The sequence below is a fragment of the Peromyscus leucopus genome, chromosome 6, assembly GCF_004664715.2.
Source record: "Peromyscus leucopus breed LL Stock chromosome 6, UCI_PerLeu_2.1, whole genome shotgun sequence".
Classification (NCBI taxonomy): Eukaryota; Metazoa; Chordata; class Mammalia; order Rodentia; family Cricetidae; genus Peromyscus; species Peromyscus leucopus.
Window position 1 is genome coordinate 84,752,956 of NC_051068.1, and position 288,358 is coordinate 85,041,313.

Here is a 288,358-nt window from a genome sequence, read left to right on the forward strand (position 1 = left end):
CTTACGATGTCTCCATGTTTAGGCTACTCTGCTCATCAAGTAGTTGCTATTTGAATCACCTGCTCCTTTTTTTTGTCATCACATACATAATGTAAAAGGATATTAATATTGTTAGATTCTCCTGTTGTGATTAGTAAATATTGACTGTCTACTTGACAAGATGTAGAATTACATAAGACACGAGGTTCTGGTCATGCCTGTGAGGAGTCTTTTAGTTGAGATGGAAAGACCCACCCTTAACTTCTGGGTGACAGATGTTGTAGGCTAGAGTCCTGGATGGACGATAAGAGAGGAAATATGCTGAGCACTAGCATTCTCTTTTCTCTGCTTCTTGATCATTGATTCTATGTTACCAGATGACCAGAAGAGTCATATTTTACTGCCATGACTCCCCAGCCAGGATGGACTATACCCTGAAACTATGAGACAAAATTAATCCTCTGTCCCTTGATTTGTTTGCGCATTTTGCCACAACAATAACATAACCAGTACATTTGCCTTTAGGTTTCACCTAAAACACTGAGGCAAAAAAAAAAAAAAATTATAGTGGAAAGCTTTATGTTTCCTACTATCCTGAATCTGTAGTAGCTAGAAGGGTTTTAATTAGAATAAATCAATACCTACCAACGTCATGCTTTGGAGTAGTTACCATGATATGCAATACTATAATCTCCCAGCAGGCTTCATACAGAGATTCAAAGGTACTTTTGTTCATTTCAGCTACAGGAATGATTGGTTCCACCATTCTCTTCATGACTAACTGTGGTTTACATATAGATACCAGGCAACCTGGCTTCATTGTCTGTTAAATTCTCACAATATGAAGAGATGGAGACTCAGACAAATGAATGCCACTGTGTGGTGTGAACCAGCAATTTGAACTAGTGACCTTCAGCATGGTCTTATTGGATTGCTGTACCTTTCCTGTCTTGCAGGCATTAGGGATGTGCTAGATGACTCTAGGTGTTAGAGGAGAGCCCAACAATTCTCTTCTTCATTTGCCCACGTAGGCTACTCATTTTTCTCAGAAGACAGATATGTGCAATGCCCCCTTACACAGACCAACTCCCTCTCAGCACCTGAGACTGACTTAGGGGTAAGTCTTACTGCTTTTCTTTTCTTTCTTTCTTTCTTTTTGCACTCATTCAAAAGACAATAGACAACCTCCAGATATGAGCACAACCAGCAAAATGTTCTGTGATTGACATTTGCTCTCCATGTGTGGTTCATATGACTCAAAATAACCAGTATTCAGAAGAAACATATTGAGATGAAAAGGAGTTCATAATAATTGCATGCCCTGTAGCATAAATTACATCTGAGTACTCTGGCCTTTGAAAGTCCATCTTTGTCTCTACAGGGTCACTCAGATGGTATCCATTTCTCTTAATTGTCCTCAGCTCTAGGTTTCTGTTTTTGTTAAATTTATCCAGGTGTGAATTCTCTTACCACCATAACTGTGTTTTCCAGTGACTTCCCACAACCAGGCAACAGTCTGAGTCCCTTGTGTTCCATGGTCTGAGATTCACACGTTGTGATCATCATTTACATTGGCTTCCAGTGTAACCCAGAGGCAAACATATTAAGGTTGAGATTTTACTCCATTCTTAGTTTCTAGGTTGTTCTCAGAGGCTGGCCCTGGAGAATAGCTGTCTTCATGCTTTGCTGAGCATGTCTCTCTTTCTCTGGAAACCCACCGACTTTGTCAATTGTCTCAAAACACACAATTCTGGACTTAACTATGAAGAGAATTTTATGTATGCTATTTATCTTGGAAGGTGTGTGTGTGTGTGTGTGTGTGTGTGTGTGTGTGTGTGTGTGCTCTTTCCCCCTTATGACTAAACGACTTATCAACACATTTGGAAAATTGTAGAGAGAATTTAAGCTGGTCTTTCCAGAGACAGAAGATACTGGAGTAAATTTTAGTCTCACATTTATTTATATATTTCACATCCATTGAAATGGTCAGCAAATGAAGATCCCAATTGTGGACAAAAGTTGTTGGAATATTTCTGTTCCTGAATTGCTTGGATCACACTACTCCCGAATATTAACAACTGTTGTGAAGTTGGGAGATAGCTGTAGAATGAAAACCCAGATAACATTTTTGTTTCTGTACAAGAAGACAGTTTCTAAGTCACTGACTTCACCATTCGAGAGCCAAGTGCTGCATTAGCTTTACTACTTTGGAGAACCAGGGAGGGATGCTTCAGTAGATGATAGGACACAGTTTAAGAAGAGATAGGTCCTGAGGGCTCAAGATAACCCGATAAAGAGGCCAGTAGCATAGCTCAGGGATGGAGTATTCGTCCTTCATGCCAAAGAACCTGGATTCAGTGCCTGCCAACTCAAAGTAAGAATTAGATTCTGGATCAAGGCTCCTATTCTTGGTTTTCCTCTTGGATTCCCAAGTCCATTTATGTTGCAATGCCTGTCTCACTCTTTATTCCCCTATAATATTTATGTAGAAGACGTGAAGAAAAAAAATCTCACAGGTGACTACTCATGACAGGAGTTTGGAAAAAAAAAAAAAAGCTGATGACTATACAAGTTTGATCTTCAAGTGGGAGTGAAACCTTGGTGCCTTTCCCATGCAGCACCCCAGGAGATTAAGTTGACAAGGTTTTCAGTAACCCAAATGACTTGTTCTTATATGGTTTACATAGAATTTCAAAAATCCTGTGTTTTAGTGGCTTCAGTGATTGAAATGAGCTATATCAAGGCATCAAAATGGACTGTTAAAATTAAACTGGATCCTCATCTGTGATGTTGCAAAAGCATGGTTAATTTAGAAAGCTGACATATGTCCCAGGTGCCTACCTAAAATGATCTGTAAAATAATGCACAGTTTTCAGAACATGGCTTAATTGAACTAAAAATGTTTCTTTTTCTTTCTAATAATTCCAGCTAAAAAGTCACGTAGTTTTAGATAGAAATCAATTTTTATTCCCAGACCCTGTGGACCAGAGTATTTTATCATCTGTAGGAAAGCTGAGAAAGAATAATTATATTATAAAAAATCATTTTTGGTAGCTTTAAGATTTCTAATTACTATTTTTGCCCCTTGAAATGCCTGCTACTTAATAAACACAAAAACCCAGAGCCAGAGACTATATTAAATAAATAAACAATAGATACCAAAGAGTATTACAGATTTCAGTTCAACACAAACAGGTTAATATAAAAAAGAAGCCTAGATTTCATAAACTGGTTAAACAGAAAACATAGTGTTAAGGTTCTCCCTAGGACTGTGAAATACTGTCCCCTCAGGAAAGATGAGTGGCCACAGAGATTGTAGTCAATGGTGACATTTCTGTGCTCTGTATTCATTCCACTACTCCTTGATCAGGGCCTGGACACAGAGTAGAACCAGCTTAAACGGACAAGGGCATGGAGACATGCTTTCACAGCAACCTGCTTACCTTTTCATAATTTTAGTACTAAGCAGGGCTTTGCCTTGCTTTCAAAACAGGCCTGTTTTTCATCCTAAAGAAAGCTATGATTGTGTCTTGTTTTTTTATGCCACAGGAGGAGTGGAAGCTTTGCTTCTGATTAAAGTCAGTGACATGAGTGACATGAGTAAGAAATGCATCAGTTGTCTCCCAGGGAACAGACTTGTCACCAAGGGAACAGTTTTGGAGGAGCAATGGCCTGCAGGTGTATTTATAAGACATAGAGGTTGGCTGTTGCAGGATTCTTAATAGGTGAGGTTTCACATTGAGCCAATTCTATGGTTGGAGAGTTGGTTGCCCTTTAAAAATGTAATTAAACATCATTCACTATTTGAATTCAAGCCAATGCAGAGTGTATTTAATTTCCCTAGGAAACTTCACTGTTTCCTATTCTCTGGTGTGAATCCTGTCACACACACACACACACACACACACACACACACACACACACACACACACACACAGCTGTTTCTGTCATCCAAAACTGCTAGCATGCAAGGCTGCCAAGAAAAGAATGCAGTCTTAAAGACAGAGAAGGAGGAATCTTCTGTGTTCCCATTAAAAACAAACTAGTAAACAGACTCAAACACCAGCAGACTGAAATTCATCCTTGCCTGTGGCTCATCCTATGCAAACTGGCACAGTGCCCCCTTTCTACATGGTGGAGAGAGACAAAAAGTCATTGGGAAGGACAAATCAGAGAGGACCTGCTTCACTGAGCTAAAGCAGAAATCATGGGCAGCTTATGTGATGGAGTTAACAGAATGGGTTTGCCTCTCTCCTGCCCAACCCCATACAGTTTCATCCACATCCTATGGGGGCAGTATAGGGACCTTTTCAAGACTTGAAAGAATTATCTCAGATTTCAATTTTACTAAATGTCATCATTAGGAGCAGAGTTTCCTTTATCTGTCTGTCTGTCTATCTGTTTAGAGACAGTGTCTCATGTATCCCATCAACCACATAGTTGATGACTTTGAGCCTCTGATTTCTTCTGCTTTTCCTTCCTCAGTGCTGGGATGACAGGTCCTATCCACCACGTCATGTTTCTGTGGTACTGGGAATTGAATCCAGGACTTTATGCATGCTTAACAAGTACTCTTCCAACTGAGCTGTGTCAATAGATGCTTAGTGTCCTTATTTGTAAAATGGAGTGGTGATTATGGCTCTATTGCATTGTAACATTGCCATAAAGAGCAGGTATGTGGAATGTTTGTCACAAAGCCTGGAATATAATAAATGATTTAAATAGCCATTGATTAACAAAGAGGTACAGCTATGTGGAAATGTACCTGCCTGGATAAGGAGGAGTAATAGGACTTGCTGATGAATTATTTCCACAATATTTATATTTGTGTTGAATATATCTTGTGGATATAGTGGCAATGAAACAGAGCATTCACTGCCTTCATGTTGCTTAGTGTTGGGTGGTGAATAGAACACAGGTTAATAATCACAAAAAGCTATAGGATAGACGTTTACAAGTATCCTAGAGTCAATATAATGATGTCATGAAAGAATATAACTGGGACCTGAAACCAGATGCGGGCCTTTTCCCTGAGAAGGACACACAAAAACCAGACCTAGAAGGATCAGAAGCAGTCAGTGAGACACATGGGTTGGGACCGGAGGGGCAGAGAGTAAAGACACCAGAGCTGAGGAGAAGTGGGTTGCAGAGTTCCAGGCAGACTGAATGGATTCCAGCTCCGTTTAGAGAAGCTGTTGATGAACCACGGTGACTGAGACCAAGCAGGGGCAGGACGGCACTCAAACTGACTCACCCATCGCTTGGATTGACACAGGTGCAATTTTTGATGATTCGGTCCAGTTAATAGCACTGTGCTAGATGGAGTTGTAGAATTCCATTAGGGATTGCTGTTTGATTATATAAATAGGATACTGCAATGTAGTGCCAGCGTTGTAAGTTTAAATTTAAGAATGCACAGTCAAAAATTCCATAATGACATTTTGCCATAACTTGCCAAAGAACTAGATCTGCAGTGCAAGAGCTCTTTACTGTTATGCATTCCTGCTGCAATGTCTGTGTTTTTGATGATTTTATGCATACAAATATTTTTTATTACTTAAGGATTTTTCTGTCTTCCTCTTTCCTGTCTTTGTCTTCTCTCCCCCAATCTCTTACAGCATATTGGTACTATTTTTTCATAACAGCCATTAGCAAGGCCAGTCAGTGAGTGGGGGATACTGAAAACATTAGACTGTCACCAGCGCCAGATCCTGACACATAAAGCTTAGCAGGAGAAGAGGTGCCCGCAGATTGGTTTTGTCAGGCTAGCGCAGTTGGAGAATGAATATTTCTGCAGAAGGTGGGAAATGCTGGTACTTTGCACTCAGCTCTAATTCCCATACTTAGAGGCAAATGTACAGATAAATGATGCCTTGCTCTCTTGCTTCAGTTCAGTGTACTTGGTGGTGATCACTCTGAGGTATTTTAAACTTTAAACTGGGGAATCATGGAACTGTATACTCTTGCAGTTTATTTTAGTGTCTCCTCTTCTCCATGATGTCACTGTTACAGTTTTTGAAACAAGATTTATTTTAAAACAGTGAAAATAGCCTCGTAATTTGACTCCACAAAGAAAACTTTGACTTTTTGAGTTTTAATATAAATTAAGGTTTATAGACATGTCTTTTGATATAAAATGCTAACAAAATACAACTCATATTATTAATAAATAAGTCTGAACACTTTACTATTTAAAATAAACTTACAATGTTTTCAGATCTGTGGACCTAATGAGTGAGATATGTAGTTAGGAATAATAACAGAGAATGGCTTCAACACTTTCCTACTTGCATGTTTCCTAGATCAAAGCAATTCTGATCATGTTAAAGCAAGACCTTTCCTTAGGTCAGACATAGGCTTCTTATATTGTTTGATGGATTCAGTACTTTAATTCAGTTTTATCTTTCAATTTCTGGACATTTTACCCATGTGTGTATGCATATGAGAATCAAGTAACAGAAAACCAAAGGCAGAGACAGCTACAGAAAGAGAAACAAGGGAGGATATGGGGAAAATATTCTGTGATTTCTTGTTTTTTGCTGATCCATTCAAAAAGGAAATAAAGATATTTATTTATTGAATCCTTACTACATGCCAGGTAACACATAGAACCCTTTCTTTACATGCTATCTTCTTGCTCTTTATAAGAATTTAATTTTATATAAGAAGAACCTGAGTCCCAATAAGGTTAAATACTTTGCTTTAATCACACAGCAGGTGGAAGGCTGAATTATAACCCTAGGCTTGGATCTGAGTTTTAGATTCTAAGTTCCTTTCTGAATTTGCTGTCACCTCTTTGAGGATTTCTCATATTTTCACTGTTGTCAAGTGTGAATGTTGCAACAGAGATGACAACATATATCCTGCCTGACTTGGTTAGGGAGACAGGAACTAGAAGCAACCAGAAGGCAAGCTGTATGCATCACAGGTTGTATATAATGTAGACTCAAGGCACATCAGAGAGAAGAGTAGGATAATATGACTAGGATTCGCTAGGACTACCCTATGAAGAGATGCACAGACACACACAGATACACAACCATGCATTATGCAGACATCCATGCTTACCCCTTATCACTTTAAGGTTCCAGAGTCTAGGGCATTTAGGGTGCCAAGGAACATGACTAATTACAAAGTGGTAGAACTTGTTGAGAAGTCGATACGACAGAGACATGGTGTGGAGGACCTCAAGGCCAGACTGAAGGACTGAAAATATATCCTATTACAGTTCACTTTTCTGCATTTCTTAGTTCATCTTAAAATTTGAGTGTAGTCTGGGAGATGGTTACTCAAGTTCTCAATACTATATTATAGGGATGTGAAAAACAGAAGCTATTCACCCAGCTCTACAAAGATCATGTTTGACTCACTGCACAAATAGATCATATTTAAAGTTATTATTCTATTTTCTGGCTTGATTTGTCGAAACAAGAGCTCTGATTTATGCAAAGCTTATGATAAATTAAGCATGTTTTCTGTCACAAAATTTGACAAGATTAAATGCCCCATGATCATCACATTTGTGATTCTGGAAGGACTGTTAACAAGCAAACATCTGGCCATTACTCCTGATGAATCTGTTCCTTGATATTTCTTGACAAGGAGAGTGGGCAGGGTCAGTGCATTCAAGCTCAGATGAGCTGCATTGTGATGACCCTGGCCACTGACTCCAGTAGTTATTGTTAATGAAGGACTCTACATAATTGATTATCTGATACCTAAAGATGTAGTTATCATATTGTTCCATGCTGCATTGCATTGGCTCAGAAACAAAACAAAGAAACAAAAAATTACTTAGGAGATTTTATGTTTGGAACTCTGGCTGGTTACTCAGCCCACGGAGGAAAGTGGTACATGAGGGCTGTTGTACAGCCTTGATTACCCATAGATTTTTGCCATAAAGTTTTGATGATGGGGTAAAAAGGACAAGGCCTTCTCAGAGAGCATCAAGTCAATGAGGTGCTTATGAACTGGAGACAATCCCCTGATTCACTTGCTTCCATGCAGCCTACAGCAACTGACTCCTCAGTGACTTGCTGAGCACACTGTCAAGAAGGACATGCATCGTGGCAGCCTCCTGCCTCTGGTATGCTGTTTTTTTGGACCTTTCTGCATGGAAGCATATTGCTAAATCACATCTTGTGGAGTCTCTTTTAGTACTTTCAAGGCCATGTGTCTATCTTCAGAGTTCAGGGAAGAACAGCCAAGCAGGTTTCTCTTTGAACTTAGGTGGGAGAACATCTTCTCTAAAACCATGCGTCTTCAACTCTGAAGCTATGAACATGAAACCTGTACCAGATCTAGGCTTCATTTTACATGTCAGTCTTTGGCCTCTGTTCTCCCTCTTATGCCATTGTCAAAAGAGCTAGAGAGGACCTTAGACATTATCCAGGCAATGCTTCCCAGTTATATTATAGAACAAAGAGAAATTGGAGATTTCCAATAGATGCTATGAAGCAGTCAGATGCAGATCTGGACCAAGCAGTGTTCTTTCTCTTATATTCTGTTTTTTTTTTCCCCTGCATGGAAAATGGTGATGTCATCAGTATGATGGAGTGTAATAATTAATACTATCTCTCTTCAGTATTTTGCTCAGAAGAGGCTCTCAATAGGTATTTACAGAACCCTCTTGGGTCCTGTTTTCACATTTTATCTCTCAAATGTCATCTCCAGTCCTTATTTTGGTGATCTTTCTTTCTGTCCTATCCTGGCATCAAGCCCTACCCTGCTTCCAGGCAGGGTTGTCACAGCTCCATTTGTCCTACATGAACCCCTTCCTTGCTCAGCTCCGTTCTACAGCACTTTTAAATCAGATGTCTGTACCCCTCACCATCATTTTCTGCTTTTCAAAGCTTTCAATGTCAAATCACTTCTTATAGAGCAAAAGCAAGAATCTTAGTGCAGTATTCAATTACATCCACTATCTATCCCCAAATCTTAGGTAATGTAAAGTGATTCACCCTGGCAAGTTGGGGAGCTCAGGGCATCTCAGCTCGTACATTAGCTGTGTGAAATGGGATGGGTGCTTAATCTGCGTGGTTCAGTTTCCTTGTGCATGATGCGGGAGGTGGATATGGATGAACACTAATAGATTTTCAGGTCATTCTAATTCTAGCTTCAGCTCCCATGACTCTTAGTCACAATCCCTGTACTTTGGTCAACTATACCTCTTGCTATTTCCTAACAAGCCATTCTACTTATTATTTAATTTCATCATGGAGTGGACATTTCATCCCGTTGAAATCCTATCCATCCTTAAATAAGCAGCCAAAAAGCTACTTGGAGCCATTTATGATCATATTTCTGAAGCAATAGCAGTTTCTGATTGTGTTTTCTCATATCAGTTCTTAATGCGAAATGTTCTCATGATTTTATCTTGTCTATAACACTTTTTATAATGTCTGTTTGTACACCTGCCTTTCTTTTCCTCCCACATGAGAAATGAATCTGTATCCTTCTCACTATTATTTGCTTCATAAGAACTGGATCCATTTTCACAAATACAATTCTAATAAATATTTAGCAGATTAAAATTTTCCAGATGTGGCAAGAAAAGAAATGCATTATCTATCATTAACAGGAAATTAGTGATGAGATTTAGATATGTGGCATGTAAATATTTATTTATTTATTTATTATTATTTATTTATTTTTGGTTTTTCGAGACAGGGTTTCTCTGTGTAGCTTTGTGCCTCTCCTGGAACTCACTTGGTAGCCCAGGCTGGCCTTGAACTCACAGAGATCTGCCTGGCTCTGCCTCCCAAGTGCTGGGATTAAAGGCGTGCGCTACCACCGCCCGGCATGAATATTTATATTGGCTCCTTTAGGTGATGTTGAACTATTTGGAAGTGAATGAATCTGTTCATTATTGGACATGTACTAATTGGTGATATCAATCTGATCTCTTAATGTATGTTCTCATTTCATGGGAGGCAATCTTAGCCTATGCCTATGCTCCTTCTATAATGAAACTGAGAACATCTGGGAATATCTGGCATAGAAATGGGAAGAAATGCATATTCCATTTGCATAAGGACATGAAGAGTGAGAGTAGGATAGAGAGAATAGGACAAAATGGTTAGTAATAAGCACTACACATTGGTCATTGACAACATGTCCTGAGAAACCCCAATTGGTAACATCTATTTGAATTTATCAGCACCTGTTCCATCTGAATGAAGACTGTAAAATCATCATTTGGATTTGTCTTCACTCTATGTTGTTAAGATAGGACCTATTGTCCAGTTTTGAGAATGGAGGCAATTTAGACAATACTTATCTGCTAAAGAGTGAGTAGCCTAGGGAAAATTGCTAATTTTCTGTAATTAATTAAGCCACCGCAAATATGTCTATTTGAATGAAAATGATCAAATGTTTCTTTTACTGAAAAGTGTTCTTTTAATGGACTGTTGTTGGAAAAATTAAACATATCAACAAAAGCAAATATTTGCTAAACTCTCAGCATGTGACAAGTTCTGAGTCAATTGGAACCAGAGCCTACAATTCCTTCACTGCCTCTTTACTGTCTACTCTTCATAGTGAGTTATCAAGATGCTTTTGTAATGAGTAGCTCACTGGAAAATTGTTTTAGAATGGGGCATTTATCATGCATATCATACTGGACTAATGTTAGAGCGGGAGATCACCATGCATAGCACACTGACTCCAAAGGGCCTCTTTTGTTCCTCATCCCTTACTGGCAAGACTTTCCACTAGCTTAAAGGAAGTGCAACTTGATAGAAACATGTTTCCTATTCACTCTGTGTGCCAGATCTTCTGTGGGCCATGGCAGATGGGTGCACTGGGTTATTCTTTATCCTTGTTTCTAGCCAAAGGAGAAGAAATGGTCTCTTATCAGTCACAGGACTATCTCATTCTACAGACTTGAAGGGGAGAGGGCTTATTTTGCCTGTACTTCCAGGTAACAGTTCATCACTAAGAGAAGTCAGAGAAGGAACTCAAATAGGGAAGGAACCTGGAAACAGGAGCTGATGCAGAAGCCACGGAGGAGTGCTACTTACTGGCATGCTCCTCATGGCTTGTTCAGCCTGCTTTCTTATAGAACCAAGGCTACTAGCCTAAGGATGGCTCTACCACACTAAATGGGGTGGGACCTCCCACATCAATCATTAATTAGAAAAATGTGATGCCTTAACAGGTGGATCTTATGGAGGCATTTTCTCAATAGAGGTTCCCTCCTTTCAGATGACTCTAGCTTGTGTCAAGTTGACATAAAATTAGCCAGCAAAAGATTCTGCCCTTGGTCATAATGCTGTAATGGCTTTTGATGTTTTTAATATTTTTATAAATCACTTTTCTTATCTATAGAATGGGAAGCAGGGGGGCAACTGTTCTCTTACTATGCAGGTTAAGTATATAAGAATTAGATTGGCAAATCCCTAAAGCAAGCACCAGCCACAGAAGTACCAATGACTAATAATCCCCAACCACTCTGGATGATGAGTCTTATCAGCCTTGGTCTGCAGAAGATAAAAATAAAGGATGAAGAAGCAAAATGTCACACCTCTATTTTACAGGGCATAGACATCCATCCAGGCAGAGAGATAAGTAATAACTTCAAATTTTTTCTAGTTACTCTTGGGGTATTTATGATACTTATGATGAAATAATCCCTAGATACCTTATATGTGATGATTCATACCTCAAATTCTAGCTGGAAGAAGAACATACTGGAATGACATAATGGAGGAGAAAGTGTCAGAGTGTTATGTTAGACACAGTGATGTGTAGGGATAGAAAGATGAGAAAATAAGCATGCCAGCATGGTATGTTATTGTATGCCACCCATCTGATCTAGACTCAAGCCAAAACTGAAGTTGTGTTCCTTTTTCAAATGTTAGGTTTAGAGTAAATGTTTAAATCTTTGCATTTTGTGAACATAAGGTTATGGTGTTTATGTCATAAAATCCATCTATATTCTTTTTGATACTGAAAATCTCTCTGAAATAGATAAAGCAATATTTTCAGCAGCAAGATCACCCACGTCTTCCTTTAGCCACCTGGGCCCAAAGACCAAGGAGTCTAAATGAAATAATAAGAAAAAAATAGGACCAACTTTTGCAAAATAATATTCATGTAGGCAGAGAAAATGACTTAGGGCATAACTTTTAAAAGAGAAACAGTTGGGAAAAGAAAAAAAAGAGTGGCAAGTTAAAAAACAAAAGTGAGGTTTTTGTCAATCATTTTGACCCTATTTTCCTGTATCTAGAAATTTTCTGCATTTGTCTACATCAGCTATTGTGTCTGCCTCATCTCAGGGATGTCACTCATTCAAATGGAGTTCACACATTTCATGCTAAAGGATTAGGGAACACATTGCTTAGTTTAAAGAAGTGGTTTATAAAGAAAGTCCTAAATGTGCTTGTCTGTCTTTCTGAATTTGAAGGCTCACTATCTTTTCCCTTTTTTCCTTCTAGTTAGTCTTGTCACATGACTGACGTCTTCCTCTAGGAACAAGGATAAAGGCAATATCAACTACTTGAGTCTTGGCTTATGGAGGGAGTCCCTGGTGTGATTCTTTACCATTTCTTCCTCTTTCTGTGCATTAATGAAAAGAATGCTAAAGCCTCCTAGATAAAAGGAAGATAAAGGAAATATAGAGAAAGATAAAAGAAAGATAACGGAAGCCACAGCTAGAAGGACATTTTTTTTTTTTCCTGAAGGGATCAGAAGGTAAAGCAACCCTGGATGGCCAGCACTAATTTATATGTGGGGTAAATGAATTTAGATTAAGTATGAAGACTTAGGCTTAGTGCATTATTCATGCAGAAAGTGGGATAAACCTTATCTATAAAGGTCATTTATTAAAGTGAAGAACTCCTTTTTAGGAGAGCAGTCAGGAGAGAACCCATTGGTTTTCAACCACGCTTGAGAATGACTAGACTGAATGATCTACATTTGTCTAAGGTCATCATCTTCCAGACATGTCTTTCTTCTAGTAATTTATGAGCATGCTGTTGCCATTTTAAAGGCTAGAACCCTCCACTTTGAGGGGGAGATCTCTAAGGAACGATAACAGTGGCAGAGCTCTCAATGCGGTAGGCTGAGGACTTTGCCGATACTTTAGCATAGGACAATTTTTATGCCCAATCTTTCTTAACCTCATCTCTTTCTATGAGCATTGATACAAACAAGCAACCTTATGTGGATATCATATATAAAAATCCTCTCAGTGTTCAATGAGTTAAAGCAATTAAACAACAACCCTAACACAGTTTTTGCATGGGTCAGGGCCTTCTTCAGACAGCATCTTTCTGTGCAACATGAATTTTAACATTCATTTATTTAAGACTCAAATATTTGCTTATGCTTCAGTTTTAAAAGAAAAAATGAAAATTAAATATTTTAAATTTTCACAGTTCTAAGTTAATTTCAACTAGAATCAGTATAGGTTTCAACTGAAATTTTAGACTCTCAGCAAGTGGAAAGAGAACGTAGAGATCATTCCTAACTTCTTTGATCTTCAGTATGTTCATCTGTAAAATGGGATGATATCAATATCTGCCTAGAGTTATTGTGAGGAATAATACAGTATTATTTTAACACAAATCAGTATGGTACTTAAAACATGACACACGATCAGTTATGATTGGCTGGTATCCTCTGACCTTAGTTTCTCTAAAGTCAAACCTGACTAACTTCCTTTCCATCTTCATAATTCTGTTTCCCTCATGTGGAGCAATCTTTTTCTGCATGTTTCCCTTCTCTGTCATGGTCCACCACAGTAGTAACTTCCTCACTAATTATTGGCACCACCCACGCCGGTTTACTTTCTCTTCTCTTCATTTGTATAGAACCTCATTACTATTCAGCTGTAAGCAGCTCAACATCGTCTCATGTCTGGTTTATTTTTAAATTCCCCAGAAGCTCTATATGTTTCTTCACCTAGTGTAGAAGATCAATAAATATTTATGGCGGAATGAAGTCAGTCAGAGCAATAGGCTCACTTGAAATCTGCATATATGCAGTGGTGGGGTGAATGGAAATGGCTTCAGTGGGCTTATGTGTTTAGAAGTTTGTTCCCCAGTTGGTGGAACTATATGGGTAACTTGGGGGTGGGCTTTGAGGTGTCAGAGGTGTGGTCCATTCCAGTTGTCTTTTCATTCTACTTCATGGTTGTTGTCTCAGCATGTAACCTCTCAGCTTTCACCCTAATGCCGTGGTTGTTGGACTCCTGCCATACTCCCTGCCATGTACTCTGTTATACTCTGGAATTCTGAGTCTCAAATGAAATGATTTCTTTTAAAAGTTTCCTTTGTCATGGTATCTCATCACAGCAGCAAAAAAGTAACTAAGACATAGGCAGAATGAAATTACAGACCATAATTTGTAAGAGGTCTCCTATAATAATTATCATATTTCAGAGTTTCCAACAGAATATGTTCTCACAAAACAAATGTCAACAGATTATTATCATTTTCATAATAAATTAAAATGACACTAGAGTTAGAAGTAAGTAAATATGGCATAAAATATTAGCAAAATCACTTCTTTATCAAATTCTTCTATTTGCTTCAATTATGTGACAGATATTTTCTAATAACTTTATAAATATAAAATCATTTCATCTTCATAGCAGCCCTGAGAAGTAGGTGGACTTGTTAGTTTCATTAAATAGATGAACAAGCAGGCTCAGCAATCTTAACTAATTTGCTTTGAGTTAAAGAACCAAAGCCAGTGTTATTCATTGGTAATTTGCTATCCCCTCCCCTTTGCAGATATTGCCATTCTACTTGACTGCAATTCCCCCACTGCTCTCTCTATTTGTGTCTTACACTAAAGTCATATTCTGTTGAGGTATTATATGTTAACCAATGTCATTGGGTTCTGGATAAGCAGAGTTCATTCCCTCTGTGATTGGTTATTAAAAGATCTTGAAAATGATTAAAGCAGATATCTCATATTTAAATCATTGTACACATAGTAAGCAGATTAACATAATGCTTATTGAAGAAGCAACCTAGCCAAGAAGAGACTAGGAGACTATAAGTGAGCCATAGAGTAATCAAATACATAGAGTAATGTATTTGAGTAGTTAGCTGAAGACTCACATGCATGAAATTTTATGCCTTATTAAAAATAAATCAATGGGCAATGTGCTTAGAGTTTAGCTGTATCCATTTAAAATGTTTTGATCTAAAAATATACTAATTTTTTCATTGTATGAGTGTTCAGAAAGCTGAAAAGACCTAGACTACTCAGAGAGGAGGCGACTGTCTCCTGAAATGATGATATCATCACAGCCCAATAGATCTTAACCATTCTTGAAGAACATTATAGTTTCTGGGAAAAAAGCAAAACCAAAAACCAAAACCAAAATTAAAAAACTAAAACCAAAACAGACATTGTCTGATTCTTCTTTATATAATGTCAGGGACAAGGTGTTCTCAGCAGAATAATGCACAATGTATCATATGTGTTCTACAGTTCAAAAGCATTTCTATATTGACATATTATGAAAAGAAACTAACAAAAGCATGCTAAATAAATTTAGTGTAACAGTCACTTTAGAAAGAAAGGTATAGAATAAGAAATACATATGTCATTGTTAAATTTTTATTCATAGGTGGGTTGATGAGTTAACAGAAATCAATTTAGTAAATTAGTGGAGAGGTAAAGACACAAGAAAAATAGAAAGGGCATTAATGACTAACAAATCCAATGTTTATAAACTAACTGTTGCAATTAATTATTTTCCTCTGTGCTCAATTTTAAAAAGGTATCAATGACTACCAATGATATTCCACTATATTCATAGACCAGTGCCTTATTCAGCCACCACCAGAAAAGCTTCCTTCTGCAGTAGATGGGAACAAATACAGAGACCCACAGTCAGACATTACAAACAGAGAAAGACCTTGGAACATAGAGCTCTAAATGAGATGTCTTCATCAAATCCCTCCCTCTCTGTGCTCAGGGAACCATAAAGAAGAAAGAGCCAGAGGGGAAGGAGGACACAGGGAACAGACTGTCTAAATCTACTGAGCAAAGCCCATATGAACTCATAAAGACTGGAACAGCAAGGAGAGGGCCTACATGCTTCTGCACCAGGTCCTCTGTGACTATGTTATAGCTCTCAGCTTAGTATTTTTATGGGACTCTTTAATGTGGGAATGGAATGAGTGGGTGTCTGATTCTTGTGCCTTCTTTTGAAGCTCTTTTCCTGTTGGTTTGCCTTGTCCAACTTCAGTGTGATGGGTTTTTTTTTGTGATGTTTTTTTTTTTTTATCATATTGTATTTTAATTTGTTATGGTTTGTTGTTACCTCTTAGAACCCTGTTTTTCCTAATGAGAGACAGAAAGGGAGTGGATCCAGATGCGAAGGGAGGAACTGGGAGGAGAAGAAGGAGGAGAAATTGTAATTAGGATGTATTATATGAGAAAAGACTCTATTTTCAATAAAAGGGAAAATACAAAAAAAAAAAAAAAAAACAAGATTAAGAAAGCAAAACAAAACAAAAAATCTACTGGTACTTGGGAGGCTGAGACCAAGAGATCAGAGTTTGAAGTTTGCCTGGCTTTCATAATAATATCTAAATAAAGTGAATTTTTTAAAAATAAAAATCGATCACAGAACATATTTGTAAATACATTTAAACAGTGCTTGACAAATATTTGAATATAAAAGAGGTCCATAAAATTAAGAGACATCTAGTCAATTCGTTATTGACTATAATTGCTAGTAACAATTGAAATTGACAGGGAGTATATTTTATAAAACTTAGAGTATGAAATGTAGAAGATTTTACTGACTATTTATATATCAAGAGCAGTTTATTGAGTATTACATGTTGCTGTGTGATAATTGTGGGTGCTGGATGAAGTGGAAGGCACTGAAAGTTGAATACAACTAATTCATTCAAATATTTTACTGTTTATTCCATACATCTTTTAGACACTCTGTTTCAATACATGGCCAAGAATTTACTTAGGCAGAAAAAAATTGCCATATAATGATATAAAGTGACAGTATAGCATAATAGTTAATGATCAATGCTGTAAAGGCAGATTGCCTGTTTAAATTCAGCTTCTACTGTGTAACAGCAAGGGAGGTGATGGAAGGCACTCATCAATTTTGCCAGATTGAGAGTTGTCTGGAGCTAGTGGACAGCAACTCTGAGTGTGTCTATGGTAGGAATTCCAGCAAGGACTGGTGTGTGGAAGAGCAGCAGAGAGTAGGACATGCTCGGAATGTGGGTAGTGCCCTTCACTGACTGAAAGCAGAGACAGAAGTTGGAAGAGGAAGCTAGCTAGTGTACATGGACAAGCTTCATTCATCTGAGTGAGCACATCTATTGCTTCCCTCATTATCCTCAGACTTTAGCTTGTTCTGTCTTTTATCAGGAAATGAACAACAGCAACACTTCCAGTTCTTCAGTGCTCAACAGGAAATTTCAATTTTCAGCTTCTTGGAGTGAACAGCTGTGTGTTTCCCTGCCTTTTCAGTATACAGGCAGCTGTTGTTGGATGATCCAACCCCTATCTTGTAAACCAATCAATGCATCTCTTTTTACATATGAAAAAGTTGTTTTTATCACAAGCAGTGGCTTGGATGATGCTGAATAAGATAATTGTCTCTATCTGTATTGTAGAAGAAAAAAACCACAATATTCCTTAGGTTCTGATTGTAAGGTATGATGGATGCTATATAACAGAAATACAGAATGCTAATGGCAGGTCACGAAAACATAAAAGAAAATGACTTTTTGTATTAATGCCTGTGTGGAAGATCATACCTGACCAGGAGCTTCAAACTGAGCAACAATTTATTGATAGAGATGATAATGGGAATTACAAGTAGTGAATGATGTAGACAACAAGAAGTCAGGGAGTTACTCTTAGGAAGTGAAAACAGTTTTATATATGGTAAGGACACATAAAACACATGTGATATTGTTTGAATCTGAAATGACCCAATAGACTCATGTGTTTGAAAACTTTGGTCTCCAGCTGGTGTTAGTGTTGTGGGATGTTTTGGGACTTTTGAGATGCAAGATATGACTGATGGGCAAGTGCCATTGGGTGTGGCTGTTGAAGGTCTGCTTCCTGTCTGCTGAAGCTATGGGACTAGCAGTAAACTCTTATCACATGGCTTGAGTTAGCTTGGCTGCCACACCTTTCTGTGCTATGATGGACTGATACCTCTTGATACTGTGAGCTAAGATAGATTCACCTCTGAAGTGCATCTGTTAGGTATTTGGTCATAACAGCATAAAGCTAAGGAACACAAGTTAGGAAAGCAGGGTTCTAACAGGAGATAAAACTGAAAGAAGAGTTAGGGGGCATATTTCTGAGACAGATTTATATGCTGTGCTAACGCTCTATGTTCCATGCTGAAGAGAGACACTTTATATTCTAGGCAGTAGATAAATGAACTTCTCTTGTTTCTGAAGAATTAAAGGTTGATATGAAAAGAAGTGGACATTTGAAAATCTTCTAGGAAGCTGTGGAAATTACCTGAGCAAATTTTATAAATAATTATATTTCTGAGCCTTTGCCTTTGGGAAGGTTATTGCCAAAGTGAACAAAATTATTTCTAACATTGTGAGAAAGAAATTTCCTTCTGTCTGAAAAGTCAATTATATGTATTCATATGTGTGAGAGAGTGGTGTTGTAATAGGTAAGGTTAAGAGATTAACTAAAGCAACAAAAATTAAGTTCAAGTGCAAGGTGCTCTGGACCTATGTACATCATTTAAGGCAGGGTATCCTAAAAGGCCTGGGAGAGGAAGTTGTGTGATGGATGATGTCAGTGTAAAAGTTGTTTTCATCATGGGAGAAGATATGCATATACCTGAAGTAAGAGAAATCATTCAACAAGGAGACAGCAATGAAATAAATGTAGGAGCAACATTTCTCAGAAATTAAAAGCAATTAGAATATATATGTATGTATATGCATAAGAAGGTTGCATGAATGTTTCTTGTGTCATAATATATTATCAGTTCTAGTTCGTTAAGACTGCTGTTTTATTTCAGCTACTTAGTAGTCCATTTTATTTTCATGTTCAATTCTAAACCCTCTGCTTTCATATCTCGTGCATGTTTTCTAACACAGAAAACATCGTCATTTGTGTTTTTACTTTTATAAAATGTATATTATTATATATGTGTGTAATTTTAATAAACATGAATAGCATTAAATAATGTATTTTATGACACCTTTATTTTTCACTTTGAGCCAGGCATGTTCACCTCTGGCCTGAAGGCTCCAAGTGGTGGCAGATAGTTATGGATGTGGCCAACATAAAATCATAAAAATACCTAAAACATTGTAGTATTATGAGTTTTTGTTTTCTTTTGTAATTGCTTAGAACTGGGTTGTGTGGTTCTCAAGTCTGAACTTTGTAGATGACACTGCCTTGTCTTAATATCAAAAGGTTAGTGTCTCTTCTATGCCTTTGTTATCCAGAGTACTGTGAGAATATCTAATTTGTTGCTTGCAAAGTACATTCTGTTGTGGGTTATGCATTCAATACTGTTCATTTTTTTTCTCTACCAATGAGGGACACATGGGCTTTCTTCCATAGTAACGCTGAAGGTAATATACTTGTTTCAGTCCCTTGGTGCTTTTGTTTGACATCTTTGGGATGTGCATGTAACATAGGATGTTACATTATACACATGTTATATTAACTGAGTATAGTCAGATTATTTCCCAGAAAACCTTACCTCATTCTTCCTTCCAACTACAGTGGGGATGGTTTCTGTAGCTCATGTCACTGCTAACACTTAGCATTCCCCACCTTTCTAGTGTGGGTTGGACTAACAAGATTTAAAAGAACTTCTTACTGTGACTTTATTCATGTCGTTTGTTTATTCATATTTATTTCACTTTAGATGATGACACCATATTCAAACACATCACTGGTTTACATCTCTGGATGCACAAAAGAGGTCAACAGTAACTTTAGAGATTCTGAATTCTCAGATGGAGTGCCCTGAAATCAATTATGTTTCTATATGTTTGGGTTTGAAACCTACCCTGGCCTTCAATCCCCTACATAACCAAGGATGTCATTGTTCTTCTGACCCTGCTGACTCTAATCCCGAGTGATAGGATTGTAGGCTTTTGCCACCCCATCCATTTGTGAAGTGCAGGGGATCAAACTCAGCTCATGAATTGGTTGTCCAGTGGCAAACAGTCAGTCCTGAAGACACATGTACAAGAAACTGAACAGGTTATATTTTATATATATATATATACATGGGTACATGTGCATAAATAACATTTAGTGAAAAATGAGGCCATACACTTGCAGGAGAGTGGGGAGGGCCATGAAGGAGGGAAGGAAAGAGAAATATTATGATTATAGTCTCAAGAAAACTACCTTTAAATTAAAAACAAAACAAAGTAAAACAAAAGCCTCAGTTCTTTGTGCATGCTTGAGAAGTATATTACCAAAGGAGTTACACCAGCAGTCCTGTTTGTGGACTTTTTTGAGACAGGTCTTACTAGCGTGTTCAGGATGTCCTCAAACTCTCATTCCTTCTGACTTGGCTTCCCAAGTGCTGGGATGATAGGGATGTGCTATCACCCTAGGCTTGGGCTTTAAATAAAAATATACCTCAACGTAGGTAGGGTGGTAACTGACAAGTAGGCAGGGCAGAACCACTGCTGAAATGCTGGATAATTAAGGATGGGTTTATGGAGGCAGACTATTGGGACTCTGGTGTTCTTATTTAGTGTGTGGCTCTCCAAGTGTTGCTAAAGCAATGAGTAATGGTTGTCACCGAGGCATGGAAAGCCATGCATAGGTGGTTCTTTTGTCCAGGTGCTTTTGAATTTTGCCTGGCACTGGTGCTAGCTCCTCATTCTCTGGCTAACATCTGTTTTTAGTTTAGTTTTGTTTGTTTCCTTGTTTCCACATACCGCCAATTCTCTTAGAACATCGTCCTCAGGACACCTCCCCATCTTGGGCTGTGGAAGTTAGCTTTGAAGTATGGTACTCTGCTTGCTTCTTGTGTGTGAGGCTCTTTGAACTGCGGGGCCCCTTCTGTCTCACCGTCCCACTTCTAGCACCAACAGAGGCAACCAGCAGGATCTGATCTCTACCCTCTTCCCTGATCTCCAAAACACTCAGCGAAGGGGACTGACCCTGCAGTCCAGGGCAGTGTTTTCTGAATAAAGTCCCTGTCCCCAATAAGAAGTCCATCAGAATCAGACTCCACTGCTCATTCCTCCTGACCACTTCTAGCCACTAAAGAAGAGCTGGTCTCTGCATCCTGGAGATGTTCATTCAATAATATCAGGATTAACACGGATAGGAATGACTCTAACCTGCTAAGCCCACCCAATCCATCCTAAGGCCCAAGAGTCAATCTGTTCCAGAACTGGCAAAAACGGAAACTGATCCCAATCATGTACTTTGGGACACAGCGAACTGACTCTTCAGCTGTGAATGTTACTGTGACGGAACTTTCACAGAAGTATGGGTCAGCAGGAACAAGTCTACAAAAAAAAAAAAAAAAAAAAAAAAAAAAAAAAAAAAAAAGGAATGAAAGCCCCCATGTGGCTTCTAGGCCCAGCTCTGCCCTGAACCAAGGGGCCTCGAACAAGTGAAGTTACCGCTGTTTCCAGCCTGAAACAAGCACTGTAGACAGACTTATTCGCACCAAGGTTCTGGGGGCTTCTCCCAGCAAGGCAACTTTGTAATTAGGCAGAGATGCAAGGTTCTTTGTGTCCACGCTGCCACTTACTCCCCTCCCAGTTACCATTTCAGATTCCCAAGCAGCCCTCAGGATCTGTGACTCTGGAAGGTGACCTCTGAAGTCTGGCTAAGTTCTGGGTCTGTGTCTCATTCCCCTTTCGTTGAGTCTTTCAGCCTTTCATGAACCACATCCTCACACGTGGTTGGTGGCAGTTCTTTCCAGGTTAGCCCTTGTGCCTAGTTTACTTTTCTTTGATCACTAGAAGACCAAAGCTTTACTTCTGAAGCTTACCACTGCGGGGTTTTTCTCTTTGGAATTATTTGTTGATTACTTACATTTTTTTTTCTATTGGGATTTCTGTTTTTCTAGTTAATTTTTTAAAATTCCCATCAGATGCTAGCTATAAATACCATGCTGGTTTTTTATATTGCGAATATCTTACTTTTATCTCTGTTAATTTTAGATGCAATGTTTCAGTGAAACAGAAATCTTCATTTTTAATGCCAACATGCTGGAAGAGGTCAATACACACTAAAATTTTAGGTTTTAAATGTGGGAACACAAAGCGAGTTGTCGGTTTACAGTGTGTGGTGGTATTGTCGTAACCTGCGACTGATGTTGCATAGCTTATTTTTACCTTTTACCTGTTACAGGATCAACATTTTTACTGAACTCTTCTTGAAACCGTGAGTTATCTTAATATCATTTCAATTCATCATCTTTTTGTTGCAGTAAATGGAGTCCATTTCTATTGTTTGTAATTAAGAGAATATTGACCCATACAAACAATGAATCTGGAGCATCCACAGTTACTCAAAAAATGTGATACATGTCCTGTCCCTTGTTTTATTTAGACAGGGTTTCATGCAGTTCAGACTGATCTCAAATGCACTATATAGTTAGAGCAAGGTGACCTTGAACTCCTTATTCACCCTTCAACTTGTGAGTAGTGAATTCTAGGCATGTTATCATCGTACCTAACTTGATACAAAGCTTTGCAATCAATTCATTCCTAAGCATCAAGGTGGTTTTCCGCACAATATCTTCAAGTAACAAAAAAAAAGAATAAAAATGTATATGATAGAGTAAAACTTGTCTTATGGATGTATAAATGAATCTCACACACAGCTCTTAAATTAGATTTTATTATAAATTTATGCAGTAATAAAAACAGGGCAATTTGAGCAGTAAGTAGAATGAACGTTATTGTAAATAGTGTATCTTAAAAGAAAATTCCAAAGGTCATTTTAAAGGAAATTATGAATAAGCTAGGTTTTCTTATGTATTTATTTATTTGGTGACCCATTAATCTGCATTTCCTTGCCCATTGGCTGCATTCTTTCTATATATAGACAAACTTCAACAGTAAATACATCCTATTCCCAGCACAAGCTTGTGTCCTATCAAGGACCAATTATACTCTTGCAAAGGGGCAGAGCATTACTAAATAATGTCAAAAATGTGTTAGATTTAGAGGACAAAGAGGGACCTTCATGTTGGGAGTTCTTAAGGATTGTAGCTCTTATTTATTTTCATAAAGGTTTCTGTTCTCTATCTGGTAATTGAAATGTGTCCAGATCCTAAAATAAACATCCCTGAAAACAGATATGACTGTGATGCTGCTTGAGGGTGACTGTTTAGATCTTTGTTGCATTACAGGAAGTGGGGCTTTGGGGTCATTGTAAGAAGTCTTTCACTCTTTTTTCTGGTGCTTTGTGACTCACACACTTGGAGTCATGAGTTCTATGTAAGAATGGACTCTGTCTGCTTCACTGGCACCAGAGTACATAATAGGAAGGTAGCCGTGACTATCCCAAAGGGAACAATGTTTCACCCTAAAGAATAAACTGGAAAGCTAATCAAGATCCAGTATAAAGACTGAATATTAGAAATAGTTAAAACTGCAGATAAGAGTCTTATTAGTCTGAACTGATTAGAGTGGAGATATTATAGGGATCCATAACATGGAACCTTCAGAATTTATTATGTCTGTGTATGTTTTATATATTAGTGTTCACTTATGATTTACAAAAGAATCATTTATAAACATGGCATAGAGTTGCTGGGGATGTCATAGTGTCTGTAACCAGTGACTTTTAGTTAATTATTCACTTAGCAGAAATGTGCTTAATTTCAGCCACACTCTAACCAGCTTGAAAGTCATAGGCATATGGGGACTATAAAATAGATTCCTTAACCTCAAGGGTTTTATAGTAAATTGGGGAGACAAATATAAAACACACAATTTTAATTACATTGAGATGAGGATTAGATCATATACAGTAGAAAAACAGGGTCCAACTATGTTATAATGGAAGTCTTAATATTTTTTTCAAAAACTTTTTCCAGGCTATGGATATAACATGATGATCAAGTGATTACCTATCATATTTGAGGCTTTGAGTTCAACACATGCATGTGCACATGCGTGCGCACACGCGCGCGGGCACACACACACACACACACACACACACACACACACACACACTCACACACACACCCCTAGTGCTTTCTTAAGTACTTGCTTCAGTACTTGCTATGTCTACGGTAGTGTGCAGCATTGACTCACAACTGTACAGCTCATAAGGAGAACTCTAGCCCCTATGACAGTGACAATCTTGAGGCTGACAGGAGCTTGAGGTGACAAGCATTGGCAGTAGTGCAGTAAGTATAATGATTGGAGACATATAGTATATTGCTAAATCAATTTAAAGGAACATCAAATTTGACTATAACAAGAGATGACTAAATTGACAATTGAATGCTGAAAAGTATTCAGGAAAGTGAGGTGGGAAATAGAATAACCCACATGGAGGTAAGGGGCTCTTAGAACCACTATGTTTGATGAAAACGATGTCGTATTTGAGTGGTACAAGTATGTGTCTGAAGTCTTGCATGGCCACGGATGCTGTAGAGATATACAGAGACTAAGAGTCATGGGACAGAGTGAATTATTTGGACTTGATTATTCAGACTGTAGAAAACCATGGAAAGATATTCTGTAAGAAAAGGACAAATCATACAGGCACTAGAGCAAATTATAGACTTAGAGACAGTCAAAACTCAAGGAAGAGATGAAGGTGTGGATAGAGGGAGGACTTTTCACAGTGCTTGAGCCCTGAATTTGAGGAGAAGGAACAGGTGGGCTAGGAGGTGGAGGAACAGGAGGACTAGGAGGAGGAGGAACAGGAGGAAGAGCAGGTGGTACAGGCAGCAGGGGCAGCAAGGGAGGGAAGGTAGTGGAGGGGAGAGGGAGAAATGGAAGGAAGAAAGAACATCTTTTTAGGCTGATGGTCCAATCAAGTTCAAAGGAAAGTGAGGCGCTATTATGGTAGTTAGCTGTAACAATGGAACAGATCAGAGAAATATGAATCATGAGTATTTATGTCCCAGGCTCTTGCACTATACTTGGCCCTTAGACAGCACTCAAAAAGTTTCTGGAATAAGAGAGGAAAATACTTCAGAGAGGAGTTGATGGAGTTGCCCTGTGACAGTTCTTACCTGTTCCACCAGGTTTTCAAACTTTCTATGTCCCAAAATGCACCTGCCATTGTCTGTGAAGCCAATCCCCTTTACTGACTTTTATTTAGTTCTGAAATTAACTCTTTTCCATTCACATGATGCTTTGTATCTTTTACCATTCATCTTCATTATTTGAAATAGTCCTGTGATGATTCACATTATGGTTGATGGTTAGCATTGTGTTTAAAATTTGAAAACTACTGTGTTTAAAGAACCCACGAGAAAGTTGTTCTTGCTTATAAGCCCTAACAGTCTACTTTCTCCCAGATGTTGAAGACTGTTCTTGTAATGGACTGATATTGTAAAATTTAACTGCTGTTCTTGCAAGATAATGGGTCACAAGAGCAACCACTGGTGCTTTTGTATGAAAATGCTTGCTTACTCAAGATAACTGAGGCATCTACAGATATGATTACCATTATCATTGGTGCTGCTGTCCTCGGTATTGTTTGTAGATGTTTCCTAGAGTAAGACTATATTGAATTAACAGTTAATTAAAAGCCTTACGACTTTCCCCATGAAGGGCTAAATCAGTTATTTTATCATCTTATACCCATTATCAAAATAAGCACAGCTTTCACTGTGTTTTTCTTCGTTTGAGGGTGATATGAAATTCTAACATGAACCAGACTTAATGCCTATGGACTTTATCACAACACTGAGCAGAAAATCAAGGTGAATAGAGAGAGACACACAGAGAGAGAGGGAGGAGTAAGCAATCTGATTCTGGGGCTTGCATTGAATTAGATCAGGCTCCGTGCAGTTCTTTAGTTGGAGTTCGAGCTTCGTTTTCTCTTAATCTGGTTTTCTGGAGAAAGCATTGTACAAGTTCAATAACTGGCTCAGAGTAGCCATTTTCATTTTTGGTTCTTCTTGTTTTATTTTTATTAATTCTGTTGAACATTCTAGTGGGACAGTAGGAGACATTCATCTTTGGATTTAGAATTAGCATTCCATGGATGTCTATGGTATTTGTTTCCTCAACATGCTCACCTGTGTTACCTAAATTGACTTTTACCCCAGCTCCATGGGGCAGGCATTGTCATTTTTTTTTAAACTTAGTGATGAGGAAATGGAGCACATTTCAATCTCATGCAGATAGTAGATTACATCTCAAAGCTATGGGTTTCTAACTCTAAAGTTTAAAAGTGGCAGGTGGATTATGTAATATAATGACAACCCAAGCAGGCAGTACTTATGAGAACCTTAGAATCCAGATGGAGGGAAAAATGATGGAAGAGGGACAGAGAAAGCAAACTGCCCCGAGCATTTTCTGTGTCAATGGTGCCAGGTCTCACGAGTTGGTCCCTTCCTTTAGTCTCTAAAGCTGAGAAAACAAGAAAAAGAAAACATAAGTAACTCAACAGGCCTCAAACTATGCTCTAGTACTTAGTAAGTTTTCTCAGTTTGTTTAAATTGTGGTGTGATCCCAGCATTAAAACTGGTCATCAGCCTCAGACATTTCACAAAGCCTGCCCTCTCAAAAGCCACTTTTAGCACCATATTTGATGGACGAGAGGTAGTTATGCTTCTAAGCATGAGTGCGTGGTGCAGGAATTTTCTGTAGAAATCTTTTTTTGTTAGGACTCAGAAACACCAAAATAGAAGGTGTCTTAGAAATTGCCTTTTCCCCTTTCCAATTAACTTAAGTAATGTTGGTCTTCCATAAATTCACATATATCACAGGCCAAATACATTGTCTGTTTTCAGTAACTCAAGATAAAAATTTAGATAAAAATGTTATAATTGTTTTGGTTCAAACATTAAGAAAGGAAAAAGTTTAAGTGAGTTAGTTTTGCCCAAGTTCTTAAAAATGTGGGATGGTCTGTCTTCAAGCTTTTTATGGAGATTGGATATATTCATGTGTCCCAGAGAGACAACGTTTCAAATTTTGAGTATGTGTATGTTCCTCACTTCATTTTTCATGTATATCAATAATTTGTATTTGTGGATTAAAGTTATGTAGTTTTAACTGTTATTATATCATTTCTATGTGTGTTGATTTTTAAATTCCTCTTTAAATATTTAAAGGAAAGAAAGAAGGGGTATCTGTTATTTGTGGTTGGATGGCAGTGGATGAATATTTTACCAGCAAGTTATAGGACCTTTTAGAAACTTATGCAACAGGTATGTGTTTATTATTCAGTGCCTTCATGAAAAAAATAGATTTTTCAACTCCCGAGGTTATACTGGTGAACATAATTTAAAATAAAACCTGAGAAAAGTAAAAGAGATTAAATAAATATTCATGAAAATGCCCTCTTCAGGAAATAGGGTCATTTGAACAGTCTATTCCATTAAAAATCGCTTTATTTCACTTAAATTGGTTACCTCGCAGGGAAATCGAGACCAAAGACATGAATTTGAAATCTCTCCACTGCATTAAACAGATGGAATGTATCATTAAAAAAATCTATAACTGATCAGTTATTTTAACCAGTAAAGTCAGGGAGATATCAAATACACATTTAAATGCTATCTTAAAGTTATATAAAAATTAGTCTTTATAATTACATACAAATACTGATAAACTGAAAATTATACTTCTATAGCATTATTGATGATCTAAAAAAGTTGCCTAAAGGTAATATACTAACAGTTGCTTATAATAGTCAATTGAATGTAAATGCCAATCAGGACACAAAAGGTGCAATTGCTAGCACCTTTTGATTTTTATTTATGAAAATCGTTACAAATTAAAACAAATGATCTCATCAAATGTTAATACATTTGAAACTTTACCATTCTAAATTGACTATTGATACCCAAGAGTGCTAATCTAAAAACCATTCTGGAATTATCACTCTAAATCATTTATTGCTAGTACATAGGTAGCTTCTCAGACTTCTGCTTATCATAACTTTACACTGTCCTCCTGTACCTCCATTTTACTCTCCCTTTGTCTTTAACTGATGCTTTTAAATTCTGTTCATTGTCTCAAATAATTTCAGAATCATTACAAGAATTCTGGAAAAGATGGGAGCGCATCTAGCTTACTAGTTTCAGCACCTACTGAGAACTGCAAATCCCAGAGCCTTCCTGTATCAATCACATCACAATTCCTGGTCAAGTGATGTGCATGACAGAACCTGAGAAAGCAATTCGAGTGCCATGATTATATCATAAAGTCTATTGGTAACAGATACCTTTGCCTTCCTCACCAGGCCCAGGTTCTTGGTCTCCCTGAGCAGAAGTGTATTGGAGTGGCTCTGGGATGTCGTGTTCATTTTGTATAAGAGAATGTCCTCTTTACAGACCCGGAGCAGCTTTTAGAGTAAAGAACGTGGGGTGTCACGGCTTTCCCTACAGTCAGGAGTGCAGGTAGGATTGAATTAATCAATATCTTGGTGTCTCAGCTGGGAGTCCTGCTCCACTTCCAGCATCTCCCTGAAGCAGTCCAGTGAAGATAAGGGTAGAGTGTGGTGAGTGACAGAATAGTGGAAGCCCTGGTTGGAATGTAGGTTACAAGTTCTATTAAGAAAGAAGCCAGGCGACTTCACTTCTTCACACCGTGGTTACTGGGTGTAATCACTTGGAGTTTTTTTATTCATGTTAAGAATTTAAGACAGTTTAACAAGCAGATTGAGGTGTAATATTTTTGTTTGGAAGAGTATAAATTTTAGTGTCTATAAGAAATATGTGAGAGGGGCTAGACAGATATCTCAGTGGATAAAGTACTTGGTGCATAAGCATTAGGACCTGAGCTCAAGTTCCCATACTCACACAAGTTCTGGTTGGGAATGAGATCTCACCTATAATCTTAGCACTCCAGAGCTGGAACCATGGTTTCTCTGAGGCAAGCTCACTAGCTAGCTATATTAGCTGAGCTAGACTATTTGGGATTCGGTGGAGATACCATTATTCAATACAGATGGTGGAAAGAAATCAATAAAGTCACCCAATGTTAACCCTTGGGCTCCACATGCACATGTATACACATACACGCATAGCTACAGACATGTGTGCCTACACACTTTACAAACCCATGTACGCACATGCATGCACACCATTTGCACAGACAAAAAGGGAGAAAGAAGAAATGTGTTCAAAATGTAACAATTTATTTCAAATTGAAGTTTATTTCACAAAACAAAAACACTTGTTTCAAAACTAAAAATAAATAAAGAAAAAGTGAACTCTTGTTGTAAGCCTGTTGCAAAGTTGGAGCTGGAAGCTGGATCTAGTAGGAGGAGGAAGAAGCAAAGGAGTAGACCAGCTGCAGCATGCACACTCCCTGCCCACACTCCTCCCTGGCTGGTGCATCCCAGCTCCTTCCTACAGTGTCCTCTGTTTGTGTCTAGGGCTCAAAAATCTCCCATCTTTAAGTCTTCCTTCTCTTTAGGTTACTGGATCCAGTTTTACAGGGATTCAGATGTCTTTTAGGTATGAAAGGGATTAGACCTTTGTTTAATGCTGTCTTACTTCAGTTAAAAGCTGGCTCTGGAGTTGAGATATGGCTCCCCCTCCTCTAGACCCAAGCATGCTTGTTTAAAAGGTTTCCTCCAAAATTTCTGTCCATATCAGGGAATTCCCCTGCTGCTGTGTGACAGAGAAAGGAGAGCAAAACAAGATAAAGGGACAGACTGTTCCCAATGGGGACTATTGCTGCTCATCTCATATGCTTTTGGTTTTGTTCTAACTCTCTAAAACTCTTTTGCTAATGTATAAATCTTACCTCAAGATCTGTAAGCACATAGGGTAAAGTTACAAATCTGAAAAATCTGGATCCCTTTCCACCCAAGCTGCAATGCTTATACTTACATCAATGGTAAATAGTGAACAGATATTTTGATTTTGTTAAATTTATTTCATAGACCTTGTAGTTGTTATTACTTATTACTGCTATAGACTAACAATCATTTTAAAATTATGAAATTAAAAAAATAGGAAATTCAGAAGATAGTTACATGAAAACCTACTATTTGTCAGTCAGTTAAAAATATAATTTAGGAATAGATGGCCACCCCAGCAGCGTCCAGTCTGTCCAAACAGGTGTGGAGCTTCAGTACATCTGTGGTCAGGCCCTTTGCCAAGCTAGCGAGGCCCCCTGATCAGATATATGACATCAAAGGTCGCCCTTTATTCTCCTGCATCTGAACAGAATAAGCTACCTCAAGTAGAAAAGGAGTCGCTGCTGCTGGGACAACTCCTGAAGGATCCCAAGATATTTCCTGCTGTTCTGAATCCCCACATTAAGTGCTCCATCAAAATGAAAGGCCCAAAGGGCATCATAACAAAGGAAAGGTTTTCTCCCCTGACAGCCAACCTAACAAATTTACTTGCTGAAAACGGTTACCTAAGCAACACCCAGGGAGTCATCTCTGCCTTTCTTGCCATCGTGAGTGTCTACCATGGAAAGTGCCTTGTATGGTGACCACAACATCTCCTGTAGATGAAGCCATTCTCTCTAGGTTAAAGACAGCACTGAAGAGCTTCATGAGTCCAAGCCAACTATTGAAATTGGAGGTTCAGATTGACCTGTCAATTGTGGATAGGATGGTTTTTCGAATTGGGGAGACATACATTAGTATACCTGTAAAGACTAAGATTCAGAAGCTCAGCCAGTCCGTTTGGGAGATGATCTGAAAGGCTCCATCACCTGTGAAAGTTCTCATACTTGAAGCAACAATAAAATGCTTCCTGAATAGACATAAATAAATAAATACATAAAATTTAATTTAAAAGTAAGTTATGAGGGAGATATGAATGGGTTGTGGAAGGACAGTAATTGTCTTCTGTGTTTTTACCCACTGGTAAAAGCTCATGAGGATCTAAAAGATTTGTCTAAACCCATGGTTACACAGGCATCTCTGGTTAAACACAGTGAATCACAAAACAAACAAATAAAGAATGTGGGAAAAGTCTTGAGTGTAAGAGGGGTATTGTCAGGAGTGGGAAGGAGAAAAGATAGAGTGGAGATTGAGAGTAATTAGGATGTGTTACATATGTGTATGAAATTTTGAAAGAAAATTTTAGTCAGTTAAAGAGAACAGGGTGCCTGAGGGAGCAACTGGGATTGTGGCTTGGACTTTATAAGCATGTGCACACAGGCATGAACACCCGCACACACAGTGTATCTGCACACATTAAAATACATACACATGCACAAAAAATTATCAAACAAAGAAATTATGTAAACATCTGATATCGTATATATAGACACCACTGTGATAATAACATGCAACCCCTTTTGAGAAGCTTATATATGCAGCACCTCTCTTTTTCTTAACTCTTATGCTTAAAATCTGTATTGAAATACCTTTTAATAAACCATAGCACAACTCTGTTCAAAAACTATAAAATTAAAAATGACTTCATGTAATAAGAAAAGTAATGTGAACTGACTGGAAGTCAAGAAGGGGACCAGCTATAAAGGGAAGAGGTATAAGAAGGCAGTGGGAGAAAGGAACCAGTGAGGAAAAGCATAACGAAACACACATATGAAGATACTGAGATCAAGTCCCTTATTTTGTTGCAGTGATGGCTAGTTAATTGTCAATTTGACACAACATAGATCATAGAGGAAGAAAGTCTCAATAACCATTGGCTAGATCAAATTGGCTTCTGTGTATAACCAAGGTGATTTTCTTGATAATGTTAATTAATTTGGGAAGGCCCAGGCCACTGTAGGTAGCTCCCTTCCCTGGGGTTTGGGTCCCAGATTATGTAAATGTTGAGCAGTAAGTGTGCATACATTCCCTCACTCTCTGCTCTTGATTGTGGATGTGACTAAGTTCTTCAAGTTCACACATAAATTTCCCACAATAGACTGTAACCTGGAATGTAAGCTGATCAATGCCTTTCTTATGTAAGTTGCTTTTACCAGGGCATTCTATAACAGCCACAGGAAATGAAACTAAGACAACTGCCAACCTAAAAACATTACTAAAAATATTAGCTTGTGACTTTTTTCTTTTAAACTGAAATTATTTATTTGATTATAAATTTAAAATTAATTTTGCCAGCATGATTTCTTCTATAAAGCTCAGAGAAAGAAAGTTTCCCTCATCTGAAGTTCTGTTAGCAGCAATGAGTATTCCTTTCTTGACTTGGTGTCTTAGAGGATGGAGTGCTAACAGTGTACCTATAGTAGGTGTAGAAAGTGTAGATACACTACTTCTCTCCCACACCTTTACACAGTGGCTTTGGTACAGTGTTAAGAACACAGTTTCCCTGGATTTCTGTAACTCAAATATGATAGTGATTTGTTTTTTCCTAGCATGGGACTCTTATTGTTCCTGGAAACAATTATTAATTGAAAGTATTTTTTTTCTTTAGAGAAAATTATCTAATTGTATCTAGACAGTACTGTAAAGCTTAAAGAAATTCGACCTTGAGGAATTCCTCGATTTTGCTATATATTAATTTGCATGCAGCTCTTCTCATGAGGGCAAGAATGGCTAAAATATTTTCTAAACCATGTGCTGTTCTCAGAACACACTGAGTGTTCTTAAGATGAATATTTCAAAGCTGTGTGTTTCCCGAGACTTTAGCCTGCATGGAGCTGTTGGCTTCAAGCTGCCTATTTTCTTCTTCGATGACTGTTTTGAGATAGAAAACTTTTGCATGCATTACTACTTTGTTTTCTGCATTTTAGTCAGGACTGACAACAGGGAATTCATAAAGTTTTGAAACTTCAGAAGTAAAAATGGATTATATCATGAATACTCGAGAGAAATAACTTAAACAGTCATTGGAAATACAGTTAACTCTGAGGTCAGGCAGGAGACTGACAGGGAATCATGCAATGGTAAGGAGAGGTAAACAATGTGGACTGGGGAGAGCATGTCCAGTTTACAGGAGAGAGATACTGTGCAGATCCAGTGGGACAGAGTTGCCAGACTGTGTGATAGATGCATAGGATCTGAATTTTAGCATGCCAGTTGTCAACACAACATAATACTTTGGAAGCTGGGGAGATGGGTCTGAGGACCAGTCAGTCTGCAGGTCAGGAGTTTACTCCCTCTATAGACAAAAACTTTAAACAATATGTTTCAATGATTATCAATTGCTTCTCTAAAGAATTGTTCCATTTAGACAGTATTAAACAGTATGTGTCAATTCTTGCCCTATTTTTGCCTGCTTTTCCTTAAGGAGGAAAACAATGACTATGATCCATTTTCTGTATAAAAATGCAATACATTTGAAGACTCGAGCACCCACAGAGAACCTATTAATCTCCTAGTGAAATGGTAGCAAAATGTTCTTATTATATTGCTCACACAGTTTTCTCAGGACTTTAGCTAAGAGGATTTAATAAGACCCTGTTTAAGACAGGAGGAAAGAGCTGTATCTTCTCACAGCGGGGTTTCTTTAAATCACTAAAATAACTCCTGTTCGAACTGAAAGCTCTTGATAAGCTTAAATATGCTTAATTAGCCCTAATACTGAACACTTAGTCAAAACATATTGTCATTGAGTGAAACAACCGCAAAGACAGTTTCTAATAATGACAGTTGTTTTGGACTGAGAATGGACTAAAACCATCCTGCCTTGTGTTCCTGTGCATAAGCATACTCTCCCAAACATACGTATTCAGAAAGTAAATTCTGATGTTTGTAAGTTAATGGAATTCAACTTGATGTCCTTTTGCATGCAACATTTTATCTGTAAACAAAGCTTAATATTGCATTGTTACATTATTTATCAGTATCTTTGATGTCATTCAACCATTTCCATCAATGTAACAATTTGAAGGCTTATATAGGCAACCAAATGAATGATCTTGACTTCAAGGAAATGAAAGGAGTTTTACTAGGCACTCTCATAAACAGGGGTGCCTTGAGCTTACATTTTGATCTTGGATTCAAAGTTGTATAATTAGTTATATGTTTTAATTTTATGTTTATATATTTCTATGTCTTTGTGTATGGTGTGTGTGTGCGTGTGTGTGTGTTGTGCATGCATATTTGCATATGTGTCCATACAAATGTGTACAGTGGTAAGTGTGCATTTGTGGTCTCACTCATGTGAAGGCCTCAGTCTGATTTTGGGACTCTTCCTTCATTGCTGTTCCATCTTATTCTTTGAGGTAAGACCTTTCAATCAAGCCTAGAGCTTGTCAGTATAAGCCATCCAACTAGCCATTTGGACCTAGGGATCTCCTGTCTTAGACTTCAGAGGATGGGATTCCATGCAGGCTACTTTGCTCACCTAACACTAATATGGGTTCTAGAGATCCCAACTCTGGGCCTCTTGCTTGCATGGTAAACATTTTAACTGCTGAACCACTCATTCGTACTTAGTTTTTTGTTTGTTTGTTTGGTTGATTGGTCTTTGATTCTTCATCTACCTCACTGATCTTAGTAGCCATCTTCTTGGTCCCACTCATCACTGAACACTTTCACACCTAGTATTCACCCTTCCTTCTTATTTTTTTGTAATGATTTTTTTTAGTATATATTATTTTAGTATTTTTATCTGTGTTCAAGAAAATAATGGTTCCCTTTTTTTTCTCATTTTCTTTCTGTTGTGATAGAAATATCCTCACAAAAAGAAAAATAAGGGATTAGAGGGCTTATGTTTGCTTATAATTCCAGGTTACATTCCATCAGTGAGGGAAAGCTATAGCAAGAACTCAAATTAGCTACTCGAATAACATTCTAAGCCAGTGGTTCTCAACTTCCCTAATGCTGTGATCCTTTAATTCAGTTGGACTCGCAACCATAAAATTATTATTGTTACTTCATAACTGTAATTTTGCTACAGTTATGAATCATTTTGTTAATATCTGATATGCAGGATATCTGATATGTGACCCTCCCCCCCAAAGGGGTCTTGCCCTACACATTGAGAATCAGTGTTCTAATTCAAGAACAGAGGAAATGACTATTCCTAAGTTGTCTCCTTGCTTCTGCTATACTTACCTTGTTTTCTTCACTCTCACATAGTTCAGGACCAGAACATGAAATGGTACAATGCACTATCAGGGTGAATCCTCTCATCTCAGTCAAGATAATTTTCTACGTACATAACCAAAGGCTAACCTAATCAAGATTAGTACACACTGAATCTCTCTTTCCAGGTAATTCGAGGTAGTGGCAAGTTAACAATTAAAAATCAACCAGTATCACAGTTTTGGAGAGAAGTGATTCCTAACTCCTTAGGTTGTTATGAACATGTTTCTTATTCATATCTGATTTGTAAGAAGCCAGGATAGTCTCTATCATGTTATAGAAACCCAATGAAGGCTTAATGAATGGTGGTAATTCATCTACCCTCTAACCAGGTTCCTGTCAAAGCTTAGTTAAACCCAATTTGGATTCATAAAGCCCTTGCAGTAGAAGTCGACCAAACAATGAGCATGCTTTATCTCCATTACCATTTCAATTCTAGTCAAAGTTAAAAACCAGTAAACTTCAATGAGATTCCATGTAGAGACATTATATTCAAGGAGTCTGTATTTTATAGTCTTTTTAAAAATAGAACTTACTTTTTCTTTTAAAACATATTCAAAACTACTCACACATTAAAATTAAAAGCTATGTTAATTGTCAAGATAATAATATATCAAATTTAGAAATCATAATGTCTCCCAATTATGGTTGTCAGAATGTCAGGACTTTGTGAATTAGTAAGCAAACATGGAATCGTTTTCTTAGTAGACCATTAAGTGGCACATTCTTAGAAATATGTGATTAATTACTACCATAAGGAAACACATAGTGCACAGATTAAACTATGTTTACATATAATTGCACAGGATCTTCTTCTCAATTGAAAGCTAATTGTTCTTTCAAAATACCTAGGGATCCAGTCACTTAATTGTGTAAATGGTGAGTCAAACTCACTTGTGTAGTACTTCCTTCTCATGGATATACTGCAAATGTGGCTATGAAAATAAGTGGAAATTTACAGGCTTCTCTATTATACCTCAGAGGCATCTATTATGTAGGCAACCACACTAGAGTAACAATTTTGTTTATTTATTTAATATCACAGCTGCTGTTTCCTTTCCTTCCTCTCTCCACCTCTGCTTCCCACCCTCATCCACTCCTCCTGTTTTTATTTGGAAAAGGACAGGTCTCCCATGGATATTGACAAAACATGGCATGTCAAACTGTAGAAAGACTAAGCACCGAGCCTTGTATTAAAGTTCAGCAAAGCAACCCAGTATGAGGAATAGGGTTCTAAAAGCCAGTAAAGGAGTCAAAGACAGCCTCTTATCCCACTGTTAGGAGTCCCACAAGAAGACTAAGCTATACAATTGTCACCTATAATTAAAGGGCCTAGCTCAGTTCCATACAGGCTCCCTAGTTGTTGGTTTAGTCTCTATGAGCTCCTGTAATCCCAGGTTAGTTGATGCTGTTGGTTTTCTTGATGTCCTTGAACCTTCTGGCTCCTACAATCCTTCCTCCCTTTCTTCAGTAGGATTCCCAAGCTCAGCCTAATATTTGGCTGTGGGTCTCTGCATCTATTTCCATCAGTTCCTGGATGAAGCCTCTCTGATGACTATTGGACTAGGCACCAATCTATGAGTATAGGATAATATTGCTAGGCATCATTCAGTTACACTGACATTTTTTAAAACTCCAGTCATGTTTGATTCTATCCTAGGTCTCTGCACTGTCCAGCCTCTGGGTCCAGTGCTCTGGGCAGTGTCAGGGGTGGGGTGACCTTCATGGCATGGGTCTGAGGCTGGACAAGTCATTGGTTGGTCACTCTTATGATCTGTGTATCACCTTTACCCCAGCACATTCCACAGACGGGACAGACAGCAGGTCGAAGGTTATGTGGCTGGATTGCTGTCCCAATCCTTCCATTGGAAGTCTTCCCTGGTGACAAAATATGACCAGATCTGGCTATGTGTATGCAATTGCTAGAAGTCTTAGTTGAGGTCATTCTTGTAGATTCCTGGGAGTTTCCCTTGCACCAGGTTTCTACCTGACCCCCCAATGTTCTCCTTTTCCAGTTGGATCTTTCAGTACTCTTCACCTCACTCCACCAATACATGATCTCTTATGTTCCCATCTTCACCTGCTCTCCCCACCCCCACTCCACCCACAAAATCTCTTCTATTTCCACTTTTCAGGGAGATCCAAATGTCTCTGCCCCTCTTAATACCTAGGGAGATCCAAGACCTGCCCCTCTTATTACCTAGCCTCTCTGGGCTTGTGGATTATAGCATGGTTATCCTAAATTTTACAGCTAATATCCACTTATGAGTTAGTACATACCAAATTTGTCTTTTTGAATCTGGGTTACCTCACTCAGGATGATTTGTTTCTAGTTCCTTCCCTTTGCCTTTGAATTTCATGATGTTATTGTTTTTAATAGCTGTATAATGCTCCAATGTATAAATGCATCACATTTTCTTTATTCATTTTTCAGTTGAGGGACATCTAAGTTCTTTCCAGTTACTGGCTACTATTACTAAAGATTCTATGAACATAGTTGAGCAGGTATCCTTGTGGTAGGAATGAATGTCCTTTGGCTATATACCCAAGAATGGTTTAGCTGGGTGTTAAGGTAAATCAATTTTCAATTTTCTGAGAAACTACCACACTGACTTCCAAAGTGGCTGTATAAGTTTGCACTTCCATCAGCAGTGGAGGAGTGTTCCCTTCACTCCACATCCTCTCCAGCATGAGCTGAATGTACATTGAGGTCTTTGAACCACTTGGACTTGAGTTTTGTACGGGGTGATAGATATGGATCTATTTGCATTCTTCTACATGCTGACATCCAGTTATGACAGCACCATTTGTTGAAGATGCATTCTATTTTCCATTGTGTAATTGTGGCTTCTTTGTTGAAAATTGGGTGTACATAGGTGTGTGAATTTACATCTGAGACTTCTATTCGATTCCATTGATCCACCTGTCTACCTTTTATGCCAATACCATTGGTTTTTATTACTATATCTCTGTAGTAGAGCTTGAAATCTGGGATGCTGATTCCTCTGGAAGTTCTTTTATTGTACAGGGTTGTTTTAGAAAGCCTAGATTTTTTGTTTTTCCACATGAAGTTGAGTATTGTTCTTTCAAGGTCTGTACTACTGAATCCAGATACACTGAACCTGATAGAAGAGAAAGTGAGAAATAGCCTTGAACATATTGGAACAGGAGACAACACCTGAATAGAACACCAATACACTAATTATGCAAATGCTAAGATCAACAGTTAATAAATGGAGCCTCATGAAACGGAAAAGTTCTGTAAGGCAAAGGACACCTTCAATAGGACAAAATGGCAGCCTACAGAATGGAAAGAGAATTTCACCAACCCCCACATATGACAGAGGGCTAATTTCTAAAATATATAAAGAACTAAAAAAACCCTAGATATCAACAAAGCAAATAGTCCAATTTTAAAAAGAGGTACAGATCTAAACAGAATTATATTGGAATTTTGATGGGAATTGCATTGAATCTGTAGATTGCTTTTAGTAAGATGGCCATTTTTACTATGTTAATCCTGCTGATCCATGAGCATGGGAGACTTTCCTTCTTCTAATAACTTCTCCATTTTATTTCTTGAAGGTTTGAATTTCTTGTTGTAAAGGTCTTTCACTTGCTTAGTTAGAGTTACCTCAAGAAATTTTATATTATTTGTGGCTATTGTAAAGGGTTTTGTTTCTCTGATTTCTTTTTCAGCCCGTTTATATAGGAGGGCTACTGATTTTTTTTTTTTTTTAGTTAATCTTGTATCCAGTTACTTTACTATGGGTGTTTGTCAGCTGTAGCAGTTTCCTGGTAGAATTTTTGGTCACTTATTATACTATCATATCATCTTCAAATAATGATATTTTGATTTTTTCCTTTCCAATTTGTATTCCCTTGATCTCCATTAGTTGTCTTATCTATAACTTCAAATACTATATTGAATAGATATGGAAAGAGTGGACAGCCTTGTCTTGTTCCCAATTTTAGTGGAATTGCTTTGATTTTGTCTCCATTTAATATATTGCTTTTATTATGTTTAGGAATGCTCCCCTTATCCCTAATCTCTCCAAGACTTTTATCTTGGAAGGGTGTTGGATTTTGTCAAAGTATTTTCCAGCTTCTAATGAGATGATCATGTTTTTTTTTTCTTTCAGTTTGTTTATATGGTGGATTACATTGGCAGATTTTCATATGTTGAACCACTCTTGTGTCTCTGGGATGAAACACACTTGATCGTGATGGATGATCCTTTTGATGTGTTTATTTTGACAGAGATTTTCCCCCAAATAATCTATTTAGTATATATTGATAACTCAATAATAATTGCTAATGCTTTTTAGTAACATGTATAGAACTATGACATTGATTTACAGAAAATTATTAAATCACTGTGATGTGACATAATTGAAATATACTTTTCAAATAAAAAAAACATGGACATTGACATTAATAGCATTGTGGGTTATATGACAGGATATGCAAAAATAGTTTTTAATTTAAATTATGTTCCTACCATCTATTGACTGTATTTATTTCCTTTATAAACATATCATGGCTACCATATACTCAGAATCTTCATGTAATGGTACTACATATACTTGTAGAATATTTCTGATGGTAAGATCATATGATGGATGTGCAAAATATTAAGCATAAAACATGCAATCCGTGTTGCATATTACTGTTTCAAAATCAAAGTGGAAACTAAGATTCTTTTTTACATCTTCAAAAATATTTGTGCTGGCTGTTTTTTTTTTTTTTTTTTTTTTTGTCTACCAACACAAACTAGAGTCATCTGGGACAAAGAAACCTCAATTTAGACAATGCCTCCATCAGATTAGCCTGTAAGCAAGTTGGTGGAGGCATTTTCATGATTAGAGATTGATGTGGGAGGCCCCAGAACACTGTGGTGGTGCCATCCCTGGCCAGGGGTGAGAAAGCAAACAGAGAAAGTCCTGGGGAGCTAGACGGCAGTGTTCTTCCTGTCTCTGCTCCAGTTCCTGCCTCAAGTTACTGCTTTGGCTTTCTCTGGTGACAGACTGTTGACTTTTGCTGACCTATGCATATCTGTGTCTGTGAGACCTGGAGTCTGAGGACCTGAAAGAAAGGGGAAGACTATATTCTAATGCTGTAGACAGCTGTACTTCAGTTTCAGTGTACTTTTTACACAAAAGTAACAAGAAAGCAATGATCCATGGAAGGTTGTTTGAATTCAGAAAATAGAAACAGAAATATATAATCAGAAAAACATAAATAAGTGCTAGTAAGCACATATTAAATATTGACAGAGTAGCTCTTTCCAAGAACTTTCTCAGGACAGACCAATTTAAACACAATTGCCTGGAATGTACTACAGATTATTGTAAACAGAGGCTTTATTCTGTCCCATCCCATCCTGCAGCCACTTCCAAATAATCACTCAGAGGCTTATATTAATTATCAATGCTTGGTCAATGGCTCAGGCTTATACTAGCTATCTCTTACATTTAAATTAACCCATATTTCTTACCTATGCTTTGCCACATGGTTCGTGGTTTGTTACCTCATTTTCTACATGTCTTGCTTCCTAAGCAGCTGGCTGGCATCTGCCCCAAATTCATTCTTTTTTTTTTTTTTTTTTTCAAGACAGGGTTTCTCTGTGTAGCTTTTTGCCTTTCCTGGATCTCGCTGTGTATCCCAAACTGGCCTTGAACTTACAAAGATCCACCTGGCTCTGCATCTAGAGAGCTGAAAGGTCACCACCGCCCGGCTAAATTCACACTTCTTTTTCTCCAGTTTGATCATACTGGCTAACCTTATTCAGTTTGATTATTAGCCAAAACAGCTTTATTTATCAACCAATGAGAGCAACATATTCACAGCATACAGAAAGACCATCCCACAGCATTTCCCCCTTTCTGTCTGATCAAAAAGGAAGGTTTTAACTTCAACATAGTAAAATTACATAAAACAAGACAGTTATTAAGCAAGAAATGCATTTATAATATTCTATCTATCATATCTTTGTGAGTCTAAAGTTTCATATCTAATTTACCTTTTATCATAACTAAGGAGAACTATAACTATCTAGTCATCAATTCCATCCAAGTCCCTAGTAGGATAAAATATTACCTGAGTAAACAGAAAGTGCATTGCAGGAAACTTCCAAAACTCTAGAATGACAGAGACATCTGGCTGCCTGGATAGTCACCCAAAGATCTTCTGTAACATTGAGGTATCCACCTTCAGCCTATAGGCCTAGAGTATCCCGCAGACTTTTTATTGAAGCAGGAAATTTGCTTGTCTTGCCTATATTGGCAAAGTTCATCAGACACTTTCCTCTGTGTCATGCAGAATGTCTGGCAGTCTCTTGTGTGAAGTACCATCTTAACCTTGTTTTGGCAGAGTTTAATGGTCACGTTCCTGTGGGTCCTACATGTCCAATTTATATAGTATGTGGTCAGGAAGTCCAGGCAAGAGCAGTTTCTTGCCCAAATGGCCACATTGAAAGCAAACTCCATAAGGAGTTTCTTTGATGCCCATAATGTTCTTTGAAGTAATTGATGCTGCTAGGAGCAGATGAGTGTTGAGAAAAGTCTAAATTCTTAAAACATTTTATTTCATTTTTCTTAATTAAGAAATTTTCTACTTAGTCCATATACCACCCACAGATACCCCCTCCTCTCTCACCCCAACTCCAGCCCTCTCTCCCAAGCCACACCACATCCCCACATCCCCCAAATCAAGGTCTCCCATGAGGAGTCAGTAGAGTCCAGCACACTGAGCCTAGACATGTCTAAGCCCCTTCCCACTGCACCAAGGCTGTGCAAAGCATCACTCCACAGGCACCAGATTCCCAGAAACCTGCTCATGCACCAGGGACAGATCCTGATCCCCCTGCCTGTGTGCAGAACAACCATCTTCCATATCCAGAGGGCAACTACATCATGAAACTTGCAGGCAAATGAATGGAACTTGAAAACATCATCTTGAATGACGTAACCCAGACTCAGAAGGATAAACATAGTATGTACTTCCTCATAAGTGGATACTAGATGTGAGGGAAGGGATGGCCAGACTGCAACCCACAGCTCCAGAGAGGCTAGCTAACAAGGAAAGACCGTAGGAGGGACACATGGATGACCCTGCAAAGGAGAAGTGGATGAGACCTACACGAGCAGACTGGGTGTGTGTGGGGTGGCAGAGGGCGAGGAGTGGGGGATGAGAACATAGGGAAATGGGAGGGTTAAGCTGAAACAGGGACAGAGTGGGAGGGCAGCGAGGAAGATACCATGATAGATGAGGACATCATGGGAATAGGAAGAGGCAGGGTACTGGGGAGGCTCTCAGGAATCCACAAGGATGACTCCACCTTGGTCTGCTGGCAGTGGTCCAGAGGGTGCCTGGACTGGTCTACTCTGGTGACCAGTCTAGCAAATAACCTAGCTGTCATCATAGAGCCTTTGTCCAGTCACTGATGGAGGCAGATGCAGAGATCCATGGCCAGGCACCAGGCTGAGCTCTGGGAATCCAATTGATGAGAGAGAGGAGGGATTCTGCAGGTAGAGGACGTCAAGATCATGATGGGAGGATGTTCAGAGATGACCGGCCACACTAGCAGAAGCTAATGAACTGCTGACTGGTGGCTGTAGAGCCCCCATGGGACTGGACTAGGCCTTAAAACATTTTAAATGCCATAGTTGTAAGTCTTTGAAGTATATGACGATTACTTATCTAATTTAAAGGAATCTTTGTATACATAGAAAATCTAACCAATATGGCTATAAGTTTGATTATTATAGATGACTAACTACTAATCTGTATTTTTAATTATACATTACATTTTTAAATGAGCTGCTTAAACATAGTACCATAAACAAGAGTAGAAATATGCATATAATATAATAAAATTGATTTTAAATTTGTATCAATAAACTAAAATTCATACCAATGTAAAATATTTTGAGATTAAGAGTTGTTTTTTGGATTAAAGTATATTCAATATTCTACCCTTTTTTCACAGTAATCTGCCCTTTTATCCATCATTTCTATATCATGAATCCCTTTCTTCTTTAGAAAGAGATTGACTATGACCACTAGCAATTTACAACCAAACCCCTTAAATGAAAACAAACATTCATAAACAATATTTTGAAAATTTGGGTATAGTTCTCTAGACTACTTCCTTCTGATTGGGAGTGCTAGTAGTTTTATGGGGACCTTGTGAAAATTTAGAATTATAGTCAAGTCCTAACTGGAATATTTTGTATGACTGGTCCATCTCAGCCAGCAGCCTTGAAGCTGTTTTGGATGTAGAACTCAGAGGAAGTTGTAACAAGGTTTATTGAAACATTGGATCATTCATTTTTATTGGTGTCTGGTCCATTTGTTCTGAAAATATATAAAATTTTAAAGGTAACATATATATCTGTATTAATATAATTATAAACTATTTATTGTACACAAGCCAGTCAAAGATAATTCTTTATTTTATATTTTAAGCAAATAAAATGTACATCACATGTCTTGTCATTACTTTAGGTTTATTTTTTCATGTCTGTAGTCAGCAACTTCAAAGGGTATTCCTTGATCAAATCTGATCTTTACTAATCCAGAATGAATCCATAGCTTCTCATTTTCTGTAGAAATAAGAGCAGAAACTCCTTCTTAAAGCAACATATCCATTGACTTAAATTTTGAAGTCAAGACATTTTAAAAATACATAGGTTGGTTTAATCTAGAAGATTTCATATCAAATGTCTCTCAGCAGTTATCATTTGTTCATTAACTGTCAAAAAATTTAGACAACACAATAATATACAGTATCCAGACTCTGTATATTTTTCATCTTTATGTGGCTCATTTTCTTTATATCACTTTATCCCCCTTTTAAGGATGTTATTTTATTGTTTTAAATCTACATTTTAAATTTAAGGCTATATATATTCTTTTCTTTTCTTTTTCCCCCCTCAAGCCTATGCACAATTTTTGAACACATTGTGACCTATTTAGGGGTCTCTCTCTGTCTGAATTTGTTTTTACTGTATATCTTTAACTCTTTTTGTCTGTATGAGCAAAATTTAAATCTGCCACACAGTATGCTGCATGGCTTGGAGACATCTCTGTGTACTGCATGTACTGCAATGGGAATCTGCCATGCTGTAGCTCAAGCATGCATGCTGTGTCTAGGGGAAGAGACAAAAACTATGAAGCTGGACTTGGCTCCATATTTGTGTGTCTAGAACCCTTTCTTTTAAGCCTTTTCAGGTTTTATATGGATGTATGTGCATCACCTTGGGGTGCCATGTGTCAGCTGAGGCTCCCTGTCCCACAGCCACTTTGAAATAATCACTCTGAGGCTTATATTAATTATAAATGCTTGGCCAATGGCTCAGGCCTATTACTAGCTAACTCTTACATTTAAATTAACCCATACTTCTTATCTACACTTTGCCACTTGGTTCATGGCTTGATATCTTTTTTTCCACACAATTTGCTTCTGGTGGCTGGCTGGCATCTGCCCCGACTCCACATTTCTTCATTTCTAGTTTGATTATAGATGCCTAACCTCATTCTGCCTGGCTATAGGGCAAAACAGCTATATTTATTAACCAATGAAAGCAACACATATTCACAACATACAGAAAGATCATCCCACAATAGATTATATCTAGGAAAGCATGAAAACAAGGTATTCAGATTCAGGATATACTGACCAAATTGGGTTCTATAGCTGTATTCTGACATCTAACAAGAATAAACATGTCTTATAAATTGAATGTAAATGTTTAACACAGGAGGCACAAAACCACACCCAAGAACAATCCAGGGAACAAAATACACTTGAGGTAAAAGTTTTTTGTTTTTTTTTTCCTGGAGCCTCTCTCACAGTTCCCCAAGGCACTGTTCACCACATGTCCTTCCTTTGACCATGTTCTGACAATAGACAATAAAGTGCAAAATGAAATAAATCTGTTCCTTGCTGTGGGATGTTCTGTATGTCCTGTGGGAGCCCGTTCTCGGGTTCCTTGTGGCTTTACCCAGCAGGTCCCCATAGAGGATGATTAGGACCATGGCCCTGTGTGCAGGTGTCTGAGATGGTCTGCACTTGGCTGTGCTGTGGGATGGTCTATATGTCAAGTTGCTCTGATTGGTCAATAAATAAAACCTGATTGGCCTTGGCTAGGCAGGAAGTATAGGCGGGACTAACAGAGAGGAGAAAAGAAAGAATAGGAAGGCAGAAGGAGTCACTGCCAGCCACCGCCAGGACAAGCAGCATGTAAAGATGCTGGTAAGCCACGAGCCACCTGGCAAGGTATAGATTTGTAGAAATGGATTAATTTAAACTATAAGAACAGTTAGCAAGAAGCCTGCCATGGTCATCCAGACTGTAAGCAATATAAGTCTCTGTGTTTACTTGGTTAGGTCTGAGCGGCTGTGAGACTGGCCGGTAAGAGTGATTTGTCCTGACTGTGGGCCAGGCAGGAAAATTCTAGCTACAGTTCCTCCTCAAAGTTACTGTTTTTTTTTTTTTTTTTTTGGTCCTTATCACAATAGAAAGCATACTTAGACAGTATTTAAGCATCATTTGAACACCAATGGTTGTAACAGCATTGGTTATAAATATTCATAATAAATACCAGGAAACACAGCTCTGTTATATAGAGAATGACAAACACAAGTGGGAATGTATTTTTTTTTCTTGGAAGAAATTACATTATAATAACATCTCTTCCACCTGCCTTTCTTTTCCAAGGTCTTTGTCTTTGGAGAAACCCCTTACTGAAAAAGACTGTATTTTAGCTGTCTAAAATTTTAGCTCTCTTGGTAACTCTCTTCTTTAGTATGTGATCTAATCATAGAAAATAAATAGGTAGAAAAACATGTCATAAAATGCATGTCTTCACATTTCCTACTCTGCTCATAGGGCTGTCATTCCACTCTCCACTAATTTATTCATTTATATGTTATCTATAGTTGCTTAAGAAAAGGACAATATTTAAATTTCCACAAAGGATACTAGAAAGCAACAAATTAGAAGAGAAGAGAAAGTTGACCATATCTGTAATGTGGAGTTCACAGCACTATGTTGATGACAATAAATGAGATTAAAAAAATAGAAAAGCATAAATAATACAAAATATCATATCTACATTCCCAGAGATAGCTTTGTGTTGAGAGAGACCTTTTGTACCTCATATATTTCAATAGCAAATTCTTAGCAACAAGTTACAGATACATCAGTATTCTGAGTTATCAAGAAGCAAGTAAACTTTTAAATATTTCTCTTTTTAAGAAGTTAAGAAAAGTATATAACATATCAGAACTGTCACATTGTTTGCCTAGGAAAATCTGGGAATCAAATGCATTGTGTTATGTAGTGCTATTTATTTGAAACAGTTGAAATTATCTGCTAATATTTAAAATCTTCAATTGTCACTTGAAAATTATAATCTGTGTATTTCTTGAAAAATTAGAAGACATACTAAATTTATAGTTTCATTTTTTCAGCTTTAAAAAATTTCTCTTAAGATTAACTGGAATAAAAATGTTACTTACTATTGTTTTGAAAAACTCTTTGACAGTGTTTTATAAAATTATGTGTAAAGTGTTGCATAGATAGTGGATTCCTAATTTAATCAAGAAAAACAACTGTGTATGACCACAAGAAGACTTATATTGGTTATTTTAACTTTAATCACAACAGCCTCACACAGGAAATGACATTAATGTCCATCAATAGAATGATACAGCAAACTGGTATAACTGTTAGCATTTAGGCACCTGTTCAGGCCTGACAGGGTATATCCTCAGCTGCAGTCACTAAGAGCACCCCCTGTGTGCATTAGCTATGTTTCCTTATACAAGGCAAGCCTTGCCCACCTCCCACCTCTTTCTCGTTCTCTTCATCTTCCTTCACTCTCATCCCCAGGGACCAGTCTCTGCCCCTTCTCTCTCCTCCCCTCAATAAGCTTCCCACATGGGCCCTGTTGTTCGGCTTGACTCCTTTGTGCCACTTTTTAAAATACAACATTTGGTGCCAAGACTCAGATAGGCTCTCCCAAAAGTCTGAGACATGCTGGGACCCTGGAACCTTGTCCTCCAGTGACAGCCCCACTTCCCCACCTAATAGATCACTGGAACTCTCCTTTCAACAGTGACACTTGGTAAGTCGCCCCCCTTCTTCACTTCTGGCCATTTCCCACATGGGAGGCTTTATTTCTTGAGCACAGCCCTTGCCTTCTGGCTTTTCTTGAAGTCCTGGTATGAGATGACGGTGTCTCACTCAGGCTCTTAGCCCATTGGCCCCTGCTTTTTTGGATGATGATCCACTGGGCAGACTGTGCCTCCTCATAGATCCTCCCTGAATTTCTGGGATGCTAGAGATGCCGGCCCTTGGATATTCTCTACCTTACTCATGGAAAATGCACCTGCAACCAAACCTACCACCCAACTTAAGGGCTAAACGTATCCACTTTTGCCCCAATACCCCTTAGATATCAATCAAAATGGCTGCTTATCTACACCCCATATCCCAGTATTTCATGGGACCTTTGCAACTTCCAATAGATGGAAGGGGATACCCGATTATCAAGCTTCCAAGCCCTTCTCTCTGTTTTTTCTTCCTGCTCCCCTCGGCTCCTTCGAGCTTCATGAAGCCTGCTGCTGTGCCTCCCAGTTAAACTGCATTTCCCCTGCTCAGCCTCTGCTGAAGAAGTTACATCATCACCTGGTTTCAGGTCTTTTCCAAGGCATGTGCACCCTTTAAAAGTGCCCACCAGGCAGAGCTCCTTCTCTGCCCCATTTCTTGCCTCTAATTCCCTCTTTGGCCTCTTCTTTTTTCTCTTGCTTCTCTTCCTTGTCTGCCTGCCTCTCTCAAGTCTCCACTAAAATGCAGCTTTCCCCTCTTTCACTCTTGGCTCTCCCCCTCTCAATAAACCTCTTGCACTAACGCTGTTGTGTGTGGCATGTTTGTTTTGTGGTATACTTTGGCAGGGCCTGCCAAAGGTACCTACTTCATACTAGTACCTTATATACCTGCTCCACCCCCAATGGATCTGCTCTTTTCCACCTGCAACAAATCTGCTTTCTCATCCACCAAGAGTTCTCATTCAATAACAACAATTGGATCTCTGGTGGGGCTACCTGCCTCTGACCATTCCCCTGGATGTGAGACTGCTCTCAGTATTCCTTGGACCAAGCAGTTGGGGAACCAAGGAAGAATTCTCCCCTTTCTTTCATTTTCTTTGCTCCAAGATCTGCTCCTATCTGTCTGTGCCCTCTCTCTCTCTAAATGTCCTGTCTAGGTCTGCTGCAATGTGTGAGTCAGAGATGGAGAAACTAGCTTTATCTTGCTTAACACACACCAGTTTTCCCTTTCTTTCAACTTATTCAACTCCTGTTTATTATATGTGTGTGTGTGTGTGTGTGTGTGTGAGAGAGAGAGAGAGAGAGAGAGAGAGAGAGAGAGAGAGAGAGAGAGAGAGAGAGAGAGAGAGAGAGGGTGAGAGAGAGGGGGAGAGAGAGAGAGAGAGAGAGAGAGAGAGAGAGAGAGAGAGAGAGAGAGAGAGAGAGAGAGAGAGACTTGGATTTAACCTTATGTGTGTAAATGTAAGCTGGGTTTAATCTGCGTGTATGTGTTTGAAACTTGGATTCAAGTCTGTGTATATGTGCATGTAACTATTGTTTAGAAAAACATGTTTTAAACAGCAACCGTCTTGGCTGGTGACCTCGTAATGATGTGGCAGCTTCATGGATGGCAGCCATCTTTCACTAAGGTTAGAGTACACATCTTAGTCCTAATGAGCTCTCTGTTCATTGTATCTCCTTTTAGACTAAGAAAGCAACAAGCTTCAAATAGTTTGGATTGGTTTAGACTTTTGTATGATGATAGAAATGTAAAGTTATATGTGATCCAACTCCATGGTGATGAAAATTTAAGGTTATAAAGGTCTATTCAGATGAACAAAAACTGACTTAGAGATTTACACCTATGTTTTTACCAAGTGTTAAACACTAAGCTTCTAGAGAATTAAAATAGGTGGTGACATATCTTCGATAAATAAGGTATTTGATAAACGCACAGAACAGATTTCAATGTAGCATTTTACTATTGACAGCCCTCAGTAATCAACCACCTGTGTCTCCTGATAAATGGGATAGAAAGAGGGTGTCAAGGTGATGTTGTGGTGATGGGAAAGGAACAGGTAGGTGCTTTAAGGTTTATTTATGTGAAGATAGGAAAGCTTAAGTGCTGATAAGGAGAAAGTGATTTGATATGTATACAAGAATGAAAAATGTTCCGGATTTCTCTCTCTCTCTCTTGATATGCTACTGTGCACAACCTTGACATTAATTGATGGAGTTCTGATAAGCTACTAATCTAGCTCTGGCAGAGTACTAAACACTATACTCTGCCACTGTAGTATCATAGCCATAAGCTCAGGATTGTAAATTCCCTTTGGTTGCTTTCTAATGTTTCTAAAACTTATCTCTTTTTGAAGTTTTTGTGAGCTCCAGGGAGTCAACTTGGCACCCTAGCTTTCTCAGCTCCCCCAAAGATGACTCATGCCCCCTAAGTCAGCAGGAAGCAGTCTTGAGAACATGGCTCCCTCATCCCGGCCTCACCTACTACCCCTTTCTAACTCCTCACCTTTTTATAATAAACAAAAGGGAGGAATGTTAGCATTTAGGCATCTGTATTGGTCTGCTTTTAGGGTCCTGATAGGATATATCCTCAGCTGCAGCCACTAAGAGCAACCCCTGTGCCCATTCACTGTGTTTCCTTATAAAGGTGGAGCTTACCCACCTCCCATCTCATTCTCTTTCTCTTCCTTCACTCTCCTCCCCAGGGACCAGTCTCTGCTCCCTTCCCTGCCCCATTTTCTCCTCCCCTCAATAAACCTCCCATGTGGGCCCTGTTGTATGGTTTGACTCCTTCGAGCACTTTTTAAAATACAACAATGACCACACAGAGGGATGCTGTTAGACAAGTAAGATGAAACCAAACCCCAAATACTACTGTTACATAGGTAAATAGTGAATACAGAAAATGGAGCAGAAGTAGCCATGTCCATGGCTATATTCTGTATGATTCCAGTACTGGACTTTTATGCAATATAGGATTGCATAAAATCTGGCTGTCAAGGAACATTTGTGGATAGGTGAAAATATTATGTATTTTTTTACAGGCAAAAGTTCTATATATTAATCAATTTGTATAGTTACAATTTCTAAATTTTACTAATGCATATTATACTTCGAAAAATTCTATTGTTATAAAAAGTTCCTGGGTCTCCATTGCTTCTGTCTCCTTTAGCCTATGAGACTATGTCAGGTACTGGGTTTGAGACAATTACAATTTTTTTTTGTATTACTGACAGGACTACATCTTAATTATATGGAAAAACTCAGCTATTCCTACCAATTCCTCACAGGTTCTAAAGAGTTGCAGTTTCTAACTCTGTGTTCTCACGATTGCTTCGTGTTGCTTTCTGAACTTGCTTTACTTTAGGCATTTCAGTTGGACATCTGTTCTAACACAAGTGATTAACAGTTAGCATTCACATCCCTTTAGACATTTCAAATAAATGGAAGCGCTATCTTACACAGCAGGTAGCAAGCTTACAGAGAATAATGGAGCTCATTACCTTGAAGCCTTATACACATTCAAAATAATAATAAAAAATAGCTGCGTACGGACAAATACAATTAGATTTCTAAAATCTTAGATTTTATATCAGAGCTCATAGATCCATAACAATTTTTAGAAGCTGTGAATGATTTCAATTTAATGACAAGGAGGTTAGCGAATTCTCTTTCATAACATATTCTTTGTTACTTCTATAAAAGAATAAATTTTGAGCTGAGTGGATTAAATTTCTGACCAAGTATAGGTCTTTCATATAAAACAAATTCAATCCCTGCCAGAATAACTTTACCTTATAAAACCAGCATAAATATTGATATTTTTCAGAAATTTACATATACAAACACAAATATAGCTCCCTTATCTGTCAGATTCACTTACAATCAGATGTATATTTCATTTGGCACTTCATAGACGAGTATATTTAAGGTCACTTATTACACTTGATAGCAAACTCCAAAAGTAGCTTGTGGGCTGCTCAGATTATTAATTAATAATAGATATGTTTAAGTATTGTGATTGAGAAATATTTACAGGGCTAATCATGACTTCTGTTTCTCTCAGTTATTTGTTAGACCAAATTCTTATCTAATAGACATTTCTAGGTATTTAATCACCATCGTGTTTCAGAGATGGTTCCAATTTATTTAGATTTCACTGACCCACAGTGCTACATTCAGATGTGATTTGCTTAGCCACCATCAGTGAGCTGAAGCTCACCACTAAACAGAAAATTTGTGAGTCTAAAGATTTATAAATAAATCATGATAACAGATGTTTTCCAAGTTCTCCTTTAATGCCCCAAATTTAGAAATATTACTATGAAATCATACTGCTATCTCATTTATCTCATATCTACACTGATAAACTGTGTCTGCTCAGATTTTCAGCATCCCCTGTGGTCAGAATATTACAGCACATTATGACCTCATGGTCTGGCTCCCAGCTACTCTTTACTCTGCATTACCCATAGTTTGGCCCGTGGGAATGTCTGTGTGGGATCATCTTGATTACATTAGTTAATGTGGGAAAAAAAAAACAACCTAAATTGGGCAACTTCTGCTGGCAGCTACCAGATGAAAGAAAATAGTAGATGGGAAGCTTTGCTTTTCACCATTTTTCATGCCTTTTAACATTTCTAAAGTTTGAAAGCAGTGTGAACACCTTCTAAAAGGACCTATAGTTACACCAGGAATCACCTTCTGTGACACAGCTCTGAAGTGTGACCTGCTCTACCTACCCAACTTGTTCATCTTTAGATGTAGGTTTTCAATGTCTCTTGGGAAATACTAAAAAGGCCCCAATAACTATCTCAGACATTAACAATATTTAAATCTTCACAAGCAACTATGTAGTACTCGGATTTAGGAACAATGATGTCATAAAAAGAAATCATACAAAAGTGTTTCAAATGGGTGAATTCTCTTAAAAAAATAAAATAAAACACCAGATCACTTTTGGAGTATTTATTCTCTTAAAAAAAAATAAAATAAAACACCAGATCACTTTTGGAGTATTTGTCTTCCAGAGTACTTTATGCAGCATTATTATGTACCAAATTTTTCCTATAATCTTTTTATTCTGTGTCTATATATCCCAAAAAGTTACAATTTTGTTTCAGAACTTATCACATCACCACTATGTATTATACACACACAAACCCAGAAACATACACACAAACACACACATGTGGTGGGGAAGACATACATATGCTTACACACAATAATGTATCTCCAACCATGTCCATTAACCTCCCATGTTTTGGGTGTAGTCTGATACTTTTCTGTCATTCATCCACACAAGCTGACCAACATGACCCAGCTCCTATCTTCCACTTCATCTTTTTCCTGTATTTCCACCTTCTTTCCTCTCCTCATTCTTTCATGTCCATTACCTCACCAGGAAAGTCTTGGATCTCATCTCTTCCCAATTCATGTGCAGACACAGGAGTTCCACTTTTTTAAAAAAATACCCAAAAAGAGATTTAAATCATTAAATTATCATTACTTTCTGCTTTGTTATTTGGTTCCTTCACATGTGCATATACACTGTAGAGAGTCACCATGGCTTGGAGAGTAAGTAGACCATGGAGGAAGCTAACATACTCTGTAGGAAGGAGACTTCAGCAACTGCTTTGTATCCACTTTGACATCTTAGCATACTTTGAGCTTACATCAAGAATATTCTGATTCTAAGTATTGTTTGCTTGCTATTCCCATTTCATGTGGCAACTAAACCTCCACACTTGTCACAGAAGGTGAATTAGAACTAGATTGAGATTGGCTTGTTTTGAAGAAAATTTGTTTCAGATGATTTTTTTCTGGGGTTTTTTTTATGATAGGCTTTGAACTGTAGATGAGGTACCATGTGCTATATATATATATATATATATATATATATATATATATACATATATATATATATTACAAAATTCATAGTGATATGGACACTCAAGATAACTGCTGTTCTTAAAAGGTTACTAACAACTGTGGGAATGCAACTTTCTTTTGGCACACTGCTGTTGAAATGATACTGTGACCAAAACATGAAAGAGCTGTGGAACTTGTTAAATATAGAATAGGTATAGTTTGAATAAAAACGGCCCCCATAGATTTATAGGGAGTGGCACTATTAGGAGGCATGGCCTTGTTGGAGTAGGCATGGCCTTATAGAAGGAAGTGTGTCATTGGAGATGGGCCTTGAGGTCTCAGATGCTCAAGCCACACCCACATGGTATACTCTTCCTGCTGCCTGCAAATCCAGATGTAGAACTCTCAGGTACCTCTCTAGCACCAAGTCTGCCTGCATGCTTCCATGACACTAATGGAGGAAACCTCTTAACTATAATCAAGCCCCAAATAAATGTTTTCCTTTATAAGAGTTGCTGTGGACATGGCTCTTCACAGCAATAAAATGTTAACAAGACAGTAGTGAAAAAGGTCATAGCATATGGGTAGTGGCAAGCAGTCCAGAACTTCTCATTGTCATGATATCAAACTCAAAGGAAGTAGCAAATTTCAGCCTGTGCCTCTCTATAGGATTCAAAATAGGCACAAATGTTTATTGCTTGAAAAAAAGATTCTGGGACAGGAGGACTTCAGTAACTTGGATAGATCATCTTTCAGGATCTCTTATCCTCCAACATTAAATCTGAAGGGCTTTTCAGAAGTAGTCCTATGGGTAGCATTCTATGAGTATTCAGTAGTGTGCTTTATGATGATATGATCTGGCTGGATTTTTAGCCTTACCTTGGCAGACATAAGCATTCCAGAACTATATATATTGATTCAAATGTGTGTATGTGTGTGTGTGTGTGTGTCAGAGAGAGAGAGAGAGAGAGAGAGAGAGAGAGAGAGAGAGAGAGAGAGAGAGAGAGAAAGAAGCCTATATATTTGACATTTGACTGCTTCATGGCAGCTGGCTGCAGACATGTATCTTATTTATTTATTTATTTATTTATTTATTTATTTATTTACCCTTGGGAGTTTATGAAGAAACACATTGTGCAGTGGACTGTAATGTATGAAAACTGCCCTTATTACTGATTGACAGCTGTAAGTTTCTGTCACCTTTAAGAAGAAAAGATGTCTGGTAATAGAGGAACTCATCCATAAATCTATATATGACGAGAGGAGAAATCCTGTACAGATGGGCCAGTGTCAGCACATAGCTGGTTGAAACTTCTATCTTAGTCTTCCTCTTAAACATAATCCCAGTTCCTTACAGGCCACAGAAATTTGAGTAAATTAAAATAAAATTAACCGCATATCCCAAGTGTAAAGATAATGTAATTATCTGACACCATTAAGAAGCATCCCTCCTTTCCTTCATGGAGGTGTTGACTCTACATGAAGCCATTTATCATTTTCTCATTTTTCCAGCAATCGAAAGCAGGTGCTTCCTCTCCTGGGCAACATAGTAGAGCCAGCCTTGATGGTGCAGGTATGAGAGCTCTCACTCACCCTGAGGGCATGAAAGCAGGAGAACTGGCCTTGTCCCTTGTTCTTTGCTGCCAGGGGTGAACTAGCCAGGGCAATGTAGGAGAGCTCACATTGGTGGTGAGGATAAGGGAGAGCTGGCAGGCTGACCAATCCTACAACTACCCAGACCCAGACCCAGGGTTATGAGTTGGCCCACCCCAACACCCACCCAATCCATGACCTGCAGGAGCTTGTGAAGGGCAGGCTCTGCAGACACAAAGCTGCAGGGTCTCTACAACACAGGACAATGACAGGATATCCAAAAAGAGTCCCAGTGAGGGCCCAGCATCAATAGGGTAGCAGAAACCAGAGGCCTCAAACCAGACCAATGACTCTTTGCAATGAACACTTACAAATAAAGATATGTGGACCAAAGGGTCACACTACAGCTTCCTTTTCTCTTAAATTTTTTTTTGGGGGGGTTTCAAGGGCCAAGAGTAGATATGAAAGGATGGGGAAATGAATGGGATGGAGACACATGATGTGACAGACACAAAGAATAAATAAGAAAGTGTAAAAAAGAGCAGGTGCTTTTGAAATAGTTAAGTAGGATTACATTTAAAAGTGAGCAAAAGGAATATCTGCTTGACTTTCAAAGCACTCAAACAGTCCCTTTCTAATGTACATTTTTTTTTGGTGTTTTGGTTCATTTAGAACATTTTCTCCATTAGAGAACTCTTCCCAACTTCCCCAATGACAATATGAGGGCTTTCAGTATACATTTTAACTTTTCTGATTCATTTCCTGTTTCGTTTTTTTGTCTGTCCCCAGGAGGTCCTAGGAAGTGACCATTTTCTGCACATTTTTGTTTTCCCTTTGGATGTCTTCATATCTCCAGTTCTCACTGCTAATATACTAAGTAGAAAGAGAAGGAAGGCTGGGAGAAGAGGAGAAAGAAAAGGAGGGTTCACAGACCTTCCAGATAATTTGCTAGTTTTTTTCTTGAATATTCTGTTAAGATCAGAATACAATCTCTTCTGAACTTCAGCGTTTTTGCAGTTTCTAATTAACATGAGTTGTTTCTTTCTCGTCTTTCTCAAATTAACACTTGTTTTCCACTAATCTCACGGCCTCTAGTCTAATACTCCATTGTCTCCCATTGTCTTCAATCATTGCTGGGTCACTGCAGTAGCATGGTATAAGAATCCTCTGGTTCCCATGTGCCTCTGTTTCATCTTATTGTGACTATGAAATTAGTTATTCTAAGGTACAAATTGTACCATATTATATTCTTATCCAATGCCTTCCTTATCTTTCCTGGGCTCAGTATAAGTTCTAGGGTGATAAAACTATTTTTCCACCCCATTTATTATATTTTTATTTACTAGATGACTCTTTGATAAAATGTTTTCGACATATATTGTTGAATACATAAGAAATATGATTGAACTTCTAAATGTAGCCTGAATTACATTTTCCAATTTCACCATAGTCTATTTCTTTGAGCCTATTTTTCTTCTCTCCTTTCTTTGACACCCACCTTCCAATAAACTAATTTAATCATGTTCTCCAAATATATCGCATAGATGCCTTCAATTATCTCTTTTGAGAATTCTCAGAATAATTACCTTGTCTGAGATTTTTGCCTACTGAATTATTTTACTTAAAATTCTAAAGTCTAATTTCATTAATATTATCAGAAAACTGCAGCTCATTTTTGCTGTTATATCTATTGAAGGCATTTTCCTAAGTGCTTTCCACCCATGACTCATTTACAGTCTGCATCCATCCTGTGACAGCAGTACAGATTTCACCTGTTTTATAACCGAGGACACACAGCTATAAGGACAGCAATTGAACTGTCACATTGTGCTAACCTCTCTGTTCCCACAGCCTTCACAGGCATGACGTGCTCCTCTGCAGTCATCATGTGTAGTATGTATTGTTCGTTTCCTTGTCAGATTGTGGAATTTTTCACATATATCAACCTTGTTCAAAAGAAGAGAACATATATTACCCTTGATACTGCACATAGACAGCATCCATTGAACAAAGATGCAAACAATAATTACTAAAGAACCACCCTATTTACAAAAGACCTCACATAGACCAAAACATATACATTTTGCCCTGCTGAGCTAATCAATGCACAGATCTTATCTATTCAAGGCTTGATATAAACACAAACATAAAATCCACTTGATAAAAATATATTTTCTGAGCACTGTAGGCATAAATAAGGACACCTCTTTATTTATGTGAATAATTAAAAACAAATGCCAGGGTTACCTGATTCCTATTCTTTTAAGTCATTTTAATGATATATGAAATACAAAAGAGGAGTCTGCCAAAGGTCCCTTGGGAGAGAAGGCAGCAACACTACACAGAAGGATGATCATGCTGGGGCAGACTTGAAAGGAGTTGGCATTTATACAAAATGCAATTTACTCTGACAGTAATTTTCTGAATTTCTCTGGTTATTATTGAAGATCTATGTGTGCTTGAATAAGAATGCTCCTTCTTTCCTCTGTAGCCAGCCGCTCTGTTTGATCCTGCGGTGAAGTCACCATCCTGTGTTAATGGCTTCACAGTTTGTTCCTGGAGGAGAAAAATTATTATGATGTCACAGATCTGTCATTTTGACTTCACTGCTGGGTCAGGCTGAGGGAGAAAATGGGTTGTGAGGGATAAAATCTTTCAGGCAGAAACTTTTTTCCCCCCTCTCATTGTAACAAGAAGGAGATGGTGTTAGGACCGGTAGGTACTTAAAGTCAAATAGATGAAAGGGTTTGTGGCTTTTGGTGTTTGCAAGTATCACTTTAGAAATAGCCCACCTGAAATCCTCCCACTTTTAATGATGCAGGGATAACTCTCTCCACATGCAGGCCAGTCTATCTCATCACATTTTTACATGCACCAGAAAAGGCTCAGTTTCAAAACTGGCTTTTCTTTTTTGGAATTGTAGGTTTTTTTTTCTGTTTGTTTGTTTGTTTTCAAACTCTGAAACTGTTTTGGGAAACGCAGCAGAATAGCATCCATCATCATTATCAAATGTTAAATGTTGAATCGCTTTTTAAATGAGTGCAGGTGAACTTCAGGTTTAAAATTGCAGAGTGGAGGTAGTTTTTTTTTAATCTATCAAAAGTCATGGTAAGAAACTTTGAAACAAAGGTATCATAACTTCTAGGTGAAAGGAAACAAAGAAATAGTCAAAATGTCAAACTATGAACTATTTACATATCCTCCAAATGAAATCTGGGCCCAAACAGGGCAGGATGCTGAGAGATGATGCATGCCTCCCTGAACATTAATGGGTATAGATTTTTTTCCAAAAGCAAATGTTATAGTCTGGAAAGTCATATACAATGGTTCTTTGATTAAAAGTAGCAGGATCCAGGGGACATAGTGGCTGCTGAAAAGAATAGACTCTCTTTGTAGGTTGCTAATAGCATGGAATTTGATGTGGGGACCAAATGGATGTTCCCTGTTGTTATTGACAACAGCCTTACCTCCTGCCTGGGGGCAGTAGTACAGGGAGATTCAAGCTAAGGAGATTCCCTGTGAGTCAAGGTGATTGCCTGAACACCAAGAACAGGCCTGAGTACAGGGAAATGGGAGCAATTATTTTGATGTTAGATTGTTGACATCACAAATAAGCAGCCTCTGGAATTCCTCTTTGAGCTCCTAATCCCCCCTCCATTTGACTTTTCAGGAGGTAGCTAGCCCTATTTATATTTGAGTAAAAGCTAGAGAACAGCAAATAAACTATGAGAAAAATAGAGAAGTTAATCCCAAGTCTTAAAAGGATAGCTAAGAAACATATAGCCTATGAAAATATAGTCCTTTTAAATACAGAAAGAATTTACATCAGTAATATTTTCCTGTTTTCAAAGAAGTCAGAAAAGAAATATAATAGCTTAAACAATATAATATTTCCACGCATCATAAGTGAAAACTCAAACTAAGATGTTAGTACCCAGTCAAGATAAAAAGGACAAATGAAATATATTGCAAGTGAAGCCATATTATAAAGCAATTTAAAATATAATTAAAGTGACTAAGAGCATAGTGACAGCTATGATGATCACAGTGGAGAAAATATACAAAATTAAGTGGAAATATCAAAGATGCAAAAATAAGATGATTGGGAATGTGAAAGAAATTTAAGTCATACATATTAGATGTTCCTAAAAAGAGCACAATGAGGCAAAAAGGAAAAGAAGCAATAAAATAACCCTATCAAAAAGAAGACCATATTTATAGCTCAGAAAGACATCTTGTATCTTTACAAATAATGATACAAAACCATCAATGTCCACCTGGGTAAAAATGGCTAATTTCGATAAAGAATCATATAAACACTGGAATAATAAGATAACAATCAGACTTTCCACCACAGACTTTGAAAGAGAAATCCAGGCCAGGAGATAGACCTGATTCCACGCATCCATGCTGTAGCTTTGAATAGAGAAATCACTCAGGCAGGACGACATTTGCAATCCTGCTGTTTACGGTCATAGATCCATTCTTGCGTGCATGTCATCTTTTCCATGCTCCTCATCTACCTGGTGTTTGTACATAGATACATAATAGAAAGTAATTGGCTGAACCCCCATACACAGAAGAACTTAGATAACGTAAAAAACAATAAACATATGAATTTACTATAAGCAGTTGTTTATAAAATATTTTCATCATGATAGTTCCACATAATCTATACCAAGTTCTCTGCTCATGTTTCTCCCCATTGTCATATCTCTCCCTACTTTCCCATTTGTCTCCTTCTCCCAATATCTCCACTCTGCTTTTATTCCATTTATAAACATATAACTATGTGCACACAACATATCCACAGCACACACACTCTGACACCATCAATTTATACTTTTCTCACACAATGCACTTAAACATTTTTCTGCATGACACACCAGAACACACAATATCACTTTTTTTTTTTTTTTTTTTTTTTTTTTTTTTTTTTTTTTTTTTTACGCCATAAAATACAGGCAATATCATTTCCAACACATGCACTTTACAGCAATACTGGTACAATTGTTGGCCTTTCAAACTATTACTTTTATTAAAAATAATTCATTGCTGAGTGTTTCAAATGGAGTTATTGCTCTTAACTCTTGTTAGTCCCCTGCCCCTTAATTCTTTTTTTGTGGTGTGTCGTGTGTGTGTGGGATAAGAGCCTGAAAGATCAGAGAAGCTACCAGTCCTCCCTACCTACTCTGTTCCTTTCTCCAGACCGAAAGCCAGCTCCCTTTCTGCCCTACCTTACTACTTTTTGTCCTATCTGTCCTCAGTCTTGCAAAACCTCTGTGGTTAATTTTGGTCACCTAGTGGCTAACTCTACCCTGTGACTCCAAGCAAGCTTTATTTGTCAGAACACAATAAAATTATCATACAACACTTCAGGCTTGTGGGTCTTGGGTGTTTACATATTTTAATGCATGCCCCCCTCCTCAGCTCATTGCTTCCTGGGTAATAATATATAGATCCAGAGTAAATTGGTGTAATATTAATCTATACCCTGACTTTGCTGTCTGAGTACTTCTGAGAGGCTGTAAGTGCGCTCGTCTTTATTATTATTATTATTATTAAGAGATTTTTTATTCATTTTACATACTAACCAGAGATTCCCATCTTTTCCCTCCTCTAGCCCCCAGTCTTCTCTCCCAAAGCCCTCCCATTCCCACCTCCTCCAAGGCAAGGTCTCCCATGGGGAGTCAGCAGAGCCTGGTACATTCAGCTGAGGCAGGTCCGGTCCCTCCTCCCTGCACCAAGGCTGCACAAAGTGTCCCACCCAACATAGGCACTAGGCTCTAAAAAGCCGGCTCATGCACCAGGGATGAATCCGATCCCACTGCCTGGGGGCCCCCTAAACAGTCCAAACTAAACAACTGTCTCGTCTATTCAGAGGGCCTAGTCTAGTACCATGGGGTCTCCTCAGCTATTGGTCCACAATTCATGCATTTCCACTAGTTTTGCTGGTTGTCTCTGTACATTTTCCCATTATGATCTGGACGTCCCTTGCTCATAGAATCCCTCTTCTCTCTCATCAATTGGACTCCTGGAGCTCAGCCTGGCACCCAGCCATGGATCTCTGCATCTGCTTCCATCAGTCACTGCATGAGGGTTCTATGATGACAGTTAGGGTGTTCAGCCATCTGATCACCAGAGTAAGTCAGCTCAGGCACTCTCTCTCAGACCATTGCCAGTAGTATAAGGTGGGGTCATCTTTGTGGATTCCTAGGAACTTCCCTAGCACCCTGCCTCTTCCTATTTCCAAGATGTCTCCATTTATCATGGCATCTCCTTCCTTGCTCTCCCACTCTGTCCCTGTTCCAGCTTGAACCTCCTGTTCCCCTATGTTCTCATCCCCCATCCCTTGCCCTCCATTACTCCCACCCCACCCCCAGTTTGCTCATGTAGATCTCATCTATTTCTCCTTCGCTGCCCTGCCCCTTAATTCTAAGCTGTCAATAATTTGTGGTTATTTGTTCCCTTTTCCCCCTAAACTTCTGTCAGTCACCAACATTTGTCTTGTAACTGCTCTGAGAGCAGACATCTTTAGACTTCTTCCCACCTATCCTCCGAGTAATACTGAATACCATTGACCACTGCTGTGCCAGGAACAAGCCTTTCCTTACACCCACACTTTTATGCTTACACTTCTGTTCTGTCTTCTGTACCTCCACATCTTCTACACCCAGCTTCTCATTATCACAGGTGTTCAAGGCCATTTACGTTAGTCTCCTATTGTAAATTATCTTGCTAGTGGGTGGCATCCATGTCTATGACAGTCTGCTAGGGGTTTTCACTGTTAAACCCAGCATCCCCGTTGTTGCTTTGACTGACAGATCCATGTTTCTACCTTCCTACTTAACACTTCCAGGTGAATATCTCAAAGACACATCAAAGCCAAACTTGTCTAGGAACTAACTCTGTATTCTTCCTCTATATCTGTCTTCCTTCTAAGTCAAGTCTTCCCTCATCTTGGAACACTGTTTCAATCATTTACCTTCTGAGCTTGACCTCCTCAATCATGCCCTTGGGTTAGTTAACTAAACAAATTAATTTTGTTCCATATAAGGTTAGTCCTTTCTGTCTACTTCATTGGTAGTTAACGGTTTTTAAGTGCTTATATTTTGCTTATAGTCAATGCATTTTTGTTTAAATAAATTAAAATTCCCCCTCAATCATATATGTTTACATATCCAAGATCATATATATATCCATTTATATAGAATGTTTACTTATAAGTAAATAATTGTGTAATTAAATATTGCACATTATAGTAATGTAATGTATCTATGAAGATGGTAAGATTCAAATGAATGCTCATGGCTTTGCATAGTATGTCATAAGTTAACTAAAATAATACATTTAAAAATAAATGAAGAGAAGTTTGCCTTTTAACATCCAGCCATAAGCAAAACCTTTGAAATAAATTGTCATTCAATGTTTTATCCATTATAAACCTCATTTAAAATTTTAAACTGACTTTCCAACCCATTCTTTTTTATCTTGAGTAGTAGTTTTTATTAATTCTTTGAAAGCGTCAATGTATATATTATATACACATATATATTTTATACATACATACATACATACATATATATGTATATAATGTATCTTGAATATATCCACATCCACTTTTCTATTCCAACTTCCTCTGGGTCATAGACACCCCCAATACATCTTCTAAATTTCATATTTTTTCTTTTTTCATAGATAACCCACTGAGCCCGATTAGTACTGTCCACATGCACATTGATATTGGGGCTTCCACTGGGGCATGAACCGTCTACTAGTGGCTACATCCCTAAAGACAAGTAACTTCATCCTCCATTAACAATCAAGTAACAACAGTTTCGCTGCTAGCTGTGAGGCCTCTGCAGCCTTCTCCCTCCACTTTATACTGGAATTATAATTGGCTTGGTTTTGTGCAGGACTTGCACAATAATTGTAGAATTTCTGTGAGCTCATGTGTGCAAAAGCCATGTCACGTCCGGAGGGCAGAATTTCACAGCACTCCTTCCTGTCCTCTTGCTATAACATCCTTTCAGTCCCCTCTTGCATAATGTTCCCTAGGACTTGGGGTGGGGAGATTTATAGAGGCATCACTTGTTCTCAGCACTTTGAAATGTCTAAATTAACTACTTCCCAGTGCAAAGAGAAACTTCTCTGACTAAGGTCGAGAGCAATAAAAGCCTATGAATTGTGCTAAATGAACACACTCATTTGAAAGCAGTTTGACAATATGACCATTTAGCAAAAATAATAACGGATTCTGTCTTAGGGTGTATGATTCCCTTAGCCATGTGTTTTTCATCAGGTTTACAGTACTGTGCATGAATTCCTACTTATGCATCAGGTCTTAAACCCAATCAGAAAGTGGTTGGTTAGCCTTATAACGGCCATTGTACCAGTGAGTATGCCATTCCTGATATTTCTACACTGTTCCCATGCAGGGGTCACCTGGCTAAGACCACGGATGCCTTTTGTCACCCAGTAGTCTGAACACCACCTTTCAGCCCTGTGAAAGGTAGCCAGCAGAGAGAGTTTCCTGGTCAGTTTGAGAATGATTTTTCTATTTCTTGCAACCACTATGGGTGTTATCTTCATCAACAAGGTCTTATCATTTATTTATGGTGGGCAGCCTAAAGCAATATCAATACCTTGATCTTTCTGTGTCTCTGGGGCCTCTCTGACCAGTAACACATAAGAAGATAACCCATGGTTGGTGCTGAGGTTTTCATTTGAAATTCCATGTCTATTGCATTTGTCTATGACTTCTTTAGATATCCTAGTTTTTAACCTACACCGACTTCTTTCCCTCTATCTCTTGCTCCACCCTAGATTTTCAGTTAAATATGAAAATTCTGCTTTGTTTCCTCTATACCCCATGTAAAACTACTTCAATATTTCCAGTTAATTATGAAGCAAAATGCACATTTCTTGGCTTGAAACAGTTTCTGTTTCTTGATTGTGTCTGTAAGTTGGCCTTGTAGTTCACTATCTTGGTTCTTTCTGCTTTTTCTGTTGACAGCTCACTTCAACTTTAATTTTCTAGGCAAGTTCTTACCATAACCCAGATGGTTTCGAACTCATGATTCTCTTGCTTTGATTTTTTTGGGTACTGGGATCTCAGGCATGTGCCGTCACCAATATACCCCTTACATCCTGTCAGCATCCATGTATATGGGACTGTCACATACCATTCTACATGCAATGAGGCTTTCCCCAAAAACTGAGGTAAAAAGCTAGCTCCTGTGAAATATTGCCCAGTCACACATCCAGAAATATGCTTCCCCTCAACGACTATCACACATAATATACAAAATGTTAATTCTGATATTTGAACAAGGAATTTAACAATTTTCCAAAAGAACATGTTTATTTCTATGTATTTTTTTTGTGTGTGTGTGTTTGTGTGTATTGATGCAGATTGTCACTTAGACTTCATGTTTCTCCAGCTTAGGCACATTTTAGCTATATTTCTGAGTGCTAGAAGCACAATTGTTGTCAACACACAGTCACTTTTAAGAACTGAAGGATGAAAAACAAAATTAGAGATGAAGGAAGAGCCATAATTATGATGGCATATGTTAAAAAATGTCATTATGAGTAGTAACAATAGGAGAGGAAGGAGGAAGGAGGGAGGGAAGGAGAGAGGGAGAGATGGGGGTGGAGAGGGGGAGGTAGATGGAGAGGGAAAGGGACAAGGATAGGGAGAGAGATATTTCAACTAATGTTTAGACTAGTATCATAAAACTAAACAACTCTAATAAAAATGTTTTAAGAATACATAAAATTCAGTTATTTTTGTTTAAATCCAACCAGTTCAAGAAAATGTGGCCCCTTTCAAGTTGACCTTATTAATTTTATGACCTTTGGTTGGCACATAGCACCCCAACTGTGAAGATTAGTTTTTACCTTTGAAACCCACCAACATCATATATCTCTGAAGATTTAAAACAAAAAAAAATACAGCATAGAACTCTGAACTTGTGTAATTAAAATCCAAACATTTGTTCAAATGCTCTTTCATGCACCCTACAAACAACAATTTTAAAACCTTATAAAAATAAGTGTAAGCTGGAGCAATCATTAAGCACCCCTTCCCTGAAGATGTCTATTCCTAAAGACTATGGATGGGAAACATGTTTTTTTTTGTATGATTGTTGAGGAGGAATGTGTGCTTCTGTCTGCCTATGACCTTGACATGAACACACAGTAACAACTCTCTCAAAATTCAAGCTTAGTCAGTACGAATTAATATCCTTGAATTTCCTCTATGCAAAAGTTGGTCATCTCTGCTACATTAGTTTGGCAGTGCAATAATTATTAGATATTTATTGCCATCCACCAAGGATTTTTCCAAGTTGGACTAATTCTGCAGATTGCAGAGCTTCATTACAGACTCATGGAGAGTTTCCTGTCTTTATATACATTTTGGCTTTCACGTTTCTTCTTCAATAGATAGTTCTGTTTTCTATACAATATTTATACAAGTGAATGTTTTAATTGACTATTTTGCATTCAGTTCTTAAAACATGTTCTCAGGAAAACCAATTTAACAAAAGAAAGACTTCTGCATTCTAGTAGCAGACAATTTGCAAGACAGCTTTTTGCCTCTTATTTGTGGAATTAATTTAGATATTTTTGCTTATTATATGATAAATGTAAATGTAGGGACTAAAATATGTAAACATCATTTATGATTTGAGGTTTGAAAAGTTTGGGAAACACTCTGATTTGTCTTCCTCAAAAAGAATTATATTCCACTGAACAGTGCATTCCTAGCAATCATAAGAATCACTATCTGCTTTCTTGGACTTACTCCCTGGGGATGGTTTCTACAGTACATGAGTGATTCCATAAGTGAGCAACAATGTTTGTTGTGTATTGGGTAGTGATGTAAGGGTTCAACCTTTAAACCTTTAAACATGATGTCAGATTATTATCAATGTCAGATTATTTTCTGCCAACAACTAAACTACTAGAACTCCAACTTTCTCTTTCAGAGCTACACCCTACAATAAAACTCTCCAGATTTATATGAAAACCTTTGATTATGGAGCTAAATACTTCCTTTTCCTAAGCAAAACCATCATACTGAGTTTACAGATGTGTAGGTTGGTAACACAGGATTATAATCTCATGAAGGTGTAAGGAGCTTTCATTTTATAACAACTCTAAGTGAAATAGGTAATTAAAATATAAATAATGCACTTCACACTAGTCAACAGAAAGGAAGAAATCCAGGCACATACATTCAAATAAACTAAAGGTGGGGTTTTCATGATTCAGCAAAATGCTGTTGTTTAACAAAAAGAAAACCTATCTACATCATCAAATTTGCAAAACATCAGTTAAACACTGAATGGATTCTGATATTTATATTTCTACTTAAAATCCAGATGATTTGTGATAGTGATATAATATTAATGAGTTTGCAAATTAATAATCATTGGGATAAGTCAGTCCTTTGGATATTGTTTATTGGACATCTGTGATCTTAACCAATTTAAAAATTGTCATGCATACAGAATGGCAGAAAATCTTTGCAAGTTATAAATCTGATGGAGGATTAGTATCTAGAATATATAAAGAACTGAGAATGCTAAACATAAGAAATCAAACACTCCAGTCAATAAATGTTCTAAGGAAATGAAGACATAGCACTCAATGACAAAATATAAGATGTTAAGAAAGTGCAGAAAAGTGGTCTATCTCTTCAGGAATCTAAAAAATGCAAATCAAAGATATATTGAGATTCCATCTCACCTTGTCAGAACAGTAGTCATTAGGAAAAGAAATAAAAATAAGTTCGGGTGAGGAAATGGACAAAAGGGAGCTGCATATACTGTAGAGATGCAACCACTACTGAAGTCTTAATGGAGGTTTTCAGAAAACTACATCAAATGGCACATAAAACAATAATATAACCTATATACCTCTTTATGCTTTGAATTCTCTCTAGATTACTTAGACTCAATACTTTGTAAATGCTATAGAGGTAATTGTTTCAATCCATTACCAGATGAATGCTCTATGAAGATGGTTTGGATATTCACCAATCTGATAACCAGTGTAGGCCAGTTAAGGTGCAGAGATCCACAGCCAAGCACCAGGCTGAGCTCTGGGAGTCCAGTCGAAAAGAGGGAAGAGAGATTATACAAGCAAGGGGGAGTCAAGATCAAGATGGGGAAATCTGCAGAGACAACTGAACCAACCTCATAGGAACTCACAAACTTTAGACTGGGAGCTGTGGAACCTGCATGGGACTGGACCAGGCCCTCTGCATACAGGAGACAGTTGTATAGATTGGTCTGTTTGAGGGGCCCCTGGCAGTGGGATCAGGATCTATCCCTGGTGCATGAGCTGGCTTTCTGGAGCCCATTACCTATAGTGGGATGCCTTGCTCGCCCTTGATGCAGGGAAGAGGGAGGGACTTGGTCCTGCCTCAACTGAATGTACCAGGCTTTGCTAATTACCCATGGGAGGCCTTACCCTTTTGAAGGAGGGGATGGGGGACAGTCAGCAGGTGGAAGGCTAGGGGAGAGCAGGAGGAAGGATGAGAGGGGACCTGTGGTTGGTATGTAAAACGAATAGTTTTTAAATAAACAAAAAAGAAGTAATTGTTGTAATATTGTTTAGGTAATCATTCAATAAAATGTCTACATGTGTCTACCAGTGACTTTTTTCTGAATACTTACTATTTTCATGTAGTTGTTATGACTCCATTTAAGTCACAGATTTCTGTTCTGTTGGGTCAAACATGGCATGGGGTAGTCAGATTAATTAATCTGTAGAGAAACAAAGAAACACATCTGCTGTCTAAACTTTTCACAATATATAACTGCATATTACACACAGGCAGGCACATACATACATAAATTATATTTTTATAATATGCATATATGCATACAGGAAAATAATATCAAATTGGATTCTTTATATTTGAAGCTATGGCAATGTTACCAGCCAAGGATGAGAGCAAATAGTAGCATAAAAGATTCTAACGATTTATGTTTTGATATGGTCATAGTCAGTTTTTCTTAATTTGACATAAACCTAAATATACCTGTGAAGAAGGAAAGGAATTTCCTTCATCAGACTGGCCTGTGGGCATATTTATGGAGCATCTTCATGATTGCTGATTGATGTAGGAAGGCGCAGAATGAGTAGTGCCATTCCTGAACTGGTGGGCCTGTCATGTTTAAAAAAGTAGCTGAGATTGAGCCTTGGAGCAAGTCAGTTAACATTGTTCTGTGTTTCAGTTCCTCCCTCCTGCGTTAAGTTCCTCCCTTGGCTTTCCTATATGATAGACTGTAATCTGTATGCCAAGTAAACCTTTTCCTTCCCCATGTTGCTTACAGTCGTGATGTTTATTATGGCAACTGAAAGCAGCTGGACAAGAAGTGGGTCAAAACAACATTCAAAATAAAGTTTAGTTTTACAGCTTATGAAACTGTACCCAGAATCTGAAGGGGCCTTTCTCTAAAAACCAAAGTGACTTATGAAGGTTCTTTGTTTTAAAAACTTTTGAACTGAAATGTAGAAAAAAAGGAGAAAATCATTTGAAAGATGCTTAATTAATCACACCTACATCTGGCCAAAATGCCAAAGCCATACCCAAAGATTTGCTAAGTGTCTGGTAAGAGATTGCCATTTCTTTTGACTAGTGGTATGCCAGTGATACAATAAGCAGACCATTTGAAACCATGTAAGAATGAGTAGTCGCTTTGTGGGTTTTGTTTATTTCTTCCTGTTCTTTCTTTCTCCTCCATCTGTTCCTAAGAATCCAGGTCTATCCTATCTTAGTACCATCTGAAGCCTTGCCTGGCTATCAAAGTGATTTTTCCTAAATGGATATAGGATCTTATACAAAGTTCCATTCTCACTCTGTGTCCATCAAAGACCTTGGGAGATTTTTGGAGTCCAGCCAAGACCCTTAATACAGCTCCTCATGTTGTAGTGACCTCCAATCATAAAATTATTTTTGTAACTACTTCATAAGTAATTTTGCTACTGTTATAAATCATAATGTAAATATCTGTTATGCAGGATACCTGATCTGTGACCCCTGTGAAAAGGTCATTTGGCACCCCTGAATGGGTCATGACCCACACGTTGAGAACCACTGTTTGAAAGAATTTGTTCCTTATGTCATAACACATTTTCGCATCCAGCATTCTTTCCTTTCCTTACTCCAGAGCTTAAATGTGATACTTCTCATATCCTACCACATTACCTTAGTATTCCAGAGCAAGAAAAAGCTCATTTTACTGGCTGGTCCTGATTTTGCTAGTTTTTTTTTTTTTTGGTTTAATTAAATTTATTTATTTAATTTTTGAGATTATAATACAGTTACAAAGTTTATCCCCTTTCCTCCCTCCAAATCCACTAATACAACCATTCCCACTCTCTTTCAAATTCATGGCCTTTTTTTTTCACTAATTGTTATTGCATGCTTATATGTATATATACACATATATACCCAAATGTACCATTTCAGCTCATATAATGTTATTTTATGTGTGTTTGCCTGTCTGACCATTTGACACTGGAGACACTGGATGCCAGTTGGTGTGCTCTCCCCTGAGAAATCCCACTTCTTTTCCCAGCTTTCATCCATTTGACACTGGTTGCCTGTAGTTATTTTGTGGAGAGTTGAGGCCGCATGGGCTTCTCCCTATCAACTTTGACATGTCCATTGATGTCACCCTTGTTCAGGTTATATTTATCAGTCATGTTGGCGAGATTTTGTAGTTGTAGCTTCTGATATTGCTAGGAGACAAAATCTCCCAACAAACTCCCTGATCCTTTGGCTGTTATCATCTCTCTACCCTCTCTTGTACAATGTTCCCTGAACCTTAGCTGTGGAAATGTTTTGTAGAAATATCCATTGTGACCGGGCTCCACTACTCAGTGGTAGTGAAGTCAGGGTGACAGGAGGACAATCTACAGCCACTAATTTACTAAACCAACATAATCCCTAACAGCAATTTATAAACACTTGTCCCTCATAACCACAGACAAGTGTGGTCATCACCCCTCATTGAGGAAACTTCTCTTTGCCATAGACAGGGAGAATGCTACAGAAAACCACAAACAATCAAAATACAGTTTTGGTAATTTTCAGCTTCCAATTTTCATGTTGGTCCTTTAGGGATATTTTTGCTTAGGCGCTGGGATCAATGATGTCTTCTTACATAGTCTCACTTACTATAAGCATCTTCCATAACACTTACCAGGTTGGTGATTAAATAGTTATCTGTATAATTATAATTTTATCTCCTCCACTAAACTGAGTTTATTAAGAGCTACCTGTCTTCTTTCCTTTTTACATAAGATGAATTGAGGGCTCCTTGTGGGACTGGTTCGCATTTTCGTTCAGATCACACTGCTGTGTCTTTTGCTGCTTATCCATGCTTTTCTTGAAGGAAAAGACCAGCCAGACTTTAACCATTATTTTAGTAAAATATTTCAAATTCTGTTCAATAACCATTTTTTTCAAGACAGGGTATCTCCATGTAGTGTTGGTTTCTGTACTAGAACTTGCTCTGTAGACCAGGCTGGCCTTGAACTGACAGAGATCTGCCTGGCTCTGCCTCCTGAGTTCTGGGATTACAGACATGTATCACCACTGCCCGGCCTCAATAACCATTTTAAAGTGTGTAGTTCAGTAATAGATACATTTTCCAAGTTGTAGAGCAACTGTCATTATCATCCATCTCTTCAACTCTTCATTTTGAAAAAAAAAATCAGAAAGACTATAGTCACTAAAAAATTAAGTCCTATTTTGTCCTTCCTCTAGGCTCATGCATACTATAGTAGTTAGGGTATTCTCCACTTGAAGGGTGAGTGTATGTGTTCAGTATAGTTCACATATTTGCTCATGCTTTCATGGGCAGTTGGTTTGCTTCTTTCTTTTGGCTATGTGGATGATGCTACTATGAACACTAACGTACAAATATCTCTGAGACATTGCGGTCAGTTCTTTAGAGTAGGTATCTAGAAGTGGAGTTGCTGTGATTAATAGTAATTCTGTCTTTACTTGTGAAGATGCCCAGTACCACCCCAAAAGTCTATAGCTTCTTACACATCCATCACATTATATGTAAGAATGTTCCACATCCTTGCCACTCTATTTTATGGTATTTTTAGAGTATCCATTATGCTAGATGTTTTTTACAACACAGTTTTACTTTGTATCTCCTTAATGATGTGATGTTAAGATTTGTCTTTATCTCTATATCTTATCTTCTATATATATATATATATATATATATTATTTTACCATACTATTCAGTTCTACATAATAGCCACAGATTCCCTTGTTCTCTCCCTTCCTGCCCCCCTCCTCTTCCCCCCAGCCACCCCCCATTCCTACCTCCTCCAGAACAAGGTCTCCCCCGAGGACTGGGATCGACCTGTTAGACTCAGTTCAGGCAGGTCCAGTCCCCTCTTCCCAGATTGAGCCAAGCATCCCTGCATAAGTCCCAGGTTTCAAACAGCTAACTCATGCAATGAGCCCAGGACCTGGTACCACTGCATAGATGCTCCCAAACAGATCAAGCCAATCGACTGTCTCACCTATTCAGAAGGCCTGATCCAGTTGGGGGCCCCTCAGCTTTGGTTCATAGTTCATGTGTTTCCATTCATTTGGTTATTGGTCCCTGTGCTTTATCCAACCTTGGTTTCAACAATTCTCGCTCATATAAACCCTCCTCTTTCTCGCTAATTAGACTCCCAGCGCTCCACCCTGGGCTAGTCATGGATGTCTGCATCCAGATTCCTCAGTCCTTGGATGGGGTTTCTGGAACAACTATTAGGGTGTTTGGCCATCCCATGCCTAGAGTAGGTCAGTTCCGGCTGTCTCTCGACCATTGCCAGCAGTCTTTTGTGGGGGTATCTTTGTGGATTTCTGTGGGCCTCTTTAGCTTTTGTTTCTTCCTTTTCTCATGTGGTCTTCATTTACCATGGTCTCTATTCCTTGTTCTCCCTCTCTTTTCTTGATCCAGCTAGGATCTCCTGCTCTCTTTCCCTTGACTCTCGCCCTTCCTGGGCATATACCCAAGAAATGCTCAATCATACCACAAGAGCACTTCCTCAGCTATGTTCATATCAGCATTGCTTGTAATAGCCAAAACCTGGAAACAACCTAGATGCCCTTCAACTGAAGAATGGATAAATAAATTGTGGCACATATACACAATGGAATACTACTCAGCAGAGAAAAACAATGACATCATGAGGTTTGCAGGCAAATGGATGGATTTAGAAAAAAGTCATCCTGAGTGAGGTAACCCAGACTCTGAAAGACAAATATGGTATGTACTCACTCATAGGAGGATGCTAGATGTGGAACAAGCATGACTGGACTTCTACTCACATCACCATTGAGGCTACCTGGAAAACGGGACCCCAAGAAAGACACGGAGAAATGGATGAGATCTACATGAACAGCCTGGACATGAGTGGAAGATTTGTCTTTTACTGTTGGTCATTTTCACATCTTCTTCGGACAAATGAGTATTCAAATCATTTGTCTGATTTACATCTACAATTATTACTGAGTTTCAGAAGTTCTTTGTAAATACTTGAATGCATATTCCTTATCACAGTGGTTCTCAACCTTTCTAGTACTGGGACCCCTTTCATACATTTTCTTATGTTATGGTGACCTCAATCATAAAATTATTTTGTTGCTACTTTGTAACTATATTTTTCTACTGTTATAAATCAAAATATGACTATATGATATGTGATCCCAGAGGGGGTCACGACCCACAGGTTAAGAACCACTACCTTATTGTGCTGATATATTATGTACCCAATAAAGTTTGCCTGGGGATCAGAGTACAAAGCCAGCCACTAAATTAGATATAGAGGTCAGGCAGTGGTGGCACACACCTTTAATCCCAGCATTGAGATCTCATGTCTTTGTTTGGGAAGGATATACTTTTTTAATCCTAGCAAGTAATATGGCATGACACAGAAAGGTATATAAGGCATGAGGAAACAGGAACTCTCTCTTGAGGCCGAGAATTTTGGAGAGGTAAGAATGTGGCTGGCTTTTCTGTTTCTTTGATCTGTTTCTATGCATTCCAATATTATCCCTTGTGGCTACATTATCATATATGAGAACTGACTGCTCTGCCCCCAAACTGTTATCTATTTTATTACCTGGGTTAGTTGTTTTACACCTTACATCTGATTCTTTGAATCACTATGGGTTAAATATTGGTTATAGTATTTGAACTTAATGTTGTTTTTCTATGTGGATATCCATTTTTTTTGCAAAGGCTGTCATTTTCCTGTAAATTGTCTTGATATCTCTGTTAAAAAATTCAATCTTGACTAACTTTTTTTTGTCATGAGTTTTCTTCACCTATTCTATTATATTAGAGTAGTGTATGGAACAGAATAGTTAATGTGTCTGTCCAGTATCATACTGATTTCAAATACTGCAGCTTTTTCCCAAATTTGTAAATCAGCAAGTCTGAGTGTTACAACCTTCTTATGGTCTATTTTCCAGGATTAGTTTGATCACTGGAATCCCTTGTCATTATCCACAGATTCTATGATGAGTTTTATTCCTCTAAAAAAAGATGACCTTGGGATGTGGGTGAGGTTGATTTGAAATAGGAGATTATTTGGGGGTGGTATTAACACTTAGCAATATCCTAATATTGTTACTTTCAACCACAAACATGGAACACGTTGTCATTCATTTATGCCTTTTTTAGTTTATTCCAGCAATATTCCACAGTGTTCAAAATGTTTATTTCCTCAGTTAATTCCTGAAAATTTTGTTTTTTTTTATGCTCTGAAAATGGAATTCTTTCTTTTCCCATTAGTTGTTATTAGTGTGTAGAAACTTAAGTTTTGTTAACTTTGTACTCAATTGTTTTTATATAATTCATCATTAATATAAATGTATTTTTCTGTGTTTTTTAGAGTTTTCTAGATTTAAGACAATATCATATGTTAGCCATGATGATTTTATTTCCTCTATTCCACTTTTTGTTTTAAAATACATTCTTATTATTTTATGATTCATCTGGCTAGAACAGAACTGGCACCGCCTGGCGGCAAATTCTTTCTTTCTTTCTTTCTTTCTTTCTTTCTTTCTTTCTTTCTTTCTTTCTTTCTTTCTTTCTTTCTTTTTTCTTTTTTCTTTCTTTTTTTTTTGACTTTTTGAGACAGGGTTTCTCTGTGTAGCTTTGCGCCTTTCCTGGAACTCACTCTATAGTCCAGGCTGGTCTCGAACTCACAGATATCTGCCTGCCTCTGCCTCCCGAGTACTGGGATTAAAGACATGCACCACTGTAGCATGAATCTTAAAAGTTCTTATTAATAAGTCAAACCTGAGGCGAGTTATTGGGTCATGCTGGTAGATCAGAGAGACAGAACAAGCCACAGCTATCTCACCTCACCAGTTCCTCAGCTGGTCCTATTTCCTCAGACTGGAAGCCTCTGAGTCCTCATCCAGAATGAATCTCAGCTGAACTGTGCTGCTCGAAAGCCTGAAGCTTAACCAGCCACATGCTTAACCAGCCAAATGCCTCTAGTTTCTGGTCCTCACACCTTATATATCTTTTTGCTTTCTACCACCACTCCCTGGGATTAAAGGCTGGCTTTCTGGGATTAAAGGCGTATGTCACCATGCTTGGCTATTTCCAATGTGGCCTTGAACTCACAGAGATCCAGAGGGATTTCTATCTCTGGAATGCTAGGATTAAAGGTGTGAGTGCCACCATTTTCTAGCCTTTGTATCTAGTGGCTGTCTGTTCTCTGACCCCAGATGAATTTATTAGGGTACACAATATTTTGGGGAACACAATACCACCACACACCACCACCACCCGGCAAAACTGACAAATTCTTATTCTTGACTTGTTACTATTCTCAGGGAGGAAGCCCTCAATATCCCTCAACTCAGTGTGATGTTTCCTGTAGGCTTCTTGTATTTGATGTAGTCCTTGTTTGTTGAAGTTTTTATCATGAAAGAGTACTGAAATGTTATTATATATTTTACATACATTAATGAAGTTGAATAATATCTGATAATATTTTACTGAGTATTCTTGAATGATTGTCTCCATGGGAAGTTAGTCTTTAATGCTATTCTTGTGATACCTTTTTGTGACTCTGCTGTCAGGGAGATTCTGGCCTCTTAGAATGAGCTAGGACATCTGATTACAATGTGATTTGGTGTGGATCTGTTTGAGTTCATTTTATAATTTGTTGAGCTTATTGGATGTTAATATTAAATTTTAAAATCAAATTTGAGAATTATTCTGCTACTCTTTCTTTCATTATTTCTTATTCTTCTCAGCCCCTTCTCCTATTTTGGTAAATTCTACAGCATGTTCACTAGCCTGCTTGATAGTCTTATTATCATTTGGGTCCCTTAGGCTCTTCTCAATTTTCTTTAGTTTTTTATTTTTTTTCTGTTTCTTTTTTTTCATGGACATAATAGATTTTATTGTTTTCTTTACAGTAGTATGTTTTTTTTTTCCTGTCTGTTCAAACATGCTTGTGCATGATTATCCTACATAGCTACTTTCAGTTACTGCACATTTCAATTGCAGAATTTTTTTTTTTTTGATTTATTTTCAGGGCGTCTCTCTTCTTACTGATACATATATACATCTTTTATTTATACACCATTTTTAAAAAAAATTCCTCCCTATCTTCCTCTAGTTTTCTTAGAATCTTTAAGAGAGGTTTTTTTTTTTTTTATCTTTGTTTAATAGATTTGTCATCAAGATCTCATTTCTGAGGGAAAAGTTTTGTTGGTTCATATTTTACTCTTTGAATGGATCATACTTTCTGTGCGTATGTGAAAATGAGCATGTGTGTGTGTGTGTGTGTGTGTGCATATACATGTGTATGTATCTTATTTTTGTTGTAGAAAACTAAACATTTGAATACAATTGGTATCATAAAGTTTGAGTTGTTTACTTAACTAGGGATGGGTAGATTCGTTTGCTTGTTTGAATACCAACGTTTGATTTATTGATGGTTGTATGCTGTGGAATAATCTTTCTGTACACTATGTGACTATATATCACTATGATTGGTTTAATAAACAAGCTGACAGGCCAGTAGCTGAATAGTATAAAGTTAGGCAGGAAAGTCAAAATGAGAATGATGGGGTGAGAAAGAACGAAGTCAGAGGAGTCACCAGCCAGATGGAGAATGAGTGGAACACACAAAATGGGATAGAGGTATGGCCAGAAGCCTTGGGACAGCATATAGATGAATAGAAATGGGTTGAGTTGTAAGAGCTGGTTAGTAACATGTCTCAGCTATCTTTTGAGCATTTATAATTAATAAAAGCTCCAGTGTGGTAATTTGGAAGTGGCTGATGGGATGGGAAAGCTCTGCCTAGAGTTTGCAACCAGGATCAGCTTGAGGCATCCACACAAAGTCTTTTCATACCTTTGTTATCTTGCACTTTTACCTGGATTTGGTAACTTTCTTATTTTCCCTATTTGTGTTGTTAAAGGAGGCACCATCAAAAGAGATCTGTCTTCCTCTTTAATTTTCATCTTCAAAGGAGAAAAAAAATCAACAAAGTGATTAAGAGTAGAGAAAAGAGTCCAGGCTCTTGAAATTACTTGGAAATAATATTAGCCTGACAGGGAGGAGTTTTTAGCACCAATGACTAGTAGCCCCTTAATTGTAACTTTGTAATTATAACCAGTAATCACTGATCAGAGGTCACATTTCTAACAGTGAAGGACAGAGTCTTTTTTCCACACTGTCTCCTACACATTCACAGCTGCTTGAAATAAGGCATTCTTTTAATTTACAGATGATATGATAGTATATATAAGTGACCCTCAAAACTCTACCAGGGTACTCCTACAGCCACTGGATACAAGATTAACTAAAAAATATCAGTAGCCCTCCTATATACAGACAATAAATGGGCTGATAAAGAAATCAGGGATTCAACACCCCTTACAATATCTTCAAATGATGTAAAATATCTTGATGTAATGCTAACCAAGCAAGTGAAAGACCTCTGCAAGAACTTCTAGTTTTTGAAGAAGACATTAGAGAAGATATCAGAAAATGGAAAGATCTCCCATGCTTATGGATCAGCATGGTTAACATGGTAAAAATGGCCATCTTACCAAAGACATTTTAAAGATTCAATGCAATCCCCTTTAAAATCCCAATACAATTCTTTGCAGATCTTGAAAGAACAATTCTAAACTTTACATGGAAAAAAAACCTCAAGATCACTAAAACAATCCTGTACAATAAAAGATTTTCTGGAGGTATCACCATCCCTGATTTCAAGCTCTACTACAGAGATATAACAATAAAAACCACATGGTATTGATATAAAAACAGACAAATGGATCAATGGAATTGAATGGAAAACCCAAATGTAAATCCACACTCCTATGGACATCTAATTTTTGGCAAAGAAGCCAAAATTATACAATGGGAAAAATAAAGCATCTTTAAAAAAACAGTGCTAGTATAACTGGATATCACCATGTAGAAGAAAAAAAATCTATATCTACAGCCGTGCACAAAACTCAAGCCCAAGTGAACCAAACACCTCAGCATAAATTCATGTACACTGGACCTGATAGAAGAGAAAGTGGGAAATAATTTCGAATGCATTGGCACAGGAGACAACTCCCTGAAGAGAACACCAATAACACAGGGACTAAGATTGACAATTAATAAATGGGACCTCATGAAACTGAAAAGCTTCTGAAAGTCAAAGGACACTCTTCATAGGACAAAACATCAGCCTACAGATAGGAAATGTGTAGGTGATTGTTATTACTCTTTGGGCTCTTTGGAGGGCCCACCACCTAGCTACCAAATAAATACACATAGGGAGTGTTATTCTTACTTATAAATGCCTGACCTTTAGCCAGATTTTCTTAACTTGAATTTATCCCATCTACCTTTTGCCTCTGGGCTTTTACCTTTTCTTACTTTTGTATGTCTTATTTTCATGCTTACTCCATGACTGTCCGTGTGGCTGTGTAGCTGAGTGGCTGGCCCCTGACATCCCCCTTTCCTTGTTCTATTGCTCTTTTCTTCTTTTCTCCTTTTCTTCCCAGATTTCTACTTCTATTTATCTGACAATCCTGCCTATTTCTCTGTCCTGCTTTGCTGTTTGTCATTCAGCTCTTTATTAGACCATCAGGTATTTTAGACAGGCAAAGTATCATAGTTTCACAGAGTAATACAAAAGCAACATAAACAAAAGTAACACATCTTAAAATAATATTCTACAACAAAAAATCTTCACAAACCCCATGTCTGGCAGAGGACTAATTTCCAAAATATATTAAGAACTCAATAAACTAGATATCGAAAAAAACAAATAATACAATTTAAAAAATGGGGTACAGATCTAAACAGATAATTCTCCACAGAAGAATCTCAAATGGCCAAGAAACATTTAAGGAGATGTCCAGTATCCTTAGTCATTGGGAAAATGGAAATCAAAACAACTGTGAGATTCCATTAACACCTGTCAGAATAGCTAAGATCAGAATCACAAGTGACAGTTCATGATGGAGAAGATATGGAGCAAGGGGAACACACCTCCATTGCTGGTGGGAGTGCACACTGGTAAGTTACTTTGGAAGTCAGTGTAGTGATTTCTCAGGAAACTGGGACTCAACCTACCACAAGACCCAGCTATACTGCCCTCTGACATATATCCAAAGGATGCTAAACCATATCACAAGGACACTTGTTCAACTATGTTCATAGCTTCTTCGTTTGTAATATCCAGAAACTGCAAATAATCTAGATATCCTCAACCAAGAAATGGATAAAAAATGTGATACATTTACACAATGGAGTATTACTCAGATGTCAAAAACAGGGACACCTGGAAATCTGAAGTCACAAGGATGGAACTAGAAAAAAAAAATCATCCTGAGTGAGGTAACCCAGACCAAAAAAGACAAACACGGTATGTACTCACACATAAGTAGATATTAACTTTAAAATAAAGGATAACTATGCTACAATTCACAAATCCAGAGAGACTAGGTAACAAAGAGTGTTCATGGGTCGGGGGCATGCCAGGGTCTCCCTGGGAAGGGGAAGTAGAAGAGATTTTGTATGTGCACTGAAGGCAAGTGGGGATGGGAACAATCAGATGGGCATTGGGTAGAGGAGAGTACAGAAGGAGACTACTGGAAAGGGGGTACATTTTGGTATCAGGTAAAAACGTGGTGTAAAGGAACCTCCCAGAAATCTACAAGGATGACCCCAGCTATGACTCCTAGCAATAGTGAATATGTAGTCTGAACAACTGGTCATCTTTTGTGACTAGATTGGTGCCTAGTCCAATTGTCATTAGAGAGGCTTCATTCAGCAACTGCTGGAAACAGATACAGACCCACAGCCAAACATTAAGAAGAGTTTGGGGGAATTCTACAGAAGAGGGGGAGAAAGTGTTGTAGGGACAAGAGGGGTCAAGGACACCACAAAACTCACAGGATCAACTAACCTGTGCTCATAGGCATTCACAGAAACTGAACTGACAACCAGGCAGTCTGCATGGGACTGACCTAGGCACTCCACTTATATGTTCCAGTTTTGTAGCTTGGTCTTCTTGTGGGACTCCTAAAAGTGGGAACAGGGGCTGTCTCTGAATCTTTTACTTGCTTTTTTACTCATGTTTGTGACCCTACTCCTCATATTGGGTCGTTTTGCCTAGCCTTAATACATGGAGAGGTTCTTAGTCTTACTACAACTTGATATGCCATGTTTTGTTGATACTCGTGGGAGACAGCCTTTTCTAAAAAGAAGTGGAGGAGGCGTGGATTGGGAGGTAGGAACAGAGGAGTTGGGAAGGGACTATAAAAAGAGAAGGGAGGGGAAACTGTGCCCAGGATGTAAAATAAATAAGTTATTTTTTTTTAAAAAATGGAGAAATTAATACCTGCTTACTATGCAAACTTTCCTTTGGAGGTTGGAAGACGTCAATAAACTCATTAGTTCCAAAGCAGTGGCATCTGAGTGATTCTGCCCGTGTGGTTACTGCACAAATGGGAAGGGATATTTCTGTTGTTTTCCACCCTCTGCCTTTTCTCTTTCTCCTCGAAAGAACTACATTTTAACCATTAAATAGAGTAATTGAAACACAACAGAAACATCTAACAACTTTTTGACAAATTAATCAATAAATAACTATTGTTATAGTTTATAGAACAGATCATACATGATTCCAGAATTCATAAATATAGAAAATACTGAAGGCTCCTAACATTCTTCTAAATTGTTAAATAAGTTATTGTCTGCTATTGTCTCTTATTTCACTAAGGTTGCACCAGTGTTAATGTATTTGAACAGATGTTATGATTACCCTATATCTGTTGCTGGAGGGCTTCTCTCCAGGTTCCCCAAGCCCCGCAGTCCCACAATCCACTTATAAAATAATCACTCAGACGCTTATATCACTTATAAACTGTATGGCCGTGGCAGGCTTCTTGCTAACTGTTCTTTTATCTTAAATTAACCCATTTTTATAAATCTATACCTTGCCACGTGGCTGGTGGCTTACCAGAGTCTCTACATGCTGCTTGTCCTGGCGGTGGCTGCAGTGTCTCTCCCTCAGCCTTCCACTTCCCAGAATTCTCCTCTCTCCTTGTCCCACCTACTTCCTGCCTGGCCACCTACTTCCTGCCTGGTCACTGGCCATCAGTGTTTTATTTATATAGAATGATATCCACAGCATATATCATTAAGAAGAAAAGAGAAAAAAATTGACATTGGTTTAGGCAGAGATTGCTTAGATTCCAAACTAAAAGTATAATGTAAAAAAAAAGGATTGATAAGTTAATTTCACTGAAATGGAGACTTTTGTTCTATGTTTGGCACTATTAACACTGTTAAAATAAGGTGTTAAGTAGAAATTATTTCAGTTTCATAAATAGAGAGGCCTGGTGTACATCTTATGTTAAAAACTATCATAAGGCAATGATAACAAACCATAAACACATGTTTTCAAATGAGCAAAAGATTTGAACAGACATTGAACCAACTTTTATGCAGATGAAAGGAGACTTAACACTTTTAGATATTGGGAGAAGTTTACTATGATGTCAACTTCTAAAAGAAGTGGACTTATTAAAACTAATGCACTCTACTTACAAGAACGTAAAACAGTGAAGCCATTTCTGAAAGTAGGGTGGCAGGATATTTTTAAAAATTTAATATGTACTTGGATAAGTTTGAGATACTGTTGGTTAAGTTATTTCATAGACAAAAGTCTATCTACTGGCCAATTCTTTTTGTGTGCCACTCTGGAAAAGACACAGCTATGAGAATATAATTTCTGGAACCTGAGTGATTTTGAAGAGGCTTATTGGAGAAGAGAAACCAGGGATTTGTGGTATTACTGAATTATGCTTTTCACTCTGGTGGGTACAAGATTGTGCTTTTCAAAGCTCACAGTCTTTTATGAAAATTATGGTTTCATTGTATACAAATTATAGTTGATTATAAAATTGAAAGTACATGTCATTGACCAATAATTTCTTTGTGAGAATTTTAAGTTTTCCAAGGCAAAGTGTAACTGTTTTTTCTCCCCTGTTTGGAATAGAAGCAAAGTCAGGTCAGCATGATTGTGTGCATGATGACTCTGGAAGACACAGGGAAGTTATATATTCAAATATCCCTGGCTATTGTCTAAAAGTAGAAGTCATTAAAAGCTATTTGACTATCAGCTGCTTGAAAAAAGTCTCTAGATTCATGCTAGAGCCCTGCATTGCTTAGTGGCTAGACTCCAGGTAAGATGATTGATCATGTTACTGAGGTACACATGCTTTACCGGTCTACCTATAAATTACCTTTAGCTCCAGGGCTATAGTAATAGGTTTTCATTTGAGAACATTTTCCTCCATTTATAAGTCCATGATTTTTCAGTCTGATCTTATACTCATTTTTATCTTGTTCATTTGTGGAAATAATTTCAGTTTTCTATTATTCTGTGGGAGAACCACCATTATGTAGACGGGCCTAAAATGCCTGTACTAACTATTTGAATGACTGATTTTTGCAGCAACAGAAAGAAATGTGAAGTTCTTTCTTGGCACATTCTCATTTCCTGGGGTAAGGTCAATAATTCAAGACAAATCCTATTTCACATCTCTATTAGAGGCCAAAGAGGGCCAAGCATACTCATATATTGAAAAAGTCTCATTCTATGTTATAGTAAAGAACAGAAAAAATCTCACATGTAGAAATGACCTTTAGCAATTGAGGTTGGATCATTTAAATATATACATGTGATGTATAAATCAGAGATAACTGGTCTACTAAATGATGATGTTTCACTGCTAGTTCCATTTCATATGAAATTTGTACATGTACCCAAGAACCTTTAGCTGTTGGAAAGAAGAAAAGTGTTTCTGAATGACAGTGACAGACATATTATATTTTAGACAAGTAGAGTAGTAATTCAATTATCCCCACCAGGATATTGAGCACATGGTGACTCTTTTGTCCCTAAGCCTGCCCCCTCAGTAGTTCCCTCAGCCCAAACTTTATGTTTAACTTGTTGAGATATATAACTATTCAGAAGCATTCACAATGATTTCTTTATGGAGATCTTCATTTGTGATCAGAAATCAATATCCTGTAGATATTTGTTTTGACTCACGGATTACTATCATTTAAAAATCAAAATATTTTGCAGTTGCTGAAAACTTGTGGAAATACTCTGTGCATGAGCTGACAGGAAACTGTAATCAAATTGTCAAGCAATTGCTCCAGCTGTGGCAAAGTGAGAATGTTAGATTACATGTGTCAGCATGTACAGATAACGGCTGCACAGTGAGCTGAAGGCTTGATGGGGGGAGAGGCTCTAGCATAGTGAACTACATCCTATTGTAGACAGTAGTGCCGCCTCAGCATCCCTTCATTTACATTAGCAGGACCTATGATCAATAACGGCTCTCCGTTTAACCATTTGCAAAGTGTTTCAAAAATTCCAGGCAAAAATGTTCTGTCGATCAATGTGTGTGAATCTGCTAGCCAGAGTTAAACAAGTAAATGGTTTCGAATGGGATGATATCAGTCTGCTTTTCTCAGACTGGATCTGATTTCATTAATACGTTGAATATGAGTTGAATATGAATATTTTAGCAAGGGAACAAATGCTCTTCCACTAAAGTGGATAAAGTCCTTATCTGGTAGCCCAGTCCAGGGTACTGAAAGATTTATTACCAATTTCTTTTCTAGCTTTCTCCTGGTTGCCACAAGACCTTTAAGGTTTCTAAAACCTCTTCACTGGCCCATGGCAGTTTCACAGGTTCTACAAAAGCTCTTGAGGATATCCATTATTTAGTGCTTCTCTGTGCTGTTGCTACCTCCCCTGAGCTGCCTGATCACACTGTCTTCTCTCCCAGAGGCAGGGAAGCTGCAAGGCCAGAGGTCAGCATGTGCCAGCTTCCTCACTCTTTCATTTATCTTGGCAGTTTTGTATTTTTAAGGTGCTGTATTTATTATTCAGTTGTAAAATCAGGATGATTTCTGTGACTGTTGTGGTATATTTGGTGGTTCTTCAATGAATGCATGTTTTGTGATGCTCATTATTTATTAAGTTAACAATTACTCTTTGATATTTTTTGTATTTTGTTTCCTGCCCTTTAAAAAAAAATTCTTTATTTTCTCAGTTGCCTTTCTGAATCTCTTTCTGCACATTAGGCCCAATACTCTAAATACCTAAGGCATTCTCTTGGACAAGTCAGACACACTGGGAAGGTATACTGCACTCTTTGATTACCATTTGATAATTGACTTTGTTAACACCCTGAAAAGGTGTTAACTTTGCCCATCTGAGGGCTGATCACCTCACTGGACTATTATATTCCACCCAGAAGCATTGAGGTTATGTGAGGTGGGTTTGAAAGCAATTGTGTACAGATCTCCTCAGAGTATACTTAGATTTGACATGTTTTATTTGTTTGTTATTTGCTTTACTTTGTTTGCTTGATCTTGGCTCTGAGTAATCTCATCTTTGAACATGAATTTGACTTTGGGAATTCCTACAGCTTATGATTGGGTGTATGTAATGTATACATCCTACCTGCCCTGTTCTAATCAACACTCCTCTCCTTTGAGATAACATGGATTGCTTTGAGATGTAGGTGATCATACTTGTCTATTTTTATGTTTAAAATGTCTTGGCATTTATATACATAGACAGACATATACATCTATTTTTCTACTACTTAGGAAGCTGAGGCAGGAGGATCACAAATTTGAGGCCTGCAGGGGCTGTAGAGGGAGGCACTAAAACGAGGCAAAACAACAGTAGCAGCAGCAGCAATGATGACAGGAAATCATAGTCTCTACTTCCTACACAGGGACCGGGTATCCAGAGGATGCTGGCCAGCAAACCAGGTCCTCTGATGCAGAGGTACATGGACAGTGACAAACTGTTGCTCATCTATGTAGTCAGCATGGAAATTCATCTGTGATAGCTAATTATCTTTTGTTTTACATTGTCTGCTTCCAGTATCCTGAGCTTATTGTCTTTCTCCCCCAGATGTCAAGGTTGTCAGAGAATCATCAGCAGGGCTTTGACAAACTTCACAAAGTCTTAATACTGGTGACAGAGTAATACTAATGATATAACAATAATTATGCTATTTTATAACTGCATGATAGTTTGGGTTTCATGAAAACAGATGGCTCTTATTCCCGTGAGATAAATAGCAGGTACAGAATAGCCATGATTGAAACAATATAAAAGAGGAATGACTTGAAAAATGTACCATTGTAACTTACACCAGTTGTTCTTAAGAAGCTTTACTGAGCCCTATTCTTTCAACGATGCTTTAGATGACCATCTTCTAGGTTATGGAATCATTAACCTCCATTCTTCCTCAATTATCTTTATCTGTCTGTCATCTATGTGTCTCTCTGTATGTATCTATTATCTGTCTATCTATGTATCTATGTATGTATCTATGTATCTATCATCTATCTATCTATCTATCTATCTATCTATCTATCTATCTATCTACTTTTCAGCCTATTCTTGAAATCTACTGATTTGATTTGTATTTGTCCATATGTCTTGGCTTCTCTTGTGAAGTGTGAAATGTCAGAAAAGAAAACAGATTTCCATCAGGTTTGCATTATCTTGTCCATTTTATAAAAAAAAAATCCTTTCAGGTGTTCAGTCAATGTTTGTCTGAATCAAATTTTGGATGATTACCTAATGCAGCATTTCTTTAATAAATGTACTTTAGGGTAAAAATCAGTATTGAACAAATACACTGCCTTTTATTTTATATAGACCCTAAATCCATATTCTCAAAAATATAATAATGTGTAGCCATTGGTACTGTCATGCTAAAAACTTTAAACTTTTTAATATCTGAAAACTGGCTTAATTCATTATATATCAGATGCCTATACCTTTATAGATTAAGGCTCTAGCCAGATTTATTTTCTGTGTCAATAGGTTAATATAAAAATATCAGTTTTGAAAACTATAAATTTAAGTGTTAAAAACTTTACCCTCTGCAGATGTGGCATGAAAAACACATTAGCATGCTGCTCACAGTAACTCTGTTAGTGTTCAGCAGAGCATTTGTACTTCAGGCAAAGTTATTTATGATAAAGGAAGAGAGAAAGATAGAAGATATACAAGACTTCAAAAGAAGATGAATTTGCTGCTACAGTGATACAGCATGAACAGCTTTTAAGTTCAACAAAGAATTCCTGCCTCTCCTGAAAAGCTTTTCTTTTCTTTACACCATGAATCTCCTTTCTGCTCTTCCACCCACTCATTATAATTTATAAATTATTGCTTCATAACTTTTATTAGTTCTCTGAGAATTTTGTGCCATATACTTTGATAATATTCACCCCCTTCCCTGCTTTCCCCACAATCAGCCCCCTGTGTTTCCTTTTATTCTTTAGCTCATCAAGTCCAAATTGTACTGCTTCTGTAGTCCTGGATACGTAGCCTTGCATGGGAGCATGGTTGCTTTACCAGGGGCTATTCTCTTAAAGAAAACTGCTTCTCCATCTTGCAACAGTTACCACTCATTCACAGCTCTTCATTTGGGTTGGTCTTAGTGCCCACTTCCCCTCACCATGCTTGGATTTGTCAGGTGTGTGTCAGTTCTTGGACATGCTGTCTTCATTGCTGTGAGATCACATGTAAAACTCTCCTGTCATGTCCAGTAAAGCCACGTACCATTTCTGGCTTTTATCATCTTTTTGCTCCCTCTCTACAAATGATCCATGAGTCTTGGGAGGAGGGGTATAATATAGATATCCTATATAGAGTCTAGAACTATACAGTCTTGAACCTTCAACAGTTGTATGTAGCTTTCTGGGTTAACTGCCATCTACCTCAAAAGGAAGACTCCGATGAAGGCTGAAAGATTCACTGATCTATGAGTATAATGATAAGTCATTAGGAGTCAATTTAATACTATTCCATTTAGCATAATAATAATAGTAGTCCTCTCTTAGGTCTTACAGGCTGCCCAGTTATAGGACTGGGGCCCTGAAAATGGTTCCACCTTTAGAATAGGAATTAAATGAAGTCAGGAAGTGTTTGGTTCCTCCCATTACATTCATGCCACTGTTGTACCAGTGGCTATGTCTTGCCAGGCTAGTTATTGTTGTAGCTCACAAGTTCACACTAAGCTGAGACTGGTGATCACTTTTCTCCTTTGGGGGCATGCATAGTGCCCTCCAGCTCTATGAAAGCTAGACAGTGGGGTGAAAGTTTCAGGTGAATACAAACTTGATACCTCCATGTTCTATGACTCAAATATGTGGTATCTCCAGCAACAGGTCCCTGTTGTAAGGTTCTGGAATGTAACCAAGAACACTGGATATAGCCTGTAATTTGTAATAAGACCACACTGGCCAATAACTATGGAAGACGTAACTCATTCCTGACATTGAACTATTTGTTATTCTGTAATATCTAGGAGAGGCGTGGTCTTCCTTTTATAGGGTAACTCCATTTCATCTCTACTTATGTATGTATATTATATAATGAATATTATGTATATGTATATATTTTAAGAAGCTTCTATGATAGTAGGTTTCCACATGATATTTTCAAGTTTTTAGTGTTAGTTTATACCTTCCCAAATTCTCTCCTCTACTCTGCCTTCCCATCCTAATGAAAATGCGGTACTTTTACACAATGGAATATTTTCTAGCTAGTAAGAAAAACAATTTTATGAAATTTACAGGTAGATGGAAGAGATGGAAACAATTATTCTGAGTGACATAGTGTAGACTCAGAAAGACAAATGTCATTTGTTTTCTCTCCTTCATAGATATTAGCTTTGCATTTTCAGATTTGTGTGTCTCAGCTGAAATACCAATGAGGATCAGGAAATCAGTAAGTGGCCATATGGGAGGACCTTCAGTAGTATAAAGGAGTAAAGAGGAATAATGGAGGGTTCAATGGAGTAAGGGATTATTTAGCAGTAGTACTATGCAGATGATGTCTGAATAATACTCATGTTTCACTCCATTACCTGTACTAGCTGTTGCTCACAGAAATCATGTGATAGGGTTTTAGAGCTACCAGTAGATCAATTATAAGTCAGGATTGAGGATGCAAATGTTGTTTATGTGAAATACAATTGCTGACTTATTGCTATATTAAGAGATTCATAACCCAGGAAGGTTCTGAAGCTTTGAGAATTGCATCTTCTATCGTCTCTTTCTCCAGATACCACCCCATACTTCTCAATCATGCCTTTGTAATTCTTCTTTCCACCAGATAGGTGAGCAATCCTCCTCACCATTCTGAGAGATGCTTTATATCTTTTTTTCCCCTCTGCCAAAGAATTAAAATGTGACCAACAGTGAAGCACACACACTATTTTCCCACTTGTAATATAACACTGAGTAGCCATTTCTGATTTATTTGCTTTTAAAATTAGGTGTTACCTAATTATAAAATCCAAAAAATATTTTTTTTAAAACTTTTTTAAAAATTTTATTTTACAATACTATTCAGTTCTACATAATAGCCACAGATTCCCTTGTTCTCTCCCTTCCTGCCCCCCTCCCCTTCCCCCAAGCCCACCCCCATTCCTACCTCCTCCAGATCAAGGTCTCCCCCAGGACTGGGATAGACCTGATAGACTCAGTCCAGGCAGGTCCAGTCCCCTCCTCCCAGATTGAGCCAAGCGTCCCTGCATAAGTCCCAGGTTTCAAACAGCTAACTCATGCAATGAGCCCAGGACCTGGTACCACGGCCTAGATGCCTCCCAAACAGATCAAGTCAATCAACTGTCTCACCTATTCAGAGGGCCTGATCCAGTTGGGGGCCCCTCAGCCTTTGGTTCATAGTTCATGTGTTTCCATTCATTTGGTTATTTGTCCCTGTGCTTTATACAACCTTGGTTTTAACAATTCTCGCTCATATAAACCCTCTTCTTTCTCATTAATTAGACTCCCAGCGCTCCACCCCGAGCCTAGCCATGGATGTCTGCATCCAGATTCCTCAGTCCTTAGATGGGGTTTCTGGCACAACTATTAGGGTGTTTGGCCATCCCATCACCAGAGTAGGTCAGTCTCGGCTGTCTCTCGACCATTGCCAGCAGTCTTTTGTGGGGGTATCTTTGTGGATTTCTGTGGGCCTCTTTAGCTCTTTGTTTCTTCCTTTTCTCATGTGGTCTTCATTTACCATGGTCTCCTATTCCTTGTTCTCCCTCTCTGTTCTTGATCCAGCTAGGATCTCCCGCTCTCTTTCCCTCGACCCTTGCCCTTCATTGCTCCCACTCATGTCCAGGCTGTTCATGTAGATCTCATCCATTTCTCCGTGTCTTTCTTGGGGTCCCGTTTTCCAGGTAGCCTCACTGGTGATGTGAGTAGCAATCCAGTCATCCTTGTTCCACATCTAGCATCCTCCTATGAGTGAGTATATACCATATTTGTCTTTCTGAGTCTGGGTTACCTCACTCAGGATTACCAAAAAATATTTCTTACTGCATGCACTTCTGTTTGCTGGAAAATCTGTCCAAAGTACTGGTCCCAAGTCTGGTGTACTAACTCTAAAGGTTAATGTACTTGAACATGTGGTTTCACTGTAATTATCGGTTATTTTTCCACTTTGCTCTACTCCTTCCAAGCACAAATTTAAAGACCATTGTCAGTTCCATTCTCCTGGATATTTTAGGACCGCACAGTGTTACCTTCAAGCCGGTTTGCTGTTCTCCTTAGGTACTCTTTAGATAATTGTCCTACTTTTGCCTGCAGTCTCTCATTTCTCTCTTCCTTAATGCCCTTCACTTTTAAAAACATCACATTGTGGAGTATTTCTATTTCAAATTCTAGCTTGGATGTAAATTTTCTAAATACTTTATATTGACAAGTTATCCTAACAAATTAAAGGGTTAGAAGAAGTGCAATATCAATAATAGCTAAATCAATATTCAATAAGAATTTGGATGGACAAATCTAAACAAAATCATAAAAGATAAAAATTGGACTTTTTAAGTTGTCCACTCTTTACTTGGTAAACCTTGTTCTCTGCCCAACTCTAACTAGTTCTGTCTTCTTAATATTTCATTCCTGAAAATTTATATCATTGGTTTCAATCATCTCAATTTTTATTATATTCTGAGTGAAGGCTAGCTGTTCCCACATACAATTTTTGATGAAAACAAAATGCACTGAGAGATTCTATAGAAGATATATTTCTATTGGCCTTATAATATTTTCATTAACATTTATCTGTCTTAGATAAGTTTATATGAGTCATGGGTTATTCTCCAAGACTTTGTGGGTGACATGTCATTGATACATTGACCATGGCCCAACAGAGTACAAGAAAAATGTTAAAGAGCTGGTAGTTTTGGAAACAGATCTTAGAAGTATTCTTTGAGGTAGTAGTAATCATTTTAGCAATGTTTTGAAAGATGTATAGAGAGCAGGTGGATACAGGAGCGGTGGGAACTTTTCGCAAAACTCCACTAATGTGAAGGAAGTTCTTGGTGACAAGAAGGTAGAGATCTATATAAAGAAGCAATGAAGTGCAAGATAAATAAAGAAAACAATGCTAATGTTTATAATTTATTCTATGTGTGTACGTGTGAATGTAAGCCATGTGCATAAAGATACCCATGGAGGTTAGAAGATGGAGTTGGGTCTCCTGGAACTGAAGTTACAGACATTTGTGAGCCACCCAATGTGGGTGATAATAACTGAGATTGGGTTCCTGGAGCCACTGCACATTTTCTTATCCACTGAACTATTTCTCCAGCCCAATCTGTTATAATTTTGAATTAACCACAAAACCACTAAATCTTCTAGTAAATCAGCATATATGGTAAGTGCTAGGGGAGGTGCTACAAAATTCAAGATAAAGAATGATCATACCCCTCATCAACTAAATATAAGACCATTGAGATTTCTTTTCTCTTCTGTAATCTTCTTTATTCTTATACTTGTCAATGCCTGTGGAATAGAGTTCTAATCTCAACACAATGTTTATTAGAATATATCTATCGGAATATTAAACAAAGATAAAACTAACAATGATAATGATATGTAGATTAAAACATAATACCTTGTATACAGCAGTGCTTCAAATATGATTCCTTATCTAGACTTTTTCAGGGGTGTGTCATGAACCCTGTACATTACCAGTTATGATTATTTTCATCATGTGGATAATTTAAGTCTTATAATGGTTATAAACATAAAATGGCTGGCAGTATATTTTAGCCTTGTGTAATTGCTCATGTTTAGGCTGCTGAATAGAATAACTGGTTTTAGAACTTCGTAATTTCTATATAGTATCCATTTGTACAGCCACACTACTGCAACTTTTCCTTCTCATCTTACCAATGAACTAATGTGGATAGGAAGGCAGGGAAAGTTACAGGAGCATAGGAAGAAAAAGCCCCTCATCCTGATCTGTAGTGAAGCCTCTTGCAGATGAGAATCAAGAATCACAGTTAACCACTACATAGGGCTTGGCTTTTCTTCCTTCTTTCCTGAAAACCAGCAATTTTCTAGGCATTTCACCAGACATCCTTGGCACAATCCTTACCGTATCTGGTTTTACCTTCTCAGATTTTTAAAGGCATCTCCAGAGCTACACTATAATCTTAGTTATCAAAAGAGTGAAGGGAAAACAAAATGTTTTTTAGCAACATTTGGAGATTTACAGCTAATACTAAGGCAATTAATTGTGACATTCCCATGATGAGACACACTTGGGAATGGCTTATATTCCCTGAGCATTTTCCACCCTTATCCCCTGTGCTTAAGGTCTATTTTCAAAATACCATTTTAATAAACTACTCAGTCTTAGAGAAGCCCATAGCCATGATCTTAGGTGAGCTTTGGTTCTTTATCTTGAGCGCCTTTCTTCTTATTTTTAATAACATCCAATCTTTGTTTCATGTTTTTGTCCGTGTTGAAGTCAAGAATCCTAGGATTAAGCTCCCTAAATATGTTATATGAATTAAACTCCCTAAAATATCAAAAAATAGCTCATGCTGCTGAAGGTGACTTCATGGAGCTGTGTCTTGGGAATCTCACTGCTGACAGATCCATCTCTGTTTTGTTTAGTTAACCACTCAGCTGTTCCTTCTCTTCAGTGTATACCCGGGCTTGACTGCATGTTGATTGTTTTACATTGGGCAGAATTAAGAAAATTAGGTAATTTCTTTTAACTCCACTTTTTTTCATCTGTAAAGTGGAAATAATAAAGTCATCTTAGGGAGGATTATTGGAAGATTACTTTGGTTGTTTTCCCATCGGCAAAGAAGCTGCACTTTTATCTACTGCTGCTTCAGCCAGCAATTGCATCTCCACAGTTACTGGGCTGCCTCTCTGTCAGCAGCCTGGTCGTGCAGGCTATGACCTGGAAAGAATTCTGTTCCCACAGGCACCAGCTATGCCGTTGCTGTCAAATATAGCTTTTAATTAAATCTCTATTGTTCTACTTATCAATAAGACTCAGGAGTCAAAGGCTGGGGTGAAAACCTCCCAGCTCAGAAAGGTTGAGTAGCAACTAGCTGACCTTCTCTCTTTGCCAAAGTCTCTAAAAGAGGGCCCCCTTTGGTTCCACCAGAACAAAAACACCCATACCACCAAAGTCCATCCCTACTACTTCCTATACATCTCTCTATCATCTTACAGACCTCCTCTGCCTGTCTATGATTACTTTTGGTCAACTAGTTGATAACACAGACTCCTGACCCAAGCTTGATTTTATTTTTAATTAACTCAAATGAAACTTGGGGTTCACAGTGTGATTGACTGTCCTACATCACTTAGGCTCCCAAAACCACTAGAAAAATGTCTAGTACCTAGCCCTAGCCATGTTCAGTAAGTGGCAGAAGTCATGATTATGGATCCAATTGTTATTATGAACATATAAAACTTAATTGACCTAAATTATTTTTGAATGTACATTTTTCTTTCTTATAGGAAAATTATTAGAATTTTCATGTTAACATGTTATTTTAATGTTGACTTAACATTAAAATAAGTTATTTTTTTCTCAAAGAAAATACTAGTTACTCAGAACAAATAAGTAAAATATTTAGTTTGACTTTAAAAGGGGATATTGTATGGTTCTGTAGCTGCAGCAATAGCCTGCCCTTGCTGTCAAAGCAGTTACACTTCATCTGTCACCAGGTGCCTTTCCACCATCAGCTATGAGACATGTGCACCCTTTCTTTTTGAGACAGGGTTTCTCTGTGTAGCATTGGAGCCTGTCCTGGAACTCACTCTGTAGACCAGGCTGGCCTTGAACTCACAGAGATCCACCTGCCTCTGCCTTCCGAGTGCTAGGATTAAAGGCATGTGCCAGCACTGCCCAGCTTTGCCACCACTGGCTGACTTATATGTGCACCCTTTAAAAGTGCCCACCAGGCTCACTTGTCCTATTTGCCTCTTTACCTCTCTTGTCTCTGGACTCTCTTGCCTCTTGCTCTTCTTTGGTTCTTCTTTCCTCTCTTCCTCTCTTGCTTCTCTTCTTCCTCTTGTCTACCTGCGTCTCTCAAGTCCCAACTCCCGCCTTTCATTCTCTCCCTCCCTCTTCCTCCAATAAACTTCCCTCTTGCACTCACTGTTGCATGTGGTGTGTTTGCTTAGCAGCATACCTTATTTATCCTTTCAGATATAGGCTACAAGAGTTATACAAATTAATCTGCATTATTATATTTAATCCCTATATAGGGGTATTTTATCATTTCTTGTTTGAAATTTTAATTGTTACAGTAAATTAAATTCATATTTACAATTTCATATTTTAGTTAAAAACATTCATATTTAATAGCATATTTCAAAATTTTATTAAAATGTACTCCATTTTTTTTAAAGTTTTTTATATTGTTCTTACATCAAATATTTTCTATTTAGCTCATTTTATACATTTTTGCATATAAATAGAGAACTTTGATAACTAGAATTTAATAAAAATATTTTCTATTATATAAAAAAGTTTTAAAAAATAAATTAAGTGATACAAAAATATAAATTTTATATATAGCTATACAGTTAGTAGTTCCTTGGATGTACTTTGGAGAATCCTCTGATTCTTTCATTTTTGGCTTGGAGTCACAGCTTATGCATAGAACCATAATGTTATTTTTGCATAGAATATTAGTAATGAATCATGGTTATAAGAAAATTCTTTGACCTTTTAATTTTCCCACTTCTTCAATATCTCCTTCCACTACAGAGCTCATCAAAGCCATTCAAGCTCAATACTTGTCCTAAGGTCCTGTATTCCCTTTATTAACTCTTCTGTGAACACAGTCATGTCTGACTCAGTGAACTGGGTATGAAGCACAACCTACCTCATGTTAAATGCCTTCAGTTGTGTCTATCCATATTTCATTGTTTTCCAGTCACTGATGTTCATGTGGTCTTTAGCTAATGATAGCCATTAATCTCTGTCAGGATTTTCATCATACTGCCTTAGGTCAAATAGTCTTTATCTTACACAGAGACAGAAGTTATATCATTCAGTTTCTCTGCTTCTATAGCCCTTGAACTGATCATGTCCATGCCCATATGCCACAGCTGTATAAAGCAGGCCTTGAGGATCTTTCACTTATTGTTTCTTAGTTTTTCCTATTACAAGTAGCTCAGATGCAGAGCAGTCATTGATAACCATAGCTTTCTGTTCTGGGCCATTATTAAAGGCACCTGTCTGTTGCTGGAGGGCTTCTCTTCAGGTTCTACCAAGCCCCACAGTCCCACAATCCACGTATAAAATAATCACTCAGACGCTTATATTATTATAAACTGTATGGCCGTGGCAGGCTTCTTGCTAACTGTTCTTTTATCTTAAATTAACCCATTTTTATAAATCTATACCTTGCCACGTGGCTGGTGGCTTACCAGAGTCTCTACATGCTGCTTGTCCTGGCGGTGGCTGCAGTGTCTCCCTCCTCAGCCTTCTGCTTCCCAGAATTCTCCTCTCTCCTTGTCCCACCTACTTCCTGCCTGGCAACCTACTTCCTGCCTGGTCACTGGCCATCAGTGTTTTATTTATATAGAGCAATATCCAAAGCACTTCCTCTTTTTTTCTTTTTTTTTAAAAGGAAGGTTTTAACTTTAACATGGTAAAATTACATATAACAAAACAATTACCGAGCAAGAATTATAGTTACAATATTAAAGAAGATGTCCTACCTATCTTATATTTGTGAGTTTAAGGTTTTATATCTAACTTATCTTTTATCATAACTGAGGAAATTACAACTATCTAGTTTTCAACCACATCAAAGACCTGAGAAGGAACATAATGGTACCTGAGAAATGGTAGATGGATGCAAGCAACTTTTCGGGAATCTTGCAAGAGTAGACCAAGACAGCTGGCAGCCTGGACAGTCACCTAATGTTTCTCAGCATTGTTGGTGCATTCAAATTGGCTACAGGCATAGAGTATCTGACAGACCATTTTTAGAAGCAGGAATTCTGAGAGACCATCTTACCCTGTCTTGGCAGAGTACATTGTTCGCTTTCCTTGTGTCCCGCTTGTCCAGAAAGGACAGCATTATATTTGTACTGTCAGCCGTCAAGGCAAGGGCAGTTCTTTGCCCAGTAGGCCATGGCTCAGAGGTTAAGAGCACCGACTGCTCTTCCAGAGGTCCTGAGTTCAATTCCCAGCAACCACATGGTGGCTCACAACCATCTGTGATGAGATCTGGCGCCCCACATTGGGCGCCAGATGTTGATGTAACCAACCATTTCCCTGATGGGATACAGCCAGCATTGGAGACATATGCCTTTAAGACCTAGGGGGCTGTACATTCAGACAGTGATGAGGCAGTCACGTGTTTGGGTTTACAACCAATGAGGAGGCAGAACAATAATACTATAAAAAAGACGTACAGACAGGAAGTAGCCCTCTTTCGGGAAGCTGGGACACCGCAGGCGGAAGGGTGAGATTTTAGCTCTGAGCTCTGACCTCTTGGCTTTCTCTTTTACATTGTTTCTGTGTTTCTTATTTAATAAGATGGTTGGTTACATCAACACCTGTCTGCATGGTCAATCGTGAATTTTCCCTTCTCTGTATTAGAGCTCAGACTTGGAGATCAGAAGTCTCTTCCATCCCCACTCCCCACTGTCGTATTCTTTCCAGACTTCCAGCATTTTATATTGATGTCAGGGGTTTTTAGCATAGATTTAATTTTCACTCTTTTCCTTATGCCTTATTTGGTATAGACCATGACAAATTGGCACCTCTATTTATTCTACCTTTTTATTCACTGTTCCTGCCCAGTCAGAAGCTGGTGCAAACGGTAGCATGTGCATGCCTTTTTCTCACTGTAATTCCTTCTTTATATGTTCATTTAGTGCAGAACACTGAGTTGCAGCTGTGTGTCTCCTCACCCACAGCAAAGGCCATACAAATTATGCAACAGCCTGCTAGCAACATTGTCAAATAGGTGCTACTTTCAGGGTTTGTAATATTTTCTCTAGCTTATTTATCCCTTTTATGGGCCTTAATATACACAAATTATAGACACCACTCGTCAAGAAGATGTGCCACCTTGAGACTCCCCCGAAGGTTCCCCCATCCATAGACAACTTATCTTTGATTGCACAGCATATTACGTATAACAGCATACCAGTAGCAAACAACTATCACTACAGTAGCAAAAAGGAATATTATTCACTAAGGTACTGGGAAATGCAGGGTATCACACCTGGCTCTACAGGTGCTTTAACTTCAGTTATATATCGTTTTACCTATATCAGAGACCATGTTGCTATCATCCCAAACTAATCCAAAGTTCTGTCAGTTCTAGTTTGCAAGCCAGTCATATTTAGTTATTTTTTAATTAATTATTTTATTTATTTTACAAATCAAACACAGTTTCCCCTCTCACTTGTGGTGCTATTGTGTTCCCCAAAATATTATGTACCCTAATAAATTTATCTGGGGTCAGAGAACAGACAGCCACTAGATAGAAAGGCTAGAAAATGGTGACACTCACACCTTTAATCCTAGCATCCCTCTGGATCTCTGTGAGTTCAAGGCCACATTGGAAACAGCCAAGCATGGTGACACATGCCTTTAATCCCAGAAAGCCTGCCTTTAATCCCAGAGAGTGGTGGTAGAAAGCAGAAAGATATATAAGGTGTGAGGAAGAGAAACTAGAAGCATTTGGCTGGTTAAGCATGTGGCTGATTAAGCATTTGGGTGGTTAAGCTTTCAGGCTTTGAAGCAGCACAGTTCAGCTGGGATTCATTCAGGATGAGGATTCAGTCTTCCAGTCTGAGGAAACAGGACCAGCTGAGGAACTGGTGAGGTGAGATAGCTGTGGCTTGTTCTGTCTCTCTGACCTTCCAGTATTCACCCCAATAACTGGCCTTGGATTTGACTTTATTAATAAGAACGTTTAAGATTCATGCTACACCCACTACTTCTCACATTCTCTCCTCCCACTTCCCTTATGCACCTCGCCATCCACTCCTCCATCTCCATCAGAAAGGGTAAGGCTTCCCATGGGAGTCAAGAAAGTATGGCATATCAAGGAGGACCAAGCTCCTCCCTGCTTCATCAAGACTGAGAGAGGCATCCCACCATAGGGAGTAGGTTCCAAAAGCCAGCTCATGCACCAGGGACAAGTCCTGGTCCCACTGCTTAGGGCCCTACAAACAGACCAAGCTACACAAACGTCACCTACATGCAGAGGGTTTAGGTCAATTGCTGTGGATATCATTCTATATAAATAAAACATTGATGTCCAGTGACCAGACAGGAAGTATATGAGAGACAAGGAGATAGGAGAATTGGGGAAACAGGAAGAAGAAGGGAAAGACACTGCGGCCACCACCAGGACAAGCAGCATGTAAAGATGCTGGTAAGCCACCAGCCATGGGAGTTTCCCTGGCATCAGGTTTCTCCCTAACCCTATAATGGCACCCTCTATCAAGATATCTCTTTCCTTGCTCTCCCTCCTAGTCCCTCCCACAAATTCACCATCCTGATCTCTTATGTTCCCATCCCTCATCCCCTCCCCTTTACCTCCCCCCACCCCAGTTTACCCAGGAGATCTCATCTATTTCCTATTCTCAGGGTGATCTGTACATCCCTCTTAGGATCCTCCTTGTTATCTAGCTTCTCTGGGGCTGTGGATTGTAGCCTGGTTATCCTTCGCTTTACATCTAATATCCACTTAAGAGTGAGTACATACTGTGCTTGTCTTTCTGTTCTGGGTTACCTCACTCAAGATAATTTTTTCTAGTTTCATCCATTTGCCTGCAAATTTTATGATGATCTTGTTCTTTTGAGGTCTGGGAAGAATTGTGCTGGGATTTTGATGGGGGTTGCATTGAATCTGTAGATTGCTTTTGGTCAGAATGCCATTTTTACTGTGTTGATCTTACCTATCTAAGATCATGGAAGATCTTTTCATTTTCTGATATCTTCTTCAATTTCTTTCTTCGAAGACTTAAAAAGTTCTTGACATCCCAGTTTCTCACTTGTTTGGTTAGAGCTATCTCAAGAATTTTGTTTTATTATTTATGGCTATTTAAAGGGTGTTGTTTCTCTGATTTCTTTCTCAGCCTGTTTTTCATTTGTATATAGGAAGGCTACTGATTTTTTTTCAGCTAATCTTGTATCCTGCCACATTACTGAAGGTATTTATCAGCTATAGGAGTTCCCTGGTAGAATTTTTGCAGTTACTTATGTATACTATCATATCACCTGCAAATAGTGAAGTTTGACGTCTTCCTTTCCAGTTGATATCTCCTTGATCACCTTTGTTGTCTTAATGCTCTAGCTAGAACTTCAAGTATTATATTGAATGTATATGGAGTTATCAGCCATGTCTTTTTCCTGATTTAAGTGGAATTGCTTTGAATTTCTTTCCATTTAATTTGATGTTGGCTGTTGGATTGCTGTATATTGTTTTTATTATGTATGTTCCCTGTATTCCTGATTTCTCCAAGATCATTATCAGGAAAGAGTGTTGGATTTTGTCAAAGGCTTTTTCAGAATCTAATGAGATGATCATGTGGTATATTTCATTCAAGTTGTTTATATGGTGGATTACATTGACAGACTTTCATATATTGAATCATCCCTGCATCTCTGGGATGAAGCCTACTTGGTCATGTTGGATGATTTTTTGATGTGTTCTTGGATTCAGTTTGCCAGTATTTTATTGAGTATTTTTGCATCAATGTTCATGAGGGAGATTGGTCTGTAATTCTCTTTCTTTGTTGAACCTTTAGAAATTCAGAGTAACTGTAGCTCCATAAAAAGAGTTTGGCAATGTTTCTTCTGTTTGTATTGTGTGAAACAATTTGAGGAGTATTGATAGTAGCTCTTCTTTGACATTCTGGTAGAATTCTGTACTGAAAAAACCCTTGGCTTTTTTGGTTGGGAGAATTTTAATGACTGCTTCTATTTCCTTAGGGGTTATAGGTCAATTTAAATTGTCTATCTGGTCTTGATTTAATTTTGGTATGTGGTACTCATGCAACCAATTGTCCATTTCTTTTAGATTTTCCAATTTTGTGGAGTATGGGTTATTGAAGTATGACTTAATGATTCTCTGGATTTCCTCAGTGTCTGTTATGTCCTCCTTTTCTGGTTTTGTTAACTTGAATATTCTCTCTCTGCTTTTTTGGTTAGTTTGGATAAAGGCTTGTCTATCTTGTTAATTTTCTCAAAAAACCAACTCTGTTTCATTGGTTATTTATATTGTTCTCTTTGTTTCTATTTTATTGATTTCAGCCCTCAATTCCATTATTTCCTGGCATCTACTCTTCTTGTTCTAAAACTTTCAGGTGTGCTGTTAAGTCACTACTATGAGATTTCTCCAAATTCTTTATGTGGGTACTTAAGACTATGAACTTTCCTTCTAGCACTGCTTCCATAGTGTGTCCATAGGTTATGTTATGTTTTGTATTCATTTTCATTGAATTCTAGAAAGTCTTTAATTTCTGTCTTTATCTCTTGACACAGTGGTGATTCAGTTGAGCATTGTTCAGTTTCCATGAGTTTGTAGGCTTTCTGTAATTTGTGCTGTTGTTGAATTTTAATTTTAAGCCATAGTGATCTGATAAGATACAGGAAGTTATTCCATTTTTTTTTTGTTTCTGTTGAGAATTGCTTTGTGACTGAGTATGCAGTAAATTTAGAGAAAGTTCCATGAAGTACTGAGAAGAAGGTATATTCTTTGGTATTTGGGTGAAACACAAAAAATCTGTTAAGTCTATTTGAGTCATAACATCTGTTAATTCCCTTATTTCTCTATTAAGTTTCTGTCTGGTAGACCTGTATAGTGGTGAGAATGTGGTATTGAAGTCTCCCACAATTAGTGTGTCATATTTGATGTGTGATTTAAGCTTTAGTAATGTTTCGCTTACAAATGTGGGTGCCATTATATTTGGAGAATGAATGTTCAGAATTGAGACATCATGAATTGTTCCTGTGATGAACATGAAATGCCCTTTTCCATCTTTTTTTTTTAAAAAAATTAATTTTAGTTTGCTGTTTATTTTGTTAGATATTAGGATAGCTACACCAGCTTTCTTCTTAGGTCCATTTGATTAGATTTTTTTTCCCCCAACCCTTTACTCTGAGGTAATGTTTGTCTTTGAAGTTGAGATGTGTTTCTTGCATGCAGCAGAAGGGTGGATCCTGTTTTTGTATCCATTTTGTTAGCCTGTGAAAGGTGAATTGAATACATTGATATTAAGAGATACTAATGACCAGTGATTGTCAATTCTTGTTATGTTTTGCACTTGTTGGTTTTGTTGGTAGTGTGTGTCCCTTCTTTGGGATTTGCAGGTATGAGATTATCTATTGCCTGTGTTTTCTTGGGTACAGTTAACTTCCTTGGGTTGAATTTTCCTTCTAGTACTTTCTGTAGGGCTGGATTTGTGTATAGGTATTATTTAAATCTGGTTTTGTCATGGAATATCTCGTTTTCTCCATGGTGATAGAAAGTTTTGCTGGGTATAGTAGCCTGGGCTTGCATCTGTAGTCTCTTAGTGTCTGCAAACTTCTATCCAGGACCTTTTGGCTTTTAGAGTCTCCATTGAGAAATCAGGTATAATTCTGATAGGTCTGCATTTATATGTTACTTGTCCCATTTTCTTTACAGCTCTTAATATTTTTTTTATTCAGTATATTTAGTGTTTCGATGATTATATGGTGAGGTGACTTTTTTTTGGGGGGGGGTCCAATCTATTTGGCGTTCTGTAAGCTTCATGTACTTTATAAGCATGTTCTTCTTTAGGTTGGGAAAGTTTCCTACTATGATTTTGTTGAATGTATTTTCTGTGCCTTTGGGCTGTAATTCTTCTCCTTCTTCTATCTCTATTATTCTTAGGTTTGGTCTTTTCATGGTGTCCCAGACTTCCTGGTTATTTTGTGTTAAGACTTTGTTGAATTCAACGTTTTCTTTGACTGATGATTCTATTTCCTCTATTGTATTTTCAATGCCTGAGATTCTTTCTTCCATCTCTTGTATTCTGTTGGTTATGCTTGCATCTATAATTCCTGTTCATTTACCAAGATTTGCCATTTCCAGAATTTCCTTGATTTGCATTTTCTTTATTTTCTCTATTTCAATTTTCAAGTTTGAACTGTTTCTTTCACCTGTTTGATTTTTGTTTTGTTTGTTTTTCTTGGCTTTCATTAAGGGATTTATTGATTTCTTTCAATTTTTTGTTTGTCTTTTCCTTGATTTCTTTAAGGGAATTTTTTTATTTCCTCTTTAAGGGTCTCTATAATCTTCATAAAGTTATTTTTAAGGTCAGTTTATTCTGCTTTATCTCCATTGGCATATTCAGGTCTTGCTGTTGTAGAACCACTAGGTTCCGGTGGTCCCATATTGCTCTTTATGTTGTTAAATGTGTGCTTACACTGCCACTTACCCATCTGGGTCTGGAATAATCATCAAAACAGGTATTGATTTTTGTGATGTCTTTGTTTGATGGATTTTTTGTTCCTTTATTTTCTGTTTCCTTTTTTGTCTTTTGACCAGAATGGCCACAGAGTCCTGTGATTGTCTGGTTGTTAGGTCTAGTAGGGTTGTCTCAGCTGAGATTTGTGGGGGTTTGGGTGCCTATATCCAGCATATCATCCAGTTCTTCTGGCTGGTGTGAGCTTTACTTGTGCCTAAGTGATCTGTTCTTCCAACTGATTTAGATTTTGCCTATGCCTGTTCTTCCAATTGATGTGGGTGGCACTTGTGCCTATAGAATCTGTTGATGATGCTGAAGAGGGTTCTTTACAAGGAGGCTGCTGGGGTAGGTGGGATTGGGCAGCAGAGTGGATCTGTTCTTCCACCTGGTGTAGGTGGAGCTTGTGCCTCTAGAGGCTATTGACATTGCGGGGATTGATTGACCAGGAGGAGGATGATGGGTTTCATGGGTTTGGGTGGCAGAGTGGATATTGTAGGTTACAGAGTCCAATGGTTGGTGGAAGTGGTGGAGCAGCCTGCCTGCATGACTCTTACCTGCTGACTGGCTGCTAGGGCTGAGATGGAAGGGGGTGGGGCATGAGATGTACACTGGGGCTTAGAGCCTAGAGCTTGGGGGCAGTTTAGCTGGGAGACCAGTCGTTCACCTGTTCTTCCAAATGATGCAGTTGGTGCTTGTGCCTCTACTGGCTGCTGATGTTGCAGGGGATGGTTGGCCAGGAGGAGGATGATGGGTTCAGTGAGTTTGAGTCTTATAGATTACAGAGTCCAATGGGTGGTGTCAGTGATAGAGTAGCCTACCTATTGGACTCTTACCTGCTGGGGCTGAGCTATTTAGTTATTTTCATGGGAGACATGGCCATATATGCCTTTTCACCTCGGATAAAACATTGATGACAAGAAAGTGATTCTACCCAAGTATATCTTGTTAAGCCAAAGAATGCACTGGGGTCACTTATAGGAATATAAGTGACTCAAAGGCACCTGTGTCACTGGAGAATCAGCTCCAGCATTGGTGAGAACTCACCAGACATGCATTACTGAAGTTCCTGTACAACGTGTAGGTAACTCCACCAAAGTCTCTACTCCCCTATTACATAATTTTAAAATAATCTTGAGGAATGGCCTCCTGAATGCTGTAAGTTTTTCTTTTCTTTTTTCTTTTAAGTTTCATGAACATTATGAGTCACCCTGCTGTGTCCAAAAAAAAAAAAAAATGTTTGAGTCAAGAAGAAACAGCAACACAACAGTCTTAGTGTCTCACTGGCTTTGGGAAAGAGTTCTCATTCAGTTAGTTCCATGCCACCTTAACCTCTCCAGATGGGGCAATTTATTTTACACTAGCTACTTTCTCAAGAAAAAAGAGGACTGGAGAGAATCGGAGGGTGAATGTGAGAATAAAGCCACTCGTTCTTAAACCCAGTGCTAAGCTGACATTCCATCAGCTGTGCTGTAGTGTAGTTGTTACAGCAAGTGACTCTTGCAACCTCTATTGTGAGCAGTATGACAGATGAACACAAGCGTCAGGAGGAGGTAAAACACCAGGAACTCTTTTAGAGGTTTTCTACAACGAAGACGATGATGCAAACTCACTTCAGCATTAACTTTGCCTCACAAGGTCAACAGCAAATCCTTTGAAGCTTCATAATCAAAAACCTCTGTATGATTCTTTTTTCCTTCATGTACAATTCTATTCTATCAGAAGTGCTTGCTTTCACTTCAAGTATAAATGCAGATCTTTAAGATTTTTCCCCTCGAATCGAATCCTCTCTTACCCTGTATTTGGACCTTGCCATCTTTATCTGAATTGCTGAAATAGTTTCCTAATCCATTTTCCTGCACTGGGTTTTGTCTACCAAAGTCCCTTCTCTCACAGAAGCAGGAGTTACCATTGTAAAACAGAAATAAGAGCATACCATTGTCTGTCTAAAATCTGTGTTGGATCTCTATTTGACTCAGAACAAGGGCTAAAGGTTATAATGACCTATGGAACTTTCCATGAGCTGGTTAAGCATTGCCCCATAGTCCTCCCAGTCCTCTCTTCTGTAACATATACCACTGCAAACACACTGACTCCCTTGAGTTTTTTTTTTTGTTGTTTTTTGTTTTTTTTTCAAAATCTAAGACTCAGTCTCTCCATATGGCCTTTATAGCTTTCACATCTTCCTAGGGTGCTCTTTTCTTGGGTTTTTGCTTTTCTACCTTTTACTATGCAATTCATTCCTTAAAACGCTATTTTTTCACATCTCCACAGAGCCTAGTGCAGTCCCATGGGGGCTCCATAGCTGTTGGTTCACAGTTTGGGGAAACCTTGACTTGGAGGAGGTGAAAATGGGGGTGGGTTGGGGAGGAAGACTGGGGGCAGGAAGAGGGAGGAGGGAGAGACTGTGGTTGGTATGTAAAATGAATAGAAAATTTCTTAATAATAAAAATTTTAAAAAAGGATTCTAAAAAAGCTTTTTTTTTTGTAATTTTAAAGTGTGTGTGTGTGTGTGTGTGTGTGTGTGTGTGTGCGTGTGCATGCGCGTGCGCGCGCTCGCATGATAGTGCCATAGGTGTTGGATCCATTGGAAAGTGGGTGCTGGGAATTAAATTCCAACCCTTTGCAAGAGTAGTAGGTGCTTTTCTTTCTTTCTTTCGTTTTTTCAAGATAGAGTTTCTATGTGTAACCCTGGCTATTCTAGAACTAGCTCTGTAGAAAAGTCTGGTCTTGAACATACAGAGATCCACTTTCTCTGCTTCCTGAGTGCTGGGATTAAAGGTGTGTGCCACCAAGTCCGGCTGTAGTAGGTGCTCTTAACCACTGAGTCAAATTTTCATGCCTGCATTTTTTTTATTTTTATTTTTATTATTTTTTATTTTTTTTTGGTTTTTCAAGACAGGGTTTCTCTGTGTAGCTTTGTGCCTATTCCTGGAACTCACTTTGGAGACCAGGCTGGCCTCGAATAACCCAATGATAAAACAAACAAACAAACAAAAACATTTGATCTTAGAATATTAAGTTTACAAATTATGAGAAAATAGCTCTTTAAATTCATCTGGGTTAGTACACCATCTTTCAATGTATGATTACTTGTTATTACTAAATTTGGTGTCAATATTTTTGGTGTTATAATTCCTTCAGGAACAGAGATTTTACATGTTTTGGCCATTGGTGAAGAATTGTGACTAGAATATGCTTGGGTAAAGGTAAATATTTATTGAATGAATGAACATAAGGTTTTCATATGAAATCACTTATGCCATACCATATTATGAATAAAAATGTTCTATAATATCCAAATATAAACTCTCTCACTTATTACATACTTTTGTATTTTTAATTTTTTTTTATTCAACTAATATATAATTACATCATTGCCTCCTTCCCTTTCTTCCTTCCCACCTCTCCCATATTTGCCCTATCCACTATCTCCCAATTCATGGCCTCTTCCTCTTTATATATATATTCTTATATATTATATTCTTATAAATACAGCCTGCTCTGTTCAGTTAGTGTTAACTGTATGTATATGTTCCTAAGGCTCACCACTTCATGTTGGATAACAAATGGGGGGGGGGGTTCATCCCTGAGGAACACTAACTCTTCCTCTCTCAGCAGTTGTTAATTTCACATAGGGGTAATTGCATGTTTATGGTTTTAGTGTGTGTGTGTGTGTGTGTGTGTGTGTGTGTGTGTGTGTGTGTGTGCATTTGTGTAGCTAGGCACACATGTGGAAGTCAAAGGACAACTTGTGGGAGTAAGCTCTCTCCCCAACCACATACATCCCAGGTATTGAACTCAAGTCCTCAAGGTTGTCAGAAGGCAAGTGCTGATCCATGTCCCTAGCCCCATACTTTCAGTTTTACTAGACTATTTTGAAAGTGACAGAGCAATATAGAGGATCAGTGATGCAAAATGCATTAGTCAGCCTTTATTATTATAAGAAATCTGATGTGTGCTATTGAGGAATAAGGAAAGAACTTTACATATTTCAGTGTTTGGGGGTTTCAAATGGTATCATCATTTCCCCTTTTACAATGTCAACTTAGAGTGGACAGCAAAGTGGATATGAGCAGAATGGACAGAGTTATTCCTTAGGACTCCTGGTCAAGAGCATCTTAGCCCACTGTTCTAAGAAAGTCTCTCAAGGCTCTACTTCTGGAAGATTCCTCAGAACCTCCCATTACTTTTTCCTGTGACAACTCTCCAATAACAAGAACCTCTGGGGAGATAAAATTTAACTGTATCCAAACCATGTCACAAAAGACACAGGGATATAAACTGTACTAATTTATATAGCTGGTAGACACATGCTTGGTGACCAGAATGAAAACTAATCAAGAATATATTGTACAGATTGAACACATTTCAGTAATAGTCAAAATTTCTAAAGAGTTTCACTCTAAAGAACTTTATTTCTTCTATAAAAATATCAAACATATCTACAGGAGATACAATATTTAATCAGTGACTATTTCAGTACAAATCAGATAATACATAAACTGTATACATCGGTGTGCTCTGATGTTGAGAAACCAATGCAAAATGTAAAGACTTTTGGATGCAGTTTATATTAGAAATATGAGGCTCACAAAATTCACTTTTTTTCTTTACAGCATGGCTTTCTGACACAGATATTTGTTGTGGATCGGAGTTTTACATTAAATAATCTTATCAAAATGGTGAATCTAATAAAATTCAAGCTGTCCTATCCTGCCTGTTTTTAGCTGTGTGTGAAAAGATGAGATCAGACACCATTCTTTGCTGTTTCATACAGAACTGCGTTGCTCTTCCAAAGATAGACTTTTGTGAAGAATTTATTTGCAAGCTGTGAGAATCCAAAACACTTTCTCCAAATAAACCTTATGTTGGATATTTTTGAAACATGATTATGGGTTTGATAAAGTTTACATTAGTTCAGGCCATAAAAAAATAAAGGAAAAATGAGACAAAAATCTCATAAAAAACATAGCATGTAATTTATAGATTCAAAGCAAAATTAATTCTTGAAAATATGGAGTGAGTGATTTATTTAAAGATGTTTATAATATGGTTTGAATTTTAAGATGAATTATTAAGGACCAAAAAGATACTGTCTGGAAATATGTAGGAAAAAGCTTTATCTATATTTTGTAGTACTTGATATGAAAACATTGTGCTGTAAATGAAATATACTCACATTATTGCAATAGTTTTTAAAATTACATTGATCAATTAATTAAGACACAGAGCTACTAGAGTTCATGACATACAACTTAAAGAAAGTAAGTGATCTCAATTCTGGTAATTATGAGAATTCATCTATCAGTCAAGAGGCCATTATTAATCTTCTGACATTTGCTACTTCTACTTGTGTGAACAAATTTTCTCATCAATCATCAAGTATAATAAATTGAATGGGTCATCTGTTCTTGTCAGTGAAGTGTCTGTAGCAAGTTAACCACAAACTGTCCAGTTTAAAGCAGCAATTACTTATATCATTCATCTTCTCTGGTTTGGGGCAATGAAATGTAGACCTCTTGTACACTGGCTTCAGAGCTCAGTTGGGTCTACAGCCATTTGTGGTTTGTTAACTAATTCAAGATGGCTGTGTGCTGATACTGACTGTTAGTTCAATTTGGGTATCACCACAAGGCCTTATGTTTGCTCTCTTTATGGAACTTGGACTTCTATATGGCAGCATTTAAAAAAATATTTCTTTTTTTTAAAAATTACAATATTATTACACCATTTCTCTCTTCCCTTTCTTCCCTCCAAAACCGCCTGTATACTCCTTCTTGCTCTCTTTCAAATTTATGATGTCCTTTTCTATGAATTGTTGTTACATGTATATATGCATTCATATATGCATATATACTCCTATATATGTAATTAATCCCTACTTATTCTTTATCATCACTAGCATGTATATTTCCATAGCTGACCATTTGTTTGTTGGATGACCAATTAGTGTGCTCTTTCCTGGAAAAAAACTATATGTCCCACTCTTAGCATTTTTAAATTGCCTGTAATTCTTTGTGCAGTGTTGATGCATGGAGAGATGGATCAGCTAAAGACTTACAACAAGAGAGACAGTATGACTGCCTTTGATAGACATCATCCCTGAAATAAGGCTTTTTATTACAGAGATATCAGCACCAATGTTTCTCATGAAACTTAGTTTAAAATGTTAAAGAATGTTACTTATGGTACCTATAAAACAAATTATGAAGAACGTGAAAATTCAAGGTCAAAGAAGCTTGATTCAATCTTTTTCTGTGAGAAGTGGTATTCATGTACTTTAATAGAAGGTATTCACCAGTCCAACTTAGAGATGCCAGTACACATTGAAAGTGTTTAATAGACTTTATTTTATTGATTCTTTTTCTAGGTTACAGCAAAATTGAGCAGAAGATAAAAAGCTTTTCTACAACCTCCACCCCAGTTCTACATAAGCACAGCTTCCTCTATTATCAATATCCTCCATTAAACTGGTATATTTGTTACAATTGATAGGTGGACATTAACACATCCTCATCACCCCAAATCCATGTCCTATATCAAAATAGACTCTTGATGTTGTTCATTCTATTGAACAAATTTATAATGACAACTATCTACAATTATAACATAATATCAAAGAGTTTTACTCACCTAAAACTTTTATGTTTCATTTGTTCATAAAGTTTTGATGAGGAATTGAATATAAACACTTAGAGGATAAAATATAGATTAAACTGTTCTATTGAAGAAAATTTAAATTAATAATTAATAATATGAAATATTTAACTTAAAAATAGTCTTTGTCTCATAAACAGAATTAGTGAATGTCTTTCTCATAAGGCTAACTCAAATAATTGGTTTTTACTGGATATTACCTCTTTAGTATTGACCTTCATTAAAAATGTCAAAATAGCAAAATGGTAATATTATAGAGTACTAAGTATAATTCCATGAGATTTGTAAGCATTAACTTTTTAAAAATGTCTCAGTTTTCTACCCAGTATGGAAGTCTTATATTCACAGCTGCATATATAGATGGTACATGTACTTGAGATATAGAAAAATTAAGTAACTTGCCAAGATATGATAGAGCTAAAATATAAATTTAGACTTTTGCTTTTCAACACAGGTGTGTTATACTATGCAGATTCTTAAAGAAAAAAGAAAAAGAAAAGATAAAAAAGAAAGAAAAATAGGTTCTCATTGTAGGTCAAATGGAATAAACACTGTCCAATTTCCTGATTTTTTTTGTATTAAAGTGTACTTGGTGAATTATTTTTTGGGTTATTAGATATTTTTCTTCCATGTAAAGGACTATATTCAGAAGCACATATTGTTTCCTAACACTATTTTCTGATAGAAAGGATTAGTCTCCTTGGAGGAACAGCTTTGTCTAGACCCAGGTAAAAAGTAGGAGCTTTACTGTGGAAGAAAGTAAGGCAATGCCCTCAGAAAAACAACCATGACATCACAAATGATAATAGGGCATTGCAAAAGCTCACAGAACCCATGGGAACAGAGCTCAAACCGAGCACTTGGAGCCACAGAATAAATAATATACCATTATTCAAATAATTGATATTCATGAATTTGGACTGATATTAGGTAAATAAATAGTAAGATGGAATAAGTCATCAGAAACAAGTTCCTAATCTGTAGCATAGCTCCTCCTACTCTAGGAAGTATGATTAAATCAAGCATTTGCTGAGCATGGGCTGGATACAATTGACTAGCTTCCAAGTAACACATTATAGAAGGAAGATCAAATGGAAGTTGTAGCACAAATTGTTAGAAGGTCTTAGTAATAAAATCAAACCTGGAGCAAGGTATTGGGGTGAACGCTGAAAGATTAGAGAAACAGAACCAGCTGCAGCTAACTTCACCACGCCAATTTCTCAGCTTATCTCATTTTCTCAAACTGGAACCCTTTTTTGTCTTCATCCAAATGGATCTCAGCTGAATTGCCGTAAAAGCTTAACAAGCTTAACCAGGCTTCTAGTTCCTGGTTCTTCACGCCTTATATACCTTTCTACTCCTGCCATTACTTCCTGGGATTAAAGGGGTATGTCATCATGCCTGGCTGTTTCCAGTGTGGCTTTGAACTCACAGAGATCCAAATGGATCTCTGCCTCCAGAATTCTAGGCGTGTGTACCACCATTTTCTGGCCTCTATGTCTGTCTAGTGGCTGTTCTGTCCTCTAACCCCAGATAAGTTTATTAGGATACACGATATATTAGGGAACACAATATCACCACATTTCCCTTTTTTTTGTCTAAAAATTTTAAAAAGCTTAAAACTAATACAAGAAAAAATATATCTAATAAATATATAAAAGACACACAGTCAAGAATTACATTAACAATGTCTAGTCCATTAACATTTGACAGATTCAGACAAAAAACTCCATTAACAATATTCAGTCTATTAACATTTGACAAATTCAGACAAAAATTTCAACACTTATTCTATTTAAAACAAGTACTTCCTTTTTAAAAGTAGATTCAATAACCTCTCTATCTTATCATATCCATATTCTCTTTTTTTGTAGTAGATCCAAAAATCTACCTTTTATCTTATCATTTCTATATCTTCCCTTTTTCAGAGTAGATTCAATGATCTACCCTTTTCAATATCTTCTTTTTTTCTTTTTCTTTTTTTTAAAAGTAGAACCCTGTATCTAATCTCCTTTGTTTAGCTTTTTTTTTTGACCATTAACAATTAACAACTTGTAAGTAACCATCATAAACAATAACAATTATCCATAAGCTATTGAACAACCCAAAAACACCCACCCCACTTCTTGGGAATGTGGGCATCTTTTTCTTAAAATTACTTCCTGCTTTCTGGGGGCAAAGACATCTTTAGGGAATCCTTAAAAGAAAGTTATTGGGTTAATTGTCAAGTCCTGGCAGAGGTAGCTGTATCATTTGTTGTCCAGTCTCTGCATAATGGGAAAATGTAGGGCTTGTCTCAAGTCCTTGCTTGAGTTGTCTGTGAATCTGAATCATCTCAGCTAGCCATCAAAAAATTGTCCTGAGCAGTTTGTAGTCTAAAGCTGATCTGTACATAGTGTTAATCAGCTTAATGGCTTTACCATAGTCCATGTGGAATCATCGTTGTGGGGTCCTGTCATACTTTTGAAGATTTCAAAGTTGCTGTTAGGTGTGGTCATGGTTCCCTGCAGAAGTGTGTGTGTGTGTGTGTGTGTGTGTGTGTGTGTGTGTGTGTGTGTGTATGTCTCCTCTGTGGTTTGGAGCTATCACAGTCTGATAAATGTCTGTCTCTCGGAACCATGAATGTTCTTCCCTAGAAGAGAAAATCTTCACAGCAATTTCTCCCCACCATTGTCTTACCAATCTTTTCCAAAGTGACCTTTGCCGATGCTTTCTGGTAACATGATGATGCAGGCAATTCTTCTCTGAACAAGCAGTGGTAAACACGTCATCTCCAGTAGCAGCATCGTCGCAGTTACCAACACAGTGAGAAGGAGCCAACAACTTGGAACAGCAGTTGCTGCCTCCATGGTCCCACTGCCACCATTTGTGGCTGGGCCCTGGCCTCAGCTTCTCCTTAGGAAGCCTCCTAGGCTGGTCTCAAACTTGGGATACTCCTGCCTCCTTCAGCAAATCCTATGGGTGTGCACCACCACAACTGGCCAAGTGTAGCTTGGGCCTGAGCTGGGGACCACAAGGCCACAGGCAAGTAGCTTTTTCTCGAATTTGTATCACACACATTGGGCACTAGATATAGCATGAATTGTTAGAAGGTCTTATTAGCAGCCTCTGCCTCTGGAAGTTGACATACAAGGGATAAAAATGAGTTTCCCCAGTGATAACTCATCAGCTTACAATGTTCTCCCTAACACTGTGGTGAGAAGGGAGCTTATCACCAGAGAACACTAGAGAAGTGCGAGCTGTGAGACAGTCTATTCAATACCTGATCAGTAGTCTTCAACAGTGTTAACTCTGTGAAAAAGGACAAACTTTGTCACAGACAAGAGGACAGAGAAGCATGACAAACATATGCATTGTGGTCCTCCGGTTTTTATTCTGTAGCAGAAAAAAGATACTGGTGTCATAACTGGTGAAATCTGAGGGGAATGTAATTTGCATGATAATTAAGTTCATTTTTAGTTTAAAAACATGTACCATAGTTATATAAGTTGTTAATATAAGGAAGCTCTGTGAGCATTTAAAAGAAATATACTAGTTTTGTACATAGTATATAGACCAAAAACTACCCCAATATTTTTATTAGAATACGAATGTCACACAACATGCATTTACTCAATGTATTTCCCATTAGAGCAATGCATAAACAAAGGACAAAAATAAAGAAGAAAATACTGTCTAAAAGGCAATAAGCTGTGGTTACTTCTGACTTTAGAAATAATGACTTATTTTTCTCATAATATCTGTCTATAGTTTTAGTGACCTATAATGCACATATTTGACTTTCATAACTAAAAATGTGATAAAGAAAAAAAAAACAATGTAGTATAAACAGAGCTTAGGAACAGGATTTGTTAGAGTTCTTGGAATGTTAATTGATGCAAATGAGAATGTTAATTAATTTTTTAAGGAGTTAAGAACAAGTACCGTGGGAGCCAGTATGATAGTTGGGTGAGGCATCTGGAGGATGGAAATGAGTTTCTGTTTCCTGTGTTCCTGCCTTTTGAGAAAGAAGTCTTAGAATTGTTTCTGTTCTCTTCTTATTCCTCATGAAGGAGGACTTGACTTTTCAAATTGTTGGGTGAGTCTAACTTTCAGATTCTTTGTCTGGAACCAAATGAAGAATGCCAAGTACTGGGCAGAACGGGAGTAAAATCTGCACTGCACTAGCGTAAATGTGAGGGGCCTGCAATGGTTAGTGCTGACTGTTAATTTGACAGAATCAAGAATCCCCTGGGAAAATGGCTCTGACTGTGCCTATGAGGGATTATCCTGATTATGTTAATTGATACGAGAAAAAGCATCTTATTGTGGGCCAGACCATTCCTTGGGTAGAGAATTTTGGATAGTGTGAGCTTGGAGTATGAGCAGCAGCATGCATTGTTATTTTCCAACAGCAGAGAAACTGCCTTAAGTTACTACTGTCTTGAATTTACCAACAACATGGTTTATACCTTAAACTGTGAGCTGAAACAGACCCTTTCTCCATTAAGTTGCTTTGTCAGAGTGTTTTATCACAGCAACAGGAAAAGAGACTAAGACAAGTCCATTGTTACTGTTGGCACAACTATTTTTAGCTAGGGGTAATATAGTAACAACTGGTTTTAATTCACTAGTAAAACTGCTCATTGCAACATGGTATATTGTGTTACTCCTGGAAGTGAAGACTATAAATTGAACTGTTATGTTACATATAACAGTCCCTCTAAAAAAAATTTTGTTTTCCATTAGATGCATTGCTTCTTAAACTATTAGATTAAAAAAATAGTGAACACCTCACCTTTGTGTGTTTATATATACTGACAAAAACATTTCCCATTTTCTCCAAGAATCATAGCCCAATTGTTCTTCTGTCAATGTCACTATGCCTTATGGTTATGCCTATCTGAGCAGCCATTATAGTTTAAGATGTTTCTTTTTTTTTTTTTTTTTTTTTTTTTTTTTTTTCGAGACAGGGTTTCTCTGTGTAGCTTTGTGCCTTTTCCTGGAACTCACTTGGTAGCCCAGGCTGGCCTCGAACTCACAGAGATCCGCCTGGCTCTGCCTCCCGAGTGCTGGGATTAAAGGCGTGCGCCACCACCGCCCGGCTTAAGATGTTTCTTTAAGTCTGTTTTCTTCACTTGTCTGGGTTCTTTGAGGACATCTGCCTTAGATACCTTTGAATTCTCATCAGGAACCAAAAATGTTTTTCTAGCATCTATCGTGCTCACAAAAATTACTACACTGAATTATTTGTATATTATTCAGACAGGTTTAGAGTTTTGTTTCAAGGCCCTTGGAAAACAACCAGATTTTAGAAGGTAACATCATATTCCAATATAGGGATAATACGTTTCAGAAAAATCTATTTAAATGGTAAAATGTCTCTTCTTGGCATCATAAAAAGCAAAGTATTTATTAATATTCAGTGAAATGCTGGTAGGAATAGGGAAGTGAATCTGCAAGCTTTTTGCCAGATTAGCAGGAGATTGATCGACTTGAATCCTTTGCCTTTAACTCTAAGGAACTATATGACTTCTTCGGATGTCATTGAGAAAGGATGAAATGCTCAGCCTTAATTCAGTCTGCAGCACTTGCCAGGAACACTATGAAGCCTTTTGCCTCCTTTAATCTATGTCTTCACCCAGTCAACCGGGGTGGGCTTATCTTCCTCATGTTTCCATTGAAGAAATTGTGGATGTAACCAACTGTCTTATTAAATAAGAAACACAGAACCAATGTAAAAGGGAAATCCAGGAGGTCAGAGCTCAGAGCTAAAATCTCATCCTTCCTCCCTCGGTGGTCCTAGCTCTCCGAAAAAGAGCTATTCCTGTGTGTATGTCTTTTCATAGTCTTTTTGTTCTACCTTCTTATTGGTTGTAAACCCAAACACGTGACTGCCTTGTCACTGTCTGTATGTACAGCCCTCTAGGTCTTAAAGGCATATGTCTCCAATGCTGGCTGTATCCCTGAACACACAGAGATCTATGGGATTAAAGGCGTGCACCACCACCACCCGCTGTGTCTATGGTTCTAATAGCTCTGACCCCCTGGGGAACTTTATTTATTAACATACAATTAAAATCACATTTCGGTACAGTTAGAATACTACCACAAGAAATAGGTTAGGAAATATCAGCTTGCTTTGGGTCACATAGAGGTGAATAGAGTCAATCTGACCTTTCATCATAAAATAATCAGAATTCTCTTTTTTTGTGCTTACTTATCTGGTTCATAGCTAGGGAAACAATGTAATATTTGCTTGTAAGGGACATCTGTTGTATGACATCACTCCTGAGGAGATCTAAAGAAACATTTACTTACCCCAGACGAGGAACTGCTGAAAGACCAAAGTAAGGCAACCATCAAAGTCCCACTGGGTGAGAGTGAGTTTTATTGGAGTAACTTACAGGGACATGGGTGAAGGGTGACTTAAAGTAGCATAAATGACTCAAAGACAGTTGCGTCACCAAAAACTCACTCAAGCATGAGTGACTACTCATGAAAACTGCAAACCTGGAGCACATTGCACAGGATCCATCAGAACAGGTTGGGGTGTGTCCTTTTTACATGCCATAGTTGGTCTGAGCCTCTTCCAAATAGCTCAGCTGGTCTGAGATACTCCTAGGTATCTTAGCTTGTCTGGAAATGTATCTCAGCTGTCTTCACTGCTTTTATATGCTTGGGAAGTGAGGGACCTATTTATTGAATCTGGTAAGTTTTAGGAACTTCCTGAAGCCTTTGAATTGTCTACTTCCTGAGCTTAAGGAGTTTTTCCAGAGGATGAAAAATTTTACCTCCCCCCAGAACATCCTATTGTTTCACCTCCATTCTAACACCCTGCATCTTAAGGTGGTTCCCTCCAAGACTGACAGCTTTAACATCAAGGGAAACTGCTTGATCCAATACCATTTTAGTTATTTCATTTCAATGATAGGAAATATAAGATGAAGTCCCATTCTCATGACTTTACTTAACATTTTATTCCAAAGCTCTCATGGCCAAATACCATCACATTTGTTGTTAAGAGTCACAACGTACAGATTTTGGGGAGAAACAAGCATTCAGTCCATAAGACGTAGTAATGGATCTAGAGAATCAGCATTTTGTTTTGAGATGTGTAGATCAAGACTCTTATATAGGCACTTATAAAGGTCCTTTTTTAAAATGGTACAGCCAAAAATTTCAATAGAGGAAGTAAGAGTCCCTTTAATTGAATAGTAAAACACAAGGGCTTTGTGACTTAAGCTAAAATCAGATAAAAGAAATCAAAATTTGTAAGATCAGATTTGAAAGCTTATTTTGAATTCTTCTAAGACTTGGGTTTATTACCAATATGTAGTTGCTCTCATTGGTCAATTTGTATTCATCCTTGTTGATTGTCTTCGTGTCTCCTAGGAGTTGCTGGCTGTATGTTCTTTGGCTAACACACTGCTTTAATAAAAGTGTGTTGAGTATTGTGCTTAACAACTTCAGCATTTGGCTGCTTTCATGTATTTTCTATGATTAAATAAGTAATTCCCAGTGGTAGATCTTAGTGTGCTTCTGTATTAGATGCAGAATGAAACAAAATAAAGGAGCCAACACATTTTAACCCTGGGCTGGAGACTCTTCACTGGGGTTTTTGCTATCTTACATCTGTCTACAGCTATTACATAATGCTGTGACTGAAAATTAAGTTCTGAAAGTGACATTACCACTGAAAGTCTTGTCTTCTAAGCTTTGGATTTGTGTGTGTGTGTGTGTGTGTGTGTGTGTGTGTGTGTGTGTGTGTGTGTATGTATGCACATGTGCATGTGTGTGTCTGTTTGTTTGAGTTTATGTGCATCTCTCTGTGTGTCTCTATGTGAGTGTATTTGTGTCTGTCTCTGTGTGTTAATGCATATGGTGAGAAAATATTCCTTGTGATTTTGTGTGTATATCATACAAGAATGTATACAGAATTCATCAGCCTGTGTTCACTATTCATTTGACGCTTACATATTCGGTTCCATATCTCAAAATGGATATGAAGTAGGAAACAGTGGGGGACAGACTCCTTCACATGTGTGCTATTTCTTCTCTAACACCCTACAAATTAAAACAGTGTAAGTCCCCCAAATACAAGTTTGATTTCTGTGTCGGAAGAGGAAATCTTGCTCTTTCTCGATATATCAAGTATTAAGCCTTAAATATCAAAATTCTATAGCATTAGGAAAAATGATTCAAGCCCAGAGTTAGTTTGGAGGCTTTAGATGCAAATTTTGCTCATTTGTCAGCAAACTAGCCTGCCATATCCACTGCTTTATGAAGCAGTTAGACTGAAGCATCATTCAGGGAAAGAATGTTGCCAAATATTTTATAAGATGGCTCTTGTCTTAATTAAATCTTACAATCCAAATTTCTACTCTCATAGCTACAGAAATGAGAGCATACTATAGCACCCAGTGGAAATAACAAAATAAAGCCTCAGGTTGCACAATGGAAGGATTCCAGAAATAACAGAAAATAACAAGGTTTTTTAAATGATTAAGAATGATTAAGGCTAAACAAGTAAAAGGTCTAAAACCTAGCTAGTGGGCTCAAACTCAGACAATATTTGAGCCGGATGGTGTTAAAAACTTCCAGTGGCATACACTTTTCAGTTTGCTTCCTGCTCTTTGCCCAAATACATAATTTGTTTAGAACAGATAATCAAGGGAGATATAGTGGTTTGAATGAAAATGGCCACCATAGACTCATATATTTGCATGCTTAGTGATGAAATGTTTGGAAAGGATTAGGTCTGACCTTGTTAGAAGAGGTGTCACTGAGTGTGGGTTTTAAGGTTTCAAAATCCCATATGAGACTATGTCTCTCATGTAGCATGAATCTCAAAGAGTCTTATTAATTAAACAAACCCAGAGCCAGGTATTGGGGTGAACACTGGAAGATCAGAGACACAAAACAAGCCACAGCTAACTTCACCTGGCCAACTTCTCAACTGATCTTTCCTCAGACTGGAAGCCTCTGTGTCCTCATATCCAAATGGTTCTCAGCTGAACTGTGCTGCTCAAAACCTAAAAGCTTAACCAGCCAAATGCTTAACCAGCCAAAATACTTCTAGTTTCTGGTCCTCATGCCTTATTATACCCTTCTGCTTTCTGACATCACTCCCTAGGATTAAAGCTTCGATTTCTGGGATTAAAGGGATTTCTGGGATTGAGTCACCCACCATGCCTGGCTGTGTCCTTGAACACATGGATTTCTGCCTCTGGAATGCTAGGATTTAAGGCGTGTGCTACCACTGCCTAACCTCTATGTTTAATATTGTGGCTGTTCTGTCTCTGATCCCAGATAAGTTTATTAGAGTGCACAATATCTTGGGAACACAACACCACCTTACTCTTAATTCTCTTTTCACTCTCTCTCCCCCACTTCTATTTCTGTCATTGCCTGCTGCCCGTGGATCAGGATATAAAGCTCTCAGCTGTATCGTGCCTGCCTACCTGCCATGATGACAATGGACTAAACCTCTGAAATTGTAAGTAAGCCCAATTAAATACTTTTTTTTTTATTTTATAAAAGTTGCCTTAGTCACGGTATCTCTTCTTGGGAATAGAATGGAAATTAAAAGGAGAGACAGAAATGAAAACTGTTCACTGGCCAAAGCACAAACTCCTTACTTTCTTCTGTCATGATCTATGGTTTAATGCTTTTCTTATCCATACCATTATTACTGTCCGTTGTCTTGCTCAATTTTTGTTCTTTTTATGCTCTTAAGCACTTTGGGCTAATTTTCCACTCATGAAAAGAAACAGTTCATGTAGTTTTTCCCTAGATTGCTACACTGTAGGCTCTGGATAAGGCATTTTTCTCTAAGCTGATCAAGTGACTACTATATGAGTAATGGCTTTGGACTCATGGTTTTCACAGCATGTTTTGTGAAATAGATGGAATTAATGAAGGGATTAACACCTAATATATAAAAAACTGGATCAGGCCCTTTGAATAAGTGAGACAGTTGATTAGCTTGATCTGTTTGGGAGGTATCCAGGCAGTGGGACCGGTCCTGTCCTCAGTGCATGAACTGGCTGTTTGGAACCTGGGGCTTATACAGGGACACTTGGCTCAGCTTGGGAGGAGGGGACTGGACCTGCCTGGACTGAATCTACCAAGTTGAACTCAATCCTCAGGTGAGTCTTTGCCATGGAGAAGATGGGAATGGGGGTGGGCTGGGAGAAATGGGGGGGAACAAGGGAATCTGTGGCTGATATGTAAAATTAAATTAAATTATAAAATAAAATTTAAAAAAACAATAAAATAAAAGCGTGTATTAAAGTGGCAAATCACTAACAAGGATTCCTTAAAGACATTTCTAAAAGATTATAAGAGTAAATACTGAAGTTAAGGAGAAAGATTAGTAAGCATTGAAAGTGTGGAGAAAGTTCAGTCAGGTAAATGCACGGTGACCTGTAATCCCAGAGCTGGAGAGGCAGACACAGGCAGAATCTAGAGGCTGGCCAATCAGTCGGTCCAGCCTAAGTGAGTTCCACACCAATGAGAAAAACCTACTCTCAAAAATCACACCGAATAACACCATGAAAGGGACACCCGAAGTTGTTCTCTGTCTCCCCTGACACACTTGTACCCACACAAGTACTCTACATAGGACCATATACATATGCACAAATGTTTTCAAAATAACCTAAGAAACCAAGCATTTAATGCAATTAAGTATAGTTTCCACTATGTGTGATATCACTTCCTCATTGAAAACTGAGTTTGGTTGGACACTGATAAGGATGTTACTTTAAAATCCACCAATTCCTTTTTAACACAGGGGCAACACAGCCTTTCTGGAACCACAGGGACCAAGCGCTGCCACATAAAGGCCCCTCCTCACTGGCCTTCATTTCGTTTCCCTATGCAACTATTTAGATGCGAATATCCACAAAAGGAAACAGAGAAGTTATCGTCATTGCTGTAGTAAGTTCTTTGATTTCTTCCTCCCATCTTCTATTAAATTGCATTTTTGACCTCTTCTCAAAACCAAACTACATGTCTTTGTAGTCGCAAGACTACAAAGCAAATGCATTTAAGAAGATCTCACATGCAAAAATGTTTCTTTTAAAAGGGGGGCTGGAATGATAAATCAGAGGTTAAGAACACTGACTGCATTTCCAGAGGATCTGGGTTTAAGTCTTAGCATCTACATGGTGCCTCACATAATTTTCTGTAACTTTAGTTTTGGCCTCCTCAGACACCAGGCATGCATCTAATGCACAGACATATAAGCAGACAAAACAACCACTCCTACATAAAAATAATATAAAAAATTAGAGAGAAAAACCATATTTGGATGTTTGAAATGACTTTGGATGCACTTTGCCTCATTTTGAAAATATGTAGCAACTAATTTTTAAATTATGGAAAACTTCATGGCATATAATTTTTATGTTGAATACTAACATTACTAACACCTGTTCTCATAGTCTTAGCCAGATCATATCAACAACCTTGCTAGTGATCTAAGCTTCTCAAACATGGTGTTTACCACAAACTCTATGCTTTGTGGAAAACAAGGAAATGTTATGCTGGAAAAGAAATGCTATAACCACAGAAAGTATGTATTTGAGGATCAACAAAGAACAAAATAAAATAAAACCACTAAATTCGTTAATGGATAACAGAACTCTTGAATTCTGATTGTATTTGATATGAATTTAAATATGGACATCCATATATGTGGGTGTATAGATATGTATGTTGGTCTTTATTTTTTCTTCTTCATTCTCTCCCACTCTCTTTCTTTCCCCACTTCTTTCTTCCCCTCTCTCTATGTCCTACTTTACACTTACATGGTGTTTTAAAAGCAGACAATTTGTTTGTTTCTTCAAAGGTTATCATGCCCTTCTCTCCCTTTTCTGGCTAATCACATCCTAATTTTTTTCTGACCTCATGAAAGGTCTTTCTTAATTAATCTCAGTAGAATCAGGCTGGATGAGGTAGTGAAGTGAGATATAAAAGAGCTAGTGGGCAGTGTCCCCAAGAGCAGAGAGGCTGCCCTGTATTCATTGCCTTTGAAGTAACTGCCTGCTCCAAAAGCTTGGTGCTACTGGAGTCTTCTTTGAATTAAACTTGAAAGTCACAGAAAAATCTACCTCTGCATCTTTACTGGGTTGAAGTTATGAACCCAACTTGAAACTTCCTTCTTCTAAACATCTTGTGGCAGAAAGATAATTTATTGTTGTAAGGCCAAAGTAGTAGATTTCTGTTTCAAAATTAAGGTTCAGTCTACTTTTAATCAAATTATGGTATTATTGGATTTATTTCTAGTATATAAAAACCACTAACCATTAAAATGTACATAAATGCATCCCAAATATCCCAGAAGTGTTTATTAAAAATAGATGGTAGAATTGGGAGAGATAGCTTGGCAGTTAAGAATACTTGGTTGTGGCATCATGAGAACAGGAACTTAGATCCCTGCACCCATATAACGAACTGGGCATCCAGGAAACAATTGTAACTTCAGTTGCATGAGATCTGATGTCTCTGTGTACTTCTGGTCTCTGTGCACATAGGCACATCTACTCCCTCATGCCTCCCTCACATACTCACAAAGGCAGGCAATATACATAAATTTTAAATATAATGAAAAGGTAGATGAGAATAATTCACATACTTCTGAGTATGTGTATTAACATACAGGAAATGATGCTTATTCAAAAATTAATCTACATATATGTTCCTATAAGGATCTGTCCCTGCTGCATGGGCAGGCTTTTTGGAGACCAGTGCCTAGGGTGTGACACCTTGCACAGCCTTGGTGCATGGGAGGGGCTTGGACCTGCCTCAGCTGAGAGTGCCAGGCTCTGCTGACGCCCCATGGGAGACCTTGAGTTTGGAAATGTGGGAATGGGGGTGGGTTGGGGGGGAAGGTTGGGGAGGTGGGAAGAGGTTGGTATATAAAGTGAATAGAAAATTTCTTAATAATAATAAAAAGAGAGTACTGGATGATGACAATGAAACAATTAAAAACTTTAATATTCTTCTTAGTTTTATAATTTCATACATGTATACAATGAAACATCATTATATCTATCTCCAATTTCCCTCCTCCAACTCCTGTCATATCTTCCTCTATATGCTCTGCTCCCAACGTTCTCTCTATCTTTTTTCTCTCTTACTCATTAAGTTTAACTAGTGCTATTCACATGTGGACAAATGTGGAAGTACTCACAAGACTATGCAAGTCCTACAAGTGGTCATATCCTCACAAAAGAATGATTCTCCCTCCCTTGTAACTATCTGCTGCCAATATTTCCCCAGTAAGGGAAGGGCTGGCATATCAACCTGTCTATGCCAGGATTTTGAGTGACTTAATCTTGTTCTGGTTCTATGAAAGTCACCAGAGCCACTATGAGTTTATGAGGATAATAGCTTCGACAAGTTCAGAAGACAGAACTCTTCCATGTCCTCTGGCCCTTACATTATTTCTGCACACTCTTACATTGTGTCCTCTGAGCCTTGGTGGAAGTGGGGTTAGTACAGATGTTCTGATGAGGGCTGAGCATGTAGTCATTTCCTCTCAGTACTCTGACTGGTTATGCATCTCTCCATTGACTTCTGCTTACTGTGAAAAGAAGCTTTTTTTTTCCCCCAAAGTCTTGAGAACAGCCAAAGTTTATGAATATAACCACAAATATGTAGAAGTCAAGTGGTAGAATGACCAGTTGGCAAAATCACAATAGTAGATTCTGTCCTAGGGCCTATGCCCCACCCCCTACCAACCATTGGATAAGGGTTGTAATACAAGCCATGAAATTCCCTCCTATGGGGCAGTCTTCTACTATAACCAGAAAGTGGTTAGTTACACCATTAATAGTTGTGCCCTTATTGTGCCAGAGACACTTCCTGTGTAGCATCTAAGTCCATCTCTGAGTAACAACACTGATGTCATCTCTCCCCATAGGTCTTCACATTTCTGGTTGATTGTTACTTATTTCTCTTTATCCTGCCACCCAAATGTGTGAGGTCTCCCACAATAGAGTCTTACCATGGAGTTTTGATGAATAACCACAGCTAATGACAATAGCTTGTGTTATTTTGAGGCCCTCTAGGGCCTATCAGGCCAAAAATTCATAGGGAAGGATATCATGCCTTGTACTGCAATTTCCATTTTCTCCCATGTTTCCTGGGAGCAACATTGTCCACCCATGCAGAACAATTCTGTTTGAACTCTTTTTCTGAAGTTGCATTTTGAAAAAAATTTCATTAACTAGTGGGTTTCCAAAAGGATCTTGGTTTTTGTTGTTGTTGTTGTTAATCCTTTCCTATCTCTACCCTCCTATACTCCCAGTCCTAATTAATCCCTCAATTTTCATTATTCCCCCTCTTCTTTCATTTCACATGTATTCAACTAATCCTCTAATTTTTAAAAGTTGTGTTGTGAGAAAGCAGGCTTCAATATGAGTTTTCATACATTTTCACATTAAAGAAAACTATTTTATGCATTCTTAGGATTCAGAAAACATAATTAAAAAAAGTCAAGACTCTGAAATCTCATCTTATGAACTGGGTTGTCTGAAAAATAGTTTCCAGTGTCCACCGAAATGGACAGAGATGCCTGAGCAGGCTGTGATAGCCTGGCAGTGGGCTGTACTGTTTACAGCTGTTTACATGCCAATCTTTGTCCATGTCTATATTTCTTTCTCAGTCTTCCTCTGAGTTATTTCAGGAGATGATATTCTTCCAGTAAATTTCTCCTGTACTTGAGTTATCTATAACCTGTCTGTTTATCTTCTTATAGATAAGAATGTTGGTTAGTATATCTATCTATCTATCTATCTATCTATCTATCTATCTATCTATCTATCTATCATCTAACTATTTGTTGCCTATCCAGCTGTCATCTATTTATATATTTCCATTGGTCACTGTCAGATTATCAATATTTGAATTTACCATTTAACAAATCTAATAGGACAAACAATATTTCATTGCTAATTTCCTCTTTCACCATGGAAGGCAGTGCATATCCAGTGATCACATTGTTATATTTAGATTGATTCTGCAGCATTTTCCCATTATTGACCACTTCCCTGTTCAATAGTTTTATGGTTTCAATATGGAATGTTCCTGATAGATGCACATATTTGAACTTGGTTTCCAGTTGGTGGCACTGTTTTGAGGAGTTGGTATTTGCATCGGTTGTTATACTAAAGTCTTAAACCTGTATGCTTTTCAGATCATATCAGGTCTTTTGTATTCTTCTTACCGCTTTCAGTACTAGCCTTGTCTCTCACAATAAATTTCATGATTCCCCTCTTCTTGTTTTCCTTTTCAAGTTGTATATTTTGTATTTCTTTTGTCCCACTTGGTCTTTTTTGTTGTAGATGTGCATAAGAGTGATTTCCACATGACAGAGTCAATATTAGGCTATCTTGAAATCTCTTCCACTGAACATATTCCATTAATGTTCAGTTTACTTTAAGGAAAATTCTATGACAAGGGTGGAAAGCAGCCACATTCTTTGTCAAAATATCACAGGAATCGTTTCTAGCCCAGTTGCTAATACTTTTTCCATTTGAAACCTCTTGATCTGGGCCTCCACAATCTATGTAGTTCTCAGCACTACGGTCTACCAAGACTCTACTAGGATGGCTCATTAAGCTCTGCTTAGAGTGTTCAACTGCTTTGCTAATCCTAAGTCCCTCCAAAAATGTAGCCTAGTTAGGCCTGTATCAGCAATAGTCTACTTCTGGTGCCAAGCTCTGTATTAGTTATTTTTCTACTGCTATAATAAAACACCAAGACCATGACAATTTATGAAAGAAAGAATTTGTGATTTTAGTTTCAGTTTTAGTGTCCATGATGACAGAGCAAAGGAACAAATGGTCGCTCACATCTTGATCCACAACTACAATGCTTTGTGAGAGCAGTGGGAAACACGAGTGAGTTTGTCTTTTGAAACCTTAAAGGCCACTCTTCATGACATATCTCCTATAACAAGGCCACACTTTATTCTTCCCTCAAAGTTTCAAACTGTGGACCATGTATACAAATATATTAGCCAATGGGAGCCATTATTATCCAAACCAACACATATATGAAGGTCATTTTTACCAATATCATTTATAAAATGTGTTTTATAAAATAAAGTATTTCTGCCAACTAATTGATGCCACCTTGTTAAAGCGGAGATCTATGCATAAGCCCCTTCTATGTGGTGTGTGTATTCACGTGCCCATGTAGTCACCTGCAGAGGCCAGAGTGTTTACCTCAAGATGCCTTTCCTCAATCACTTATCCAACTTAATGAACTAAGCTACTTTGAGGCAGACCAACCTTCTGAACTAGTAGATTAGATTATCTCAGCCAGACTGGCTGGACAACAATCCCCTGAGATATGCCTCTCTTCATTCCTGGGCATTGTGGTGACAGGGACAAAAGGCATTTGGCTTTTACTTATCTTCAGGGGACTACCATATTGACATTTTAATATTTTAGATATTTTAATCCACTTCTGTGCTTTAAAGACTTTAACACTGGAATCACAAATGTATAGTAATTTGGAAAATTTCATATTTTAATGATGTACTCTAGCACATTTTGCAAATACTGTTATTATAAAGAGTTTTTTTTTAAAATCATTCATAAACAGATTGAACATCTTTTAAAAGCATTGGGGGAGGGGTTACCTTGTATCAGTTGTTTTTAAACTCAGATTATCAGTGTTTATGGTGTTCCATGGAGGAAGGGGAGTCAACAGGATCTTCATCCTCCCATCAGTTAGAACAGGTCTGCTGTTAGTTTCATATATTCTGGTTCTAAGTAAAAAAACAAAAAAAAGCATCTTACTGATTTAATAATATTTGGAAACTGCTAGTCTATATTTCATGGCTTTTTGGACTTGGCGGTGCATCAGAGTGCCTTAGAGAGAGTCATAAAAGTACTAATTTCTGGGTATTTTTCCATACCTACTAAATATAAATTTATGGGCTTGGTTGTAATATCTGTATTTTTACCAAGCTCTTGAGGCAAGTTTTATTCAGCTGGCTTTTCAATGTAATGACCTCTAAGGCTCTTTCCAAATTTTAAGGTTCTATAATTCTTATAAGTTCAGTTGGATTTATAACTAGAAAATTTTCACAATAATGGATGTCATTTACATTCATACTGTAGATCATCAGGACAAGTAGATAAACTATATATATATATATATATATACATGATTTTATTATGTATCTTATAAACAAATATATAATTTAATAGATAACTAATATCAAATTTATTGCTTGTATTAATATATACTTGACTATACAATAAAGAATTCATATATATATATATATATAAGACTCCACATATATAAAAAGAAAAGCCATAGCCTAAATAACAGAGATGTCATCATATGTTTACAGAGATTTTATATGTATCCAGTTTAATGTTAGTATTATGAGTTAACTATAACATTAAGGGTCAGCAAAGTTTAGTTGATTAATAGTACAGGGACAATAACAAATATTAGAAAACAAAATCAAATCTCTCTATGTCTGTATGTCTGTGTTTTTCTAACTGTCTGTGCCTATCTCTGTCTCTTTTTCTCTTCACATACAGGCACACAGACACTGACAGACACACACATACACATACACACACACACACACAGGGTCTGCCTCTTTATATCTCAGACCTAGCATAGAAATGAAAACCAGGAAAAGCAGCAAAAGAAAGAAAGTCAAAAGAGATTAGTGTTCCACTAACATTTAGGTTTCTTTCATTTCAGCACCACAGGTACTGAGAGGCTCAGAATCTCATTTGGAGGAAAGAGCAAGGGATTTGGGCAGAAAATCTCAGTGCCTGCCCTGTATGTGACTTTTCTCATCTCCAAGATGGGGAACAACACAACAGCCACAGGTATTATGAGGATTAAATGAGGCCGTGTGCAGCAATGAAACATTCTAAATGGGAGCAATGCTTCCAGATAATGTGGAATGGAATAGTGTCATCGTGCTCTCTTCTTTTCAAAGGAAAAATGTCTGCCCAAGACAAATCTAAGAGGCAACAGATAATGCATGTAGTATGCATGCAAAAGTGGGCACAAGGCTGTGTTCTCTCATTCACCCATTCACCCATTTACCCATTCATGACACAAGTTACCAAGCACTTTCATCTCACTCGTGCATATTCCAATATTCTAGACTATAGGCAAAACAGAATGGATAAGTTCTCACATACTTTTTGAATATTGTTAAATAAAACAGTATTAATTCTAAATCAAATAGTTGAAAATGTATAAGAACTTTTAAAATGTAAATTGAGTATGAAATAAGGAACATCTCAGATAAAAGAGGGTGGTTATGGATAGAATTTTTGAATGAATATGATTTGAACTTTAAAAAATTATATAAAGTTGTTTTCATACAATATATTTTCATCATATTCTTTGCTGTCCCCCAACTTCTCCCAAATCTTCACTACCTCCTTCCCCACCTAACTTCATGTTCTTTCTCTCATCGAACAACAAGAAAAATAAGACAAATCCAAACATGAAAATCAAAACAGGCAAAGAAGGAAAATCAATAAGGCAAAAAATAACAAAACAGTTCACAAAAACTCATGGAACCCATTTTCTATTGGCCAATTACTCCTGGGCATGAGGCCAATCCAGAAGTGTGGTTGATATATGTATTGACACTCCATTGGAGAAAACTGATTTTCCTCTTCCCAGTAGCTACCAATTACAAATAACTTGCGGAATAGGGTAAGGACTTTGTGTCCATTTTCCCTTCTCAGTGCTGAAATATTGTCTGGTTCAAACTGTGCATGTCTTGTGAGTGCTGTCGCTGTGAGGACACATTGTGTCTGGAAGATGCTATTTCCTTGGAATCATCGAACACTTTTGGCTCTTACAACTTTCCCATCTCTTCTGCATAGATCCATGAGCCTGGAGGGCAGGGGTTTTTATTTATAAATAAAGAGTAAGGAAAGGCAAGTGATTCAGTGGCTTGGTGAAGAAAAGTCTATTCAGAAGAAACCAAAGTTTGCAAGCCTCCCTCTCCACCAGGGCAGCACGGTGTCCTTGGTGTAGTCTCTCTTACTTGGAGCTCTCTTGGGATTTATGTCACTGGCCACCTACTCTCAGAACTCTCTGCATTTGATCTCTTGTTTACTTAATGTCTCTCTCATACTAGACTATCTCTGCAAACTTCTGTCAATGGACACCAAGTTCTTACTTGGTTTCATTCTGTGTTCAAAACTACTTTCCTGTTTTAGACTGGCATTCCCATTTTTTTCTAGCCAAACAGTAGTTCCATGAATTAGTAGGAATGTGGACTATTTTGTTTTTGTGGACAAAGTGCCTGCAATTATTTCTCATAGAGTATTATGTCTGACTGTGGTTTCCTTTCAAAGCAGTGGTTTTTCTCTACAAAAGCAGAACAGTAAGCATGTCGATCTTATGATGAGTGATTTGACTCCAAAGCACTCCATCAACAAGATAGTGTCTTACTAACTGTAAAACTACTACTAGAGTCTTATTTATGCTCTGAACCAGTAAAGCTGGAGCTCCCTGGAGGGGTGCATATCCTGAAAAGTTTGTTTCCACCACAGTATCATCAGCAGTCTGCTGTTTGCTGACGTCATGCTGCAGGGGTGCTCCAAAACTACCCATTAATACTCATCAGTGTATTGAGCTAAGGGAAAACAATTAACTTCTTAGTGCAAGATTCTAAATATGATATTGAGAATGGCATCAGATAACTAAATCGCACTTCAAATGACCACCGTTGTCTTATTTGACAGTGAAACTGAGTGAATCAAAATTGATTTTTTTTAATCCTCCCCCACCCCCAATAGAGTGTTTTATAGTACTAACCTTGGGGAAAAAAGGTGGAGTGGTTGAACTTAGTTTAAAATGAGAAAAATGGAAAAGCAAAGAGTATGATTCAGGATTTGCTTATCTGTTTCTAGCCTCTCTTATTGACCCTAAATAACAGATTAAATTTCTCCTTGGAGCCTGACTCAGTGCTCATGAAGGAAGTGCAATGAGACTCTCATGTACCACATATTTGGGAGCAAATATAATAAACAAGGCATGTAAGAGCAACCTAACAACCTCGTGAGATTTTTGCTGTATGTGGGAAGTTCATGACTTTTAAAAGATGCAGTTTTCTAAATGATACCTTTAAGAGACCATAGGATTTAAGGAATCTATAAATTTCAGAAACAAATAGTCACCATGAAATAGACACAAAAATTGAAGCTCCATTTCACTATGAACATGAGTCCTTTTCATGTTTGTATTTCAATTTTTAAAATTCAATTCTCTTATATATATTACCTTTTACTCTCTATTTTATTTTAAAGATTTATTCACGTGTGTGTGTGTGTGTGTGTGTGTGTGTGTGTGTGTGTGTGTGAGTGTGTGTGTGAAGAGACAACAAATAAAATTTCAGCAACATATAGTGGCAAGATATGAAAACAATCTGAGAAAAACTAAGTGGAAGATGGTTGGTATATGTGTGTAGAGGTGTGGGATGTCTCACCATTCACACGCAGATGTTAGAAGACAACTTGTACTGTTAGTTCTCTTGTATTATGTGGGTTCTGGAAATCAAGCGCAGGTTATCAGCTTGACAGTACAAGCATTAATTCACTGATGAGCCATTTCACTGGTCCTCATTTTTCTTTTTAATTGATCCTTTAATATCAATTCAGCATCTAGTTATTTCTATGATAGGCTTTTATTATATAGTTCATACCGGTTTAGAATTCATAGCCTCAGTCTCCTGTGAAGTCTAGGATGTGGATGCTAGCAGTGAATGTCATCCTGCCTTATCTTTTCACTATATTTTAGTGTAGAGTTTGTTGATATTAAGAAAATTTATAGTACTGGTGTCTTTGTTTCACACTGTATCTGGAATCAGAAAGCAGAGAAAATTGATCAATTCTGTGTTCAGCTGGCTTTCTTCTGTTTAGAAAGTTCTGGACCCAAGCCCAGGGAATAGTGCATCCACCTTTAGTGCATCACTTTCCACCTTGGTTAACACAATCAACACAGTCCTCCACAGGTGTGTGTAGAGGGTTATATACTATGTAAGACCAGATTTTGTCATGCTGTCAATCAGCACTAACCATCAGAGGACAGTCACTACCATCTCCTACAGCATTTTTAATCTTCTAAATTCTAAATCTCTGTACCAACTTACCAGTAATTTCCTTTTCCCCCCATTCCTCATTCTTGACCACCACCTGTATGCTTTTGATAAGTTGTTCTACCCTTCCATTTCAAATATATTATTCAAAATGTGTGTTTTTACACATACAAACTTTTAAACCTAACAACTTTCATTGTCTTGTTCCATTCTGAAAATGCAGGAGGGTGGGGCTTACATCTGTCAAATATCATATGCAAAAACCCTTGTTTCTGCCATGAAACTGATACATACAAGACACAGATCCAGGAAGGACACAGGATAAAGTCAAATTGGCATGTCAGAGGATGGTCAAGATGTTCACTTATGTGTCTATAATGTGTATACACTAAAAAAAAATTGTCATTGTGGAGTTTAACAACCAAAAGAGACTAGAGTCATGACATATGAGGAACTACTTTTTAAAAAGAAGAATGCTTGACCAAGCAACATGAAACCTTTTCAAGTATCACACACTTTGTGAATTGTGAGTGTTGTAATTGCTGCAATTGACTGGAACTGCAACAACAATAGTATTAGCTGGGAAAGCTCATAACAAAGACATCTCTATAGGATGACCAAACTTAGAATCGTTCTAAGAAATGTCTTGGAGGTTCAAGAAAAAGTGCTGTGATGAATTGTCCTCTGGGTAGGACGCATATTAGAGTTATTAACACCGTATACAACTTAACAGGAGCTCTGAAGAAAATTTAATCACATAAGGCAAAGTGATTCCCCTTTCAGCTTGCCTAGGGAGGGTGAAGAGCTTGGGTTATGCAGTTAATAAGTAGTAAGTCCTACTGCTTGAGTTTGGTTGCTTCTGATGCTGGAGAGGCAAAGGAATGGAGGTGGGAATGTCACAGCAGGCTTCGCCTGTCTTCTCTTACTACTGAATCATCTTCCCTGTTCCTGGTGCTCTTTGGAGTATGCTGTACTTTCTGTCACTATTACATGCAAGGTAAGGAAAGGATTTATGCACTTCTGTACAGCTACAGAAGCCAGAAGTGCAGGATCTATAGGGAAGTCAATGTTGACTTAAACTTGGAAGTGTTTTCTACTGATTTTAACATCCAACAGTGGATCAAGGGTGCCTCTTGAGATGGCAGGCCCCATCAACTGCCTATATAGGCTAAATGAATCCCACAGAACAGGGTTTTTAAAGAAGATTACTGTGTGACCCATGAAACCATGAGTTACTTGGAGTTTTTTAAAGTTCCATAAAGATCTGAAAGTGTTTATTAAGGACCTATCTGAAGGCCCAGTATTTAGGAAGAGGCTTGTTTTGCAGGGCCACAGGTAAAGTGAGAATGAGTAAGACCTGGATATGGGCAATTCATTAGAGTGTGTAATTATCCATCCATAACTTCCATGGCTCACTTGTCATTTTTAGACTTTGGTACCAGTCAGAGGCATACACTAATGGCTGCTGTTAGAGCACAGCTCTGATTAGAAGGCATTAAGGCTCTGGTTCTGAATTGGAGATGCTGCTGAAGGCAAGTTTGGAAACAACCTCAGAGGGAAGTGACAGAGTTATACAGATGTAAATGCTTTATGCCCAGCAGGCTGATTCCTGGCCCTGACTCTGTCTGGAGACTGGGTGTCCTGAGACACAGCCACTTCCTTCAAGGAAGCTGCCTGACCTCAGCCAGGCACTTCAGTGTTTAATGCATTCATTATGTCTGAGGTCAACTTTAATTTTTCAGGTCCTCTTCTTAGCTGCCTAGGGATAAATGTATAAAAAGCCTATCATCAAACATCATGTCCTCAGTCCATGAGTCATTCATTATCCTCTTCAGAATTTTAAAGGCACAGACAGCATGCAAGTCATATTTTCCATCCAATGTGGGCTATTTTTTTCCCCTCTGCTTTACAGCATGTGCCAAATTTGATTCCTGCGACAATCCGTATTGCACAAAGTGAAAGGCAGTTTTTCAGCTCTTCCTTTTTTTTTTCCTTCCTCCCATATGGCTGAATTGATTCATCTCCTACTACAAACTCATTCTCTCACTAAAATGTGATCTTTGGTGCTTTAAATGAATACACCATGGCTTAAACGATGCAGTAGAGCATAGTTTCCATTTCAAAGCACAGGCCACAGGATCAGGAGACCTAGATGGAAACATGACCCTGCCATCTTCCAAGTTATGAATGAGGGCCCTGGATTTCCCTGGACTGTCATTTTCTTCAGTACAGAATCAGGGTAAATCTGAAGCAACAATCCTCCATTTACTGAGCAGCCTTCGTTTATCCTAATTATTTTATATATCATTTATTCATCTGCCAAAAATATACTTATTGCCCCACTTTCATGTTTTAGCCGTGTATTAATCACAAATGCTTAGTAGTGAGTAAGATGGAGTGTGATCTTGTTGTTAGAGACCTTAAAAATTCTAAACCATAAACATATACCAGTAAATTATTTATTACCATGAGCCATGCCTTAGAGGAGAAGCATGGAAGCTTGAAAAGTGGTTGATAGGAAACAGCATACATGATCATGGATTGGAAGGGACTGGTATGATAAACTATATTTGTTTCATTCATTCGTTCATTCATTCATTCATTCATTCATGTATTTATTTAACAATATTTCCTAAGTAATATTATATCTCAAGCATAAAAATGGATTTTAGGACCATGTAGAAAGAAAAAATAGTGGTAATTTTCCAAATGAGTTTAACATCTAAATGATTTTTTTTCTAACTTCATTTGCAGTTCATGATACATTGTTGGAGACTGAGAAGAGTTTGTTATAAGAAAATAAAATGGAGAAGGCACTCTGAGGTGAAATCATTGGCATTTATTTTATGGGAGAGAAGAAAAACAGGAGAGAAATTTAAAGGAAGTTAGGCTAAAGCTTCAGCTGAGAGGAATATGGAAAAAAATTTATGGGTGAAACTCGGTAATTTGTCTGGGGAACTTAGCTTGATGCCAGAATGAGTTCTGATGAGAATATTACTGAGAGCCATTACTCAGCCTTCTGATTTGGATGGGTGCTTATTCCTTCTAGAATAAATGGGCACATTGCTCACTAGCTTGCAGACTCAATGACAAAGAGAGCAAACCACATGATCTGTGAATCCTTTTGTCAAATTCAAATAACACCCATAGCCATTTACAAAGTCAGAAGAAATTTTCCTCATTGTGGATATTCAATCTCTGCTTAATGACAGAGGCAATTCACACTGTACTTTGTGGGCAGAACTTTGTTAACATGTAAATGGGACCACAGTATCTGTACTTAGGGATGCAGTAACCATCAATTTGCCTGCCCCATCAAATGAGTGTTGCATAGGGATGCTCAATTTCTCAAGAAGATTGCCACCTCTAGTTCTAAATATCAAAGTATTTATGCTTTTCAAGGCAGGCACTGCTAAGATACAGCCGTGTCTATCCTGGAAAAACTGCAGCATTCTGTCCATTTGTACATCCCCTGCATGCTGTCACCTTTTTGGAACAGGTCTCTATACTGCAGCCAGAGAACCCTATTCAATAGCGCAAACCTCATCCACTGTTTCCTGAAGATCAGCTTCTGTGCAATGACAGCAAGTCTGTGGTTTTCTTCGTTGTGACACATATCTATCTCTTTAGCTTTGTCATAAACAAAGTTTCAAATACAGTCTTCAGAATTTTATTGGATACATTTTATTTCTAAGTAGTTTTGATTCATAGTAAAATTGAGCAGCAGGCAAAGATTTGTCCCAAATACCCACTCCCTGTCATATGTTGTTTCTTCTAGTACCAGCATCTGTCTCCAGAGTTGTACATTTGCTGCAGTCACTAACTCATATTAACAAATAATCATGTAGCCTCCTCGGGTCATATTCATATGCAGCTTTGTTGCTATACATTACATGGGCTTGCTACCATTACGGTATCATATGGAATAATTTCACTTCCTGAAAATCTCCCCATTGCTCTTTTCACAGCTATCTTCCTCATGCTCAATGCTTTTACTTTCTCCAATTTTGCATTTGCCAGAATGTTGTCAATTTAGAATTATATAGCATGCAATCTTCTCAGATGTCTCTCTTTGCCGTATTAGATACGCTTGAAGTTTTCATCATGTCTTTTCATGGCAATTTAGATCCTGCACACATGTGTGTAATAATATTTCATTGTATAGTTGTACTGTGTTTTACATATGTATTTACCATAATAAAAGATATTCTAGTAAACTTTTAAGTTTTGGAAAATATTTTCAAAAACCCCTTTGGGTAGGTTTAGATGTGGACATATATTTTCAACTCCTTTGAGTACATATCAGGTAGGAAGATTGCTGGATTGAATGATAAAACATGTTTATTTTCTAAGAAACTTTCAGAACAATTTCCAAGTGTCTATACTAGCTTCATTCCCATAACCAGTGAATACCAGTTTGTGTCTCTCATGCTCTCCAGGATTGGCAGAGGTAGTGTTCTAGATTTTGGCCATTTTAGAATATTTTTGGTGGTATATACTTCTTATTATTACTATTTTGTTTCACATTCACTAATGACATGCAATGTGGAGCCTTTTTATATGCTTCCTTGAGATATATATCTATCTTCTTTGGAGATATGTCTATTGAGATCTTTGGTCACTTTTTATTTGGCATTTCCTTACTGCTTCTGGTGGCAATCCTTTCTCATTCCTATTTCCACAGTGTGCTTTTTCTTTGACAATGCTTTAAGGCAGATGCTATTGTTTAATTTAATAACATCTCACATATCAACTTGTTCCTTTGCAGACTGAGACATGGATATTTTGTCTGAAGAAACATTACTAGGGAGATATTTCCGCTAGACAAGTAACTTCTCATGCAAGCCTGATGACTGAAATTTGATCCCAGAACCCATGTGAAGAGCTGAGGGTGGGGGCAGTAGTACACGTCTGTCATTCCCAGCACATCTACAGTAGGACCAGAAGTAGAAATGGGAGATTCATCTAGAAGCTCTCAAGTTAGCTAGTGGAGTACATGTTAAAGTAACAGCAACAAGAGAGAACCTGCTTCCAAACAAGGTAGAAGGAAGGAACCTACTCCTACAGTTGTCTGTGACCTGTACATGTGTGCTGTGGCACTGGCATGTCTGCAAAGACTCTCTCTTTCTCTCTCCAAATAGATAAATCAGCCTACTAAATAAATAAATGTGCTAAATAAATGTGTTTATTACATAAATAAATAGTTAAAAACTCACCATCAAGCCTCAAATTATCTCAATATCCCTTTGTATTATCACCTCAGAGTTCTATAACACTGTATTTTAAAACTTGTGATAGATGTAAATGAATTTTGTGAAAAATACAAGTTCTGTGACTAGGTAATATTTTGATTTTTTTTTTTTACACGAAGATTCCCAATTGCCTCATCATCATTTACTGAAGACATCTCCCTTTCTTTCTTTATTTCACTTTTCAAATATCAATTGACTACGTTTATGTGAATCTGCTTTTGGGCTCTTTCTTCTGTGCCATGGATCAAGTCATCTATCCCTTGACTACTATCACAGTCTTGATTATCATAGCTCTCTAGTAAGTCCAGAAATCTGCTCAGATCAGTTCTCCAAATGTGTTCTTTCTCCTCAACCCATTGGAACTGCACATTTCTGTTGGTGAGAAATTGAATGTTCAAAACCCAAATGGATTTATCTGCTTCTCTTTGTAATTGTACTTGTTCTTGTTTTGCAATTTGTTGTTATATTATTACACCCTTTCGCATTTGTGGCTGTTAATTTTTCCAGTAAAATGCAAGCTTTCATCTTTGTATAGTGAACTCTTTTCTTTATGAATTTAAATCTTTCATAATTCCATTAATTTTAACACTATCAACCCAAAGACTACTTTAAATTTTCTCTTGGTATACATTTCACACTTTATTTTTGTTTATATTAACTTCTACCTACTCATATTTTAGTTCAATATGATGTCCTCCCAGAAGACTTCAATAATGTTTCATTTCTCAAAAACTGTTTTTTTTAATTCTCATAGCATTACTTGCATTTTCTGTAATGTTTTTCAAACTGTTGATGTTTTACTAGTATAACATTTTATTACCATTCTGTTTTACACCTAAACAACAGAAAAAGAAATTTCTATAAGGGTAGAAGTTTTGACTAATTTATTTTAGCTTATGGTAGTAGGCTTGAAGCAACAAGTTAGGTACCCAATAGATTCCTACTAAAATGGGTTGATACATAGATGACTGTATTTTATGATGAGCCCAGAACTTGGAACATGAATTGCAGAATCATGAACTACTAAATGGTCCTACTGACCTGCTGTTAAAAATTATATCATCCTATAGTGTCAAAACTGTTTGTTAGATGAGGTGCTACTGTTCTAATATCTCAAAAAATAGACTTAAAGCTAAAATTAATCAGAAGACATGGCAGTTATTTCATACTATTGAAGAGAACAATCCACTAATAGGACATTGCAACTTTAAACATATATGTACTGAAAACATTCTCCCAACTTGATTAAAAATACAGCTAGATGTAAAGATGTAAAGATTAAGCTCAACACAATAATAGTAAGAAAATTCAGTTTCTCCACTTAACAATCTTAATCAGGAAAACATCTAAGTTAAATGAAATCATAAATCAAATTAACTAAACAAACATCTACAGAATATCTCATCAAAGACTTCAAAATTCATAGTCTTCTTAGAAGTCCATGGAATTTTCTCTAAGAGAGATCATATAAAATACTAACAAATATAGGTAAATTAAAATAAGTTATCGTGTTCTATCTAATCACAATCATAAAACTAAAAATTCACAGTAAGAGAAGGTACAGTACATACACAACCTCATGGACATAAAGCAATTTGATATTGAATGCTGAATGGGCCATCAAAGACACCAAGAATGAAAATGTTAATACTCTAGAGTTAAAGAAAAAATGAAACACAACACATCAAAATCTGTGGGATACAATGAAAACACCCCTAGGAGGTAATTTTATAGTTTAAGAATACTCATATTAAAAAAATAATAGAGATCTCATATAAATATGATTCACCATATGGCCCCAGAAATATAAAAATGAGCCAAAACTCAAATCAATAGATGGAACAAAGAATTAAGTTCAAGTGGACATTATTGAAGGAAAGCAGGACACAATAAATGATCAACAAAATAGTGTTGGTTCTTTGAAATGGTAAATAAACTTGAAAATCCCTTAGACAAATTAATCCAAACCTAGAGAATACCCAATTAATATATTTTGATGTGAGAATGGAGCTTTTACAGTAGATCCCAATGATATTTAGTAAAATCATTAAGATATACCTTAAAAGCCCACTCTACCTAACCTGAAAAATCTTTGTAAAAGAATGAAATTCTAGATGAATATAACATTCAAAACTAAAAGCAAGATGTGAAAAACCATTTAAACATATCTATAGCAAGCAATAATATTAAAGCAGTAATTATAATTTAAAACAAGAGCTCCTATCTAAGAAGTCCAAGCCCAGACGATTCACTGCTGAAATCCATCAGACCTTTCAAAGATCCAATAGTTGCTTCTCAAACTGTTTCATTAATAGAAAAAGAGAGAATGTTACCAAAACTTTTTCAAAGCCAGTATAACCTTCATACTAAAATCAGATAAAGATACAGCAGCAACACCAATACCAAAAAAAAAAAAAAAAAAAAAAAAAAAGAAAAGAAAAGCAATGCCAGGAGGCTCTGGTGACCTGTCTGTTTCTCATTACTCTAGAGGCAGAGACAAGGGATCAAGTTGGATACCTAGACCAGCCAAATCAGAGAACTATTCATTCAAGCAAGGGACTTGCTCAAAATATAAGGTACCAATACACATTAGCATGCACACACACATGCAAGAAAAGAGAAAAAAATGGTTGCAAACTAAACCCAAGAAAACAAAAATTATCATTCATGATTTCAAACATGCTTCTAGAGATCTAAATATAGTTAAGATTATGGAAATAAATAAATGTAGTACCTCAAATAAATTAAGGACTGATTTCACATGAGAATAAACACAGAAAATAGTTTTTACAGGATTCAACATCTCTTTATGATATGGGACTAGTAATAAAAGGAAGATATATTTAATTATAACAAAAACTAAATAGGACAAACCAGTAGTGAACACTAAACTGAGAAAACCTGAACATATTTCCATGAAAATGAGGAACAAGTCAAGTTCATATACTTCGTCAACTGTAATTCCACATAATACTTCAAGCCCTTGAGCAAGAAGATCACAACAGTACACATATAATACTTTACTTAAAAAAATGTGGAGTTTCTACCAGCAATCTTTTGATCTGATAATTACTTTCAGAAAAGTGTAATTTGCAATATTGTCAGAGATCAGTAGCCTTCTTATATATCAATACAAGAACATTGAGAAAGAAATCAAAGAATCAGTCACACTCATAATTGCCTCAAGAATGTTGGAATGAACCTATCTAAGAGGTAGAAAAACTTTACAGTAAAAACTATAAAACATCAAAGAAAGAAATTGAATGAGATGGAAAGACTTTTCATGATCTGGATTGAAAGAATTAATATTGTGAAAATTGTTGTACTGTCAAAATCAGTCTACACATTCAATGCAATCTCCATGAAAATCATAGTACCAATGTTCAGAGAAGTGTGGTGGTATTGTGTTCCCCAAAATATTGCGCACCCTAATAAACTTATCTGGGGTCAGAGACAGAACAGCCACATATTAAACATAGAGGATAGGCAGTGGTAGCACACGCCTGTAATCCTAGCATTCCAGAGGCAGAAATCCATGTGTTCAAGGATACAGCCAAGCATGGTGACTCATGCCTTTAATCCAAGAAAGTGAGCCTTTCCCAGGGAGTGGTAGTAGAAAGCAGAAAGGTATATAAGGCATGAGGACCAGAAACTAGAAGCATTTGGCCTGGTTAAGCATTTGGCTGGTTAAGCTTTCAGGCTTTGGAGCAACACAGTTCAGCTGAGATGAGGACTCAGAGGCTTCCAGTCTGAGGAAACAAAACCAGCTGAGGAATTGGCAAGTGAGATAGATATGGCTTGTTCTGTCTCTCTGATCTACCAGCATTGACCCCAATAACTGGCCTCAGGTTTGTTTTATTAATAAGAACTTTTAAGATTCATGCTACAGAGAAGTATAATATGCAATGCAAAAATTCATATGGAAACACAGAAGACCCTGGATGGACAAAGAAATCCTGAGCAAAAATAATTAGGCAGGGGGTATCACCACATCTTATTCCAAGTTATATTACAGAGCCAGAATAGCAAAAACAGCAATGCACTAGCAGAAAACAGACTTGTAGGTCAGAGGATGAGAATAACGTACCCAAAAATGAGCCCATGCAGCAATAGCAACATAAATTTTTACAAATATACCAAAAATAGACATTGGAACATTTTCAAGGAGTGGAGCTGACAAAACTGGATATCCAAATGTATTCTAATAGGTGATGATCCCTTTCTTTCACACTGACCCCAAATCAACTCCAAATGGGTAAATGAGTTTAATATAAAACCTGCAACTATGATATTGTTAGAGAAAAATGTAGGAAAGTAGGAAAAGCACGTCAATACATTGGCATAGGCATGGACTTTCTGAATAGGACTGGTTTTGGTCATGAAGTAATTTCAACAGTTGTCAAACATGACTCAGTGAATTGAAAAGCTTCTTCACAGCAAAGTGTTAAGTGGAGGGACAACCTATAGAGTAGAAGTAAATCTTTGCTAGCTTTACATCTGGCAAGGGATGAATATCTAGAACATACAAAGAACTCAAATCGAGACAAGAAACCAAACAACTCAGTTGAAAAATTGGCTAATTAAATGACCAGACAGTGTTTAAGATATGAAATATGTACAGCTGATAAACATGCACTGTTAACCCTGATTAGTCATTATGGAAATGCCGGTTAAAAAACATATTGAGATTTGAACTCATCCCAGTCAGACTGGGACTCATTAAGCAAGTAGATAAGAACAAATGCTCATGGGCATGTAGACCTACAAGAACATTTGCATGCCACTAAGGGAATGTACTAGTCCAGCCCATTTAAAAACCAGTATGGGAGTGTCTAAAGAAACTAAAATCAGACTGCTCCTGTGTGTGAGTTATACAGCTTCTGAATATTTTCCCATAGGAACTCAAATCCCAGAGCTACTTGAACTTATGTACAGCAGCCATTATTCACAGCAATAAAGTTACAGATTGTCTTAGGGTTTCTACTGCTGTGAAGAGATACCAGGAGCACAGCAACTCTTGTTTTTTAAAATGCATTTAATTAAGGTTTGCTTACAGTTCAGAGAGGTTTAGTCCATTACAGTCAATATAGGAAGCATGCTGTGGACAGACAGACATGGTGCTGGAGAAGGAGCTGAGAGTTCTACAGCTGGATTGGCAGGAAGCAGCAAGAAAGGTGAGCCACTGGGCCTGGCTTGAGCTTTTGAAACCTCAAAGCCCACTCCCAGTAACACACTTCCTCCAATAAGGCCACACTTACTCCAACAAGACCACATGTCAAAATCCTTTTAAATAATGCCACTCCCTGGGAGCCTATGGGGAACCATTTACATTCAGAACACCACATAGACCCAATCTAAGCACTCAAGAGCAGAGGATTAGAAAAAAATGTATCTGTATACAAAGTAGATTGTTTTGTCATAGAGAAGGCCCAGTGTTTCAAAAAAATAAGCATAACTAGAGACAGTCTTATTAAATGGATTAAACAATTTTCAGGGAGATTTTCTATTATTTGGGATTTCTAGACTTAACATACATCTAAACAACCACAGTATGATTATTATGTGACAATGAAAGCTATCTAGAGAACTATCAGGTGGGGAGAAAACAGCAGGGCAAATGAGGAGAGTGAGCTTAATACATCATCTATATTTGAATGAAAATATCCATATGTACTAGGCACAATGAAGATATACAATTTAAACTTTTATAAAAAGAAAATTTGAATGCACACATTATTGAAAAGAGAGATCATAAATTTGAAGTTGAGTATGGAAGGGTATCTGCAAAAGACTGGAGGGAAGAAAGGGAAGGGAGAAATTATGTCATTATATTATTATCTCAAAAAATAGAATATGGAACTTATTATATATTGATAGCTGTTTTTTCCCTACTCTGGTCTCACTAATTTTTTCTAATAGACTATTTGCCTCACCAATTTATGACATTTATTTATAGCACATGTGTGGTGTACATGCACACATGCAGGCAGAATACATACATACATACTTACTATATATATATATGCAATAAAATAAAAATATAAAAATTTAAAAAGTAAAACATAAAAATAGTGGCAACCTGTATAGGACATTGGAAACCAATCCATCCCTCCATACTCTAATCTACACACACACACACATGCACACACACGCACTTTGTGTGTTACTTGGTTTTAGTAACACTCTTAGTAGCAGATTTCATGTCTAGGAAGAAATGTTAGAATTACAACATAGTGTTAATGCAGCTGGTTCAATAAATTCCTTCACAATTTCTTCACTTTCAACATATGCTCACATTCTTCTTTGCAATTTATGTCAAGCCATAATGAAAAATTACTACTCCTCCAAAATTCCATAACTATCTATCTTTTCACATACTGTTAATCATTTTAGTTTAATATACTGCATTGTTCATATGTCTCCAGAATTATTCAGATATTGTTATAATCATGTCCCTCTATGTAAAACCTTGACACACATGATTCACACCAATACTTTTATTTATTCTGCATTAGTCTTATGTCCCTGGTTGGTGATGCTTACCTGAATTAGTCTGAAGTTTTGAATTTAAGCAGTATTAGGATTTGTGGTCCCAAAACTCAAGTAGAAGAAGCCAAAGATAATAAGCCCTACTAGTCTCATTGTCTAGAGTAGAAATACAAGGGTCTTAGCCCTTGAAAGTTTCTTGCCCAAGCTGCTATGCTTCCCTAATCAATTTAAACCAAGTCACATAATTAGGACATTTAAGCATCCAGTTAAATGAGGTGAAACATGTGGTATTTGAAGACTTCTATAGCAGTATAGAATAGATCTATACTTCTCTCTGTAATGTGGCATAGACAAGGAAAACATGGTCATTCTAAGTGTGAGACAATTATAAATAAATTGTAATTATTCTTTAGGTTCCCATGAGGAGATTATCACAACACCATGCTTGTATTCCACCAATGAAGAAAACATACCCCTACTAAATCAGACAGCAGTGGGCTAAGGGAGAAGATTGGACAATGGTAAGGCTATGTACCTTTAGAGATGGAATGATACACCTAAAGTATTAGCTCTCAGTTCATATTATTTGAGTATAAACTCTACCATTGACATCAGTTCTAAAATTTTCAGTCACTTTTTCTTTCTGAAGCTCATTTCCTTTATCTGGGAAATGATGTTAACAGTATTACTTATCTCATTGTTTGTTGCTCTCTCTCTCTCTCTTTCTGTCTCTCTCTGTCTGTCTCTGTGTGTGTGTGTATACACAGCTGGCCATGTAAAATGTATATAAACCTTTCTGGAACAGTGCAAATCATGAATAAACTGGTGGTTACAATTGTATGGCTTCATTGTATACTATATAATGATAGGATCTGGTCAACTTGATTTAATTTGATGAACTATATTTTAAAATAATTATTTCATTCTTTGAAAGTTCCACTGTATAGTGATCATATCCAGCTATCACTACTTATTTGAATAGGAGGTATCCTTGTAAAAATGGGAAAGTCTACCTTGAGAGCTATGTTGCTCTATTATCAAGGCTGCTCAATACTTGGGATGCTAAAATGATTGTATAGTTGATTATACTCCCCATGCTACACCCTTGCTCTAGTTCTCTAAAGGTGACTTACTTTTCATATAAATAACATTCCACTTTCTGCCTTTATCCTCTTATTATCTGATAAAGTGGCAGGTTTTATGCTGTCTTTGGCTGATAATAAGTCAACTTGCCTAGCCTGTGATCCTCAGTTTTTTGATCAAACATCAAGACAGATGACTAGAGTTTGAACAAAGCACTTTACCCTTCATAATGTTAACTGGGCCTTATTTTAATGGTTGAAGGTGTTAAGAGAAAAGGCTGAGTTCCCTAGAAATGCAACAAACTATTTACATGCAAACTTTGATTAAAAACTGCTATACTTATTCATGTTGAAGTTTCATCTTGTCTGACTGTCTTGCCAAGTTTGGACTTGTCAAGACCTACAAGCATGTTACATAATTCTCTGTCATTGATCTCTCCTGTTTCTTCTATGAATGAAAAAAATATCATTCACTTTCTGTGTCATTCATTCTGTTTCTGTGCAGAACCATCAATTATAGTATATATCCTTGGTCTGAACATCTGTATGGCCAATTTATAAAATCTCTCCATGGTTACTTCAAAATCCAACATCTTCATGTATGTGGATTTTTATCAACTCATTACCAAGATCACCAGATGTTGTAATAGCATCTTCTCAATATACCCATGTTGCCGATCCTCAGACTGTTGAAATATATCATTTTACACAATAAAATAGCTTTACAAGTCACACATTGTACTGTACACATGTAACCCTAGAACTTGGCAGGCTGCAGCAGAACATGCAAGTCCAGTGCCACACTGAATCATTTGCTGGAGCTCTGTCATAAATTCTATAACTTTTCTGATGTAATTCAGCTCCCCATGATAGGGAAATTATTCTAGATTACATGAGTGGGTCCAGCATGAAATGCTGTGTCCTGATAAGAGGAAGATAAAACGATGACTGAGAATGTCAAATGACAACATAAGCAGGGGAGAAGGACAATCTCTATGAGGCAAGAGAGGGGGGCGGTCTTTAAAAACTGAAAGAAATGGGAGTGAATTTTGGAAAGTCCTATCAACATCTTGATTTCATTTTTTTAAAAGACTCATTGCCAACTTCTGACCTTTGTAATTCTAAAATGGTACTTTTTGTTTTAAGCTCGTAAATTTGTTATAGTAACAACAAAGAAAGCAAAACATCAAATGTGCCACTAGTTCATCCCTTTAAACAGCCTGTGTTGAAAGAGAGATCTCTTATGAGACATAAGTGAGCAGTTATAATATTGATACATTCTAGGCTCCAGATAACTGCTACAAGACTTGCCTTATCATAATTAACTGGATAAAGTAGACCAGACTTATGAGTAACTCTTTGCAGACATCAAGCAACTATTTCAGCAATGTGATTTCTTAGAGAAGGTTAACTACTGGGCTAGTTATATGGTTCCCCAATTCTCTTCTTATTGTCATTTTAAAGACGATGGTGAAGGGAAAGGAACCCAAGTAAGGTGTTGTACCAAAGTCCAGCTTCAATTAGGTTCATGTCCAGAAGAGAAGGTGTGGAGTTGGTGGGGGAAGGAAGGAACACATACAGCTGAGGATTCAGCAGCTCCTTCTCTCTCAAATAGAGCAACCATTATTTATACAGCATATTGACTACATAAGTCATTTGGCAAGCATCAGAGCCCAGATCTCCTTTTCACTTCCCCATTAAATGTCCAGGGTGAAAAAGCAAAGCACAAAACAGACAGTCTTGTCTTAAATAACATCTTTGGACAGCGTCTGTCAAATCTGGAAGTTACAAATTTCTGAGTCTACAAAGCATAGGACCTTCTATTTTTACAGCCTGTGTCTTGGCGGGCTGCTTATGAGGTTACAGTATGTTAGACAGTCTGAAATTATTTTTACCTTAACCAAGGTAAACCTTAACCAAGTTATGTGCAGAAATATTTGATGTTTCCTAAAATGTGAGATTTACAAAATGCCTTAGAATAAGCACTTAACTGACTTATTATAGCATTTTCCTGTTCCTCTGTTTTATGGTAGGAGTCTGTTGTTTTCATACCCACCCCAAAGGAAGATCCTGATATCTCATTCTTTTTTCGTCACCCTTCACTATTCCTATCCCTTATATGGGCTCCAGAATAGGGCAATGAATATACTTATGACATCTTGTATCCAGAGCTGAGCAAGAAATTTCTCAGAATCTACTCTATTGGTATGATAATCCTTGAGGCATAAGGAAGGCTTTTGCTACTGTGACTCTTCTTTCAGGCTGCTACACCCTGTCTTCAATGTTTTCTCTTGGAGCATGAATATATTTCCCCAGGGGCTCTCCCCAGCAGAACCCTCCCCCGTTGGCCGCCCCACTGTGCAGACAACTGTCCTAAAAGTGAAAGCAGAAGCCAGCATGTAGGAGACTGAATCCCCTGGTGAGGTTTCCCTGGAACTTTGTCCAGCAGTGTCCTCTGCCTCAGGACTGCAGCCATCCCTTGTGCCATGGCCTGCACCAATGGTGGCATAATAAGGTCATATTTTGAGAAATGTGCCATTTGGTCATTTCACTGGGCAAATATCAGAATGCTTTTACACAAACTAAAATAACCACATTAACACAGGCCATATCATCTTATAGATTATTGTTCCCTCCAGAATGAAAGTGCATCAAATTGTGGAGGGTCAGGAAGCACTTGAATGTACAAGATTTTAAGTTTAAATTGCTGGTGGGAGGAGACTGACTAGTGAGGTGGCCTGTAAGATGCAGAGCTCAAAGGACACAGCTTTTATCAATCATAACCTATACTGGGTTATGGTAATGGAACTGCCTTTGAGTATTCCTGCTTCTGTAAGTAACCCAAAGAATTCATTAAGTAACTCTTTGGTGGAGCCCCATATTAGATTTGTTACTGGTGCCCTGTCTAGGGTGAAGAGATGTTTGCTCATGGTTCTCCAGGAAAAGGCACACAACACTGGGCTATAGCCACAGGTGTAGTATGTCAATACTTTAACAGTTATATGACCCATGGCTTAAAGTAAAATTCTTAGATTTTACAGTAATACTATTTTTAGTTTTGAGAAAGCTTTGTTCACTGTACTATATCTACCATTTATATTACCATCAATAGTTGATAGGCATTTCCTTCTTCCATGTCAATATCCATCCTTTATTTTTAGACAATAACAACAGTAGCAGATGTGAGGTGAGGTCATTGTAGTTTAATGTACATTTTTTTCCTGATGGTTAGTGATGTTAAACAGCTTTCAAACACCATTGGGTATTTATTTTTCTTTGGAAGCATGACTGCCCAGGTTATTTGTTCATATTTTAATAAGTTTTCTCTTTTTCTTTCTCATTACTTTTGCTTCTTTTAAATGATTGAGTTGATGTCAACTTTTTCTTTGCTTTACAAATATTTTCTGCATTCTGTGGAATGCCATTTTTTTTTTTTTTTTTTAAGGAAAAGACAATCTTGTTTGATGAAGTCCAGGTTGTTTATATTTGACTTTTTGCTTTTGAGGCTTTTGGTATCATGTCCAAAAATTCAGTGCCAAGGTAATTATCAAGAAAACTTTAATTTGTCTTTTTCTTTTCTAGGAGTTTTAAGGTTTCTGATGTAACAGTTAAACATTTAGCCATCTTGTGTGAATTTCAATATCCAGCCCAAGTAGAAGTCAAAATTCTTTAAAGAAAAACATTTTTTTTAAAAAGTCACCAATGTAAATTTTAAACTTTCCAGAAGTCAATTAAAAATCATGAGATAACTAGAAAATATGACTCATTATAAAGAACAAAACTAGTTAATGGATACAGATCCAGAAATGACAGATGGTAAAATTATTAGAGAATGATTTTAAAACAGTGATTATAAGTATATTAAAAGAATCAAGAGAAACAAACATGATAATAAGTTCAAATATGAAAGAAACCTCTACCTGAATATATTTGTGGAGTTCAAAGTGCAAGACATTAAGTGAGTATGTGAAGAAGTGAAAGGAACAGAGGCTACAAACTGCAGAGAAAAAGAGATCACTGCTCCTGAAGATCTATTCAAATGCAAGTGGCCGGGGCGGGGCGGGGGAGGGGCGAATCAGGAAAGGAAGTCAGGCTCTTAGATGTGAGATGGTCCCAAGTTGTCTGATTTAAACAAAGAGAATCTGGCACAACTGAAGAGAAGCTGGACATGACCATGACTGTAAATGCTTGTAGTACTAGCACGTAAGCGCTCCAGGCAGAGGGATGTCAAGTAGAGATTAACCTGGGGTACAAACTCTGAACCCATACCTAACAACAAATCTACAGAAGCAGCAGCAATGAGAAAATTAAAAAAAAAAAAAAAAAACAAAAAAACACCCAAAGAGATAAAAGACAAGTTGTACAAATCTCCACAATCTTGTCTCAAGTAATGAATACTACACACACTCATGTCAACAGACATCAGAAACAATTGACAGGTCAAAGTACGTGTGGATCAAGTTAAAAATACCTGAAATTTAGAAAACATTTCAAAGTGGATGAATAAAGAAATACAAACTTTGAATGATGCAACTTAAGTGGTACAGTATTGGGAAATTGTACAATGTAAACATATCTTAGAAGAAAAGGAATCCAATCAAAAGAGATTATTTAAGTTTCTTTCACAAATGTTAAAAATATGAAACAAATTAAGTCAAAAATCAGCAAAAGGCTGATTACCCTGATAAGGGTAAGTAAGCCGTAAAAACTGAGGATGGGGTGATTATAGATGGTGACGGAAGGAGGAGAAAAACAGAAGAGAAAATTAGCCAATTTCAGTGGGTTTTTCCTTGAAATTTATAATAACACAGAAAAGCATAAAACTAAATTGAACAGAAATAACTGATTTCAGTAACAAATGTTGGAATATTGCTGCAGATTTTTAATATACCAATAAACTTGTAAAATATTGATCTATTTCATGATAGGCACAATGTACAAAATCTGAACTGAGGAAAAACAGGTTAGTAGCCATGCAGCTATCAAAGATATGAATAACACTTCCTTATGAGGACACATCCAATCCAAGATAGCTTTGCTTGTGAATTGTGAACATGTTTATGACAGACTAGCAGTCATCATTCACAAGCTTATGAAATACAAAAGGAAAGAATACTCCTAAATTGTTTCATTGTGCTAAAATTACAACACTTAAAATTAGAGATGTATGCCCTTTGTGAAAATAAAGAAAAAATCCTTAGTGAACGAGTTATTAGAAAAGCCAAGCCTGGCAGTATTGAAAAAGTATGATACAAAATGACCAAATGATGCTTATCTTTGTAAGAAAAAGTTGGGTTATAGTTTGAAAAGTGGTCAGTATATTGGATCGCATTAGGAGAAAAGGGGAACAATCATAAAATGAACTCAGTAGATGAAGAAAAGTAACTTAACAAAACTAAATAACAAATAATGACAAAGCTTCTAAAGGAGTATGAAGAGCCAGGAACAACGTCATCTACTATCACATATAATGGCTCTAAGACGAGGTGAAAGATTGAAAACTTTCATTTCCAACTGCTACATTCTTGCATGGTTTGGGTCCTGGATCTCTGACTAGGGTGACAAGGAAATGAATAAAGGACAGACACTAAAGAAATGACAGACACATGGACACAGAAAGGCTGGGATCGGGTAAGCTGGGTTCACAGACAGATAAGACACAGTAACCCAACAGCTCAGAGTGTTTGTTATAAACAGTTGAACAAGGAAGTAGGCTTATTGCATAGAGTTGGAAGAGGAGGCTGGGTTAGCTAATTTGAGAAGGAGTTGTTTTTGTAGGAAAGCAGTCTTTAGTCCATGAACATCTTTAACTAGAGTTTTCCTGCCTTGCCCACAGTCAGGACAAATCTTTGTCACCGCTAGTCCCACAGCCGCTCAGACCCAACCAAGTAAACACAGAGACTTATATTGCTTACAAACTGTATGGCTGTCGCAGGCTTCTTGCTAACTGTTCTTATAGCTTAACTTAATCCATTTCCATAAATCTATACCTTGCCATGTGGCTCGTGGCTTACCAGCATCTTCACATGCTTTTGTCATGGCGGCACTGGCAGTGACTTCCTCCGCCTTCCTGTTCTTTCTTTTCTCCTGTTAATCCCGCCTATACTTCCTGCCTAGTCACTGGCCAATCAGTGTTTTATTTATTGGCCAATCAGAGTAATTTGACATACAGACCATCCCACAGCAAACATCTATGGATGGGAGCTCTGGTGGTTATCTTCTGTGCCCACTGTCAGCATTCACATTTGGTCCCAAGGAGGGCTTTACCATCCCTCTGAGTCTTTCCCAGGGAAGGCTTTACCATGCCAAAGGGGCTGAGGCATTAGGTTCATTTACATAGCTGTGCCCATATCAACAAGCAAAATTCACTTACTCACTATATCCAACACTGATCAAGAAAATAAAAGAAATAAAAGTTACAGCATTTAGAAAGAATGAGGTAAATGTATGCTTTATTTGCAGATGACACTACAATGCACAGGGAAGTTCTGAGTCTGTGACCAAAGTACTAAGACCAGGAATGAATCCAGTGATATCACTGAATACCAACTGACACACATAAAACAATCAATTGCATTTCCCCATAGCACCAAGGACAACTGAAAAGGAGATTTTTAAAATGCTACATAAATGTGCCATCTCAAAACTGATATAGAAAACTATTTAGAAATGGGCTTAATTAAATACATACAAGAGCTGCAAGGAGAAAATGGGATAAAATTGCTGGGAGAAGTTAAATATCTAAATTAAATATCTAAATAAATGGGGAGACATGTTTACACAATTTTGTAATTAAAACTTCCTTATGAAGAAAAATGTAGTTCAAGATAGCTTTGCTTGTGAATTCTAGACAAGCTTAGGACAGAAATAATGGTCATCATTGACAAACTTGTGAAATGCTGAAAGAAAAAAAAAAAACTCCATATTTGTTTTACTATGCTAGATCACAAAACACAGATATGATTGCAATTACATACCCTTCATGAATACAAACCCAGAATTTGAGAAAATTCAAGTCTAGCAGTGTGAAAAAGTATGATACAATATGACTTTTCTTTGATGTAAATTATGCTTTGTTAAATTTGATTTAAAATGAAGTTATGGGGCTGTCGAGATGGTTGAACAATTCAGACACTTGTGACATTGGCTCTCTCCACTATGAAGGTCCCGGGATCAAACTCTGATCATTAGGCCTGCCACCACACATTGTTACTCATTAAGCCATTTTTCAGGCCCAGGTGAGTTTATTTTTATATGTGTTCTTTTGTTTTAAATATTTTGTCCTATTCTTTCAGTTTTGCATTGTTGAAGAAGGAATCCAAGGACTTAAGCGTGCTGCATCGGAAGGAAAACACTGAGCCAAACTTCCAACTCCTTCTTCTTGAACATTCTTTTAAGGGATGCTTATTGTGTACCACCTATGAACTAAATACTATGTCAAACACAATAAGTAAACCTGTAGCATAAATTTATTCTCTGAATTGGCCTTGTGATGAAGTTAACATTGATAACGAAGGTGTAGATTGTTTCACAGCAGAAAAATGAAGGCTCACTCCTTTCTTTTGACAAGGTCTCACTCTGATTCCTTGTGAAAATAAAAATTAGAACTTTGGGGATAATGAGAGAAGGACATCAAATAAAATGTTAGTGTACTGTGGAGTTAATCTGTATTTAAGTCAGCTTCAGATACAAACTACTGATTTTCAGCATTTGCCAGAGGGAAGGCTCTGTGTATGTTTATGAGCAGCCCCAAATTTCTTGCTGGCAGAGTTCACAGGGAAGTGGAGAGGTGACTCACAGGTGTTTGTTTGCAACACAGCCAAGCTCTGTGTGCATGACCATTGGCTTCTGGAGGCAGGCAGATGCTTTGATGCTCTCTCTTCTGGGATGTAAATAATGCAACATAATGATAGCTCATCACAACCATATCCGAATGAGCTGTAACCAGACATTTCATCTCTGTTTATTAAACACTAACCAGTGCATTTCTAGATTCAGGGAGTTTTTCTTAACTATTATAAATTGTGTCTACTAAAAAAAAGGATGATGTACAAAATGAAAGAAAAATTGAAGTCAGACACAGAAATTATCTTTATAATAGAATAATCATACTTCATTGAATTTTTCTTCAAGAGAGAAAAAAGTAATTAGTTGAGCAGTAAATGAAAGTGTTATGATATCGTTTGAAAAATATTTTACCAAGAATATTACAACTTTGTTATTTAAAATCTTATATTTATGATCAGACCCATGAAAGGAAAGAAAATAGCAATGACATAGGAACGTGACTTTTGGTTTGTTGGCATTCATCTGCTAAGGTAGAAATGCCTGTATATACATGTCTTTGATTTATTAAGTTTTCCAACTTGGGTACTCTTATAACAGTTCAAAGACTATGGTCTGAGTGATTACTTTTTTTTTTTTCCATTCATAAGGTATACCAAAGGCATTTTGGATGATCTAAGTGTGAGAAAAGGTGTTAGCACAATAACCTCTACTTACTTAAGATCCTGTGCTATTACAAGATGACAATTTTCAATAATTATTTTCCCTGTGCACAGTGCACACAGAACCCACTGCTTCCTTATCTGCAACTGTATCTCTTTTTCTCCCACTTCCTGTTTGTCAAACCTGGGTCATGTTTTCACTCACAGTTATCACAGTATCCATATTATATTGCCCCCATAAGAACTCACAAAGTCAGTTCATTTTGGTCAAATTACATATGACATTATATAATGTATACTGTAATTATATATATATATATATATATATATATATATATATGTGTGTGTGTGTGTGTGTGTGTGTGTGTGTGTGTGTGTGTATTCATACTTCTTTACCTAAGTGAAAACTTTGTGAACATCTTTAATGTACCAACGTTATTTTAAGCTCTTTAGCTGTAGCGTTGAAGAAACAGTTTCAGGGATTATGCATTCAAGTAGTACAGAGAGAACATAAAGATAAATCAATGAGGAAACAAACAATGAAACACAACAACAACAACAACAACAACAACCAAACCCTAGCCCATAAGAAGGTTAATGTGCAGACACAGAGGGATGGGAAAGGAACTCACAGAGGTAAGAAGGGCTAAGTGAAGAGACAATGGGGGTAAGGGGCAGAGCCACCCGGCTCCTAGACAAGAGCAGTCTGAATTAATGGGGGCAGCATGGACAAAGATCCTGAGTTGATAAAGCTCTTGACGAGTTCAGAAGAAACTGAGTGGCCAGGATGGCTTCAAATATCTCAGCCACGCAAGAAAATGTGGAGACCGATTCTGTAGATATTTAAAAGACTTTGACTTTGACTCCAACAAAAGCAGCTGTATGTGGTGATCCATGACTGCACTTGCTCTTAGTAGGTCCACTTTGTTGCGTGGAAACAGGACCATGTGAGGAATGCATGCAAGGAAAGAAGTCAGAAAGCTGGTTAATCACTTTAGTAGAGAATGACAGACAGGTGGTCTAATTCTGAAGGCAGAGCTATACGAATATACAAGGACAATTATAGGCTTATTTATGCATGCTTATTGCTTATGAGCATGAGTGTATTGCTACTTTTTTATGCATATAGCAATGAAAAAACTGTTTTATTATTATCAAGTTTTCATGAGAGCCCATAGGAACTTTCTATTTCAGTTCCAGCTTTAGGGTTTGTTCTTTCTTTTACAAATATTCTCAAATTATTTCTCCTCCCATAGTGAGTCTGGGCCCTAGCATATCCATGCTTTTGTTCATCAACTCAAAACAACCACACCCACTGAATAATTTAAAGTTGCTGCAGCTATTCTACTACCAAGACAGATCTGGTAAATTAAATAGATTTCTCTGAAATTCTCACTATCATTCGCTAAAGGACATATCATCAAAAAAAACATCCCCAAAATATATTTGGATTATTTTTTCCTGTTGTGGTTCTGTTTGTTACCTATTTGATGGACGTTATAGTTATTATTTTTGGTTTCTATTTGCTTGGTGGCAGCCTGGCATAGTACTGTGTGGTGGAAGGTTCTCTGTTAACGAAGAACCTTTTTCTTTGTGAACTTACATACACTGAACTTACACAATGAGCATTGCCTCAATGTAATTATGTTTGACAGGCACATGTTGGGCACTTGGAAGTGGTGGTAAATTGTTTATGAAGCACTTAGGTCAAATGCCATGTGGTATCTGTGAGGATTTTGAACATTAGTGGGGCTTATTGAGTCCTGGGGAGACTCTATTTGACTTCTCTGAACTCACCATATTTGGTTTGCAAATATAAAGTCTATCTAGTAAAATGTATTTCAGCCAGGTGGTGGTGGTTCATGCCTTTAATATCAGAACTTGGGAGGCAGAGGCAGGTGGATCTCTGTAATTTTGAGGCCAGTCTGATCTACAGAATGAGTTCTAGGGCAGCCAGAGCTACACATAGAAACACATCTTGAAACCATACCCCATATATATATATGTGTGTGTGTGTGTGTATGTGTGTGTGTATGAATGTATGTATAGTGTGAATGTATGTATATATGTATGTATGAATAAAATTGAAAGGTATGCTTGAGACCAGCTAGCCCTGACTTTTGTTTCCAACTATACAGAAAGAGCTCAGCAGCCTAAAGTCACTACCTGGTCATGCCCTTCTTGAATATCTCCAGGCTACAAGTCATAAATCACAGCTCATCCATATGAGATAAGATACCTGCTGTAGTAAGGAGTTTGGTAACACTTGGGGTAATACTATAAAAATTGTCATAATCTGTTTTTATGCCATAAAGTGTTTGGGCTAATGTCTTTGATTTAATAGGAGATACTAGATCAAATAATGCCTCATTGTATGAGTTAAGACTTAGCCCTCAACGCCCTATATGATTTTAATTTTAAAATATCCAATTTTGCTTCAAGCTGTTACGAAAATTAAAATGCATTATTTTTAGGTTTTACAGCATTTTCAAGTACTCTGTTGTCATGAGATGAATATTGCAAAGTATCTAGGTTTTTTTTAATTCATGATGCTATTTAAATAAATATTAGGTTTCATATGTGTTGCTCAACTTTTCATTATCATTCAGCAAAGCTTTTACCAAATTGCCCCAAAGGTAGTGCCTTTGTTAGAAAATGGGTGACTGGAAACCATACTTGAATCATGAGAAGTTAACAGTTCCATTCTGAAGTACACACATGCATATGCACATACACACATATATCACACACACACACACACACACACACACACACACACACACACACAATTGTCACATCAAGTCTCCTTATTCATATCTTGTCAGACTTGTGTGACTAAAATCATAATGCTTAATTCACGGTGATACAACGTACCTCTGTGTGGTTATCTGCTTTTAGCATCTAGTACAAAAACACTAGATTTGGAAATGTTCTGGGTCAAAGTGAATATTGGGGGTTACCTAGCCTTACAGATAATTTAAAAAGAGCATAACTGAAACACATAATTATTTTTTACTTTGAAAGTAAAGGATTAAAAATGGTATGACTTCAGAACTGAGCTTGATACATGCCACTCTGCTCTTGTCTGAGTAGAAAGGTTTATGGCTCATTTAGAAGTGAATGTTGCTGATGACTAGAGCTTAGTGAAGGACATTTTGATGATCAGTTTCTAAGCATCAGTTTATCCACTCAGCTTGTAAATGCAGAGAAAATGCTTTGCTGCAGCTGTTCTGTGTGCATAACACCTGGTTAAGCAAATTATCCCACCACTCTCTGAGTAATTCTGTATTTGGAAATATAAAAAGCTTAACACAATTAACTTGTTAAGGAGCTACCACACATGATAATTGACCAGGCACATCTGACCTCTTATTTTTGAGTGACAGCCCATTCACATGCTGCTGGCAGCATGGTAGTCCTTCACTCTTATTTTTATTAATTATTTTTTCATTACTATGAGATTATAATTTCATCATTTATCCCTTACATTTCCTACTCCAAACCTTCTCATATACATACCACTCCTTACTCTCTTTTAAATTCTTGGCCTCTTTTTTCCCTAGTTGTTGTAACATGTATATACATATATACATATATATTCCTAAATACATAGAGACACTCTGCCTTCATGTGTTTCTTGCTTCACACTTACTGTCATAATGGAAGTTTATAATACCTTACTACAGGTCAGAATTCTTAAAGATCAGGTAATTCTGGAAAGTCCCTGTGGTGATTTCAATTGATATAAGGCCATTTATATTTTTATATGCTTTATCATTTTATTAATTTATTCGTATTATTTTACTGACATCATAGTCTTTGGTCTATTGACATTGTAAACATGCTGTGTTTTTCAACATATGTCTGTATATACATTATTAATATTTTTTCAGCAGCAAAATGACATGTACCTTACATTAACTACATTAGTTTATATATGGCTTACATGTGTAACCAATTTAGTTTGATTCAGACATTGCATTGTATTTGTTTGAAACTGTGTGTGTGTATGGTTTCTGTGTGCATGTGTTTGTGTAAGTATGCATATAGGTGTGTTCGTGCATGTCTGAACATGTGGAAGCCAGAGGTTGATTCAGGGTGTCTTCTTCAACTACTCTTCATCTTAATTTTTAGGCAGAATCTCTCGCTGAATCTAGACTAGGGTCTCACCAGTTCACTTAGGTGAGTCAGTCAGTGAGCTCTAGAGAGCCTTGTGTCTCCACCTTCCCAGCTCAGGGATCACAGCACAAGTCACCACATCCAACTTTTTATAGGGTATTGTGGATCGGAACAAAGTCGTATTCCTAACATTGCATCATCTCTATTTTTTAGATTTAAAATTTAATATTCTTAATTACATGCTTGTGTCTGGACAGAGAGTGGGCATGTGTGCAGGTCCCAATGGAGGCCAGAGTAGAGTAGTGTTTTCCCTGAAACTGGAGTAAGGTGTGAGCTGCCTGACATGGGTACTTGGGTCCAAACTCATGTCCTCTACAAAAGTAATACCACTTTTAACAGCCAAGCCTTCTCTCAAGCCCCTACATCACCTACTTTTAATATTTACTTTATTAGACAAGTATCTCTTTTTTTTTTTTTTTTTTTTTTTTTTTTTTGGTTTTTCGAGACAGGGTTTCTCTGCGTAGCTTTGTGCCTTTCCTGGAGCTCACTTGGTAGCCCAGGCTGGCCTCGAACTCACAGAGATCCGCCTGGCTCTGCCTCCCGAGTGCTGGGATTAAAGGCGTGTACCATCACCGCCCGGCTTGACAAGTATCTCTTGAAGTGAACATGGAGAGTCATGATCACTACCAAATCCTAAAATAAGAGGAAAGATATTTGAAGGGGAATAGGGAAGGACTGTCAGGGTGACTAGGCATATATTCACAGGATATATGAAAAGAAATTCAGAACAAAGGGATGCAAATGAAACCAAATTGAATAAATAGTTACTGAGAGACCCTGAATGCCAGAGGATTCAGGAGAAAGGGCAAGTGGTACTAACAAGGTCCAAGGAAGAGGCTCTGTATTGCTAAGTTCTGTGGAGTCTACGTAGCTGGGTTCCAGGAAGCCAAGTAAAGACAAAGGCAGGTAACTGTCTGCAGAAGAGCTGTCCTCTCACACCTGGCTTGGGTCCTAGCTAATTCAAGTGAGTTTTCAAAAAAAATTTGCAGATTTTTTTAATATTGTCTGTTCTTTTAATATAATAAAATATAAATATATAAATATATTTATATAAATAAAACAAATATAAAGTGGTATGTTGTGTTTTTATGGCCTTGGCTGATATTCCATCCCATACTCCCATGAAGATAATCCTAAAATACGATCTTTAAAACCCCATACGATTGCTAACAGTATAATACTAATGCAATTTTCCTTTTCGATATTTCCTAAATATTTAATCACTTTACAGCTTTAGAAAACAACTTAGTAACTTGAAAAATAGCCATTATACCATTAGGACTCTTTTCTGATGGAGCAATATATGAAGAATTGTTACAGATTAAAGGGCTAACACTGGGAACAAGACAGATGTGGATTATTACGATCTTTGTTCATCCACTTCCTATCTCCATGACCTTGAGTATGTTATATAACCTCTCTAAATCTTGGTTACATCATTTGTAAACTGGGGAATAATAAAACTACCTACTTCATAATGCTGCAGTGATAGTTTAATGAAATAATGTTTGTAAATCACTCAGTGTGGTGGCTAGCTCATAATTAGTGTTCAATAAATATAGACTCTTATTAAAGTGATGGTACATTTTGTGAAGTTGATTTACCTTCCCGAAGTGAACAATGTCACTCTCTTCTTCCTGGCAGGAATAAGCTCACCAATATATCCCCACAGAGCCACCAATGTCTTCGTATAAGTGCAGGGTCTGGGAAGGAATGAAGAGAGATGACTGAATCCACTAAGGGTCCAGGGTTAGACAATGGGTGGGGTCTGACATAACTCCCCTCCTGCTTGATACAGAAGAAATGCACTCCTTCATGAATGTACCCACTATTCAAGAATGACAAATAGTAACCCAGGATGGATTTTCCAAGACCAAATAAATACAGTACAAGATTTCCATTTGGGATTACAAACCAGTTTACAAAGACCTGTCAGACTATGTAAAAACACCAAATATACAAGGGTATATGAAAATTTAAACAGGTGAAATTATTCATCAGAAATATTATAGCATCTATGTGTACAGAAAAAAAAGTGAATGAGAATATTTCAAGTTCAAAAGCAGTGAGCAGTTTTGGGGAGAAATAACAGAGAAGATACTTTTATTGTTTTCGCCTCTTAATTTAATATTCCCACATTTACTTTGTGGCTCTGTAGTGGCTATGAGACCAACAGTAATTATTTGTTGAATATTTACATCCTTGGGCTTGATGTGAGCTATTACAACCACTTTATGTCCACAAGCCTCCATCAATTTTATGAACATCATTAATCTTGTCACTTAACCATGTAGGCCTTTGCTTTTTGCTCTCTTCCACCTTTCTTGTCCTTGATGGTATAAAGAAGGTGTATTCATCCTTTGAAGGGGTGAGAAGTTCCTTTTCTTCTCAGGCTCAGTGTAGTCCACTTGTCAATATGCATTGAAGATCAGTTTTCTTGTGACTTTTGCTTAAGTGCTCGAAACTAAGGCATTTTTCTTTTCTTTGTGCAAATATTCTCTCTGCAACAAATTCTTAAACTAAAGCCTCAGAGTTTCTTCAAACACAAAGAGATTAGGGAGCTCAAAGAAAAATTAGGTTGCAGATAATAAACAAAGAATAACTTTCACAGGTGAAAGTTAGGGATAGGACCTGTGTGGGGTCAAAAAGTAATTGTGAGATTTACAGCCTTCAATCTTGAAGGGTGAATTTTGAAAATGTGGGGAGGACATAATTGCTGGTAAATCTAGACATGGCTGCTTTACCCCTTCCTTATTATGTGTCTGAATATTCAATAAATGTTTATTGAGTTCCTATTATGTGAAGAGTTCTAAGGGTGCAATGGTGAAGAATAAGGTAGGCGTTCTACCTTCCATCTGCTCTGTATGTATTCTGGCTAGAAAACAGATAAAAACATTACTTACAGAAAATGAACATACAAATACACACACACACACACACACACACACACACACACACACACACACACTATAAACAAAGAATGGAGGAAACCCAAAATGAAACCATTAGTTCTCACTAGAAGCACTGCAAGCTTTGAAAGAAGATAAACAAAGGGTATTGATGTGATGAGTTAGATGGCTGTCCACAGCCCCTCCATGGACAGTGCGATGGTGACAGCCTCAGAATCATTGGAAGAATAAGGTCTTCCTCATTAGGCCATCACACACATTGTCTGGCCCAGAAGTGGATCTCATTTGTGACTTTAGTACTTTTGTCATACATAATTCCCCAGACTCCTTTCCTGTGCTGAGTTGGGTTGCCTACTTACCTGAAGCTCTTATGATATTTTGATACTAAGACCTTGTTATTCTCTGGGTCTATCCACATTGACACTATCATGTGGAAAGAAAAAGACTATAGTTTATAATTCAATTCTGAACCTCTAAGATGAGAGCTGCCTCATAGCTGAAAAAGAACAGTGTGGAATTGAGGTGTGGAATTAAAGGATGGCCTTGAAGTGAGGGAAGACTGAGATTACAGTGACTTCTACTCAAGGTTTCCCAGTTTGTGTTAAATGAAGTACTTATGCATGGATGCCCATGAATAAAGGGGTTTCAGGTCATTTATGTTTAACAAAGCATGTATTAAGGAAAGATAAACAGATTCCCTTACTCTAAATCATATAGCCTTTTGAATATTCAATTGCTGCATAACTTCTAGAAAAAGCAACTCACAGCACATTGCATATAGAAACACAGATGTTTGTTGTGCAAATGTCTAGTTACAGAAGTGGTTTGTGGGAGAGGTCATTGTTTCAGAATAGCCAACACCAGCCACTAAACTTCCTTCGTGTCTTAAGAGAAGATGAGGAGTTCTTAGTCCATTCATGGACTGTCCACTAGTCATAATTGTCAAACTTTCTAATCAGGATTTCCATTAGGAGCTAGATGTCTTCACTATTGGGGCTTTGCTTGTCTTATGTGAATGGTCAGTGGATCTGAAATGTATTTGTGTAGAGAATTCCCAACCTCACTGCTATTTTCTACTGAAGAAATGGGGAACAATATTAAAGGACTCTCAATTCTATGTTCAAATCTCATCAATTTTGTGCCTTAAAACACCAGAGAAGTGTCAAGCCCTGTGTGTTTCAGTTCTAGTTGAAAAGGTAGAAGTGGCCTATTGGTGAAATTATTAAGGCCACTCCATATAGTTAAAAGGGAGGTTTATTTTGACGGGTAACTTACAAGTGAAGGAATAGGCTACAGGGTCTGGGAAAGGTGTGGCACAGTCTGACGGCAGTGTTCTCTGGAGAACTCTGCTTGGTCTACCTCCAGCATCCAGGGTCCAGGAACCAAGAGAGCTGGCACATCAGGATCTTGGGGCTTCAGGGTCCTCTCTCAGCCCTGCCTTGTAGGCGTGACCATAACCAAAGCCTCAGTGGGGGTTGGAACTTCCAGATCAAAGCTGAAATGGCTTCCCACTACAGTGGCCTGTAGTATGAATCTTAAAAGTTCTTATTAATAAAATCAAACCTGAAGCCAGGTATTGGGGTGAGTGCCAGAAGATCAGAGAAGCAGAACAGCCACAGCCACCTCACCTCGCCATTTCCTCAGCTGATCCTGTTTCCTCAGACTGGAAGCCTGAGTCCTCATCCAGAATAAATCTCAGCTGAACTGTTGCTCAAAGGCCTAAAAGCTTAACCAGCCTATAGTTCCTGGTCCTCATGCCTTAAATACCTTTCTGCCTCTTGCCATTACTTCCTGAGATTAAAGATGTGAGTCACCATGCCTGGCTATTTCCAGTGCGGCTTTGTACTCACAGAGATACAGATGGATCTCTGCCTCCAGGAGGCTAGGAGTAAAGGTGTGAGTCCTACCATATTCTGGCCTCTAAGTCTGTCTAGTGGCTGTTCTGTTCTCTGACCCCACATAACTATATTAGGGTGCACGATATATTGGGGAACATGATATCACCACAGTGGCCCAATGGACTCTGCAGTTAGATTAGAGTAGGTTAGAGGTAGTGCTATTTGTGCTGTGCTTCCTGCCACACACTATGTGGCCTGTATGATCCTGCAGTTGGATGTGGGTAAACAAATACTTATCTTGTTGAGCCATTATAACATGCAATGAAATAATCCCTGGAAAGCAGAGTTACTTAGAGTGCACCTATTTAGTAAACATGGGAATTGAGAAAGGCCAATAGACATGATCAGGCATATTTATGTTTAAGTTCTTGTCTCTGACATGGGGGGATTTCTAAAAATATTTATATGTGTTATTATGCACAAGACACAAATGATTGGATCAGAGCTGAAGGAATATTAGCTTTCAAAATCATTATTTCTTTAGGATGGTTGTTTTCTAGTTGAGGAATAAAAGCTCTGTGACAAAAAGTCAAATGCTTCCATTAAAAAAATTAATTTTTGGTCATCAGTGCCATTCTGTAGACAGTTTGCCCCATGGCAAAGTGGGACAGTAGAAATTTCCTCTATAAGGGAGTCCAGACACCTGTCCTCTGGTCTTTCAGCATTCACTAACTAGTGGGTGATGATAAAAAGTACTAGAGGATTTTTTTCTCTTACTAAAAAGTATTATTTGTTTAACTTGCATAATTCCATATTTTAATATTATTTTATTTTCAGTTTGTGAAAGAAGATCTGAACATCTCAAACAGAGTTTTGAGTCTGTGCATGTGAATATCAGTATGTGTGTACATGTGTGTGCTTGCAGATGCCAGATGAAAATCTTAAGTGTCATTCTTCAGATGCTGTCTGTTTTTGCTGTTGTTGTCTGAGACAAAAATCTCCCATCTAGCCTGCAACCTGCTGAGTGGCCTAAGTTGACTGGCCTGTGAGCCCTAGGATTCTGTGTCTCTGCCTCCCTGCACTGGGATAAGAAGAGTATTCCACCAAGCCAAATGGCCTTTTTGACATGGCCATGGAGATCTGACTTAGATTCTTGTTCATGTAAGCTAAGAATTTTTTAGACTAATCTAGTTCCCCAGCACCTAGAAATTAATCAATTTTATTTGAAATAACCGACATGTCAGGAACAGAATCAGACCCTAAAAGTTGCATTTCCGGCCAGCTCCTTAGCCCACGAACTAATTTTTGATCATCATTCTGCTTTCATGTTTATTTTCCCTCTAATATTCACAATAATTTATGAACACTGATTTCCCTCATACATGTGTATCTGATTTTACTGAGGAGAGGAGAGTGCATTTCATAACATCTCAGTGACCACCCCTGTCTCCCTAGACCTAACAAATCTGGGTCAAAATGTAATGAAAGTCAGTAGGAAGCCATAAGAAGGGTGAACATAAAAACAACCACTCCCCTCCTCCAAAATCCTCTCCCATAACAGTTCAAGCCATGGATTATTTTTAATTTTAATGAATGATTTCAGAATATATTTAGAGAAAGAGATCACACACAGATTCATGAAACATCGATGAAAGGAAAGAGGCAGCGTGCCCCACCTAAGCCTTCCATCTGCTTTGATTTACTTGGTCTTTGTACCTGAGGGGCCAGAATAGATAGTTTTCCTGTGTGAGGGTCATTATCCCAGGCTAGTCATGCTGACACAAGACCCCCTAAAGATCTGACTGACCTTGAGACTTTTATCTTTTAGTTTATGCAGAAAGTGGGAGAGAAACCCTGCACTCTAGAAATTTGTTCCCTTCTTTCTCCCCGACTTGCTTGATTTGTTCTTCCCAAAGTTCTCTCTCCCTCCCCTCTCCCCCTCTCTTTTATAGAAGAAAGAGAAGTAGCTAGTAAAGAGGAAAGAATATCATGTGCATGTGCATGTGAGCATATACACACAAGCACTCAGTTAAGCTCAGCTTCAAATTCTAATGGTGTACTTTATAGCAGACATCTAAAGTCCACATATACCTAAGTGACATGTTCTGCTGCTTGCGGTCTAAGTGGAAAAGAAATGTCAACCTGGATTAGTGAGAAACAACTGAGTACTCAAGCTAACATGAAGTCAGGCACATCAGTAGAGGGGATATGAAATGATCTTCCCTTCCCTGCTGAAGGGGAGTTTTAGAAAGAACCAACTTTTGTGTATTCTCAGAATGTCACTGCTCTCAAACACAATTCAGACCTTTCTGTAATTAGTTGAAAACATGTCAGAGAGTTAAGATTGCTTCATTTTCTTCCTAAAATTTCGGTTTGCTCTACCTCTGTCTTTATAGCTCTATGTTAAATTTACAAACATGGAAATGTTGGCATACATACTGGTCAATGACTTGTGTATGACACTGTCCAGTGACTGTTCATGTACTCACTCATGAGTTTGGACCATCTTGCCCCTAGAATGGCTCAGTGCGTATATCCAAAACTGTCTGTGTTTGTGTTCTGGTTTTTCTGTAATTGAAATGTGTGCTCTTGAACAAGTTATTGCACTTTTCTGTGTCCTGGTTCCATCATGATCACTCCTTACCTACTAGTCTTCCATGAGAATCTAAGACATTTGAAACTCACATATTCACAAATGTATGTACATGTAACTCTGTTCTCTACTAAATAGGTGAATATTATTTCATTTATTGATATATTATAACTTATACATTATTCTATAACTGATAGTGATTTGAATTATTAATAGTTTTTATTTACAGAGATTATCTTTTTATACTTAATTTTGGGCTCACTATTGTTCTCAAGTGTTAAGACCCTTTTCTCCACCAGCTGTATCACCATCCCCTGATAACTGTAAGAGTGCTGGAACTCATCCTTGACCCACTGAGCCAGAAGCACAGCAAGTGGGGGACCAGAATTCTTTCCTTAATTTTTCAATTTATCTATTTTTTTTTCCCATGAGTGTTTGGTAACCCCCACATCATACTATATTTGCTAATAAATTGTGATAAAAAAATTAGCAAATCTTTATAAAATTTAATTTAGAGAAATAATTAATGCTACAGATTTCAAGGACATGAAAATTGGAATTTCTCTTAGCGGAATGCTGGGGGCCTTCATTTTCTCTGAGTCATGCAGGTTGAATGACAGAATATTTCCTGTAAGCCTGTGATTACTGTCTTCCCATGGACATATTTGACATTGTAGAGTATGAAAACAAAATTGATGATACCCAGTTATAAAAAAAAGTCACATTTACAATTACAGAAATGAACAGAAGACTATCACCAAACCTGCAATTATAACTTTTAGTGGGGGAACCTAGCTTTTCCCAATGTCCATTATAAACAGAGACCTGCTCTCTCTGCCCATTACCTGGTGAAATGAGAAAATGTAAGTCAACTTCATTATTAAATTAAGCAAACATAATAAGATCACTTAGCTATGCCAAAACATATAATGTAATCATCAGTTCAGTGTCCAAGGGATTTGAAATTTTTGCTCATGTGTATTATTCCTGCCATTCCTAACTACTTTTAGCTCAATAACCAAGTGTTGAATGTATGCATATGTGCATTGGAACTAATTGGTATAATTAATGTACATGTAGCAATTTTAGCTGGTTAATGTCTGAAGGGAATAGAAAAATTAGTAAATTCACGAAGTAAGTTTGAAATTAGCTTCAGACCCAAGACAATATTTTTTCAAAAAAGAAATTCAGCTTTTACGATGGCCTTTAGGTAATAAAGCTGTGGTTGTAGTTCATGCATGAGTTTTTCTCACCCTAAGGAGTCCATTTTAACAAAGATATCTCATGTAAACTACTAGCTGAGCAAAGCAGAAGTGTTTGCTTAAATGATGCCCTGATAATATAAGGTAAACTGAAAATATAATTACAAAAATGAATTAACCAATTACCTTTCCCTCCCTCTGTGAAAGTGTAAACTTTCATTATTTCTTCTAATTTTTATATTCTATTAACTTTCATTATTTCTTCTAATTTTTATATTCTACTTTATTTCAAAGAGTTTTGCAGCTATTTATAAAAGTGTTCAATAATTAGAAAAAATACTTATAAAAAGCTATAAAGAAAGTGACAGATAGCTTAAAATTATTATCTTTGTACTTGCATTAAGTAAACTTAAATATTACAGTAAAGTTCAAGTTTAAAAAAAAAAAAAAACCACATATCCCTTTATAGTCAGGGCAATATCTGACCCAACCTTTTCCTGTACTGGCTTGCCATATAGTCCAAATTGAGAATGAGGTTATTACCAGGGCATTTAGATTTCTATAAAGTGCCACATACTTACCTACACTATAACGAATTCAGAGACTGAAGCTGGCAAAATAAATTGGATTTATTTACAGTTTGGTCAAATGACCAAGAGAGACTCCTAGTTTTTCTACTTTTTCTGTAGCCAGTGTTACAATTTTATAGGGAGAAAAAAAAAAGCCAGGAGATGTGTACATGTTCATTTATCAGAACTGCTTGAAACCTCTTCCTGAAAGGCAGCTTCCTGCTCTAGCTGGCACCAGGGCTTCAACCTTCCTTTCCCCTTCCTGAAATATTGGATTCATGGAAGATTTACTTGCTTACATATTTATTTATTTATTTTTGCTAAGATATTTTAATTTCATTTTTTTGATAATTTCATACATGAGCTCTGTATCTATACTACTTCCTCCCTCCCCCATCAAATCCCTTCCATGCCCTCATTCCCAAATTTAAGGTCTCATCTTTAATTATTGCTGTTACATGTATATAGATATTACTGAGTCCTTTCCATGTGGTTTGTAGATACATGTGTTCAGGAATGACCACTTGGGACTGGACATCCTGTGTGGGAGTTCCTCCCAGGAATACTGATTTTTCTTATTTCAGGAGTCATTAATTACTTATAGTTCTTCATCTTGGGATGGAACCATGTGGAATTTACCCTGTTCACATTGGCATGTCAATTGGTACTGTCATTATGTCTTTCTTGTTCCAGCAGCCATGCTGTTGAGACTTCATGGATATATTTTTCCTGTCACATTTAAAGGATAGCATCTAGCAATCCGTATCTTAGGCCTCTGGCTCTTACCGTCTTTATGCTCTCTCTTCCATGATTGTCCCTGAGACTTAAGGTGAGAGGGTTGCTGCTGGGAGCCATCCCTGGTGGTGGATGTGTCCTGCAGAAGATGTATGGAGTCGGTGGGGAAGGAAATGAGGCAGGCCATGGTGGTCAGGAGAATCTTGCAGCCTGACTGACTAGCAGCCAGAGTGTTTCTTTATTTATACAGAATTTAGTTAGCAGGGATACATTCATGATGTTCCAAAACATAGATCATATCATTTTTGGTTTTGGACATGTGTTTTACTTCCTTTTGTTCATCTTTTAGTGATCATTAATAAATTATGACAGAACAGAATTATCATTTCCAATCATTTTCACTCAAGTTTTGACATCATCAATAAACAGAGTTATCATTCTTACTCATTAACCCCATAACCCAATTTTTGAGAATCTAGAGGCATATGACAGCCTGTGCTCAGGCTGGTAGCTTTGGTTGCTTCAAGGACACTAGACCAAAACAAAAATCTTCAACTACCTTGGGCATTTTGCCATGTCTCAAGCAATGTATTATTAACTCTTAGTGGTCAGAGTGCCCAGGAAAAATCCTCAGGCTAAAGCTGCTGAAGTTATTCAAATTCTGGCATAATACAATCAATGTTCATATTTATATCCTTATAGAATTTGTCTATATGTCTAATCCTGGCATTCTGTTGTTCCTTGGTCATAGGACATTATAGTAACTTTACATGAGCTACTTCTAAGAGAGGGAGGTCCTATCATCTCATATTTTCATCATCTTTCCAAACCATACTTTGCTCATCAATGTGTCTCTGAGTAGGGCAGAGTTGTATGCCACGTAATTGTCTGAGTGTACAGTGGGAAGAGCTTTGTAATCTGAACTGCAGACAATTCCTCTAGCCCACTGAATCTTGTTGACCTTTTAAAATTTACTTTGTTTTGAAAATCTTGTTCCAGTGTAAGTAGAGGAACAGATGTTTCAAGAATGTCTCATAGCCTCATAAAGAGACCTCTGGCATAAGGAAAACCTTCAAGTAGATAAGGATATCTCCCTCAAAGTGTGTGAGGGGGAATAGTATGTTCAGGACTTTCCTGTGTAAGCTTAGAAGCAACATTCCTGGGAGAAGGCAAAAATGATTCATAAGGAATTTTCCATCAACCCAACATTCCCATATTGTACAAATATTAAAAGGGCCCCAAGTATGTAACAGGTGGAAATAAAAACCAAAGGTGGCATGGCAGCCATCATGTGGCTCAGATTTGCTGGATCTTTGTGAAATAGCTGTGCTGGCTTTATGACTTCTGCCATTCCATTCAGATATGGTTGTGTCAGGTTGAATTGTGGGTGTATCAGTAGTCTGGGCTGGGCATTCCAGATTCTCTTATTCTCTGTATTTTGACCAGTTCTAGATCTTTTTAATAGTCTCCATAAATTGCAAAAAAGAAAAATAATGACTTCATGAAATTTGTGGCAAATGAAGTCCAGTCAAAGAGAGAGAAGAGGGATTCTAGGAGCAATTGCATCAAGATCATGATGGGGAAATCTATAGAGACAGCCAAAACAAACTAGTGGGAACTCATGAAAGTTGGATCAATGGCTGTGGAGCCTGCATGGGACTGAACTAGGCCCTCTGCTTGACGAGACAGTTGTGTAGCTTGATCTGCTTGAGGGGCCCCCTGGCAGTAGGATCAGAATCCATCCCTGGTGTGTGAATAGGCTTTTTGGAGCCCACTACCTAAGATGGGACACCTCATGCAGCCTTGAGGCAGGGGAAAGGGCTTGGACTTGCCTCTACTTGATGTGTCTCCCCTTGAGAGGCCTTGCCTTCTTGGTGGGAGGGAGTGGGGCCTGGGTTGGGAGGCGGATGCTGGGGGGTGGAAAGAGGAAAGAGGGGGATCTTTGATTAGTGTGTAAAATGAATGAAAAAATTTTCTTAATATAAAAAAGAAGCTTCTTTGATGAAGACAAGAACTGTACTTCTCTGTGCTTGTAGAAATAAATATTTAGATGCAACTAGAAATTATATTGGCTTAGGAAAATGGTAGAGATAGGTTCTCCTCTCATGTATATGACCTCTACAGCTATGGGAAATTGTCTAGGTTTACAGTACCAGGCATGAACTCCATTTTATTGAGTAGGCCTTAAGTACAATTAGATAGTTTTGGTTACACCAAGATAAAAGTGCCACTATTGTACTTGTAGATATCTTTCCAGGCTGTCCATTGCTGTGGTTCATAGGCTTTATATCCAGGTCCTGAGAAAAATTTTAAGTCTTTCTTGTCCATTGTTTAATTAGTCTGATGCTCAAGGAGAGTCTCCCAAAGTCCTCTCTTGAACTGTCTTTTTCTCCTCCCTCCATATCTAGGATGGTTATAGAATGTTAGTAGAAATAGATTCTTAAGAACACATGGAATTCCCCATCCCCAAATTATTTCAGAGTGGTATGAACATGATCAAATAATTTTCCTTCTAATTGAGTTGCCTAGTAAACCAAAAGCACATTTGTTTTTGTTTGTTTGTGTCACAAAAGGAAAATACACCAAATTGGATGCACAAAACCAGTTTTGCTGCTGTTGTTGGCTATCAGCTTTGTGTATTTACCAGGATGTTCCTTTTTGAGTCTACAAAAGCATGTGCTGATATTGTGTTGATATTGAAGCTAATCTAAAATCTTGCAACCTGGTGTTCTTACTAGCACATGTTAATCTTTCTTTCTCTCTATGAAATGGGAAGATTTATCTGAACATCAATCACCCTCAATAGGGTGCTTGGGAAAACAATCACAGAATAGAAGATAGGAGAGCAATAATTAATATTCAGTATTAAATCTATCAAAAAGATTTGGGAAAGAACACTTTGTCACTGCTCTGGGTTTAATTTAATAGGCTTCACACCTGAATCATAGTCACAGCTTGGCATTCTCTCAATTAAATCCATGCTTGTCGGGAGCAATAGGGCTTTGAGGACAAGACCAGAGCACATGATAATGAAGTTCCCTGCAGAACAAGGGCATTAAGTAGACAGACTTGTAAGAATCACATACTCTGCATTAAAAATTCCTCAATAAGCAAACATGTAAGACTTTATCATACATAAGATATTTCACACAAAATCAGAAACTGTTTCAGGTTGACATCTGAATATATTCTACAGTAATATAGTTGGGGAAATATATGCTTTTATTAAAAAATGAAAATTCTTATTCAGTTGTAGATTTGCCGTTAATGTAGTTTGTCCTATCAAATTTCAGCTTAGAATTGCTCAAGTTAAAATGATATTTATATTAAAGGACCATCCAAATGTTAGACTGAAAAGTGATTTACAAACTCATTAGACCATAGTATTTAAGAGTAATTTATCTTTTTATTTACTTAATAAGACAAAAACTCAATAAACATGCCCCAAATCATACTGTTTGACAATACATTCCAAAACCTAAGGTTATACCTGGATATCTGATGAACCTTAGATTAAACTTTTGATATGTGTGAGTTTAAAAATAGAAGCAGAATTTCAGTTTCTGCTAAATTACTTCAAATTTAGCTTGTGTTATTACTCATTTATTTTGACTATATTGCTTGGTGTGATGCACTTCATACTGTTAAGGCAACCAATTTCTGTGGGTAATTGCAATATTCATTAAATGTGCACTATGAAAGTACTATATATTAGGTGTAGGTTTATACACTAGAGATAACAAAGTACTATATTAATAGTCTATTTTTAAGTCTCATGTTGTAGCATGAATCTTAAAAGTTCTTATTAATAAAATCAAACCCGAGGTCAGTTATTGGGGTCAATGCTGGTAGATCAGAGAGACAGAACAAGCCACAGCTACCTTACTTCGTAGGATCTTCAGCTGGTCTTGTCTCCTCAGACTGGAGGCCTCTGAGTCCTCATCCAGAATGTGTCTCAGCTGAATTGCTGCTCAAAAGCCTGAATGCTTAATCAGCCAAATGATTAACCAGCCAAATGCTTCTAGTTTCTGGTCCTCACACCTTATATACCTTCTGCTTTCTACCACCACTCCTTGGGATTAAAGGCTTGCTTTCTGGGATTAAAGGCATGATGAGTCACCATGCCTGTCTGTATCCTTGAACACATGGATTTCTGCATCTGGAATGCTAGGATTAAAGGTGTGTTTTACCACTGCCTATCCTTTATGTTTAATATTGTGGCTGCTCTGTCTCTGACCCCAGATAAGTTTATTACCATGCACAATATTTGGGGGAATACAATACCGCATTCTGTAGTTGAATTGAGAAGATACATGAATACACCAAATACAGCTAATACTGAGAAAGAAGAATACAACAAATGTCATTGGATCACAAAGCACATTAGGGGAGTTCTTTTCTAACCATTCCTGGGGAAAGTGTGGGAAGACTCATGACAGGAATCTTGAAGAAAAAATAAGAGCCAGCAAAGAAAGAGAGAAAGGAAAAACACAGAAATGATTGATTTGCAGGTAATGCTAATTGTTTGTGGAAGGCAAAGTGTGAAGCATCATAACATGTGCAGACAAGTATGGTGATATTTTATTTGTACTGAAATGTGATTTTATTTGTATGTTAATAAATAAAGTTGCCTGGGGGTCAGAGCTAATAGCAAGCCATAGCAGAAGCTAGGCGGTGGTGGTGCACACCTTTAATCCCAGCACTTGGGAGGCAGAGCCAAGCAGATCTCTGTGTGTTCAAAGATACAGCCAGCATGGAGACACATGCCTTTAATCTCAATACCAACCATAGGAGACCTGGAGGTCTGTACAGACAGGCAGTGACAAGGAGGTCATGTGTTTGGGTTTACAACCAATGAGAAGGTAGAACAGAAAGTCAATAAAAGGAGAGACACACAGGAAGTAGCTCCTTTTTTTTTTTTTTTTTTGAGGGGAAGGATGACAGTGGCAGAGAAGGGTAAGCTCAGCTCTCAGCTACTGCTCTGACCTCTTGGGCTTTTAACTCTGCAATTGGCTCTGTGTTTCTTATTTAATAAGACTGTTCTCTACAGACAAGTCTTTGTTTATGATTACTAAGTAAGGGACAGTTGCATACAGATTGTGTCTACGAAGTCCCATATTCTTCTTCAGCCTGCCAAACAAACAAAAAAACATGCAAAACAACCAAACCAAACAAAAACAAAATTATAAGCTTATTCTTTGGAGGCAGCAACCTACTCAACCCTTTTGAACAGGGATGAATCTTATTGGCACTTTAGAAACTTGAAGGTAAGAGTGAGTTTGAGGATTGGTTCAACATGCTTGTTGCTAACTGAGGACAATGTTTTCCAATGGAAAGAAGAGTGAGAATTTGGGATTTTATAGCCCCTCCCCTCAGCTTCCTGTTTACTCCTCCGTGATTCCTGAGTGTGGCCCACTCTAAACAGCGGCCTCACACTCTTGCTTTCATACTCTGCCCACCATGGTGAACTTCAGCCCCTCAAATTATGAACAAATAAATCCTTAATCCTTTGAGTTGCTTTTTATAAGGTATTTACCTAGCAATGAGAACAGTAACCAATAAAACAATCTATTGTTAATTTATTATGTTAGAAATAATTTTGGTCTTTATGCTGTTATTCACTTATTTTGTTTTGGACTGAACAATTTTGTGTACCTTTCTCTGAAAATCATTTTCTAAATATCATCACCAAAGTGATGATATTTGGTGGTTAGGGGGGTTGACAGATGAGGTGACTGGGTCATAAGAATCTACCTTTATGAATTGAATTAATACCCATATGTAAGAGCACCCAAGGTTTCTTCATCCCTTTTGCTGTGTGAAATTACACAGAGAGAAATGCTCTCAGCTAGCTCTGGATCTGTCATGCCTTCATTTTGGACTTGTGAACTGGCAAAGTTAGAAAAAGCTATTTCTATTGTCTGCAAGCCACCCAGTTTATGACATGGTGTGCCATCTCTCTGACTGAAACAACATTTTTTATACTTGAATGCTTGTCTCTCTCTACCAGGTGTATAACACACATCTATAATCCTGAGTTTGGGAAGCATTAGCAAAATGGCTGATGTTTAAGGCCAGAGTAGGTTACATAATGAGATCTCATCTTAAAAAGCAAACAGCAGTGAGAATATACAAAAAACAGCATGGCTTATTACTTCTTTACACATGTAACTAATATTTATTGAGATAATTAGAACTAAGTTTCAGTTCCTATTGCTAGGTTACCTCAAAAAAGACAGAAATAATCTCTCTCTCTCTCTCTCTCTCTCTCTCTCTCTCTCTCTCTCTCTCTCTTCATATATATGACTATTATACAATTCATACCGAGAATAATTTGGGACTACCTATTCCTGGCTATCTTTAAAACAAGATTCTGGCAGCCAAGTAGCATAGATAAACCATCATTCACTTCCTTGGACATAAGATCCATTGATCTCACCAGTTCACTTTGAGGTTCTTCAAAGATTGAACTCTTCCCAGAACTCATGCTGAGAGACAAAGTGTCACTGATTTATGTGTTTTGGAGTGTTCCATCAGACTGTGGGACATTTTAGGGCAGCAAGTCAAGAAGGACAGAGCCAAGTAAAACTTGAAAACATAAATTAGAAGAAATATGCTGATCATGAGAAGTTGCCTGAAGCTTGTGGTTAAGCAACCAGGGAACATAAGCTTTGAAATCAAAATGAGACAAATACTTTATTATGTTGACTTTTTCTGCTCAGAACCTCTCCCTGTGTCACCGTGAGTGTTGCTGAGAAGCTATAACTTTTTTCAACAGTGTTGACTTAGAAAGTTAGTCCTCTGCCACCCCTTCACAATCACATATGTGAGATGAATCTTCTTGAACCAGTGTTTCTCACCAAGAGGCTGTGAAATGTGGTTTAAGCACATGTGCATTGTGCTGTGTATTGTCCTAATCTAGAATGCAACTCAGCATATTTTCTTCTTAAGAACTCACATTTTTGCTGAGGCATTAGCAAGCAGATGGAAGCAGAGAGCATTGGATGAAAAACAGCAGAAATTTGCACACAGAGCATTGAAAAGTAGTGGAGAGGCAGACCACATTTTAGAAGCAGGTTAACAGGCAGGTGAGGGTGAGTATGAGCGGGTGTTGGTGGAATTTCTATGTTTGAGAATGTTCACATAAACTCACAGAGACCAGTCTGAAAAAAAAAATCAGATAGCTGAGATACTAGGCTCTGACATTTTTTCTTTTCAGTGTCTCAATAGGTTTCACTGATCCTTTTCTGGTTAATGATTGCGCCTAATTTGTGTTTAGCCATTCTGTTTTGATAATATCACCTATGCTTGTCATTCCTCCACCTCTTCTTTGCATGTTCTCCTTTCTATTACTCTCCCTTTTACAGGTAGAGTTGACAGAGGAATCTGCCTTTGATCTTGTTTTAGTTTGCTTTTGGTTGTAACAATAAACAGCATAAACAAAAGCAACTTGGGGAGGGAAAATTCAGGTGACAGTTCATCATCAAGAGAAGCCAAGACAGTAGCTCAAGGCAGGAACCTGGAAACAGGAACTGAAGTGGAGACCACTGAGGAACACTGCTTACTGACCTTCTCACTCTGGCTTGTGCAGCTTAGTTTATTATATAACCCAGGACCACCTGCACAGGGTTGGTACTGCCCACATTGGGCAGAGACTTCCTACATCATTCAGAAAACAAGAAAATGCTCCCATAGACATGCGCATAGCAATCAGATTGGAGATAGTCACTCAGTTGAGGTCCTGTCTTCCCATGTATATCTATCATGTTGACAGAAACTAACCAGCATAGGTCATTTTTAGACTTTCTCTGCTGTGCATCCATAGGTTATACCATCTGCCTGTGTGATTTCAGGTGGCTTTGTGCTGATTATCATATTTGTAGGACTTGTTTTAAGTGGCTGCATGTTCACTGGATCAACTGCAGCCTCTGTGCATTCATGAATGAGTTCACCATATACCAACTCTAGCACAGCTGAACTCCCTTCATCCAAAATTAAATATGCCCTACTTCTTACATGCATGGTTTGCAATTGTATGATTATTCATATTAGTTTATAATCTAAAAATCTCTATGCTATTCTTAAACTTCTTTTCTTCCTATTTCCACCACATTACTAAAAAAAAAAAAAAAATCAGGTCTGCCTCCATATTTCAATCAGTAGTACCTTATTCATTCTTTGCCCTATTCCTCTTTTCTTTCTGTTTTCTTTTTTTTATTCAGTGTTATAGAATTGTATTCCTTTCCTTCTTCTTTTCAAGCAGATGTTAACTGTACCTATTCCAGGAATTCAAGAAGGCAATTTCATTCTTAAATCTCTCACACTGGAGATGGTTCTCAACTCCATTTGAAAATGTTTCCTGACTTCCTCCCTAAAACAATAACACAGGGACAAATACCAGCAACAATCTTGATCATCTTCCCATTCCACATTAAATTTTGTTGTCCCTGTCTCTGCTCCTCCTTAGTTCCATTTTAGTCCCTTGCTTCCAATGAAAAGCCAGCATGTTTTCTGCTGTGTGTGATTTTATGTATGACTGACACTTGATAATCACCTTTTCTTCTTTTTTGGTAAAGAAATGAAGAGATGTCAGCAACAAAGCTTCCACAGGTAATGTATGCAGTTGGAACAGAGAAATATTACCTTGTTTGTAGCATTATTCAAAGAGCTGTCAAAAGGAAATTGAACTTCCACGCCCTACTCATGTCCTAAATGTTCAGTTTCAGTGAAATGGATGGAGAAAAGAACTGCAGAGTATCCATAATTGTGGCTTCTATTTATTCCCAACATCCTCAATCTTATCTATTGTTTTCCCATTCAGTCCCATGACAGTGGTAAAGTGACTTCTATCAGAATCATCAATGGGGAAAAATGGAAACACTATATACGGTCTTCATAAAGAGGCGCACAACTTTAACTTAACTGTAGTTCAGGAAAGGAGAGTCGGTGAGCCGTGGGTGCACTTTCAACCTGCCCATCTATCTCCATCTTAGTCAGCACCACGCATCCACTTCTTTGGAATCAAGTTACTCTCCACTCACTAAGGTTAAAAAACAAACCAAAACAAACCAATCAAATAGCAAAATTTATAATAAGAAAAGATTCATCCTGGTATTTTCTCCAATCTACAAGTTTCTTTCCTTTTTCAGTATCTATAATTTGTCTTCTGAGAATAGAGGAAATAGTCTTAATATAAGCTACTTAATAATCAGAATGCATTAGTTATATTTTTTCTATACTGCAAGAAAGAGAGCAATTTTCATTTGCATGAGACTTCATGAGATGTCAAGCCCATTTGATTAAGATTTTTTTTGAAATGTGCTATTTTATAGGATATGATGCTCTCCTTTTGATCAGAATATACATGATGATGTAAGAGTTAAATTTAAAATAAGGAACATACTTTAAAACTGAATATTAAGGTGGTAATATTATAGGTGGCATATGGATTCAACAAAAATCTTCAAGATGACATAGGAAAACACTGACTAAGTGGGATAAGTCTGACCACCTTGGCCTAACTTCCTTGACTGTGAATTCTAGCTGGAGGTTTAACAAAACAATTACCAAATCTTAGTAATTATTCTGTATTTTTCTCCAGCAATTATTTTTTTTCTGCTCTTTAGGTTTCTTTAACCAAGTTCTAATAAACAGAAAAAGCACACCTGCCTCCATTGTAGTTCTTAGCACTTAGCTTCCAGCAAAGAATCCAATTAAGGCAGAGGTATAACGTGCATGGGATTCCTCCCTCTGAACCTGTGTGTTGCTCATGTGGGTCTAGTGCCATGTTGCCTACTGTGCACACAGCCACACTGATGTCACTTTCCCCATCATGGAGAGGAGAGTGAGCCCAGGAAGAACTTTCTCCAGAATTCCTCTTTGAATAAATCTAATTTAGAGTTTGCCTAGTAGAAATACTAGCAAAAGATTTGGAAGGCAAAGATTCTTCTCTGTATGCATACATGTAATATTTATATTTACATATGTATACACACACATGCAATGGGTCTAATCAAAGAAAAAAGAGGCCACCAATTTTGAGAGGGAATTGGGGGACTATGGGAAGAAGTGAGAAAGAGAGACATGAGAGTTGGTGGAGGAAGGAAAGGGGGTGGTTTAATTAATTAATTAGTTAAATGTTAAAAAATTAAGAATTATGAACACCTAAAATTTTTATCTGGTATCCTGTCCTCTTACAACTGTTTCTCTATAGTAACTGCTTATTATTTAAGCACTAGGATACAGACCACTTTTCAGAAAACATGACGTGTCTCATCTGTACGTATTAGAGATTATCTTTCTCCTTCCCCCACCTTATGCTTTGCAAAGTTACTTCACTTCTTTCCTTCCTTTCTTCTTCTCTTTCTCCATTTCTCCTTTGCCTGTTCTGTTTTTGTCTTTATGTTGCTTCTTTCCTCTTCTTTTTCCCACCAATGCTCCTTCCTTCCCCTTTCCTTCCTCCTTCCCTTCCTCCTCCTTCCCTTCCTCCCTCCCTTCCCGTTTTCTCATTTTCCTTCTGCAAACACCTATGGAGCCCACTGAGCACTGATCTTGTTTACTTAGTAATCATTTATATACAATTACCTACCCCAAAGTCATCAGCATGCAACGCTAGCTGTTTATTGTACTCATGCTTTCTGCCAAGCATTTGGGGCAGGACACTGAAAGACTAACTCATGTCTCTCATATGACTGAGATGTTTAAACAATCTGGAGACTTCCTTGCTTATACATTCCATCTCTGAAATACTGCTATGTGTTCAAATTATCAGATAGATGACAGTTAGGGAAGATATAAGCAAAATAATTTGATTTCACGATGAGGAAAAGTTAAAGAATTTTAGAACCATGTTAAAAATTATCAAATCTAAAGAAGATCTATGCATGAAAAGGATAAATAGGCTCTAAGAAAATGGCTCAATGTATAAAATGTTTATTAGGCAAGCATGGGTACCTGAATTTGAATGCTTCTACCCACATAAAAGTCCAGCATCAGAGTTCACTGTAAATTAGTGCTGTTTGGGGTTTCTTAGGGGTTTCTGGTCAATGACTCTACTCAAACACAGCAAGTTCCAGGTTTAGTAAGAGCCCTTGTCTCAATGCCCTTGATAAAGTTTCTGCTACCATGAACTAGTGACACTTTAACTTTTGCAACAAGTTAGTTATTCCCAAACTGATCATACCTAAACTTGTACTGTGTGGATGGCTGCAGCACTGAATATCCTATGACTGGATACTATGAGTCCAAGATTGAGGAGCTGACAGTTGATGTAGCTGCAAGGCCAGTGTAGTTAACTATTGATGAAGATTCCATGACTTTCTTCCAGCTACTTGCCAGCACAGATGTACTTTTGCTTTATAGTTTGGGCGAAAGTGTCTTCTTATTTTATATCTGTGAATTTTTGTCTGCATGAATGAATGTGCATTATGTGCATGACTGGTACCTGTGGAGACCAGAAGAGTGTATCAACTCCCCTAGAATGGAGTCACAGTAGGTTGTGAGCTTCCATGTGGGTGCCATGAATCAAATCTGGATCCTTTACAAAAGAATTACAGTGTTTCACAATATGCCTTATACCTACTAAGATTTTCACAAAAATCAATTGAGTTGGGTTTTCAATCACTAAAAATAACAAATTTTTCAATCTTTCATGAGAAGAGCTCCACTCTCAGTTTTATAGATTGTTAAACAGAACTGTACACATATTATAGTGTATCTCAGATGTTTTACAGTTTATTGCAAATTCAGTTCAGTGCATGTACTTAACCCTTTTATGATAATAATTGTGAGACTGATAGACATGGATCCTGCTATCCTCAAACAGATGATATAAAGGGTGGTGCAAATAATAGAACCTGTAATTATTTTCTATTAAGTTAGTACAGTTCAGTAAGAAGAAATTTGATGTGGCCATTGGCTTGAACATAGAAAGGAAATGTGTTCAGAACTAGATGGCTTCATGGCTAGGGCTGGGAGGAGACAAAGGAGTCAGCCATGTGAAGTGAAAAATGAAAACACAATGTTCTAGACAGTGCTGAATGACTTTTCTCATTAATAAAATGGAGCTGAGGACTCATGAAGCTATTGAGTTCTGTAAGGAACTTGGAAAAGGGTATGCAGTAACAAGAAACAAGATCTAAGAAGGACCCAAGATAAATTTAAAACCTTCAAATATGATTAACCTTCATGTTGAGATAAGCGGAGACTCACTGATGGACTATAAGCAGTGAGCTGTCTAATGCAATTATGTTTAGACACAGAATAAATTGTGAAAGAGGCAATTTGTAGAGATGTTAAAAGGCTGAGAAGTGGCCTAAATTTTATAAGCAACAGTGAAGACATAGAAAACCAGATTAGTTAAAAACATAGTCCCAGGGTCAAGAGAACTTGCTGACTGAATTTGTGGTGTGAAAAAGTAAAGAAGCAAGACTAGTAGATTTCAGAGTTGGCCCACTGCATATATGGCAGCATCATTCATTCATGACCATCTTGGAAGAATACGTGTTCCAGAATAAGGAAAGGAATTCTAGGGGAATGGTTGACAAAATACTGAAAGCACAAAAGTGTTTATGTTTTCATGCCTAAAATAGACTTTGCAGATACAATTAAATCATTCTGTAAGAAATATATTCAATAAGAAAGAATGTCTTAGAGAATTTGCATACAATCATAGATGAGGATTCTGGAAGGGAAGAATGTGAGGATATTGAGTAGACCAAAAAGGGGATATGACAGATAAACTGGAGACAAACAGATGCTCAAGTGAACTGAGAAAAAAATCTAAAGAGTGGAAGAATCAAGCAAGAAAACAGTTCTTAGTTTTAGCATTATCAACCTCCAGAATCATACCACAATAAATACATTTCTAATATTCTAAGCTTTAACATTTGTATTTTTTACCATAGCATTATAAAAATAACACAAGTGTGAGGTGTTTTAAGGTCTATGGGACATAGGTCAAAGGTCTCATAGGTTGTAGCACACATGGGTATCAAGCTCATGAAAGTGGGCTGATGACTTAGAGTGAAGCATTGTTAACAGAGAAGAGCATCAGATGCCAAGATGTTGAATGAGGATGTGAAATGAAGTGCTCTCTATGCAGAACTCAGGGGAATCCAACCATCCAGAAGTTGACATTAACCAATTGAACTACCAAGTAGCCCTCAGAAGAAAAGGAGAAAGAGAGTGAGAGGCAGGAAAGCATAGGTAGAATGTATCTTAACTATATGGGTTTGTTCATAACATCAAATGTTACTAGGAGAAATTAACTAAAATGAGTTCAGGTGAAATAAACATGCAGATATGCCAATAGAAATGGAAGGCATTGTAGAGGGAGAATTTAAAGGGAAAGAAGAAAAAGATATATTGTGATTAGTTGGTTTGTAGGAAGGAGTACTGAGTAGAACTGGAGAGTCAAAGATCACTTCTGAGACCACAGACCATTGCGTTTTTACTGGGATGGGAGTAAAAATAATAATAATAATAATAATAAATAAATATAGAATAATACCTTAAAACTAAAGTACAATAATTCCTCATTCTTGCCTTTCAAAATCCTCATGATGGCTTCTGTTTGGGTAAAGTCGAATGCATAGGATAATGCATAACTAGTTTATAGAGGCTTCTAATTTAAGTATACAAAGAAAAGTATGCTCTATTACAAATGCATTGACTACTGGTCTGGTGGTTGTGACAAAATATCTGAGAAAAGCAACTAAAAGGAAAGGTTTGTTTTGACTCACAGTTTGAGGGTGAAGTTCTTCCTCATGGAGAAGTTATGGGGTCAGGAGCCTGAGGCAGCTGATTGCATCTCATCTACAGTTGGGGAGCATAGTGAGATGAATGCTGACACTCAGTTGCCTCTCTCCTTTCTATTCGACCCCAGGCCATGGGGTGCTACTGGCACGGTCAAAGTGGGTATTCCCTCCTCAATGATCTATTTTAGAAACCATGTTGTAGACAACCCCAGGGTGCTGTTTCTACGATGATTCTAAATCCCATAAAGTTGATAAGCGAGATTAACCATCAGCACAGGGAAAGAAAATTGGAGAAATAATGGAGATAAAGTTCTTAAAACAATGAAATACTTTAAAATGACATGATTCCATTCTAGATGAGGTCAATAATGCTATGAAAACTCATAATACAGCATACAAACTTGTACTTGCACGTATATGCAAACATACACACACAGAATATAAATCAGAAGCCAAATACAAATGGGGTTCCTTAACAGGAAAACAGACCTTAAACAATAATATAATTCTGAATGAACTAAATGATGAGAGTTTTATACTAACGACAAATGTCCTGTCCTAGAAAAATCAAGATAGGTCAGTTCTTCATCAAATATACATTAGCTCCTCTCTATGTACCAGGAAGTTTGCCAAATTAAAAAAGGTAAAACAATGCTGGGCGGTGGTGGTGCACACCTTTAATCCCAGCACTCGGGAGGCAGAGGCAGGTGGATCTCTGTGAGTTCGAGGCCAGCCTGGGCTACCAAGTGAGTCCCAGGAAAGGCACAAAGCTACACAGAGAAACCCTGTCTTGAAAAACCAAAAAAAAAAAAAAAAAAGTAAAACACCAAAAATACAGGTTATGAGTGTCTCCATGTTTATCATTTAGCTTCCACTGAAATTGTGATTGAGGACCATCTTCACCACATTCTAGTTGTATAAGGAAATATTTTAAAATTGATTTAAATGATGCTACAAGAAATACAAATATACACACACACAAACAACATTTTAGATTACACAAAAGGTAAATAGATGCCTAAAATACAGATAATTTTGATTACGTGCAAAAAGCTGAGAAAATGTGTTATCTACCAGTCAAGATATTTATATAGACAAGTGACTATTAGTATGTAGGTAGATATGTATGTAGGAAACCACGAATGACTTCTTTTTTTTTTTTTTTTCGAGACAGGGTTTCTCTGTGTAGCTTTGCACCTTTCCTGGAACTCGCTTTGGAGATCAGGCTGGCCTCGAACTCACAGAGATCCACCTGCCTCTGCCTCCCAAGTGCTGGGATTAAAGGCGTGCGCCACCACAGCCCGGCAACACGAATGACTTCTATACATACAGTATAAATTGGGTAGCTAATTTTTCTAATACAAACTTAACCTTTTATAAAAATTGCATTTAATCCATCCACATATTATACAAAGGAGAAACTAACCTGTAAAATAGACTGTCAAGCACCAGAGAGTAAATTGGTTTGTTCTGTAATTCCAGTAAAGTGCACTTGGGAGAAATGAAATGAAAGCATTTAGGAAGGTGGATGATAATGGGGGGATTCTGGCAGCATGATCGGGAAAGCATTGAAGCGTAGCTAAAGAGAAGATTCAGCTGCTCTCTAGCATGAAAGAATAGATAGTCATCAAAAGTTGAGTTTTTAGGCCCTGGCAAAGGATTCACTGAATCTGAAAAATACAGTTGCAATATGTAAATAGGTGAATTTTAATAATAACAATCAATTGAAGAGGATTAAAATCATCATTTGGATGGCCAAAAAAGACTATGAGAAAATATAGTTCATATAATTTAGTGGTTTTTAGGTACTGGGTTGAAGTTCACAATATGAATTAAAAATAAACACAAAATAAAACAAACTCATTTAAAGACAAAAAATGAGTATATCTACAGATCCATATACCAGTATAATTGTAGCCAGAAGTTTTCTTCAGTCCTGCAGAATCTCTCCCACATAAGCCCCATAAGCCGCTTGGTCCCAAATAAACACATACAGGCTTATATTATTTTTAAACTATAGCCATGGCAGGCTTCTTGTTAGCTAGCTCTTATATCTTAAATTAATCCATTTCTATAAATCTATACTTTGCCACATGGCTTGTGGCTTACTGGTACTTTTACATCTTGCTTCTCCTGGCGGCATCTGCTTTGTTCAGTCTTTCTCCGTCATCCCTCTCTAGTTAGAATGTCCTGCCTAACCTTATTCTGCCTCACCATTGGGCAAACAGCTTTATTTATCAACCAATCAGAGCAACACATATTCACAGCATGCAGAATGACATCACCCATCATATAATTCTACAGAAGTTAATCATGTCTTTTAACTCTTATAACACTGCAAATAAGACCCTTATGACTAACATTATAAATTAGAATATTTAAAGGAAATCTTTTTAATGTTTTATAAAACCTTACAAAAATATTCTAGTGACTGACCTCATGGTGCTAGTACTGTGAAATATTTTCTTCAGCCAATAATTCCAACTAAAATTTATTTTGTGAATTTTTAAAGTAACTTAGGTGAAAGCTACCCTAAACATAAGTTTTTAGGAAGACAAAAACATTTCTGTCACGTTAGTCTTGATGCTCTCAACAATGGCCTTTTGCACAGGAAGAGGAAATGAGCAGGTGTCAGGAGTGCTATAATCAGATACGGTTTTTGAAGAAAATAACAAAAAAAAAAGCTATTGTCCCAGAGAAATAATGACCACAAGTCCTGACTGGGCTCATGCCTGGAAGGGAGACTTCAGATAATGAGCTGTAATCCAGGAGTACCTGCTCAGTTGTGTCAATGAGGTAGGTGACAAGATTGCCTTTAGCCTACTTGAATGTAAGTTCTGTACTTTAAACTAGGTCAGATGTATTATTTCAATTTAAAATAAGAAGCCCTCAAGCTGGCACTATTCTGGAACAGGCTTTTTGGAAATACTTGGCATGTAGACATGTTTCTCATGGCTTGTGTAATGCTTTGGTAATGGTCAGCCTTGACCTCCATTACCACCACAATCCAGTGGCTCACAGTTAAGCATCATCCCCAGTTCCTCCCTAAGAACATCTGAGTGCTGCTTATTTTCCTGACACAATAATAAAGGTCATCGTGAGCCACATTCAGGGAGATAGTAATACTTTTTTTTTAATACAAGGAAATATATTTTGTGTGTGTACCAAAGACTCTGAAGTTAAGAGTTGATGTCAAGAGACAAAGGATTTAAAACCTGTAGATAATCACCACTGGATTTAACCTCCCTTGACTATTTTACAGAGCATTTGATGTGCCCCAACTTAATTTTAATCATGATGAGTCCAGGTAGCAGAATTACAGGTGCCTTCCTTTAGTCCTCAGTATCTTTCTTTCTTTTCTTTTTCTCTGAACTAGGAATTGCTGAGCTGTTGCTTGGCTCTTTCCTGGAAAACAGTTCTTCCTCATTGGGCTTCTTTTTATCCTCCCTTTTCTTCTTTACAGATGGCTTTTCTTCCATTACCTGTTCTTCCTGCTCTGCAGCATTCCACTTCATCTCCTTCTGAACTTCAGCTTTAAGTTTAATCTTGGCTTTTTTTTTTCTTTTCAGTAATTTCATCCTCTTCATTTGCCTCTTCTATTTTGATTTTTTTTAGAACAAGTTGGAAGTGTAGAGTCAGCAAAGGGATCATAAGTCTTCACTTTTGTGTTTTTTACTTTTCTGCTTTTGCTAATGCCTTTCCTGTTGAGCTTATTTTTCTTATAAAAATGTTGAATGCTTCATGAATTTGTGTGTCATCCTTGTGCCAGGGCCATGCTAATCTTCACTGTATCATTCCAACTTTAGTATATGTACTGCTGAAGTGAGCACATAAGTAATATTATAAATCCATTCTATTTCAGCAAGCATTAAAACATGAATAATATAATAGAAGACATATATTTTAAAATGCTACTTGCTGTTATCTCACATTTCCACTACAGACTGGAATAGTTTATTCCTTATTATTTAAATGCAAGGCTAAGTTAATCAGAATTTTTTCTAAGTTTTTATTCACACTAAATTTACCACATATTTTGCTTTTAAGTAATTTTTTTTTAATCTGTGCCAAAAAGAAATACTTTCCTCATATGCGAAAAGTTATGATACTGTAGACTCATATGGATGCTCTTTTTTGCTTTACTAAATGACCTAAAAATGGAAAGATCCATAGTGTCAAAAATAAATTAGAAGCTAGTTCACAAAATGAAACCCTCAAGGAATTGATATCTAAAAGTAGAAGTGTATGTATGAATCGACATAATAGCCAGCATGGCATCATAACCCTACGTATGCAGTAGTGGTATGCATACCTTGGAAGTAACCAATAACTCTGTAAATGAATTTAAGCCCTGATCAATGTGAAAAAAAAAAAGATGTCTGTTACTGGAGAACTGACCAACTACACAGGGCTAGAGGAGAACTTCCAACCACTGCTTTACTAAGCCAGCATAATCCTACATATAATAACTACACTCTGAATATTTGTCCTTACCCCAAGTGTGTAAGAAGTGTGTGTGAGAACCAAGTGTCATTTTCCCTCTTCATCAAGGACACTTTGCAACAGAGACCATTGTGAAAAAAAAAAAACCACAAAAATCAAAACGCAGAGTTTTGCTGCCTAGTTCCACTTGAAAAATTTACAATATAACTCCCACATCTACAGCTCAGAGATTGCTGGGGGAGAAGAGACAAAAAGATTATAAAATCCAGAGAAACACGGAGGTTGCTGTGAGATTGTGTCTTCTAGGAGTGTTAGAAGATGTATCCATAAAGTCTCATCAACATGACTGCCGAAGCATGAGCTCAACAAGGACTACATTAGACATGCCATATTTGCAGCAGAAAACGTCAACCCTCAACACAAAGGACTACAGGCAACTAAGGGATGCTACCAGGAGAAATAGTTTTCCCTAGGAAGAGAACACCAATTGGTTATCCAGTACAAAATCGTCAGTCCTGGAAACATATATACAGGTAACATTACACAGACTGAGCAGTATGTATTTATGTACTTAGGGGTGTGTGTGTGTGTGTGTGTGTGTGTGTGTGCATGTTTGAAAAGGCCATGAATTAGGAAGAGAGCAAGGAGAGTTATATTGGGGGGAGTGAAGAGAGGGATGGGAAAGGGAAGTGATGTAGATTATATATATAAAATCTCCAAAAATAAAATAAATACTTTTAAAAGAGAAAGAAGTGTCACTTAAAAATAGATTTTTAGATATCTGTCTTCTAGGTAGAAGCATTTGAATTCTATAGTGTCACTTTCTTTTTTTCCTGTGAAATTTATTGCACTTTGTTTAACTTTGTCCTCACTTTCAATTAACTGCTTAAGAACAACACATTCACTTACTTGTACTTAAATAGAAGTCTACTTCTGTTCCTCTTTTGCTCAATAACAAAACCCCAAAGTTACACTTTAACAACATTTTGCAGTTGTAGGGATTTATAGGTTTCTCATCATTTTTCTGGATAATCTTTTAGTGCACTGTGACTATGGGTGTGACCAAAAAATTAATATATTTAAGAAGTGCAAAATGACAAAAAATCAAGAATATCAGTGCAGTGATTTCTGTACAAGATCTGGACTTACTGGATGATTACTGTGAAGATAGTTATAGTGCTAATAACACAATGTACCTTGGAAATGCATGTTATCAGAGTTAGTCAAGTACTTTTAAATATATTCACCAGATATAAAAACAAGATGCTTTCTTTGATCTAAAGTTGTGAAAGGTGTTCTGGCATCTTGTCTCAGCATTGAAAACAGCAGGGTTAACTAGAGGCTAGATAAAAATATTTCATAATTTCCCCCTACACAGTTTCCACCAGGGCATATTTGACACTGTATTATCACTCCTGTAAAGACTCACTGCAAAGGGACAGAAATCCTTTCATAAATGCCCAGTGACTCCCAGTTTAACCCTTTGTCAAGTGGGCCTCTGCTATATAATGCGATTGAATCGTATCAAACATAGCAAAGAATCCATGGGAAGACTTACCAGCTTGTAAATTCAAATAGTTGGTTAAATTTATTCTCAATTGCTTTTGATGGAAAGCTGGGGAGATCTAGAGGAAGTTGACTGGTGTGTTATTAATTCTCTACATCATTATTGTGATGCCAACTCTATTTATCCAATTTTTAATTCTCTAGGTCCTTGTTCTGTCAGTGACAGCTGTTATGGCTGCTGGGGCCACTTTTCTTTATCTCTTTTCCATGACTAAAAGGGCAGGAAGCAGCTGTTGTTCTTTCTAAGGCTGAAGAAGGGATCAGTTTTCAGAGACACTGAAATGGCTCAGAAAGTATCCCTCCTTGAGGAAATGAGAGCATTTTTGTTCAAAGAGCTGAGAACTTGCTGGATGCAGTGTCTTAAGCTGCAATCCCAGCACAATGGAAGCTCATGTTAGAGCCTAGCTTAAGCTACATAACAAGACTCTACACCCTACACAAAAATAAATGAATACTAAAATATAAAAACTCACTACCTTCTTGAGTGAGTCAGTAACGACCCATTTATCAAGTGAATATATTACTTATTGCTTAAAGCCAAGCACATGATCTGAATGGGCATGCTTTGGCAATAGTGTTTGCTCCCCATAATTCTGGAGGCACCAATGTTCCTTTGTGCTCTGTCTTATCACTTTCCTGCACATACACTATACATGTCTACACACACTTAAAGAATGTAAACTATCACTTGCAAAGAAGTATGATGGATCAAGTTTCCAGATGATGTTTTTGTACCAAGAATAATAAATTTTCTTCCAATTCCAATATAAATCAGCCCTTTTCCATTTTCCATGGAAAAATGGAAAAAATTCACTTATATTGAATTTTCACTTTAATATAAGTGAAATTCCATGCTTTGTACCATTTTATACTATTGATTTCCAGAGCCTGATCTCTCTTTTCTTGAGGGACACTCCACCACATCAATTGCAAACTGTCAACAGAGTTTTCAAAATATTGCATTCTTTCATTAAATATATCATACAGAAACATCAGTTTGGGAAAAATCTCTACTGTGGATTTCTCACCACAGTTAATGTGAACATGTTAGATTAAAGTGACTGTAGTGAAATATATGTCTTATTAACAATATTTTTTGCCATTGGATGACTATAATTTATATTTTTCAGAAAAGTTGCATTTAAATATTTATTTTTGTCAAAACAAATATTCAAAGTTTTGCAGAGCTTTTTTGCAGTGTATCCCATCATTATTTCCAGAGAATATTAAATCTTACTCATTAGGTCTGTTTACACATGGCTTTCTTTATGCCATAAGTCATTGTTGAAATAAATCATATCCTCATACTGAGGCTGAGTGAACTAAACCTCATAGTATTTTATACCTTGCTCATGGGAACATATACTCTGTAAAGAGCAGGACTGGAATGTACATCTAGATTTCCACCTAAACATAGTGTTTTTCTATTTCATATTTTAGATTTTTTTGTTCTCCTAATGGGATTTTTAATGATTTATGAAAGGAAATTAGAAGAATGGATTTTTTGTTGAGGTCTCAGTCTTAAAATTAAATTTTATATTTTTGAAACAATACAAAAAATTGAATGCATTATTTTAAGATTTCAATATTTCTAGAAACAAACCTACAAATCTGTAGCCAGCTCACTTTTTCACAAAGGTGATAAGAATATGCAATTCTGGTGTTAGGAATGTTGACTACAGTCAGAACAATGAGGCTACAGAACCTATTTTCCGTAGAAATACACCCAGGCAGGCCTAATGTTGGTGAGAATGTACATTAGTTGGATGTTTATAGAAAATATACATAAGAATCACTAATCCTATTAATGATATAGATTTTAAGAATATCTCAGACATTGTAGTACATATCTGGATAGCTCAGTATGTCTAAGTACAAGTTTGTAGGGTAATCATTTTTTTTTTAATTTCAGTGAATTCAAGATGTTCTAAGAAAAGCACATATTAAAAATGGCACAAGAAATTAAAATAATTTGAGTGAGCCAATAATGTGTGTCTATGTATGCATGTTTTCAAAAAAAATAAATGAGGGGCATCTTTGTGGATTTCTGTGGGCCTCTCTAGCACTTTGCTTATTCCTATTCTTATGTGGTCTTCATTTACCATGGTCTCCTATTCCTTGTTCTCCCTCTCTGTTCTTGATCCACCTGGGATCTCCCGCTCCCCCAAGCTCTCTTTCCCTGGACCTTTGCCCTCCATTACCCCCACTCATGTCTAGGCTGTTCATGTAGATCTCAGCCATTTTTCCATCATTTGGGCATTCCCTGTGTCTTTCTTGGGGTCCTGTTTTCCAGATAGCCTCCCTGGTGTTGTGAGTAGCAGTCCAGTCATCCTTGTTCCACATCTAGTATCCTTCTATGAGTGAGTACATACCATGTTTGTCTTTCTGAGTCTGGGTTACCTCACTCAGGATGATTTTTTCTAGATCCATCCATTTGTCTGCAAACCTCATGATGTCATTGTTTTTCTCTTCTGAGTAGTATTCCATTGTGTATATGTACCACATTTTATTTATCCATTCTTCATTTGAAGGGCATCTAGGTTGTTTCCAGGTTCTGGCTATTACAAACAATGCTGATATGAACATATCTGAACAAGTGCCCTGTGGTATGATTGAGAATTCCTTGGGTATATGCCCAAGAGTGGTATAGCTGGATCTTGGGGGAGATTGATTCCCAATTTTCTAAGAAAGTGCTATATTGATTTCCAAAGTGGTTGTACAAGCTTGCATTCCCACCAGCAGTGGAGGAGAGTCCCTTAGCTCGACATCCTCTCCAGTATAAGCTGTCATCAATGTTTTTGATCTTAGCCATTCTGACAGGTATAAGGTGGTATCTCAGAGTCATTTTGATTTGCATTTCCCTGATGATTAGGGATGTTGAGCAATTCCTTAAATGTCTTTCAGCCATTTGAGTTTCCTCTGTTGAGAATTCTCTGTTTAGTTCTATAGCCCATTTCTTAATTGGACTGTTGGGCATTTTGATGTCTAATTTCTTGAGTTCTTTATATATTCTGGATATCAGTCCTCTGTCAGATGTGGGGTTGGTGAAGACCTTTTTCCATTCTGTAGGCTGTCGTTTTGCCTTGTTGACTGTATCCTTTGCTCTACAAAAGCTTCTCAGTTTCAAGAGGTCCCATTGATAGATTGTTCCTCTCAGTGTCTGAGCTACTGGTGTTATATTTAGGAAGTGATCTCCTATGCCAATTCATTCAAGACTACTTCCTACTTTCTCTTCTAGCAGGTTTAGAGTAGCTGGATTTATGTTGAGGTCTTTGATCCACTTGGACTTAAGTTTTGTGCACAGTGACAGATATGTAGCCTTCTACACGTTGATATCCAGTTCTGCCAGCACCATTTGTTGAAGATGCCTTCTTTTTTCCATTGTACAGTTTTGGCTTCTTTGTCAAAAGTTATATGTTCATAGGTGTTTGGATTAATGCCAGGGTCTTCAATTTGATTCCATTGGTCCACATGTCAGTTTTTATGCCATACCAAGCTGTTTTTATTACTGTAGCTCTATAGTAGAACTTGAAGTCAGGGATCGTGATGCCTCCAGAGGTTGTTTTATTGTACAGGATTCTTTTGGCTATCTTGGGGTTTTTGTTTTTCCATATGAAGTTGAGTATTATTCTTTCCAGGTCTGTGAAGAATTGTGTTGGTATTTTGATGGGGATTGCATTGAATCTGTAGATTGCTTTTGATAAGATTGCCATTTTTATTATGTTAATCCTGTTTATCCATGAGCAGGGGAGATCTTTTCATTTTCTGACATCTTCTTCAATTTCTTTTCAGGGACTTAAAGTTCTTGTCATATAGGTCCTTCCCTTGCTTGGTTAGTGTTACCGCAAGGTATTTTATATCATTTGTGGCTATTGTAAAGGGTGATGTATCCTCTGCTGGCAACGGTCGAGAGACAGCCCGAACTGACCTACTCTGGTAATAAGATGGCAAAACACCCTAATTGTCATGCTAGAAATCCAATCTAATGACTGAGGGAACTGGATGCAGAGATCCACGGCCAGGCCCTTGGTGGAACTACAGGAGTCCAATTGGCGAGAAAAAGGAGGGTTTATATGAGCAAGAATTGTTCAGAACAAGGTTGGATAAAGCACAGGGACAAATAGCCAAACGAATGGACACACATGAACTATGAACCAATGGCTGAGGGGCCCCCAACTGGATCAGGCCCTCTGAATAGGTGAGACAGTTGATTGGCTTGATATGTTTGGGAGGCATCCAGGCAGTGGGACCAGGTCTTGTGCTCAGTGCATGAGTTGGCTGTTTGAAATCTTGGGCTTATGCAGGGTTGCTTGGCTCGGCCTGGGAGGAGGGCACTGGACCTGCCTGGAGTGAATCTACCAGGTTGATTTCAGTCCTTATGGCAGTCTTTGCCCTGGAGGAGATGGGAATGGGAGGTGGTCTGGGGGGAATGCGTGGCGGGGAATGACAAGAGGGGGTGGGAGGGGAGAGAACAAGGGAATTTGTGGCTGATATGTAGAATTAAATTATATTGTAAAATAAAATAAAATAAAGAACAGAGGGGAATAAAAAAATAAAAAATAAATGAAAACTCTGAAAAGAACTTGCCAATTCCAGTTCTGCTCAAATGACCATGCATGAAGACTTTGACCCCACTATAACTTGTGCTGTTTTTCATCAAGGTCTCCTTATTTTTAATCCAACTGCAGTAGTAATTTCTAAAGTAGTAGGATTTCTTTATAATAAAAAATGCAAAATTTAACAGTCGTTTACTGCCTATGAAAGATTTTACTTTGTAGGCTCACAGCCCACAATGAGAGTTGGTTGTAGGTAAATCCTCTTAAGAGAAAAACAAAATAGAAACTTTCTTCCATTATTATTTAGTGAAATTAATTGTTTCTCCAGGGTGATGCAACAGATTTATGTATCGTGTCTTTTTCCACTGATATATTGGTACAAACTTCTTGGTGGACTCTGTATTAAAATTTATAGCCTTAATGCAGTTTTAAAAATCCCAGACTAAAAAGCATTGCAGTGAACAACAATGCTCATTTATTCTCAGAATTTTATTTCAGAGAAAGACTGTAGTTTCAGTAGAGATAAATGTGCTAGGCATTAGGGTTTAGCATGCTGCCAGCTCTAGCTTTTTGGTTTTAAAAATCATGTTTTAGTTGCAGTGATTCTTTCCATCAGAATCAAGAACTGAGTATTTTAAATATGTGAAGGTTTTCTTTGTGTTGTCCATTACTAAGTGATTCAGGGGGTCCACATTAAGCAAGACATGGCAAAGTTCTCTATGGACATTTGAAGCACCCCACCTCACTTGCTCTTATGAATGAAGCTTTTCAAATGACATTGGCTAAATATGGAGGTTAAAGAGGGAGGGGAGAGATTGAGCTGTTTTAAATATTCTTTGTTTTCTAAGTTGTAGTTCTGAAGTGATCATCCTTTTAAATCAGTTAAAATATTTCAACATTTTAAGTAAAGTTGGATTTTCAGTTTTCCATTCCTGTTTGCTTTTTTGAATATTTTACCACTTCATTGTTTAAGTCAGAGTATGGATTTAAAGAAGGGCATTGCTTTGACATAAATTACAGCATGCTAGAATGCTTAATCTCCTTGGTCACATTTTATTGCTGTCCTGCATAAATAACACATAATAATTTTGTTTTATTAATAAAGCTATCCATCTTTATTGCACTGTGCTTGTTAATGAAGATTGAAAATGAAGGTACCTAACAATAAATCAGAAGTGTTTAAACAACTGAAAAAAAATGATTCAAGTTTTACATATTAGATTTTCTTTTATTGGATACATTTACACATAGAGTTTAAAATCCTTGGGTATTTTTTGTTGTTTGATTATTACAATCACTTGTGTGTTGGAAATGTTTAGAAATAACTAGTGCCTTCTTTAGGCTAATTATTCATCACATATTAATTTTAGGGCAAAAGTCTGAGTAAGCATGGCTGAAACTCTAGTATTTGATTTTAGAGGTCAAGAAAACCTTCAAACTAAGTTACTAAACAGGGTGAGTGGATTCTCTAAAGACAACCTTTCAAAGAAAGAAGCCAAAACTAGCTTCTGTCAAAATTTACATTTCATTTATCTGTTCCAGTTCACCTTTTTCCACAAGACAATGAACTATTTGAAACTGCTGAAATGCATTCTTTGGCTTCTTGATTTTTTTGTATGGATGCCTTTCCTTAGACTCTTATCTCATGACCAGTTCTTCTAGACATATATGTGCAGTGCTGTACATCTATCAAGGCAACTTGTTCCAAGCCAACTTTCTGACGTCAGCTGAGATGACATTTTCTCTGGGTGTCTAAATGGTTTTCTTCCTGTGTCCCCTGTAGAATACTATTCTTGCCCCCAATGTAATTAATACCTATCCATATGTTGGCTTCTTTACGTATTTCCTGGATTCTCTATTATCATGTAGGTTTCTTCAAACCACAGAATGAGTCTCATTCATTGTGCATCCTTAATTTGCATCTTGGGATCAGGCATACAGTTGATATTGTAGGCACATAGTAGATATTGAACACAACAAAAGCTAGAATTATAGTTCTATGAACACAAAATACAGGGGCTGTGAGGAAATGCACTGTTCTGGTTGTGTAGCAGTTAAGACTAAAAACTAGAGCTAAATGTCAGGATGCTATGCTCAACTGTGTTACTTACATGGTCTTTGACCCCAGGCGAGATTCCTCTGCCTTAAGTCTATAATCTGTTACATAGACACCACAAAAGAGTTTTCTCTCATGGAGTTATGAAGTTTTCTTTAAAAAGCTAGTACAAACAGCCTATGAAAGATTTACTATAACATTCTAAATATTTGATGAATGTCTATTGGAAAGTAAAAATATAGATAGAAAGCCTCAGTAAAGATAAGGTTAAATAAGGAATAAGAGATTTTATAGCTATAATGAGCTGGAATTCAACATTCTTGACCATCATTTATAGGAGGCTGGAGATTAACTGGTCAATTTCTTTGCCTGCTCAGTCTTAGTCCCAGGACATCTAGTTTCATTCATTATCATTACACTAATATTTCTTATAGGATTGTCCTTCAGTTCTCAGGATCAGAAAACTGACTCGTTTGGTAAAACTTGGATGCCAAGGCCTTTCAATGAAGTCCCTGAAGGACGGTCTAAAAAGCTACATTACAGCACCTCAGATGGTCATGATGCCTAACTTTAAGAGCTACATATAGAGGTTCAGTGCTATGGACATATTTACAGAAGCCCAGATGTATAGGTTAGGTTTATAAAAGACTGATTCAAAAATGCTTTTCATCTATCTATTGCCCTCAGTCATAATATTTATACGTTTTATGGAATTGCTTGCTTTGTTCACTGTGCTTTCATGTTCTAAAATTGTAGGATATAACCTTTATCCACAAATAATTTGTGATATAGTTAGTTGAGAGATGAGTGCAAAACACATTTAAATGTTGCATGAAATTTACAATGTTAAGTTTTGGTATTAAATTCAAGTGCACTATACAAGAGAATATGAGAATACTTCTTTACTCAGAGAGGATTTTGCCAAGTGAGTTGGTCAAGAAAACTAAATGATAGTTGATCAGGAAAGAAAGAATGAGAAAATTATGGAAAATAGTATAAAAAATGTGAGTAAAGATACATAGACCGCAGCCAGACATAGTGGTACATGCTACAGTTCTATCACTCAGGAGGATGCAAGAAAAATAGAAGTTTAAGATTAGCTTCATATAGGCTATGAAAGAGTACTTCAGGAAAGGTAAGGTATAAATGATATGAATATATAGGATATAAAAGAATTGGTGGAAATAATGAGGCTAGAAACATTAAGGGGAGGTTAGGGTGAGGGAATGAAAAGAGAAAGTTGGGGGAATTGGTGTGGAAATCTAATATTTTGTGGTTTATTAAATTACATTTTTAAAAAGGAATTTAAATGAAGGTACCCTACAAGTATGGATAATAAAGCATCCAGAAGCCACAGGTTATTGAAGGAAGATCCCAGTGCCAGATGTGGAATGGCTCCTAATGGATTGTTGATCAAGAAGGCCCTTGAGGCCCCCTATACAACTCCAGACCATGCTACTGCTCTTGATTAGCCACTAGCATTTGAAGATAAGACTGTTGCTGAAGACAACACACACTTTGTTTTCAAGACATAGACAAATCAATATAAAAGTGAAAAGGAAGTTTCCTCTCTACTACCTAATTTGTACAGTACTATAAAATGGTATATAGGCTTGAAGGGCAGCAAACCCATCAATAGTTTTATCTACCTAGAACTCTGTGAGTATAATAGCATCCTGCCAGGCAAGGTATACCTATAGTTATAATAATGGAAGCTCAGAAAGTTAAATAAAGCCTCTCCTGAAAGCTATATAAGTACTTAGCAGTGACTTAGATATAGGAACTCTCTACAAGTTTGACAGGGAGCTTCAGGCATGCAGCCTTTATGTGGAATCATCCATATTATGAGTAGTCCATTGATGAAGATGTCTGAGTTACCCATGTGCCAGCAATAACAGTAATAAACCCACTGGATCACTAAGCTAGACTTGACTATAGTTACTTTTCTGTTCTGTCTTTGGTGCTTTCCTTTGTGAACATAAGTTTGATCGTATCTCCTCAGAGAACTCATACAACAAATTGATACCTAAACATAGAGTGACAGAACCAATGAATGTACTCTGTAATGAGTGATATGATAAGCAACTGAGCATAGGGCTTCTGTAGGGCAAATTCAATCTTTGTACTTTTCCCTGTTTGATTCTGCGTGGTATGAATTGTCAATAGGTCTTCCACATGAATAATAGAACATCTCCCAAACATCTGATGCACTAAGTAGTATACTGTAGCCCATAAAAGTAATACACATTAAGCAATATCATAAGCAGGCTGTGGCCCAGGTGCAATACCTTTCCTGTGGGCAATAATTTGAAATTGAGCCTGAGCTGATGGCTTCAGGAAGAAATTTCCTGTGTAAGAAAGGAATTATAATGGAAAAAAATGTATAGGTTGTATACTCTTCATTAGCTTCTCATTTGACAAGAATATTAGAAATAAAAAGAGCAGATTTTGCAGTATTGATTTATTACTTACATCTGGCAGGACGTAAGTTTTTAAAAAAGAAAGTGCTACTTATATCTATACAAAAGAATCCTCCTTGTTATCAAAACAAATGCAAAAAATAACAAAAGTTACGACTCATGGAAAGAATTGAATAATTAAGACAATATGAGTGAGGTAGAAGCATTGGAAACTTGATGTTTAATTACAAAAAATTATTCAGATTTAACACTTAGTTATAAAACAAGGAAAAAATTCATGATTAAGAAAGTACACAAAGTACTAAACAATGGTCCAAGAAGCTATGGTACAGAAAACTATGATAGTTAAGGGATATGCTGTATTTGAAGTGTTTGGTAAAATCTTTTAAAGAAGTAATAAAAGCAACTACCAGGGCCCGGTTTGTAATACTGTGGGATATGGAGGTATATGGGATTATTATGAATGATGTGCAAGTAGAGAAATTGTGTAGTGTCAACTACCAATCTTTCTTTGGAATAAAGGATGCCTAACTGATGGGAATATGAGATAAATTTATCAGTGATGGAATAGGCCATACAAGTTATTAGGGTTGCTTGGTTCTTCCTGGGTGAGGGCTGTGTGGATGTCAGGATCTTTAAGACAATAGATGAAGGACAGACATTATTAATGAAATTGGGTATGTGAGAGGTGGTTTTTGATTCTGGCTCACTGGACCAGGTGGGATTGTGTTCACAGGATAGTCATAACAGTTCATTTCCAAAACAAGAGAATCTCAGTACTGGTAAGGAATTTACTGGTTTTGCTGAGTCCTATGTTGGAATCTCAACTTTACAATGTAGGAAGGTCTCTGATAGATATGAATGATTTATACTGGCATGTGAATCAGTTTTGTAAATTAATAAAGCAACTGACATAGTATAAGAGAATGGCAAATTGGATAAAGGTACCTGTCTTGTTTACTCAAATGTGAACTTGCCAAGTTTGTATCAAATTAGAGTTCCTAGAGAAGAAACTAACAGAAAGCCAAATTTTGTGGTAATGAGACTCTGGAAGGCTGTAAGCCTGAGCAACAGTTCAACATGGGCATAAATGATAGATCAATGCAGGTAGTAAAGATTAAGCTTATACAATACATAAACAATTATGTCACAGAGTATGCTATGCATATTTATCCCCCACAAGAGAATATAATGGGGCTAGATAGTTTTGTCTAGCAAAAAAAATCCTTTCAAAATCCAGAAACACCCAATAGGCCAGCAGAAGTAAACTGCAGCATAATCCAGGATACTACCAAACCCAGAGAATCTGCACAGTCACAGCATGTGTTTGGTCCCCATTGGCCCTAGGCAAAAATCAAGCAACGTGAGCCTATTAAATGGAGCTCTTCATAGCTGGGTGAATGTATGGGGCCCCACAGCAGTGTCTGAGGAATGAGATGGCTTATGGAGGATGGCTATTGATTAAAGGAAGCTAAATAAAGTAGTGCCTCACATGCATCCTGATGAAAATAAGCACTGCACTTCGGATAGAACAACTTCTATGAATGGTGAGATCTGTTGAATCTGTGTTGAACCTTGCTAACTATTGTTGAAAGTGACTGAATCCCAAGATCAAAATGTCACTTTGAATGGATTGTGGTGAGCCTTAAAAAAGCCTGCCTACTATCTGCAAAAATGATTTCATTATAGAAGATAACTCTTGAGTATTTTGCAAGTTGAAAATATGTATCTGGAAGCACAGTAGTAACAATAATTAAAGAGTTTGAATTAGACGATTTGTGTTAGAAAGGAATAAACTCAGAAACCATAAGGGTATTAATTATATCTTTGTCAATGGAGTATAATACCCTATGAGTTCTTGGCCAGGGAGGCCAATAAGGTTCCACAAAACAATACAGACCATTAATACTGCTATTGGTTGTATGCTAAGGCTATTTGTTGTATGCTAAGACTACTTGGTAAGACATTATTGCTAATGATACCATATTTACATGCTCTAGTTTAAGAACAGGGAGAAGTCAGACTGAAAGCAGATTTGGAACTCTCGTCCAATTGGCCAGCCTTCTCAGTACTGGAAGGTGCTCTATAAACTGTTAGGGGAAAATTGTCATCAACTTTCCTGCTTGATCATGGACCCTGTGTACTAACTACTAACAAGTCAGGTAAGTTTTGTACCTAATTGAGCAATAGTATCACCAACTTTAGGAGCAAACAGCTGCTTACTGATTGGATTTAATGCTTTCTTTGCTTGAAGCAACTACTGTTTGGTACCCTAAAGCCAAGCAAAGACTAATAGCTGGGAAAGTCATAGCACTAGTGGGGGAAACTGCTGCTAGTATTTTAATAAACTGATATGATATGTCTATCAAATTGTTTTCTAAACATTTGTGTTTGTTGCTAAAGATTACTGTTCCTGTCAGGCTTGGTCATAAAGAGAAATTTTTTCCTTTCTTTCCCCAGTGTACATCGGTTAGTGCAAAGACTCAGAACTGGCCATGCTCTTGATATACGTTAGTATAGTGGCCTAATGCTCAGTCATAAATGGGAGACAATAATCAGACATCAATATCCTCTCCACCTCAAGACAATTGAGCACTATTGAATGTAGGTCAGGAAAACAAAAAACATGAAAGAATTGGAAGGGGTATAGTATTGCAAGTATTGTTTATCTGTTTCCACCAATGTGTAACATTCTTCTAGAGAGGGGAAAGAAGGTCTTGACTCAGGATGCTAACAAAACATACAACGATCAAGATCTCTTTCAGAGAGCTAGGAGCACCGCAGGAAGGGTATCACCTTCCTGCGGTTTTTGCTCTGAGCTCTGACCTCTTGACTTTCTCTTTTACATTGGTTCTGTGTTTCTTATTTAATAAGACGGTTGGTTATATCTACAAAAAAATACTCATGCGTTCTCTCAAGAAGAAAGCACTGATAGGAAGGAGGAGACCTTCTGGGGAGCTATTGACAGGTTGGTCAGGAGGCTCTAGGGAAGCAGCTTGCAGGAGTTGTCATTCATGCTTTGGTGGGATTTTCAGAAATGTAGCTGCCTTTGAATCATCTGTGTATCTGTGAGCCAGCAAAGGCATTCCACTCAGATATCTTTGGGTAGAATCATTTTCATCTGTTATTGGTACTTTATGTGGGGTAATGTTTATTCACATCTCCCAAGGGAAAGACATACAACACACAGCTACAAAATACATTTCACAGCAATGAAACAAAACAGTGTTTAACTTTATAATTAGGTACTGTAACATACACAATTTGAAACATAAAACTAGCCATTAATTTGCTGAAGATTTTTTTTTAGTGACTTAACTCTTCCTCAACTAACTCATGGTTTCACTTCAGGTTGCAATTTTAATATCTTTTAACTCTCAGAATATTGCTTGCCTTTGGTCCTAGGTAAATTTTACTTCCATGAATATGTTCCTGACAACAACTTTCACTTCTATACATCATACTCTTCATTATTTAACCTACATCTAAGACAGCAAATTCCATGAAGATCCGTGAATCTATCTTGTTCTCCATAAAGCTAATACTCAAAAAAGTATGTTGATGGATGGGATGAATAAATCACCAGCCTCTATATCCATAGCAAAAGGACCCAGGGCTAGTTCTTGCTGTATAAATAATAGCCAAATATTTAAGAAAATTATTATTGGTTAATCATACTTGGTTTTTAGGAACATTCTTTTTAGTGACTAAATCAAATTAAATTAACAAATACTGTTAAACAAAACTTTTCTTTCTACTTGCAATCTGCTCATCTTTGAGACCATGGAAACTATTTAAGTATGTGAAGGAGAGCTCCACAATGAGGACTTTAGGAAATGACATTAAATCCAAAAACATATTTAAGAGAGTGCTCAAATGAATAGTCTTTTAAATAATATAGACTATAATACTTCCTATTAAGTATTCTTTATCAAATTACTTTTGCAGGCTTTGGTATCTTTATTGTGCTATCAAAAAATTTTTAGTACACTTGTACTAAACAATAGAACACACTTTACAAAACATTTTATTTGAGTCAGAAAATTTTACAAACTACAATTAGATATGCAAACCATTGTAGGTTTTTCAGTTTTATTTAGAAAAAATAGAACAAGTTAATTGGGATAGTTGTGTGTAATAATGTAAATGCTCTTTATAATTGACACTGGAATACATAGGTAATATTTGCTCTACTATAAAATGTATAAAATATTTTCTCTAGAGGTTGTCTGGAAATAAGAATAAAAATGAGATTAAATGTTTGAAATGTGTACTCTGTGAAAAAAAAATAAAGAGTATGGTTACTAAAGAGCTTGTAGCTACATGTTTCAACAACTGAAAAAATTTGTACTGAAGAAACAAATCAATCAAACTAGTTGTTATTTGGCATCATGCAGTCAAAAACAATTGTTGATCTGACAATCTTTCACATTTCAACTGGTTGTCATGGAATCATCATGTTGAATTAAAAGAAAAATGATTCTCTCTGCTCCAGAGTTTTTAGCTTCTACAAAACATTAAATAAAGAGATCTGAAAACAGAGGACAGTTTTAAAGTCTCTACCCAAGGCTTAGTCATTGGATACATTTTAGTGCATGCCTTTGGTGTGCCCTGAATAAGCTGATATTGAACATACCCCATGCTGTTTGTCTTTGGGAGGTGTCCTAATTTAAACTTTGCTTTGACCTCTGGACAGATGTAGAATAGAAATAGCCATAGAACTGCCCAAAAGGTGAACAATCCTGGGTCTTCTTTTAGTTACCAAGAATATAAATTGAGAATAACGTAATGTTATCATGGAAACTGACTCAATTATTTCTACTTCCCTTCCTTAACTCTAGTGTGTTCTATTGTAAATAAATACAAGTCATGTTATCTTTAATCTTTCATCTGATTTGAATCCTACATAAGTACAGTATATGAGGTGTCTATAATTCTCAGTTACCTCACTTATATGTTGTCTAGATTAACTTGATGGAAGATGGCATGTCCTTTCCTGATGCCTGTGCATGCTGAAGCATGCATATTAATTCATAACTTCAGTCTGCCTACTATGAGTACAGTTGGAGCTGTGTTTCAGCCATGATTCAGTCCTCCAGCAAGGCCTCCAGAGGGTTCCTTCTACATTAAACATATACTGAAGATAAGGCATCCAATAGGCCATCTTATGGCAGGAAGTCTCATCACTCCCCATTTCAGAGCTCATTTATCTGGGGTAGTTATTCTGAGTGGATGGTTCACGTAGCTGCCAAAAGTGCCTTTTACACAACGTTTCCCAGAGGCACTCAGGGCATGAGTGATCTTTACTCTTTGTTAACAGATTCAAGCATGAACTAATTTAAACATTGAAGTAGTGGTCAGTATGCCTATATAGCTAAACAAAACTAAAAGCAAAGCAAAACAACCTGAAGTTTGTTTAGCATTGTGATCATAGCCAAATTACTCTTTTAAACTTTTTTTAATGTCAAGTGGGGTGCTAACCACTTAAATTATAGGAATTTGAAAGACAGTTCTTGTTACTGAGTAGTCTATAGAACTTATCAAATGATAACTCATTCAGTCTTATATTTAAGGTTGAATAATGGCTGCCATATGATCTTTTATATAGATCACTGACAATTTCTTTGATCATCACTGATTTAACCTTCACTAGAAATCACCAGTGCCATAAAGCTTTTTTTCTCACAAAATTGTATCTACAGAATATTTTACAGTACACGTTTTACCCTTATGCCTCCTGCCCAATACCATCTGATTCATGTTGTCTCAAATGTTTTAAATAACGATGTTGAAAGAAATCTTGGAGATTTAAATGGATGATGAAAAGCTAGGCTGTAGGCTGTAGCTAGTGTCAGGAAACCAGATCCTCTGACTACAGCACTGTCCTAAAACACTGTGCTGCTTCTGGGGTGTTTCTTCATAGTCAATTCCTCAATGTCCCCTTCACTCAAGCCCATTTTTGCTTTTCCTATCTAATTTCTCATAGCTTTTTATTTCATTTTCTTGCAACAATCTATCAGTGAAGTAGTCTTTCCTGGTGGTCCCATGTATACACAGCCTATCATTTCCCATCTTAAAGGCATTCATTTCAGAGTATCCACTGTAAAGATAGTTTGTGTATTGGCTTATGTTGGGTATTGCCTACACTCTTGAGAATGGGTACTTAAATTATAAGTGTATTTATCAGTATTGTACACTGAATGAAAGAAACAGAGGCTTCTGCTACAGTGTTGGGTAATCTAAAAGATGAAGAGCCAATGATGGACAGCATCTAGAATAAAAAGGTTGACTTGTTTTCCTTCATGAAGTTTCTCTGTAGGAGAATTAATGTTGCTCCTTTTGTGCAGATTGTGATCTACACAAAGACAAATGCAGAATATATGATTATGGTATGAATTTCATGAACTGGCAAGCACAGGAAGCATTAGACCTTGTGTTTGGTCCACTTACTCTGAAAGGGTTTGTCTTTATTCTTTCTAAGTGCAAACATATACATATTTCATGTAGATACTCACTGCTTGTTTTACTGTGCTAGAATGGCTCGATAGATCATAGCTACAGTATATATTGCCTGTTCTCACTGATGCTATCTATATTTTATTGTTCTCAAGCTACAATTACTCTAACTTTCACAGAATTGTGTAGGAAAGTAATGCACATTCATTAAATCTGATTACAACCCCAACTTTGCCATTTCCTAGTTCTGTGACCTTGAATGAACAACTTAATTTGTGAAAGGCTTGATCTCTTCAAAGCTTAATCTAGATGCAGATTGATAATTACTTCATTTCATTTTGTAGAAGGATTATGGGGAACAGTGTATGTGAAAATGCTTTCATAAACAAACTATAAATATGCATTGCTTTATATCTGGTTTTAGACTGTCCCCCAAAAGCTGGAGACATAAGTTTATACAATTCCCACTTTTGCCTCCTCTCTTTTTGTTATTTTTAATAAACTTATGTTCTATGTATATCATTACTTAATAAAATGGGAAACATTTAAATTACAACCTCAGGGAGCAGTAGTTTTAAAAATGCAGTTTTAGAGGAAATGAGTCTATAATTTTGGACTCTCTAAAGTTTAACAGTAAATAGCATAAGGAATAATCTAGATAGATGATTGGTAGGTAGACTAGATAGGCAGACAGGCAGAACATTCATTAGTGGAGAGGATGTGTCACTGTAAAATCCAGAGCATATCAGGAGGAGGGAAGACAAGCAGGAAGTGACAGATATGAGCCTTTTTGGCCATCTGCAGAATTAGACCTGGAATCTGCTCTCTAAGCATGTCTTGTTCTGAATGGTATTTGCCCAGATGAGCTGAAAAATCAAATACTTGGTGTGAGGTGGCTCTAATGGAGACAAATACCTACTGAACCATATGAGGCTGAAAATGGAAGTGGGGAGGGAGGACACAGAATTAATCCAATGTATCACTGCCCTTCTATGTGTCAGCTCTCAGAGACCAAGGAAGTGAGTGGTTAGTGAATTAATGTAATACATCATCACCGAGTCCCTTGAAATCTATCTGTAAACCCTAGCCTGCAAAGGTATAGGTACCATGTTTAGTCATCATAGAGTATGGATTGCACAAACTTCCCTTTCTCATTCATTGGATTTTTTTAAATAAAAGATAAATGCACAATATGCACCTTCAGTAGGCTAGAGCCATGTTCCTTCTGAAACTAAAATTAAGGAAAGCTCCATTTTCATGTTATAAATAAATTCCAACCCGATTATTTTTCCTATTTAGTTCAATTACCATATTGTGTCTTTGAGATGCTAATGAGAGTCCTCCTATTCCTCCTCCTCCTTCTTTTTCTCCCCCCTTCTGTCTTCTTCTTTTACTTCCCCTTCCTCTTCTTTTCTGCCTATCAAAGGAGAGCCCCAGGAGGACAAAACAAATAATGTTTTGTATTTCTGCTTAAAAACCCATGTTTATTCCTGCTGAGGCTATGGTTATGGTATTGTTTTCAACTTAGAACATAGTTTCTCATTAAGTAGTCTTTGTTTTTTAATCAATCAGTCAGCAGGCCATAATAGTCATTTTTTTTTTAGAAGAGCTAAGTTTTCTTTTGATTCTCATTTATTTGAATTTCATAAATCAAATGAGGGAGAAAAATACATCCAACATTTCTTAGACTAGAGACACTGAGTGGGATATGAGATGTTACATAGTCATGAGACAGTTGGTTTGAATAATAAGTGGATATCATAAAGCACACAGCATTTTGTCTTGAATAATAGATTATTAGGCACTTATAAAAAAGAATCTTGATGATGTATCTGGGTACACCTCTTTAAAATATGTTTATGATATACAAATTCTTTGTAAGTGAGAAAGAAAAACTTCCTTTTTTCATACATTGATTTCCCAGACAGGGTTTACTTTAATTTGAATCTGAAATTATAAAACTAAGCCATTTCTGATGTTGCAAAACGGCAGCTATTTTCAATAATGCATAAAACCCACGTTGGCTTGACAGTTTGGTAAACATTCTTTGGAAGCAGAGGTTATTAACTTTTCTTGTTGGTCCTGGAATGACAGCATAAACTTTTACAACAATGTATGCTGCCGTACACTTATTAATACACCTGAAACTTTTGAGTTGTGGTGCTTGGTGACAATGCTGTGCACTTCAGTGTCAGGGGGCAGTAGTGCCTGTCACAAGAAACAGCAGGTGACTATGTGAATGCTGTGTCTTCACTTTAACTTTTCAAAACTGCTTGAGTTAGGAGCTGAACAGCAGTACAGAAGAATACCCACCTTACTCTGATTTATTTATCAGGTTTGAAGGATATATTGAGGTGAATTATTACGCCTTGTCAAAATAGTCCAACGGCTTTTGGAGTTACTTTTCAAAGGGCAGGCATCTGTGGCCTGAGAGACTGAATGGAAACCACATTGGTTTTAGTGGTAAAAGATATTTGCCAAGACAGAGAGGAGGGATGGAGAAGGAATCATGTTGATGCCTTTTTCTGAGACTTAAAGGGCCATAAAACATGTTATCAATCACCTGTTGAGGAAATATCTGGTTGATTTTTCCTTTGTCACTAAACCAAGGTCAATGGGTCACCTCAGATTGAATAAGATTATATAAATCCATGAAGATTTTTATTTGTTTAGTTTCACTTCTGGACAATTGTCTAATTACTACTTTAAATTCATAAGAATCTTATCCTGGGCCTCTGAATAACACTGCTTTAATTAAGCATTCAATACACATTAGGCACAAGGATTATTTTTCTTACTGTGTTAATTAATAACTTTGTATTGAAAATAGGAAGTGCCTATTATATACTTTGACACATGTTTAGATTGGATAGACTGTATCTGCAAATAAATTGATATCTTAATATCTTAACACTGATTAATTATGACCTAAGCTGTATAAACTCAATAACTGGTGCTCATTAAGTAGTAGAAAGTTTTGTTGTTTTTCACTTTATATTTGATGAAACATCATTCAATTTCTTAAATTTTTAGAATCATAAACTTCCTTTTTCTTAGAGTAATTGAATGCTGGTATGTCTTAATCCCAAGGCAGAATTTTTTTTTTTCAATGAAACTTCAGATGCTTTCTCTTTTTCATTTTTTTCTTGCAGTTGGGAAACACTTTTTTAAATAGAAAATATTGAAAAGCCTGCAAATTTCTCTGAATTTTTCATCAAAATGTGTATTTTCTGAGAGACTATGCAGACTGGGAAAAGTCCAGGTAGGCTGCTACATCTCCCTATGCTATCCTCAGTCCCACATTCTCCTACTTTTCCCCAGCCTCAAACTGTGGTCGAGACTCCTTGCTCTACCAGAGATCATGAAGACTGGGAGAAGTCTAGGCAGACTGCCTACCTGCCAATCTCCCCCACTCTTTTGGCCTCTACCCACCCTTTCCTGATCTCTCACCCTCCCAGTCACCATATCCCACTCTCTAAATGGGGCAAAGTGTCTCTGTTCTACCTGAGACAACACTGACCACCAAAAGTTCAGCCCTCAACTGGGGTGGAGACTCCCCACTCTACCAGAAACCACACAGATCTAGAGCAGAAACTACCTCACTATCTTACTAACTAACTCAGTGTCACTCCAACCTCAATCCCTATTTTGCATTCTCCTAATTGTTTTGCTACAACCTCCAACTGGGGAATAGACTCCTTGATCTACCTGCAACCACACAGACTGGGAGAATTTGAGTTATATAAATCCATGCCTTCCTAATTGCCTCACCCCAGCCTCTAACTAGTGTAGAGACTTCCTACTCTACCAGAGGCTGCATAGACCAAAAGACCAGTGAGAAAACAGAAACCAAGGAACAAAACATCCGTCCAACAATGACAAATGCAGCAACTACCTAGAACTACAATTATTCCAAACCCTGATACCTAGAGATCAGCATAAAAACACATTCAGCAATTGCCAAGGTGATATGTCACCATCAGAACCTAGCTATCTTACTACAGCAGCCCCTGAATATTCCAGCATAAAAGAAGCACAAGAAAAAAGGCCTTAAACCTAACTTTATGAAGATGATTGAGGTCCTTAAAGAGGAAGTGAATAAATTCCTTAAAGGAATTCAGGAAAACACAAACAATTGGAGGAAATAAATAAATCCCATAAAGAAAGCCAAGAGGGAGTAGGGGACAGTTGAAGGAAATGAATAAAACTATTCATGACCTGAAAATAGAATAGAAGCAATAAAGAAAACACAAAATGAGGGAATTCTGGAAATGAAAAATCTAGGTCAATCAACAGGAACCACAGATATATAAGCATCAACAACAAAATAAAAAGATGGGAGAGAGAATCTCAGTCATTGAAGATATGATAGAAAAGATAGATATATTGGTTAAAAAAATATTAAACCTAAAAAGGTCCTGAAACAAAACATCTAAGAAATCTGGAATACTATGAAGAAAAAAAAAACCCCTAAGAATAATAGGAACTAAAAAAGGAGAACATTCCTAGCCCAAAGGTCCAGAAAATATTTTCAAATAGATCCAAGAAGAAAATTTTAATAATCTAAAGAAGGATATGCCTTTAAAGGTATAGGACAGTAAATAGGTGGACCAGAAAAGAAAGTATTCTAGCCACATAATAATCAAACCACTAAATATTCAGAATTAAAAAAAAAAGGATTCTAAAAACCACAAGAGAAAAAGAGCAAGTAACATATAAAGTCAGACCTATTAGAATTACACCCATATTTTCAATGGAGACTCTAAAAGCCAGAAGGGCCCGGATAGATGTGCTGAAGACCCTAAAAGACCAAAGATTCTAGTCCAGATTACTATATCCTACAAAAATTTCAATCAATGTAGAAGGAGAAAACAAGATGTTCTATGACAGCCAAATTTAAACAATGTATATCCACAAATCCAGTCCTACAGAAGGCACTTTAAGGATAACTCCAACACAAGAAATTACACCTACAAAAACAAAGGCAACAAATAATCTTACAATGGCAAAAACAAAAGCAGGAAAACACACATGACCACCGCCACCATGAACAACAACAAAATAACAGGAATTAACACTCATTGATTGTTGATATTTCTTAATACCAATGAACTCAATTCCCCTGTAAAACAACACAGGGTAACAAAATGGATGCAAAAACAGGTTCCATCCTTCCTCATACAAGAAACATACCTCAACATCAAAGATAAACATTACCTCAGAGTTAAGGGTTGGAAAAAGATTTTCCAAGTAAATGTCCCCAACATGGCATGACAGCCTATGCTGATCACCCAAAGGAGTCCTTATCCTCTATGAGGAGGAGATGTGGGAGGGATGGGGGTGGGGCAGGGGTAGGAAAAGTGGAGGAAGGGGGAAAAGGTGTTGGTATGTAAAAGGAAAGAAAAAATTTTAATAAAAAATTATATAAAAAATGAACCCAAGAAACAATTTGGTATAGGTGTCCCAATATTCAACCAAAATTAATCGAAAGAGATAGGCTAAAGGACATCTCATACTCACCAAATGAAAAATCCACCAAGATTATATCTCAGTTCTTGACTTCTATGTCCCAAGTGTAAGGACATACATACTTGTAAAAGAAACAGTGGGAGACTTCAATACTCCAATCTCACCAATGAACAGGTCGTCCAGAAAAAAAATTAAAAAGAGAAATATTGGATCTAACAGTTGTCTACAGAATATTTCACCTAAACGCAAAAGGATATACCTTGTTCTCAGTACCTCATGAAATTTTCTCCAAAATTGACCACATACTTGGTCACAAAGCAAGTCTCAATAGAAGAAAATTGAAATAATTCCATGTATCCCATCAGACCATCACAAACTAAACCTGGATTTGAACAACAACAGAAGCAATAGAAAGCCTACAAATTCATGGAAATTGAACAACTCTCTACTGAATGACTACTGGGTCAAGACAGAAATAAACAAAGAAATAAAAGACTTTCTAGAATTCAGTGCAAATGAAGGGACAACATACCCAAACTTATGGGACACAATGAAAGGGGTGCTAAGAGGAAATTTCATAGCACTAAGTGCCTTCATAAAGAAAGGCCTCCTATTAGCCACTTAACAGCATACCTGAAAGCTCCAGAACAAAAAAATCAAACACACTCAAGAAGAAATGTTCAAGCTGGTGGCTGATGTCAACAAAATAGAAACAAAGAGAATAGTAGAAAGAATAAATGAAACTAAGAGTTGGTTTTTTGAGAAAATCAACAAGATAGACAAACCCTTATCCAAACTAAAAGACACAGAGAGAATATCCAAATTAACAAAACCAGAAACAAAAAGAGGGACATAACAACAGGCATCTAAAAAATCCAAAGACACACTAGGTTATACTTCAAAAACCTATACTTCAGGGCCAGGCGGTGGTGCTGCATGCCTTTAATCCCAGCACTTGGGAGGCAGAGCCAGGTGGATCTCTGTGAGTTCAAGGCCAGCCTGGACTACCAAGTGAGTTCCAGGAAAAGGCGGAAAGCTACACAGAGAAACCCTGTCTCAAACAAACAAACAAACAAAAAACCCCTATACTTCATAAAACTGGAAAATCTAAATGAAATGAAAATTTTTTTCAATAGATACAGTTTACCAAAGTTTAATCAAGTTCAGATAAACAATTCAAATAGACAAATATCCTCTAAGAAAATAAAAGTAGTCATTAAAAGTCTCCTAACCAAAAAAAACCCCATGGCCAGATTGATGTTTTAGCATAGAATACTACCAGAATTTCATAGAAGACCTAATACCAGTACTTCTCAAATTATTCCACAAAATAGAAACAAATGAAACATTTCCACATCATTAAATAAGGTCACAGTCACCCTGATATTCAAACCACATAAAGATTCAATGAAGAAAGAAAATTACAGACCAATTTCCCTCAGGAACAAGATGCAAAAATACTCAAGAAAATACTCACAAATTGAATCCAAGAACACATCCAAAAGAAATTCCATCCATGTTCTAGTGGACTTCTTTCCTGAGATTCGGGAGTGGCTTATCATATGAAAATCTTTCAATGCAATCCACCACATAAACAAGCTGTTGGAAAAACGAAACAAACAAAACATGTGAGATGCTTGATAAAATCTAGCACTAATCCATGATAAACATCTTGGAGAGATCAGGGATATAAGGGATATACCTAAACATAATAAAGGTAATTTGCAGCAAGTCAATAGCCAACATCAAATCAAATGGAGAGAAACACAAAATAATTCCACCAATATCAGAAAGTAGACAAGGCTGACAATTCTCTCCATATCTATTCAATATAGTACTTGAATTTCTAGCTAGAGTAAAAGATAACTAAAGGAGATCAAGGGGGATACAAATTGGAAAGGAAGAAGTCAAAGTATGCTATTTGCAAATGATATCATAGTATATATAAGAAATTTCAAAAATTCTACCAGGGAACTCCTACAGCTGATAAACACCTTCAGCGAAGTGACTGGATACAAAATTAATGTAAAAAAAAAAATCATGAGCCCTCCTATATACAAATGACAAATAGGCTGAGAAAGAAATCAGGGAAGCAACACCCTTCACGATGGGGTAGCTCTAACCAAGCAAGAAAAAGACCTATATGATAAGAACTTCAAGTCTATGGAGAAAGAAATTGAAGATGATTTCAGTAGATGGAAAGATCCCCCATGCTTATGGATTGGTAGGATTAACACAGTAAGAATGGCTGTTTTACCAAAAGCAATGTACAGGTTCAATGCCATCTCCATCAAAATCTCAACATAATTCTTTACAGACCTTGAAAGAATGATTGTCAAATTTATATGGAAAAATAAAAAAATCAGGGATAGTAAAAACAATCCAGGATAACAAAATAACTTCTAGTATTATCACCATCCCTGACCTTAACCTCTATTACAGAACTGTTTAAAAAATTGAATGATTCTTGGGGGAGATTGATTCCCAATTTTCTAAGAAAGCGCTATATTGATTTCCACAGTGGTACAAGCTTGCATTCCCACCAGCAGTGGAGGAGAGTTCCACTTGCTCCACATCCTCTCCAGCATAAGGTGTCTTCAGTGTTTTTGATCCTAGCCATTCTGACAGGCATAAGGTGGTATCTCAGAGTTGTTTTGATTTGCATTTCCCTGATGATTAGGGATGTTGAGCAGTTCCTTAAATGTCTTTCAGCCATTTGAGTTTCCTCTGTTGAGAATTCTCTGTTTAGTTCTATAGCCCATTTCTTAATTGGACTGTTGGGCATTTTGATGTCTAATTTCTTGAGTTCTTTATATATTCTGGATATCAGTCCTCTGTCAGATGTGGGGTTGGTGAAGACTTTTTCCCATTCTGTAGGCTGTCTCTTTGCCTTGTTGACCGTGTCCTTTGCTCTATAAAAGCTTCTCAGTTTCAAGAGGTCCCATTGATTGATTGTTTCTCTCAGTGTCTGTGCTACTGATGTTATATTTAGGAAGTGATCTCCTATGCCAATTCATTCAAGACTACTTCCTACTTTCTCTTCTAGCAGGTTTAGAGTAGCTGGATTTATGTTGAGGTCTTTGATGCACTTGCACTTAAGTTTTGTGCACGGTGATAGATATGGATCTATTTGCAGCCTTCTACAGGTTGATATCCAGTTCTGTCAGCACCATTTGTTGAAGATGCTTTCTTTTTTTATCATTGTATACTTTTGGCCTCTTTGTCAAAAACTATATGTTCATAGGTGTGCAGATTAATGTCAGGGTCTTCAATTCCAGTTGGCGAGAAAGAGGAGGGTTTATATGAGTGAGAATTTTTCAGACCAAGGTTGGATAAAGCACAGGTACAAATAGCCAAACAAATGGAAACACATGAACTATGAACCAATCACTGAGGAGCCCCCAATTGGATCAGGCCGTCTGGATAAATGAGACAGTTGATTAGCTTGATATGTTTGGGAGGCATCCAGGCAGTGGGACCAGGTCCTGTACTCAGTGCATGAGTTGGCTGTTTGAAACCTGGGGCTTATACAGGGACACTTGGCTCAGCCCTGGAGGAGGGGACTGGACCTGCCTGGACTGAATCTACCAGGTTGAACTCAATCCTCAGGGAATTCTTTGCCCTGGAGGAGATGGGAATGGGGAGTGGACTGGGGGGAAGGTGGGGCGGGAGGGGGAGAACAAGGAATCTGTGGCTGATATGTAAAATTAAATTAAATTATAAAATAAAAAAATTGAATGGTATTGGCATAAAAACAAAAATAGGCTGATCAATGGAATAGATTTGAAGACCCAGACATAAATGCACACATCTATAGACACCTGAATTTTGATAAAGGAGCAGGAATTATACAATGAAGAAAAGAAAACCTCTTCAACAAATTGTGCTGGTTTAAGTAGATGTCAGCATATAGAAGAATGGAAATTGATCCATATTTATCACCTCCACAAAACTCAAGTCCAAGTGGATCAAGGATCTCAGCATTCAGCATATTGCAGATACACTGAACTTGATAGAAGAGAAAGTGATAAATAGTCTTCAATGTATTGGCACAGGAGACGAATTCCTGAACAGAACACCAGTAGCACAGGCACTAATATCAACAATTAATAAATGGGACCCCATAAAACTTAAAAATCTTCTGTAAGGTTAAGGATACTGTCAACAGGATAAAAATGACAGCCTACAGAATTGGAAAAGATTTTTACCAACTCTGTATCTGACAGAGAGATAATTTTCAAAATATTTATACAAATCAGGAAACTAGACATCAGCAAACCAAATAATCCAATTAAAAAATGAGGTAAAGATCTAAACAGAGAATTTTCAACAGAAGAATCTCAAATGGCCAAAAAGTATTTGAAGAAATGTTCAACATCCTTAGCCATCAGGGAAATGCAAATCAAAACTACTCTGAGATTCCATCTTACACCTGTCAGAATGACTAAGATCAAAAACACAAGTGACAGCTCATGCTGGAGAGGATGTGGAGCATGGAAAACACTCTTCCACTGCTGATGGGAGTACAAACTTGTACAGTCACTTTGGAAATCAACATGGTGATTTCTCAGAAAAGGAAATTTATCTCCCTCAAGACCCATCTATATCACTCCTGGGCATATACCCAAAAGATGTTCCATTGTACCACAAGGGCACTTGTTCATTTATGTTCATAGAAGCTTGATTTTTATTATCCAGAAACTAGAAACAACCTAGCTATCCCTCAAATGAGAGACAGATAAAGAAAATGTGGTACATTAACACAACTGAATATTACTCAACTGGTAAAAAAAAAATAACATCATGAAATTTTCAGGCAAAGGGATAAAACAAGAAAAAAAAAAACACTTCCTAAATAAGGCAACCCAGACCCAGAAAGACAAACATGTTTTGTATTCACTTATAAGTGAATATTAGGTGTAAAAATAATCATATTACAATACACAGACCTAGAGAGGCTACGTCACAAGGAGGACTGGGAGGGGGGTCACTTGAATCTCCCTAGGAAGGGAAAATAGAATAAAATTCTCAGATGGATTGGGGGATGGGCAAGCATAGATGAGTCCAGGAGAAATCAGGTGGAGATGGGTGAAGGGAAAGAGTACTGGGAGAGATGACTGGAATTGGGGTGATTTGGGGGATGAGGTAGAAACATAGTTCAATGGAAAGTTCTCAGGAAATCTATGAGGGTGAGAATATAGAGCCTGAACCAGCCATCTCCTATAATCAGGCAAGTCTTCCAGTGGAGAGATTGGGACATCAACTCAGCCACAAAACCTTTGATCTACAGTTTGTCCTGCCTGCAAGTATTTGTGAAAGTGGCCAACCAATGACTTGACCAGCTTGAGACCCATGCTACCTGAGGGAGTCTATGCCTGAAACTACCTGGAGGGCCAGGACCCAAAGGCTAGAAAGCTCAGAGACCTAGGAATGAATCAAACAAGCCCCACCAGAACAAAAGAAAGAAAGAAAAGTAAATGAAAAAGTTTCTAATGATATTCTGTATACTCAGACAAGAGCCTTGCATAATCGTCATCAGAGAGGGTCCATCCAGCAATTGATGGAAACAGATGCATAGAGCCACAGCCAAACATTAGGAGGAGCTTGGTAAATCCTGTGGAAGAGGGGGAGGAAGGATTGTAGTTTAGGAGCCAGAGGGGTCAAAGACACCTCAAGAAAATCCGCAGAATCAACTATCTCAGACTCATAGGGGTTCAGAGACTGAACCAACAATTAGGGAGCCTGCTTGGGACTGATCTTAGGCCCTCTGCATATAGGTTATGGTCGTGTAGCTAGATCTTCTTGTGAGATTCCTAACACTGGGAACAGGAGCTGTATCTGACTTTTTTACCTGCTTTTGGAATCCTTTTCCTCCTACTAGGTCACCTTGTCCAGCCTTAATATGAAGGGAGGGAGGTGCCTAGGTTATTGAAGGTTCATAGCCATGGAGGACTGCCCGTTCCATAAAGGAGAGGAAGAGGAATGGATGGGTAGGTTGCTGTGGAGATACTGGGAGGAAAAGTGAAGAGGTGGGGGAGTGCAGTTGGTATGTAATATAGGAGAAAATTAAATAAAAAGTCTTTTTTAACTGCAAGAAAAACTGAACAAGAGAAAGAATCTGAGGTCACATTAAAAAGACAAACCAGCCTTAAGATTAGGAGACATTATCATTACATTACTCTAAAAATGAAAGTTTATGATTCTAAGAACTAAAGAACTCGAATGATGTTTCATATTAAATGTTCTTGCTATGATATTTTATATCATAAGAATAGTGAGTATAGCCTACCAAGAATTAAAACACCAAACCAATCCAAAATGTCCACAACTTCCCATCAAGTGGGGAATAGGGGATGTAGCTCGGTTGTGCTTGTCTTGACTGTGGTAGGTGGTAGGTTTAATCTCCAACACCAGATAAAAATTAAATAAAACCCAATCTTCTATGTTCCAGTACCTTCTAGATTAGTCAGTGTAACTACAGAACCAAGGATTGAGTTCTATCTGCAAGAATATATTTAAAACCTTGTACTCATTAACTACCAAGTTTTAAGATTTGAATTACAGACTGTGCAGGGGTTCAGAGAACAGAAAGACTGAAAATACCAAAGGCAAGGATCATTTACTCGAAATTAGTTACTGGAGTGCATATTTACAGTTTTTGAAAAGTCCAAATAACGCAGTGAGATGTGTGACAAGATGAGAAAGCCAACATAAGTACTCCCTGTTCATATGGAAATCACAGACTAAATTAGTAGGTTGCTCTGATCCAGCTGTGATATGGAAAGTGCCACTTTGCCTTGTTATGCATTATGGACTCTGAATTCTTTTATATATAAAACCCAAAGGTCACCTGACATGTCATCAGGCAATTACAACTTCCCTCATTGTGTAAGTCAATGGCTGGTAAAGTATGAGTCATTACAGTGCAGAAATGCTCTGTTCTTCCACCCAGGCACCTCCTTGGTGATATGCAGAGTTTGGAGAAATAAAATCATTAGAAATAATCACCCATTGCCTGCTGAGAAGAGTGAGTTTTATTTAAAGCACAGCACTCAGGTTGGGCTTGAAGAGAATCACATCTGCTAAATATTGTACATAATAGACCTGGCAGGACTGTTTCCATTAAATAGAAAACTTGGAAAGTGAGGGTGTGAGGACATCACATCCTCAGCGTTTTAGCAGGTGTCTACAGGACAGAATCCCTCCCCCATACTCATTTGCTTCTTAAGCACTCAGGTTTTGAGCTTAGAGGCTCCCTGGCAAGAAGAATTATGCTAATTAAGTTCTGTCTGAGTCTCCTTATCTAAGACAGAATCTGAGAGGAAATCCTGTTTGGAGAAAATTGATTCCCATTTTATTATCCTCTCTAAAAAATTTGGATACAGTGTTTTGCTTTTGTTTCTATTTTTTGTGGTTGTTTCTTTTTTTTCTCCCAATACATATATAAGTGAACTAAAAAAAAAATTAAAAAATAAAGTCACAAACTTGGAATACAATAAAAGTATTGATACTAATTAGTATATTCATTGTATTTTTATTGGTATTATTTGTGTTACATGTCCTGCTTTTCTCCAGAATAAGTGTATTGAAAATTTAATTACTTTATAAAGCTGTGTAATTTCAGCAGACGAACTTCAATTATCATAGACAAATTATAAGAAAAAGTTGCTCACTTGCTTTTTTTTCATGTTTGCCCTTGATTTTGAGTCTGACAAAGGCAAGGAATGTCACTTACTCATTTCCTTAAAACTCACCAAACTCCATGGTCCATGCTACATGATGTACCTGGGAAATGTTAGAAGAACAATATTTTAATTATGGACTTTTGCAATGATTAAGTCATGATGTAAATAAACAAATACAGGTGGAAAACAGGTTTTTTTTTTTTTTTAAAGGTGTCAGCTTTCTATGTAAAATAAGGACTGTTATTTTATGTTGGCACAAATTACTTTTAATTACATTAGAAATTTATAAAATACAGTAGAGGTGTTTTGGGCTGAAGAGATGTCTCAGCAGTTTTAAAAACCCAGGCTGTTTGGTTCCCAGCACCAACATGGTAGCTCACAACCATCTGCAACTCCAGTTTCTGGAGATCTTTTGCCCTCTTCTGGTCTCTGAGGGTACTTAATGTACTAGGCACCTAAGGAACACACATTCTGGCAAAACCCCTATACACATAAAATAATAGAGCAAGATTTAAAATAAAAGCAGTGTTGTGAGGTTAATATAGTAGTTCTTTTTTTTTTTTTTTAATAACAGTAAGAAGGCTTTCATCCCTATTGAAGTGTGATCTCTAGTTCCCTTTCACATGATCCGAATATCTTTGTCACCTTAACACACACACTCTTGGAAGGCATTTTGTTCTGTTATTAATTTTTCATCATTGAGAACCAGAGTTAGAAATACTAAATACACCAACATCCCAGAGGAGGGAATGATGACAAGAGTTCAACTTTGGCATCATTTTAGGACAAAAGTGCATTTTCTATGTTTCTAAAAAATAAACAAATAAAGCACAGTTTAAACTTAAGAGTAATGACAATTTAGCTTCATGACCACACTTTCCAATTCCAGTCTATTTCTTTATTCCCTTCAACAATAATTAGCAGCTTCTCAGTTTGGTACAGATTGATCCATGCTTTTTTCCAGGTGTATATTTCTATATATGTATAGTCCAAGAAAACATAAAATGCAGTTGGTTTGAATTTGTAAATGGTGAAATGGAGCTGAGGTTACTGTGAAACAGTTTATAAGTCTACCATGTAGCTGAGAGCCATTTCCTCATTAGCATATCAGCTCTACTCCTTCCCTTTAAGGCACCACACAGTGTCCTTCATTGAGCCTATTTCTTTTGTTATTGCCTTTTCTCTCTTCATGAACAATATTATTGCAATTTTGTGGATGGGACAATGAATATAGAAGACCATGGCATGGTTTCTATTGATTTCTCAATTTCTTGTGTGCAATGGAACATGAATATTACTTCCTCATGTGCCATGTATCTATGTATCTATATATGTAGCTGTACTTTCAAAAGTAGCAAATGTCTTGCAGCTATTAGATGGCATCATTATTATGTCAATTCAATTTGTTATGTATCTATAGAATTCCTGCTATGAAATATACTCTTCTGGAGATTTTGTAGAAAATTATACCATATTTTTATTAAAGAACAGGTAAAATAGTGAAAATAAAAGACATGAGCACAAAACCTTGTGAGAAATTATTGTATAACCTGAATTGTATGTAGGTAAGATGCAAAACTCAGCTGGATTTACAGGGGAAAAAGACAGTCCACTAATAAATGAGGTGCTAAACTGCTTTTTGAGAGGTGAAAATTTGAAACACATTACTTAAGAATTAGGAGAGATGATCAACAGAATATTCCATTTTCCTTTTATGTAGGTTAGATTTCCATTTCTCATTTTTGTGGTGATGAGTTGGAGTCAACATCCTTAAGTCTTCTAAGTGAGTGCTCTACCTCTTGGTATATCCACAGCTACAACTCATATTTGCAACTTTGATCAAGCAGGTGTACTAAAGATTGTGAGTCTTTCTGGAAATTTCTGGAACATTACTTTCATGCAAGGGACTACACCTCCTCCCCTCCCTCAGCTTTCTGTGTTTGTGTGTGTGTGTGTGTGTGTGTGTGTGTGTGTGTGTGTGTGTGTGTGCTGAAACAATATAAGGGAGAAAGGGTTTCTTTAACTTCAAGTTAGAAAGGGAGCTTTTAATTTTAGGGGCAAATTGGCTCATAGTTGAAGCAATAGGAACACAAATTTTGTCTGGTAACATCAGTGAGCAGTATAGAATCAGAGAGTTTAGAAACTTCCTTGATGTATATATAATCCATATGACCCTCCTGAGCACACCCTTTTCTTCTAGTTAGGACCCACCTCTTAAAGGTTCTACAATTTCATAAAACATCTAGACATCGAAATAATAATTTAAATGCATATATGCTTAATATAAGGTATGTGCATGTATGCATGCATATAAACCTACAATCAAATTAAAATTTATTCTTCACAATAGTCCATTTTCTGAAAAAAAAAATGTAACTTCATAAAGGTCATGACACACAGGCCTGTGTTCTTAGAAGTTTTAACTTAAGTAATACAATCTGATTGTCCATATTAACGATGAACATTCCTTCAGAAAATCCTTAATGCTGATGTTTTCCTTCCTAGGAGTTTAAGAGGAGATTTCTTTCAAGACTTTGCTATTGTAGCTCTGTGTGTTCATGTAATATACATGAATGAAGCTTTATTTCTATGCAAATTCTTGTGTCTCAAAATGTTTTCTTAATATCATAGTCCCTAATTTTCAGAAACACGATAAGGTAGTAGAAAGAGCCCATCTGACAATCTGCCTGGCTTATCATTTTTCGTTCACGAATCACTTTGTGTCAGCTTTTTCAAAGCCACACACATAAAAATAACAATAATGCAATTTCCTAAATCTCCTTCAGTATTTGAAAATGAAAGTCCAGTTCCAGATAATGAAGTTGAGTGTGGTGAAATTTGAATTCCACAGAAAACATTATATTAACTCACAGTTATTTATTCTAATAAAGGAGAAGAATCCCTGGATAATTGAAATCCATAGATAATTGAAAAACTGCATAGAGCAATATTTTTCAAATTCAACCCATGGCAAATTATTTTATTGGCTTTGGAGCTGAGTGGCAAAACTTTTGCATTTAAATTTTACTTCTTCTCCCTTTTCTTCTCACAAAATGGCAAGAGAAATGCCTAAATTAACCCAGAAATGTCAAAAACTACCAAGAAGAGAAAGCAAAGGCTACTTGGTTCCTAAAAGGTGGAGGTCAGAAACAGGTGGCTGAAGCTTTTATGGCACAAAGTTGATCTTGTTTGGTGTCGGGTTTTACCAATTCCAATATTTCATCAAACCACCGTATAGACACTTATTAAGTACCTACTGTATCCCTGGGAATAGAAAATTGCATTCTTACATCCTTTCTTGACCTGTCCTCACACTGTATGTGAACAGTCTTGTAAAATGATGGATAAACCAGTTGTTGAGGTTCAACTAGAGGTTAAAAAAAAAAAAAGATTCTTGATACAGTGTGTTAAAACTGAGTAGCAGAATCGGTGTAATTATCCAAAATTTAAAAGAGGAATTGAGTAATTTAAGGAAAATATGTCAATCAGTTTTCCGAAGGAGGAATGGTAGAAGATAAGAACAATAAGTTTTGGGGAAATAAGAGAAATAAAAGTAAGATGACTCCATTAGTGATCTTGAAATGAGATTTTAGGATTTATATATGTGCATACACATACCATTCAGAATCTTTGGCTACTGTCAGTAAATCGTGCAATAAACATGGGAAGAAACTCTTTTTTTTTTTTCAGGAAGTTGAGTCACATCTCATTCTTCCCACAGGTTCAACTTGGCAGAAGACCCCGTATGTGGGTGTGCAAGGTCAAAATCCAGCACTCTCTCCCTCAGATCCCGTTAATGAAAATCTGTAGTAATGAAACTACACACTGGAATATATAAACCCCGATGGAATAAACAATCAAAAACAGAGCTAAATATATGGAGAAATGTTATAGGTTCACAGATTGAAGGAATGTTAATATGGCATCAATTCCTCCACTCAGTCTGAAGATTTGATTTGTATCAAAATACAGCAGTCCATTTGTTTGGTTAACAAAATGGTTTTAAAAGATATATGGAAAAAACCAAAGGATTCAGATAAGCCAATGTATCATGGACAAAGAGCAGATTTGGAAGCATTATTTTACTTGGTGTTAAGATTTCATGCAAGTCCACAACAGTCAGCTAAGAATTTTGGGTTTCTGAATGTGTATGTGTGGCTGAGATGTTTGTGTGCCTACATCACCACTTTATATATTGAAACAGAGCCACGCCAGCGGCCTCTGTCTCCTTCCTATTCACTTCAATTGCAAGCAGACCACCATGCTGACTGGTATTTTACTTGTTCTAGGGATTGTAACTCAGACCCCCACACTTGTGAGACAATCACTTTACCTGCTGACCCAAGTTCCTGGTCCCCTCAACTGACTTTGAAAAATGTACAATCATAAAGAGGAGTTCTTTCCAATAATTGCTGTGGGAACAGTTAAATGTATCTATCCCAAGGACTAAGTGTAAACATAATTTTATGATGTATTTGAGTATTGTCTAAAATGGATTCAGATATATAAAATTTCTAGAAGAAAGTATAGGAAAACACTGAGTTTTCACTGACTCACACCCAGGCAAGTAGGTCTTATTAAACACAGTGGGCCACACACAGAGAAGGCATAAAAAGAGGAGAGGCTTGTTGAGACAGAGGGCTCCAGTGGGAAAGAGGGAAGTGAAGACGGGGACAGTGTGTAAAAATAGCTAAAATTTGTGATACAAATGTATGAATCTTTCAAACAACTCTTAAATGGTTTTAAAATAAAACATGAGAAGATGTAGCATGGTTATCCTTTACTTTATAGTTAATATCCCATTATGAATGAGTACATACCATGTTTGTCTTTCTGGATCTGGTTTAGATTACCTCACTCAGGATAATTTTTTCTAGTTCCACCTATTTGCCTTTGAATTTCCTGATGTCATTTTTTTTTAAAATAGCTGAATAATACTCCATTGTGTAATGTACCACATTTTCTTTATCAGTTCTTTGTTTGAGGGGCATCTAGGTTGTTTCCAGGTTCTGGTTATTAGAAATAAAGCTGCTATGAACATGGTCGAGCAAGTGTTCTTGAGCATCCTTTGGGTATATACCTAAGAGTAGTATCACTGGGTCTTGAGATAGATTGATTCCCAATTTTCTGAAAAACCACCACATTGACTTCCACGGTGGCTGTACGAGTTTTCACACTCACCAGCAATGGAGAGATGCTCCCTTTGCTCTACATATTTTTTTGTGTGTAAACTGTCATTTGTGTTTTTAAGCTTAGCCATTCTAACAGATGTAAGATGGAATCTCAGAATAGTTTTGATTTGCATTTCCCTGATGGCTAAGGATGTTAAACATTTCTTTAAATGCTTCTCTTCCATCTGAGATTCTTCTGTTGAAAATTCTCTGTTTAGATCTGTACCCCATTTTAATTGGATTATTTGGTTTTTTGATGTCTAGTTTCTTAAGTTCATTATATATTTTGGAACATAGCCCTTTGTCAGATGTTGCATTGGTGAAGATCTTTTCCTATTCTGTAGGCTGCCATTTTGTCCTATTGACAGTGTCCTTTGCCTTGCAGAAGATTTTCAGTTTTATGGGGTCCCATTTATTACTTCTCAATCTTAGTGTCAATGGTACTGGTATTCTGTTCAGGAAGTTGAGTCCTGTGTCAATGATTCTATTTTCTCTTTCTTCTAACAGGTTCAGTGAAACAGGACTTATGTTGAGATCTCTGATCCACTTTGACTTGAGTTTTGTGAAGAATGATAGATATGGATCTATTTCTATTCTTCTATGTGCTGACATCCTGTTATGCCAGCACCATTTGTTAAAGATGCTTCCTTTTCTCCATTGTATAGCTTTGGCTTTTTTTTTGTTGTTGTTAAAAATGAAGTGACCATAGGTGTGTGTCTGGGTCTTTGAGTTGATTCTATTGATTAATGTGTCTGTTTTCATGCAAATACCATGCTGTTTTTATTACTATAGCTGTGTAGTAGAGCTTGAGATCAGAGATGGTGATACCTCTGGCTATTCTTTTACTGTATAGTATTGTTTTAATTAAGAGTTATCATGTTATCATGGGTGGACTGGGGGCAGGTGGGCATGGGAACTTGAGGGATCAAGTTGAAGGTTGGTGGAAGGTGAGAGTACTGAAAGAGATGACTGGAAAGGGGGGCCTTTTGTGGTCATGTGGAAATCTGATGCAAGGGAAACTCGCAAATCTACAAGAACGACCACAACTAAGACTCCTAGCAATAATGGATAAGTAGTTTGAACTGGCCATCCCCTGTGATCAGATTAGTGACTACCCCAATTGTCATCAGAGAGCCTTCGTCCTATAACTGATAGAAACAGAAGCAGAAAACCACAGCCAAGCATTGGGCTGAGCTCAGGGAATCCTGCAGAAGATGAGGAGGAAGGATTGTAGGAGCCAGAAGTGTCAAAGACATCACAAGAAAACCCACAAAATCAACTAACCTGGACTAATAGGGGCTCACAGAGACTGAACCAACAAGGGATCCTGCATGGAACTGACCTAGGCCCTTTACATATATGTGACAGTTCTGTAGCGTAGTCTATTTGTGGGATTCCTAACAATGGGAGCAGGGGATGTCCCTAATGCTTTGCTGTCTCTTGGGAACCTATTCCTCACACTTGATTGCCTTGCCCAGCCTAAATACAAAAGGAAGTACTAGTCTTATGGCAACTTGATATACCTTGCTTTGCTGATATTCATGGAAGGCCTGCTCCTTTCTGAACAGAAACAGAGGAGAGGTGGATTGCGCTTGGGAGGTGGAGGGAATGGAGGAGGAGGGAATGGGAGGAGAAGAGGGAAGGGATATTGTGGTCAGGATATAAAATTAAGTAAATAAATTAAATAATAAAAAAGAAAGACAAATGAAAAGAATATATACAAGTGTGTGTGGTAAAACACCATATTTGAAATACAACACTAAAAGCTGCATCATCAATATGTGTTTAAAAGGTGAACAAATGCATCATAGAAGAGAACACACTACAGGTGTTCCCTGTCCCAACTGCCTGCTCCTAAATAATCAACATGGAGATTTATTTATTAATTATAAGTGCTTGGCCAATAGCTTAAGTTTATCACTAACAAGCTCTTACATTTTATGTTAACCCACATACCTTATTTATGCTCTGCCACATGCAGTACTTTTATTAGCATGGCACATTCATCTCCTGCTCCTTCTGTATCCACTGGTGACTCTAGACTCAACCCTTCTTCCTCCCGGCATTCTCTTAGTCTGGCTCTCTTGACTAATTTTATTCTGTCCAACTATTGGCCAGTCAGCTTCTTTATTAAACCAATCACAACATATCTTCACAGCATACAAAAGGATTAGTCCACAGTAACACAGAAAAGACAAATGTGTGTGAAGGTGTTCATCATCTTTTGTAGTTTGGAAGTGCAGAGTAAGCAACAATATTATTTCATTGCATAGCTATATAAACTCAAAAGCATGGAGAAACAATAACTTTCATTCATTCCTGATATGAATGTGAAATGATGAAGCAATTTAAGAAGGCGATTTGGTGATTTCTTTAAAATGAAGCACCTCCTTAACATATTATTCAATAATTATTTCTCTAGTTATTATTCAACAGATTTGAGAGTGATACTTATGCAAAAGACTAATAACACAAACATCTGTAGCATTTTCATTCATAATCAGTAATAACTGAAAATAGTTAAAATTTCTTTGAGTAGATAAATGACCAAATAAAATGTGGCTCATTCATACAATGGAACATTATTTAATGAATAAGGTACATGTGATATCAGCCAGGAAAGGACATGAATGAATGTGGATTCCTGCTAAAGAAAAGGAGCTAGTATGACAATGTTAGTTCTGTATTAGTTCAGCTATGTAACATATTGCAAAAGACGACAGGCATTAGAAAAAGATTTGTAGTTCACAGAAACTCAAGACAAAACTAAGCTGTGTAAGTTTAAGGTGTTTCTAGAATGGTGAACATAGCTGTGTTTCTGCAAGAATAAGTATGCCATGGTTTACATTTTAATAACCCTATAACTTCATAGGACAAAGAATGAACTTTTATGCAAATAAGAAGCAAAAATTTAAGAAGTTTTCAGATTATAGATTGAAATTCTGAAGGTAAGAAGAAAACAGTAAATGACAGTGTTGCAGAGAAATTTTAACCTAATAATTTCAGAAATGATTAAAATACAGAAGATTAAATATAAAGGTAATCATTTATAGCACTATTATATATTTGAAAAAGGTTTTCCCTACCTATGTGTGATTTAGCGATTTAACCCTACACATACTGTCTGGAACAGAATGTTTACCAAGTAAGTAGGCAGATGGCAGTGGAACATTTTGTTGTAGTTAGAGAAGTGTAACCAAGGTTAGAATGACTCACAAAGAGGTGGTTTTGTATTAGTCATTCATTATTAGTTTAACACGAATAGAGATAAATATATGCATATATGTATAGTTGCATATGTTCTGTGTACATATATCAGTGTTAAAACATAAACATGAACACTTGGTCTGTCAGTTCAGAGGATCCTCAAAGGTCAAAATCCAGTCATAATGAGCACACCTATTACACACACTTGTGTTTCTAATACCAATATCCAGTGAAAAGAACCACGGGGCTTTGAAAAAATTTTGATCCTAGGGATGGATCTAAATATGTACAGAGAGAGCCTAGGAGATTCTGTGGTATCCAAAATATACAGACATGTGTTCTAAGATACAAAAGAACTGAAAGTATGTAAAGAGGCTGAGGGAGAGTAGAAAAATTATTGGCAGAATTTCTCATAGTCAAAGCTGGAGTGTGTGTGTGTGTGTGTGTGTGTGTGTGTGTGTGTGTGTGTGTGTATCTATACAGTATCTCCAGGTATGGTTATAGTTATGTGTGCAGAGGCCAGCATAGGATGTCAGGAATACTGCTCTATCACTATTTCATTCTTTTGAGTCAGGGTCTCTCACCAAACACAGAGCTAGGCTGGCAGTCAGCAACACCTAATAATCTTCCCACCTTTACACTACCAGGCTGAAAGGGCAGCCATGCCTGCCTGAATTTTTGCTTGGGTGCTGGGATCCAAACTTTGGTCCTCATGTTTGCTTGGATAGCAAGCTTTTGTCCACTGAGTCATCTCTCCATCCACAGAGTAAGAAAACTTCGAACAACAAAAATAACCAAGTTGTGGAGAATAAATAATGTATTGACTTAAAATAATTAACTAAGTAAATAAATGAGGTAATATAAGTCTTGAAGCAGACTTCCAAATGCTTCACTGTTTACTGCTACCTTGAGGAGTAAGAGTATTACAATCCACTCCTCAAGTATGGACTGTACTTAATGACTTTCTTCAAAATGTTTTGGTATGAAAGACAGAGAAAGCTTCACTCCCTAGTGGAGAAGCCTTATAAATACTTCCATCAAGCATGATTTTCAATAGTGAGTATATAACTTAGACACAATGTACCATGAAAGGTGATTCACTACTATACCACATTCTAATCAAGAGAAATACATTTTAAAAAGCCTAATTCATGATCGCTGTCCAATATTAGTGACCAGTCACCTTCAAAACTATTAAGGACCTCAGCAATAACAAAAGATTGAAGCCCAGCAAACAGGAGCTTAAGGAGACGTGGGGCTAAACATACTGTGGTACTTGGATGTAGTTCTGACCTATATTAAGGTATTAGGAAAACACCAAGCAATTAAGTTATGGAGAGGTTTGAATTGTGTATAACTTCTCAGTATCAGCCATTAGTTGTGACAAATGTACACCCTAATTTAAGCTTGTGGTAACAGGAGAAACTGGCTAGGGAGGAAACTGTGATCCTCTGAATTTTTGAGAACGTTTCTCTAACTTTAAAGCTTTTCTAAAACAATAAAATTAGTTTGTCTTTCTAAGTTTCATTTGCACTCCTTCACTAAATTAAAGAGTATTTTCATTTTATTTTTGAGACAGCATTTTTTGTTTGATTGCAAGAACACAAATCAAACATTTATAGTTCAATTAATTTTGATAGATATTATTGATGAAATGAAATGAGTATTGTAGGAATGCAGGATATAGCACTGGGTACTACAACTGATGTTCCTTCTCCCTCAGGATCATGTTTAGTACCTTCTGGTGAAAGATTGATAACAGGAAGTTCCTTGTAAGGTGGAGATTGCCTTCACTATGTCCTGTAGCCAAAGTGTGTGATGTCTTTTGCCATTGGTTTTTACCATGTAATTATAATGGACAACCATAAGTAATAGCAGTAGTGTGTGTTGTTTTAGATACCTCTGGGGTCTTCCGGACAAATTACTCATAAGAAGTTATCCCATGCCTTATACAGGGATTTTCATTTAATAATTCATGCCTTCTGTGTGTGGAATTGTCCACCAGCACAATCTAATGCATTCAAAAAATGGTTTTTAAGTTGTTTCAAAATTAGCTTACTGGCTAGTAGATTTTTTTATAAGGCTTTTTGATACATACTTAAAAAACCATATCACACACCAACAGTTCTAGTATGTATTTGATCTGAAATATGTATGAATAGATAACATGATGCCCAAAGCTGCTGAAAGGTCTTATACTACAGTTTTCAGGTCCATTAAACTTGCACCATGCTCAAAGCACAAAGCCTATTCCAATTTTACACCAAAGTATTAGCCTCACTAACTTTTTAAAAGAACTTTAAAATGAAATGTATTCATAAAATAAAACACTGGTTGGCCTTTTATGTTAATTAAGTTTTGTAGTGCTTTAGCTGCCATTGTGTGCATGTGAAATTTGTTGCCAGTTCAGAGCTAAATTCATTAGGCAACTAGATGACTTTGGTGTTGTATATTTCTACACATTAATAGAGTCATTTGCATGCTAAAGAAGTGGGAATTTTACTCTTTTGTGGCCACCAAGGATTAATTTAATGAATTAAAGAGGGTTTGGATTGTCTTGTGGGAGACAGAAGGTTAAAAGGTACATTTTACTAAATATTTAAAATCTTTAACCTTTGTGGTATAGATCTCCATGACATAAGAAATGATAGAAACTTCAAGCAAGATTGCATATTGCTTGAAATGTTCCCTTTTTCAAGTTCAGATGAAATGTCCATGATTATTTGAAGTGATAAGCAATATTTTCAGATAATGTTATAATTCTGATATGGAAGAATTTCTAATTATGTCTGTTTCCCTGTGAGTTCTGTTTTATTAGGCAGGTGCACAGTGTGGGGAAGTTTCCCATGTGTGCAGGAAGTACTAACGTTGTCATATGTCTCTCCTCAGTGACATATGGGGCAATCTTAGAACTCATAGTGTCTGCTGCTAAATGAACAGCTTTAATGCTTCTATTGAATTATTAACTTGGTCACTCATGGCAAATTAAAAGCCATCTTTTTGCTTGTGCTCTTGCGGGTTTTGTATCAATTTATTGGTTGACATCTGGTGTTATTGCCCAACGTTGTCAGGTCACCGTCTACTGTGGTTTTGAAAGCAATGACACTATATGTAGTAAACAATTATTGCTTCTATTAGACATAATCCTTTTCTGCAATAAGTGAGTTACATGTAATGTACCAAATATACAACAAGATTGAGGCATCTTTGTAAATTGAAGTGATATTCTTAAAAAATGGAAACAGTCCTCCAATAGTTGATTGCTAGGTTTGGATTACTCTCTCCCTGGGGTCTGACAATGGCCTGGCCTTCACAGCCAAAGTTTCACAAAATCTGGCAAAGTTTGTTAAATGTTAATTAAAAACTACATGTGCCTATAGGGCACAAAACTAAAGGCAGGTTAAAGAAAACAAAATAATAGGACCTTGAAGGAAACTTTAACTAGTATGTCCTTGAGACTGGGAAAAATTGATCTGACCTCCTACAATTTGCCCTCCTAAGGGCCAAGTGCACCCCATAGAAAGAAAGTTTCACCCGATTTAAAATTATATTTGGGGCCCCTAACAAACTAAGAGATATTCATAAAGTAGACATTACTAACCATTTATTCCTTCCTCAAATCCTTACATGTCCTACAAGCCCAGAGGACTATTCCTTAGAAGGTTCGAGTGCCATGCCCTTGCCCATGTCTGAGTCGGCCCTTATATCTTCCAAGCTGGTAAACTTGTGTGGGTAAAGAGGATTCCAAACAGGAGACTGGAGCCAACTATAAATGTCCACACCCTGTAGTCCTTATCACCCCTATAGCAATGAAGGTCACCAGTGTCACCCTGTGATCTGTCAGCCCCTAAAGGAGGCTACATAGAACAATAGATGGGTCATCCCCAGGTCCTCTCACTCACTAAAGAGAAGACTGACACAGGCCTTACAACTAGGATTATCCATTTTTCTTCTATGTCTGCTCATGGAAAGGGCACATATCCCCTATAAGTGAAGCTCCCGGGCATAAAAATGAAAAGAGACCAAAACCAAGGAGCTCATAGCCAATCTATCCAATAAGACCAAGCCTGTATTCTATTCCTGGGGCTGTGGATCCACCAATAGAAGAAGGGGCCTCTTATCTACCCAATACTATGCCTGATCTGCTGGTGGCCCCCAAACTGCCAAGAGCTGGGTGAATACCATTGTTCTCAGTGTGACTATAAAACCAGATGTTTCTGGACCACACTGATTGCTTTGTAGTCCTAAAAGTAAGTCATCACAACCTCATTCTGGCCTCAGGCAATGCAAACTGATATCTATAAAAATTAAGGCCTGACTCATCATTGGGAAATCGGGTAGAATCTGGGGATTTGAGTTGAATGTAAATGGTTGATACCCAGATAACAAATTTACTATCCAAAACAAAACAATAAAAACCCTTTTACCCAGGGTCATTTGCCCCATTAGCCCTGGAATACAAGCCCCCTAATGTGGTAAGCCCCCAAACTCCAAATTCCTCAGGAATTATTTTGCTAACCACACGAGAAAAGATCCAAATGACAACAAAAACCAGCTACTCAGTGTTCAGAATGTTAAAAGTAATACATCAATTCCTTAACCATTCTTACCCAGACATAGGTAAAGACTCCTACCTATGCCTGGACCTCAAATGCTCATATTATATTAGGATTAAAATTAATCTGTAATAAACTCTGCTTCTAATCCTGGCAACTGAAAATGGGACCAACCTAAACTTGCCCTGGTGACCTCCAAGGAAAGAGTACCTGCTTTATGTTACTAATGTAACCCCATGGATAATTCCACTGTGCATATTTTTCTAGCCTATATAGAGCAGGATAACTCCAGAAATGGTGGTCAAGTGTATTTCCAGGTCCCAAAGACTACCTGGCTTGCTTGCACTAAAGGCTTAACCAAGTGGGCATCCTGTGAATTGTTCGCACTGGAGTAGGCCCTGCTTCCTCACTTCTTTGTGTATGTCATACCACAGGTACTCACCTATGATGGAAAAGAGAGCAGGGTACAACTAAATCTAGATTCTGGGCAGTGAGCCATCCCCATTCTCATTTCCCTTTTGGTGGGAGCAGGCATCACAGTTTCTGCTGAAGTTGAAAGTTTTAAGCCATCTGAAAAATTCTACTACTTCTCTGAAAGCCCAGAACAGAAGTTGTTCTTCAAAATCAAAGATTGGACCTCCTTCTCATGAAACAAAGATGTCTTTAAATGACACTGAGAGAAACTTGTGATTGCTATGCCAACTAGTCAAAGGTAATTAAAAAAACAAACAAATAAAAACAAAACACCAAAAATCTAACACCTAGCAACTGTCCTTGTTTTTCTGGTCCCAATGGTTAACTACTCCACTTACAGACATTGCTGAGCCATTAATCCTTCTGCTCCTACCTCTCAATGTGGGACCCTGCTTGTTCAACTGCCTACTGAGCTATGTAAAACAGACTAAACTCTGTTTAATTGTTAATGCTGAAGGGTTAATATTACTCCTGGCCCAAAAGTGATTCTATGATTTAACTCATGCCCATAAAACCAGTGGGGAATGTAAAAGACCTCCAGACCTTAGCACAATGAACATCATGTTAGAGCTATCATTTTCACCTCAAACCCACCAACATTAAAAATGGAAACAAAGACCAAGTTCCAGGAAAGTCCCGTAGCAAAAAGTCCTGAAATTTTCTAACCTTGCTTTTTGGCTTCTGTAGTTCTGCTTCTTGCTAACTGAAATGTGCCAACCAGGGTATTTTTTTTTTATACATGAAAGACAAAGAGCTGTAAGGCTCAGGAATGCATGATTTGAATAAATTCCCCATGCAGCTGCCAGACAACAATAAAGACTTTCTTTTTGGCTTTTAAGGGTGTCCATGTGGTGGTCTCTGGTGGATTTACCTTGCAACATCTCTCTACTGGCATAGACAGCTGAGTTAGACTTTCTAAATATAAAGACTTTACAAAAATGAAAAGTAAATTATTCTATGGCATAGACAAATTATTAAATTTCATCTGGGATAGTCTTTGGGACCAGTTGGATGGCTTTCTTAGCTATTTTACTTGTTGTCATTGCTTATGAAACTGGCCAGTAATTTTGCTCATTTCTCCCACAGAATTTACAATCATCTCATAATTATTCACACTTTATTCTCCACTGTTTATAGTGTTTAGTCTTGTAATTATCAACCCTCTGCTTTAGATAGGGTTTGTTCCCTAACAAAAGCTTAAGATTTCTGTCCTTCTGAAGTTTCTTTTCCTTAGACTCTCAGGCTCCACGGATTTACACTTCATACATTTATGTTTTGAGGGAGAGAAGTTTAAAATGTCAGTTTTTAAAATTCCAAATCTCATCTTAGTAGGTATTTAGAGATTATTAAATGTTTTGTAGAGTAACTTGTCTTCTGTTATCTCTCATCAATTTCACTGATGGTTTTTTTCAGTGGTTTGAATTTCTACAAAGATAGCATTTTTAAAAATTTCTGAATAACATTCTTTTCCATTTAGTGTTACAATTATGTTCCATTCTTTTCTAAACGAAATAGCTAGGAGTTTTAGTGTGGTGTTAAATAGGATCAGAGATAGAAGGCATCCTTTCCTCATCATTAAGTATTTATTAAGTGTCCATTTTTATATGTTATTTATGGAATAAAATAAGTTATTCATTATTCCCAATTTTCTAAAGGATATTTTCAAATATTTGAATTTGGCCATATGCATTAATGTTTCAGTTGATAAATGCATATGTTGCTTTTTCTTCTTTGGTGTGTGTATATGGTAGACTACAGTGTTTAGTTTTGCATGCTAAGCTCAGCCTGAATACATGAAAAGACCTTTTCATGTCATCATGGTCAGGTTTTTGATGTTGATAAGTTTATTTTCTTTTACTTTCTTTACTTGATTTAAGAAAAGTTTCTTCTGCTTCTATTTGGATCAAATGTATGCCTATACCATTACTTCTTAAAATTTAATAGTTTTTTTTTTTTTTTTTTTTTTTTTTTTTTTTTGTCAGTGAACCCCACTCAACCAGGCATCTATTTTGGGAAAATGAACTTTAGCTACTATTTCAATTTCACTAACAGATACACAATTGATAGAGCTAGCTAAGTTTTCTTCTGTGAAATATTCATTGTCAAAATTTGTCAAACAATTAATCATTAATCAATTACCATAATTGAACATGTAACTTTTTATTAATTATCATTTTTATTAAAGTGTGTGTTGGGGAGCATGGCTCATGTGTGGAGACTAGAGCAAACACATGAAGGAATCTCTTGTCTCTTACCATGTGGGTTCCAAGTCCAATCAAACTCATGTCTTCAGGAGTTGAGTGTGTTTACTCACTGAGCCTTCTCACTAGCTCTCACACAGACTTTGTTTTTTTTTTTTTTTAATGTCTGGGGGAGGGTCAGTAGTACCAATTCTGTTTTTGATGTCTGAGGTGAACAATTTATATCTTTTAGCTATATGTTAGTTGATTGTATTAATAGCTTCAGAAAATGAATTTTTTTTTCAGTTTGAAAATCTGCTTTGTTAATTTTTTTTCTCTGCTGGCCTTGTGCTTAATTTCATCTGACTATACTAATTTCCTCAGGTAAAACTATTGATTTGAGTCTTTTTTTCCTATGAACTTATTACAAATTTACCTTCAAGCATGCTTTACTGTATTTCCCAAACCTTGATAATGTGTCTTTTCATTGTTTTTTTTTTTTTTTCATTTTAGTTTATTATACTACTAATTTCTCTTGAAATGTCCTTGGCTCATGTCCTATATAGAAGTGGGCGTCAATTTGTAATTTTTGGAAATTTTCTAGGTTTTTTTCAGTTACTGGTTTCTGTTTTTCTTTGGTTGGGCTTTACGGACAAACTTTGCATAATTTCTGTTCTTTCAATTTTATTGTGTTTTTTGACACAGAACATGGTCTTTCTTTGTGAATGGTTAACATGAGCTTTGCGAGTGTTACTGCTCTAGAAGGAAAGGTATGCTGACTTGTCAGGAAGCCAGGCTATACCTAGATCTGCAATAGAACAGCTTTGGAAGCTGGAGCTGCAAAAGGACTGCTCAGCCCTAGAGAGGGAGAGGTATCCTGGCTTGTCTAGAAGCCAGGCTATACCTAGAGTCATAATAGGACACCTCAGCCCTGGAGGGAGAGGTAGCCTGACTTGTTGGGAAGTCAGGTGATAACCTGAACCTGGGGTGCTGTGAGGGATGGTGTCCCCACAGGATATAGCGATTCTGTTCCTCTCCTAGGAGAAAGCCATTGCAGCTGAGCTTTGTTCCACCCTCCACCCTTAAGGGGCTTCCCAGCAGAGCTCTGCTTCTTCTTCTCTCAGGCCCAAGATGTTGCTTCTTCAGCTTCACTCCTGCAGAAATAGAGCAATCTCCTCTGACTCTGGCAAAAACGTGTTACATTTTTTCTGCTCTGCCTTGCTCAGCACCCCCTGCCCCAGCAAATATGTCAGCAAAGTTTTTTTCTCCTCAGTCCCCTAAGAGACATCTAAGCAAGGTTCTTTTACTCTTCGGTTCTGCTCAGCCTTACTCAGCACCCCCCTCCCCAAAGGGAACCTCCCAGTCAGGTTTTTTTTCTGCTCAGTGCCCCCAAGGTATATCTCAGCAAGGTTCTTCTGTTCTGAGCTGGAGAATGAAGATCTTCACCCAAGACTCTTTTGAAAAAGAGATTTATTTGGGAAGGAAGAGTCCAGGAGAGTGACTGCCTCTGCCAGGGTGGGAAAGCAGTCAACAACTGTGCAGGTAGAAAAGCTTATGGAGAGCTCCTTAGGGGCAGTTTCTCCAGGGAGATTTTCTTCTCAGGGATTGGCTAGCTTTCCTGCTCAGGGTTTGGTTATTTGGTCAGGTGCAGAGATGGCTCTGATTTCAGGACTAAACTGTGTTTATTTCCCTGGTCCTTGTGCACCTTTTGGCTCTAATTTTAGGATCAGAGCATATGTCTTTCACTGGCTCTGATTCTAGGGACATTGTGTGTTTCTTTGGCTCTGGTTTTTGGGTCAGAGAATGTTTCTTTGGTTCTGGGTTCAGGGATAAAGTGTTTCTTCCACTGGCTCGAGTCCCAGATCCAAGGTGTGTTTCTTTCACCAGTTCAGGTTTCAGGACCAGGGTGAGTTTCTTTGGCTTGCCCCTTTCCCCCCACAAACTTCAGAATAAAGTATATCTTCCTGCTGCTAGCGCATATACTGAAGATGCTACAGACTGACTTGATTGACAGCGCCGTTTAGCTTGGTTACACATCCATTATCGTCTGTCTGCTTCATCTGTGGGACTCCAAAGGGAATACTGTAATATTCAACCACGGCTTCTCCTTTAGTTCTGTCAGGTTTTCCTCCTGAGTTTACTTTACTATCATCACTTGCGTACTTATTTACAAGGTCTAAATTTCAACGTATCTCCTCGACATCAATCTCCACCATTTCCCCTTATTCAGGCATGTGCTCCAAGTCTGATACTGATATAATTTCTTGAGTTTTCTTGTTGTTAGTGTTGCCATGGCTTAACTTTCTCTATTGTTCTTCTCTTCACCCAGCAGTGCCTTTATCTTCAAAACGAGTTTGTTGAAAATAATTGTAGTTGGGTTTTCTTTTCCGATCCACTGTGAAAATTTGTGATCCTAAATTGAAGCTTTTAAGCTCATTCTCATTTGCGGGAATCACTAATACATTTGGATTAAGATCTACTAGATTGATAATCATTGCATTTACTTGTTGGCCTTTTTCCTTTTCCTCTGATCTCTGCTTCTCTTGAGCTTATGGAGAAAAATTCCATTTGTTAATGTATCAGATACTTTCCTCTTGAAAGTATTTTAGTGACCATGCCAGGGTTTAAGTATTGGATGGATACTTTTCCTTCAGCCACACATCTACATCATTACTTCTAAGGTTCAGGGAACACTGTGGAGGTGGAGGAAAGGAGGGATCACCCAAAGGATAGGGAGAAGGCTAGTTTCCAGAACAAGCAGTTTATCTATAAGTGTCTGGTGTCACCTATCTGTCTAGATTTGAGGAAAGATTTTCCTAAATATTGTTCTGGAGACTCTAGAAGGTCCATTGATTTCTCATTGTGTTAAGTTTTTTCTTGTTTCTTTTCAACTTTTACAAATTGTGTCTAACACATAAAGTATCTGTTCTGTTTTTAAAGTGGTATCATTTCACAAAATTCAGAGGGTTCCTTAATTTTCCTCAAGTGTTCCTGACCATTTAATAATCTCACTAGTCTCAAGGAACATATTCTCCCCCCCCCCTTTTTTTTTTGGTTTTTCAAGACAGGGTTTCTCTGTATAGCTTTGTGCCTTTCCTGGAACTCACTTTGTAGACCAGGCTGGCCTAGAACTTACAGAGATCCACCTGCCCCTGCCTCCTGAGTACTGGGATTAAAGGCGTGCACCACCGCCACCACCACCCGGCCATATTCTTTACTTACATACAGCAGGTGTGTAGTAAAATTTTGGCTTGAAAACACACCAATTATCTAAATATTTGTATCTGGAACTGGCTTATTTAAACTAGGAGTAAAATTAAAATTAGAGGTATTTATTTCATTTCCTGTGGTTCATTTATCTTTTTTTCTAAGATTATATTATCTAAATGTGATTTAAGTAAATAAATTGGCCTGGGAACTCTTAGATTATCTTTTGTTATTTCAATGGTTTTATTTTATTTAACTGTTTACTTACAAAAGGGATAAATGTCAGACTCTGTTGTGTGGTACTGAAGGTACTCTTCAACCTGCCCTTAACCTATTACGATAACACATGCCAGTCTGTGGCATTCCTCAAGCTGAGCAGTAACTATGGCTGGAGTGACTGGTTTAAATAAGCCAACCCTTCCTCAGGACTTGGCAAGCTTTCTGTAGAACCAGCTCTCACACTGCCGAGAATGTGTAATTTGTATATTAATTTGCCTAAAAATTGAGCCATTACCTGTTGGCTGAAGACTCTGGCACTGGCATCAAAATATTGTCATGTACAAGCAGTCAGACTTTTTGAATTCACAGTTTACTGGGAGAGAAAGAAATGGAAGTTGACGGTTACAATACTCTAAGATAAATATCATGTTAGAGAACAATATAAAAAGCTTTCCTTAAATTCCTCTATTTAGATAACTTGATCATTTTTCTTTGCAGGATATACTTATTTTATAAAATGATAAATTATTTTCATACTATTTTAATTTAATATGACATTCATGAAAAAAATCATATTCATTACTCTATTGTCATCAGCATCTAGCAGTGTGCTTTGAAAACCATTGTCGGAAATCTTTGATAGAATGAATCCTTAAAATTTCATAGTATTTAAATAGAAAAATTGAAATATTTTTGCTAATTTTTTTCTTACAAAATAATCTTTCTATTACAAAGGCTGTACAAGTTTTGGAAGTCTTTATATTTAGGACTGTATGATGCAATTCATAGGTAAGTAAGTGCTTTATGTGTACTATCTCCCTAGCTTATTTTAATTATAGGTTGTTATTGTCATATCTTTAAAGGTAAATGTAGAACACTATTTCTAATGCAAGATATTACTAAAGATATTTAAAATAGACAAACTAAAAATATTTAAAAGACATAAGTTATAAAGATTCCTTTATAAAAAATTAATCATGCTTAATTTTTTAATATACCTGAAAATAGACAGAAAAGTCCAATTTGAAATAAGTTTTAAAAGAATCTCTTCTTGGAGTTAAGAGTGTGAAGATATTAGTAGTATACATTGTGGTGGACAGATATAATTAATGTAAATTATGGGGATTCTTTAAATATTTTTATGAAGTTATTAGGAAGTATATATTATACCACTGATTTTAAGGCACCATTAACATTACTATAGACAGACTGGTGTAGGCTACACTAGTGTGTTTATTGAAGATATCTAATTCATATTCATTTGTATTTGCATTTATTTTTGTTCAAAGCAGTAAATTTAAGTTCCCTGTGTATTGTAAAGGACTATAAATTTCCTTCAGTATGTGAAATGGTTCTACACAAATAACCCAAGCTAACAGATTATATTCAGCGAAGGTTTGGAAGAAGAGAGGAAGAAAGAGGGAGCAGTTAGGCAAAGGGGCTACAATTGAGACAAAGCTGATTCTTGAAGGGGTGGTTTAGTTGACTATCGCATACACAATCATATTTTCGTGAATGGGTGTAGATGAAATAGGGTGTCTTAAGGGTGTTCATATTAAAACATTGTAATAAAGTAAGAATACCATTTGTTTTTTGTTTCTCCATTTAGTACACACACACACACACACACACACATACACACACGCACACACACACTCACACACATTGAACACATATTATGAGCAAGTCAAAACAACTAGTGAGAATGGGTGTAAAATATGTCACCTCATCCCTTCTGCTTCCATGTGCTATCATGCTCCACTCAGAGAAGCTGCAACACAAAAGTTAAGTTTTAAATTTTCAGGTGGGTACCGACTTCATCTTCCTAGTTTATTTCATTATATTACTTTGTGGTATCTTTAGATAGGTTTCTATGTCAGACTTTCAATTCTCCTCCTTCAGCCTCCTGAATTCTGTAATTAGAGGTGTGGCGCCCAGGTTGATTATGCTATTTTAAATGATTGAGGGAAAAAAATACAAGGAAATTGATGTCAGGACTATGACCACTTCTAAAGGCAATTCATTCCAGACCAAATGGATCCCGTGTGTGAACACTACTGAATGTCATTGTCAGTGTGTGATGTCATTGCCATCTCAGCAAGAGAACAAACAAAGCTGAAGAAGCCTGACACCAGTAAGGAAATGCTAGAGAAGATTGGATTCTCAGTTATAGGGAGTTGTTCTTTTCGGAGATGTGGTTCTAAAGAGTGGGGTTTTGAAACTTTGAGAGATTATGTTGCAATATAAAGGGTTGTATATTAAATGCTGGGTCCCCATCCTTTTAGGCCACCCATTGAAAGGAAGTTAGGTCAGAAGCAACATGCTTGGAGGGAACATGGTATCTTGAGATACTTTCTTCTTTCATCTCATTGCTTCCTGGCCTCAATGAAGTGAGCAGCTTTTTCTGGCACTTGTTCTCAGCATGACTTCCTGATCCACTACAGGCCTAGAAACAGTAGGCTGAGAAATCATAGCCTGAAACTTTCAAAACATCTCTAAGCCGAAAGAATCATCATTGACTCCTTATATTCTGACTTATCTGACACTTGTTATGATAACAGATTGACTAGCATATGTGTTTGTAATCTGATTTATCTCACGCTTGCTATAATAATTGATTGAATAGTGTGTGAGTTTATAATCGGATTTATTTCACAGTTGTTAGGATAATAGATTGACTAGCATTTGAGTCACTTAGAGCATGAGAACTCAGAACCCTTCTGCAATGCAAGACAAAGTCTAAAAAAATCTTTTTTTCCTGAAAAACTATACAGAGACTACTCTTTGTACACATAAGAGACTATAAGGCTTATTCCGGGTCTTTCAGTGGAAGAAACTGACCACATGCTGAAAAAGTTATAGGATCTTGTCAAATATGCACTGTTTGGCTGAACACAGAACTAGATCTTGAAGTTGCTGATCAAAGATGGCATGAATATAAATCTAGATTGGAGAGATATTTATTGATAAAAAAATACTCTTTCTAGAAAAGATTTAGAATTCTATGTTATGCTTCTAGTGCTAACATGCTTTGAGGAGAAATCTTGGATGTTAGGAAAAGTAATCTCTCTAAAATATAAAGAACAATGATATCAAGTGGAATCAAAGTATGGAGAGAAATCAAAACTGTAGATAAACATTGTAAGGCCTGAAAACTGACTAGCTGGCCACAATCAAGAGGAACCTGATGGGCTTGTCATTTATTGGTGTGGCAGAGAGTAGACCCCACATCAAGAAGGTTGGTGGTAGTTTTTTTGTGTCTAGGCCAGACTAACATTGGGAACTAATATTAGAGTATAAATATGGTGTAATGCCCAAGAGAACAAGATAAGCATGGTGTTGAAACATCTACCTCACAGAGAACTAAGAAGATCGTAGACATTTTTCATGGGATTGATGAGCAGTCTACAAGGGGATTGCTTAGTCTATAAAATAAACATATAACTGAAACCTGAAGACAATCATTGTAACAAAAGTTCATGTTCTTTTTTTTCAGGCCACATTGGCTAGAGAGGATGAAGCCCTATGAAGACTGAAATATCACAGCATCTGTAGCAATCATTTCTACAAAGATTTCTGACACTTAGCTCATGTAAGTATTAACTTCCTAGAGAAAATAGACTGTTGGGACAAATTTAAAGATATTGGATGAATATGTTGTATTTATATATTTATAAAATTGTATTTGCGTGTGTATTTGCACATACATATGGATATGTAACCACAATTAAAGAAAGAGGCCGTACATTTTAAAGAGTGAGGAGGAAGTATGTGGGAGAGGTTGGAGAGAGGAAAGAGAAGGGGAAATGATGTGACTAATTATACAACAATCTCAAAAAGGAAAATAATTTGTAAAAAGACTTTGAGCATGGCATCTTGATCAATGGATCAGAGTGTTTTCATGACTGCCTGATAAGACAGCAGGAATGAACTTCACCTATGGAAGCAGAAACTAATTCACTTTACTAATTTTCTTTTGCTGAGTGTCATTAAGAAGCAAGATATATTGGAGTCTTCAGTGAGCTCAACATCCCATTAGAAGGGAATCAGCAGTAGAAGAGGGCATGGGATAGACATAGATGACATCCCACTGACTTCCTGGTTCAACATAGGGACTTCAATTCCCTAATCCCAGCTGTGCTGGAGACTTAGAGCACATTGATAATCTGTTGACAGCGCCTTCTGTCTTAGGAAACTGCCAGTCCAACAGCACACTGCATTCTTTTAATTCCTAAAGCCAGAAGGTCAGTTTAGAACTTGAGAAACTTGGAATCATAGCCAGATGCCGGCTGTTTCAAAACATGCTGCCGGCTGCTGCCCTTGCCCCAGAAAAAACCAGAGGGCCTGAGGACACCACAGAAACCTGGAAGATCTGAAAAAGCTCTCTGGGTTAGTTGTACAGCTGTTTTTGTACATGTCTGGCATGTATGAACTGTATGTGTTATATAATGTGTCATATAGTTCATATCAGATGGCCTTCCCTGGCACTAGCACTCAGCTGACACATACTTCCTTGAGATTTGAAAACCATGAGGTCATTACTAGATTCTACTTTTCTGAAAGCCTTGTAAGATTTTTTTGTGACACAGCTCCACACTTACCACTTAGTATCACAGTTTCCCCACTGTTTGCTTATAAAACTGCATGCTGAGCCCAGAATTAGACCACAACACCTCTCCAGGCTCCTGCCTCTAGAAAGGAGGAGGTTGGGATCCTAATCATATTTTTCTCAGTTGGGTATTCCCTTCTTTATGCTAATTTTTCTTATAATATCCAGAAAATTTCAATTCTATATACCAAAAAATGTGAGATAAAGCTGTTTGAAAACGCACAAACTTCAAAACTTTCTCTGAAGCATTGGGCCCTTTGACTCTCTTACCCTAAATGCCAAATAGCACATGCAAAGATTCTTCCCAAAGACTTATCCCTCTGATTTTGGTATCCAGAACTCTTGGTTCATCACCAGGTCTGTGCTAATAGTCCTAACAACAGTCCATCATCAGGATATCCTTTGACATATACTTTAATGTCATTAGCAAAAAAGGAAAGAGATATTTAATATAATTACCCAAATCAGTTTAATCAATATCATGTTTTGTTTTTAAATTAGTCAATTTAATAGGAAAATACAGTCTAACAACTTGTTCTATTTAACTATTTCTTCATTTAAAACCTTGCCATTCTAATTATCCTGCCTTGCTTTCTCTGTAAAACTGATTCTTTTAAGAATAGAGGAGAAACGGAAAAAATCTATGTTGGTATGTTTGTTGGGTGGAAATGAAATGGTAGAATTTTGGTTTTAAAGACACGTTAGTGAAGTTCAAGTTTAAATGATGCTTTTTCCATTGAAATATATAGACTGATTGTCTGCACTTGATAAATATATTTTTATAATTGCTCAACTCATATTTCAAATTGCCTCTATGAATACAGCCTTCCTAGAATATTTTAAATCATTCAACGCTTTTATTAGGCACATATATTATAAAGTGTGAAATGATTATTTAATGAACTTTCTTTTCTGCTTCAGCTCCTAACTATGATGCACCCACCCACAAAACTGCATTGAAGCTAAAGCAGTGTATTATAAATAGAATATTTCTAAAGACCATGATATGGAATAATTTAAAATTTTGAAGTTGCAAGCAGGTGTTGCAAGAGATATTAGATTGAAACAAGAACACTTCAACAATGCTCCTACTGGATGTCGATGAATAGAGGTGCTTTGATACATAAAAGCAGTGTTTGAAAGTCAAGTCCAGCGCTGCTGTTAGCTGTGTGAGACTGTGCCTTATGCCAACAGTGTTGAGACTTTCATGTTGCCTGTGGGGATGGACATGATAGTTTCAGTTCAAATACAAAAACAAATTCCCTGATTAATAGAATAGGGGTTATTTTTTTTTCAATTATTCCAACAAAATTTGAAATTGTTATGAGGGACATAAAATGACTGAGTTTTTAGTTAATAAAGTTTGTTTACTGACATTTTCATGCATGTATGAAGTACATTCTTGTTATTCTCGTCTTTCACCCTACCTTCAGATTCCTTTCCTACACTATGTATTCGTGTGTGTGTGTGTGTGTGTGTGTGTGTGTGTGTGTGTGACCCATTTACTTTAACCAAACCTGTACTACCATGAAAAGAAACCTACTGTTCTCCAATGCAGATCAGTGGAAATACACTTTGAAGAGGCAAAAAAAAAAAAAAAAAAAAAAATCTCAGTAACACAGCCAATGTGTTGCTTATTCTATGTCCCTCTATTTTTAATATTTTTTCAAGAGTGGGGATTTTGACAAATATAAAGAACTCTACAGAGATAATTTTGAAAGCAGCCATTTGTGCTTGACCAATATCTCTAATAAGGTATTTAAACAGAATATAAACAGGAAAAGAGAAGGGGCAACATATCTTCACTGAAGTAATTATTTAGTTTAAAATATTTTCCTCCTGTCTTTCTATTTCTTCAACACAGAAGAATCATCCCCATAATGGTTGTGGGACTGGGGTGGAGTAGTATGCATGTAGACTGAATAATCCACTTGATCTTTCTACATCTATGTTTTCTACTTTTTTTTTAAAGCAAAACCAAACCAAACATCTTAGATCTATACAATAATAACAAAGCCAAATAAAGAACAAGACTTAGGTTACCACAGAGTAATTAATGATCATTTAATGTAACTACTTCTGACACAATCACTCACATACAGTTAAGAATATAAAACTGAAAATACCAGTTCAAACTGGACTATCACTCTCTAAGGAAAGTAAAAATATAATCACATTTGTGGAATCACACTTTGACCTTGATGACCTGTTTAACTCGACTTTAGAGAATCCCAAATAGAGTAGGGGAAAAGGTTTATTGAAACAATATTGAAATGTATCTTTTATTACAGCATGAAACTTTAAGTTTCCATGACCCAAAATTCACTTAATTCCAATTAATATCAATCATTTGCTCTCTATCAAGTCATGCATTAATCCCTCAAGTTGAGAATGAGTAAATACCACTGTTACCAACCCTCAGCTATGGCATGCATGGTGATGTTCTGAAGTCCCACATTTGAATAACAGTTCAAAACAGAGCTTCTTATAGTCTGCCCTGTGCTGGCATGTTTACTTACCTGGCTCTGACGATAGAAGAAAAGGTAGAGACACCATTTCTTTTTACGACAAGGCTTTGCACACCATGAACATCCATGTAATCTAGGAGGGAAGGGATACTGTAATTTATTAACTTAGAGACTGTGCAGAAACAGATAAGAAGGAACAAGAGGACAGAATGCCTTCAAGAGATTTTTTTTTTTTTACAACGTAGTTTTATTATTCCAGAGGACTATATGCTAAGGTAATTGAAACACCTACTTCCCAAGGCTCCTCCTTGTTACCAACAAAATAACCCACGTATTTGAATTACCAGATACCATGTACTTGTCTGCTTCAGCTCCCCTGTGTCAAATAAAGACTACGTGTGTTGAAACCTTGTGGACTTACTTTCCATTTCCCCTCTAGCCACGTGATTAAAAGGTGAATGCATGCTATTTAGCCCAAAGCAACATCTTGCACAGATATCTGGCATACTTGGGGAATTGTTTTATAGTTAATGAACTGCTGAAAATTTCTCTCGAAAAACAAAATACTATATCAAATTCATTTTCTACTTTAAAATATATGCTCATAATTTTTGATGCTTGGGGTAAATGTCAATTTCACAAAAATCTTTTGAAGTTAAAAATAGTTTCTGTCTGAGCACTGCTGGGGAGTAGAGGTGAGGTAAAGGGCAGAGAATTGAAACAGACTTCTCCTGAACAGGAGCACACATTTGCCACTGCCAAACACATCCTGGGTATCTCAGCAAGCAAATGGCTTGGAGTTTCACTGTCCATTTTTAAGAAACTTAACATTGTTAGTATTCAATAAAAAACAAAATTAAGAAACCAACGTTATTTTCATCTTCCCAAATATAGACATTCTTGTTTTTACTTTGAATAAGAACTTGATGCCTTTTGTATAATTCTAAAAGATATAAACGTGCAGAAGACACTTGTACTCAACAATATTGATAGAGGAGGTTGGATATAAATCACTCAGCTTCAGCTCCTCAAGCTTGCTTATCCTTTTAGACACTCCGAGAATATTCAACCCCAGTGCCTAAGCAATTCATTCTGCTTGGAATTCTACTCCTTAGGTGATGGGACACTCCTTCTATTTTTTGAACTGGTTCTTTTAACCACTGTCCCTCACTGTAGCTTATATATAGGTACTCACTGAAACCTGTCAAGCCAACTTTCTATGTTATCAGACACATTTCTATGTATGTGTGCTTTGTTTATGCCAAATAGAATTTTTAAAAATGTAATGCATTCAAGTCTCTTTCAATACATTGGACTAAAACAATGTAGCTTTCTTTCTGTTTCTATAGGTCATTATACATCTTAATTGTTTTAATTATGTATTTGAAAGTTTTATTTTTATTCTATTTAATTGTACTGTGTATGTTGTGTCTATATTTGAATATGGCCATGTGTGAATTCAGACACCCACAGAGGACAAAGGCACTGGGTTCCCTGGGAGCTAGAGTTACAAACTGATGTGATAACCTAGTCATGGATGCTAGCAACTGAATCCAAGATCTCTGTAAATAATCTCTTGAGGGGGGTACCTGTAGGTGTCAGACAGGGCAGAAAACCTAACTTCTAGAAAAGAGATAAGAATGAAAACCTGGGACAGATTAACTTATCAACTTGGATCCGAATTCTCTGAGTCTAAAGCTGGCGCTTCATTGTCAGTGTATTTACTTACAAATTACAAAATTACAGTTTGGGGACAATGTCTCCAGACAACAATTAGTCTAATCAATTCCAGGTGCACAATAAAGACTAAGGTATGACTACATAGAAACATGTGACCATGAGGGTAGGTTCTATAGATAAAAGACCTAGAATCTAGTGTGGTCTCTCACCAATAGCATAGAGGTCATCAGGCTATAAAGTATTTGTGACATCTCCCCTACAGATGGGTAATGGTTTACTGAGGGAGGCATCTGAGATAATCATTTTGGGGAATGTGGGTGAGGTCTGCCTCTATAGCAAAAGGTGTGTATGGTCCTTCTTTCCAGATAGCAAAAAAGGTCACTAGGTCATTAACAAAATTCACCCTTAGCTTTCTGGATAGAATGAAGGTATATGATTTTACTTTCTTCATTCAGCAGATACCCCTGTACAACATCCCTGTTTCTCTTAGTGGTTCTTTGTGAGCACAAGGACCTCTGAACACCCAGTAATGTCTCTTATTATTGAACAATTTCTCTAGCCCTGGCTATGAGTATTTTAATCCATCCATTATTATTGGATACTCTCTGAAGCTCATATTTCACAAATGCAGTCTTGTAGAGTGTTTTTGATATAGCTCCCTGATTATTTTCTCCGAGTAAATTTTATATATAAAAGGTATCATCACCCTTGATACGGATTTTTGACTGGTAATTCTGTATTTGCACACAAGCCCCAGAGAAAGAAGGCCTAGGAATGCTCTGCTTACCCTGCTCCTTGGCAGTGTCCTTCCCCACACCCCCTCCCTCTGGCTATGCTTTGTCATCCCCAGGCAACAGGAAGGCTGGGCTGTGAGCCCAGCAGTATGTATTTACTCATCAAAGTGAGTGCAGTTCTGACCTTGTCATGTCTTTGTATTCTTAGCTATAAAACTTTCACAAGTGGGTTAAACTCTGCCTTGCCTGTTCTGAGGTTTTATATTTTGTACATAACTCACAGTTGTTTGCCATACATTTTACACTCTTTGGCTCCTTCAGTTTCTTTGTGTGTTTTATTTTAGTTTATGGTGCTTGCCTTCTATAAAGATTTTTTTTCTCTCTTCCCTCTTTTTTCTCTTCCCACTTCTTTTGTTGTTGTTGTTGTTCTTAAAGAAGCTGCAAACCAGGCTATCCAGGTGCCCTAAATCAATAGGATCAACACTCACACGAACTCCCAGAGTCTGAGGCAGCATGCATAGGACCCGCACGGGTCTGCACCAGATGGGAACATAGCACTGAAAGCAGAAGTGGACCTAGGTCCCCATCCTTAACCCAGAAGCAATCTCCCACTGAAAACTGCTTGCAAATGAAAATTCAGTTTTCTCTAAGGGAGTCTCACTGGAGAATCAAACTGCTCCTAAGGGTAGCCTGCATCCCCAGCAGTAGATGGCCAGTACAAAACAAACTAATGGCAATTTTGGAGGCTCCTGGTCTTATAATGTCATGTCAGTGCTTTCCTTTCCCCCCTTTTTTTATTTTACTTTATTTATTCTCTCTCTCTCTCTCTCTCTCTCTCTCTCTCTCTCTCTCTCTCTCTCTCTCTCTCTCTCCTCTACATTACATTATGGCTTCCAGTTTTTTGTTTTTATGGGATTCTTGAGTGTGAGAATGAGTGGGTCTCTGCAGCTATATCTACTTCTTGGACCTTCCCCCGCCCCTTTTTTCCTTCTGTGTATTTCTTTTGTCCTATTGCCATGTGTTGTTTTTTTTTAATCTTATTTTATTTTATTATTATCTCTTAAATGTCTGTTGGTTTTCTAATGAGAGACAGAAAAGGGGTGGGTCTGAATGGGAGGGGAGATGGGGAAGACCTGGGAGGAGGAGAGGGAGGAGAAACCTTAATCAGGATATATTATGTGAAAAAAAATGACATTTTAAATAAAAGAAAAAAATCCTTGCAATAATGAAGGCATTTCTTTGGAGATTAAATGGGAGAGGCTCTTATACTTAGCATGTCATTTGATGACATGAAACAAGCTGAAAAGTGAGCTAAAGTGTGGCGTGACTAATGAACCCCTTTAAAGCCCAGGTTTTGCAAATATGAGTGATAAAGGAGGGTGCACTCCACATTTCAACATTGCCAGCATCAAACATCGAAAGGAAAGCTAGAGAGTCAAATAAACAAAGTGTTTTCTCTCGGGTTTAAGGAAATGAAGTAAAATGTTGAGCATGGTTTCTCTTATTCTTTTGTAGTGAAGTGGTTGCGTACTACTAACCCATTTCTTCTCACTAACTAGAAGAGCCATTTTCTATACAGTTCATATGTGTGTAGGCTTAGGTCTTCCAGATTCAAATTCTCTCCTTGGTGATAAGTGTGCACGCATTTGTTCATTCTGAACTACTGAATTTGTAAGACTTGTACTCTCTGTTGGTGTCCAGTGTTGCTCCATCAAATCCTTTCTTACTCTCGAACTTTCTCTTTCTTCTGACCTTCAAATGTGTGTGTGAGCTCCTTGCCTTCCCTTCATCCCTGACCCACTTGTCATCTCTTTTCTTGCCCCCTTCCAAGAAAGTCTGGTGTGATCTTTTACAAAGTTAGTCTTTTTTTACTGAACTCTTTTCACAGTTGGCACCTTGAATTATAGTTTACTTCTTCTCTTCACATATTTTCATTTATGACATACAAAGTGTTAGAATTTCAATCCCACTGATTAAGCAGATGCCCTGTACTCTAACAACTCCAGAGTATTTACATTTAACTTAAACATTTACCCAAGACAAACATGTTCCAAATTAACTGGAAAACACTGTAAAAATGTGTACTAACACACACACACACACACACACACATGTTGATGGTCTTTCTATTTTTAATAAACTAACAGTGTATTTGCCAAAGATTTGCAGGACACATTAAGGGTTAATTTAAGACTTAATTCTACATGAGTATTCTTTTTTTTCCCTTTTATTTTATTTTACAATAACATTCAGTTCTACATATCAGCCACGGATTCCCTTGTTCTCCCCGCTCCTGCCCCCTCCCCTTCCCTTCAGCCCACCCCCCATTCCCACCTCCTCCAGGGCAAAGCCTCCCCCAAGGACTGAGATCAACCTGGTAGACTCAGTCCAGGCAGGTCCAGTCCCTTCCTCCCAGACTGAGCCGCGTGTCCCTGCATAAGCCCCAGATTTCAAACAGCCAACTCATGCAATGAACGCAGGACCTGGTACCACTGCCTAGATGTCTCCCACACAGATCAAGTTAATCAACTGTCTCACCTATTCAGAGGGCCTGATCCAGTTGGGGGCCCCTCAGCCTTTGGTTCATAGTTCATGTGTTTCCATTCATTTGGCTTTAAAATAGTCAATTGGAAGAGGAAATGCAGGGTTATTTGATCCTATAGAAATACCATATAACATTATCTAGTCAGGCTCTAGGGTAACAGGACCCTGGGAGAGCCAAATGACTCACCAATGTGGAGGAAAAAAAGTAATTAAAATATTCCAGGCAGTTGTTTCTTCAGCAGTGGTGAAAACCTTGCATGTTAGTCCCATGAGCTTGGGGTGGGGGGAGAAGTCCTACTTAAACATATAAATCTGCTAATATTTAGCAAGTCTCAAAAACTTACGTTTCTGTGATAAATGGGCACTCACTGTTCTGTAAGTTGATTTGTTTTCCTGTAATAATATACTAACAGGCACATTTAGACATAGGATAAAACGTATAAATAAAAGTCAAAGAATTTTTACATGTCAAAATTGATAAGTAACAATAACCTGCATGCCAAGAACGACTCTACTCTTCACTGATTTTGAATTCTCCTTAATCCAAGTGTGTAGTAGAGTTCAAGATCTTTCCTTGTCTCCCATGGTTTCTGTTTTGGTGCCTAGGTCACGTCTAAACACTCAATGGCACTGGGAATTATAATTCTGTGAACTCAACAGGTGTATCTTGCCACAGCATCCTGGTGCACTTGAAGGACCCTTTGTCTGGTCAATGTTCCTGGCTTTCTAGGTCTTACTGAGAACAGGCACAGGCACCCAAGGTCAAAACCCAAAGCAAAATCTTGTGTCTTACTAATTTTGGCTGACATTCTAACAAAAATCCGGATGGATACTTGTCAGTCACAAGGCAGGATCATCATTGTCCTTCACTTCTTTAGGGCCTCAAAGGGGAGCCTTGATCTGGGTCCTCAATAGTTGGCATCTTTCTGCCTTATTCAGGTGGAAACTGACTAGCCAAGGAATAATTGTAGTATGGGTAGCCCTGGGCCCTCTGTAAGAGGCTTACACCTTCAGGCTCCTAGGACTAGAGACTTAGAGTTCTTAGAGGAGTCAGGCACTGAGTTCCAAGTGAAAATCTCCCTCCTTTGAGTTCTGATTGCCAATGACCCGGCGCACAGTGGCTAGGGAAATCTTTTGGTCTCAGTGAAGATTGGGGGCAACAGCAGTCATCAAGAATCAATGCCAACTAATGTCATAGCCCCTAAGCCTTGTGTGTCTGACCCTCTCTTTTTATAGCAGATTATGTCCCTACTCTCAAGCTTCAAGTGTCAGGACCTTCAGCTTTTGTAACAGCTAGTGTTGCAGCTTCTGAGCCTTTGCTGGGCAGGACCCTTCGCCTTCAAGGTTTGGCGATTCCCAGGACTTCTTTCCGTGTTCTGAAGTCTCTCATTCCTTTTGCTCCACCTTTGGCAGCCTGCGGTGTTGGACTCTGTGTTCCTTTGCCTTCCATTCTCCGTCTTTTCGATGACTTTTACACCCCTCCTCTCCTGCCCTTGACCGCCATCTGAAACTCTTCAGCTGTCTTCATGCCTCTACCGGCTTTGCTTCGTGGCAGTGGCTGCCAGCACCTCTGTGGCTTCTGCTGCTGCTGCTCCTGCTTCTCTGCTAAGCCCTGTTGCCAGCCACACTGGTCTGCTTAAGATAAAAATCACAAATCGGGATCAAAGACCATCTGGAAAATGCCTTTTATTGGCATCACCAGGGAATAGCATAGGAGGGGGTTTCCAGCTACGCTTCAAAATGAGCTGAGCAACTACTTCTGCAGCCAGTAAGGGGTGTGCCATGGTTGTGGCTTGCAAGTGAAAGATTGTATTTGAAGCAATCACAGCACAATTCCACCAGTCACTGGCCCCACAGAAGGATCGATCACAGGCATGTATTAGACCCAGGCTTGCATTGGAGTCACGTCTTCCAAAGCACGTAAAAGATGTCTAGAGCAATGAAGACAGGAGTTCTACCTTCTGGAGCAGGGGTTTGGGTCTCCGCATTAGTGGTTATTTTAACTGAAACAGAATCCCTTCAGAGTGGTAGCAGGTTATTTAACACACTGTCTTGACAGCAGTGTCATTATTTGCCAAGTAGCTGTTTGGCTGGCAGATCCATACTTGAAACAACCGGGCATGGGAAGACACGTGACAACTGCTACTCAAACAGTTAACATCTTGTTCTTAATAATTCAAATTATTTGTAGAAAAAAAAACCATCAAAACTCACTGAATAGTTTATACACCAAGGAAATAGCATGCCATTAACATTCTTTTGTAAATCTTCTTTTCTTTCTTTTATTTTTGAAGATGTATTTATTTATTTTTTCATTTTTATTTATTTTTTTATTTTTATTTTATTTTTTTATTTTTTTGAGACAAGGTTTCTCTGTGTAGCCCTGGCTGTCCTGTAACTTGCTCTTCTGACCAGGCTGGGCTTGAACCCAGAGATCTGAGATCCACCTGTCTCTGCCTCCAGGTTGCTGGGATTAAAAACATGTGCCATCACAGCCCAGCTGCCATTAACATTCTTAGTGTTGAACAGGTTTTCATTTTTCCTGTGTGTGTTTGTGTAGGTCAGAGGTCAACATTGGGTGTGTTCCTTTCTCACTGACTATCTTAATTTTGAGATAGGACCTCTCACTGACCCTAGAGCAGGGATCCTCTGGTTTCCATCTCCCAGTGCTGGGATTACAAGCATGTGCCATTGTGCCTGATTTTTTTTTTTTTTTCTTGAGTACTTGGGAACAAACTAAGGCCCTCATACACGCTTGGCAAGCATGTTAATGACGAAGCCATGTCCACATCCCCTAGTTTTTCATTTTTACAATGTTTATACCTTATCTTATTCTGTAGCAAATGAACTGGGAAGGATTGTGCCCCTCTCAGTCTTAGTAAAAACCTTTAAAGCATGTTTTTATAGTTTCTTATGCTTGAGAATATAGCTTTATCGATTACTGCACTTTAATATAGTTAAAAGTATAAATAGGACTTTTTTCTTAGCAAATAACTATAAAAATGACAGAGAAAAAGGAAGTTTTCCTCTCCATTTTCCTCCCTATCTGTAACTTTTCTAAGGCTAATTGCTATCAACAATTTTCTATAACTTTGTCATATAACACATAGTATTTTTATACATTGTTCTGCAAATTGCCTCTCACTTAATCCATAACATGCTTACTTTATATCAGTGCATTCTAATATGGTTCATTATTTTAATTCTCTGTATATATTTTCATAACATAAATCATTTAAATTAATTTTATGGTTATCAAGAGATAAACTTGTAGGCTTGACTGGTCTTTATGGTGCATCATACACCCTTTCTGACTTAGGCTGGTGTTAGTAATAAATGCACACTGGCATATTACCCAGTTTTGTAGAACTTGCTGATTTGTCTCTCAGGGTACACTTCCATCTGTAGTTAATCAGTACACCATTCCCATTCTTTCACAAGCTACTCTGTTTCTCAATTTAATTAAACATATTTTTTAATTATGAAAATTATAGGAACTTCTTTTTATTCCTGCATGTGTTAAATTTAACAAAGACGATCTTAGCTGGGAGGTCTCTAAGGAAAAAAAAATCTATATTAAGAATTTGACCTTTTTTTCTCTTCCATTTTTCTACTCTTTTATTTGTGAAATATTTATACTACTTGTGGGATATATGGTAGAAAAATGTATCTTTTTACATCTATGTGTCATGTCGTGAATATCTTTGTAATTTTAGTTTATAATGTTTTCTGTACTACACAGTGGGACTAATTTTGTCTTGAATATTATTTGTTCTTATGCTCACTCTGCAGAAATTTTAAATTAGCAATCATTTTCATTTCAGAGAATGGAAATGAAGCCCCTTCTTTGTCTCATTTGCTTGTTTTCTACCCCTTCATCCTTTCTTCCCCTGACCAGAGAATACATGGTGCTAGTGTGTTTCACTTTTCTCGTGCCTCCTTTTCAGCTATGGTCCATTGTTCTCTTGTTTAGCAATTGGTTCCATGGAGGTTCTGTAATATTTATCATAAAAATTGTTTTTATCCTTTACTTTCCATTTTTGGTTGTCGTTATTTGTTTGCCGAAGCAGAGATTCATACTCTAGGATAATCTGTACTTAAATGCATGGCACATCTGTCATAACCTTGTGAGTGCTGGAATAAACAGTCATGCACTATTATAGCCAGCTGAATTTCCTCATCTACAAATTTCAGTAAACAAAATCACAGCCACAGGCAATCATCAGTTTACACTCAGGTAGGACCATAAATGTGGTCATTTATGTTGACAACATACAAACCAACGTTAGCAGTCAATGGAAGTTTGCTTTTTCCATGTATAAATCTGGTTCACTTTATCAGGTAAACAAAATATTTCAGCCCGCTGGTACAAAATACACTCATATCCAATAATTTACCTGAAGTAGATGTAATATGGAGAGGCAGCAAGTGATCAAAGTCATTGCTGTCCCATCACAATGGCACAGTCTTCTGTAATAGGTCATTGTTAACTATAATCACATATTGTAAAATTGGCTTTGGAATGTATTCCTATGGCTTAACTCAATTAAAATTGTTTTTTGTTATTTATTTAATTTAATTAATTTATTTATTTATTGCTGGTGATCAAACTCTGGTTCTGGCTGGTGTAATTGCTATACACTGGTGTCTTTGGCCTTTTTCAATAAAGGCAACAACTTGAGCTTGAGTTCTCTGAAGATTTTACATAACCACAGAGAGTCTTTGGTTAATTTAGCAGCTTAGATGAATATTTCAAACATTTTGTACTTATGTATGGCTCTAACTTACATAACTACAAAGTATTTATTATGCTAAAACATGAAATATGTTTATATTTTACTATGTGCATATGCTTTTGCTACATATTACCTTAATAAAAAAAAAAAAAAAAACTCCTACCAAGTGAGTTCCAGGAAAGGCGCAAAGCTACACACCTTGCACCTTGTCTCGAAAAACCAAAAAAAAAAAAAAAAAAAAAAAAAAAAAAAAACCCAAAAACAAACTCCTTAGCCATTGCCTTCCATGTCAGGTTTGAATTTCTATTAATTTTTTTTTTTTTTTTTTTTTTTTTTTTGTGTGTGTGAGGTCTTCAGTTTTGCAGGAGCAAGAGTTGACTGAGGCAGGTTGCCATCATTTGTAGGCTGTCCTTAAATTCACTCAATAGGGAGTGTAGTCTTGACTTTCTGATTCTCCTGTGTCTATATCCCTAGTGCTAGGATTACAAACATACACTAACACAGAGGACTTGTGTTGTCTCTCAAATATTAAAGGTCATTCTTACTAACAAATAAACTAGGTACCACATCATTTAATTCTGTTGTGATATAAGCATAAAGGCGCATGGGAATATCCCTTGATTGTACATGATTATTTTTAAGGTAGCTTATATACTGAATTGACCTTTAAATGAATTAATTTCACTGTTGGCACATACTGGACCTGTGTGTTCAGCTAGACCCTTTAAGGCTTTCTTCACATGAATTGCTGTCAAGGTAAATCTCTGTAAGGATCTTTTGGCTCCTGTGTCTCTTTCATGACAGTCCAACTGAGATCTGACAGTAAACTTTACAAATCTAATAGACATGTGGGGGGAAGGGGTGAATTTGTTAATCTGCTATGACTTTGTTCACCCATTATACAACTAGTTATGTTTTTCCTTTTCTCTTTGTAGTTCTCAGAGATCATTAGTAACTCATTAATATCAGGTTCATCTTCTCTCATCTCAGTAGGTGACAACTTTATTCTTTGCTTTAAGTTCTTTTCCTAAACCTCCATTTTTAATTGGCCATTTCCTGCCTCTGTCTCCATCTTCTCCATCATATCCTCAGGTATTGGTTCTTCTCACCTCAGACATTTCTGGCATGCTATTGATATGAATCTCAGCCTTATATTGTCATAACAACCTAGTATAATTTAATGCCATTCTTTAGTTGCCTCTAAGTATGTGATTCTAGGTTTAATTCTTATTTTACACATTTCTCTTTGAAAACTCAGTCTTACTGAGACACAGTTTATACAGTAGGCAGTTGTAAAATGCCTTGTGATTTTTCTACAAAGTGTTATTTCTGTGTAATAATTTCCTCCATGCCTCTCAGTGTAGACTGGATATTGTAATTCACTTCTTCTTTTTTAGTTATTAATTTTTTAATTTATTTTACATACCAACCAAAGTTTCCTCTCCCTCATCTCCTCATATTCCCTCTCCCCACCTCCTTTCTATCCCCCTGTCCTCTCTTCAGAATGTGTAAGGCCTTGCATGGGAGTCAACAAGGCATAATATATCAAGTTGAGTCAGGACTAAGCTCCTCCCACCTACATCATGGATGAGAGATGCACCCCATCACAGGGAATAGATTCCAAAAAGTCAGCTCATGTGCCAGGGACAGTTCCAGGTCCCACTTCTAATGAAGACAATAATATAAAAATGATGGACATTACTCATAAAGTAAGTTTCAAAAGCTGTCCTTCTCTCTCTCTCTCTCTCTCTCTCTCTCTCTCTCTCTCTCTCTCTCTCTCTCTCTCTCTCTCTCTCTCCTCCCTCCCTCCCTCTTCCTTCTCCCCCTCCCCCTTCCTCCTCCTCCTCCTCCTCCCTTTTCATCATCCGCAGTCTCTTATGCAGTAAGCTATCCTAAAGAGAGCCCAGTTGGCAAGGAATTGAGAGGCTCTGGGCAAAGCAGTGCTGAGCTCACTTGGCAAACAGCCTCATAAGTGAATTGGAAGTGGTTCTTTCCTCAGTGAACCATGCAATGGCTGAAGCCCCAGCACACAGATCCCTGCAGCTGGTGAGAGATACTGAGCCAGAGACTCCCGGCCAAATTGATCCTATGTTTCAGACCCACAAATATCATCAGTTTATAAATGTTTCTTGCCACAATATTTTGAGTTTGAAAATAATTTGTGAGGCAGAAATAGAAAACACTATTATTTTCACATATTATATTTTACTTTAGTAAGTGTATGTAATTTTTGGATTTTGATATACATTGTACATATATTTCTGTGTGATCAGATTAGGACATCATAATCATGACACAGGATATTCCCATCATTCTTAAAGTTCCATCTTGATATTTAAAAATCTGCTCCACATATCCCCTGCCAGCATTGATTTTATTTCTGTCCCTATGATATTATACTTTGCATATTTTTATATGATAAGAATAGTTTAGTGTGTAGCCCTTGAATCTGGATTTCTTTTCTTTCTGTACTATATTTGAGATTCAGTTAAGGTTCTAAATATGTAGTAGTGGATTCCTTTATCTTGCCGGTTTTTCTTCCAGTCTATGCATGTAGCACAGTGGTTTGTTTATTCTCAAAGTGATGAGAACGGGAGATAGAAACTGGTCAGACAGAACAGAGACCCCAAAGCAAATGTTATGAGAATGTCCTTGTTGGAGGTCAAGAGCGACAAGAGAGTTCTGAATCCTTGATTCTTCCTTAACTATCACTCTTACCTGGAAGCTACAGATGAGAACATTACTGAAACTGAGAGGAAACAGTGAGGGCCAACAGGTTTGGCCATGTTCCTACCCTCCCCATGCCTCATTCCAGTGACTGCTACAAATCCTTTATAAAAACTCCATTCTCATAACTCAACAGTGCCCTCATTTCTGGGACTCCTCCAGCTATACAGAAGTTCTGCCTTCTTTCGAAAACTTCCTCTGTAGTTCATGAATTTCATTCTTTGGATTTTTGAGATGACAACCTCAGAGCCACTGGCTTGGAAAGGCTTTCATAGCAACTGAGTTAGCTCCCCAAGAACTGAGGAAAGCCCATTGTGCTCCAAGACACCCTAGAATTTCTCTAATAAAAAATATGAACATATATAATAGTTTCAGTTTGGGATGATTAAGTTAAGGTACAAAAATATTTTCAAACTTTTTTATTGCGTCCAAGTACATTTTTGTTATTTGCATTCAAATGCTAGAGCCAAGTGATTGTATGGATTTATAGCATTTGTAGTTTTTAAGCAGTATGTGTGATGTCTATTTACACCAGAAATATGTAAGCCAGGTGCTCTAACATGATCTGATTCAGTTTCCGTTGGAACCATCACATCTCCTCCTACTGATAACTAATACTATCTTTCAAATGCCTAAATTTACCATGTCCAAATGTTCTTAGTGAAGTATTTGTATGAGTCTTTTGTCAAAATTTTGAGTGTAATGAAGGATTGAGAGAAGAATTCTTGGTTCTTTGAGGGAATGTTCTTCATTTTGTTGTTAAAAATGATGCAGCTAAACTTTTAGTTTTAGGATATGAGTTTATGATAGTAGAAACCAGAAGTTGTATGCCACCCCACTTGTTCACTTAAATAGATAGATAGATAGATAGATAGATAGATAGATAGATAGATAGATAGAATAGATAGATAGATAAAAAGAAAAGCAAAAACAGCAGAAGATGAGAAAATGAGAGCCCTTCCATCTTTTGTTTTCAGAAAGCATTGCTGTTGAATGGTTGTTACTTGTAACCATGAATGCAGGTGATCTTACTGGAGATCTTCCCATTTTTTTTAAAAAAAATATTCTTTAGTCAAAGGAGTCTTTTAGGTGTGTTTTTTCAATCCTTGTTCCTTTTGAATTGCTGATGAGAATGGGGAGTTTATGAGCTTTGATGTGGGTGCTTGAAGATAAATCTAAGTTGCCTGGAAGAGTAGCTGTACTCTTAACTGCTAAGCCATCTTTCCAGCCTCCAGGCACACATGCTGAGCACAGAGGCACACACAAGCAAGCTAACCATACACATAAAATAATGTAAGGTTTCTCTGTTCTCTCTTTTGAGGCATCAGTAGTACATTATTCGAATAATCTTGTGTTTTAACTTTAATTTGTCATATATATATACACACACACATACACACCATGCCATTTTTTATAGTGAGTATATGTTTGACCCATTTTATTTACTTGTCAGTTACCAGCTCAATAACACCAATCTATGTCATTGAAAGAAAAAGTTTGTTAAAAGCCTCATAAATTTTGTACCCATTCCTCATGCAATTGCAATAACTTTAGACCATAACAGGAGTAATTTGCTGATTAAGAGCTATGTATTCACCATGTTTCTGGAATTGGACTAATCATTGAAATTGTATAGTAAGGTGAACATTGCTTTGTCTCTTATGAAACACAAGGCAGAATAGTAGTGTGGTAAACAAAGCTATTCCAATTTTGGGATTAGATTGTCTTTATGTTCTAATCATAAAATAGTAGAATATTATAATTTTTCTGTCCCACTCATTTCCTTTAGTATTTGTGGTGATATAATATGTATCAAATAAAGTTTGACTGAGGATTAGAGAACAGGTAATTCAGCCAATGGGCTCTCTACAATCTGGAATTCCTTTGTGTTCTTTGTTACCTAAAGGATGGCCTCTTACAGTTATTGATTTAAAAGACTGTTTCTTCTCAATACCCTTACAAGAAAAAGACAGAGAAAATTTTGCCTTCACATTGCTTACTTTTAATAATTCACAGCCTGTTAAGAGATATCAAGGGAAGGTTCTCCCATAGGGAATGTTAAATGGTCCAACCTGTGCCAATATTTTGTACAACAGCCATTGGAAGTAATACATAAACAATTTCCTCAATCTATAGTTTACCATTACATGGATGCCATTTTACTAGCAGATTTAAATATATATACTTTAGGAAGAATGTTTGAAGAAGTTAAGAAAATTTGGCCATGTTGGGAATTACAAATTGCTCCTAAAAATAAAAAGATGAATTTCTATTAATTATTTAGGATATAAAATATGTCTACAAAAATTAGACCCCCAAAGATGCAAATTAGGAGAGATCAATTGCAGACTTTTAATGACTTTCAAAAATTACTAGGAGATATTTCCTATCTACTGCCCACTATTGGAATAAAAAATGATGAACTGAGTAATGTGTTTAAAAACTTACAGATAGTGACAAGGACTTAAGTAGTCCAAAAGAATTATCAGCTGATGCTGAGAGAGAATTAGCTTTGGTGGAAAAGAAAATACAGGATGCACATGTGGATTATTTGGATCCAAAGCTTGATTGCATTTAGGTTATTATACCCTCTAAGCATTCTCCTACAAGAAAATTCTTGCAAAGGGAAAATAATATCTTATAATGGGTCTTTTTACAACATAAACAGAGTAAAAAAATAAAAACTTATGTAGAAAAGATCTCAGAGTTGGTTTTAAAAGAAAAATTGAGACTTCGTCAATTAGCAGGAGTAGACCCAGCATAAAATTTAGTACCTTTAACTAATGATGAAATTGACAAATTATGGGCAGAAAGTGAACCTTTGCAAAGAGCTTGCAGTAATTTTTTGGGAGAGATTAACAACAAATATCCCAAAAGCAAGAGAATTCAATTTATAAAGAGAACTAATCGGATCTTACCTGGTATTGTATGGGGAACACCAATAGCTGAAGTCTCTACATTTTATACTTATGCAAAACAATCAAGGAAAAGCAGGTTACAAATTAGAAAATTTAAATAAAGTGGCTCAAAGTCCTTATAATTCTGTCCAAAAATCAGAATTATATGCCATACTGATGGTATTAATGGTTTTACAGAAACTCTCAACATAATTACTGACTCACAGTATGCAGAAAATGTGATTTTATACATTGAAACTGCTGAAATTATCTCTCATGAGTCAGAATTAACTTTGTTATTTATTCAGTTACAAGAAATAATCAGGAATACGATTTATTCCTTATATGTAACACACATCCAATTCTATTTGGGTCTGCCAGGCCCTCTAGCACAAAATAATGACAAAATTGATAAATTATTGATAGGAAATGTGCTGGAGGCCTCAGAATTTCATAAAAACATCATGCCAATAGTAAGTGTTTGAAAAGGATTTTTCCATAACCTTGCAACAAGCCAAGGAAATTATAAGGGAATGTCATACTTGTTATTTATACAACCAAACTCCACTACCTCCAGTAAGTAACCCTAAGGGTACTCAAAGGAATAAAATCTGGTAGATGGATGTGTTTCATTTTGCAGAATTTGGAATATGGCATGTAAGATGCTTTAATGACATAGATTCTTTTTTTGTTTTTATGACAATGAGACACGTCTGCTGCTGGCAGCACCATTCTACTTCAGAGAAGATGAATGGCATTAGAAGAAACTCTATATGGTGTTTATTTTCTTTGTGACAAAAGTTAGCCACTGGGGGAAAAAAAGTACCCCTGTCTCAACTGCTAACAGTATGCTGTCCAAAATGTACAGGTAGGACACCAAAGAAAGGACTTTCAAACTTTGCCTAGACAGGGTAGGAAGACCCTTCAGAATATCCTGCTTCACAAATAAGGCTGTCGTTTATGCTAGGCCTGTAGGCAGAAGGTGGATGCCCAACACTGCAGAGGAAGCCAGCTGTTTCTGTCATTTCTTCCATTTTTGGAAGTCATTTGCCTGCACTTCCTGCTTACTTAGGTAATATTATTTCTTTCTTGGGTCTCTGATGGAGTGCAAAACTAGATAGTTATAGTTATGTTTTTCCTTGTTAACAAATTCAGAAAAGAAACTCACTAAAGAGGTATGAAGTGTGTAAACTTGAAAGACATCAAAAGATGTTTTGGGTTAGTGATACAAATTATGATAGAAAGTGGATTAGATTCAAAATTTTGGACTCACCAAAATAGGATAAATATTGGAACATTTTCTCTGAATCTGTCAAATTAACATGAACTGGACATAGTTAATGTAATTCTTGACTGCATATATTATATATACTTACTGTACTTATTGTGTGTAGTTTTTCTTATATTAGTTATAACCTTCTTTTATTATTTTAGACAAAAAGGGGAAATGTGGTGATATATTGTGGACCCAATAAAGCTTGCCTGAGGATCAGAGGAGAGAACCACTAGATTAAACATATGTCAGGCAGTGGTGGCATACACCTTTAATACCTTTAATCCCAGCACTCAGGAGGCCGAGATCCATCTGGATATTTGTGAGCTCAAAGCCACCATGGACTAAATGAGATTGACTCAATCTAGGAGAGAAACAGAGCCAGGCAGTGGTGACACAGACCTTTAATCCTAGTTCTTGGGAGTCACATGACTTCGATCACAGTACTTGAGATTTCATGCCTTTGCTACCAGTATTTGGGAAGCACACAAGCCATTAATCCCAGCACTAGGAAGGAAGTGGTATGGCTTGGCAGAGAAAGGTATATAAGGTGTGATGAGACAGGAACTAGGCCCCTTTCAACTGGGGACTCAGAGGCTTTTACTCAGAGGATTGGTGGAGATAGGATGTTGCCTTCCATTTGGCCTGAGGATTCGGTACTGATGAGAAGTTTGTCCAGTGTCTTGTTCCTTTATCTCTCTGATTCTTCAGCATTACCCCAATATCTGACTCCAGGTTTTCATTATAAGACCATTTAGGATTCGTGCAACAAGTGTTTTCTTTGATTAGAATGTGAAGGGGGCAATTTTTTCCTGTCCTTCAAATATGAATTAAGAGTATTTTTTAATAATGTGAATATTTATTATGAGTATGTATGTGTTTATAAATAATGCTTTATATATTTATAAATATCATGTGTGGGTCACAGGACAACTTTGTAAATCTGTTCTCTCCTTCCACTTCTTCTGTTTTCTGAGGATTGAAATTAGGCCTTCATGCTTTTGAAGCAAGTGCTTTTGTCTACAGAACCATCTACTTTACTGTGATTTAAAAATACTTTTGATTTGTCAATTAAAATGATAGAAAATACGTTGAGTTATTTTATTGTTAAATATGGTATAAAAGGTTTTATCTGTTTTTTGATGAGATCTATTTTATTAAATATCACTAAGTTCTTAGTCAAAATGGTTCAGTCTCACATCCCATACATGTTCTATGTCTTTTTCTCATGTCAGTCACTTTAAATGACAATATTTAACCCATCGCTCAAGTGATTTCATCATTATCTTTTTTTCTATTCATTGATATGAATTACACTTTCTGGAATAAAGAGTCTTTTCTCCTTTAGCAATTTCTTTTGGGACCTATTTTAACTTGACATCATGCATAGCTCTTTCTGATGTTTATTAAATCCAAATTCATGGTGCTGCTTTTTAAAAGTGATTTTTTTCTCTATGCCAAACTCATTAAATTAATAGTTTTCTAATCAGTGTGATTTTATTATAAAACTATTCCATATCATTTCAATTATAAAGATAGCAATTTTTAAACTTAAAAATAGTCTCTTTTCAAAATAAATTTTCAGAAATCTTACAAAAATATAAATGTTAAAAAGGAAATGAAACAGTTGATATACATGTGTGTACATATACAAACAAACATGTATAAACTCTCAACATATTGTATGAATTTGTATAATCACCAAAACACTCACTTCTTATTTTTCAACATGTTTGTTGTATGAGATAGTATGAGATATTGATTTTTTAAATTTTATGTACAAGAAATGATGCTTTATTGTTTTTATATATTTTTGTTCAGATAGAATTAAGCAACCCTGTTGTGTGGCTGTTAACGTTCAAGACAGATTGCAAGGTATGCCATGCTGATAAGATTACTCATGTCAAGGGCTTGTCATTTTAGTACAGGGTGCAATTAAGTGCAATAGGAATACTAGAAATACCACTGACCTGTATATTAGAAAGTAGTAGATCAAAGTAAATCTAAAGTAAGATTATAAAGTAGTCATTGAGCACTTACCTAATTTCTTTTGGATAGACTTAAAACAGCTATTTGAGAAAGTGATATATGAAGTGAAATTTAAAAGGAAAGGAAACATCCATATAAATAAAAGAAGGAAGAGATACTAGGAAGAGAAAACAGCCAATGCAAAGTGCTCACTTTTTGAAAAAAAACGTCAGGTTGGTATTGGCATAAAAATAGACATGTGAACTAATGGAATCGAATTGAAGATCTTGACATTAATCTATATACCTATGAGTACTGTGACAGCAGTCTTTTATTCCTGCTAAAGAGAGGGAAAAATGGTGCAGAGACTTTGGAAAAATCTAGTCAGCATCTAACAAAACTGAACCCACACCTAACATCTGCTCTAATGATCATGATGGACAAAGGAAAAGGTCAATGGCTCCAGGATGCTGGAATGGGTGGAAAGAATAGACATAGTGAACAGAGATATTTTTAAGACAACTGAGCTATTGGATGTGACATTTAAGTAGCAGATATGTTACTGAGTAAATCTCAATATAATGCATGCACTTTGTGTGGCTATGATGTTTCAATGTAGCTTCATCAACATTAACACATGTATCACTCAGATGCAATGGGTGGATCACAGAGGAGTTATGCTTGTGTGGAGACAGTGAGTTGACCACAGATTCCTGTCCTTTATCATCAGTTTTCCTGCTGACCTCATATTTCTTAAAAAGTAAAATATATTTTTTATATAAAAATATAAAGATCACAGAGAAGAAAAAATTGACAAAAGAGACAGAAAAAATAGGAAAGAACTAGGGGAAAACTAAGACTATTATGTCCTGGGATTTTAACAAAAAAAATTCTCCAAACACCCCAATAGTCGTGCCAGAAACCCCATCCAATGACTGAGGGATCTGGTTGCAGAGATCCATGGCTAGGCCCCGGGTGGAGCTCTGGGAGTCTAATTAGCGAGAAAGATGAGGGTTTATATGAGCGAGAATTGTTGAAACCAAGGTTGGATAATGCACAGGGACAAATAGCCAAACGAATGGAAACACATGAACTATGAACCAAAGGCTGAGGGGCCCCCAACTGGATCAGACCCTCTGAATGGGTGAGACAGTTGATTGGCTTGATCTGTTTGGGAGGCATCTAGGCAGTGGTATCAGGTCCTGTGCTCATTGCATGAGTTGGCTGTTTGAAACCTGGGGCATATGCAGGGACACTTGGCTCAGTCTGGGAGGAGGGTACTGGACCTGCCTGGACTGAGTCTACCAGGTTGATCTCAGTCCTCGGGGGAGGCTTTGTCCTGGAGGAGGTGGGAATGGGGGGTGTACTAGTGGGGAGAAGAGGGGAGTAGGAGGGGGGGAGAACAAGGGAATTTGTGGCTGATATGTAGAACTGAAAGGTATTGTAAAATAAAATAAAAGGAAAAAAAATTCTCCATGGAAGGAGTGATTAACTTAATTGAATGCTGTCTGTCAATGGGCTGAGTTTGAGGAGAGCTAATAATTAGTAGATACAATAATGGCTAGCAAAGATTTTATGGTGTATTGGAGACAGAAACTTGACTGAATTTAAGGGTGACAGAAAGGACTTAAGTTGCTCCTGGGTGGAACTTTCGTTTTTTATTAAAAAGGCCAAAAACCAAATGAACAGATTTGTAAAATTGTACAACATTGAGACCATAATTATTTTAAGATGGGGAGTTTTAAAGTTAAGTAATTCATTTTTAGTGAGGAGAGAATCATTAGATTCGTTTATATTTCTTTTTTAGAACTGGGAGTAACATTTTTTAATAGGTAAACCACCACCATACTGGGAGCAACACCTTTCATAGGTAAAGTGAAACTAACCCAGCCCTCAAAAATGTGAATATCTTTAGGCAGGAGACACAGTTAGCTCATCCATTATGACATGGTAAAAGAGCGCATATAAAGGCTCAGATACAGGGAGATTAGAATGCATAGTGGTGGAAGCATGTGAAAGCATTTCTTTTAATGCTAATATTTTTATAGTAAAATAGGAAACTGTAATGTAGGAATGGGGATATTTGCTGTGAAACAATCTTTGTCCACTATAAATATATATTACTCTCATTGGTTAATAAAGAGCTAACTGTCCTATACCTGGGCAGGAAGAGATTGGGCAGGAAAACCAGACTAGGAGGATGCCAGGAAGAAGAAGGGCCGAGTCTCAGGAGCTGCCAGCCAGACACAGAGGAAACAGGACATATACATGAGGTAACAAGCCATGAGCCGAGTGGTAGAACTTAGATAACTATGGGTTAATTTAAGATGTAAGAGCCAGTTAGTAATAAGCCTGAGCTTTTGGCTGAGTATTTATAATTAATATTAAGCCTCTGAGTGTTTATTTGGGAAGCAGCTGCTGAAACAGAGAAACTCTGCCTACAAATATTGAAAGACATAATAATTCTAGAGGGGTTTTAAAGGAGGAATAATTGTTGTGTTATATGGGGATGTGAACTGGCCAAGGAAATATAGGTTGTTTGAAAACTTCCAAGACTATGTGTCATTGAAGGTCATGAATTTAAATGTGTGTGACACTATTATGAATGACAATGAACTTTAAGTTTGACTGATATCAAAATCAAGAATTGAAAAAAACTGGAGTTCCCTGTAAATCCAAGTGTTTTGGGGTCTTTGTCCCATACATCCAATCCACTTAGCTACAGGGGATAGATGTCTGAATCGGAATTTAAAAACTGATTCTAACTACAAAAAAATGATGAAGCACTGGAAGAGATGTATTGGGAACTGCCATAAAATAAGGTAAGGAGGAGAGGTCAAGGTCATGGGAAGGGATTAGAAAGACAATCTGAATGGATGATGCTAAGTGGAGTGACCATGATTCAGGACATAAAATTAATCCTCAAAGAGTTATGTGGGGAATGTAGGTTATGGCAGTATGGATGGGTCACTAGTGGACTGTTTATACCCCATCTCATGAGCTTCTTGATGAGGGCATTTGAAAACTTTGAAAGTTGAAGTTCCTCCTGTAAACTTCTCCTCCTTATAAATGGAAATGTCCCTGGTGTTTGTGTAGACTACTGCTAAGTGGATGTAGTCCTGAGGGACTAAGGGGCAAAAAAAATCTTAAGTGGAGGGGTGCCACATGAGCATAGAGTAGAAGAAAACCTGAGCCTTGATGGGCAGGACAAAGCACTATTGAATGGAGAGACCTTGCAACAGCATGAATCACAAGCCGTCACTGTTTGCATATAGATTTTTTTTTAAGGAAATAAAGACTTTCACTCTATGTTTTGCAGGCTTCCTTTAGTGACCATAAATCTTTTCCAAATGCTAAGAACCTGCTCGAATTTGGCAAGCCAGATGAATAAAAAGGTCATCTTCTTGCCTAATGGCAGATCCTATAGTTTTTACCACACAATTCCCTTTATGGTCATAATTGTCCCTCGCAAAAATATAGTGTTATAGCAGACGCATAAAACTGCTGCCTGTGAAATAAACAGGAAAGGGCACATTCTCATTTCCAAACAGTTCTGTGTCAATCGAGTTTAGCTTGCACTTAAAATGGAAAGCAACGATCTTCCTAACAACGTGGGGCTGTGATAGACTGTCTCTTTGACCTTTCAGTGCATAGATGAATCTCTTTGCCCCCACCTGGAAAGACATTTTTTTTTTTTCAAACTGAAGATACAGATCTGACTTCCACATATATTACAGTTAGGTAGGCAAAGGAAGCAGATTTCCTTAGTCTTGCCTAGCATCCAGTGCAGTGTTAAGTGCAAGGGGGAACTTAATAATGCATGGGTTTTGAAGTAAACCCAGTTAACATTTTCAATCTGGAAAAAGTAATCAGTGTATGGTAAAAAGTAGCTACTCCCCTTAGCCTGAAAGAGAATATAAATTGACATCCAGACATTGAAGTTTTTAAAGTACATGATATGTGGTGAGAAGAAAAAAAAATCCACATAAACCAACCAGGGAAGATGACAGTGGGAAAAGGATGTGACTTTTCTCCATTCTGCCACTTGCAGTAAGAAATACAGATTTTTGAGTGACAGGTTAACTGGACAAAGGACTACTGGAGGAGCCTCTATTGAATAAGAGCGTCTCACAGATGCACAACTGCAGGGAGAAGAGATAATAGATCTGGAAAAACACTGTTTAGCTTCTGAGTTTTAAAGCCTGTGACCAGTGCTGCATGTGGATTTCCATGTCTGCTGATGTTGAGACTGTGAGCTGCAAAAGAGGATGGTTTCTTTACCAGTAGTGCTCACGAACAAGTTATGAAACATTTATTTTGTCTTCTGCCTTGTCTGTGAACAAGGAGGATCATCACCGTAAGGGATAGTTGCTGAATTAAGTGCTCATGTGTAAATCTCTTATATCAATACCTGGTCGTATATAAGAACTAACGTGTCAAGTGGAAGAAGTAGTAGAAGCAGCGACCAAAGCCAAGTGGTTTCCTTGGGTGGCTTGAAAACAGCAATGTGCTTTCTCATGGTGCTAGAAGCTAGCAGCCTAAGAGAAGGGGTTGACCAAGTAAGATTATTCTGAGGGATGTGTCTAAAGTGTCCCACCTTTTCCTCCTTGACTTGTACTAGATGGCTTTCTCCTCTCTGTATCTTTATATTTGTATAGTCTTTCTGCCTTATATGACAGATCTGAATCTTCTTCCATGACAGCAGTCTGTTGCATTGTGTGGTTCGACCTAATGGCCTCATCTTTACTTTATGCATATGCAAAGACCCTGTGTCAACACAGTCACGTTTTTGAGGCATTGATCATAGATATCCAGCATGTGAATTTTGTAAAGGAATACACAGTCCATTACAAAATCCTACCCTGGGATGTCAGTCGGACCACTGATTATGTCCTTCTAAGAATTTTTTTTCTACATAAACTCACTTGAAAGAATTTTTCTTGCAACCAAGAAATTGCTTGTAAGAATAATATATTTTAGGGTTGCTGTGGATAAAATTAAATATTTTTTTAAATAAGTGATACACAGGATTTGCAAAATAATGTTATTTTGTTATTAATAAGAGTCCATTAAACAAAACACTAAGATCTCAGTATGAGTCAAGAATAGAAATGGGTTGGTTTGACTTCAATAAAACTAGTTTTCAGAGTGTAGAACTGTTTCTCTTCCCTCTGTCTTTCTATCTAATATCTCTTATCCCTCACTCCTCAAGAGTACCCTGTCGTAAAATGTGGGAGCCCATCTCCCAGCTGGGCCCCCACAATTTCCAATGAAGGTGACACTCATAGGAAATGTGGATGAGGATACACACACACACACACACACACACACACACACACACACACACACGCACGCACACATATGGGGGATACATATCTTAGTTCAGCTTCTGTCTATTCTATGCCACATGGTTCATAGTCTCTTAATCCACATATTATAACTCCTGACACCTCACTCTGGGAAGAATATTTAAAATTAGATAATTAAAATATTCAATCTTAAATATCACTCATGTTTAGAATGGTGTGAAAATTTTAATTGTGATAATCAGCTTTTTATATTAGAATTTGGAGATTTTCTACTATAGTATTTCATTTTTTTCCCTATGGGAATGGATAGTTTTGCATGCACAGATGTTGTTTGAATCATAATGCTTAACTTCACTGAAGAAGCTATTCATGTTTACCAAGGATATCATAATAAGGGTATTGGATACTCAGAACCTGGAGTTACAGGTAGTTGAGAATCCCCTGATATAGATACTGGTGACCAAACTCAGGTTGTCTGTATGACCCTATTCACCCTTAATTTTTGAGTCATTTCCAACTTATTTGCTTTCTGACATTTCAAATCTTTTTAGTAATTTTTATGGTGTATAAATATGCACATATATTGATATATCAATATATATCCCATATATATTTCTATGTATCAATATACATATTGATAACATAAAGTAGCATAAATACCCAGTTAATCTTGTGAACAATTTTTCCTTATCCACACTGATGGAAATGCTTTCTGTATCATCTCACTTTAAACCTACTGCATTTGTTCTTTACTTACAGTATTTATCACTTTATGCCTTTGTACTGTAGACACATTTCTTTCATGTTATTCTCTTTTGTTATGTGAAATCCTGAAGGTTCCACGAAGATGCTATCTATTCTATGCTATCTATTCTATATTAAAAGAGGTGGTGAGAAACTTTGAGATGTGGGGCTTAATAGAACTGGTTAGATCACTGTGGACTTGACCATGGTGGAGACTGAACCTCCAATGTGTCCTCTTGTTTTGCTGATCCCTAACCATGAGATTAATGCTTCCTTCTATAGGCTTTCCTGTCCTGATGTTCCATTTCATACAGGCCTAAAGCAGTGAGACCACCAAACATGGATGGAAGTCTCTGTAACTGTCAGCAAAAATGTGCCCTTATTCTTTACATATTGATGATCTTGGAATTTTGTTATAGCTATGGGATGCTAAATAACAAGGCTTGTGTATAATTGATCTTTGCAACCTTTCATACTTTCTAGTAGATTGCTTATTCCAGTGAAAACTCAATAAGTAATTTTAATTAATTAGGGATGGGTAAGAATAAAAAAAAACACCATTTTTCTAGGACAGTGATCTTTAAATGTCCCATATTTTGCATTCTGTGCTAGGTACCATAAATTATGCCTTTTACTTTTTTATTGTCCCCAAGTTTAATGTAAAAAAAAAAATGTTCTGTTAGATTAATATCTTCCTTAGTTTCAACTCCTCTTTTTAGATCTACGGCAATCATAGCCCCTCAGTATGTATCTGTTCAAAGGATGAATGAATAAATAAATGAGGATCTAGTGGTTGCAATGACTGTGACTTGGCAGGACCCATAAAAATGGAACTTATGCTCAGAGGTAATAATTTAAAGTAGTTGGCTAGAATGCAGTGTGCATTAAGGACATTGGGATGTGAAGCAGGACATTTTGATGCTATAGTTTTTAAAATATATTTACATAAAAATGCTTTGGGAAAATATATGTGACAATGACAAACAGCGAAGAAGAAAAGTAATACGTGGCTCTCTTCTGAGAGCTAATAGCTCATGTTTCTCTGTCTACCTTCTAGACTTGTCTGCGCTGCTTTGATGGTGGGAGTTATCTCAAGTTTGAGATAGATCTCTTCTATCTCTCTTCCTAGGAAAAATGATTCAAGAGAGCAAAGAATAGTTATGACTGAAATATCTGAGAAATGATGCCAAAATTGTGAAAGAAAAGACTTTATCAGGGGACAGGAAGTGGTCACAAAAAAAAAGACTGATTTACAGAGTTAAAAATCAGCAACTCATAGAATGAAGTGAAACTTACGGCTAACCAAAATGTGGTTAGTTACTCCCATAACATTTATGTCCCTATTATACCAGTATAATATAACCATGACATATCCAGTCTCAGGTTCTTGGTCACATCAGCAGTGTGCAGTATGGGGGATATGAAGAGATAAAGGGGAAAATAGGTTAGCTTTACATGGGGAGGCAGATAGAAGGGCAGGATAAAGAAGGGAATATGGGGAAGGTAGGTCATTGTTGATGGTCACAGAGTTTGTGCCTGGGTGATACTGTTATTTGCTTTTCTTTTCTGGTAACATACAAAGTACCCAGTACCATGAATGCTATTAAGTTGAGGTAAAGCTTCTAATTGGGCATTATCTCAATTTCTTCATGTCTTTTGATAAAACTATGTGGTATCTTCAACAATAGATTCTTAAAGTAAGGTTGTGGAGAATAATCAAAAGCCTTGTCAGTAGACTGCAATGTTTATGGGAATTTATGAAAGCCCTCTGACCATTGACTTAACAGGAAGCAACCCATTCCTGGCACTGGAGCTTTTACTTGGTGACATAAAATTCTAGTTTGGACATTATCTCCTCTTCTCTGTGGTAACTCCATTTAATTTACTGCACTATGCATATACATTTTAAGAAGCTTTGCTAGTAGTAGATTTACATATAACTTTTCAAAATACTTTTAGTGTTAGTTGTCCTTCCCCATATTTCCTTCTTTACCCTGCCCTCCTACCTTCCTCTCCATGTAAAGCTATCCTATTTCCCCCCTTTATCTCTTTATTTCCCCCCTACCTCACACTAGTGTGTTACCAAGAGCCCAAGACTGGCTGTGTCTTAGGAACAGGGGGAAGCTTATTATTATTATTCTGCTAAGAAACACAGCAATAAAAATGACTCCTAATGATGTTACTATACCCATATATCAGAGCATCACTCAACCTTTACCAGAGAAGTTTCTTCTTGTAGTAGATGGTAATTAACAAAGAGATCACAATGAGACAATGTTCACAGAATAAGGGTCTTTTTAGCCATTAACCCTAAATGGGATCTCTATCAAATGCCATCCCTCAAAGCTCAGGCATAGGGATCTCTGCAGAAGAGGAGCTGGAAAGCTTCTAAGAGCTAGAGGTGGTGGACCACTCCAAGAAAAGAGCATGTCTCAGCCATACCAGGATCAATAAACATATGAAATCATGGAGATTCTGACAGAATACACAAGACCTGTAAAAATTAAGTTCAGCTAAAATCCCAACACTGAGAAGAAAGAGTAGACACAAAGTCCTACCTTTAAACAAGAAGCGGTTGTAGTCAATATTTCCTGGGAAAAGGGAAATCAGTTTTCTTCAATGGAGAATCACTAAATTTAACAACCACACTCCAAAGCAGGCTCTGTGTCCAGGAGTAGTTGGCCAACACAGAACATACTCCATGGCTTTTTGTGGACATTTTATTTTGTTTTGGTATTTTTTTTTATTTTGTTAGTTTTCTTTTCCTTGAATTTTCAAAAAGAATTATGTTGAGAGAGAGCATGGGGAAAGAGAGAGATCATAAAATTGGGTGGATAGACAGGCATAGAGAATTTGGGAGCTGGTGAGGGAAAATAATACGATCAAAATATATTGAATACATTTTAGAAATAAAGAAAAAGAAAAACCATCAAATGTCCTACAGAGGGGGATTTGACTAGTTAGATGGGTAAGTACAACTGATTGAGACATTTGGAGTCTCTTGTGTGATGTGCTCTTCCTACTCCATCAGCTCTTCAAGGCACTTCAGTAGAGAGCTGTGTGCTCCTTCAAGGTTACTGAATTTGATTTGCTTTTTTCTAGCTGTAACAAGAGAGATGACAAGTTTAAAGACCCCGAGTCACTGAGCCACAGGTACATGTTTATTCTTACTAATAAGTCACAGTGAAGCTGAACTACCTGATTCTGACTTCCTTTCTAGCCCCTATTTTTGAAGTACCTATTTTTTTATAACATGATAAAAAAAACACCCCCCCCAAAACAAAATTGAATATATGCATGCCATTATTGAAAGAAATACAAGAACAGAATTGAGAGCTTTCTGTGTTCTTTGGTGCTGAGATATGTAATCATGTTGTGACATAACTCTCTGCCCTATTTCTTCTCAAATCCTCTTTTTAAAATAAATATTTTACATGCAATGGCATTGGTAAAAATCAGGGAGCTTACAAAATCATTGTCCTGTATATTCAAGTAGAGAAAATGCCACACGAGGACAACTATTTAGTCTGTTTATTTCCATTTGGAAATCATAGTTTTTGCTTCAAACAAGAGCTTCAATACTGAGAGACAGGACTCATAGGGTACATGATAATCTGTAGGGATTATGCAGATGCTTACCTTTCTTGATTAAAATGTGCTTCTACAGAAAGTAAGGATGCACCTGGTGTGGCCTAGATTCCACTCCTAATGTGTATTCCTTACCTTAGCTGAGGTCATTTCTCCATACCAAAAGGTACTGAGTGTCTTATGCTCAGCATGCCTCCTAATTAGATTCCCCTTTCTCTCCCATCTCTTATGGGTGAAAGTGGCTTCATTTTTGAAGTTCTTCATGATCACTTATAAACACATTAACTGTGACTGATATTCTCCATACTTCACAACCTTCAGCATTGCCATGTACACAGGCAAAATAGTTCCAGCTGCACTCCCCCTGCTGAGGTCGGCTTTCTCTTCATGAGTGAGTGAGCATTTTCTTTCATCTGGTGAATTTGTTGCCCCGGAACTTTCCCAGTACTTACAAAAAGTTGACATAAATTGCCCCCACTGGTTTCTCTCTTGTCTCATGCTCTTTGCATACATCATTTTGTTAAGTTAACCCTACTTCTTGGGCCTTTTTATCATTCTAGAAAGCATCATAAAATGGCTTTTTTATTATACATATGTACAATATATAACTTGCTAATTTTTTTTTTAACTTCTGAAGCATCAAATCAATGGCAAGGTCACTTTGCAAATCTTTTTTCTTTTAAATGAGATGGCAATGTGCCAATGTTTTGGTGCAGTGTCCAATTCTAATGAAAGATTAAACATTTTAGCCAGCAGTTCCAGTGTCCTCTGGCTGTTTGAAAACATTTGGTTGAATGCCATCTGTTCTTGGTGATTTATTTATGTCTTGTTTGTCAATTTGTTCTAAAGGACCCTCTATAATTATTGACCAGTTCAGCTAGCCTGTGCACTACGAAGGAGAAATGATTAACCAGGACATATGTGCCCAGCGAAGTGCTTGGCAGTGCGGTGAAGACAGAGCATCTGAAAAGCATATTTGTTCTCCAGAAGTTTGTTATTTGGTGGTAATATCAGGTATCTGTCTTATTGTTGCAAAACAAAAGAAAACAGAACAAAACAAAGCAAATCAAAACCTTGCAACAAGACTTGGGAACAAAGGGATTATTCTAGTTCATAGTATGAAAGTTTAGTCTCTCATGGCAGGGCAGACATAGCTACCGGAACCTAATGGAGTTGGTCCCTTTGAATCTCCAGAGAATAAGCGGAGAGACACAAAGGTTTACGCTCAGCTCTCAGTTGACTTTGTTCTTTTTACTCAATCCCAGACCCCAGCCAGTAGCATGGTGGCAACATTTAGAGGACTTCTCACCTCTATTTACCTGATCTAAAAAAAAAAAAAATCCTTCCTGAATATCTTTCATCATTTGTCTTCAACATGAATCTAGATCTTTTCCAGTTGACAAGAAATACAAATTATCACAGTTGGAGTATAACGTAATCAAAGTTCTGGTGTTCATCAAGCTCGGCCTGAGGTACTGTAACAATAGACAGGAAACACAATGAACTCTTTTCTTCATTGTTTCATCAGCGATTTGTGCTGTCTTCTCTCCTCCTCATCCAGCGCTTCCATGATGCTGAGGACTCTAAATGCCTCTGTGTCTTTAATATACTCAAGAAATTTCCTCTATATTATTTACCTTTCCCTTTTTATTTTATTTTAAAAGAGAGGTGGAGTTTATTACAGACCAAAAGGAAGTACTGTCAAGGGGTAAGAGTTGGCAGTGGCCAAAGAGACAATTGCATCACTTACATATGGGCAGGCTTCCTATTACTTTTAAACCTAGCTGAAAACTAAAACTTTCCCTGAGGGGTGTTTTCCTGCCCAGGGGGGTGATAGGGCCATTTGGGTTGAGTTAACTATAGGATGACTGGGAGAGGGGAATTGGTATATGTTCACTCCTTTTTGAAAGTTCAAATCCTTATAATATCTAAAACAGTGTAGATGCTGTGTACTGAGGAAATAACAGTGATGAAAATGTGCATGTGATATTCTGGCCTTAGCATCTTCTTAGGCTTGTTCTGTTCATCAGTCTATCAATAGCAATACCTGAGAATGCCACTACAGCCTGGGCTTCTGAGATTTTTAGCTCTCTGCTGGGCACAACTGCCATGACTCATGGTTCTGATTATTTTTGCCATATTTATACTCTGCTGGAAGCTACTGCTCCATATTAGAAGAAAGGGGATGAGTTTTAGTCTTCCTAATGTTATGTCCTTTGAGCCATGAATCATGGCTGCTTGCCTGTCCTGTCCCTTGTCAAGATGATGCCTTAGTTTCTGCCTGCAGCATTGTTTGCAGAGCTCAAGGTGGCAGCAGATAGAACTCACACTATTGCCTCCTCATCTCAGCTTCTTCTGCTCCTCATCGCCATGAATGATCCTTTTTCTCCCTCCTGAATCAAAATGTAAAGTTGGCATCCATCTGAAAACTTTCGCACGGTGTCATTTGTCCTGCGTGTCTACTCTTAATTCAGTATTGAATGACTCCAGAATGTCTCAGTTACTCATCACACACGCACGCGCATGCACATGCACACGCACACGCACACAAGAAAAAACAAGAGACCTTACAGAGTGGCCACAATTATCCTTATCTTCAAGTGGCCTACACATACCTAAGTGTCCAGATGACTGAGGTCAAGTGCATGTAACTAGTAAGATTCCATTCTTAGAAATGCTAGCAACCAGCCGGGCGGTGGTGGCGCACGCCTTTAATCCCAGCACTCGGGAGGCAGAGCCAGGTGGATCTCTGTGAGTTCGAGGCCAGCCTGGGCTACCAAGTGAGTTCCAGGAAAGGCGCAAAGCTACACAGAGAAACCCTGTCTCGAAAAACCAAAAAAAAAAAAAAAAGAAATGCTAGCAACCTGCTTCCTGTGTGGGAAATTCCAGCATTTCCATTGCTTTGATTTGCACTCTTTTTGTCATAAAAATGAAAGTGATATTTTGATTACAGAGAAAGCAACAGGATGAACTGGAGACATGATAAAAAGCATACGTTAAATGTGTGGTGGTTGATTGGTCCCTCCCTCAGAATAATTTGTTTAAACCCTGAAGCTCTCTCAGCCAAATTTGAAATCAATAAACAATCCGGCCACTGCTCAAATCAGGCATCATCTGCTTCAAAACTTGTCATGTATGCTTCTGATTGGCAAGTGAATCACAGCCAAGTGCTTATTAGACTGTTAGGCTCCCTTCCAGTGCAGTCTTCAATTATCTCTGTGATTGTACAGCAAAGAACATTTGCTTGATGAAGTAGAGCTGATTTGCTTATTGTATGTCTCTGCATTCTCATTAATCTCTCCAATTCTGCAATTTGTATTGGTTTTCTAGTTATTAGTGTGAATTCATGACAGCATGTTTTATTATTAGTGCTGTCTCCTTGCCGTACTTAACCCTTTGGAATATGCAGAGAATGTGACATATTCCCCTTCTGAAGTCTTTGCAGGTTTAATGTGAATGACTGCAAACAGGACAGAGGCCTGGTGTTCGAACTGGTGGCTTTCAATAATCGGTGGGATCTCATGAACGCTGTTGTCAAACAGTTGTATCTCTCCCCATTCCTTATGACTTAATGTAGATTTAGAACATATTTTCTTCTCCTTTGATTTTTTTTTTCTTTTTGAACAGGGCCCCACACTGTAGACTGTGCTTTGGCTAGAAGCTGCCTTCATCTCTTGATTGCTGGGATTTTAGTCATGTGCCCTAAAAGTGCATTTTTGTATCTTTGTGGACTATCAATTAATCATTTCAGACCTTTGGATTTTTGGTGAAATAAATAAATAAATAAATAAATAAATAAATAAACACACATATATTTGCACTCCTTTTGTCTCTATATAAAATATTATATATATATTTATATTTATATTATATTTATATATTTAAATATATATTTATGTTATATATATAAATATAAATATATTTGACTCAAGGTCAATTTTCCTGCAAAATTTTAAATTTTAGTTGGAAATTGTCCTGAGACTCTCTGCAAAGAACTTCCATTGGCTGATTCCTATGAAATTTCAAAATTATATTTAAAAGCCTACTAACAAATAAATGTTTTTTTGAAAAACTCCAAATAATCAAAGATGACACTTTTGGATTTGAGGGCAAACCTGCTTTTTCAACCATTGGATCGCCCTAAGCAATTTCACACAATACAGATCCAGCAGGGGACCCCAACCCCTAAGTACAAAATTAAGAGTAAATAAAAAATACTAAGAAGGTGGTAAGTGCAAAGCCTTTCTAATCAGCTGCTTCTCTGAGATATCTACTGTCTATGTAGGTCAATATGACTCCTGCTTCAAGGTTCAAGGTATTTAAGTTTTGTGTAGGACCCTCAGGTTCACAGAACATGTCATATTCAAATGTTGTTTCCCTGGTAATACATATTGGGTATGCAATTCAAAGTATCCATTAGAGACTGGGGTTTTAGAAAGCACCTAATGGGAAAGATAAAGTGATGCTCAGAAGAATGTGGTAATGACAAATCTACCCTTTTTTTTTTTTTTTTTGGTTTTTCGAGACAGGGTTTCTCTGTGTAGTTTTGCGCCTTTCCTGGGACTCACTTGGTAGCCCAGGCTGGCCTTGAACTCACAGAGATCCACCTGCCTCTGCCTCCCGAGTGCTGGGATTAAAGGCGTGCGCCACCACCGCCCAGCCTAAATCTACCTTTTCTTTAGGTACATGGACAATGTCTTTCTCTTTAATCTCTGAAATTAGGAGCTTCAAACTTTCCAGGTCATGTGAGGAAGGGAAATGTGTGTTCCTTTGTGTGCTTTATATCTATAGGATTTGGTTAATTTTACAATCTCGTGTCTTCGTTTGGTGTTGACTATTTTAGACCCTCTCAGATGCCAACAGGAAACAACCACCTTCCTGTTCCTCTTCAACACATGTAATTCATATTATGTTATGTTGCCTAGGAAGTCAATGGTGTTTTATGGCTGTAATTATTTCTCAGTAAATTATTCACTACTCATAGTGTGAACTCTGAGTAAAATTTGCATTTTCTTCCTATAGTTAAATATTACTATCAATTCAATATTATAAATTTCTGCCAGATACAAAGTAATCATGCCTCATTTCCAATAATGAACTCTTAAGTGAGTGAGTAATACCACACTATTCCTATTACTGCTTGTGGAGGCCCACAAAGGTTTCCTAGTGAGATCTGAGCTTGCATTACCCAGCAGGGCTGCATTAGAGAATTGCTTGACTATGTGTGCAGTTACCAGGTGATTAGAAAGGGTCTGCACTTGCCTGTGCTAGGGGGAGGTCTTTTGCTCTACCCTGTGGCATTCCTATAAAACGTCCTTTAGAAGAGACAGAAGGGGCCAGTGGATGATGATCCAGGCCCTCCTGAGGCTATCCTGTGTTTCTGTTTCTCTCCTCTCTATCCTTCTATCTAAATATTTCTCCTTCCTTCATCCTCAAGAGTACCCTGGGGAAAAAGTGGGAGTGGGCCTCCCACAGAGAAATGGGTAGGCCCCCTACAATTGCTAATATTTTAAGCTCCTATTAGTTGCATAAGTATTACTTGTTAAATGTAAAGAGTTAATTCTGACTCATTAAGAGAAAAGTAAAAACTAAATTTCACTTTACACATGACAGAATTTTTGTAAATTTTGTAACACTCATGAAATTAGATAGAGTTTTATGTTTGCTTTCCATTTGTGTGTTTTCTACACTAGCTTGTTCTTTCCTATGTGTTCTGGCCTTATAAATTCAATGCCTCCAAAAGGTTTTGAATCCTCTTTCTACAATAACCACAAAGCCGTCTATACCATTTCTCAAATATTTTTAAAATTCCATTTCAAAGCCCCTACAATTTAATTTGTATTTAAAACTATCTTCAAAGATTTTTTCCAATGTTTATGTTTTAAATTCCAAAATTTATTCATATATTTGGTCCAAATATTCAGTAAGTGATTGTGTGATGTGAGCCATCCAGTATAAACATACAGACTGATTTTATTTGTGTGTGCAATCTTTCTTTATTAGTTTTGATTAGTTCACAATTTACATCCTTCCTTATATTACTGTCTTTGTCCTGCCTCTACATAATTCAAAATGTTTACTATTCATTATTCTCCTTCTTACGTTAAGACAAACCCTCAGAATTTATATCAACAGGTAAATTTTTATTTTTGCTTAAATTGCCAGAAGAAGAAATGATTTTTCTCTATGTTTGTATGTACACGTGTGTGAATGTGTGTGCATGTATGTATGTGTGCTTATGTGTGTGTGTGTGTGTGTAAATGTGTACTTGTCTATATGTCTGTGTAGTGTAGTATATTTCCATGTTTTTTGATTACCAATATATCTTCTTTCATAAATGTTCTGTTGCTGTCTTTTGCTGTAGCCAGAAGTTTCTCAAGTCCCCACCACCACCACCACCATGGTCCAGACAAATCTCTCTCACCTGTGGCCCGCAGCTACGCAGACCCAACTAAACACACAGAGGCTTATATTATTTACAAACTGCATGGCCTATGGCTAAGAATTCTTGCCAGGTACCTCTTTCATCATAAATCAACCCATTTCTATTTATCTATGTGTTGCTATGGGGCCATAGTTTTACTGGTCTGCTGGCATGTTGCTCCTGGTGTCTTGCTGCCTATGTCTTTCTCCTTTCCTATCTCTCGCTTGGATTTCTTGCCTGGCTATAACCTGACTCTCCATAGGCCAGAGCAGCTTCTTTATTAATCAATCATAGAAACACATATTCACAGCATACAGAAAGATATCCCACAGCATTTTGTTAATGTGCCCATTGAAGATTTCACCTTCTTAATGATTTTTATAAAAGATAACAATCTTGTGGTATTAAGACCTCAATGAATATTCCTTTTTTTGTCTTTATTCCTCCTTTCCTTTTGCTGACCATACAGTTTCACAGAAAAATTTTAGTTGGTGAAATTTATTTTCTATAATTCTAAATTAAGAGCTTTCTTAGCAAAGTAGAATCAATATTTATACTGTTTAGGTTTTCTCACTTTTTTCTTCTTATCTCCTTAAAAATATGTAGTTTACTTACTTCTCAAAATATTACTTATTGTATATCTGCTTGTAGCATAGTACCTGTAGTCAATATTATGTCATTATGCACCTTAAAATTTAAGAGGGTATATTCTCATGAGTTTTAGTGTGCTTAAATTAATCAGTAGAGAAAATGATTCGTCAATTATCAGACTGTGTAGAGTGACAGGCCAGTCTCTGATTCTCAAGTGGTGTCCTGATACTTATTCTAAAAACAAATGAGCACCATGCCCTCTCATTGTACAAGACAGAGAGACAGAATGGGGTCTTGTTAGCTCCCTCTATCCATTTTTATGAGATTATTAATCTTATTCACAAGTGGGTACTTTTCTAGTCTTCATCACCTCCTAAAAGCTTTCTACTTAAAACTGTTGCATTAGACATTACAGTTTAAGGAAGAAATTTGACAGTTTATCAAATGTTTAAACCACTAAATCAAGTTTGGTTAGGAAACACACACATACACACATAAACACCCACTAAACCCAAAAAACAAAACCCTAAAAGAAACCCATAAAATCAAACTGTTATAGTTTGATTATGCCAGATTCTCCACAGGCTCATGTACTGAATTTTTGGCCCTCCGATAGGGACACTATTTTTGAAGGTTTTGGGGGTAGGGCCATAGCAGAGGTTTCTTTTCCAACATGAGGCACTGTGACATTCCCCTATCACTATGACATTCAACTTGTTCTGCTTTACCACAGGCCCAAAATTAGATCCTGGGCTCAAACCTCAGAAACCTTGAACCGACATGCATCTTTCTTCCTTCCAGAGTTCTTCTCAGAGACGTTTGTCCCAAATGCTACCTAGCACAGACTCCAACAAAGCACAGTAGAAAATAGAACCAAATGGAAAGGACACAAAAAGATTTGAAGATTTGTGAATTTGATTTTACCTTGATGGTGGCACTGGGATCCTGGGTATTTACACAATCCAAATACATCAAGTTTTACATACTAAATATGTGCAGTTCCTCAAATAAAAATTCACCTTAATAAGGCAGTTAAAAGCAAACCAATTGATCTACTGTGTCTCCACTCTCTTTTACCATTGACCTTGTGTTTTGTATACAATTACATTAGCCTTTGAGAAGGCTTGATTGATTTTCCTCTTTTGCTTGTAATACTCATTTGTCTTTTGCTTTTTTATGCCACTAGCAACTTTAATACTTTGTTTCCAGCACAAATAAGAGTTGCCACACAGCAGTAGACAGAATGATAGGCCACAAAAAATAATACTTGTGCCTTCACTTTGCATCTCTGGAACATTGGAATGTTACAACATATGACCACCTATCATGGACAAAGCTTGTGTTAGACCATCTGTTGCTCTCAGAATTGTAGTATGGGAAATGAAAGAAGAATTTTCAGTCAGAGAGAGTAGACGGCACTGTCAAAAGAGAGCCGATGTGAGAGGAGAGCTTGAGTTGCTCACATCGAAGTAAAGAAGAAGGCCGGGCAAAGAACAGAGGGGCCTCTAAAAGTTAGGAGCCTCTCTCATGTGTTCATCGACAAGGGACTGAAGACCTTGGGCTGACAACCACGAGAAATTCATCCCAGGATCCACAGTGGAATGGAGTTCTGCCGAGTTTTTGCTGGACCCCAGAGACCTATGAAGGCCTTCTTTGGTCTATAGCCGTGGTTCTCAATCTGTCTAATGCCGCAACCCTTTAATACAGTTCTTCATGTTGTGGTTACCTGCAACCATAAAATTATTTTTATGAATAATAATATGGATATTTGATAGGTAAGGATATCTGATATGTAACCCCAGGAAAGGGCCATTCAACTCCAAAGGATTGTTACCCACAGGTTGAGAGCCGCTGGTCTATAGAATCATACATTCATATATTTGTGTTGTTTAAGGTACAACATATGTGGTAATTTGTTATAGCAGCAGCAGAATACATCAGGCTTATGGACTATTGTATTGAATGTACTTGCACTAAATTCTGTGTGAGTTTCCTAATAGTTCAGTAAGTATAGACCTTATTCACTGGGGAACCATTGTAAGCCACAAGTTATAATTCTAGCAATAGTAATAATAATAACTTCAATAATTATAATTATTGTTAATAATATTTATTGAATATTTTCTACATACAAAAAATTTCTTAGCATATAAAATTATTTCAATAATGTGCATAAATTAGTGCAAATGGTATTAACATAATCTCTTTCATTTGTATGCACAAAGAGCACTTATAAAGGAATCAAAAGGAACTGGAGAAACAGAAAGAGTAGGTAACTTTCATAAGCACACACAAAAAGCCTTAGAAATAGTATAGCTCCCATAGGCAATGGGGGAGAGTGAGAACGCTTACTCATTTTGCTATCGTTACTTTACCATTACTGTTGCTGTAAATGTTATTATTCTTATTATGATGCTGTGTCTCCTTGGTTATTGTTGATGTTTGCTGCCTCTACCATATTTTATTGTGTTCTTAATATCAATACACAGGGTAGAGATAACAGAAAGGATAGTAGTGGGAAAACATATGTGGAATATTGACTTGGACAAAGATTCCCCCAGACTCTACTCTAGTTTATCTAGTGGTCAATTAAGCTAATTGAGCACTTAGACCAGGTCTGCAAGTTAGCAATTAACAGCAGAAGCAGAAGACCTTCTTATATGTAAGGACAATTACTATTGGCTAGATGAATTTGAGCAGCTTACTTACTGTACGTGCTCTGGCTGCATAGTTAATCTTCCTAAATAATAAATGCTAGCTGACTTTTTTTTTTAAAGTCATGAATTAGATCAGATAAAAATGTCCAAAGAATGAAAATATAAAATAGATTATTCCAATCTGAAGCTTTTACTCATCCCAGCTTCTAAAAGGATTTATTTCAGTAAAGGGCAGAAAAATGAAGTGTCTGGATTTCCCCTTTGTATCCAGAGGGTCTGTATGTTTTGTTCATCCAAGTAGCTGCTTTCATAACACATTTTTCTCTGGTTTTCGCAGTATTTAGCCATGGGACTTGTGGCTGATAAAGCAGAAGTATGTGAGAAGTGAGACACTGAGAAGTAGTGGCCAGCTGTTCATTATTATGATAGCACTGAAATGAATAAATCCGTCTTCCTGTGGGAGACAAAATGATCCGGAGAAGGGCCGTGTGGAGTAGAGACACTCAGAGTGCTCCGCTCAGTGTGGGATGACAAGGACAGACCTGAAACCCACAAATGAGTTCCCAGATAAGAATTCTACCCCCCACTAAGTAAATGCTGTACTCAGTTGGCCTTCAGCTTCCCACAGACAGCTCTTGCTTTTCCTTTTCTCCAAGGGCAGCAATCACACTTTCTCTCTGCAGTCTGAACAAGAAGAATAATTGGGAGCCCTTGGGGGTTGTAAGAAAGGTTGAGTAGCAGGGGCAGGGAGAGTGGAGAATATTACAATCAAATTGGCAGTCTGGTGAGCCTGGGCCAAAGGAAGGGGCTTTAGTCACCTCTACCCCTTTCTCATTCTAGTTCTTGCCTAGCTTTTCAATTTCCAGATCAGATTTTGGGATTGTTACTTAGCTCAACTCTGGCACATATTTATGATACACATTTATTTTTAGTCCTGAGTCATAGCAACTCCATGAAACCTCTAAGTTAGAGATCTCAACATCTTCCCAATCAGTCTCCTGAGTTATCGTACCAACTCTTGCCACTCAGAAACCACTGGCATGTTTCCTTATTTTAAAATTATGTATATATATATATATATATGTGTGTGTGTGTGTGTGTGTGTGTGTGTGTGTGTGTGTGTTTATATATGTATATATGGGGGTATGCACTGTGTGGGTATGTGCACATGTATGCAGGAACCCATGAAGGCCAGAAGTATCAGATTCTCCTTTAGGTGGACTTACAGGAGACTGTAAGCTTCCTACATGAATGCTAGGACCCAAACTCACGTCCTCTGGAAGCAGAATGTACTTTTAGCCAGTTGGCTATCTCTTTCCAGCTCTTACCAGGATGTTTCACAAGATCAGATCTACTTGTGCTTTTTTTTTCTCAGTCTTGCCTAAACCAAATTCCAAATAAGATCTGGGAACACTGCCCAGTTAGTAAAGTGCTTGCCACATAAGTATGCAGACCTGAATTCAAACACCCAGAACCCATATCATCAAACCAGAGGTAGCACTATGCAAATATAATCCCACTGTTCCTATCTTGAGATGAGAAACAGAGACAGCAGAATTGTCAGAGGTTCAAGGGCCACCTAGGTCAGGATATGCAACAATAAACAATAGACCCTGAGTCAAACAAGATGAAAGACCACGATGGACACCCAAGATTGTCCCCTGACCTACATATGTACACTGTGGTATATGTTTGCCTCCATTCTTCCATATAAACAATAATACACATACATACAGAGACATATAGACACAGACAGACAGACAGACACACACACACACACAGACACATGACTCTTGTGCCTAAGGATATAGTGCAGTAGGTAGCATGCTTGCCTGGCAAGCATGAAGCCACGGATCTGACCTCCAGCACCTCAGAAAACAGGCAGGATGGTACACACCTATACTCTCAGCATTGGCAACATAGAGACAGGAGGATCATAAGTTGAAGATCACCCTTAGCTGCAAAGAACTGTAGAGATCACCCTAAGGTATGAGAGACAATCTCAACAACTGCATAGCCTATTTATAAATGCCTTGGAGTGTAAACACCTAGAGTTCCTCCTTTATCAATACCCCAAGAAGGATCAGACTCATATTCTGTTGCAAATATTCTTCCTCAGCTTTTTCTCTGCACTTTATCCCGTCACCATAACACAAGTTCCTCATTTCCATTCTTCCCTGCTTCTGCTTGCTGGCATTGGGCCTTCCCCACTTGAAACATGCTCACCATTAAGTGTGCACCTTTACCTGGCAATTGTGTCTTGACCAGACACGCAGCAGGTTAGAAGCTTCTCAACTCCAGGATGGTCTGGAGTACTGTAAGACTGTGCACCCTTCATGCCTACATCCCCCTGCATTGCCACTTAACCACAGTAAACAGCACTTGCCTGTTTCCTGTTTCTCTGGGATAGTTAGCTCCTTGGGATATGGTTCTCTCTCAGCACTTCATTACATGGTCTAAGGGGCACCCGTTTTTGTCATCTCTTTCTTTTCAAATGGCACACTTACATTATCCAGTACATGTGAAGCAATTCCATTTGATTAGCAAAATTAAATCCAGAAGGTAAAAAGCCCAAAGTTATGCTTTATTAAGCCTGAAGTTACCTTGATGCTATATATCAACTAGTAGAAATGGCAAATTGTCCTTTCCTGCAGCAAGGATTCTAATTAGTTACCATATGTTGACAGAAGCAGGGACCTCAGAACTTCCTGATCTGGTAGGAAATGTTGTCATCATGTCATTTCATTATTTTATACACTAAAAATGAAATGCCCTTGACTTAAAAAGCAGAATAATGTTTTAACTTATATTCCATGAATGCACGCAGGCAACTATCTTGAATGTGATCCTTACGCCATCTATTAGTCTTCCCTCACATATCACTTTGAGGTAGATAGTACAGTTTGTCATTATCTATATTTCATTTCAAATCAATGGGCTTAGCGTGTCTACTTCTTAGTCTGTGTCACAATCCAGCTGTATGAGTATAGGCACTCACTATGTAGGGTGTTGATTTCTGTGACATTTATTCTCAGTTGTGGAGTGGTTGTAGAAAGCCTGTGCTTAGAGGCTTGAATTGTAAACCTCACAAGAGCCAGACCCATATTTGTCTCTTTCACTAATGGGTTTTCCAGTACTCTTGACAGTGTAGGTATTTAATAATTCTTTGTGGAATGAATGAACCTGTAGTTGGAATTCTTTTCATTGGCTTTAAAGCCTTTCATGTTTTGAATGGAACAGTGTGGTGAGATCATTAAAGGAATAGATGGGGAAGATGGGCTAGAAAGAGACTCAGAGTTGAATCCTACCTCTGCTGTTTATTAGTGAGGTGTTTTGGGGGCCTCTCAGGTACATCATTTCAATTTCCTATCAGCTGGCTTAAACATAAAGGAAAGATTGTTTTTGGGGTTTTGTTGTTGGAAATAAATGAACTAACGTACAGAAGTTCTTACCACAAATCCAGCATTTGATCTTAGGTAAATATTAGTAGTTATCTTCCTGCTGTGAGGGAAAAGTTTTAATTCATATCCATTTAGGTCAGTGAGAGATTCAATCATTTCTGATTTTTTTCTGAAATCATCATTCCATATTTATAATTCAGACTGTTTGATTTATATGCACCCTGTTAGCTGATTCTAAGTGGTTTCCAGCTTTTGCATACCCCCGGAGTTTATCTCATTATGCTATGTAGGCTGAAAATAAATTCTAAAAATTGTACCAGTATATAACTCAACAGTGTTTTAGGCTAGTGGATTTAGTTGTGAGTTTTAGTTAGGAAAGATGACAGAAATGAAATATTTAGTAAATCCATACCTGATTGGAGAGAGGATATTAGAAGTTAAGCTCCTGATTTTCATATATCTGGGCATTAAGTACCTTTTGTATTTTGCTTGGTATGCTAATCCACATAGAAAGCATCACAGAATTTGAAGTTTATAAAGCCCTCTCTAAATAATTCTTTTAACCATGTGAGTGCTGAAATATGTGATTTGGTATGCATTCTAGCTATGTAAGGGTGAATAAACAATTACTTTTGTTTTTTAACAAACATTATTGTAGGCATGAATAGTATTTAGAGGGTTAAGAAAAGATAATACCCTTTTATTTACATTATTGCGTGTGTTATGATATTAATTTAGTTAATTTTGTTTCATTACTGCAAACATCTTTACATAATCTCTTAAGTTGGTAAAAGGCATTCTTGAACATTCCTGTGGTATAAGCTACTACTTATTAGGGTCTGAGGAATCCTTGCCTTCGTGAGAATGCATCTGGGTTTGTGGAGCAATGTGGAAGATATATCAGCCATTTCAGTCGAGAGTTTGGGCTCATACAGCTGACTGATTGATATAGATATGATAGGCTGAAGGGGTAGATTATTGAATCTACTTTTAAAGAGCAACATCTTGCTTAAAATGTTTTACAATTCTATGGTTTTAGTTTATTGACACAAATTTAAAGTTAATTTTGTTATACTCTGTGTATATTTCTATGCTTGTTTAAGGTATGTTTGTTCAGCTCATTTGAAATTGTAAATATATAATTAAGAAATGCAGATTAATAATTAGTCATTGCTGCTACTGACAGCACCAATTTACTTCAAAGAGGAAGATGAGCATCAAAGATACTCCATATGGAGTTTATCTTCTTCTTGGCAAAAATAGCCATTTGTGCAAGAAAATGTTCTTGCCTAGTCTGCTGATAATATGTTATATAAACTGGACATGCAGAACCCATAGGAAGGTGACCACTGCACTTTGCAAGGTGAAAATGGTTCTTCAGGTTCCTTCTCACAGAGGAGAATGCCAAATATTCTACAGAACACAGGAAGAAGCAACTAAAAATCTCTACGCCTATTGACTGAAGATGGATGCCCCAACATTGCAGAGGAAATTTGAATGACTGTACAGGCAGGCAACTGTCTCTGTTATTTCCAGAAGTTTTGGAAGTTGATTACAATGCACTTCCTGTTTACTTAGGTAATATCATCTCCTTCTGGGGTCTTTGATGTTTAGTTGAAGACTAAATAGTTATAATTATATTTTTCCTTGGTTATGATAAAAGGTAGATATGAAACTTTAGACTCACAAATATAGAGTAGATGATAGAATATTTTCTTTAATTTTGCAAAATACAAATAGACTAGACATTGTTATTCTTGCTTGATAACTGTTCTATTATATGAATTTTACTATGTTAAAATTAAAACCTTCCTTTTTGATTAGAAAGAAAAGGGGAAGTTCTGTGGGATACCTTTCTGTATGCTGTGAATATGTGTAGCTCTGATTGCTTGATAAATAAACCTGTTTGGCCTATGGCAAGGCAGCTTAGAGGCAGGCAGAAAATCTAGGAGAGGGACTGGAAGATGAAAGGCAGAATAGAGAAGATACCATCCCTCTGTCCAGGGAGCAGCATGTAATGGCACACAAGTAAAGCCATGAAACACTTGGCGACATGCAGATTAATAGAAATGGGCTGGGTTTAGTTATAAGAGCTAGCTAGCAAGAAAAGTGAGACATAGGCCATGCCCATGCAATTCGTAATTGATATAAACCTTTGTATGTTTACTTGGGTCTAAGAGGCTGAGGACTGGGTGGGACATGGGAAAATATTCCAGCTACAGCTGACTGCGGAGTAGTGGTACTGATTTATTACACAAGTTGCTTCTTCAAATTACATTCATCTCATTTTCCTATTATTCAGTACCATACATATGCCTAATCAATTGCTTATGTAGGCAAAACTACACACACACACTCACACACACACACACACACACACACACACATGCAGTCAAATGGGCGTGCACCTATAGGCATACATGGAGTAAGAGCACCATAAACATGAATCTTTAGCCTTTCTGTTAAATGTTCTTCTCCCCCTCTATATGCTGCTGATAGTTTTATGTCTGGTAATAATACCACTTTGCATTTATGTACAGCTTTGCTAAGTTCTCTCCCATACTAATTTTTGCTCTCATTTGCTTAGTGAGAGATAGATGGATAGTGACTAGCATTAATTGTTGTTGGGAAGATGAAAAGCAAGTATTAAACTGTATCTTCACAGTCATAAGAAGCAATGTGGCTTCTTTATTCTTTAAGCTGAAGCTAATTCTTTGCATACACTGAGTAGTGTGTGCACACAAATATACACAATGCATTCATACATGCACATATATAGTACTGAGATGATTAGAAGAAAAATAATTAATTCAAGGGCACAGTGAAAGGTAAACGCAACATCAAAACAGGATTGTCAACCATCAGATTTTTCCATTGCTAAGCCATGCTGTTTGCTTCTCACGAAGGTCATTTCAGGAAAAATAGACACGTTGGTGTGCCACAAAGTTTCCAATTAAAATGAAACTCTCTTTATTGAGTCTCAAGGAAAAATACATTATTTCATCTTAGATTACTTTGTCTGCAGTAGTAAAGTGCCAATGAGAAATATTAGCACTCCTTTTTCACCACTGAAATGTTAATGTCTGGGCATAGCAGAGAAGGAGCCACGCAGAGGCAGCTTTCCAGTCTTTTATCCCTTGTATTTGCAGAGCTGTTGAAGGCTCATAGAGTGCTTTCCGAGGTATTATCTAATGACATTCTTGAACCAATCCCAGGACCAGATATTATTACCGACCTTTCTCAACCAGAGGACACTGAAGATGGAGAAGGAGAGGGACTTACCTAAGGTCACAGAGCCACTGTGTGAGAAGCAAAGCAGGGCACAGCCATCCTCATGTGTTTGTGGAACTTGTTCCCCTCTACACTGTTTTAGCTGTTTGGAGCGGAGGTAATGTAGTTCTCTCAACCTACCTCTTAGTCTCCCCAAAATTGAGTGTTTCTCTCCCACTCCCTCAGCTTCTACACACCTGGATTTTAAGTTATTTGTTGTTGTTTTAACCAAACTGAGTACAGTATGCCATGGGAATGAGGCATTCCAACAGGAGCATTATCATACTACCATGAAGATTTTGTGCCTAAATTCTCTGCTTTTCATGTGAGGAGGTTACTATGAGCACTTACTAGAAAACATTGAAGGAAAGCCTGGTGGTCTTTAAGCTGGCCCTTGTGACATTATTGAATGATTCATTTCAAACAGCCTGAGTTTTACTTTGGTTAATGCAAAAGACAGTGATTCTGAGGTTTTACTTGAAAATCTAAAAAGTAGAGTTCTTATAATACACATACGGTAAGGGTTTTGGAAATGTTCACCTAATATGTGTGCAGTAAATTCCTTTCACTGCCACCTTTGTTCATGTTCCTTTACTCGAGTAACACCTCCTTGGGTGTTCTTAAGTTACCACTAGAGACAATGCTAAAACGTATTTTTTGACCTGACTGCCCACAGTGGGCTGATGAAGCACGGTTTTACCCTCTACTATGTCTCTCTGGGGAGTTTTACAAGGATCTTCAGAGAGTGAAAGGCATCTTGAGGAATCCAGGAGACATGTGCAGGTTTGTATAAATTGTGAGAGCTGAGAGGTCTGAGAAGGGAGTGGGACCTACACCTGAGGTATGGCTTGCTGGTGATATAACTGTCTCCTGCACACATTGTCACCCTGCTCTTCTCTTTATCTCTCATCTGTCTTTGTGATGACATTTTAATCGTACTTACATGTGATTTTATTTGTATGTTAATAAATAAAGTTTGCCTGCAGATCAGAGGTCTTTAGTGAGCCAGGAACAGAAGTCAGGTGGTGGTAGCCCACACCCTTAATCTGGTCACATGGCACACAGAGTCTCTGTGTGGTCAAGGACAAGCCAAGTGTGGTGATCCAAATTGAGTCTTTAATCCCAGTACCAACCATAGAGACCTGGAGGTCTGTATAGACAGGCAGTGACGAGGAAGTCATGTGGTTGGGTTTAGAGCCAATGAGAAGGCAGAACAGAAAGGCAATAAAAAGACAGGACACAGGAAGAAGGTTTCTCTCTCTCAGGGGAAGGACGGCAGCGAGTGGTAAGCTAAAGGTAGTCTTGGCTCTTTACTAGTGCTCTAACCTCTTGGGCTTTTAACTCTGTATTTGGCTCTGTGTTTCTTAGTTAATAAGGACCGTTTAGAATTTTGTCTACATGTGGTCTCTTATTTGTCATAGCCACATGAGGTAAGAATTAAGTTTGAAGATGTTTTTTAAAATATTATGTATATATATATATATACACACACACACACACACATATATATATATATACATAATATTTTAAAAAACATCTTCAAACTTAATTCTTACCTCATGTGGCTATGACAAATATGTATATATACTTTTTTGACTCTATATCTTCTCTCTCCATTTATATTTTCCAAATTACTTTGAAGACTGCCGAGTTGTCTGCAGTTGTGATATCAATTATACCATTTTACAGGGAGACAGAATGCTTCTGGGGGGCTATGCTGGCCTCAGAATACTTGCTGTTCTTGAAGAAGTGCAGACTTGTTTTCTGCCTGATCTGCTTTCTATCCTAAAGAAGTAATGACAGGCTGGCGTTTGGTGTGGTCATGTTGCTGGCTGACTGATGAAGTCCACATTTAGTGGACTAGGTTTTTCTTCTCATTCTTGGTGGAATGCTGCTGAAAGTGAAATTAGATCCTCCAAGGCAGGTACAGTTTCAGTGGTCGAAGGCAGAGATTTAGTCTGTGGTAGGGAGGTTGCCTTAGATTTGGGCACATATGGTTTTCTTTTTTGTCTTGTATTTTCTTAAAACTACAATCCAAAAATATCCCTGAACTCTTTTACTTAAAAAGTACAAGCAGAAGCTAAGTAAATGCATTAATTTAATTCACTCTTCACAATATGTTGTTTGTGAGTTTGTGGTCATTTTGCTCTGTTCATCCCCTCCCACAGTTCCACCAAGCTAGTGATTATGTAAACAAAACTTTTTCCCACTGTGTTTCTGTAACATCCAAATCAAAATGCTAAAATCCAGACGTTCCCAGTAAGATAATTAGTATGATTAACGAGAAAAGCTTATGTTTCCCTTCTAACTGTGTAGTAACTTAGCTAATTGTCTTTAGGGGGAAGCTTCGGCCAAGTATTATTTTCTGCAAATGTTATGAGCACTTACTAACTGCCCAAGCACACTGCCTAGTTACCTTTGCCGTTCTCAGATATGAACCTAGAGCAGTGCAGACTCATTTCTTGCTCTTTCATCCCTCTGTTCACTCCAACAATCCTCTATGCTAGCAATTCCCTTCTGAAGTAACTTCTGACTCCCCTTCAGCATTTATTTCATTTTCTCTTCATTATAGAATACTGATAATTGCTCCTTTATGACATATATGTTAGTGTTAGATACAACTGGTTACAGACAAGTGGCAAATATAGACATATATAAATGACTTCTGTATCCACTATTTTGTGTGTGTGTGTGTGTGTGTGTGTGTGTGTGTGTGCATATGTGGTACATGCACACGAGTACATGGATGAATATGCTTCTGTGAATGTATGCAGAGAACACAGCAGTGAGTCAGATATATTCTATTTATCTCTGCTTTGTGGCCTTAAGACAGGGTCTCTCTTTAAACTGGAAGCCTATCCTTTGGGCTAGGCTGACAGGCAGTCAAGCTTTTGGAATCTGCATGTCCATGCAAATGTTGGGACTATAGGCAAGTCAGCTATGCCAGGATTTTAAATGGATGCTGGGCATCTGAACTCATGCCCTCATGCTTGCAGAGAAAACAATGTTATCTATGGAACTATAATCATCTTAGCTCCATATCAATTCATTGTAAGTGTCTTTCGAAGTATAAGACACATCCCACATTACTGAAAACTCTTCAGAGTGAAAACATCTACGTATCTACTATTCAGAAAAAGGAAGATCACAGTAGGTTCCTGTGTGCTCCTCCTGTTCTTCCTCCCAGGAACAGCCCTCTAGATCCTGTCACCACCGATGAGGTTTTGTCAGTCTACGTTTGTTTGCTCAATTTACATTGCCAGTGCAAATATTGCTAGTAGTATATGTGCTAGCACTATTTTAAAATCCCATGTATTTATTTTATTTACTCATTGTGTATGTATGTGTGTGTGTGCGTGTGTGTGTTGGTGCATATGTGCCATGGTGCACATATGGTAGTCAGAGGACAAGTTAGAGCAGTTGACTTTCTCCTTCCATCGTGGAATGGACCTTGAGTTTTCAGGCTGGACAGAGGGGTTTTCAGCCACTGAACCAAGTCACAACCATTAACATTGTTTTCTAACATCCCATGTTAGGAGTACAGTGCAATTTATTTGTTCATTTGCTGTTGAGAATTTGATTTTACTTACTTATTCTCTTAACTAGTTTGAGGCTATGAGAAAAATTGCACTCTGCAGATTTAGACACAGGTTTTTGGTAATTTATATGTACTTTCTGTTCACTGAATTGCTCCTCTCTTGGAATGTAGCATTGCCCACAAGAAATCAAAATATAGTTTGAAACTTCCAATACAGTATTTTTTCTATAAATATCTATATTTTGAAAACAAATAAAGGACATCTTTGAAGTTAACCAACTTTTCAATCCTTAACACTGGGATTTTTGTATCCAGCTTATGTCCCAGAAATAAACATAGCCATTGGTATATATTAATAGTTCACAGATAGTGTGTGTCTGCAGCCCCATTCATTAATTGTTCTCATTGTCTGTGCTCCCAATGTTCTGTTCAGAAAGTTCTTTCCTGTGCCAATGAGTTCACTTTCTCTTCTATCAGATTCAATGTATCTGGCCTTATGCTGAAGTATTTGACCCATTTGGAGTTGACTTTAGTGTAGGGTAATAAATATGGATCTTTTTCATTCTAATGTAGCCATCCGGGTTGACCATGCAGTGTGTATTTCTGGCCTTTGTGTAAAAAATAAGGTGTCCATAGGTGTGTGGACTTATGTCTGGGTATTTAATTTGAGTCCACTGATCAATGTGTCTGTTTTCATGCCAATACCATGTTGCTTTTATTACTATAGCTCTGAAGTACAAATTGAAATTGGGGATGACGATACCTCCAGCAGTTCTTTTATTACTCAGAATTTTTTTAGCTATCCTATTTGTTTGTTTGCTTGCTTTATTTTATTTTCCGTGTGTGTATGTTTGTGTGTATGTGTGTGTGTTTCTGTATAAAACTGAAAATTGTCCTTTTAATTTCTGTGAAGAATTGTTTTGGAATTTTAGTGAGGAGTGTGTTGAATATGAAGTTTGCTCTTGGTAGGATGATCATTTTCCCTGTTCCTACTGCTGGTCCAAGAACATGGAAGAGCTTTTCCTCTTCTGATATCTTTTTCAATTCCTTTCTTCAGTGTCGTCAAGTTTTTAGTATACAAGCCTTTCACTTGTTTGGTTAGAGTAAACTCATGTGGTAGTTTTAATGTCATTGGCCCCCATAAGCTCAGAGGGAGTGGCACTATTAGGAGGTGAGGACTTGTTGAAGCAAGTATGGCCTTGTTGGAGGAAGTGTGCCACTGTGGGGGCGGGCTTTGAGGTCTCCACTGCTCAAGTGACACCTGACCCATGGTTCAGTTCACTTCCTGTTGCCTAGCAGTTAAAGATGTAGGACTCTCAGCTCCTTCTCCAGCACCATGTTTGCCTATATACTGCCATATATTACCATAGCGATAGTGGATTAAATCTCTGAACTCTAAATCACACCAATTAAATGCTTTCCTTTATGGTTGTAATGTCTCTTCACAGCAATAGAAACCCTAAAGCAGACATTGGTACCAGAGACTTGGGTATTGATGTGATAGGCTTGACCATGGTTTTGTTTGGGGGAATATGAATCTTGGGACTATGGATTAGAAAACTAGTCAAATGCTTTTAATTCTGCTTAATGTAAGACAATGGTGCTGCGTGTGATTTGATGAACTGGGGGCATCTGGCTCAAGAGGTTTCAGGGAAAAGAATATTAATATATGGCCTAGAGATCATCCTTGTGATA

The 288,358-nt window shown here is 37.3% G+C and overlaps 1 non-coding gene and 1 pseudogene across 1 annotated transcript; one reads left to right on the top strand and one right to left on the bottom strand.

The window, feature by feature from the left end:
- The first annotated feature begins 30,127 nt into the window (after positions 1 to 30,127).
- Positions 30,128 to 30,757, top strand: LOC114699938 (annotated as a pseudogene).
- Positions 30,758 to 181,563: 150,806 nt separating this feature from the next.
- On the bottom strand, positions 181,564 to 181,670 carry LOC114700014. Its single transcript, XR_003735630.1, has one exon. It is a non-coding gene; the product is annotated as a U6 spliceosomal RNA (small nuclear RNA).
- Between the last annotated feature and the right edge of the window lie 106,688 nt (positions 181,671 to 288,358).